This window comes from Apodemus sylvaticus, chromosome 17 (genome assembly GCF_947179515.1).
Source record: "Apodemus sylvaticus chromosome 17, mApoSyl1.1, whole genome shotgun sequence".
NCBI classification, from domain to species: domain Eukaryota; kingdom Metazoa; phylum Chordata; class Mammalia; order Rodentia; family Muridae; genus Apodemus; species Apodemus sylvaticus.
In genome coordinates, this window is record NC_067488.1 from 64,935,965 (window position 1) to 65,224,322 (window position 288,358).

Consider the following 288,358-nt stretch of genomic DNA (forward strand, 5'->3'; position numbering starts at 1 on the left):
GAGCTTTATAACCCGTCTTTGGCCTAGGGGCCACACGCCTCCTCCATCCTGAGACAGTACTTTGTGTTGCCCCCCTCCCAGGACAAAAACCCTTTCTTCTGCTCCTTTTCTCCCTTCTCCTCCCTTTCCTACCTTTGTCTCTTATTCCCTGCCCTTTGACCTTCTGGAACAAATATATGTCCTTTGTGTTGAGAACTTGATCTTGGGGTGTCTTGAGCAGATACTGACCCTTACACATTTAGTCATACACTATACAATTCTGGAGGGTCATAGACGACTTCAAAGTGGCTAGCCTTTCACTGTGCCCTGGCTACGGCCAGGGTCAGTGCCTGCCTGCCTGCCTGCCTGCCCTGAAGACTCTTTCCCTCCACCCTCCATCCTCCATCCTGTCCTAGCCTCAGAACCTCACAAAAACGGGTCCCATGTTGCCAAATGGCCAACAGCCCCCACCTACCATGGACCTCCTCCGGGGTTGGGATACAAACACCACAGTGTCTTCAAGCCTTCTTGAAGGGATTCTCTGAGTCATCTATTTTTAACTACTGCCCAGTTTCCCTGTGGAGTGAAACTGCTTCCCAGCTGCTTAATGGAATAGCTGAGTGGGTACATTCTCCATTGGCTGGAGAGAGAGAGAGAGAGAGAGAGAGAGAGAGAGAGAGAGAGAGAGAGAGAGAGAGAGAGACAGAGAGAGAGAGAGACAGAGGGAGAGGGAGAGGGAGAGGGGAGAGACAGAGGGAGAGGGGAGAGGGAGAGACAGAGGGAGAGGGAGAGGGAGAGGGAGAGACAGAGGGAGAGGGAGAGACAGAGGGAGAGGGAGAGGGAGAGACAGAGGGAGAGGGAGAGGGAGAGACAGAGGGGGAGAGAGGGGGAGAGGGGGGAGAGAGAGAGAGAGAGAGAGAGAGAGAGAGAGAGAGAGAGAGAGAGAGAGAGAGAGAGAATACAAACAAAACGCTCTGATGGTTCATCTTTGACAAGCTGACTGGATTTAGAGTCAACCGAGAAACACACCTGAGTGTGCCTATGAGGGAGGGAGGGAAGAGCAGCGGAAGAGCGGTTCGAAGGAAGAGCAGACCATCCTGGAGAGAGTAGAGGGGAGAAAGTAGCTGAGTACCAGCGTTCAGCACTCTTTTCAGGATACAAAGTGACAAGCTGCCTCGTGCTCCTGCTGCGGGGACTTCCTGACAGGATGTGCTGTCCCGGTTGTCCCATAAGCCAAAACAAACTCTCAAGTTCTTTTGTGAGACATTCCCCACCCCCTCCCCCAGCAGCACAAGGAAAGTGAGGACTGCAGAAGCCCCAGGAAGAAGGAAACCTAAGAGGCGCACCTGCTCTAAGAGTTCTTGGCGTCCAAGTTCTCGAAATCACGTAGAGAAGAGGCAACAAAGCAAGAAAACCGAACGCATTTAAACAGCCCTGCCCCGTCTGAAGATTAGGTGTGCTCAAAGTGTTTCGTTTGTCAGGAGGATGGTGAGTGAGCCCTGCGAGCGGACTGACTTACCCGCGCGGGCCTCTGGGAAACACACAGATGTACGTATTGTACAGTCTCTTGAGGACTTTGATGCTTGAAGTTGACTGTTTTGAAAATGTTATTCTAAACTTGCCAAGTAATAAAAGACCCGCAGCAGATGACTGCAGCTCACCCATAGCCCCGTCAGTTTATTACAGGGCAAGTGCCCCCCTGCCGGCCCCCCAATACATGTGCAATGTAACGCTGGGGGTTGGGATGAACGCACAAAACAATACCGACTATTCTCCGTCTTAAAATCCGTGAGCCCCCGTGTTGCTTAGGGGCAGTATCAGTGAAACCTGCTTTTCAGATCTTTTCAAAACCAGATGAGCATGCTAGATTTTTCTTTTAAATCAACTGCTAATGGACACCTTTGTCCACGTGCGTTTTAATGCCGACATCAAATACTATATTTTTGTGCATTTTTTCAATCTCCAAAAGTGAAAAAAAAAAAAAAGAAAAAAAGCATAAGGCTATTGAGATGGTTCAGCAGCTAAGAGCTGGCCACTCAACCAGAGGACTCAGGTTCGATTCCCAGCACCCACAGAATCATAACAACCATCTCTAACTCCAGGTCCAGGAGTTCTGAAGCCCTTTCAGACCTCCACAGGCACTAGGCTGTGGACATACATGCAAGCAAATCAACCATGCACATACGATTTTTGTAATTAAAAGAAAAAAATGCACTTTCTCTTAAAATCCAACTGTGAGTTACATTTTAATTCCTATTATGTAAGCAGTTTGTGCTTGGCTGCATATTAAATAAGATGTAATCTAACAGTTTCCTTAGCTCCTGCTCAAATCTCAGAGGTCTCACATGTTTTAGACTTGATCCAGTCAGTCCAAGGGACTCTGAGAGGAAAGGGAGTAGATTCAACTGTAGTTTATGAACTTGAGGCACTAATGGGCATTGGCAGTGACCTGTACCCCCCAGCCTTTCCTAGATCTATGAGAAAAGACTAACTCCTCACACTTCAACGGGTTTGCAGCTGTGTAGAGGGTACAAATGGTCTTTGCTAAATCAAGTCATAGTCACTTGAAAGCAAGCTTTCAGGCAGCCACTCAACAGTGAGGAAGAACCAGCTGTACCCAAGAGGACAAGGTAAAGGCAGACAAATTTAGGCTACAGTGCAGGGTGTTTTTGGTTTTGTTTTGTTTTGTTTGTCTTTTGAAAGAACACTTTGAGCCTTCTTTAATAGGCATTTTTATATCTTATTAAGAGCAAAACAACTGAGTGAGTTGTTTTGAACATCTTTGTTTTTCCTTGTGATTTAAACAAAACGCTACCTTAATCCAATCAGGCAGACAGGATGACTAACACAAACTCCTAAGATTACTCCCAAGTAACAGGTGATTCTAACATTAATGTTTTACGGGGCTGAGAGAGGCTCTGGGGTGAAGAAAACTGCTTCTGTTCCAGAAGACTCAAGTTCAGCCCTTACCACATAGGTCACAACTGCCTGTAACTTCAGCTCCATGGGATCCAACCCTCTTCTGGACTCAGGCACCTACACACACACACATACACACACACACACACACACACATTTACAATTATAATTTTAAAATAAATCTTGAAAGCGATAATATTTTGGATGGGCAGTTTAATCCTGGCACTTGAAACGCAGAGGCAGGTGGATCTCAAGTTCAAGGCCAACCTGGTCTACAGAGTGAGTTCCAGAATATCCAGGGCTAAACCCTCTCTCAAAACAACAACAACAAAACACCCAAATCACTACTTTTTAATCAGCATTTACTTACTTTTATATGTAAAACCATACACAGAAAATTATGTTCAAACAAAACGCTATGTTAGGGGGTTAGAATGTATATGTATGTGTGTGCATTGTGTGTGTGTGTGCACGTAATATGTGTGTAAGAGAAATCTGTGCAGTGGTAGTACCGAGAGCTACATCAGTGGTTCTCAACCTTCCTTTAACACAGTTCCTCATGTTGTGGTGACCCCTGACTATGAAATTATCTCTGTTGCTACTTCATAACTTAATAATTTTGCTACTGTTATGAATTGTAACATAAACATCTGACATGCAGCATATCTGATATGCCACACACCCCCAGGGCATTGTGACCCACAGGTTGAGAACCACTGCTCTAGAGAGAAGTAAGTGCACTGATGGGAGACTAGCATCCTCACTTCTGAGGAGTGAGAAACCTTCTCAGGGATGCTGAGTCTAGAAAACTCCAGCCTGCAAGCAGTGCTCCTTGACAGTGACCCTCCAACTGTCACAAGGAGGGCCCATCACAGCAGTAGCACCCACCTTTAATCTCAGTACCGGTGTGTGCTCCACGAGGCAGGGGGATCTCTGTGAGTTTGAGGCCAGCCTGGGCTAAACTGGGAGTTTCAGGCTAGCCAGGGATATATAGTAAGACCTTGTCTCAAAAAACAAAAACAAAAACAAAAAAACCCCACAAAAACAAAACAAAACAAAAAAAGTCACAAAGGATGGTGGCACTAGGGCCTGATGGGAGGGTTGGTGGTTAAGAGCACAGGACAAACCTATTCCTGCACAAACATCATGACCAAGAAGCAAGTTGGGGAGGAAAGGGTTTATTCAGCTTATACTTCCACACTGCTGTTCATCACCAAAGGAAGTCAGGACTGGAACTCAAGCAGGTCAGGAAGCAGGAGTTGATGCAGAGGCCATGGAGGGATGTTTTTTACTGGCTTGCTTCCCCTGGCTTGCTCAGCTTGCTCTCTTATAGAACCCAAGAATACCAGCCCAGGGATGGCACCACCCACAAGGGGCCCTCCCCCCTTGATCACTAATTGAGAAAATGCCTTACAGCTGGATCTCATGGAGGCACTTCCCAACTGAAGCTCCTTTCTCTGTGATAACTCCAGCCTGTGTCAGGTTGACACACAAAACCAGCCTAGTACAGGATCCAATACCCTCTTTTGGCTTCCACAACATTTCACACACATAGGTGGTGAATATATGGTCATGTACACAAAAACACTTACACACATAAAATAAAAAAAATAAATATTTAAATAAAAATTAATAACTTAAAAAAAACAACTGAAAATACTAATAGCGATTCTAAAGTATACTGAAATTTATCCTTTTAAGAGAAAAACAAAAATTAAAGCTGACACTGTGTAGCACTTTTACACAAATACTGGACCACATTTCATTAAGAACTCATACACTGAAATATGAGAACTATACAATACAACTTACATACAAGAATGGAAAAAAAAAATCAGCTGGCCGGGCCGTCGCCCTTACAATAATCCCAGCACTAATTAGGGAGTGGGGCATGGGGGGGGGGGGTGTCAGGGTAAATTCCAGCCAAAGCTGAAGTTGAGAAATAAATAAGAAATAAAAAAGGAAGAACAAGTCGGGCAGCAGCGGCACACGCCTTTAATCAATCCCCGCCCTCGGAAGGCAGAGGCAGGTGGATCTCTGTGAGTTCATAGGCCAAAGGGAAGCTTCAGGAGAGCCAGGGCTACACAGAGAAACCCTGTTACAAAGAAAAAAAAAAAAAAAAAGACATGACTGCATCCTAGGTATGGATGGTGGAGGAGAAGGTTTATACTCAATAATAAGCGAGAGTGTACGCAAAGGCAGCGACGTCTGTCTGGGAGAGTCCGGAGTGAATGCGACCCAGAGCCAGGCCACGTAAGAAGAGGCTAGGAGGGTTAAGGCTAGACAAGGGGAAAGCGCAGGGTTGGATAGGGTAGGGAAGCTGGGGAAGGGCAGCCCAGTCCCTGGACTGGAGAATTTTAGGGTTGGGGGTAGGGTATGCCAGCCACTTCCTGTAACAGGTAGGGACTGAGAGACTCGGGGTGAACCCGGCTACCAGGCTGGCTTTGATATGTTAAACTGTCACCTCAGCCTTTTGTCCTGGGTTTGAGACCTAACCAGAAGCTGCCTGGAAGACACAAAAACAATAGCCACAAAAGACCGGAAATAGTAACAGACAGACAGACAGACGGACACACACACACACACCTGAAGGAAAGCAAATTATAAAACTGCTTGTCCCCTGAAATTTTTTCGAGCCAGTTCAAAATGCTGACGCGGCTGTGGAAAGATCACTCCTGCTTCTGTGGAAAAATCACTCCTTGCTGTCCTGCTTCAACTTTCCAAGAAAGGACCGGACGAGGCCATTGGTGTTGGCTCTGTACCTAGACTGCCAGGATATAATTCCAGTTTCATTACTATTATGGGTAATGACATTCTGTAGAATATTAAACCATATCTAAGTCCTATGCTCCGTGTATAAAGCAGAGAAAATTATAGTATGTCTAGCATAGGGTTATTTTTAGGATTATACTTAACATTAATTCTCTGAGAAATTCTTAGTGTGTTTTGATCATGTTTGCCTTCACCTTCCCCTAACTCCTCCTAGATCCACACATACTTCTCACCCAACTCTACCGTTGTTTGCTTTTTAAAATATTCCCCAAATCAATTCGTTTTGTGTTTTCCAAATACTCTTGCACATGAGACCTGCCCTGCGGTGTGGCCCACCTACAGGTTTCAAACAAGTAGACTCTCCCTCTTGCCGAGCTGACGGCTCCTCAGCTGACAGCTCCTCAGCTAGGGGTGGGACTTCCGAGCTTTCCTTCCCTTACCCCCTCCGTGCTGAGATTCTCACTTGAGCTTGGGCATATCTTGTGCATACTGTCACAATCCCTGACAGTTTGTATATGCACTGCTTTGTGAACAGAAAACATCTACCACCCGACACCTAAAATCTTCTCTCTTCTTCGATGATCCCTGATCTGTGATGCAGATGTTCCATTTAGGGTTCTCTTAAACTCTGCATGTTGCTTGCCATCTGCAGACAGCAAACTTCTCTGAGGAAGGCGGAGGGATTTACTAATCCATGGGTATAGTAATAGGACATTAGGAGATATTTTAATACTATGTCCATTTAGTAGAATAGTAGGCGGTTCTTTCCTAGGCCCCAGGACCTATCTTGTTATAGCTTCTTGGTCCCGGTCACAGTGTCAGGTGTGGGTTTCATCTCATGGAGTGCTTTCTGATTGAATTTGAGGCCCTTTTCCATGAGCGTATCTTGACGGGACAGTTCTGCTCGTCTCAAAGTGTTTGCAGCTGGATGAAGTTGATAGCTGCATAGGACCTTCCAGCACAATGAAAGCTTCCCTGCAGGGATGAAGCTTCCGGACCAGTGCCCACATGCTTTCTCCATGATTTATGACTCATGTATGTGCGGTGTCTTCAACAATAGGATCTTTTATTGTTGTTGTTGTTGGTGGTGGTGGTGGTTTGGTTTGGTTTTTCCAGACAGGGTTTCTCTGTACAGCCCTGGCTATCTTGGAATTTACTCTGTAGACCAGGCTGGCCTCGAACTCAGAAATCCTCCTGCCTCTGCCTCCCAAATGCTGGCATTAAAGGCGTGCGCCACCACTGCCCAGCTTAACAATAGGATCGACTGTCAGGTTCTGAAGCATAAACAGGAACAATGGTGAGGTCCTGTGATGTCTGGGGATCTGTGGGATCCCATTGGCCAACAACTCAAAACAAACAAACAAACAAACAAAAACTGTAACCCATTCCTGGTGCTGGGGTTTTATAGACCAGCATGTAGTATTTAGGTTAGGTATTATCCCCATTGTTATGAGGTAATTCCATTTAAATGCTTCTTATGCATGTATTTTTTAGGAATAGCTACAGTGGTAGATTTCCATATGACTTTTGGACAGTCCTTAATTGTGGTAGGATTTTCCCTGTCCAATTAATTTAAATATTAGTGCAGCAGGAGGACTTTGATTGGACAGGGAAAAGGGAGGCAGAGCTAAGAGTTGCAGAGTCAGGGCGTGACTCAGGAGAAAGGAAGGAAGCAAGATGGAGGGCAATGAACAGGAGGATTCAGATTCTGCATGGCTTTGAATAGCCACAAGTAGCTATGAATATCATAAAAGGATAGAATAATTGGGATAACTTGTCTAATCTAGGTGGGCAGCTTGCATCATTATCAATTGGCTCAGAATTTATTGTGTGTGCATCTTATGAACTGTGAATTTATTGTTGTATAAATCTGACTGATTAATTATAAGCTCCTAGAGTTTTGTTTCTACCGGGTTGCTGGGTGTTGTGGCAGCTGACCAGGGGGTGGGCGGTCATTGCGTGGGGCTGGCATGGCAATGACCCACCAAGAGAACTTAGTGAGCAGGGTACAGACAAGGGAACTTAGTGAGTCAGGTAAAGATGTTTCAGGAGCTCTAAATCAAGAGCGAACACCCTGCTGGAGCCATGTGGCCACTGGTGCCCGGTGTAGCACCGGGACTTGCCATCTTTTTTATTATTTTCCACAACTCTTAGTGATAGCTTTTCCTCCCCTTGTTCTGTCTTCCTCACTGCACATCTGTCCCTCATCCCATTAATGCGTCCTGTTCTTCTTCTTTCCCATTTGTATAACAGTAAGACTCGGGGGAAGCAGCTCACAGATTACTACCTATGGTAAGTATGCAATGAACGCTAACTCTGAGCTGAGCTGAGCTGGTCAGCCTTGGTGGGAAAATGCAAAGTCACTTTGATGTAGAAAAAGGGGTTTGGTTATAGAAATATCAACATCCTTATATTCTTGTTATTTGTGATCTTACTTTATGTCCTGCTACACATATCCTTCATACTGTGAGTGGGAAGAAGGAACGACAAAGGACAGCAAACCCAATGTTATGCCTTCTTCATCCCATCCTTACAATTGTACTGCACAGAAGGACGCAAATAATGCTACATGCTTTAAGCAGCTCTTCTGAAAATTCTGACCGTTACTGTTGTTGCAGGCCCAGCCTCAGAGCATAACAGACATGGCTGTAAAGTAACTGTTTTTCTCCTGATGTAATGTTCTTCTTGGAGGCTTACTGTTCCCATCTTTAAACCTAGGCCCAGTCCTGGAAGTTTCTAACCTCCGTACAATCTAACCTAGGCCTAGCATGGTTTTTGCCTCTGAGACTTACTGCTGGATAAGCTCACTCTTTCTAGTTCTTTTTGAGCTCTGGCCAGCTGGGTCAACTCAGCCAATTCTGGTTCAACTTCTTCTCCAAGCTGACTGATTCAATCTGGCTTCTCTCAATTTCTCACTGATTTGTTCTGCGTGGCCTCAAACTAATTCTGGCAATCTGTTCTAATTTTCTGGCTCCTTCTCATTCTCAGTCTTGTTCTGTCTTCACTTGTGTCTAGCTGTTTTCTCTCAGCAACCTGTCTTATCACTGTCCCAGTAAAACTGCCTCCTTCCTTTTTCTCTCTCTCTGCACTGCTCTCTTAAGTAGCTTCCCTTTCCTCTCTTCGTGTGAGAGTTGGAAATATCCTATTCTGTCAAATCTTTCTCTGATCCATCACCTTGTCTGGCACTCGCTTAGACATCACTTTCAAACAGTTTTTTTTTTTTTTTTCAGTAAATAACACAATCTCAGGGTTGTAACAGTGTGGCCAAACATCCTGCAACTTATTGCTGTCTAGCAGAACACCTGTGGTTGATCTCAAAGGATCACTTGCAAGGTCCGGCCTTCGTAAAAGGAGGTGGTAGGGAGAAGGGCCATTAGTTCCTCATTTAAGATCTCAGGTGCTGGGCAGTGGTGGCACACGCCTTTAATCCTAGCACTTGGGAGGCAGAGGCAGGTGGATTTCTAAGTTTGTGGCCAACCCGGTCTCCAGAGTGAGTTTCAGGACAGCCAGGGCTACACATAGAAACCCTGAAAAAACAAAATAAAACAAAAAACAAAAAACAAACCACCACCAACAACAACAAAAAAGAGCTACTCCTTCTTCCCACCTCCCAGCTGTATGTAATTTTTTTTCTGGGTACAAGGGTTTTAGAAGACGGGACCCAGCTGTACATCCATGCCATGCTGTCCTAAGACTTTTCATGTCCTATGCAGTCACTGTGCTCTTGTACGCAAGCTGGATTTGGGTGGGATTGTTACTTTGATCATTGGTGAATAGACATTTGTCACCGTCAACACCTAGACTGGTTCCAAAACTTACCTGCAGTGAGCAGTGCTGCTGTAAATACTGATTTGAAGCATTTGTGATCTGTTGACTTGGAGTCTTCTGGGTAAATACCCAGTGGTAGAGCTGGGTCATATGGTAAGCTTTTAGTTTTGTGAGGAACCTCCATCCTGATTTCTATGGTGAGTTATGACAAATTATAATTCTACCATTAGCGTTCCCTTTTGTCCAAACCCTCTCCAGCGTTTGTGAGCTCTTTTCCACATGACTGCAGTCCTACCACTCTGACTGGGATGAGGTGGAATTATATCCTAGCTTTAATTTGTATTTCTCTGATGGTTTTGTGATGTTGCTTTTTTTTCCACATGCTTATTGGCCATTCATGTTTCATCTTTTGGAAACTCTTTGTTTCCTGTACTGATGGGGTTGTTTGCTTTCTTGTTATTTTGTCTTCTGGATATGAATCCTCTGTGACATATAGAGGTAGCATACGTAGATCTCTCAATTCTATAAACAGTTGCTCCACTCCATTAACTATTTCTATTAATGTCTGGAAGCTTTGTAATTGGGTGAGCTCCCCTCTGTTGATTGTTGGCGCTGTTTCCTGAGAGCTGGGGCTTCTGCTCAGAAGCTCTGTGCCTATGCCTATATCTTGAAGTGTTTTCCATACTTTTTCTGGTAACAGTTTCAGAGATCAGGTTTTATACTGAACTCTTTGATCCATTGGAATTAATTTATACACAGACTGAGAGGGAAGGATGCTTTTACATATAGATAACAGTTTTCCAGCATCCCTTGATGAAAGGAATATGTTTTTGGCATCTTTTTAGAAAATCAGGTGTAGCTATTTGGCTTCATATCTGAGCCCTCTACTCTATCCTTTGATTTGTGTGTCCATGTTTTCACCAGCGCTGTGTCGGTGCTATGGTTCTGTTGTATAGTTTGAAATCAGGTATGGTGACACCTTCTTCAGGACTATTTTCTTTTCAAGATTTCTTCAGCTATTCATAGTCGCTTGTGCTTCCATGTGATTTTTAAAGATTGTTTCTGCTATGAAAATCAATTTCCCTTATATAACATTTTTTTAAAAAATTCTTTGCTAAGGAAGGCTATAGATATGACTCAACAGCTAACATCCCACACTGATCCCTTGTTTTACTATATTTTTAAGTCCAGGTGTGGTATTGTGTACCTGTGATCCCAGTACTTGGGAGGCAAATGGACCTGTGGGCTGTGCAAGGCAGCCACTCAGTCTACTCTGCTCAGCAAGGTTCAGGCCCATGAGTGACTGTCTCAGGAAACATGGTAGATGTCACCCATGCAATGACACAATTGTCCTCTGGTCTTGAAATGAACTAGTCCACCTATGAGTGTGTATACATTGGAACTCAAATGAACACACACACACACACACACCATCTCTTGACTAAGAGTCTCATCTTTTTAAAACAAAACAAAACAAAATGAGCAACTCCGCTCCCCTCCCCCCCAAAAAAAGTCAAAACAGCTAATTGGATAGAGAAAACAAATGTCTGCCTTTGTTTCTGCTCAAAAGAAAATTTCAACAAGAACCTGACCTTCAGAGGTCGTCTTTGCAAAGGCAACATGCACGTCACCTGTAGCATCTTCAATTAATTTGTGTGTCTCTCTAGCTACAGAGAGACAGACAAAGCTTTATCAAGTCACACTGAGTGGCGGAGCTTTGCAGCACCATTGGGAAGCACACTTCCTCCATCTCAGACAACCTGCTCATTCCTCTCAAATCTCACTTCCTGCAATCTTAAGCACCAAAAATTTACCTCTGTTATTTATCAAAAAAAAAAAAAAAGCCATAAACAGTTTTCTTGTCACAGTGTTCTTAGAAGTGTCTAAAAAATTCTCTTTCGATGAACAGCCACAAAAATACTTTGGCTAAAATTCAGACGAGCTCTTTAAGATGTCCTTTGGGAGAAGTTAGCAATATCTGTCCAGTGAAGCATCTCATCCCTTCGAAACTGTCAGCCAAGACTGTGATGGCAGAGGCCCGAAAACAGGACTCAGGTGTGCGAAGTTTCCCTCTCTGATGAATACCTCAGTTAACCTGAGGAGAATGTGCTAGTTTTTGCAGAGACTAGATGGACACAGGCTCTCCTGTAAGTCCCCCTCTTTTTCCTGCTTTACTACATAAAGATTGTCATGTGGGTTACAGTGGTTGGCTAGAAAATACTGAGAATAACAGATGAAGTTTTGCTTGAAAAAAAGAAAGACTTCAAAGACATGATGACTTGTAAAAATTTCCAAAGGAGGTTGTTAAAATGAGTGTTTTTTATATGCTATGAACATAATAGGTGGGAACCTGGAGACAGCCACACCCAGGCATTCATTCAATGACATGCTGAAAGACATTGTGGTTGCCCAAAATTCCTCTAGGCCAACTCCAACATTGGTTCCAGACTAAGTGTCAGTTAGCACCTCAGTTTTCTTCCTCTTGTCACCAAGTTTTATCATTTCCAGGGCATTTGAGTGTTCTAGCATTACTATAACCTCTTGATCTTTTTTGTTGTTGTTGTTGTTGTTATTTTGTTTCAAAACCTCAGTTGATTCTTGATGAGGTGTGTTCAGGTGCAGTCTAAACTGGATTGGTTCAGGTCTTTTCTCACACAGGTGGTCCTGTTCTGCAGGGGAGGAAGCTCTGGCAGGAGTACTTTCAAATGCTGCCACGGTAACCCGAACTAATTAGCAAACTCTGAAGTTGTCATTTTAAGTGGAGAAAGATGATGTGCAAAGCTAAGGACGGCTGACACAGTTCTTGAGCACCTTGGTGGTGAGCACTGTTTTGGTGCTCTGCTGATGCTCCGTTTCTGCTTAGTCAAAAACTTGATTGGTTGGTTGTTTTTCAGAGAAACATTGTTTCATGAAGCAAGAGATTCTTAAATTCTGTTTAGTAGAGTCTCAACACTCTTCACACGAGAGCACCACAGAACTTTTTTGTTTGTTTGTTTGTTTGTTTTTCGAGACGGGGTTTCTCTGTGTAGCCCTGGCTGTCCTGGAACTCACTCTGTAGACCAGGCTGGCCTCGAACTCAGAAATCCACCTGTCTCTGCCTCCCAAGTGCTGGGATTAAAGGCAGTCACCACCACTGCTTGGCTCAGCCTCACTGAACTTAAAAGGCTTCAGTGGAGGTCCTTTGATGTTGTCCATTTAGGATGCCAGCTGATAGCTGCAGTCAAAGTGAGGATCTGGAATTGGAAAGGCCATTCCGTGTATGTGTGTGTGTGTGTGTTGTTTTTAATTTTGTTAGGGTATGCAATTAATGGCCTGCCTTGAGAGGTCCACTACTAAAACCATCTTCATAAAAACACATGACTGAAATTACTAGATGCAGGGTGAGTGCACATCAGATGCGGGGAGTATATGTTGTCATCATATACACATGGTGACTCATGACTGCTCAGGTTTCCCCTTTTGAGCTGTGGCTGAAAGCTTAGCTCCTAACAGGCCAGCCGCCTTAACACGGGTACGAGCAGCCTAGCATTTAAGTTCTCGTCTCAGCCGGGCGGTGGTCGCACACTCCTGTAATCCCAGTACTCTGGGAGGCAGAGGCAGGCGGCTCTCTGGGTTCGAGGACAGCCTGGTCTACAGAGTGAGTTCCAGGACAGCCAGGGCTACACAGAGAAACCCTGTCTCAAAAAAAAAAAAAAAAACCAAATCTCCACAGCTCGGCTCCACCCCCTGCCTTCTCTCTACCGGCAATCTCCTCATTGTTAATTTCCATACCTTCTTATCCACAATGCAAGGACATTTACCAGCAAAGCATAGTCTTTTTGATATGCAGGGGCACCGTGTGTGCACCTTGTCACCATGTTTATCCATCATGGTCCAATTGGAGAAAGTAGATCCACGTAAATAACACATAAAATCATGCCTGTGTGTTTTCCTGTCCTACTGAGACAGGAGTGAATTTCCATAATGGGAAGTGGGGCCACACCGTGTTTCTATCCCTTTTACCCTTTACAATCATTTGAACAAGGGTAACCAGCAGGATGTTCAAGAGTGCCTAATTTAATTTCTGTGTAGACCACACAGTTTCTGCTACTGCAAAGAATTATTTAGCTATAAAAAGAAGAGATAAATGGCTGAGCATTTTATAAAAAAAAATACTAAAATAATTTATCTCAAATGAAGCATCTGCCACATTTACCACATGAAATGTTGTATGTAACTACTTTATAATTTTATCAGAACAAATTTGGAATAGTCTTCCGAAGATATAGCAATGTGTCGTTCCTGGTTGTCATTATTGAATATGTATTTTTCTTAGTGTGGTGAAAATGTAATTACCTAACACTCATGCAGGGATGTGAATAGAGGGAATTAGAGTTCCCCCAAGGCACATTCTAGAAAAAACTGTGCTAGTGAACACATCCTGAAGAAGGTTGTCTTTACTTTTGAATTTTCTGTGGTTCTATTAAACTTCATTGCTTCTTTAAAAACCACGGTTCTTAGAGCTCCATCTACTCACAAAGGCAAGGTAACTAACTGCTGAGATTTTAATTCTCTGAAAGCTACAGAGGCAGTCATCTAGATACAAGGACAATCATTTTCCCCAGACCGCACAGGGACAGAGACAGGTATGTCTGTTTGCAAATTCTTCCTTATTCTTTTCACGAAGCTCAAGCTCTGAAAAGTGATATTAGCTATATCTGCTTTTTACAGTGTTTAAAGATTATTATCAGTCCTTTGCCTGCACACACACCTGTACACCACATGCCTACACAACTCATGCCTGCACATCACATGCTTGCACACCACATGCATGCCTGGTGCCTAAGGAAGCGGGAAGCTTCCACGTGGGTGCTGGAAATCGAACCTGAGTCCTTCAGAAAAACAGATTCTCTTAGCCACTGATCCAACTCTCTACTCCCTTGATGTTAGCTGTATCTAAAGCTGACTGGTCAGAGCCATGATCACCTTCACCTCCTCAGTAATTTATCTTGTTTGGCTCCCATCTGGTAACTTAACCAAAAGTTACTGTGGATCAAAGAAACAAAGGAAAATAGGAACATGAAACCATCAAGAGGAGCTGAGAAAGAGCTCCTCTTCATTCACCCAGGGTTGTCAGACAGATTCTGGAAGCAGAATGTTATGGGCTCATTCAGTCCTTATTTCTAAGAGAATTTAAGATTCCTGATAAGGATACATAAAAATCAAGAAATCATTAGAAACAGGCATGGAGGAAAGGAACAAGAGGAGACGACGACGAGAGAGTAAGATGAGAACTTTTTTTTTTTTTTTTGTTTTTTGGATTTGGTTTTTTTTTTTTTTTGAGACAGGGTTTCTCTGTATAGCCCTGGCTGTCCTGGAACTCACTCTGTAGACCAGGCTGGCCTCGAACCCAGAGATCCGCCTGCCTTTGCCTCCCAGAGTGCTGGGATTACAGGCATGCACCACCACGCCCGGCTGAGATGAGAACTTAAATGCTAGGCTGCTCGTACCCGTGTTAAGGCGGCTGGCCTGTTAGGAGCTAAGCTTTCTAGCCACAGCTCAAAAGGGGAAACCTGAGCAGTCATGAGTCACCATGTGTATATGATGACAACATATACTCCCCGCATCTGATGTGCACTCACCCTGCATCTAGTAATTTCAGTCATGTGTTTTTATGAAGATGGTTTTAGTAGTGGACCTCTCAAGGCAGGCCATTAATTGCATACCCTAACAAAATTAAAAACAACCACCAACCCATGCCAGCTTTATGAGTGTGGTTGGTTGTCTGTCATTGTGGCTGATCCTGATGAATGCTAGATTTGGCAAAGGACAGCAAAAGGTGACAAATTCAAGTAGCCTCAAGGACTAAGGTGTTAACATTAGCTTCGTCCTGCCCAGAAATTTGGTAATGTGTGTGAGAAAATAATATCAACAGCTTCTCAGAACAAAATCTGCTGCACTGAACTTACTTGGAAAACTTCCTAATGAAATTCTAGCATGTTTTGAATCCTTGACTTTTCCAGTATCTTATTCTTCTGAGCAGTAGCTGTCGCTGACACCAATTTTCCTTCGAGCTTGGCTTCTAGAACAAGTGCCCCCTTTCTTGGTATTTCAATAGAAAGAGCTCATAAAAGAGCCCATTCAAACCAAAGTCTACACTGATAACATATAGAAACTTTCATCGAAGTAGAAATTTCTGGTTTGTTTGGTAACTTAAGTTGTGCCATGTGATGCTTTTCTGAAAGCTGTCTTGAGAGAGGATGTTTTGCTGGAGCAGACACTTGAGAGGGCACATGGCACACGGAAGGAGTGTAAGTGGAGCCCCACGGAGAGGATACTCCTCGCATCACGCAACACACCTTGCAACACCTTTCTGATCTCTCACCATGACTTCTGGGAGTGAAACGTGACAAAGAACTTCTCCTGGAGTTCCGGCTGCTTCCGGCTGCTTCTGCTGACTCACAGATTCGGTGGAGCCTTGTGGTTTCTGCTGGATCAAGCTAGCTGCTACTGATTCATGTTTGGTGTTGGCTGCTGGACTGGAATGCTGGTCTTCTGACAATGAAGCCTGGAATCATTCCAAAAAGCTACTTCTGTTTTTTTGTTTGTTTGTTTGTTTTTAAGATTTATTTATTTTATTTATATAAGTACACTGTAGCTGTCTGATCAGACACACCAGAAGAGGGCATTGGATCCTATTACAGATGGTTGTGAGCCACCATGTGGTTGCTGGGAATTGAACTCAGGACCTCCGGAAGAGCAGCCAGTGCTTTTTTTTTTTTTTTTTTAAACATTTATTTATTATATGTAAGTACACTGTAGCTGTCTTCAGACACCAGAAGAGGGCATCAGATCTCTTTATGGATGGTTGTGAGCCACTATGTGGGTGCTGGGATTTGAACTCTGGACCTTCGGAAGGGCAATCAGTGCTCTTAACCACTGAACCATCTCTCCAGCCCCTGCAGCCAGTGCTCTTAACCCCTAAGCCATCTCTCCAACACCCGTGCCTGCCCCCCCCCCCCCCAGAACTACTTCTAAGTAGTTCTGAGATGCCCTTGTCCTATTAACTATCTTTCTCCCATATCTTTGGTGGGTGGGCCAGAAGGGTGGCTGAAGTATTTAAGAACCCTAAATAAAGTAAGCTTTGAAAAAATTCAGCCTACATTTCAGCAAGAGGATAAACAGTTGAAGGGAGACATCAATCCCATTACCATTCTCCATGTCACTCTCAGAGGCCATCCTACTGAGAAGTGCCCTAAATTACAGCACTGAGGTAGCAAAGTCAGGGGCTGAATGGCAGAAAAGAATTCAGATTCATGTGCATTCAGGTGTCGTGGGAGGAAAGGAAGCATCTCAGATAATTCCTAAGTTATTGCCTTGAGCCAGTGAATCAAAGGGCTGATGCTACTTCCTGGGAAGAGGTGGCCTTTGCAGGTTGAGCATCCTTACACAGGAATCAGGAAACTCGAGATTGGTATAGGGCGTCAGATTTGGGTTTATCAACAGGTGTTGGTTTGAGCCACCATGCAGACTGTGGAGGAAACGTAGCATTATGGGGCAACTGGATAACTCCTAAGGTCTGTTGAAGGAGAATGTGCCATTTTGTTAGCAATCGAGAACAAGGAGGTGTGGGGAGTCGAGCTAGCCACAACATGTTAGAAGAGAAGAAACATGTTCTTTGGATTTAGCTAGTAGGAAATCCCGGAGTAAGAGCTCTTGGGGAAGTAAAAGTACCAGAATCTAGACTGTAAGGGATTGTGGGGTGGCTGGGAAGCTGGGGAGGAAGATGGGCCTTCCCAGAAGCTGTGAAGAATGGGAGATGGCAGAGGTTCAGGGTCAAAGGACAGGTGTCTGGTTTAAGCATACCAGAAGCCTGACACATGAAACAGCAGCAACTTTTGGCTTAGCTTACTCGGAGCCCTCAGAATCTCCCAGTTTCATATGCAAAAGTAACAACTTGTGAATGAAAAAAAAATGCGTCTGTACAGGAATGGTTGTTTTCTATTCTACACCCTTTGCAACATGGGTGTAACTGTTTACATGCATTTGATGCGAGGCGTTCACGTGTGAGAGGATTGCAGTGGTTCTGTGCATGCTCCTTTTGATGTCCATGGGGAGTGAGGGTGCGCTGCATGGCGGTATTCACACAGTTGTGCACTCCCTCCAGTTCCTCACTCACCTTCCAGCCTCAGAATCCGTCCAGGGGGTACAGACCCTCTGCAAGGGTTTGCTCAACTACATCAAATTGAATTTTTAAAACCCACAAACTCAAATCTTGGTTTTTCTTTTTCTTTTCTTAAATTTTATTTTAGTGGTGGTGGCTCAACGCTCTTTGTTCTTTTCTCCCAATTAGTCTGACTTTTCTTTCCACAGAGCTTTGAGAGAACAGGGCAAGGGAGAGTTTAGAGACTTCGTTTGCTACAAGTAAAATTTTACTTGTAAAGCATTTACTTGTAAACAATTTTACTTGTGAAGCAGGAAATGCCCTGTTTAATCACTGGAATCCTTAGCCTCACACATAGTGGCCATTTAGGAAGTAGCTACTAGATAACACACACAGAGGCATATATGCCAGGAGTGTGCTCTCCTCCTACACGAGCCACAGACGTATATCCTAGAGAGAACGATTACATTCAGTAGGAGACTGGACCTGATCTGCATTGTTACACTGAAGAACAAGTGAAATTATATATACTTTGGGTTCCAAAAATAAAAGGAGAGAAAAGCATTAAATCTCAGCTGCCATTCCCAAGGCCAAGTAAGGCTAAAGCAATAAAAACCTTCTCAAAATATGGGTAGGAAAGCAGCAGTGGGTACCATGGTCTCCGAGGCCCTGCCAAACTGATCCCTAAACTCTATACTTCCTGGTTTTGAGATAGTCCAGGCTGGCCTCAAACTCACTATGTAGTCTGCACTAGCCTTAGCCTCTAAGGATTCCTTTATTCTATACTAGTTATAAAAAAGACATACTCCTTTCTTTCCTTTTTTTCTTTCTTCCCTGCCTCCCAACCTATTAATCTCAAGAGGCTTCCATTCCAAAGGGCAGTGGATGAGATACAGGTTACATATTTTAGACAGATGTCCAGACAGTCTGTGGCACAGAGCAAAACTGAAAGGACATTTATAGTGGTCACATTGAGGTGCTGGGCTCTTAGCTATTGGTGCTCCTTGGAGGCCTTGAACAATTGAACTTTTTTCATGTTTTGTGCACGTGTGCATGCCTGTACGAATCCATGATCTTCACATGTATGCCTGGTGCCTGCAGAGGCCAGAAGAGGGTGTCACATCCAGCCCCGTGAGCAATTTTTGATTCTGACTACTTAAGATTTGTTCTGTCCTGGGTGTGTTGGCTCACATTCATCACCCAGCAATTGGGATCTGGGTCAAGAACAGTGTGTCAGGGATCTGAGGTCACTCCAGGCCACACACAGAGCTCTAAGCCACGCTAGATTACCCAGTGACACCCTGCCCTCAAGCAAAAAACAAAAACAAAAACAAAACAAAGACCTGTTCCTCTCTGAACACTCTGTAAACTTAGCTCTCTGTATAAATTGCTTCTTCACTGGCTTTTACTGGAGCAGTAAAAATTAAAAACCAAAACTCCATTAAACCTGTGAAGCAGCATGACAATTTGCTAGGACCCACCTAATTTTCTTTTCTGTCTTGACCTCTCAAGCCACGCACCCGCACCCCGGCAGTGCTGCGGATGGAACTGTGCCTCTCATGTTAGACCAGTTCTCTGACACTGAGCCACAGAATGGCTGGCTGCTTGTGGGCTGGTTTTCTTTCCTTCCCTTTTCTCTTTACCCCCTTTTCTGTTCCAGTGTCTTCAATAATTTATACTAGTCTCCATGTTCACCCATTTTCATTTCATTTAAAACATCCTGACTCTCCTCTTACTCCATGACTTTTTTTTTCCCTCTGAGTAGTGTTTACTACCGCATACTTCATTTCCAGTAAGTGTCTGTGGCACTTGCTTCTTTATTGTGTGATAATGCACATGACTAAGGCAGTCACAGGAGAGGGTTCCAGGGAGTCTGTCACCACCATCAGGGGCAGCAAGCATGTCAGCTGGCAGGCGGCATGGTGGGGAGCATCAGCTGAGAGTTTACATCTTAATCCAAAAATGGGACGAGCGAAGGCTTGAAATCTCAAGCCCTGACCGAGTGACATACCTTCTCCAATGAGGTCACGTACTTACCAGTCCTTCCCAAACAGTCACACGACTATAGGCCAAGTAGTCAACAGATGAGCTTGCAGGGACCACCTCATTCCAACCTCCCTAGGCTGGAGCATGCACATGTGTGGATGCAAAGAATGTATGTATGTATGTATGTATGTATGTATGCATGTATGTATGCATGCATGCGTGCAGACCAGAGATTGATATACAGTGCCCTTCTTGATCACTTTCCTCATTTTCTGGGGCAGGGAAGAGCCTGTCAATGAACCCAGAGCTCACCCATCTGGCTAGTACAGGTACCAGCTTGCTCTCCACCTCTGGAAGCCTGGGATCAGGGACACTGCCACACCCACCTCACATTCCAAGCACTTTGCCCACTGAGAAATCACCTGGCCCTAACATTTACTGTTCTGGTAGGCTCAGATCCAAATAAGGAGGTCATTGTTTGCCACTGTGGACTCAAAATACTGGAATAGCAAATATCTATGTATAGTTTTCTTTTTCTCCAAGAAGCATGAAGACCTATATTTAGTTTTGAAAAGATTGCTCTTACATTCATATCATTTATAGAAAAAAAGATATTTTTAAATTCTAAACTACTTCTTTCAATCAAAACTATTTCATTCTAGGATATACTCTGAATAGTTACCACTTCAAACTATATAGCATGCTATACCTAGGGTTTTCAAACAGCTTAACATCATGTATGAAAAAAATCTTATCCCACTTTTGGAGAAATAAGGCTAGAATATTAAACTGTGCATTCAACATTTCAAAGTAAGGCAGTATTAAGAATTTTATTTTATTTTTAGACAATTCTTGTATATTTAAATATTAATTATTACTAAAATTATAAATTGCAATAATTATTAAAGAAAGCACTTCAGCACCAGGATTTGATCATATTGAAAAAAGTCTAAACCTGCTCATTGTCTGCCGGTGCAAATGAGAAATGTGTGAATGACTAGAATAACTAACATATGTAACCGCCAGGCACGAGGGAGACATTACTCTGTACACTACCATCATAACTGCCTCTCAGGGGTTAGTAGCTATTACTCTGTGCACACGGATAGTCAGAACCTATGTTTCTTTCTTTTTTTTTTTTTAATGAAAAAGTCACATGATCTAAGGCTGAATCTAGAGGTGCTTAGAGTCAACTAATCATAAATACTTGAATTCTTGACATTTCTCATTACTGGTTGTATCCATGCCAACTATAAAAAAAATACATGTTTTTTTCTTACACTTAAAAAAACCATGAGTGACTGAGAGCTGTGGTTACTTCTGCATGCACGAGTCCTTCAGACCTGGCTTTAAATACCCAAGGAGAACAGATAACAGACTGACATCTAAATTTCAAGTGAAGCCTTAACCTTATTTAAGTTTAAAGATACTTGAGATCTTAGTGCCTTACTAGTTCAGTTAGGGTCAACAGGAGTAAAATCACAGCACCTTTAACACAAACAAACATACAAGCTAACAAATGACACTGAAGAGGGTCATAAGGTGTATTTAAAATCCTTTCCCATGCAATCCAGCTCTTTCAGCTAGTGCAGTATGTCACAGAAGACTCCTTCACACGTTTTAAATAAAGAGCTTGATATTATTTTTGTACACTTTTAATTTTGGAATAGAAATGTCTTGAAGGTAGCCTGCAGTGAGAATACATAAATGGAAGAGTATCACATGAAGCCACAAGAGGAGGGTATGTAGCGGCCCTGCCAACTTGCCGAGTGTAAGGTACAGGTCTGTAAAAAGCAATCTACTCATGTTTACACAAACCAGGTATATTGAAAAAAAAATTAGTCAAAAAAATTGCCCACATAAAGTACACATTCATGGACTCACACAATGATGATAGGGGCATGTGTGCACACACTAAAAATTACACAAGCCAAAGAAGTGGCCAAGGGAATTAAACAACCAATTGGTGGATTCTACAACTGATGGGAAGGGCCAGAGGAGACCTTGAAATATTTTATGTTGAATTTTTATTAGAGAAGTGTATCCATGCAATTCATGTGCCATAATTTAGTATGTCTCTGCTGTAACATGAGACAAGAGAACATAAGACCCTGGCACAGAGCCAACTCACTTTCCAGGTCTAACCTGCTGTTGTCAAGACAACCATATTAACCTCTCTTGATCTTAGTTTCAAAGCAACTTAAAGGATTAAAAGTGTGTGTGTGTGTGTGTGTGTGTGGTGTGTGTGTGTGTGTGTGTGTGTGTGTGAGGAGAGAGGAGGCTGAGCACCTGAGCAGTGGACGGCTGTCTGCAAGTGTTATCAGAACGGATCTGTGGTATGAGTCTTGGTGTTCACTCAAGGCTTCAGAACTGCATTTTTCACTATTTTTCCCCTCACCTATCTTTTCTCCTTACTCCAGAAACAGAACCCCATTTCCATGGCCCATTCCGCTGCTGGCTTCTGGACATTCTGTGCAACAAACAAATCACCTCCTACTTTGAACCTATGGCATGACAATTTTCAGCTGTTTTGAATAAGTAATAATTAAAAAAGGCAGGCATATGCTTAAAGAGTCAAAACTGCATCTATTGGAAGTGATTGGTGACAATGCCGTTCTTTTTCACGCACTCTTGTGTGTGAGATGGGCAGAGCAGACTGCAGAGAAGGTCTAGGGGCCACACATGTACACAGCTATCCTTGGACAGCGACAGGAAATGCCGAGACTGTCACACATAGGGAAAGACGGCAAGTCTCAGACCAGGTCTAATAGTTTTCTGGCTTCTCTTCATCCGTATGTGTTCTGAGCACCCTACTACCATGCCAAGCTCTTACATATAGTAAGGAAACATCTGGTTGCTTACAAGGCTGATTCACTTATCTTGTTATCAGTGAATATCTTGTATCTTAAAATGCCTTCAAGCAGGGACATTATAATTTCTATTAGGAAAACTTTAAATCTATCAGACTTTGTTTGAACTTTTCTTTGACATGGAGAAGTCTCATAAAATTTTGGAAAAAGAAAAAAGGGATATCTTGATAACACTTTCATACTTTCCATTAAGGGTCATCCAAAAAGTAGTACAATTCATGTACCTGGAACTGGAGTTAGAGAAGGTTGTGAGCCACCACGTGAGCCCTGGAATTTGAGCCCGAGTCCTAGAGCTGCCAGTGTTCTTAACCACTGGGCTATTTCTCATATACATTAATTAATTTAACCATCTTCTGGCTTCCTTGGGTATCAGGAACAGAAAGGTGCAGACACATGTGTGGGCAAAATACTATACACATATAATTATAAATAAAAACCTTTCCCTATTAAGTATAAAATGCATGGTTTTCCCCAATAGTTAATTTCAGCAAACAGAAGCTTGTGAGATTTGAGAACTGGACATCCAAGGGTTATTAGGTTTGTATTAACCTACTTCAGGTTATGAATATGTATTTAGCATCATATTGGCTATGCAGTCATCATAAGGGATGAGCAGAGGCCATTCCAATTTTTGATGTGTTTAATTTTTACCAATGTCCAGTGGCCAGCTTTCCCCAGGAATGTGTGTCCTACAAGGACAAGCATATTTAAAAGTTAGAGAGAGAATGTTAAATGCCCTGATAAGTTTTGTAGAAAATAAGTGGAGTTTTACTTAGTATTTTTCAAAGTTACGTAACTAATCTTCCTTTAACACGTATAAACAGATGAGAAACACCAACTTGATAATTTAAGAAACACACTCTCACGTATGTCCCAAGGCGCTGAAAACGACTTCTAACTAACACTTTCACATTTTTAGAAAACATATGAAAGACTGAACTTGTAAGTTCTTGAGGAATAATTTGAGGTATGGGGGTTAGGGCTGGGGAGTCAAAGAGAAGAGCTCCAAAGTCACAACAACATGCACCTGTAAATTAGGCCTCTGAAGATCAAAAATAGCCCCCAATCTAAATACAGATGATTCAAAATGTATTTCACTAAAATCTGCCTTCTCTGAGACACTCAGCCTGAGATAAATTTTGCTTACTGAATTCTTACGCAGAGGCAGGCACTGCACGCCCTTCTGCCCTGTCAACCACCCCTCGACCACTCCGACTTCAGACAGCACCTCATCCTTCCTCTTGATGCCAAGATCTCCATGGTTATGCACTCAAACTGATAAAAGAAAAAAAATCAAGATAAAAACAGTAAATATTCCCATCTCCCTATAGCTACAAAAAGAGCTATAGGGAGACAGTCTCATTTTCTTTAAGATCGCCCTTCCTTTAATCTTCCAAACCAAGTCTTGTTAAATACCTGAATTTGATGTTGTTATAACCTATAAAAAATAATGTAATTTAAAGGTCTGTAATTCTGGTTAGTTGCCTTAGCTGTTCTGTGGTCATGTTGATATTTAATATAATCAACTTATTTCTGAAAGTGTCTTTGACAAATTTATTTATTAACAAGGAAGAAAAAAGTCAGCATATATCTTTTCTTAAAAACACATGATCACACATACGTACATTTTTGGTTCTACTTTTCTTATTTAAAGACTTAAGACTAATTCATCTCTCTTTCTCTTTCCTTTATAAATCACTTTATTGTAAAGAACTTGCAAATAAAAGACATCATTTAGCTACAATAACACGGCCATTGAAACAAGCACTTGTTCAGACCCAAAGTTTCTGCATCTCAATGAGTGAACTTTTATACTATTAGAACAGTCATTCCGAAGGTATAGAACTTCACTTTGGATTTTATGCTCTACACTACATTTTTATGTACTTATCCATGACAAAGAAAAAGCAACCACCGCTCCCAATTTATGACAGGGTAAATAAAAACCAGACAAAAGAATCACCTGCGTTCTCTCAAAACCCGTGTGTCGCTCAGTTGCACTGTCCTGTCATCTAACACACCGGCTTCCTTCTCCTCAGTATACACTCCCATCAGTCTCCATGAACACATTATAGGCTCGGATCCATATGAGACAGAACGAGTGTTTTGTCTTTCTGAGAGTGAGTGTTCTTGCATAACATACATTCTAAGTCCATGTATTTCCCAGACAAATTTTGTGATTTAATTTTTCTTTAGAGTTGAGTAATATTCCATTTTATTTATGCACTATACCATCTTCTTATTTAAGATAATAACTGCTATGATTTAAAAAAAGACAAATATGTATGACCCATTGAGCAGTGGTTTTCAACCCATGAGTCATAACCCCTTTTGGGGGTTGAAAGACCCTTTCATGGGGGTTGTATATCAGAGCCTGCATTTCAGATATTTGTATTACAATTCCTAACAGTAGCAACATTACAGTCATGAAGTAGCAGTGAAATAATTTATGGTTGGGGGTCACTACAACCTTAGGAACTGAAAGGGTTGCAGCATTAGAAAGATTGTTCTCTCCAGATTCTTCCTCAGAAGTAGAAATTGCTGTGTTCACTTATGAATATCCTTGTCTCCTACTCAAAATCATGAGAATCTCCTCAGGCTGTTGGTTAGTTCTTGGTCACAAGCAACTGTAATAATGCTCACTGTTGGAGGAGCTCAGATGTCTGACAGCCCTTAACATTTCCTCTGTCATATTACACAGCTGTTAATTCTTACTAAGGCTGCAACAATTTGTTTAACCCGGGGGTTGTCACTCTTATTTCTGTTAACCAACTGGCTTCCTCTAGTAACTCATCCTGATAGTATGTTTCTTCCAAATTAGGCTCTAAGCTAAACACAAGAGCACAGTTGAGTATCTAAAAGTCCCCTTACTTGCCCACCCACGAAGATCCAGCTTAAATATCTAAGTACTGTTAATAAGAAATTTTGGTAGCAGCCGGGCGGTGGTGCGCACCCCTGTAATCCCAGCACTCTGGGAGGCAGAGGCAGGTGGATCTCTGAGTTTGAGGTCAGCGTGGTCTACAGAGTGAGTTCCAGGACAGCCAGGGCTACACAGAAACCCTGTCTCTAAAAAACCAAATCCAAAAAAAGAAAAAAGAAAGAAATTTTGGTAGCGATGTGTACATTCATAGGATGGCAGAAACAAACTTGGATTCTGACCAAGGATATTGGCAAAGTTTTTATTATAGGCTTGGAATAGCATTTTGTTATTGAGAATTAATCAGGAATATAATTTGAAGAGATTATGAAGTCCTACAGATTTATTCAAAGTCTTTTCCATGCCTGTCTAAAAAGGTATAAATTTTAACATCCAGTTGGGATTCTACTGAAGTTGAAATTAATCATAGTTAAGTAACATGTGTTTTCCTGCCATTTGTCTCCATAGTTGGTGGGAGTAGGGTATTTTCAAGTGAAAACCCGTTTACTGCACACAACACATGTGCACATACGCCATACATTCACATCATCAGCAATTAGACTGGACTTTTTAAAAAATTAGACTCATTACTGGACAATATATCTTGCATCCCACATAAGGGAGGCTTTCCAGGACCCCTCCTCAGTATGAAGACCTCTGCCTTGGATGTGTAGTTTAAGATGTTATCTTATCTTTTAAGCAATTTGTGGGTAATCTAAAACACTACCTGACATGCCCCACTAGAGTGCCCAGATGAGAGGTCCAGTCTGATGCAGTTCTGTCAATGCTAAAGACTAACCAGAGGGCTCCTAATCCTGGACAACCTGGTATGGAGAGGCCACCCCATGTTTTATATGTGACCAACTAAGTTTCCAGACTTATTTCAGATGAGTCCATCAAGAATCAACCAATTTTTACTACAGCAGAAAAGTCTTTGCCAGTTATATCTGACAGTTCTTAGTAAGTGCAGCCCAACCTCCACTCACACTCTTTGAGGTTGTCTACTTCTGAATCAAGTACTTTCTGCAAGGAACTTTGGCACTTTCTTCTTGAAAGGTAAATTCTTTCTTGAGCTCTGTCACTGTACAAGAGAAAGCAGGACCATAGCTCTCTCTCACAGGGGGACCCTGGTGGACACTCACCACTAGACGGCCGTGCACGGCAAGTGCAGCCACAGAGGCTACTTCCTTCCACCTGTCTCAGCCTACGGGAGCTGCACTGACAAAACGACCATAGACTTACAACCAACAGAAATCTGTTGGGCTGGGCAGTCCAAGACTAGGACAGTGATCAACTTATAGCAAGGGAGAAACAATTTACCAGGCAGAAGGGGTGGAACTTCACAGGGGCTCTTGTAGAAGGGCACTAGTCACGAGAGCTCTGGTCTTGTAACCAAACTTTTCAAGGACATTTACATGCCTCCTAATAACATCACCTCTAGTTTATCAGCTTATGACCTGGGGAGAGGCAGACACACAAGTGTTCAGACCACAGCATCACCCTCCTTCCTGAGCATTCTGGGCTCGTTCTTAAGAGTCAATAAGTCTAAAACTGACTTTATTAAAAAGTAAACAAATAGAGGACCTATATACCTAAATGTTACTTATACTATTGGCTATAGAATCTCAAGTTAAAACAATAATCCTGGCCGGGCAGTAGTGGCGCATGCCTTTAATCCCAGCACTTGGGAGACAGAGGCAAGTGGATTTGAGTTCACCGACAGCCTGGTCTACAGGACAGTCAGAGCTACACAGAGAAACCTTGTCTCAGAAAACACAAAACAACCCCCCCCCCAAAACCCAAAACAATAATCCTGTAAATGCTGGACCTGCTACCACTTACCACAAAACAATAAACACCAAAAGAGAGAGTCTTATCATACCAGTGCCTTTTCCTGAATAGGTGTCATGCTTGAATCTTTTTATACTCAAGAAAATCTTTTTATACTCAGAACATGGCACTGGCTTCTCAAGATGATGTTATAGGAGCCCATGAAAAGGCCCTGTCTTACACTTGGCCCTTGATGTCTCCGAGTTCTTGCTGGTGCTCATGGGAGCTGAGCTGTTTAAGGTAGACTAGCAGGCTGATCTCCAGTGCCCACCTCAGTTCCAGCTCCTGTCTTCTGAGAAACAGAGCAGGGTAACTTATGAGGTTATCTATCTCACTTGCTAAGCCCGTGCTCCCTGAAGCCACATACAGTTGGTCTTTGTGCCATCCTTGGGAGTGGGGACTGGGAAGCTCAGTGGATCCAGATCACACCTTCATGGTGAGGTTGGAAGAAACATCAGCAAGGCAACAAGGGAGTCATAGGCTGGTTTCCCTAGGTCTGCTGACTCCTAAGAGGATGGCCAATTCACTACCATCCTACAGATGTCAGTGCGGCCATACAGGAGGCACTCACACTGGCGAGGGCTAAGGCCCCTAATGACTACAAGACCAAGACCAGACCAAAGCAAACAAACCACTGAATGGTTTTTTTACACCTTGTACTGGACTACAGCAACAACCTTAGGTCTATGGGCTGCTGTCTTTTGAATAATCAGCAGCTACAAACTATGTGTGGGACTACAGTGAGGCAAACAATGCTAACCTGCACAGACTTGGCAGTCATAGTATGAAAATACAGGCTGTTGCTGGGCAGTCGTGGCGCACCCCTGTAATCCCAGCACTCTGCGAGGCAGAGGCAGGTGGATTTCTGAGTTTGAGGCTAGCCTGGTGAGTTCCTGGACAGCCAGGGCTATACAGAGAAACCCTGTCTCGAAAAAAACCAAAAAAAAGAAAAAAAAAAAGAAAGAAAAAGAAAAGAAAAGAAAAGAAAAAAGAAAAAAGAAAATGTAACCTGTAGTTACAACCTATGGCTTTCCCTGGAACATTGGAAAAGAAAGCCTTAGTAAACAATGTCTACACAGATTATAAGATAAACTGTTAGCTAAGAAGTCCTGCACTGTACAGCTAATAATCTTAAAATTATTCAATAATTCCTTAAAGATCTTTTAGTCTGCTGTTCCATAATTCCATTTTTATTTGGTAATTCTCTGTCACTTCCATGGATCAACGATTCTGCTTAAACATTTATATATTTTTCTTTAAATTATAAATGTGTTAGATAAATATATCACTGACACACATTTACTTATCAGCTAATCTGATTCTAGGAAGCAGATTTTATGGGCTAGACAGAGGAACCTTCAATAGAAAAAGCATTGGTTTGGGAACTATGAAGCATATGGGAAAATGTTTATATTCTATGCACAAGCCCAAAGTCTAAGTTAATGCACAAGCCCAAATGTGTGAGCCTAAGTGTTATTGTTGGAAAAGGACATGTTTACTTCCAAATATGCCTTTTTCTTTCTTCAGCAGGAAGTGCACCAAGGAAGACATCTTTTTTACTTTCTTTCTTTTCCCCCCCTGTTTTTCTAAGATAGTGTTTCTCCATGTAACCCTGGCCATCCTGGAACTTGATCTGCAGAGCAGGCTGGCCTTAAACTCAGAGATCTGCTTGCCTGTGCCTCCAGAGGGCTGGCATCAAAGGAGAAAAGCCTTAATGTTACATATAAGATATGGTAGATGCTAACTACCTCTATCCATAAATGCATGGAATTGTTGGTTTTAAGCATCAAGAATTATTCATGTAAGGATGGATCCCAAAGGGCACATCAAATTTAGACACTTGAACATGTTTTACTGGCATGGTGGTACACACCTGTGAGCCAAGCCCTGTGCGGATGATGATCTCTTGTACACTGTATAAAAGTGTCACCTGTCAATAAAGAGCCGAGTGGCCCGTAGCAAAGGCAGGGACATCCTGTAGGTGGATCATCTGGCAGAATTATAGGAACTCTGAGAAAGACTGAGGTGCAGGAAGATTTCCTACCTGCACTCAGTATGAAGCCGAGGTGAGGTAACCGTATGTGGCAGACAGGGTAGGATAAACGGGTTAACTGAGTTATAGGCGAGTGGGGAGCAAGCCTCGCTTAAGGCCTATGCATTAATTCATAAATAAATTGTCTCAAAAACAAACAAAAACTACTAGGGGTATAGATTAGTGGCAGAGTTCTTAGCTACCAGGCAAGAAGCTCTGAGTTCTAGTCCAAGTGCTACAGAAAACAAAAAATACATCAAAAAACCTTGTGAACACGAATACCACACAGACACACACCCCTAAAAATACCTCAACAAAGTACTATAGCTACATGTAACTTTAATTTTTTCAAAACCTATTTTTAATGATGATTCTGAAATGCTTTAACCTCCTTTTAGCCCACCACCCACCAGAGGTAGTGGGAAAGAAGGGATAGGGGGAAGTGGACCTGTTTAGAAAGGTTGTTTGGAGCAACTCCCGTCTGGGCTGTCTGGAAATCAGCAGTCCAGTTCACAGGTCAGTAGCCGCAGTTCATTCACTCACAAACACTGCACGAATACATCAGTAGTCCAGTCCCTTAAGAGTTGGGAACCAGGAATCAGCAGCAGCCGTGGCATGGCCTAGCAGAGACAGCCAGGCCTCAGCTTGGGCTCCAGTCAGCAGGAGAAACCAGCAGAACCTTCCTTGCAAAGCAAGTTCCTTTCCTTTGCTTGCTTTAGCAGAACATTCTTTCATCCTTGTCTGCTTCAGCCAAACATTCCTTCACGAGTCCACCTTAAGCTTTCACACCTGTGTCCACTTCAACTATACTTTCCTTCACCGGTTTGTCCTGGGAAAACACCACCCAATACTTTCCAAAGAACCCTGAAGTTTCCACTTCAGCTACATTGCCAGTTAAGGCCAGCTGTGCTGACGTGCCCCTGTAATCTAGCAGTTGAGATGAGATTATAGAGTTCAAGGCCAGTCTGAACTACATAGTATGAGACCATGCTAAAAAAAAGGCTTCAACTATACCCTGGCCCACAGAAAAGACACAAAAATTTGATGAAAGCTAAAAATTTTTTGTGAATAAATTCTACAAAAGCAAATCTGGGTTAATGCTCCACTACAATCTTCAGACTCTGCAGCAAACAGCAGCAGCTCTAACAACAGAAGCATTGGAACACTTTACTGACGTCACCTGTACACTGTCCAGGATAAAACAATACTAATGTTATTATATTAGGCATACCCAGTTAGTCAAAGAATGAAATGCGAAATGAACTTTTCATTAATGCAATCCGTTATACATATTTTCCAGAGGGATAACAACCAAAATAATAGCTAGATTCCTTTAAAATGAACTTTCAAGACTATCATACAAATACACATCTGCTAGTTTTAACTATTTCAACTTGGTAAACTAAGTGGTTTTCCTTAGCTAAACCTTCAAACTGCTTTTTTGCAGGTCAACACCATTTGAACAGAAAGAATCTTGAATGATTTCCTAAGCTTCTTATGTCTTTCTCTTTAGCAAATAGCTTGAACTTAATGCATATTATAGTATGACCACGAGGATACCTCCAACTTAGTCACAGTTAGCTCGGAAGATACTGCTCTTTCAAGTCTTTGGAAATGCACACAGAACAGAGCACGGAAGAACAGAGCTGGGCACGGAAGGAGCCGAGGTGCAGTAAATTCAACTTGATGGCTGTAGCCGTGGCACTACTAATTCTGATGGCCTTGGCTCAACAGAGCAGAAAAACAACCAGGACTAGCAACTGGCAGTGTTAAAGGCAGAGGCGCTTCCACAGGAGTAGAGTGAAGTCGACTACTCCAAAGAAAAAGAAGCTTCTTTTTATTTCCAGAGAAAGGGGGTCATCACTCAACTTCTAATTAACCCCAATGACTAAGAAATACCTTTAAATGGGGTTCAAGAGAACAGATGCTAGAGACAGAATCCATCAATAATTACAGATGCTACCTGTTGGCATTTAGTCTAGGCTCCGCCCCACAGTCACCTGGCAACAGCCAGGTGTGCATGACTCACTATAAAAGGGCTGCTTGCCCCCTCCTCACTCTTTTCTTCTCTTGTTCCTGCTCTTACCTTCTTCCCCATCTCTCCCCATTCCCCTCCCCCATCTCCACTCGCTCATGGTGGCCTCTATTCCTCCCGCCCTTCTCTCAACTCCCCTCCTCTGAATAAACTCTATTCTATGTTATACCGTAGCTGGTCTCTCAGGGGGAAGGGATGCCTCAGCATGGGCCCACAGAGGCCCCCCTTCCTCCACACCTTACCACGCCTCCACCAGAAATATCTCTCGATTCTCTTTCTTTTTATAAAACACAACACTACCTGCTATTGTAACCAATACTGATAATAAAAGGGAGTTTGACTTAAGACTATCTTACAATACTATGGAATCTGAATTTCTGATTACAGTAGACTTCACTAAGCTTCCATTTTGATGCTACAGATGAACAGATAATCAAGGTCTCCGGGAAACAGAAGAGTTAAAAAGATCCAATTATAAGTCAATATCACTCATGTAGTCAAAGAAAAACTACAGCGCCTCCTGAATCCTATTACACAGCTCCGCACTTCAGCTAACTCCTGCTTCATTGTCTTGCCAACATGATTGCCAATTCCTTAAGCTTTACAGCTAGTCACGAATTAAGTCTGCATTAAACACAAAATTAATATGTCTTTGCATTTAATTTTTTAAATTAATAGCAAAGTGCAATGTAGAGGGGAGTCAATGTACCAAAAAATTGAAACAGAAGATAAAAACTCATTGAAACAATGCTCAGTAGTGTGTGTGTGTGTGTAAGTAAAACAGTCACTGAACATTCCCCTGCTGCTCCCTTAAATAAAGTTAATTATTAGACTCACGGATGTGTGTTTTCAAAGAATATGACTTAAGTGCTTATTATGAACATTACATTTTGAGTAAACACTAACCCCAACTGTAATCCCTCTGTTGATATGATGCCATGATGCTATTTTATACAGAATTATATCTGATTGTCCCTAAAAATAACTTTGATTACCTCATCTGTGATAGGGTCTCACATCGTAGCTCTGGCTGTCTGTCACGTAACTCATCATCCTGTCTCAGTAACCCAGGCTGAGATTTCAGCGAGAGCTACAACCCTGCCTGAAATTGAATTTCAAATACAACTCTATGTTAAAAGATTCTGGTTAAGTATTGAAAATTAAGAACACTGTTGTGCGAACATTTCATTATAGCCTCCAAAGCTGCCAGTTAGAAAGCACCCAGTGCCAGAGCACTGGTTTCGGGAGGGAGGGTCAGGCTGCCTTTCCCTCTCCACCTCTCGACCAAGTCAGGCATTCCATAGCTATTTACTCAGTGGGGTTGTAATCTACACTGACAATAAATAGCTGGTTGACTTAGTATATATGCCCTCCCAATGTAGATGATATTAAACAGAATAAACAAAGTATTATGCTAAACTGTATAATAAGTAGTTTCAGTGACCCAAAAAGAAATAATTAAGAATGCATAGATGTATCACATTAAACTATTTGAAAAATTTCAGGATTAGAAAAGTGACTTAAACATCCAAAGCCAATGCCCTCTGTCAAAGCCCATGGGAATGCTACCTCCAGGGTGTATTATAATAAATGCATGATTTAATATTTTAATTAAATTATTAATTTTTTCAAATTAAAAATAATCATTTATTTTTTAAAATAAAATCACACTGTTTTTGTATATAGACTAACTTCTAATATATAGCAAAAATGAGCAAAAAATGTCACAAAGCTTACCAGATCCTTTTGTGTCAAATCTCGAAACCTGTCAACTGAAGATTCAAGAGCGTCTATATCTACATTAAAACTGTCCTACTCTGTAAAATAACTTCTTTCCTCACCTTTAAAAAAACTACTATTGATTCTGCCAAGACTTACCACCAGAAGGGAAAGGACACCTCTATTATTTGAAGTTGTATCAAATTTTCAGAGAGACGAGTTGGCACACAGGTACAACTGCAGCAGATTCCAACAAAAGCAGCAAGCCACAGAAGCATTCTCTCAGCTCACTAATGGCTCTTAATGTCATCTTCAAAGAAACACCAATTTAACTGCAAAAGCCTTGTCCAACCAACCAAATCATTTCTTCAGACCTTACAGAAACCAAAAATCTAAAATTGGGTTGACATGCCCAATTCCTCACTTAATTTGCCCTTTGAAATCACAAGCCTGACATGCTTAATTTGAAATTGGGTATGGGTTTATTTGGTTGTTTTTTTTTTTTTTTTTTTTTTTTTTGACATGAGATTGAAAAGGGAACTTTTATAATTCTTGATGAAGCAAACGGATGGTCTGGGACAGAGATCCACATAGCAGGAATCTCTGACTAGGACTTGAAGTCACTATTAAATGCGATGCTTGGCATGCCTCCTAGCATAGAGTCTTCTTCACAGTTCTCACCAGAACAGTAAGCTATACTAAGGTTTGGACAATGCTCACTCTTGCTTTAATGTTTAAGGGAATGCTTTTCATTAACGCTTGAAAGCTCTGAGCTATATTGTATTTTACATCAAATTAGTTAGAGAATAGCTATTGTAAAACTGTCAGCACATCTCTAACATGTCTGGTGCAGGCTCCACCTGCTCTATGGTGCCCACTATTGGAAATGTATTATGCTAATAAGAAATGTGATACTATCCACTGGGGTTACTTCAGTACAAAAGCATAAAAATATTCTCCGGCTGCTTGGGTGAGTCCTAAGATACATACATCCTTGCAAGAGATGAGTACTGATCAGTAGGGACTAAACTTAATATGAAAGACATCAGTAGGAACAGACCGCACCAGGAACTAGGTTGTGTTCCATGGGACAGCAGCAGTAACAGGGCGGGGCAGAAGATGGGGTGTGGAATGTGCACAAGGCTACTGTTCTGTGCACAGATAGAAATACGCAGGTGCCACCATAACACCTCAACCAGCCACAGAACCACCCAAGCACAATGGCTAATGCAACTGGAAGATGACACAGAGACCCAGATAATCCCCCTTTTCCCTTAAGTCTTTTCCTTTTAAAGCAACCAGATGGCTAATTTTTGTCTCATAATTTTCCTCCCTGATCTCAGGAAAATTGAACTGCTCAGTGGTCTTATAACATCAACTTTTAGGTTTGTTTCACTTTAAACAGTATAGTCAACGTAGACTATTTAGATAGAATTTAAGTTCTATCCATCAGTATACTTAGACCTCCATTTTGAGGATTACACCTCTTCTACAGAAAGCAATCCTAACATTCCTGAAAAAGGTTAGATTCCCCTCCAAGCCCTTAGCCTTTGATGCTTGCTCTGAAAACCAAAACTGCTAGTAGGTACGTGTGGATCCGTACACATAGTACTCGCTGCCTTTGAAGTGTCAACCTCCCCCTTGTAAAGTGCCAACATGTCATCCCCTCCATTCTGCTCCTGGACCTGAAAATTAAAGCCAAGCAGGCCTGCCCAGTGCAGGAGTGGGGAAGAAGGACGTTCCGATGTCCACTTAGAGACACTGACGACATACAGTCCCAGGTTCTGCTCCGACGACTTAAATGTCAGGGCTCGTGTCGCCTCCGTCCCCACGGTGCCCGCGGCTGCAGAGCAGGTCTGCCGGCTCGCCTGGGCCGCCGCCGCGGGCATCGCGACTCCGCGTTCCCGGAGCCGAAGCCCCCGCGGTCCCCCGGGCGAGCGCGCACGAGGGCGACAGGGCCGGCTCACGCTGGACGGCAGCGGCCTCCCCGGTCCTCGTCCCTCCGGATCCCGGCCCGCTGTCAGCCCACCGCGAGTCCCCGGAGCGGTCGGGCCGCAGCCCGCCTCTGCCTTCAGCTACCCTTCCCGACGCGCGCGGCCTCGGAGGCTTCGCTCGGAGAAGACGGAAGAGGACGGAGCGCCGGAGGGTGCCGGGCAGTCGGCGACGTCGCGCAACGCGGTCGGTCCCCGCTCCCCAGCGCGGGCTTCCCGGTCAGATGCATCCTCGGCGGAGGTATTCCATGTTGACAGATCTCTCGCCTCGAACAAAATGGGGCCGGGGGAGCGGCCGCCCGCCGGATCCATGGGCGCCGCCATTTTGTGAGGCGCGGCGGAGCTCGGCTGTGTGTAATGGTTGAAGAGAGTGACCCCCCTCTAGGGAATCCCCGGCGCTGACAGTTACGCAAGGGGCCGTGCGCAAGTGCGGCGCGCAGGGAACCCGCACAGCCCGGCCGGTTGGCCGGCCCGCCGCTGCCCTTGCGGCGCCCGGCCCGGCCCGGCCCTCCCCACCCGCGCGCCTCGCCTTGCCTCGCCGCGGGCCCGGCCGGCCGGCTTCTCCTCCTCCTCCTCCCCGGCCAGGGTCTCCGCCCCTCACTGGCTTGCGAGGCACTCACTGGTCCTCGGGTGTCAGGAATTTCCTAGCCACACCTTATCCCGACCCCATTGAAGACATAAACTTTACTTGGGAAATAAATTCCGTTTCCTAGAGTGAGTACCGGAAGCACGCTCCTCAGCTGTATTACATAATTTTATTTTTTCCCCTCCCTCCCCGTCACCCGATAGGTGCTCCCATCGGAAAGACTACCTGAAATAACCCATCCAGACTCTTACTATCCTGTGACCTTGGGCTAGTGACTTTGCCAGTAGTGGCTGTCTCTAAAATGGGAATCCTGATAGACCAAAGGAGAAGCACGATGCTCAACCTTTGCAGACCGGGGAGGGTTCCAACACCCGGGGAAAGGCACATTTAAGTGGTACTTTTTCTTTTAAGATAAAAAATTTTAATTCCCTATTTACACATTAAAAAAAAAAAAGAATCAGCACACAAACTCGAAAGGGGGAAACATTTTGCCCTCTTTTTCAGATACTAGTGCAAAAAAAAAAAAAAAGACATAAGCGATGTTATTCTCAAAGTTGGGAGGTTATTTCCCAACAAGCGTGATTACCGTTCGCACTCCTCCGGTTCGGTGCACCAAACCGACCAAAAAAATAGAAAGGGGAGGGGGAGGACGAGTTAAAAGCCTTACTCTATCTCCATAAAGTAGGGCAGGCAGTTCCCAGCGTATTTGATCGTACAGTTTGTCAAAGTGAGTTGACGGCCCCATCATGGACCATGTGCTCAGCGGGCTTCATTCTAGCATGAAGCCCGGAGGCCGACGCCTCCCGCTAGCAACGTCTCCAGAAGGGGCGAGCGGACTTCTCCCCGGCCGCCGGGGCCGCGCCGTGCGAGCCTCCGTGTGGCGGGAGGCCCGGCGGGCGCCGCCGGGGACGCGAACATCGCCTCCACCCCTAACCCCGGAACAACCGGTAGTGGCCGTTTCCCCGCGCCGCCCCCCTTTCCGCCCGCTTTGTGTGCGTGTGAAATGTGCTGCACATTGCAGATGAACCCTAAGCCGGGCGAGCCGAGTCTATTGTTCCCCGCGAGGAGCCGCCGCGACCGTGTGGAGCCAGGCGCAGTGCCGCGGCCGGCCCTCGGGGGGCGCTGTGCGGCGCTGGCGGCCCGGCCGTGGCGGCGGCGGCAGAGAAGGGAGGCTGGCGGGCAGGCAGGCCGGCGGGCGGGCGGCGCGCAGCGGCTCGGCTGCCGCCGGAGCCTGTGCCCGGGGACGCCCGGGCCGCCGCCGCCGCCGCCGCGCGTGAATGTGTGCGAGGGCCCGCGGAGCCGCGGCCCGGATCCACGCTGTCACCCCGCTCTCCACAAGCCACCACATAGACCTCCCCCTCCCCACGCGGCCCCGCCTGCCCCGGCCCCGCCGCGCCGCGCCGCCGCCGCCGCTGCCGCCGAAACTCCCAGGCCTGCGGCCGCCCGGGCCCCTCGCCTCCGCTCGCCCGGCCCCCGGCCGGCTCGTGCGCCCCCGGCCGCAGCACCATGTTGAATCGCGTCCCCGGGCCGAGCCGCCAGGGCCGGCGGCGCTGAGAGGCGGCCAGAGCCGGGCCGCGGGAGGCGGCGAGGCAGGGTGGGGGCCGCGTTCGCCCCGCGGCTCCGCGCCCGTCCGCCCGTCGCCTGCCCCTCTAGTTTCGCTCCCGTTTCTTTAAACTTTTTTAGAAATTCCCCTCCCTCCGGCCCTGCGCTCCCCCTGGCCTCCCGCTCCCTCCTTCCCCTCCTCCTCGCCTCCTCCCCCTCCCTCCTCCCTCCCTGCGCCGCCGCCGCCGCCGCCGCCGCCGCCGCCACCGCCGGCCCATGACTGAGCCCCGCCACCGCCGGCCGAGGAATGGGCTCCGGGCGCTGGTAGGGAGCGCGGGGAGCGGGGGCCGCGTTTGAACCGCGATCTGGGTTTTCGGGAGACCTCCTTTGGCAAAATAATGGCAAACTCGACGGGGAAGGCGCCTCCGGACGAGCGGAGGAAGGGACTGGCTTTCCTGGACGAGCTGCGGCAGTTCCACCACAGCAGAGGGTGAGAGCAGGACCGGGGGGGGCAGCGCCGGGGCGAGCCGGGGCGAACGGGGCCCGCCGCGGGCGCGGGGTCCCGGTGACAAGTGCGGGGCTTTCTGTCGCCCGCAGGTCGCCGTTTAAGAAGATCCCTGCGGTGGGTGGGAAGGAGCTGGATCTTCACGGGCTCTACACCAGAGTCACTACTTTAGGCGGATTCGCGAAGGTGAGTGGAAGTTTTAATTTGTATTTCCCTCTCGCTGGCCTGCTCGGAAAAGTCTACTCCGGCCCGGGAGCCGGCGCCCGGGGCCGGGGGGGCGGTCGGCGGGGCACACGGCGTTCTCGGCGCTCGCAGCCGGTGGCACGGAGGCGGCCGGCGGCGGGGCTGTTTTCGGCCTGGTGGCTCGCGTGCGCGCGGCGGGCGCGGGGCTGGGCGGGCGGTGCGGCCCGGCGGCGGGGAGCGCCCTGCCCGGTGTCCGGCCGGCCCCGCGGGGTCTGAGCGGCGCGGCGGGGAGCGCGGGCGAGTGGAGTGCTCGCTCGCCCGCCCGCCCGCCGAGCCCCGCGCCCGCCCGCCCCGCGCCGCCCGCCCGCCCGCGAGTCAGCGCCGCCGCCGCTGCCGCTCTAGCACAGGCGGAGACACAGAGACACACAGACTCTGAGCAGTTTTCGTGCAACTCAAAATTAGCGCGGGCAGGTTTAACATCGATAATCGGCTGCGAAATGATCCCGGCGGCCGGGGGCACAGCCTCGGCCCGCTCGCCCTGGCTTTCTACAGCTAACAAAAGAAAGCAGGACCTGTCTGCAAATAGCCATCTTAGGCTTCAAGGCTAGGCAGAAGCTGTAGGCCTCAAAGAAGGGCCTATGGAGATGGATAGATCTGGGAGAGGGATCCGAGTCTGCCCCGGCCCCGGCCCCCCCAGAGCTCGCGGACGTCGCTGTCCGGAGCAGTATTGATCCTTTTGAACTTTCTTTTTTTTTTCTTTAGTGTAAACGGACCGCGTTGAGATTTAAAAGGGGGCGACAGAGGGACTTGCGATTGGTTATTGTCCGGGCTTCAAAAACAAAACAAACCCACCAACCCCCCCAAAACAAAACAAGTGCTGCTAAATACAGGGCTCTCTGGTGAAAACACAGTGATTCAGGCAGCCCTGGCTTAGTAACTCTTGTGGATCGACCCCAGACACCCACTGCTCCTTAGGTATCTACAGATCTCTGCAGAAGGGGCATTTAGCTTCCAAGTTGGGGTAGGTTTTTCTTGAATTGGGCACTTTGAGACGATTGTGCCTGTGTTTTTAACAGGTTTCTGAGAAGAATCAGTGGGGAGAAATTGTTGAAGAGTTCAACTTTCCCAGAAGTTGTTCTAACGCTGCCTTTGCTTTAAAACAGTATTACTTGCGGTGAGTAGTGGTGACTTTTCCACAGTATTTGGAAACGAGGGACTTAGGGGTGATTAAACAACAAAATCTGCGCTCTAAACAGTTTTCCAATCCCTTGTTAATTGTAGTCTGAGAAGCATTTGCTGTCAATAATGTGAGTTAGTTGGAGGCTGAAGTTTTCCTCAGGTTGAAATACAGTCATTTATATTTTTCATACAAAGTCATTACAGGTGGCACCCCATATCCTATCTTGTAAACATTCTTTTGTGACATTGTTATTGACTGCTTGATAGCCACCAAGGGCCAGAAAAGAAGGTGCTTAGTAAAAGACTTGGGATACTTAATGAAACTTTGTAACCTGTGGGAAGATTTTTTCCTCCTTCTTTATTTGGAAACTCCTTAACCGCCCACAACTCTGGCTTTTCTTGGTGTTTGTTTGTTTGTTTGTTTGTTTTTAAAAGAAAACGTATTGCTTGGAACTGTTAGTTCATTTTCAATGGGATATTTTTACATAAATAATATAATGTAGATACCTTGGCTGACCGGAATTAACTTTTTGAACTCTTTTGTTGTTAATTGAATTTTTGAGAAACTTAAAACATCTAGTATCTTTAGGGATATGGGGATGGTTTGAAACCAGGTACTGTGGTTGGAATTTTCTTTCATTTTCTTATACCTTGACTACGTACTCAAGAAAGTACATTTATTTTGTTTATATGATTCAGTCTAGATAGTGTATTTTGTAACTTAGTGGGTTTTTTTCTTAGATTTTCTTTACTTTCATGTTGTGCTTTATTTTGAAGGGAACCTTTATTTTTCTTTGATTAGCCACAGTAACCTTTGTTATTTAAAATGAAAATAATGTTTATATTTCTAATAAATGTTGGTGATGGTGATATTACAAGATAGCCTGTTTTATATTTGTAATGTAGCTTCTGTATAATTTGAGTTTCCTATTGCTTCAAATGCACTAGTCACTCTGTATAGCGCTCAGGATTCTGAAATAGGAAACAGGGTAATTGCACAGGTGTACTTCCTATTGGCTGCCTTAGATTGACTTCAGACTTCTTGCTGAAGAAGACTTGCTCAGAACTTGGCAGTTAGTGAGTTTCATAGGAATTCTAGAATATACCAGGGTGAGTGTTTGTATTCGTGTTCGTGTGTGTGTGTGTGTGTGTGTGTGTGTGTGTGTGTGTGTGAGAGAGAGAGAGAGAGAGAGCATATATGTCAGTAAAAGAATAAAGTAAAAAAGAAGTTCCCAAGCCATTGACTTAGTAATAGAGTTAGAAATAAAAATTTAATACCAAGAGTGATAGTCATTTGATTATTTCTGTTTCTGATACTGAGAGGATTTGAGAGGGTTGTGCTAATACATGTTAGGGCTTTGTGCTAATCAATTAAAAAACATTTGTAGTATTTTGTATGTTTTGTATATTTTAAAGTTATGCTTAATGCTGATTACATGTATAGACTAAAATTCTGTGTTCGGTGCTAAATGGTAGATGTGGCTGATGAGATGCATATTTTTTCTGTAAAATTTATATTCATCTTAATAATCTTCACCTAATTAATGAAATACCTGGACTTGTTCTCTTTTACAAAGTATAATTATACGCATGTTGTTTTCTGTTGTCATCTGTGTCTTGGGATTGTGTCATACATTGATTGTACTTATGGGTACTCTTTTTAACCGGATGCTTTCAAGATTGTTTTAAGTATTTACATTGTTCTTGGGTCAACTTGGACCTTATGTTCCTATTAGAGCTGTTTTGAACTATGTCCTTAGCTAAACTTGTTTTTCCCCCATATGTCACTCTCCTGGTTTGCTTTTGACTACTAGGCCTGTAGCTAGGCTACTGAGAAAGAGTGGAAGCATTTGTTTGAGAAAATAAAACCATGTGAAGATTTGCATGGCTTGCAAAGAAATAGGATGGTCAAATATTGGGTATTACCAATCTTGGTAGAATTTTCTTTGGTGGCATATTGCAGTTAAGGATGCATATTATGTTGGGGTCGTGTGTGTGTGTGTGTGTGTGTGTGTGTGTCTGTTTTCCTCTAAAAAAAATCTAATTGGCAAACCAGATGCCAAACTTTTTAACAATAAATAACTATAATAACTAATAACTTATTCACCATAATAACTAATGCCTTGTCAGTCAAGCATGGGAATGAAGGGCTTGGTGAGTTAACTCTTTGCTATATCAGATTTAATACCATAGTTTCTGAAAAGGCAGTTGATGCATTGTATTTTGGTAGGTATCTTCTGATTGAGTGGGTTTTTGTTTTTTGTTGTTGTTTTTTGTTTCTTCTTTAGATAGCTTCTCTGTCTGTGTGGTTCAAGGGGCAATCCTCCTGCCTCAGCATTTCAGTTCTGAGATTCTAAGCTTTGTGCCACTGTCTTGGCTTTGCAGTATCGTTTCTAAGTCAGATGTTGACCATGCATATACAAACATATTTAATGAGAGCTGTTTTTTCATTGGACATAGTGCAAGACTGTCATGGCTGTTGTTAGCTCTCTGTAAAGTTTCATACTTGCCTACATTCCCCTGTAGTTACAGTTAATTGATGAACAGCTATTAGACTAGCACCATTTGCTGTAGCTGGATACCATTAACATACACACATGAGCAGACGGTTAGCCATGCACATGTTCTAACAGTTCTTCTATGTTCTTATTGGTATAAATATAGTCATTAAGTATAGAGACATTGTAGCTTGCCAAAAGTTAGGTTAAATATATCACATACACATTCATTCAGTTATAGAGTATCTGCAACAAAAATTCTCAGCCCAAAATTGATTATTGATTAGTTGATTATTTAACACTGATATTTCATGTTTTATTTTTAAATGGTTTATTTTTATTTTATGGACGTTGATGTTTTGTCTGCATGTATGTCTGTGGGAGGGTGTCAAATCCCCTGGAGCTGGAGGGACCAGATGGCTTACCGTCTGGGTGCTGGGAATTGAACCTGGGTCCTGGAGGTTCAATTTGGAGAAGTGGCCAGTGCTCTCAACTGCTGAGTGCTGGGAATTGAACCTGGGTCCTTTCTCAACTGCTGAGTGCTGGGAATTGAACCTGGGTCCTTTGGAGAAGTGGCCAGTGCTCTCAACTGCCAAGCTATCTCTGCAGCCCCTGGCTTCTTTAATTTTTAAAAATGTAAGTGCCTGCTGACAGTTTCCAAATAAATCATTATATTTAAAAAAATTATATTTTGAGCTAGGTGGTGAGGGCACCTGCCTTTAATCCCAGTACTTGCAAAGCAGGGGCAGATGAATCTCTTGAGTTGGAGGTCAGTCTGGTCTACAGAGCGATTCCAGGACAACCAGGGCTGTTACACAGAGAAACCCTGTCTCCAATAAATAAGTAAATAAGTAAAATGAAAAGTTACATCTTAATGAACTCATAAATGCTTATCTTTTTTCATTTAGCATTATTCCTGGCATATTCATGTTCCACTGTTGCTGTTGTTAAGACTGCCATCTAAGAAAGGAGACAAGGTGTAACCTCCCACATTTTGTTTATGGGGAAACTCAAGTACCAAAAAGTTGTGTTTGTTGAATGTGCTTGATAAAATTTACTATATTATGGTTTCAGCATGTTATTCACAAGTGACTTTAGTAAAGTATAACTGACATTTACTCATGGATAATTCTATGCCCAAGTATATCTATGACCAATGTGTTAGTTATTTACTTTGTGAATTTTGTTTATTTTTTGCCATATTTTGGTACTAAGAATGAAGACAATTTGTTATTACTTGTGTTCAGAATTTGAAGTTTTAGCTGGACATTGTGATGTGTGCCTTTAATCACAGCAGTTGGGAGGGAGAGGCAGGCAAATCTCTTGAGCACAAGGCCAGCCTGGTTTATAGAGTGAGTTCCAGGACAGCTGGGGCTACACAGGAAAAAAGCCTTTCTCAAATAACAATATCCTAAAAACAAAAATAAATAAAAAAATAATTTTTGATATAAGGTTTAGAGAAGTATTTAATCTGACAATATTTTCAACTACAGACAGCAGGAATGCAGCCGTAGTTAACAGTGTAGCTTGCTGTATTCTTTATAAAACTTGGAAAATTTAGAAAGGAGGTGGCAAGTCTTGGACATTGATTGAAACTGTACTCACAAAAGCTCCCATGCACTGCATTTCTTGTGTCTGAAGCCCCCAGAGCTGCTTGCTCGCTCTTTTCTTTCCTTTTCTTTCCTTTTCTTTTCTCTTCTTTTCTTTTCTCTCCTCTCCCCTCCCCTCCCCTCCCCTCCCCTCTCTTCTCTCTCTCTCTCTCTCTCTCTCTCTCTCTCTCTCTCTCTTCTAATGCATTCACTTTTGGGGTCTTTGGGAACTTGAGTAAAGTTGTATTCACAGTAGTGACTTTGCAGTCACATTGTGAATTGTATTATTTTTTTTTTCTTGTTAGGTAAAGCCCTTTAGTTTGATGAGTGGTTTGTGTTACTAGCAGGTATCTTTTATCAGATGACATGAACACATTTAGGGGTGTGAGTCAGTGGCTGCCTGTAGGTCTGTGAGGAGGCCTTTTATGAGATGCATGAGGTGAGGTGACAGAATTCATCAGTGCTTTTCAGGTTAATAAAGTCACATACTGAGTATGTAAATCACTAAACAGAGCTAAAACAGCAGATTACTCCTAGTCAAGAAAGGAAAATATAATAATAATAGGGACAGGGAAGACAACTGTGTCTTAGTAAGTTATGCATGTGAGGATTTTAACTTTAATTTTGTAAGGTGTAGCCTTTTGTTTTGAACAAACCTGAGTTTGATATGGCAATGTTACATTTCTGAGAAGTTTGTAGGTTTATTGAAAGTAAAGTAGAAAGTAGATAAAGGAGGTTTAAGCCTGATCAAAAGTTACCTTGGGGTTCGATCTTAAAATCCATCTTTGTAAGCAGCATGCATTTGCTCAAACTAGAAATCAATTTACTTTCCTAGACAGCACACCCATGTAGTCCACTAGAGGATTTTAAGATACCATCCCCAACCCCTGCCTCCAGCATCTCAAGGACCCCACCAGTGCACTCTACCACAACCCGCCTAAAACACATCTGTGTCTTTTTCATTTAAATCTTAAGCCTTAGCTGTGAACTAAAAAAAAAATTTTTTTCTGATTGGAAGCAGCATTTATAAGAGCACCTCTGCTCTTGAGGACTAGGCATTTCGTGGTGACCTTTCCGTGAGGTCCACCATGATGCCGTAGGCAAAGCTGTGGCTCCTGTAAGCTCTTCTTTAGGCTCCAACCGAGTGAAATTGGAAGGGGCAAGGAAGGACCCTTCTGCTCGTCCGCACTCAGACACCTAATGTAGATATTTAGCTAAAGTGTTTCAGAAGAGTGTTTTCTTTTGTAAAGGCTATTTATTGTACCTTGCCCAGGCCTACTGGAGGTTACTGATGAAATGGGTTTGTTGGAGTTAAGAGAGGACTTGTGGCCTGATAGGGTGAGGGCTGATGGATTCCATCCTGGTATTCTTTGATATTCATGGTCAAAGCAGACACTTTTATTTGTGCTCTGTAAAACACCAGTTTTCTAAAATGTAGTATGTGCCTTTTAGAAAAGGTTAGGTGATTTCAAGTCATAAATGTAAAGTTGGTTAGTTATCATGGGACTTGGATTGTATTACATGTGTGCAACTCTCCAGCACTTTGGAAACTTACTCTTACCTCTCTCCTTACTCTAAGCCATGCTGTAGCGCTGTATGGTATGAAACATGTTTGAGGAAGACTTACTAAATCCCCTAGAGCACAATTTCGGAAATCTAAACTAAACTAAAAGCAATGAGATTAATAAGAAAAAAAACTGAACGGGTAAAATGTGGACTATTTCTCTATTATATACTCACATAGTTCCTATATATATAAAACTTTAAGAAAATTGGGACAGAGTTTCACTGTGTAGCTCAGACTGGCCCAGAGCTCATGATTCCCCTGCCTCTGCTTCTTGAATGGTAGAACTACATACAGGTGTGTGTCAATGCTCCTGGCTTAGATTTATGCGCGCGCGCGCGCGCGCGCGCACACACACACACACACACAAAAACCCTGGTTTCCCTCCCTGGGGTCCACAAGGTGGAAGGAGAGAACCAACTTGGACAAGTTGTCCTCCAGCCTCCGCATGCACTACAGCATTTGTATCTATACCCACAAACACAAAATAAGTAGGTAATGGGCAAAGATCGAGTCTCAGACACATTTTATTTTTATGATCATTTTTCTAAAAGAATTTATAATAACTTTGATTTTGTTGGGTCTTTATATTTAGGTTCTTATTTATTTATTTGCTTATTTATTTGGTTTTTCGAGACAGGGTTTCTCTATGAAGCCCTGGCTGTTCTGGAACTCACGCTGTAGACCAGGCTGGTCTCAAACTCAGAAATCCGCCTGCCTCTGCCTCCCAAGTGCTAGGATTAAAGGAGTGCGTCACCACCGCCCGGCCCATATTTAGACTCTTATTTGAGCTAGCTGTCCCTACAAATCAAGTCTTATTTATTCTAATTAGAGACTGCCTTTTAAGAAAAGATGTAATATTTGTATTGAATACAAATATGTTGTTTATTTGAATTTTAAAAAATTTGTACAAGGTTTCTTTGGACAATTGTAGTTATTGCTTGTAGACTAGTACTTGTGTTGAATTTGATACTAGCTCTGCTTAAAAAAATATTATGTTTTGTTTAGTTCTGAGACTTTGAAAACTGAGGAAGTCATATCCTGAATTTTGATATTAGGGAAAAAGCTGTTATAAGTAGATATTGGATTAAGGGCCAGCCAGACTTTATTGAACTTAAAAGGACGATGTTTGAATCAAAATTATCTCTAGTTAGTTTATGACTTGAAATTATAAGTGTATTTAAAATTCTATGCATGTGTATGTATGTTTATATATATTAGTTGTGTGTGTCAAAACAAATATATAGAGGTCAGAGGACAACTTTTGAGAGTCCTATCTTCCCTTGGTGTGGGCTTTAGGGATCAAAGGGTCATCTGGCTTTGTTGGCAAATGCTTTTACCTCCTCAGCCATCTCAACAGCAGGCTGTGTGCACATTTGATAAAAATAAAAAGTGCTGGCTTTTGAAATTAGAATAAATATATGTCTTTATTATACAAACAATGTAACATTGTTTCTATTTATCCATAGTTGAGCTAAAAAACAAATATGTATTTATTATATAAACAGTGTAACATTGTATTTATTCATAGCTGAGCTAAAATATTGGCAATTTCATTTGGTCAAAATAAAAAAAAATTGGATAGAGGGTGATGAGTTCTGGGTACCTCTCTAAGAGAGAATGCTTTGTGGTGCCCTGTAATCAAGAGCTGGGAATACGCTTTCACCCTCAGTTTTAAGTAACTGCTAGAACAGCCAATTTAGAAAGAAATTTTATGTTTTTCAAAACACAGCTTAACCCTTTTATGTTTTGCAAATCATTATCATAAATAATTCTCCATTATTCACAGTTATATCCTCACACTAAATATCCTCAGATATATTTCATGTTCCATATGTGTTTGGGTTTATCGGCCTTGGATTATCTGTTAATATGATCATTCTGCTTTTCAAGAAACGAGGTCAACTGTATTTTTTTTCTCTGCTATAAAACAGAGGTACCACTAGGCTATAGTTTTTGCAAAAACATGTAAATTGAGACAATTTGTTTTTACAAAATGCCTGCTCTTTTGACTAAGTGTATTGTGATAAGCTGTTGTTGGACTGAAAACTCTTGATAATGTCTTGGAATAATTGCCTCATTCGGGGGTTTTTGTGCAGTGACAGAACTGAGGTTCTGTGAACACAGGATCAGTGTCTGTGCAGGACTGTACTTACTCCATAGTATGCTGTGATGGGACCTGAAAAGGGTGATGTTTTTGATGTGTTAGCTGCTGGGTCTTACCTCTTAACAGTCAGTTGGTTCCCTTCCTTTTTCCCATATTTAAGTAATGAGTGATGTTAATTTGTCCCTTAGAAAGTCCTAACTTCTGGCTTTGGTCGATTACTTCCAAAGTCAGTTAACTGGTTCTCCCATCCTGTTACCCTGAACAAAAGCTGCATTTAAAGGCTGATACCGTACAACTTTAATGCATAAAAAGTTGTACGGTATCAGCCTTTAAATGCATAGGAGACTTCCTCAGTGGTGCTTCCTCAGTGGTGTTGGAGGTATCATGGTCCTTGGTTGTTCATTTAATGTTAAGAATGACTGCGGATTTAATAGTAGGCTGCAACTAGTTTTAAAAGTATGCCCCATGTGGTTGCTAGTGGGCCACAGTTTGAGAACAGGTGATCTCTAAGTACCAGTGAGACCAATTCAGTTGCTGAGATGACTGGCATCAACATGCTGGCCAGAACAAAGCTCAGCATGACATCTGCTCTGGGGCACCTGCTAACACTGCACCTGTCACCAAGTGGAGCTTGGACACACCCTGCCCTTTGTCTGAGTTTCAGAGAAGGTACCAAGAGCTCCGCTTCACTCAGGGAGAAGGGCCGAGGGATCCCCTGGATCCTAACCCCTTCTTACTGCAGCTACTTAACCTGGGTTTAGTTTAAACAACTCAAAATAAGGTTTCCTTCAACTTTTTTTCTCACTGGAAAATTTTCTTAATAAGTATTTGTCATTGTTTTCCTATATGGGTTTCCTATTATTCTTTCCAAATGAGGAATGAATTTATTCAGTGCTTATTGTCATAGTGAGGAATCTTTTCTGTCCCCGCTCCACTCAGGAGAGTTCCCATGTGAACTACTGAGAGGATAATAGTACTTCCCAGTCAGGGGTGGGGGGTGGGAGGGTGGGTGACTGGGGATAGGGTGGGGGTGGTGGTGGTGGTGGCGCACCAGGAGGACTTCATCCCAACAGGAAACAATAGAACTAAACAAACTATACTGAGGTGATGCTTGGTTTAGTGAGTATTTCCACTTCCAGGCGCGCGCGCGTATGTGTGTGTGTGTGTGCATGCGCTTGTATCCATGCACACATGGACTTGTCTGTGTATGTTAGCGTACATCTGTGGTGACTGACTTTGGAGGCTGTGAGGTGAGTCTGTTGACCTGGGAGCTCATACACTCAGGCTGGCTGACTGGCCAGTGAGCTGTATGGATTCTCCAGTCTCTACCCCTCAGCTGAGCGTTGGGGTTACAGCTGCACACCACATCCTGCTTTCTTTGTTTCATTTTTTGCAATGTATGAGTGATTTTGCCTGCATGTTTGTCTGTGTACCACTTACAAGCACGCCTGGTGCCCATAAAGGCCAGAAGAGGGTGTTGGATCTTCTAGAACTAGAGTTACATATGGTTGTGAGCACTGTGTAGATGCTCAGAAGGGAATCCTGGTCCTCTAGGAAAGCAACCAGTGCTCTTATCCACAGGGCCATCTCTCCATTCCGTGTCCTGATTTTTATAGGGGTTCTAGGGATCTGAATTCATATCCTCATATTTTCACAGCAAGGACCTTACTGACTGAGCTTATCTCCCCAGCCCTGCTATTTTAGTTTTTCAAAGCTTTGCTCACATGCAACATTTATTTTATTTCAAATTTTAGAAACAATTGTTATTTAATCCTAGAAAAACAATCAGAAAATTCTTTATATTCCTGAGACTTTTCTTTTAGAGGCTAATAGGTGACTTCAGTAGCAGGGACATTGTTCTGGGGATTCCCTCCTGCATTCCTACCCGTTTTCCTTTTCTTTATATTGAGGAATTGAATTGAGGATTTAGCACTTGCTAGGCAAGCACTCTACTATAGAGTGATAGTCCCTAGCCTCAGCTCCCAGTATTACATGCTGGCCATAATTGCCAGTTAGGAAATCTGTTTTCCGTGTGTTCTGAGCACACTTTGTCCCATTTGCCCATTGTCCTGTTCCCCTCTTTGATAACGGACCTGCTTTACATTTTATAGAACATTATCCATAGCTCTCTATTCTGTACTGTTGCTAAATACTTCAGGCCCATATTCCAGGTTTGTTTAAATTTTGTTATCAGTAAATTTTATTACCATGTACTTGTGGGGAGGGGTCGGTTACATGGAAAGTTTTCTTATGAAGCAGAATTTGAACAATATTGTGTTATAATCTGTTGTTTGGATGTTTATCTTATTGTTAAGGATGGCAAATGTTCATAATGATGGTCTTTGAGTTCTTACCATTATATGTAATGTTTGCTTAATGTATCTAGTGATCGGTTGCTTTACATTAATTCTGCTTATCATATAATTATAACATATCTTTTGTGAGGAAGTCTTTTTGGGTCAAATTCTATTTTGTCCTTCTTTTATCCCAGTAATTAAATAAGTAAAATGTTAATATAATTATGTATGAGGTCAGAAGGAACATTCTGTTAAAATACATACTTGAGGCCCTGGGTTTTATCTTTAGCACCACATAGCAAATAGATAGACAAATATGTAAATATCAGGGAACATAAACTTGGGGTCCTTATGTAACCATTGCCTGTATTGATACTGCAAAGGAAGGGTTGAACTTAGTTTGTCTCTAGTCATCCTGGAGTTGATAATGTTTCCCATGATTATTTTGGATTAAGTTGATTTCCCACATGCTTAAGGTTACACTTTTTTTTTTCTTTTGGTTTTTCAAGACAGGGGTTCTCTGTGTAGCCCTGGTTGTCCTGGAACTCACTCTGGAGACCTGGCTGGCCTCAAACTCAGAAATCCGCCTGCCTCTGCCACCCAACTACTGGGATTAAAGGCGTGCGCCACCACTGCCCTGCACTTTTTTTTTTAATTATTTAAAAACTTAGAAAAAAAGTTGACCGTTTTTAATTTTGTATATGTTGTGCATGTACATGAGTACAGGTGCCCCAGAGGTCAAAGATGTTGAATCCCCTCAGGCTGAAGTTACAGATAGTTTTGAGCTGCCCAAGATGGGTCCTGGGAGTTCAACTCAGGTCTTCTCAAATAACCACAAGTTTCTTCATCTCTAAGTCATCTCCTTAGCCACTGAGGTTATTTTTAATTGAAGTTAGTACCTGTGCAGCCTGTTTCCCAAGTATGTTCTTTAATAATGGCTGGCTGGTCAAGAGTGTTCTTTTTAGTTTACATCATCAGAGAATCATATTCCTGACTCCCCTCTCCAGATAACCCCGTGTTTTTACACATTAATTAAACCAAAAGGTCTATGATTTTAGAGTAACCTTATTGGAAAATAGTGAATTGATTTTTTTTTCTTGCCATGTTTTCTCTTTTGAAAGTTAAAACGCTCTGCTACTAATATACAAATTCTTATTTATACTTTATCTAGATTGGTTATTAGTTATTTTCTTCATAATTTTCTTTTTTATCTAGTGGTGCATGTATGCATTGTGCATTGTACAGGCTGCTGTCTACCTTGACAGGAATAGTGCCTGCGTTTCTTCTTATGTTACCTAAGAGTGAAAGTCTTCCTGCCCGGGTTGGGAGTTCATGCCTGTGATCTCAGCATGTGTGAGGCTGAGGCCTGAGGCCTGCCAGGAGTCTGAGGCCAGTGTAAACTGCAGGGAGTTCGGAGACAGCGAGCTGCTGAGGCGGAGCCGGTCTCAGAATAGATGGTTCCATGGCAAAGCATTTTCCTTTCAAGCTCAAGAACTTGGGTTTGATTCAGAACCTGTGTAGAAAGACAGGTGTGGTAGGTGCATGCTTGGAATGGCAGTGCTGCAGAGGCCAGGGCGGGAGGGAGGGCCCACGGCTGCCAGCCTTGTTGGTCCACAGCAGGCAGTGTCTCACAGGAGGCGGATGGTTTGAAGATCGCCCCTCAATCTGTTCACTGTGTCACATGGATGCACATGCACACGGATTACAGACAAACCACTTTAATAGAGCTGTAACAGAAAGTTTAACAGTTCAATTGCATGCTGTAACATTAACTCAGATGTTACAGTTGTTCCCTGCTGTTCATGGTCATGTGCTGTATTTACCTCTCCTTTTTATCCTGTTGTAGCCCTTCTGCATTTTTTAGAATATTATCATTTTAAATAGTGCTGTCAAAGCTAGGCATATTGGTGCAGGCTTGTAAGCTTAACACTTGCTGTAAGCCTGGGCAGTGGTGGCACATACCTTTAATCCCAGTACTTGGGAGGCAGAGGCAGGCAGATTTCTGAGTTTGAGGCCAGCCTGGTCTACAGAGTGGGTTCTAGGACAGCCAGGGCTACACAGAGAAACCCTGTCTCAGAAAAAAAAAAAATCTATAAAATACAAACAAAGAAACACTTGCTGTAAGCCAAGACCAGCCTGGGCTACGTAGACATAGCACATTTGAGGAATATTGTGAGGCCCTGCTTCAAATAAATGAATTACCCCAAATAACAACAGCAACCAAAGTGCAGGTCAGATGTGCGCTGAAGTTGGTTTGTGTTAGTTTTTCAGGATCAGATTTAGGTTAGGCAGGAGGCATTAGATGTCACTTTGAGCCTTTATTGCTGAAGTTAATTTTGGTTAAGGTGTCCTGGTTTTTGCACTGTATTTTGTCATTTGTAATGAAGGAACCCATGAGACGTATTTTGAGAGCATGTAAGCATCGTGCACACTGTCTTACTTTGACCTGGTAAGTTTGATGACTATTGGTGGTTCTAGCTTGACTTACTGCCATGGTACTGCATAAGCACAGTTTGTGATCCAGTCATTCCAGCTGAGGTGATAAGCTGGTGGCTGAGAGGTCACTGGGGAAGTTTGTTTGTTTGTTTGTTTTAATTTTTTTTTTTTTTTGAGATTTTTATTTCATACAAGAGGCCAAAATCTGTTCTTGTGCTTTTTGCTGCTTGGATTTAGCCAGTGGGAACCCTTTGAAGCTACTTCCTTGACTTTTTCATTTCTCACATTATTTAATCCTTCCTTTCTTCCAGACAGTCATCAACTAGAGCCAAGTTAGTGTTGTTCCTCGGCTCTAGAATAATGTTTCCCTTTAGAGAGATCCTTGGGACACAGTGGCATGCAGGACACAAGTTCTGTGCGAAGTGTGTGCTCAGTACTGTTAAAGATACTTTTCCCTTCTAGACCCTTTCAGGGGATATATCCATCTGTACACATTTGTACATATTCATACATATACATATATATGTACATACACATGTGTATCTAGAACTACATAAAAACATATGTCTAACTGTATGATTACATATATGTATGTATAAATCATGAGGTTTGAGGTCATCTTGATGCCTTTAGTTATGGTCCACACACATTTCTTCTTGCCTTCTTTCATTCTACATATCTCTTATCTATGGCAGTGGGGACTCTCATTTACTATATTATAATTACCTCCCACTATATCTGCTATGCCACACAAAAAAAAACAAACCCGATCACATGGAAGGAGGGAGTTTGTGTTTTCCAAAATAGAGCTGCATTCATTCTGTTTTCCTGAAGATCTGTTACTGAGTTCTCTGTTGAAGCTCTCACTGTGAGACTGGGGGTGATGCAGTCCCACATGCCCACAGTTCAGCTACTTAGGGGTGAGGCAGTTTGGATCATCTGAGTCTGTTAATGTGGACTATCCTGGGCAATAAAATGAGAACCCTATTTTTTTCCTGGGTGTTTACTACTTACTTGAACTATAACAAAATTCCTGTTTTCTGGGCTGGAGAGATGGCTCAGCGGTTAAGAGCACTGACTGCTCTTCCAGAGGTCCTGAGTTCAAATGCCAGCAACCACACAGTGATTCACAACCATCTGTAATGGGATCTGCTGCCCTCTTCTGTGTGTCTGAGGACAGTTTCAGTATATTCACATACATTAAATAAGTAAATAAATGTTAAAAACAATGAAAGTTCCAGTTTCCCCATCTTACCCACGTCAGTGCTTGTCTGCCATCCTCACCGCTCCGTTTTGGTAGAATTCTGAAATCAAGGTTTAGGAGACATAGATACTTGAGGGTTTTAGTTTTCTTCCAGCTCATTCTCATGCTTTATTTGGAACGTGTTTCCTTATCTCAGGTTATCGTTGATCTTTTTTGTGGAAATAAGGACATATATTTGTGTGTTTTAAATTCTCTTTTAAATGTAGAAAGCACCCCACGTCACATATCTTGAAAATTACTTATAAATGCTTTTTTTTTTCCAACACCAGCATTGTGTCCCATTGTGTGTCACTGTCCTGGCTTATTAAATAAATACCTGACATAATGGTCCTTGCATTATTATCTGTATGTGCAATCTTTTGCCATCCTGTCTGTCCAGGTACTATAGAGCGGTCTTTAGAGCAGGAGTTGGTATATAGTTTTGTTAAATATTGCCAAATTCTCTTTGGAATAGAGGAGAACTTTTAAAAGATGAAAGTGTATTTTTCCCGTATCTCTCCATCTGTTCTTAGACTCTCATCTCACTGTGTTTCACCTGTCAAGAGTCCAAAGTCTGCTAATACTTGGTGCTGCTGCTCTGGCCTGGAACTTTAATCTTTTTCAAGGCCTTTGGGACTGGGGAAATGGCTCAGTGGATAAAGTACTTGCTAGGCAAGCATAAGGACCTGGGTTTGAATCCCCAATATCTGTGTAAAAGCCAGGTATGGTAGTAGTATGGCCTGTAAACCCATCACTGTGGGGGTCAAGAAGCCAAGGAGACAGGCGGGTCTTAGATGTTGCTGACTTGTCTTATCTAGCGAAAAGTGTGAGCTCTAGATGGAGTGAGAGATCTTGTTTCAAAAAATAAAAAGTATCTGAAGTGGATACCTGATACCAACCTCTGACCTACACACAGACACTCTCTCTCTCTCTCTCTCTCTCTCTCTCTCTCTCTCACACACACACACACACACACACACACACACATACACACACTTTTGTGCACATAAACTTTTCTTTTTCTAGACAAGGTTTCTTTGTGTACAGCCCTGGCTGTCCTGGAACTCAACTCTGTAGCCCAGGCTAGCCTCAAACTTGGAGATCCCCCTGCCTTTGCACCCTGAGAGCTGGGATTAAAGGCGTAGACCACCCAGTCATTATTATTTTTAATGTGAGGAGCTGATACATATTACATTTTAAAGTCTCAGTTTATAGCCTGTATTTGAACTGGTCATGTTTTAGAAATTTAACATGTAAATAAAAATCAGCTAGTGTTAAACAGCAACTTTGGAGAACATTTTCTATTGCCAAACTCACTCTCTCCGACCCACCAGCTTCCGACGTAATGACACAGAGAATTTTTATTAACTATGAAAGCTTTAGACCTTTTCTGTCTTGTTTCCAACTAGCTTGTATAATTTATATTAACCTGTTCTATGTTCTGTCACGTGGCTCATTATCTTGACAGTATGGGCACCTGCTTCTAAACACCTGCTTGGGGAATCCTTCTGCCTCTGCCTCTTTCTCAGAGTCGCTATCTCTGCCTGGAAGTTCTGCTTATCATCTGCTGCTTTGCTATAGTCCATTCATCTCTTTGTTACACCAATCAGAAGGTGAGGGAGAGGATGCTTGCACAACAGTGAGACAGGTGAAGCTTCCCAAGAAATAATAATCCCAAAGCCCAGCCTGTACTCAAGTACAAGTCAGCATTTGAATAATACAAAGTCAGTCTTTAAAGATGATCCCAACAATTTTCCTATTCTATATTTACATTTAAAAGTCTTCAGGGAAATGACTCAGTGATTAAGAATATTGACTGCTCTTCCAGAAGCTCTGGGTTCAGTTCTTAGAACCCACACTAGGACTTGGAAACCACCTGTAACTCCAGTTTCAGGCAATCTGATGCCCTCTTCTGGCGAGCAAAAACCCCACACACATAAAATAAAAATAAAAAGTTTAAATAAAATCCTCAGATCTGGAAATGACTGAATTGGCGAACAGTTGCTTGGCATGCACAAGGGCCTTCATTTTTAATCCCCAATGTGGAGAAAAGAAAACTTAACTGCTTTTGCCTTTGTTGTCCATTGCCATACTTGATACATAAAATGAGGCAACTGAACTCATTGCATGACAGTCATGGTCGAAAGGTCAAGGGTAATTTTGATTTTAAAAGTTTCACTGTGGGGTCTACCTCATAGACCAGGGGACAGATTGATCTCACCAGTTCTAGATCAATTATATATTTGAGCGCATCTATTTGACCCTTCATCACTCAGTTAAATGTTGTTTTACTTTGTGTATTTGACCCTCACCATTAGGCCTAATTTGGTAATCCAAAAGTGTTGTCCCGAGAGTTGCTGGGATACTCCTTTAGCCTTCTAAACCCTCTGTGTGTGTGTCTACGTGCGTGTGTGTCTGTGTCTGTGTGTGTGTGTGTGTGTGCGTGTGTGTTCGCGCCTGCGTGCATGTGTGTGTGTCTGTGTGTGTGTGTGTGTGTGTGTCTGTGTATGTGTGTGTGGAAGCACGCGCACGCACGTGCGATTGCATGTTGTTCACTTGGTAATCTTAATCATTTCATTGTAATCAAACTTGTAGGAATTTATCAAGTCTTAAAAAGTTTAAAGGGCTTTGTTGGAATAGATTTTAGATGCTGTGTACACATTTAGTATTTTATAGCAAGCTTACAGAGCCTGAAAGTTCAGTGCCCTAAAGATGTAAACAAGAAGTATTTAGATAGTTGCTATTGAATCTACTAATTCACAGTAACTTCAGTCTCATGCATGGACTTTAAGAAGACCACCTAGTGCAGGCTGTGTGGTAGAAGCGAGCTGTTCCTCCTGGTGTGCCTGCATGAAGTTAACGACTGAATGATGGGGAGGACAGGAGGATGCAGGACGCAGGTCAGAGCCGCCTGCTTCTTAGCAGTCACTCCATTCTTTTTAAAGACATACTGGAAGGAGAGTGGTAGAGATTTCTGTTATTAGAAACATGGGGTTTATGTCAAGGCTAAGATGATCTCTTGAATTTAGGCATAGGCATTGTTTTAGTGGCCATTTAAGTGAGAGGTCACTTTAGTATTGTCCTCTTGCTTTCTTCTTCCTAAAGGATTTCATTTGTAACACAGGCGGGGATAACACAATCACCGAGGGATGTCTTAACCAGTTACTTAAAATGCTTTATTTAGAAAACCTTAAACTTTTTTTTAAAATAAATCTCTCCACCATTTATTTTATAATCTTCCTTATTAATAACAAATTATAGTATAGCAAACAAAGGAATGGTGGGAAGGTTTATTTTAAAAACTCAATGTAAGAAAGTTCTTTTCAAATATGTTTTTATATCCGTAGCCTATTTCTGGCTTAAGACATCATAGTTGGGCTGTGTATTTTCTTCCCTAATTCACTGAGTTTGCATTGTTTAAACCTGTCCTGAGTGGTGTGTGTGAACTCACTCTCCTTCATACACCACTTGACACAAGCCTATTAGAAGGTTGTAAATACAGAAACAGGATGAACCGTTGTTCAAGGTCATGCAGAAGTTGGACACTTATTACTGTGCTGTAGAGTTGGGGAGATGGCTCAGGGTGTAAAAGTACTTGCTGGGCCTGGCGGTGGTGGCGCAGGCCTGTAATCCCAGCACTCTGGGAGGCAGAGGCAGGCGGATTTCTGAGTTCGAGGCCAGCCTGGTCTACAGAGTGAGTTCCAGGACAGCCAGGGCTATACAGAGAAACCCTGTCTCGAAAAAATCAAATCCAAAAAACCAAAAAACAAAACAAAACAAAACAAAACAGAAAAAAAAGTACTTCCTGGGCAAGCGTGCGAGCCCAACACCAACGGGAATGCCAGATGTGGTGCATGACTGTCTGTACTCCGACAGGGAGATGGGAAGCAGAAATTGGGGAATTTTCCTAAGCATGTGGGCTGACCAACCAAGCAAAAACAGTGGAAAACAGCATACCCAGTCTCAAGGTGGAAAGCCCAGCCCTAAGTTGTCTTCTGACTTTTACACATGCTACAGTGTCTGCACACCTGCATTTATACACTCATAATGCACTGTACACATGCCCAGTGTTTGTTACAAATGCATGTGATAATAACTATAACAATTGGTTTGAAGCAGTAAGCAGTGAGAGTGAAGAGGTTGGGGAAGTTGTGGGATTATGAGCTAGTAGTTTTCTAATGTTTGACTGCATCTTTTTTCAGTATAATTGGTGTGCTGCACAACAGTTGACCTTATGTCTATCTTACTGGAGTTCCACAGTTACTCTACAAGATAGGACCTATCCTATTTTCTATATCACTGAAGAAAGCTCTTTAAAAATTGACCAGAACTCCAGGCCCTCCTGTCTCTCAAGCACTGGGGTTACTGATGAGTGCCACAGTGCCTTCAAGTATCGTTGTCAAGGTAGGGTGCTTAGCTTGGTGGGTTACAATATACTAGTCCTGTTTGGTTTTGTCCATAAGTCTTAGGTCAAGGACTTTCACAATCAAAAGTATTTATGTATTTAAAACCCTCCCCCAATTTCCTGATATGCTGTAGCTTAGCTGTTATCTATCCTGTCACTTCCTGGTATACCAGGAAGTGGTATACCAGGAAGTGACAGGACTTAACTCTGTTAGACTGTCCTGTCACTTCCTGGTATACTGTAGCTTAACTGTTAGACTGTCCTTCCTGTCACTGGCCAGTTTGGACTTATACAAGTAATTATGGTGGCTCTTTCAACCAATGGGAAATCCAATTTGGTATAGTTCGAAAGACTTCAAAACTATAATTCAGAATTCGAAGTATAAGGTTTTATTTAGTGATTTGGACCCAAGCTTAAGCCTTTTCATATGGTTTTATGAAGCAGACGTCAAGACAGTTTTAGCAAAGAAAACAAACTAGTATATATGATAAGTGTGACTTTTGCATAATTTTATCGCTCAATTTATTTTCTTTTCTGTCGCTCTGGACAGACATGGTCCTAAAGGTTAAAAGAGGATTTCTGTGTAGCTCAGGATCATCTTAAAGCACAATACTTGTGCTTCTCCTTATGCTTTTATTAAAGGTATAAGCCACTATACACAGCTTTCACATTTAAAAATAACACTTATATTTGAGGGCTTTTATTTATACTATAACACATACTCTTCATGCAGTTATTTTTGATAGTTTCTAAGTTTGTTTATAATGCTATTTATTTTTTGATAAATATTTTCAAAGAAATTTCTCTTTAAGTCTTGTGGTCAGGCTTGGCTTTGAACTCTGTGTAGCCAAGAATGGCCTTGCACTTCTGATGGTCCTGCTGTCCCCAGGAGCACCTCAGAGAGTGCAAGTAGGGCCATGCCAGCCTAGGTGGGAGGGGCTTAAGTGGGTCTGTGGTGCACGCAGGGCAAGTGCTGTACCGACTTAGCTACATTTCTAGCCTGCCTAAAATATTTAAGCAAAACTACAGACATTAATGTTTCCCTGTCTGGTTTATAACTTAACAGTATGAGATACAAGTTTATGTAGATAAGATTTGGCATATACTGATGCTGGCTGTAGTATGCTGGTGTGTGCAGATCCAGGGTTTTTCTGAAAATAGCTACTTTCAGAAGAAATGGATACTAGAAATGATGTGATAACCTGGCGGAGGCAGTTTGTGAGTTAGAGCGCTTCCTGCCATCACTTCATAGCTAAGAGTTGATATTTGCGTAGATGGGGGTAATGTGCTTATCTGCATTATTTTAATTCTTAACACTATTCTACAAGATTGATGCCTATTATATTACAGTAAGAGGAAACTAAGGTTTAAGAAAAGGGTCAGTAGTTGACACAAAGGCACAAAAATACAAAGCAGTGAGCTGGTCTGTTTCCAGTGACCAAACTTTTAAAGGCCATGTAAAATATTGCTCTTTATTTGGTCAGTCATAGAGTAAATGACTAATAGAGACAGAGAAGGCACAGTTGTTGCTGTACAGAAACCAAGGTTTTAGCCAGAGAGACAGGGAGCCAGTCTATGGTTTCTGTTACAGGCTGAGCGCTGTTCTATCCACTGACTATGGATCAATGATGACAGAGAATAATTTTTGGGATTAGTGAAAAAACCAAAAGGAAAAAAAAAAAGGAAAATGGCTATGTGAAGTAATAGGACAAGGAAGAAAGAAAAAACAGAGAAGGGACATAGTCTTTGGATGAGAGAGTTCCATCTTTAAATAGGTAAAGCCTTACTTAACCAAGGAGTATCATTCGAATAAAGACAGAAAAGATAAAGGAGCAGTCCAGGTGGATGCCTGTGTTAGGACTGAATAGACAGCAAGAGGCATGCCTGTTGTGTTTTAGGAATATTAGGGAGGTTGTGTTGGTTCTTGACCCTACATTGACACAAACTATGCTTACCTGGGAAGACTGAACCTTAATAGAAAAATGACCTCCATTAGAGTCGTCTGAGGGTATGTCTGTAGGGCACATTCTTGGTTAATGATTAATGTGACAGGGCTGAGCCCACTGTGTACTGCTATCCCTAGGTCCCCCACTGTGTACTGCTATCCCTAGGTCCCCCACTGGGTACTGCTATCCCTAGGTCCCCCACTGGGTACTGCTATCCCTAGGTCCCCCACTGGACTGCTATCCCTAGGTCCTAGGTTGTATAAGAGAGCAGGCTAAGCCAGTCTTGGGGGAGCAAGCCAGTAAGCCTGTTCCTCTCTGCTTCAGTCCTGCCTCTAGGTTCCTGCTTGAGCTCCTGCCTTGGCTGCTTTTGATGACCCTGATCCTGATAAACTGGTTTTGGTTAATGTTTCCTCACAGCAACAAAAAGCAAATGAAGACTCTGTAGCTGGAGTTGGTTCTTGGATGGTTTATAAACTGTAGCTATTGGGGATTTTTTGTGTTTATTTTCATTAGTTGAATTTTTGGGGTGCTTTATGAAGTATAAATTCAAGTGTAATGTAGGGTCAAGAATAGAAGCAAGGAAACCTGGTGCATGTGAAATCACAAAGGAGAAAAATCGATAGAACTTGTAGTACTTTTTACTGTGTGTGTGTGTGTGTGTGTCTGTCTGTCGTGTGAGTCCCTAGAGGATAGATCGTTGTGTCCGTCTGAAGGCTGGCTGCTCTCTGCTCTAGCTGGGCTGATCTATTCATGGTTCTCTGGATACCAAGTTTGTCTCTTTTTACTACCTTTGCATATGATGTTTTCCCTGCCTGGAGTCCTTTCCATCTTGGGCCTGAGGTGCTCCTGACCCATCTTTAAAGCTTAACGTCCTCTTTGTTATGTATAAAGCCTCATCTTTCCCAGTTGCTCCAGGCGATCTTGTTTCCACCGAGGGCCACTTGGCCCTCTTTATACCTCTACTACCGAGACAGTGCTGTTAATTAGCAACCTTTTTCTTACCTGCTGAGCCCAAAGGTTGGGACCTAAGTGTTAAAGTATGTTTGTAGCACCAGAGTATTCGTGCAGTTCTAATGACTGAATGAGTTGCTTGACATGTATCTAATAGAGACAACATGAATGCTTGGAAAGTCATTTGAACTTTAAAAAAAAATCACTTTAGTGTCAGAGTGAAAGGCAGCAGCATATGGATGAGGCCTTGAGCTCGGCTTGGTGCTGAAAGCACACTTGGATCCAGACAGAAAAAGAAAAAAGTGGATGGGAGACTTCTTCAATACGTGAAAGGAGAAAGTGAGGATGTTTACAGTGCTCTGATGATAGCATGAGCATGGCTATGGGGTTGAGCATGTGTTTTGTGGACTGAAGACCAGGTGTAAAGATTGGGACCAGATGGTGAAAGATTTTCTTTTGAAAAACCAAGTCAAAGTATTTGAGTACACACACATTCACACATGTGTGTAGTCATGTATTGTGGGCGTGAAGCTTGATGTCATGCTGCCTGTATTTGTTCTCTAGCAAAACAACATCTGAAGGAAATTATGTTTTTGAAACATTAATCTTAATAGTCTTTTGTGGGATAGATTTAAGGTAGGAGAAGATAGTTATAGGGTATGAAATCTGCTTGGTTTAGTGAGAAAATACGGTGTAGTTTCACTGACTATTATGATAAATGCAAACTACCATCTACTGACAATTATACTGGGGACTCACATTCAGGAAGTGCTAAAGTAGTGTCCTTACGGTTGTCACAAACAGAGGCACGCGGATTTCTGAGTTTGAGGCCAGCCTGGTCTACAAAGTGAGTTCCAGGACAGCCAGGGCTACACAGAGAAACGCTGTCTCGAAAAAAACTAAAAAAAAAAAAAAAAAAAAAGAAAAGAAAAGAAAGTTGTCTGCCTCCTAGAAAGTTTGATAAAAGCTTCTTTTCTATGCCTTTTATTTATTTGTGTGTAGGCTTACCATGAGTTTACAACCACATAAGATGTGGATTTTAGGTAAACTGTGTTATGTCTTCTACTGGAAAAAGCTTTGTACAGCTTCACCGAGTTCACTTAAAGAGCTCCAGAATTCAGCCTCACTGCAGATGATGTAGCAGTCCTTCCATGTGTATTCTAAAACTACACGAGAGAGTCGGTGTGAATGCTCCTATGTGCTTATTAGAAAATGGGCCAAACTAAAGAGAGATGCTCATATTTAGCTGTAAACTTTTAAAATACATTTTAAAACTTTGGATATTCTTGTATACACCAAAATATAGTGTAAGATCATAATAAAGAGTTTATGTGTTAAACAAGTCTACAGGTGAGTTAGAATGCATGAAAGGGTATGCTGAGATCATATGAAAATAATGTGCGGTTTCATGTCAGGGACTTGAGCATCTGTGGATTTGTCAGTCCGTGGCTGTCATGGAAACAAGTCTGTATGGATACTGGTGGTGTAATTGTATTTTTTGCTGTTCAACAAGCTGCATTCTGAATGAAGAAAAACTCGATCCATTCTTTTTATTGGATCATTACAAGGAAAAGACATTTAAACTTCTCCTGAAATAGCAAATCCTCTTTTGTTGCACCATTTGTGATGGTTGACTGAGTAGGTTGTCTTCACAATGGTCCTCAGGCCAGAATCTTCACATTGTTAAATGGGTGGACTATAGAAAAAAGTGGTTTGGGTTCAGTTGGAATTTAGAAACTTTGTTATATGAGTTAAACATGGTTCTTTTGTGCACCCTCTCTTGAGAATAATATGCTTGCAGTGTCTTGACCATCCACATTTGAGTAGACATTAAGTGATCTCTTCTCTCTCCTGGCCTCACTAGCCCTTAGAATTAATCCACTCACAAGATTTCTGTGGGTAGGAAATACTTTATCAGCAAACTTCGTAGGTAAACATGAATGCAACTAAAATAGTCTTGAAAAATGCTTAGCTTCCTGAGATGCATGGAAGGCCATAGTTTTCCCACTCTGGAGTGCATGGAAAGCATGACTGATCGCAAAGTACTTTTCTGGCAAGAAAAGCAAAATTGTTATTGGCTGATTAATGAAAGTAGGAGAGCAAAGATGGCCGCATACTGTTACTGTACAAGTCAGAGTGGGGCAAGGAGAACTGTCTGGTAAACACATTGGGAACCCTGATCTTCAGTGGCTAGGATTAGGTTTCAACACTTGAGTGTAAATTCATCCTACTTTTGTCCTGTAAATGTAAATTGCAAACATGATTCAATTAGATCTAATTATTTCTAAACCCATGAAATACATCTGTTGTCCATTACTGCTCTAGTGGTCTTGTGCTATGGTGTTGTCCTGCTCTGCTTGCTCTCCAGTGTTTTCCCAATATCCCTGTAAATGACTAAAAGATTACAAAATCCAGGATGACCCTGAGTGACTCCTTATGATGAACTGTCTTTAACAAGATGTTTAAAGTTGTTTCTCAGACTCTAAATAACCAGAAATATACCCTGCCTTGTGGTCTAACACATGCTCCTCCCCCCTCCTCCCCCACCGTTTTTGAGAAAACATAAATAATGGGGTCTATACAGGAGAGACCGTGGAGACTGTCATGGCGTCCTAACTTCTTACCTGTGTGATGTCCTGAACTGGAACTACTATAAACTGAAGGTGAACACTTGCTTCACTGCTGGTAGACACTAAAATACAGTAGCTTAAGGACAGCAGAGTTCTTTATCTTAACATTTTATGTTTTCATAAATTGTCCCAAACCTGCAGTAGTTCTGAGGAGTCCTTGGGCCTTCCTGTACAAGGTGGTCATCTCTTGACTTGATTTACTGCCTGCTGCCTTTTCCTCCTTTTAGCCAACGTGAGAAGCTAAGAGAAGAGGCCCTTTTCTGCGCTAAGGACAGACGTGACAGTTGTACATGCCTTGACCTTTTCCATGCAACCAAATAGAACCTTGCCACCTCACAAACAGGAAGCTGGAAACTGGAGTCTGGGATGTCATGGAACACTCAGAAAAACTGATCATGTAATAAGTCACATATGATATGTCCACTGTTGTGGTAGAGGACATGCACATGTATGCATTGCAGTGATATCTGGGGCATGAGTTTATGAGCAAGTGATTATCAGTTTTTGTCATCCATCATGTTAACCTTGCCAAGTGTTAAATGCATCCTGAGTTACCATGAAGGGATTAATGATGTACGGTAGAAAGTCCGTTAAGTGTGGTATATTCTTTTTTAAAACTTCCTTTTAATAAAAAGTTAATAATATGTACATTATTTACAAAAAGAAAAACAAGTTAAAATTGTGCGCATATATATATGTATATTATTAAATTCTCTGTAAGTAAACAAGAATTTAATGTATGAAATACTCATTTTCTCTGAGATCTATGGATCTTAATTAGTGTGTGTGTGTGTGTGTGTGTGTGTGTGTGTGTATGTGTGTGTGTGTGTGTGTATAATATGATTCCTTATGACCCTCTCGGTCTCCTGTTTTCTTATTCTCCTTCATTCTAGTCCTCTCTGCTTTGTAACTAATGCCATCCCACCCGAGTTTTTCCTGTTGCCGCCTCTGTTGCTTTCTCTTGTCAAGTAAAAAGCTTCACTGTTTTTGGTGTTTATTTGAAGATTTGTAGCTATTAATAGCAAATAATGGAGAACATGCAACGTTTGTCTTTTGGGGACGGGGTTACCTCACGCGGTATGATCTTTTCTAGTTCCACTCCTTACCTGCAGGTATTTGTGTTTTCCTTTCTCTTCACACTAAACATTATTCCATAGTGTATATGCACCACATTTCCATCACCCATTCCTCAGCCGAGTGACACAGCTTCTTAGCCACTGTGACTGGAGTGGAGGTGAGCATGGTGACAAGTGTCTGAGCCCTTTGGACGTGTGCCAAACAGTGGCAGGCATAGCTGGGTCACACGGTAGATTTATTTTTAGCTATTGGAGGGGTTGTCCACATTGATTTCTAATTGGCTGCATGAGTTTGAAGTCCCACCAATAGTGAATGAGGGCTTTCTTTCCCAGCATCCTCTGCAGCATTTGTTGTCTGTTATTTGTTGGTCTTGGCCATGTTAACTGGGGGAAGGTTAAATCTCAAAGATGTTTCCATTTACATTTCATTAATGCTAGGAGAATGAACATTTTTTAAAAAGATATTTCTTAGCCATTTTGTGATTTCTTTAGAGAATTCTGATTGGATCCCAAGCCAATTTTTGAATAAGTTATGATTTTTGTTTACTTTTTCAATTCTTTATATAGACTGGATATTAATCTACACACACGCACACACACACATCCTCGAATTCTGTAGACTTTTCTCTCCCCCTCCTTGCCTGTTTTCCTGCTGTGAAAAAACTTTAGTATTATGAAGTCCTACTTGGCAATTGTCGCTCTGGACAGACATGGTCCTAAAGGTTAAAAGAGGATTTCTGTGTAGCTCAGGGTCATCTTAAAGCACGATACTTGTGCTTCTCCTTATGCTTTTATTAAAGGTATAAGCCACTATACACAGCTTTCACATTTAAAAATAACACTTATATTTGAGGGCTTTTATTTATACTATAACACATACTCTTCATGCAGTTATTTTTTGATAGTTTCTAAGTTTGTTTATAATGCTATTTATTTTTTGATAAATATTTTCAAAGAAATTTCTCTTTAAGTCTTAGCTAGGATTTATATATGTAGAAACTAATTTTCTTTGTCTTTCACCTCTAGGTATTACATTTAAAATTTGCTTTATAATCCACGGGTTAATTTTCAAGTACAAGATTTTTAAACTTTGTATTTATTTCATTATTTTGTAAAATTTTCCTTCAAATTTTATAAATGTTTCCCTGTGGGATCTAAGTGTAGCATGTGTGAATGCCTGGTGCTCACAGATGCAGGAGAGGACTTTAGGTTGCCTAGAACTGGAGATAGAGGTGGTTGTGACCTACAGTGTAATGCTGGAACTGAGCTCAGAGCTGCCTGCAAGAGCAAGTAGTCACAGCTGTGGAGCCGCCCTCCAGTCTTCTTGGGTTTTATTTCTTAAGAGACAGTATATCATAGTAGGTCCAAACTGGCTTTTAAACTGTTGAAGGCATGCTCTCCTCAGCTTCCCAAGTAGCAGAATTGTTATGTGCACACCACTATGTTGGTCACAGATTTTTAAAAATATATATTTGAGCATTTGCCTAGTGCCCATGGCAGCTAGGAGAGAGCATTGGATCCCCTGGAACTGGAGTTCCAGATGGCTGTGAGCTAGCTGCCTTATGGATTCTAGTAACTGAGCCCAGATCCTTTGGTAGAGTAGCAGTAATCTTAACTGCTGATCCATTCTTCTAGCCCTAATTACCAATTTTAAATTTATTTCTGTTTACTTTGTGAACACCATCTATGTTTGGTGATTTTCATGGAGTGCTTATTGATGTCTATTTTTATAAATTCTCATTGGTGGTAGTGCTGTGGTATGAACTCTGAGCCTTTGTGTATATTGGGTTAGTATTGTCTCAGCTGCACCTTTAAGATTCCTGCACTGTCTGTTTTCCCCCGTATTGGTAAGTACTGTCTCAACTGTATCATCTTTAGGATTATTGCACTATCTGCTCCCTGCTCCTTGTTTTCTGTTAGGGGATAGGGTCGAACCTGAGTCAGTCTTCCTGCTTCAGCCTCCCAAATTCTGGGATTACTAGTGTATGGCACCATATCCGACTTGGAGCTTTCTCTGCAGTCTATTATGTGACCAGTTAAACAGAAAGAAAATATATTCTGTATTTTTTTTTCAATATCATATATGTTTTTAAACCTTTGGATCTTTTTGTGGTGAACTTTGAGATACTGTATTCCAATATGAATTAATTCCCATCTAATGTGTTACCTGTGGCATAAGCTATAAGCGTGCTCTGCTCCACACTTTGAGGTAAGCCTGCCCTCTGCTGATCTGGGCTGCTCTTGACATCTGACTGCGGCTTGGCCTCTGATTACGGGGACTCCTTTTCTTGGTTGGAGCTTTTAAATTCTAATCATCAAAAAGCTTAAATTTTACTCTTGTTTAGGTATATACTTTTATTTTCTTGGTACTTTAAGCTATTTCAACCTCTGATTTCATGTATTATGAAATTTTATTATTATGTATATATTTTAATTCTATTCCATGATCTATCCCTTTCTTTGCTTATAGAATTGCTGAGTAGATATTAACATATATAACTTTCTCTATATTACCCCAACCTACTTTCTTTTTCTCTTCCTTCCTCTGTGTCTTTTTGTGTGTTATAATTTATGAGTACACTTGTGTATGCACAAATGCTTTCCTGCCAATGCATTGGCATATGTGGAGGACAGCGATTGATACCAGGATGTCTTCCTCAATTGCTTTTCTACGCCATTCCTTGAGACAGGGCCTCTCAATGAATCTGGAGCTGACAGTTTGGCCAGAGAGCCCTTAGGATTGGACCAAGATCCTCCTATCTCCACCTGTAACATGCTATAGGTGGCTAAAGCCCCTCTAGGCATTTTATGTGGGTTCAGGAGATCTGAACTCAGGTCTTTACAGCAATCACTTTACTCACGGAGCCATCTCCTCAGTCATTCGTTGGGTTGTTATTGCTTTGGAAGAAGGGTCTTTTGCATTCATGGCTGGCCTTGAATTCACTTGGTTTTGTATTTCTAATCCTTCACCAGTGGTCTTTGGAACATGCCTTAGATTCAGTCTTAAATCCTACCAGATTGTTCTTTGTCTCTTTCCATTCTGTGATTCAAAGCTGAGGGTTTTTGTTGTTGTTGTTTTGCTTTGTTTTTGTTGTTGTTGTTATTGTCATTTTGCTTTTTCAAGACAGGATTTCTCTGTATAGCCCTAGCTGTCCTGGAACTCAATCTATAGACCAGACTGGTCTTGAACTCAGAAATCCACCTGCCTCTGCCTCCCAAGTGCTGGGATTAAAGGCATGGGCCACCACTGCCGAGTTATTTTTATGACTATAAATATACACATAGATGTGGCAGATACGCATTTATAGCCACTTCCATTCTTTTTCTTTCTTTTGTTTCTATTTCTGTCAATCTTAACTATTCTAGCTTCATGTTTCTATTTTTCTTGTATTTCTATATAAGGATTTATAAAAATTATTTCCTCTACACTGCTTCTTTATTTGGTTGTCTCTCACACATTTGTGTGTGCTTTTGTTTTAATCCTGGGTGGTGATACATTTTTAGAGTAAAAGACAAGCCAGATATAGAGCGTACTTGTATCTGCGCCCACCTCTAGTGGACAGTTTGCTCCCCTGGAGCTGTTTCGTTTCCCTTGGTAGGTCATCTCCTCGATTCTGTTTCTGATGCTGGTATTAGGCTTGCTGCTCTCTGAGACAGTTACTGAGTATGAGAACCCAGACTACTGAAGTGCTCACTGCCAGAATCCCTGAATCAATTCTCCCTGGAGGTAGATGAGCTATAGCTTTCATCTGCTGTGCGCTTCCTAGTGCACCTACTGCTACCCGTTCTGCAGTGATACTGAGCTGGATTCTGAGCACCAGTAGTGTTGGAAATGACATCTGCGTAACAGATTTTCAGGAACCAGCAGATGGTGCTGCTCTTTTACCTTTTCAAGATCCAGAGTCCTTACTTTTGCAGTTAGTCACTGCAATGATGATTCCATTTCTTGTAAGCCAGGAATGTGGTGTGTGCCTGTATGCCCAGCCCCCGAGTGTGTACCTATATAAAAGCCTAAGGCCAGCTGGGGCTACATTAGCAAGAAAACACCAGTTCATCTTTAACAATTCATTCCCTTTTGTCTTGTGCAGAACCTTACTCTTCAGGTTACAGTGTATTTGAAAACCTTTTATGACAGGAATGTAACTAGCTTTTAAAGTATTGGAATCTGTAAGACTTAACCATTTATTGTCCACAGTGTCCTCAGTACCCTGCTGAGGCAGCCTGATGATTTTTCCTGGGAGATAGGTTCACTTAGTCGGGTTTTAAGTTGTGGGTTACTGTTGGCTCTTTCAGATAAAAATTCTATCTAAAATGCTAAGTCCCTGAAATCACAAAATGTTTGCCTATAGAAAAAAGGAACAACTGAAAGAGGAAACCTGAGTATGCTACATTAGGAGGATTAATACTTAAAAGAATGTGTGCCTTTTATATCATTCATAGTTTTTAAAAGGATGACTGTATAGAATTAGTTCATTTTTAGATCATTTTGCAAGTAGAAATGATCACACAGAAATGATCAAGACCCTGGTTCTGGGAAGACTCAGTGCAACAGTATAGGGGAATACCAGAACAGGGAAGTGGGAAGGGATAGATGGAGGAACAGGGGGAGGGAAAAGGGCTTATGGGACTCGCGGGGAGTGGGGACCCAGAAAGGGGGAAATCATTTGAAATGTAAATAAAAAATATATCAATAAAGAAAAAAATTAAAGAAATGATCAAGAAATCCATCCTAGCTATCTAACGCACTTGTTATTGCCATTTCTCAGTGTTTTATGAGAAACTAATATTAAAGAAATTACTTACATTGTGCGTGTGCGCGCGTGTGCACGCTTGTGCGCGTGTCTACATGTGAGTATGTGTGTGCACACGTGCATGTGTGTGTGCACGCGTGTGAGTATATGTACATATGTGTGCTTGCATGTGGAGGTCAGAGGACAACTTGATAGAATTGTCCTCTTTCCTTTTGCAGTGTGGGTCCTGGGGTTCAAACTGAGGTCATCAGGCTTAGCAGCAAATGCCCTCACATGTTGAGCCATCTCTCCGGCCCTGTAGCTAGGTGGGGTTTGTTTGTTTGTTTGTTTGTTTGCTTGCTTGCTTTATGTCTTCCCCTTTATGTATTTAAGCAATGTAATCTACTTTTACTTCTTATGTGCAATTTAGATACTTTAAACTGTTTCAGCTTTTCTCTGTGAATTTTGACAGACTCAATTATGTAAATACCGTAAAAATGAAGAGATAGAATTCCAAGACTTCAAATTTCCCTACATCCTTTGTAGGTAGCCAGAACTTTTATCGCCTGCCTGCCTCTGGCAATCTTCCTTATATCCCTTCCTGTTTGCTTTCTAGGTGCTATGTCAGTGGAGTCAGCTCCTTTGGCTTCTTTAGCTACTTAGTCAGTTTGAGATTAATACAAAGTTTTCCTGTACTAGTTTTCCCATTTTGTTTTGAGTATGAAACCCCACCAATGGCTTATGTGTTAAATTCTTAGTCCTTGGCTAGGGACACTATTTGGAAAGTAGTAAAAAGTTTAGTTGGTGGGGCCTCTGAACTTAACTAGGTTATCAGAGGTGTGACTTTGAAGGCTATAGCCAGTCCCAAGTCTCTTCCTTGAAATCCACACCAGAATTAGTATAATAAAAAAGAGAAAATGACAGGAGGCTGAGGATAGAGCGCACTCCAGGGTCCTTTCTGTGTTGGGTGTCACTTTATTGACCTGTAGCAGACAAGCTTAACCTTTAAAAGGATGCTGTTAACCAATATTGTTAGACAGTAAATTGGTAAAAAAACAAACAAACATCTATTGCTACTATCTTTCTCATAATTTACTTCCTAGGACTAATGTTTTGGTAGACAAAAAGGGATTTATTTACAGGTATTTGAATATGTAAATATATATTTTATTTCTAACTTGATTTAACATCCCCCTCCCACTAGTATAGCTCCTCTCTGATTCTTGATTCTTTAGCAGCATTTTTTCTAATTGGCATCCTTCTGCCAGTACAATTAGCATTTTAGCGTTTTCTTGAAATTTGTTAGAGATGCAGATTTTTCAGGTATACATATTAGATGTGATTCTCAGGTTAAGGCTGAGCAGACTGTTTAGCAGGGATTCTGGTGCTGACAGCTCTTCTCTATAAAAGGGACCTGACTTGTGGGATTAATAAGGTATTAGTGCAGTGTGCATATGGATACATACACATACATATAAGGAATATGCTAAAACTTGTAATCATAAAAAGTATCAAATGGTACTCTCAAAAGCTCTTGGTGGAGATTGCTAGAAATAACTGATTTAAATAGTGATGAAAAAAAATCCAAAATTTAATGCCTAGAGTAGTGTTACTAGTCTATTTGAAGGGTTGTTTTTTTTTAATTTTATAATGTAATAAGTATTAATACTCTGACTAATGTTATCTATAATGGTTTAATTCCTATCAGAATGTTAATATATATAGCACATAGGAGATACAATAATATTAAATATGCAATGCAATTATATTCCAAACTTGCTTCTTAATACACAAGCAGCATATTATTATTAAAGTATTTCTGTCTGTGGGTTACAGGATTTTGTATCAAGCTATATTCTTCTAAACTCTTCCTTTCAGTACAGGTGCTTATGTATGTTACTCATTTTGGTTGATGAAATCTATACACACATATATGAAACGTGTTTTGATATTTTAGAAGTAAGGTTTGAAATAGTATATTTAGTAGTTTTGTTAGTAGTACTGATTAAAACCTCAGACTTTTTTAAAGCCTGATACCTTTTTTGTTCTGTTAGTTGGTTTGTTTGTGTTTTGTTTCTTGAGACAGGGTTTCTCTGTTTTTTTTTTTTTTAAACATAGAATGAGTTCTCCACTGAGAATTATTGGAGTAAACTGAGAATGGGGAGTAAATAGCGCTGTGATCCTCACCCATGCTCAGTCTCTAAGTCATCCTCTTTAAAAAAACTGTAAAAGTGTAAAACTGCCAGGCGTGGTAGCACACACCTTTAATCCCAGCACTTGGGAGGCAGAAGCAGGGAGATCTCTGTGAATCTGAGGCCAGGCTGGTCTACAGAGTGAGTTCCAGGACAGCCAGGGCTACACAGAGAAAATGATTATTAAATGATTTGGTAAAAGTAAAAGACAAGAGCAAAGCTAAAGAGTTGAACACTGACAACCAGTGTGGTATCAGATACACGACAGTTGAAATGCAAGTGAAAGTCTGTTTCTCAAGTAATGGTCTCCTGTTGTATGGTGTCAGGGCCCAGCTGTGGGTTCCAGATGCCACTGTACACTGGGTGGAGTCCAGAGTGGGCAGGTCCTAGTCACCTGGGAGCCAGTGCTGGTGGGGAGGAAAGAAGAGGGAGACAGACAGACAGACAGACACACACACACACACACACACACTGAGGGAGGAAATGAGCGGGTAGTGAGAGAGAGTGCCTTTTTGGAGGATCTTAGTGTTATATCTCTATTAAGAACTTCTCCAAGGGTCTTTAATGAAACAGTTCCAGCAGACTGCAAGGAAGCAGCTCTTAGATTTAGAAGGTCTTATGTAACTTTTAATTTTTTTAAATCTTATTTTTAATGATGGTTCTTAAGTGCTTTAACCTTTCTTGTAACCCACCACCCACCAGAGGTAGTGGAAAAGAAAGGATACTGAGGAAGTGGATTTGTTTAGAAAGGTTCTTTGGAGCAACTCCTGTCTGTGTTGTCTGGCAGAGACTGCTCGACTTCTCCAGATAGAGGGAGCTGGGGGTCACAATCCCCAGCCAAGGTAGAACAAGGAGAAGCCCTTCTTGTAAAGGGGGCCCTCTATTCTGCACAGAGCTCAAAAGAGCTCTCCAGACAGTAGTAGACTACAATACTTGATTAGCAGGGTTTCCAAAGCGTCCAACCTGTGAGCCCGTGGTGAAGGGGGGCTTAAAAAGGAGAGGATGGGTGCTAGGGGTGTGGCTCGGTGGCATGGGGAAAGGTGTCCAGGCGGGCCCTTGCCTGGGCAACTCTGCCCCTGAGGGACCACACACACAGGCATAGTATAGAATGCTATTCAGAGTAGGGGATGGGAATTAGTGGGAGAGAGAGAGAGAGAGAGAGAGAGAGAGAGAGAGAGAGAGAGTGAGTAGAGAAGTGGAGTGGAGTGGAGGCCGGCCATGACCATGTGGAGGGGGGGAGGAGAGCCCAAGGGGCAGAGAGGTGAGAGTATGTGGGAGAGCGGAGAGCAAAGAGAGAGAGGAGGGGCAAGTAGCCCCTCTTATAGTGGGCCAGATCTCTGGGGCGGGGCATACCTGGCTACTGCCAGGTAGGTGTGGGGTAGAGCTTAGACAGAACCCCAACACGTGGTACTTGGACCCTTTAGAGTTTATGGGTCCCATTCTGCAGTTTAACTGCTGTGAACCATGCTCTCAAAAAGATAAAATGGCAAATTCTATAAAATATGCCATTTATATGTTTTAAGTTGTAGGTCATTCTCAATAGCATAATGAATCTTGTGCTATTCTGCACCTGTCCCACTTGAGACAGTAATTATTTCTTTGTCTAGCTTAATTCATAGTGTTAATCACTAAGGAGTAGCCACCTTAATTATCAGACTAAGTATTGTAATATTGCTTGTACTGTGCAAAGGGGCCCTTGCACAGTAGCCTAATGTAATGCCATGGTGTTGCTTCGAATCGTTCACCTCACTTTCTCTCAGGACCTAGGCATTCGTTTGTATTATCACAAACAGAAGAGTGAATACAGTTTAAGACTTAGAGAATTCTTTCAGAGTCACTGGTTTCCTACTGTTTCTAGGCAGGGAATCAAATTCAGGGTCTTTCACAATGCTTACCCAGTACTCTGCTACTGAGCTGCACCCCCAGTTGTTGTTGGTTTGGTTTTGGTTTGGTTTTTTGAGACAGGGTTTCTCTGTGTACCCCTGGCTGTCCTGGAACTCACTCTATAGACCAGGCTGGCCTCCAACTCAAAGCGATCCTTCTGACCCCCTCCTTGGAGTTTTTGAACAAATCTCCTTATGTAGTTCAGGCTAGATTTGAACTCACTTTGTAATGGTCTAATATTTTTAATAATGGCTGATTTACGTAATGCATACATTTAAAACAATTCCTATCAGAATTTCGTAGAGCACTTTCTGAGCTGCTTCACTGTTTTGTAAATATGGGATGGTTGCTGTCCACATAAAGGTTACTAAATCACATTTTAAATTAAAGAATGGAAATTTATTCCAAAGAAATTGTAGAAAATATCTAAAGATATAGGTACGTAGATATTTATGACAGTTTTGTTTATGTTATTTAAAAAAAAAATCTCAAGAAGTAGCTTAAATGTCTAAAATGACGTAGGATACTATGGTCCAAGTAAAAAGAATAAGGAACTATATCAACATCACGTGTTGTATAGTGTTTGCTAAATTAATGCACATAAAGTGAAGTATACAGCACACACATTATCAACACACTAGATAAATGTACACGTGTGTGAGTGTGGAGGTGAATGACTGATACAGCTGTCAGCACCACGTATCTGTACAGTGTTAACACACTAGATAAATGTACACGTGTGTGAGTGTGGAGGTGAATGACTGAGAAAGGTCGTTGCGGAAATGTGCAGGGGCTTTGGTGTGGACTCAGAGCTGCCACCCAGCAGACAGCAGCCCTTCCTCAGCAGTAGAGCAAGACAGGCCACTCACTCACTGCTTGCTCTTCAGCCCTCAGGAAGGATCCCGAAGTCTGAAGGCACTGAAGTGTGAATGAAAAAGCTAACTGAGAGATGAACCAATAGGAACTTGTATAACCTACTGTGAGATATTAATATGGGTAATTAATACAGGAAAGTTTATTATGAAAGGTTTCCGTTTGGAATAGAGATGATAGAAACTAAGGTGAGGGCAGCCAGCTATAGAGAAATGCAGAATAGCGAGAGCGGGGGAAGTCAACATTTGAACTCTGTTTCTACCGCATCCTTAGCTTTGAACTAAGGAAAATGATTTACGTTCTTTAATCTTTGGTTTTGTGCTTTTTCAAAGGTTTTGGTAACCGGCCTACCAACCTCATAGTGAACTTGAACCCTAGCAGGCCACCACCACTGGAATGTTTTTTAAAGAGGCAACACAATCCTTTTCTCTTTTTATGGTATGAGGGAAAAATTATTTTTATCTGCTAACTTATGAGATTTGAAAGGGTATTGACTGTGATTTACATGGTCTTAATATAAGGTCCTGGGCACAGTAGGTAGGAAGACATAACATAATTTACTAGTACATAGTATTTTATTATCTTTAAATACCCTAATGTAAAGATCCAATAAAATAATACAAGAATGTAAAGAGAAAAATTATTTTTAACCTTTTTAAAATGCCAAATATTGTATAGCTCTGTGGAAGAATATTATAAAATCCTTAAATTTGTAATTTTTTGAAGTATGTATTATCATATCATAATTCATGCTTATAAATGTTCTTGTTTTTTCCATACTAGATACAGCTTTTCTATTCCTAATTCATTACTAGAGAAAGTACATTTGGTGGCTTTAGTAAAGGGACAAATCTTGTCTGTTCTCAAGAGTCCTTGAGAAAGGTGCGTGCATGGAAAGAGGAGCATGAATCCTTGAGCATGGTCTTCAACCAAGTTTTGAAATGTATATTCTGATACATAAAATGACAAGAATGCAAGGGTCTTTTCAAGAAGAGATAACACTTTTCTCTCTGTCTTATTAAAGCAACACTGATGTTTTTATTAATACTATTTGGTCATATTTTGTTTTTTCACCAACAGTGATATGATGTTTAAAAAAATACTCTTTCCAAAAAGGCATTGCCATATGACCTACTAATTCTATTTTTAGATAGTACTCAAAAGAATAGAAAATTGATACTAAGACTGTTCAGCAGTAATCAAAAGGTAGCATTAACTCCTATGCTCATCAGCATAAGAATGAATAAGCAAAATGTGCTATGTGCAATAGGATATCATTCAGTCATAAAATAGAATATACAAACCTCATATGTTAAGTAAAAGAAGCTATGTATCCCCGCCCTCCTCCCCTCCGCCCCACTCACAGAGGACACGGGTTGATATCAACAAAAGGAAAAACTCTTCAGGATATAACAGATCAGGGGTTTGAGTCATTTCTTAATGAAGATAAAGTTTCAGTTTTAGCATGAGGAAATAGTGCAAAGATACAGTGGTGTTTGAAATGCCACTGAGTCGTCATCTTAGGAGGGATACTCTGTTAGCTGGTTTTGTGATGGTCAAAAGGAAGGTGATGTATTGGTTCCTTCCATTTGATCCTGTAGGAGAAGGTTATGAAATTGTGTTTGTAATGTTACCTTCTTGGTGTACTTACACTAATGTTGTGACCAAACTGAGTTAATTCAGTAGCTGGGAGTTACTCTCTCTCATACATAGTTCCAATGTTTGTGGACTGACATGCTTTGTACAGCAGTGTTCTGTTCAGGGCTCGGTGAACTTGGACCTCCAGTTGAGTTGTCACTAACTGATGCTCTGGGGCACTGTATGTCATTTGATAGGTGGGTTGTTACCATTAGCAGCTTCCAACTATTGTATTTGTTGAGAGACTATTAATAGCTCATAAGCATTCTGACAATTAAGTAAACAGAACCTCCTCCTTTGTGATAGGTTTAACTTGAACTCTTATCTTTGTTTTGTCTCAGCTTTTGAGTAAAATGTGCTTATTTCCATATGTAAGGGATCAAGGGGAAGGATGCTGTTAACTCCATAAGACTTTTCAAAGCAGGGTGTCATGTGACTTTTCCAAAGACTACTTTGTGTGAGTGATGGTGCATGCTGTGGTACCACACAGTGGGCACTTAAGACAGTCACACAGTAGTAATAAGGAGGGATTGCAGTTTTGATGACCTACCTCTTATGAAAATAATTACACTTGATTTCTGCTTTGCATTTTCCGTTTTTGATGTATGTGAAATCATCCCACAGAGTGTTTCCTCAGCAGTATTCATGTTCTGTGTTACTGCAGTGACTTTACTTCAGGACTGTCTTAATCTCAGTGGCCAGTTTTGGTCTGTTTTCAGGACTGTTTTCCTACTTCATTGGATAATGTTTTTAGAGAGCAATTTTGTGAATTGGGAATATGATGAAACACAATGAGAATGATGAAAAGATACAAATTTAATTAAGCAGTCATGAATTCTTAAAATCTGAATATGACATAAATGTCTTTGTACTATAACATTTAACTTTTGAATCCATAACATAATAAAATTTCAGTGAAAATACAAATTTTATGTTCCCAAAATTAGAAATCTCATATTCTCTTTTCAAACTGCAGCAACTGTATGGATGGTTTGAGGAACTGCCGGGGGCCCAGCCTTGGAGTGTCATTCATTGTTCCCAGCTCTAGTTATCTACATCCTGGTGGGACTTCTCATGCACACTCCACATGTGAATGCAGACTCTAAGGCCTACTTTACAAGTACAGTGCTCAGGTCCACGCTCTTGTATCTCAGGCCTATGCTATGAATATATTCCCATTGCCAAGGCTGCCACGCACCCTCCATGGCTTTCTCAGTGTGTCGGCCTCACCTAAGGTAGTGTGAGAAAGGTGAGAACATGAAGATGTAAGCCGTAGCTGTCTCAAAGCAGGCTCCTGCCACACCGTTGACTGCTGTGCTCAAAAGTCAGTCATATGGCCACACTTATAACAAGAGAGCGTGTGAGATTTAAATTCAATTTTTCTGGTGGCATGTGTACAGGAAAAAAGTTGAGGGCTTATTACTAGGAAGATTCGGTTGCTTTACAAATCATCTGTATTCTGGCTTTCTTTGTGTTCTCTCTGTTAAAATAAGAGTTGAAAGCAGAGCAGGTTTTACAGTGTGAGTCACTGTTAACTTTCTGCCTTGGCCTTCTCCCACTCCTAAGTGTTACTCCTCCTTCCATTTTGGGAAATGGATATATGTGCAAAGCTTAAGGGCTGTTTTTGTGTCTGACTGAAATCTGCTTGCTCTGTTCTGCTAGAAGTTGCAAATAGATAAGAAACTGCTCTCAGGGTCAGCATTCTGACTTCCGGGTGCCAGGGCTGGGCTTGATAAGCATGGAGGCTCAAGGCTTATCACTCTGAGCTCTAAAACTTCGAGAGATCTAGCTGTGCAGGTCAGAGAAATTTGGCTCTTGGAAGTTCACAGCTCTGCATATGGTAGCTGGGCTTGGTAGCTGTGAGCTTCAGATGCTGTGATCCTTGCTGTGTCTGCTTAGAGGCTGTCTGGGGACTCTTTAGTGGCTGGGCTCCTCATAGCCACTTGTCTTCCTTAGCTTAACTCTGTCATGTCCCACTGTCTAGGTGCTCGCATAGACTCTGATCCTGGAAGCTCTGTGGAACCCTTAATCCTGACTGAGCTGAGGGCACAGGACCCTTAGGAGTCCTGTGGGCATTTAGTCTTGGTAGTTACTTTCCAACAGCCTTCTAGAGGCAGCTTCTGATGGGGCCTGTAAGCCCAGTCTCTTAATATCACCACCTCAACCCACCCTGGGAAAAAGACACATAGGCAGCTAAAGACCAGTCAGGGGCTGTATTGAGCCGAACATTGCAACATGGTGTGCAAAGGAACACCTCAGACAAACCCAGCATGGAGGAGTAAGGAGCTTCTTCCTATCTAGAAAGGGATTGGAAAACAGTGCTGATGTAGTAATTCTGCAGTCAGTCAGTCAGTCAGTCAGCCAGCCAGCCAGCCTTGCATGTGCAGGCTTATGGTTCCTCCAGCTCCCCACTAAAAACCTCTCAGATGCACCACTCACAAGCATCGCTAATAAGCCAGTCGTGAGTCTCACATCATTCATTCCATTCGTGAGCTGTTTGCTGATTCACTGGGAAGATGCACCCCCTCAGACATTTGTCCTAAGAATAGTTTCAAGGGGAACAGGGTCACCCAGAGTTCACTGATGCTGTGTTGCCTGGAGCAAAATCATCCAAAGCTCTTCCAAGTTGCCTGAAGTGATCTTGCAGGGAGCGAAGCCTCCCGAGGCAGCAGCTGTCACACTGCCTTGCACTGCCTTTGCAGCTGGAGTGGAGTTTCCTTGAAGTGATGGTAGCTATAAACTCCCTGCATAGGGCGGCCTGGCATGAGGGGAAGTTTGTCCGCTCTCGTTCATGGGGCACACAAATAGTCCAGGCCTGTCTTAACAGCTTTGATGAGAAGTTTTTCATAGAGAAAATTAAAGGTTGCCTCTAATAAAAGCCTATGAAATTAGCATTCTTAATAATATTGAATGCTTGCTCCCTAACTCTTGACATTCTCTGAGGGAAGACAATGTTCCCCTGCTTGTTCTGACCCCTCATACCTTTCATTCTTTGGCTCTAGGCAGATGGCCCATGTCTATTTTTTTTTTAAAGTGGTATAGGGGATTGAATCCAGGATTTGTGCATGCTAGGCTAGTGCTTGGTCATTAGGCTGAACTATAATCCAAATGTTCAATTTCATTATTTAATAGGAAATTCCTCTTTTGTAAAACAACTAAGTATATTCAAATATTCTATTATTTAATTTGAACTTTGTTGATTTTGAGAGTATAAAGCTATCGATACGTAGACAAATCAAAGCTCAAAATATATTTAAAAATGTAAACATTCATAATTTTTAAAACCACTATTATTACATTTTTATCTAATTATATTTTATCTGTAGGCAAGGGATTTTTCTGACAATATTTTGCCTGTAGAGATATTGGATTTCTATATAATATTAATTTTCAATGAAGAATGAAATACCAAAAGTTAAAGTGAATGTATCCTTTGTTATTTATGAATGAGTTAAACTTAGATCTCCCTACATTGTCTAAGATGAGGCACATTAAAATGTTATAAATTTAAAGTTCACTTCATAGGAGTCAAAACTCAGGTAACATGACTTATTAGGAGAAACTAGACAAATCAAAGATTGTGTCTTAGGCTGGCCTTGAACCTCTGATCTCTCTACCTCCACGTCTCAAGTGCTGGAATTATAGGTATCCACATTACACCTAATACATGTGTGCATTGTGCATGCTCAGCAAGTATTCCATTAGCAAGTAGTCCATTAGAACTACATCTTCAGCAAATGAGAAAGTTTTAAATTCGGAAAATAAATGTCATTCACTCAGTACTTGTTGTCTTCTCAGCAGGTATCTAAGAAGTGCTCAAAATGCTCCATCCTTTCTTTTCTGAAGAGTATCAATAGGCTGCAAACCTTGATGGCAAAAGTATTGACTGGAGAAATTACTGACTGGAACAGACTCACTGGTATAACTGCTGAGCTGACCACCATAATTGCTAGGGAGCAGCATAGCCGGGCATTGCTTAGCGGTGGGGTCAGGTCACTGCCTCTGGATGTCTCCTGCCTTGTGCGTCTGTGGCTCATTGCTGTGTTTGACTATTTTATATGGGATGCGTTCAGCTTCTGTTGTTCTTGCAACGATTTCAAACCTGTTGGACTTTTAAATTTCAGTTAAAATTGAGGAAAACTCAGGTTTACACCTAGACACATAGTTTCATGCTGTTTTAATGTGTGTGTGTGTGTGTGTGTGTGTGTGTGTGTGTGTATGTGTCTTCACATTTTGTCTGTAGCTTATTTACTTTTATGTTACAGATAATTTGGCCTTTTCCCCTCTAAGGTCTTAGTAAGTACAGTTATAGTGAACTCTTACAGTCTCCTTTAGAAAAATATATATCGGTTACATATTAGATAGATTTCCCCTGGCAAATATTTATAACATAAACAATTTTCTTGGTGGGGAGGCTTATAATTACAGATTTTTAAAATAGTTATTCTAGCCAGGTACTGTAGCTACAGGAGCTATGACTAATGTACCCTTTTCAATATAAATATGGATTATTAGTATTATGTTTATCCAGCCATTGGTTTTACCATTAGGTAGTCAGTTTTGTTAAATGTTTACTGAGAAACACTTTGGGCTGTGTTCATCTTCTTTCTATATATAGTTTTGTGTTTCATTTATTTTTGTTTTTATCTTTGTTTTTTCCTTTTAGCATATTAGTTTTTGTGTTGTGTTCATATTTGTATAGTATATGTGAGTATACTTTGTGTGTTTGCGGATGGTTTATGTGGGTGTGCCTGTATGGGCACGTGAAGGCCAGAGGAAGCTAGCTATCAATTTCCTTAGTCACTCTTAATTCATCCAGGCTGCTTCCTAATGAGCTCTGGGGATCTCCTTGTCTCTGCTCACTACCTCCCACCCCCTCGAGCACTGTGGGTCAGATGGCCATGCCCGGATGCCCAGCTTGTACATGGATACTTAGATCTGAGTTCATGTCCTAGTGTTTGTATGCTAACTGTTTTACAAGCTGAGCTGTCTCCTCAGCACATCCTTGATTTTCAGACTATGCATTTGTTAAGTACAGGTTCTAGTTGGTACTTACAAATTTTCAATCTTTTCTCTTATTGAGTTGAGAGCATTTTTTTTTGCATTATATTAGTTGTTTGTTCTTAAGCTAATTTAAAAGTGTATTCCTTATTTTCCAAACATAAAGAGATTTCCTAGTCGTTTAATTACTGTTGTCTAACTAACTTGGATTGTCAGAGACCATAGCACATATAATTTAAGTTTGAAGAAGATAGCCCTTGTCTGGGAAGAATATGTTGTATATATACTTAAATATGTTCTGCATTAAATACTGAGTACACATTTACAGCATGTGCGCAGTCATCTTTGTTGGCAGTATAGACATCAGTCTGATTATTGCAATTCTATCTTACTTAGTTCGTTCAGATTTTGTTTTATGTTTTGAAGCTCTTGTTAGGTGAAAGTTATAGCTGTATCTTCTAAGACACAGCTGTATCTTCTAAGCTGTATCTTCTAAGGCTTTTTTTGGTTGATAAAATGAACAATACTATTATAAAGTTTGTGTTATCTCTAACATTATGCATTTTGCTACTACCTGCTTTGTTTTGCTCTGTTTTCTATTAACATAATTTGCTCAATGTAATCCCCTGGGTAAATAGCATATAACTAAATAGTTAATATGAAGTTGATATGTAATATGTAGTTGGAAAACTTGTGTCTTTTAACTAGAGTTTAGTCTATACTTCATACAACTAGCAATATATTTGGGTTTAAATCTAATATTTTATTTTGAATTTTTATCTCTCTTCTTTTTTCTGTTTGTCTCATTTATATTAAATGCAGATTTATTTCTACCATGCTTGAGTATATGTTTGTAATTTATTATAATAGAATTTATCCTTATTAACTAACATCAAATGCTTGGTGACTCTGTGCCCTTTGTTTAGTCTGGCTAAGGGTTTATCTATCTTATTGATTTTCTCAAAGAACCAGCTCCTGGTTTGGTTGATTCTTTGGATAGTTCTTTTTGTTTCTACTTAGTTGATTTCAGCCCCAAGTTTGATTATTTTCTACTGTCTACTCCTCTTGGGTGTATTTGCTTCTTTTTGTTCTAGAGCTTTCAGGTGTGCTGTTAAGATGCTAGTGTAAGTTCCAGTTTCTTTTTGGAGGCACTCAGCTGATTTTTCCTCTTAGTACTGCTTTCATTGTGTCCCATAAATTTGAGTATGTTGCGCCTTCGTTTTCATTAAATTCTAAAAAGTCTTTAATTTCTTTATTTCTTCCTTGACCAAGTTATCATTGAGTAGGGTGTTGTTCAGCTTCCACGTGTGGGCTTTCTGGCTTTTTGTTGTTGTTGTTGTTGTTGTTGTTGTTGCTGCTGCTATTGAAGACCAGCCTTAGTCCGTGGTGATCTGAGGACACATGGGATTGTGTCAGTCTTCTTGCATCTGTTGAGGCCTGCTTTTTGACCCATTATATAGGCAGTTTTGGAGAAGGTACTATAAGGTGCTGCAAAGAAGGTATATTCTTTTGTTTTGGGATAAAATGTTCTATAGCTATCTGTTAAGTCCATTTGGTCCATAACTTCTGTTAGTTTCAATGTGTCTCTGTTTAGTTTGTGTTTCCATGATCTGTCAATTGATGAGAGTTGGGTGTTTACATCTCCCACTATTATTGTGTGAGGTGCAATGTGTGCTTTGAGCTTTAGTAGAGTTTCTTTTATAAATGTGGGCACCCTTGCATTTGGAGCATAAATGTTCAGAATTGAAAGTTCTTCTTGGTAGATTTTTCCTTTGATAAGTATAAAGTGTCCTTCCTTATCCTTTTTGATAACTTTTGGTTGAAAGCTGATTTTTTTTTTCAATATTAGAATGGCTACTCTAGCTTGTTTCTTTGTAGCCACCAGCAGCCACATTCAAATGAATAACCTGGAAAGGAAGCTGGGAATAGATGGGGAGGCAACGAAAAAGAACGAAGGCCAGGACAACCCAATTGCTGATCAAGGCCCAAAGTTTCATTGGAGTCTGACAATTTAAGGCTTTGGGGTGAGTCCCTCCCAACCCCAAACTCAGTGGTGTGTTCCAGGGAACTGGTCTGGCTGTTCGTTGGGTGTTGGCTCCACCGCCTGGGCAGCTGGGCTGCTCACCTGCTTAATTCAGGAATTCATAGACCTGGAGGAACAATGAACTTCACCTTCACTCTGAGCACTCCACCTTAGGTGGAGCAGGATCCTGGCTAGCACAGGAATTTCCTATCAACTAAGACTGGGGGGAGGAAGTTCACCTTGATAAATGTCGAGTTCCTACCAGGTGGCATGACACCCCAATATGGCTCTCTATATTTCTTGGGACCATTTACTTGGAAAATTGTTTTTCTGTCCTTCACTCTGAAGTACTGTTTGCCTTTGACACTGAGGTGCGTTTCCTGTATGCAGCAAAATATTGGGTCCTGTTTACGTATCCAGTCGTATCCAGTCTGTTAGTCTATGTCTTTTTATTGGGGAGTTGAGTCCATTGATGTTAAGGAGATATTAAGGAATAGTGATTGTTGCTTCCTGTTATTTTTGTTATTAGAGGTGGAATTATGTTTATGTGGCTATCTTCTTTTTGGTTTGTTAAAAGAAGATTATTGCTTTTTCTGGTCCAGTCTATTTGGAGTTCTGTAGACTTCTTGTATGTTTATGGACATCTCTTTCTTTAGGTTAGGGGAGTTTTCTTCTATAATTTTGTTGAAGATTTTTACTGGCAATTTAAGCTGGAAATCTTTGCTTCCTTTTATACCCATTATCCTTAGGTTTGGTCTTCTCATTGTGTCCTGAATTTCCTGGATGTTTTGTGTTAGGAGCATTTTGCATTTTCATTGACTGTTGTGTCAATGTTTTCTTTCTTTCTTTTTTTTTTTAAAGATTTATTTATTTATTATATGTAAGTATAATGTAGCTTTCTTCAGACACTCCAGAAGAGGGCATCAGATCTTGTTACAGATGGTTGTGAGCCACCATGTGGTTGCTGGGATTTGAACTCAGGACCTTCAGAAGAGCAGTCAGTGCTCTTAACCACTGAGCTATCTCTCCAGCCCGTGTCAATGTTTTCTATGGTATCCTCTGCTCCTAAGATTCTGTCATCTATTGTATTCTGTTGGTGATGCTTGCATCTATGACTCCTGATCTCTTTCGTAGGTTTTCTATCGCCAGGGTTGTCTCACTTTGTGATTTCTTTATTGTTTCTATTCCCATTTTTAGATCCTGGTTGGTTTTATTGAATTCCTTCACCTATTTGGTTGTGTTTTCCTGCAATTCTTTAAGGGGTTTTTTGTGTTTACTCTTTAAGGGCTTCTACTTGTTTACCTGTGTTCTCCTGTATTTCTTTAAGGGAGTTATTTATGTCCTTGTTAAAGTCCTCTGTCATCGTCCTGAGATGTGATTTTTAAATTAGCGTCTTGTTTTTCTGGTGTGTTGGGGTATCCAGGGCTCACTATGGTGGGAGAACTGGGTTCTGATGATGCCAAGTAGTAGCCTTGGTTTCTGTTGCTTATATTCTTGCCCTTGCCTCTCACCATCTGGTTATCTCTGTTGTTAGCTGGTCTTGCTGTCTCAGACTGTGGCTTGTCCCTCCTGAAAGACTGTGGGTCAGAACTCCTGGAAGACCAGTTCTCCCCAGGAGGAATTTGGGTATGGAGAGCTGTGGCACAGGGTTAGCTCTGGGGTGGAAACAGAAACTGGAAGGATCCTGTCCCAGGCTGCTCCTCGGTTCCTGTGAGCTGAGAGCTCCAGTTGGGTTCCTCTGAGCAGAAGTAGTGGTACCTGTGCTCACAGGCTTGTCAGCACTCCTGGAAGACCCACTCCCTGGTGATATTTGGGTAAGGAGCGCTGTGGCACAGGATCAACTCCAGGCACAGGCAGAAACCTGAGTTAATATTTTAAAACAGTGAAAGTGTGATTCCCCCCCCCCCCCTCTGGTTTCCAGAGTTTATAGTGCATCCATCTACTGCACCATTTAAAGAGAAGACTGTGTTTTTGTCTCGGATTGCCCTTAGTAGTTGTTTGGGTTGTTGTGGTTCGCTACTCTTATGTGTGATAGGCTGGGCTAGATTTCTTTTCCTTAACATTGCCTGGGGATTAAGTGTGTTTGAACTGAAGCACCTCAGTACATTTTCACAGTTTTTTCCCCCATTATTTCCTGGTTTGTCTTTTCTCTGGTTATTTTTAAAACTCCTTAGGTATTGGACTGAATTGTCTTTTTTTTAATTGTTGTTTTGGATTGCTTGCTTATAAGATTTTAAAGGTATTGGTGATCTAGAATCATGTTGATTAATCTTTAGGATTGAAGTTTTCTTAGCCCCCTAGTAATACAAAATTCATCTGAAGTCTTTGTGTATCCTTCCTCCCTTTTTCCATTACCACTGGGGACTGGACGGTAGGGCCCGCACACTCTTCCACAGAGCTCTGTCCCCAGCCTTGACCACAAAGCTCTGTCCCCAGCCTTGCATAGCTTTTTGTTTACTCTTGGCGCTGGTGAGAAAGAAATTCCTTAGGTCTTGATCAAAGCCATAGCTGCTTTTGTTAGCTTGCTTGTCCTTTAGTTTTCTAGGTGGTTTGTCATACTACATGACTTCAACCACCGTCTCCACAGTCCTTCATGTTAAATAGAGCCCTGAATGCCATGTTGCGTCTTCTCACCAGAAGGTGCAGTTATCGCTCTTCTTCCAAGCCTTTGGTGCTTTTGTTCTGTTTTGGGCTTTTGTTTATTTATTTGGTGTGTGTGTGTGTGTGTGTGTGTGTGTGTGTGTGTGTCTGTGTGTGAGGAGTATGTAAGCAGACATCCACCTCGATGGCCACATCAGAGAACTCCTTGAGGGAGTCAGTACTTTCCATCATGAGGTGTCTAGGCATTGAACTCAGGGTGTTATTTGCTGGCACGTACTATGATCTGCTGAGCCATTTCACTGGCCTGGGAACGTCTTTTTAAATACATAGTTATGGATTTTTAGCTTTGCCCAGTAAGAAGATGGAAGTAAATGACTTATTCTACCATCTCTTAAAATAAAAATATCCGTTCTTAGACCTTATGCTTACTTAAAAAAATCTTCCAAAGCTTTTTCATCCACCCTTCCAGTAAGCACCCCACTACTATTAGAATATGATCTAGACTTTGTATTTGATTTTGTCTTTCATTACCTCTTTTGAGAAACTTAAAATGAAGAACACTAGTGGAAAGGTACACACATATATATGTATGTTTGGTTTGTTTTTATTAGATTTTCTATTCTTAAAGACAATTGTGGAGCTGGAGAGGTGGCTCAGTGGTTAAGAGCACTGACTGTTCTTCCAAAGGTCCTGAGTTCAAATCCCAGCAGCCACATGGTGGCTCACAACCCTCCGTAATGAGATCCAATGCTCTCTTTTGGTGTGTCTGAAGACTGACAATGTACTCATATACATAAAATAAATAATCTTTCAAAAAAAGATAATTTGTGTATTAATTCACCAGTATGTATAGAACTTTATAATTTTCTGGCAAAGTAAAGTCTTTCCTGATTATTTTAAATGTATTAAATAAATGTTGATAGTTCATTCCTTTTTATAAAGAAATTATTTGAATTTAATTTTTAGAAAATTAAAAATTTTAGAAAATGTTTGTTTGTGCGTTTTAATTACATGTATGTAGCAGTACTGCATATATTCTTGGTGCCTGTGGAGGCCAGCAGACAGTGCTGAATCCATCCACTGTAATTGCTGTGCTGTGGGTGCTAACAACTGAACTTTGATCCTCTGTACGAATTGTAAGTGCCCTTAATCACCAAGTCAAGACTCTAAGATTTATTTTAACTATTTGTGCGTGTGTCTGCATGTGTGCGTGTGTGTTTACTACATATGTGTGGGTGCCTGCTGAAGTCCCAGAAGAGGGTATTAGATGCCTTGGAACTGGAGTTATAGGTGATTATCAACTGCTCTCTGTGATGGTTAGGAACATAACCCTGGAAGAGTACAAGAGTTCTGCGTGACTCAGCCCAGTCTCCAGCTGTGCATTTAATTTTTTACTACTTTGTAGCCCCATAATAAATAGTTAATGATATTTTTAATATATTCAAAATGTTTGTTTAAATATTTAAGTACACATTCAATTGAATAAGATAATCTCATTTAGAGTAGCATGTGGTAAATGTTTGTTGTATGTCAAGAATTAGACATAAAGATATAATTATCATTGTAAGTAGAATCAGAGTCATTTCTTCTGGCTGTGGTAGACAGCAGTCAGTTTATAAATCAGCTTTGTTTGGTGACATTACTTACAGCTTGTGTGGGATGAAGATGAAGTTTCTGATAGAAATGCCATTCCAATCCCTAGGTTGAGCTCTGGTGTCTACTTTTATTTACCTTGTAGTAAATTTCAAGATGACACTAACATTCTCTCCAATGCTAAAAGTATTTTAAATTATTCCTAGCTAATATCTCTTTCCTTGTTTTGTTGGTTTGGTTTTTTGTTTGTTAGTTGGTTGGTTGGTTTATTGGTTGTTTTTTGTCTTCTCTTTGATTTTGTTGCTTGTTTGGTAAATGGATTGGGCAAGAAACATCTCCAGGTAACTATATCTTGTTAATCTGCAAAGAAGAATATATAGTTAGTTTCTACATGGAATGATTTGATTTTGCTAGAACATTTATTTCCTTGTTTAAAAGAATATTGAATAAAATACTCATTGGGTATCTCTCAGCTTGCTGGGAATACCTAGTTTACTTTTGCTTCTGACTGTACTGGTCAGTTACTGTTCACACTTGAGATGCTGCACTTGTTTGCCATGCACTGGGGTGTGTTCTGCATCCTTGAGATCTGCCTATGTATGCATCAAGAGTTAGTGTTTCCTTAGCCCCCGTGTCTGGAGTGGCAGCACCCTCAACTGGAAAATCAGTGAATGCTAATAGCTCTTTCCTTACTTCTCCGTGCTTGTCACCATCAGCTCTGATTTGTTCTGTTTGTTATGTACTAAGGTGTTTTGTCAAGAATCAGCTTTAAGTGGCTCATTCTTTATTAAGAATTTAAAGTGTTTGTTTTTTAATGTGTATATGTCTGCATGTGTATATGGGCACATTAGCGCAGGTGTCCTCAGAAGTTTACGAGCCACCTGGCATGGATGTGTGGAACTCAGCTCAGGTCCTCTGCCAGAGCAGTGTGTGCTTTTACTCATTAGCCACCTCTCACACCCTTGTCAGGGTTTTTACTGCTGTGAACAGACACCATGACCAAGGCAACTCTTATAAAGACAGTATTTTATTGGGGCTTATAGGTTCACAAGTTCAGTCCATTATCATCAAGGCAGAAGCATGGCAAGGTCCAGGCATGCGTGGTACAGGAGGAGCTGAGAGTTCTACATCTTCATGTGAAGGCTGCTAGAAGACTGGCTTCCAGGCATCTAGGACTAGGGTATTAAAGCCCACACCCACAGTGACCCACCTACTCTAACAAGGCCACACCCCCTAATAGTGCCACTCCCAGGGCCTAGCATATACAAACCATCACACACCCCAAATGTCTTAAGTCTTTTTCTTTTTTCTTTATTTTCTTTTTCTTTCTTTGTTTTTGTTTGTTTGTGGTTTTTGTTTTATTTTTTTCAAGACAGGGTTTCTCTGTATAGTCCTGGCTTCAAATGTCTGAGTCTTAAGTCATAATGAGTTTAGAGTGCTCTGCACACTATTTTGCAAAGGTACCCTTCTCAGGGGAGATACAGTAGGATGGGAGGATTAGGCAGGGCTCTGTGCAGTTTCCTTTTCCTCTTTATAATCTACACTTTCTAGCAAAGGATTCTGCAGGCAAAAGTATTACTCTACTCTAAGAGGAACAAGTGCTTAATGAAATAAGTGAATTTAGAAACATGACTGAATAATGAACTATTTCTTTGCTTTAAATTTTTCTTATTACTAGGCAATATATAGAGTATTATTGTTAATACCTTTAGATAGAGTTTCCCATGAGAAGAAACTGCTTGTTTTAAAGAGGACCAACAGTTACATCATAAAAATTCAGTTTCTTGACAAGCTGTTGGAGCTAAAACAATAACCTTGAAAAGTATCGTTTGTCCTTGCTCCTAACCCATGAACCAACAGTTGTCTATCAAAGCAGTCTGATCATATTTGTTTCCTCCATGAACTGTCTTTATTAAAACCTGTGTCTGCTGGAATGCTCAAAGTCATGTAGACAGACTCAAATCCCAGTTTCTTGAGGCTTTGTGGCCCAGTCTGTTATGTGCATTCTGAATATTACAACCAAAACTACCATTCTTTTCTTTCCTATATAACTGTCAGTTATTTCCTAAATTAAAGATGGTTAACCTTGGTGATTTTCACATTGTGCTTTTGAAGAAATCTTACTGCTTTTCACTTCATGCTGGGTACATAGATTTTGGAAAGTGCCCTAATATGATGATTTTTTTTTAAAAGAAGTAAGTGTAACAAAATATGAGTAAAACAATGAAATAGTTGTAGCAGTTTACAGATCAGAAGCAGAGAAAAGCAACTGAGAGAAGCTACATGATAGAAAATTCTAACGGTGATTTTTTTTTTTTCTAGGTAGATTTTGCTGACCATGTAGTCTGTGGTTAATCTGTTACATTTTACATGCATGAGAGAATACTGTTTTTGTAGTTAGCACAGTTGTGCTTTTATACTTTGATTTTTATTTGCTAAAAATTATTTTTAAAATATTAAATAAGATATTTCTATTTTATTTGATGACCTGGAGCAGATTTGAAAGAGAATAAATAATTAGAACAGAGTTGCAGAAGCTGGCCTCACCCTTCACGTTCTTGTTGCCCTTGTGTGGTTTGTGGGTGTGCTGTCTTGTGCACTTAGTTGAACAAGCCCAGCACCCCAGTGAGGTTTAGCCGCATTTGATCCCACCCTTCACTCTCCCTAGGTCTGAGAGCAAAGTGTTAAGTCAGGAATTAATTTGCATATGTGATGGGAATGGATTCCTAAATCTCTGCTTCCTTAGCTGCACTGTCTGTGACATGAATAATCCAGCATATTTCCCTCATCTCCTCTTGGTGTTCCAGAACTCTGTTACTACAAGTGCCAGTCTCACCGATCCCCTCAGACATTTGTACTGTCTTATGATTTCTTAGCCTGTCTTCCTTTCCCGTGTGTTTTAAATGTATCACTACATTTTTTTAGGTTCTTGTTTTCTTTTTTAAGAAATGTAAGCAAGCCGGGCGGTGGTGGCTCAGGCCTGTAATCCCAGCACTCTGGGAGGCAGAGGCAGGCGGATTTCTGAGTTCGAGGCCAGCCTGGTCTACAGAGTGAGTTCCAGGACAGCAAGGGCTACACCGAGAAACCCTGTCTCGAAAAAACTAAATCCAAAAAACAAATAAACAAAGAAAAACAGTAAGCAAATTTTATCACTGTAATAAATGATGCATTTGTGCAGGGTACATTTAATATAGAGTTACCTCTCATGCACTTTCCATACCAGTGTTAAAATTGCACATAGGCCCTGGAAAGAGGATACCGCCTTGTTTTGCCTTGTACGGCTGAGTTCCCACTGCAGTTCTGACAAGGCCTCACAGTGTCAGGCTCAGGCCTTTACTACACCTTCCTCTTTTACTCCTTCCTTCCTTCCTTCCTTCCTTCCTTCCTTCCTTCCTTCCTTCCTTCCTTCCTTCCTTCCTTCCTTCCTTCCTTCCTTCTACTTTCTCTTCTACACATCTGCCTTCCTCACTTTTGTCTGTTTTCTTTGCTCCTACTGTTTCTTGTCTTCTTTCCTTCATATTCCTTGCATGGCACCTTCTGATAAAAGCCCCAAGGGAGGAGGCTTCCGTGTTAGTGCCAGCTCAGTTCCACTGAGACCTTTGTCTGAAGTGTGTGGCATTTTTGTGACCTAGAGAGAAATATACCACAAGCCATTGAAAAGCTGTTGGTTCCCTCCAAGATAACACACACCACTATTGCAGTTGGGTGTAGCTGCTGGTTTGCCTGGCGCCTTCTGATACCGTGAAAGTTAGACAACAGAAAGAAGGCTTTTGGGTCAGAGCTAGCTTGGGTTTTCCAGGCACTGTGAGCAAAGTTGGTCTGTCTTCAGCATTAGTGCCTCGCTTACTGTCAGCCTCTGGGACACAGCTAAGGGCAACAGCAGTAGCCTGTCGTGTTTTGGAAGTCAGAAGAACCTGACCAACAACCTTGTACTTTCAGTTTCTGAGCTTATTCCAAGTGGTATGTTCACCTGTGGATCTGAACCAAAAGTGAGAGAGAACATGTGATATTTGTGTTTCTGGGTCTGGAATATCTGACTCAATATGATCCTTTCTAGTTCTATCCATTAGCTGCAGATTTTGTGGCTTTGCTTTTCTGTATAACTGAGTAGTATTCCATAGTGTTGTTGTACCACATTTCATTATCTATGAGTCTGTTGAAGGCATTTTATGTTCTATTTCCTATCTATTGTGAATGAATATGGCTGTGCAAATCTATCTGTGGAGTCCTTTGAGCATATGCCAAGGAATGGTCTAGAAGGGTCATATGGTAGATTAATTTTAGCTTTTTGAGATTTTTCTACACTTGTTGCCTGAGGAGCGGGACCAGTTTGCAATCCCACCAGTGAGTGAGGGCTTCCGTCCCCGTCCTTTCCAGTACTGTCCACTGTTGTAGTGGTGGCTGCCACTCTGACTGAAGTAAGAGCGAACTCAGCATGGTTTGGATTTGTGACTCCCACATTGCTAAGGATGGTGAGCATTTTTTTGTGATATTTCTTAGCTATTTTTTTCTTTTGAGAACTCCGTTTAGATCCCACCCCTCCTTTTAAAATGAGTTATTAAGTTTTTTGTTTTTGCTTTCTTTTTTTTGAGTTCTTACATATTCTAGATATTAATCTTCTGTCAGATATAAGCTAACAGATTCTCTTCCATTCTGTGACCTTCCTCTTTACACAGAAGCTTTAGTTTTTTTAAAGATTTATTTATTCTATGTAAGTACACTGTAGCTGTCTTCAGACACCCCAGAAGAGGGTGTCTGATCTTGTTACGGATGGTTGTGGGCCACCATGTGGTTGCTGGGATTTGAACTTAGGTCCTCTGGAAGAGCAGTCAGTGCTCTTAACCACTGAGCCATCTCTCAGCCCCCGAAGCTTTAGTTTTATAAAGTTCCCCATATCAACTATTGATCATAATTATTGGGCAGACGAGGTCTTATTTGGAAACTCCCTTCTTATACCTATATTTTATAGAATATTGCCTCTGATATTCGTGGGACTGTAAAGGCTCAGGATTACAAAGGGTCAGAGGAGCTTCAGCCTGGGATGATACCTGAGATGAGGGTGGCAGGAGTTGGCTGAGCTTCCCTCCCGACCTGTTGCATAAAACTGGCTCCTCAACCCTCAACCCTAGTAAGAATTTACTACCCTGACACTTACCAGGCTTCACTCCTTGCTTGACCTTAAAAGATCATGCCCCTCCCCACCACCTTACAGCCCCTGAGTATGAATATGAAGCACCTTCCAACACTGCTGCCCTGGCCAGTGGTACAGCCACCCAGACCTTGCTGCAGAGGCCCTTGCCACCTTCCCAGGGGCATAAGTATTCACCGCTCCCTAAAACAAGCCAGCTCTCTGAGGCTGTTCCCTGGTAGCTTTTTTTTCCCTCCTTCCTTCTTTCCCTACCTCCTTTCCTTCCTTCCTTCCTTCCTTCCTTCCTTCCTTCCTTCCTTCCTTCCTTCCTTCCTTCCTTCCTTCCTTCCTTCCCTCCCTCCCTCTTTTTTTCTTTCCTTTTCCTTTCTTTTTCCCACCTGCATATCGCTTACTGCTTAAGATCCTGCACTGCACCCACCTGTGCCCAGTTATGCTTCCCTTCCTCTACGCAGCTTGTGGGCAGTGGATCTTGCTACCCCTGGGAAGTGACATGGGGTAGAGTGGCAGTATTTTTGTAGAACTTTCAGTGTCTTTGGTTCATCTAGAGCTAGTTTTTGTGCAATACATTAGATATAGGTCTAATTTCAGTCTTTTATTTGTGGACATTCAGTTTTCCCAGCATCATTTGCTGACAATGATGTCTTTTCTCCAGTGTATGTTTTTAGCATCTTTGTGAAATACCAGATGGATGTAGTTGCATGTATTCATGTTTGGGTTTTCAATTTTGTCCTGTTAGTCTGTATATCTTGTGTGTGTGTGTGTGTACACTATAATAGTTTTATTATTGTGGCTTTGTAATATATTTTGAAGTGTGTAATGATAGTTCCCTTCAGCATTGGTCCCTTTGCCCAGGTCTGCTTTAACTCTCCAGGATCTTTTGTGGTTCCATATAAATTTTAGAATAGTTTTTTTTCCCTATTTCTGTGAGAATGAGGTGTGGATTTTGATTAGACTGTAATGGATCTATAAGTGGATTTTGATAGAATGGCCCTTGGCAGTCTTCTGCTTTACCTCAGTTCACTTTTGGCTGTGAAGCCACATCAATAGCTAAACCTAGTCAGAAGTGACTACCATTCTCTCCTGCTGTGGCAGCTGGGGCCTGATCGATCGATCGATCGATCGATCGATTGATTGATTGATTTTGCCATACTACTTAGTTTATATCCAAGTTTATGTATATCCTTCCTTCTGTGGAAACTGCACTGAGATCAAGAATAGGCTTGATTTATATGCCTCTTAAATTCTTTGTGGACTTAAACTACAATGGGACTGACAGTTCGTGTCCAGACCTTCCTTCCTTTAGACTATTAACTACTTGCTGAAGACATTCACGGACCAGATTGAAAGGCTCTATTTGTGCATGTCTTAGCTTTGAACCTGCAGCAGTAAGATGTGCTACAAGCTAGAAACTTTCCTGATCCAGTTGAGCTTAAATGAGAACTTGGAAGAAAGGGAAGGCAATTAGTTCAATTCCTTTCAGTCTCTAGGCAGTAAATTATTTTTTTTTATTTATTTCCTTTATTTAGGAATGCTTTTGCAGCCATTTTAAAAATTTTTTCATCCAGATGTAGGAATATCTTCACAAAGAAAAACTTCATTGAAATAAAATGGCAGTTTTATTAAAGTTTCACACTTTATTATGTATGTTTCTACCTTTTGCACAATTTCAGAAGTGTGGCTAGATTACATGGGAAGGAACTTTAAAACCATGAGACTCTTGTGATTTGTAAGTCATTTATTATGTTGGGAATATATCACAGTGGGAGAGCATCTTCCTAACACATAAGTGACCCTATGAGAGCATGACCCCTCACTTTCAGAAAGACCTAGAAGGGCAACGTGAACTAATGATGATGATTTTCCATGTAGTTAATTCTTAAAAGGTTTTTAAATGTATTTATTATATGTTTTGTGTGTGTGTGTTGCCTGCATGCATGTTTACCCACCGCATATGTGCCTACAGATGGTCATAAACCTCTAAATAAAGGAAATAAATAAAATAGATGATAGATAGATACATAGGTAGATACTAGATGGATGGATGGATGGATGGATGGATGGATAGATAGATAGATAGATGCAGTGTGATTTGTGATAGCAACTGTAAAATTAAGTAGCTTTATGTGTCAGTGAAGAGCTGAATTACTATTAATTGAATAAAATAATGCATTGCTATTATATGTTGGTAAATAAAAATAATCACAGAAGTATATTGAAATATGCAGTAAGATATATAGATTTCAAGATCAGAGAATTGTCTTTTCATTTGTGTTTATATAACAGTTCTTTTTGGTTTTATTTTAACAATAATAGAAAGATTTACTTTGAATCAAGGATATAGTCCATATCAAAGTTACATTTCCTTGCTAAAATACCTTTCCAATTACATCATTTTTCTCTTGAAAAGTTGGTAAACTAACAGTAGGATAGTCTGATGATTTAACTCCAGATACAAAAATTAATTTGTAAAATAATCAAGATCAGTCTTCTATAGTTATTAGTGGAACCCATTATATTGTTGCAAAAGATAGAACTCATAGAGTTATCTTCATATGGGACAACAGTGTCCATAATTTTTCATTTGGCCATTGGAACTGTCACAAGCCTTTTTGGTATGAGTATAGCTATTGCTCCTATAACACACACTTCCTTACTACCACATTTACCTTTATCGGTGCTCATGGTGGTGAGTTAGCCTGCTCCAGCACACTCAGCACGGGGTACCATTGAGTTCTCAGCACAGCCTCATCTGTTAAAATTCCAGTGCTGGCTGGGGCTTCAGTCTAGGCACTGGAACTTAGCTGAATTATCTTTTCTTTTGTAAGTGGCCGAGTTTAGGCTTCGCATGTCTGTAACTGTTACGCCTAAATCTTGTCTTTTAACTACTCCGATTTTTTTTTTCTTTTTGTGGGGAGGTGTTGGAACAAGAAAAGGCTTTATTTGGTTTATATTTCTCCATTATTCTCAAGACAGAAACTCAAAACAGGGCAGAAAGCTTGAGGCAGGAACTGATGCAGAGGCTAAGGAGGGGTGCTGCTTACTGGCTTTCTCCTCCTGGTCTGCTCAGTCTGCTTAGCCCAAATATGTCCCCACCCACAATTGGTTGTGTACTCCCCCATCAATCACTAATTAAGAAAATGCCCTATAGGCTTCCTACAACCTGATCCTACAGAGGCATTTTCTTAATTGAGGATACCCCATCTCAGATGACTTTAGCTTGTGACAAAGGGACATAAAATGAGCCAGCGCATTAGTCTTTCAGCCAACCTGTTCACTGTCCTGACTCACAATCACCTTACAATCTGAGAGCAGCTTTTGGAGCAACTATATAATTTGATTAAAAAACAATAACAACAACATAGTATATAAAGTGTAGTGTTATTTACTGACAGGCACTTTTATTTTGCTGTACTATAAATATAGTTTTTTTCTGGAATTGTAAGATCTTTTCTGTAAAGAGAAAAACTATTTTACCTTGCATTGAGTTTACAGCAGTACTCCTAGTGGGCTGACATCACTGTCCTCCTAGCATGAGACTTTGTCTGCTTTGTTACAATTATGGATAGTACTCCGATTCTTAGGTGTTCAGGAAATATGTGGCAGAAGTTTAAAAGTAACATATACACATATTTAAACATTTTTTGCTCTGCTGTTTTTCTCTTTCAGTTATCTAGAAAAGTACGAGAAAGTTCATCATTTTGGGGAAGATGATGATGAGGTACCACCAGGCAATCCAAAGCCACAGCTTCCTATTGGTGCAATTCCATCTTCCTACAATTACCAGCAACACAGTGTGTCAGGTAAATACCACTTGAGATTGGCTGGGCACAGGCCCAGAGGGTTGAAGTGGGAAGCAGTCATCATTCAGTGAGTCAGTCCCTACTGTGGACATGAGCATGCCTAAGACCTTAGGCTGACCTACTGTGGACATGAGCATGCCTAAGGCCTTAGGCTGACCTACTGTGGACATGAGCATGCCTAAGGCCTTAGGCTGACCTACTGTGGCATGAGCATGCCTAAGGCCTTAGGCTGACCTACTGTGGCATGAGCATGCCTAAGGCCTTAGGTTGACCTACTGTGGACATGAGCATGCCTAAGGCCTTAGGCTGACCTTGTGGACATGAGCATGCCTTAGGCCTTAGGCTGACCTACTGTGGCATGAGCATGCCTAAGGCCTTAGGGCTGACCTACTGTGGACATGAGCATGCCTAAGGCCTTAGGTTGACCTACTGTGGACGTGAGCATGCTTCAGGCCTTAGGCTGACCTACTGTGGACATGAGCATGCTTCAGGCCTTAGGCTGACCTACTGTGGACATGAGCATGCTTCAGGCTTCAGGTCTTTCGCAGCTTGGCTTTATTTGCTTTTAGAGCCCTTTGCACCACAAATTATAGAAGAAAGTTTTGGGATTTTTTTTAGAGTAAAATTTCTAACTGACTTTTCTTATTAGCTGATCATTAGTAAGTTTATCCTGAATGACCAATAAATGAGAAGAGGGAAGGTCTATTTAAGATTAGACAAGCTGACTATAAGCCACATTAAGAAAACCTGGGCTCAGAGGGACAGAGTGTTAGGGAAGCCAGGAGCCTTAACATGGAGTCTGCTACATTTCATAACGTCACTGCAGTACATAAAGAATGTCAGAAATGTTCTGAATTCTGTCATTCCTAAATGATATTAAAAGACTTTTTTTATTCAAGTGGCATCATTATAGAAATTTCTGTAGCTGCAAAATAAAATAATAATAGAAAATAATTAACTTGAAACTCTGGTAAAGAGATCCTAACAGAGCTGCTGCAGGTTCTAGTTTTCAAGAGTTGTAGGAAGATGAACTAGGGGTACATGTCTTTAGCACTGGGCCTACTCAGAGCAAGATGGGTTTTTCAGGATTGTAAGCATTTACAAAAACTACAGTTGTGTTATGGATTTTTAGTCGGTCATTTGCCCTAGTGCTGAGTGCTAATGGTAGCTCTTTGATTTCAGCAGTGCAACGTCTTCTATTTTATTCTCATGTCTATTTCCAAAATTTCATTCATATTGGATTTGCCTTTGTTTTTTCCACAATGATTCAATAACTGAAGAAACAGAGGCCCTTTTTAATAGTGAGGGTTGCCATTGCAGAGGCTTCATTAGCTGCCGCTTTAAATGGCTGCAGTGAGGCGGGAATCGTGCCCGCTAGGCAGACCCTGACCTGAGCTGTGAGGACTGCCTTCAGCTTTCTGACGGTGAACTGCGAGCTATAAACTGAAGGAAAGCCTTCCCTTCTCGGCTTGCTTTGCTCATGGTATTTCATCATAGGAATAGGAAGCAAGCTCACTCTCTATGGCTTTGGTTTTGAGACAGGGTTTTGCTCTGTAGCCCTGCTTGACTCAGTTGTTCTCTTTCTACTGTCGTCTCCCAAGTGTGAGGTGACAGCAGTGTGTCACCACACCCTGCTGTTTACTCGTACAAGTTATATTCCCTAGATCTGTCTAGTTTACATGGATTAACTTTGTCTAACTAAAACATTTTGGCTTTGAGTGACATGGTTTTTGGCATTTTTGAAGCCTGTGCTGAAATTCTGGTGGAGCTAGATATACTCAGAAGCCGACAGGTAGCACAGATAGCTGAGGGTGACATGCTGTAGAGGCGGAGGCTCATCCATCAACCTGTTAGAACATCCCACTTTTGATATCATGTATCTGTTGCTTTATGATGGGAATCTAGACAGCTGTCTTAGATGTATCATATTTCACAAAGTCTGCACAAGGGATACATGTAGAAGAAGCAGCTAGGAACTTTCTCCTCAGATTGCAGAATACATGGTTCACACCAAAAAGAGATGGTGTTTCAGAACAATGTTTAGGAATTTTGAGGTGCTTTTTCTTTTTTATAGGAAGAGCTATTGCAACTTGATGACACTGTTACACCAATGATTGTGGTTATCACCAATATGAAAGCTCTTCCCTGGTGACTCTTTTAAGTTGTAAGGAAACCTGAGGAAATTCTGTTGTGTTGTGCTTTGTTTTGGTGTGAGTGTGTGTGTCTGTGAAAACCTATGTCAAAATAAAAATTACCTAATGATAAATTTCAAATATTTTATTTAGGGATGAGATCTAAATTAAGAATTCAAAGTCAGTGTCCTTGCTTGGCACAGGGGAAGGTCTGGGTTCCTTTTTTAAGTATCACCCACATAATCAATCCTAGATGTGGGAACACACACCACAACTCCAGCAGGCTGAGTCAGGGTGACCCTGAGCTGGAAGCCTGTCTGTGCTACAGAACAGTCAGGTTTTAAAAAGAAAAGCGTCAGGGGCCAGGAAGATAGCTCAGTGGTTAAATCACTTGCCATTCAGCCATGAAGGCTCAAGTTTAGGTCCCCAGAAACCCCCATAAACACATGGCAGCCCAGCCGGCTCTCTAGGTGTGTGGATACTCTCTGGCTTACATTGAAAGACTCTTTCTGAAGTGAAAACTTAAGGGTACTTTGGAAAGTCAATTGTGTTGGATGGTGTTTTGTTGGAGCAAACACGTGAAGGAGTGTTTTCCTGAAGTGGACACAGGTGAAAGGCTTGTGAAGAAGGAACCTTTCACTGAAGCAGACACAGGAGAGAGATGTTTATGTGAAAGGATACATGATGAAGGATTCTTTGCTGACGACATGCATGTATTGGTCCGCCTTACACTGTGTAGCTGAGCTCCATTTGTTAGGACTCCATAGAGAGAAACACACCAAGAAACTTCTGGTGGTGTGCCTCGGTTCTTGCTGCTTTTGTGGACTTGGGCTGATGGGCAGAGTGACGTCAGTGGAGACGGACATACCGAGGCAAGACCTGTGGAGGAGAGGTGATGCTCCTGTGGAGGAGAGGCGACGCTTGGAGGGATGTAAGAAGGGGCTCGCCAGACAGTGACGGATGCTGAGCTCGGCTTGCTGGGACAGCTGACTAGACAACGTTGGTCTCGAATCTTCCCTGACCCTTGCTTTGCTGACAGAGACACAGCCTAGAACTCCTGGTGTTCCTGCTGACTCTTGCTGAGGCTGAGGCCTGTCTGCTAGGTCCTGCCCCCACTGCTGACTCATGGATGCTATCCGACTCTACCCAACTAGACTGCTGGTGACCTGTGGTGTGTTTGCAAGTGGATTGAGCTACTATTGCCTTTTAACCTATGAACTGAACTGCTGATTTCCAGACAACACAGATGGAAGTTGCTCCAAAGAACCTTTCAAAACAGGTCCACTCGCCTTGCCCCACCCTACCCTACCCGCTCTTTTCCACTACCTCTGGTGATTGGTGGCCTACAAGGGAGGTTAAAGTAACCGTCATTAAAAGTAGATTTTGAAAAATTAAAGTTACATCTTTAATTAGTGACTAAGTGGCTAAGTGCTGGTGATTTTCACCACCACCCTTGGGCCTCCATGCACCACAAGCACACAAACACATCACTGTCATGCATCAAGAGAACGGGGATCTGAATTTTGCCAAGACTATTGACTCTTTTCCCCAGTGACTTTAAAGAGCAGAAAATGTTGAGAAGTTTCTGTTTTGAGTGTAGATTATTCAACACTGATACTGATATTTTTGTTTGAATTGTGCATAGATTTTAAAGGTTTATCTAAGTGGGTGAGGTTTGCTGATGAGCAAATGCAGACAGGGCCTTGTGCATGCTGGACAAGTTTGAAATGGCTGTACACCTGGCTCCTTCTAACCTGAAATATGTTTGAAAACCTATATAAGACAACTCATTAAAATTACTAGAACTCTGTTTTAGAGCTAGTCACTGTTATACCGATTGTTGACTAAACAGTCCACAATCTGACAGACATTTGGATGGTAATTATAGTCATTGCCAACATTAACAGAAAGACCACCTCATGGAGTCCCTGCAAGAGATGTCAACAGCCCTCTAGGAGGAATCTTCTCTAATTTGAAAATAGAAAGAAATGGTTGCCTCAATTTTTAATTTGTTAACAGTGATATGCTTCAGTAAATTTTAAATGAAGATTCTTAAAAATAAATGACTGATCCTGTCCTGATAATATAGCTCCCTGGGCATGGAGAGGGGAGACTTTAAAAACCTGTGGGTATAGTTTTAGTGAGCTTATAGTTTAGTAGTTGTCCAGCTTGGTTTGAAACATGTGGGATGAAATAGGCTTCCTGTCCAGGCACTCCAAGTCCTCGAGGTGATGGCTGTGTTCCACTCATGTTGTCTGGCTGACTGGCTCTGAACGAGGTCTGCCATGGCAAGTACGGGGCTTAGATTATAAATGGAAACAGTCAGTCCTCTCTACCATGTGCAATCCAGTAATCAAACCTCAAGTCATCAGACTTGGCTGTAAAAACCTTTCCCACCCAGCCACCTTTCTAGTCTAGATCTGGATCTTACTGTCCCGTATTTTCTCATACACTCTCTTTAGGAATCTTTACCAAACCTAATATGATTAAAAATACTTTGTATTTGTTGGTTGTATGGTAGCAAAGTTTATTGTTAATTATATGTGTGTGTGTAGATAGATAGATAGATAGATAGAGATAGAGACATATAGAGAGATTTCTATTCTTCAGTAACAGATTAAGAAATTCCAAGATTATATTAGCTTGAGGAATTTAAATCCAGATCAGTTACTTTTATAATGTAGAAACATCGAAATCTATTCCTGTAACCCTAGATATCTTTCTGCTTTTTAAGATATTTGGGAAATTTCATTCATCAAAATCATAAAAATAATGTATATATTCTGTGTTTGTGTAGTAGAGTTCAGCTCTGGGCATTCGTCTCAGTCACCTTCTGTCTTGCGTTGTGAGGCAGGATTTCTGGTTGAGCCTAAGCTCAAAGTGGGCAAGAGCAGTGGCCAGCAGCATTGACGCTCTTGCCCACGCCTTCCCCATGCTGGGAGCACAGCTCCAGGACAGCATGGATGCATTGCTTTGATGCTGGGGACTTGAAATCAGGCCCGTCGCGTCTGTGCCACAAGCATTTACCAGCTGAGCCTTCCCTGGGCTCTGCCATGCGTTCTTGTTCAGGGTTGAGTTGTGCAGAGAATCGTTCTCAGTCATTTGCAGCTCTCTTCTGTATCCGCCATGATTAGTGGTGTTTCTAGAATATTTCAGAATGGAAGAACTGTCTATTCAGATGCTGGTGTTGAACCACATATGATGTTGAGTTACATATGTTGCTACATATGTAGCAAACCTGTAATTCTATAACTAGGGAGCCTCAGTCAAGAGGAGTGTGAGTAGATCCAATCAAAGCAGCACACTAAGACCACATCTCAAACCCACCCCTCAGAAACTATTCTTTTCCCTGTTATATATGTAAAAAATTTTACTTGTATTTTATAGAAAAGTTTTGTAGGTTGTTGTTGTTTTACATTTTAAAGAATCCAGGTATTTCTGAAGTGTTCAGAAATGTTTAATCTAGACATTTTCTAACTCTTACTTTCTTAAACTAGTGACAGCTTTATTTGAAAATTGTCTTAGGGTGTTTGTCTAGTGCTCTGGTTGCCAAGGCCCAGATGTACTATAACTGTGTACTTTGTTTTTGCCAGTCTGACTTAGAAAGTTTTGTTAAGTAGATGTTTTAAAATCAGTTCTCACATATGAAATCATTTTACTTTTCTTTAGGAAATAATTTCTTAAGATCCAAAAACATAGGTGGGTGTGGTCATGCACACCTTTAATCCCAGCACTTAAGAGGCAAAGCCAAGTAGATCCCTGAGTTCAAGACCAACCAGGTTTACAAAGTTAGTTTCAGGAAATCCAGGGCTACACAGAGAAACACTGTCTCAAAAACAAAACAAACAAAAAATACAAAAACAAAAGTAAAAAATGTACAATTACTTTATATCGGAATTAAAATTTCACTTTGAAACAATAAGAATACTACCTACTGACTGGGAAGTTTTGGGGAAAAAAATATTGAATAAATGATTCTTCTCACAGATGCTAAGGGCTGGCCAGGCTGTGAGCAGGGAGTCATAGTGTACTGCAGTGGTATGATGTGCTGCAGCAATTGAGAAAAGCATCATCACAGTTCCTCAGACAGTTATGCGACCCAGCTCTGTGACTTCTAGATATTTAACCAAGAATAATGGGGTGTCCCCCAAAAGTCCTACACAGGAATGTTTATAGGTACTTATACTTATAGGTAGAACTAGAAATAGTAGAAATCCCTTCATCTGGGACATGATGAACTGTGTCTAGAGAGGAATGGATTACTGATTCATGTGTCAATATGGACCTCAAAAGTATTTTGTTAAATGAAAGATAACAAATACAAAGGCCTATGTATTCTATAATTTTATTTACCTGACATTTGAAAACAAAACAGAACCTAGGAACAGAGCACACTAGGGTGGAATTGCAGCAGAGGAGCAGGATTGCTGTGACTGTTGTTAGAAAGCTGTGTGTATTGTTTAAAACTTTTAGGATTCTAATGCTAAAAATTATGGCTTTTACTGCTATCTCAGTAAATCCAATGAAATAGTGATTTGCTATGGCTTCATCGGCGATATCCAAGAAGGTAATTGCATTTTAATATTTAAAAATATTTTTTAACAACTAGTAAGCCTGAAAAGTTAAAAAAGAAAAATGGACCATTTTAATCAGTTTATAGTTTACTCTGAAGAAAGAGAGGGGAAGGTAAGAAAAGCATGGTCTGCTGGATGCTCAGCAGAGAGCAACCTTAGCCGCCCTCCAGGACTAGCTCACGGTACAGTTGTGGGCTCAGCAGACAGCAGCCATAGCCGCCCTCCAGGACTAGCTCACGGTACAGTTGTGGGCTCAGCAGAGAGCATCCATAGACTCCCTCCAGGACTAGCTCACGATACGGTTGTGGGCTCAGCAGAGAGCAGCCGTAGCCGCCCTCCAGGACTAGCTCACGGTACGGTTGTGGGCTCAGCAGAGAGCAGCCATAGCCGCCCTTCCACGGTTAACTTGCAGCATGCTGCTTTGTGTGTTTTTCCTTTATTAGATTATCTACGTCAAAGTTATGGGTTATCTATGGATTTTAATTCGCCAAATGATTATAATAAACTGGTGCTTTCACTGTTATCTGGACTCCCAAATGAAGTGGACTTCGCTATTAACGTGTGTACTCTGCTGTCAAACGAAAGCAAACACGCCATGCAGCTTGAGAAGGATCCCAAAATCATCACCTTGTTACTCGCCAACGCCGGGGTGTTTGACGACAGTAAGTGTTAGTGGGCTTCAGATGCAAACTTGCCATGGAAAGCCTTAAGAAGGAAAATCTTTATAGCACACATTTTATGAATTTATTGTAGTATTTAGAGATTTGTGGGTTCTTTCCCCCTTTTACCTTTAAAAGCTAGTTATTTGCAAATGAATTCATTTTAGTGTATTTTGATTCATATCAAGTTGTTAACTTTACAAACTATAGCATTTGGGATTATCTAGCAAAGAGTGTTGAGGATTTGCCATAGACTTATTTTATATAAAAAATAAATAAGGATGGTGTAAGAATACATAAAAATCAGCTTTTTCCTCCGCCTGAACTGCTTCAGACTATGTAAAGAAGGAACATCGACAGTTATCTCTAGTTTTGTTGTAACTTTGACTATCGAAGTTTGTTAGATTTCTATCTCAGATTTGTAAAATAAAAAAAAAAATTAAGCTGCCTTCCAGTCCTCCTCCTGGAATCACACCTCCTGAGATTAATTATTGTTTATTAAATGCCCAGGCCATTAGCTTTGGTTCATTCCCTGACTAACTTGTAACTTATTGAACCAGTCACACTATCCTCTCACGTCCACATGCCTAGTTACCTCTCCTTCAGTCCCTTCCTTCACATCTCCCTCAGTACCTCTCCTTACCCTATCCTGAGTTCAGCGACCTACTGGCTTATGTCCATCTTGTCCTGGCTCTCCTGAATCTCTCCCTGCATCTCTTTACTCTCTTACTTTTCCCAGAATCCTCTCTTCCTTCAGTCTCCATCTCTTGCCTCACCTCATTGGCCATTGACTTTTTTGTTGGCAGGTGTGGCTTACAAGAGATTCTCTCTACACATACTCATTGGGTATTTTCGTGTGGCATTTTGATCCTTCAAATATACCTCAGCACTTAATATAGAATGGAATTTGTAAGGAACATTTATTTTCACGTCAAAATAATTGGAGTCTTGCTATCTGGCTATTGGATGGAATTGTGTGTTAACAATGACTTGTAATGCATAACACAGGATAACTTGATTTGTTTTGATGGTGTTCTCATGTCCTGTATATCGTCTCACATTCCTTCGGCGTATTGCACATGCAGTACTGCAATCTAGAATGTTAAGTTTACCAAACCCTGACATCTCAACAGTTTATCTGGGTGTCGTGGCGCTCCTGAGGAGGCAGAGGCAGAGACAGGTGGCTCTCTCATCTATGGCTGTGGCTCATGGCAGGCTAGCTCTGTCTGCATAATGATGAATCTCTGTGTCCAAAAGTTAAGATCAAAAAGATCACCAAGAACCCCAGTGGCTCAGTCCTTGCCAAGCACAGGGCCTGAGCTGGGCTCCTCAGTGCCCATCTAAAGCTGGAGTGTGCCAGGATGCATCTGCCAGCCAGTCTTCCTGTGGAAGAACCTGGAGGTTCTGCTGTACCTGATTGCGAGGCTTTTCAAAATGGAGGTTGTCCTCTGACTGCCACACAGTGTGGAGCATACTCTCACATACAGAGCTCAGTGGTGGTCCAGTCTGCTTGTTTGTTTATTAGTTTAAGTAATTATCCTGTGGAGACTTTCTTATGGGGATTTTATTTACTAGCATTGTTTATAACAAATGTCTTGCTCTATTCTTTAAGTATTAATCATATAGTCATTTCTGAAATCAGGATGGGATTTTGGCAGCCTAGCTCTCTATAGCACCACTATAGCTCTTTACTGTGTATTCCTCCCGACAAAAGGAAGCTTATATAGGAGCATTTTTTTCTTTACTATGTATATAACTTTTTTAAAATTGGGCATGTTTTTAAAGATTTAGTTTTAAACTGTGTTTGTGTATATGTGTGCACATGCGTGTGCATGCCTGTGCACAAGAGCAGTGCCCACAGAGACCACAAGTCAGATCTCCTGGCCTGGAGATCCAAGTGGCTGTGAGCCCTCCTGTAGGGGTGCCCAGAACTGGATCCTCTGGAAGATACTGTACACAGGCTTGACATCTAAGCCTTCTTTTCAGCTACCAAAAAAAAAAAAAAATAAGTTTCAGTTTTGTATTGCTAGGGATCAGACTAGGGCCTCATATGTGCTCTTAGCAGTAAAATATCTCTAGCTAGAGTTGTGTGTTTTTAATGAAGAGACACAATGTTTGAAGCTCAGTTACAAAGATTGCTATTTACTAGTACTGTGATTTACTATGAAACAATTTTATCCAACACAATATATTGAAATGTCGTTTTGTTATTTTTCAAAGGTACATAATATTAAGGATTAAGGATTCATTGATTGCATTTCTGCTATTCTGTTAGCTTTAGGATCATTCTCTACTGTCTTTGGAGAAGAATGGCGAGAGAAGACTGATCGAGACTTTGTTAAGGTAATTCATAAACTGAAATGCTAAGCCGTGGAGTGAGTGCTGCCAGGCCAGCGTGGAGCACCGGCGGCTCTGCTGGAGCACACCGCCGCCTTCTCCTTAACAGAACCGCTCCCTTCAACCTGCTTAGAGGTTGTGACTGGATGAGAGAGTGTTTAAGGTCTCTAACGAGCAGAAATGAAATTCCTGTGTTCTTTAGTTTATTTCTAAGGTAAGGAATATGTAATAATAGCAGAGAATATTTAAAGCTTTAAATTCCTAGGATGAATTTAAGGAAATTTTATTTTTATGAGTATTCTAAAACTGTAGAATTTAAAAAGAAATAATCTTCAATGGGACGTTACTCTGAACAATGAGTAGGTATGACTTATGGAAAAACATCTGTGAACATATTTTTGGAAAGGTGTCTAATTATGAATTACAGGTCAGGAACCACACAAAGATATGGATAAATTATTTTCAAGTTTATATTTATAAGTTAGTTTTATGGATTTCAAATAATATCTGAGAGGCTAGGTATGGCCAGGCATGGTGGCTTACACCTTTAACCCTGGCATTCGTGTAGCTAGGCAGAGGCAGGAGTTCTTTGAGTTGCAGGCCAGGTGGTGTTGGCTGGGGGGCAGCAGCAGCTATTGTTAGCACATACCTGTAACTCAGGTTCTCAGTGGATGAGAAAGAGGTCTTATGTTGTTATGTTGGACATGGTATCTATTAATAACTGATGTTCAGTGAAAAATGAAGTAATGAAATTGCGAACTATGATATAAATGTTTATATTTGTTTTCATTTCTGTCGGTTTTTGCTTCACATATTTGAACTTTTGTTATTATTCACATCCATATTTGGGATCACTATGTTTTCCTTTTCCTGATAGATATTTTGTGTCAGCATGAAATATTTCCTAGCCCTTCTGCTAATGTGTCTCGCTGCAGCCGATATTGTCTGGAGCTAGCTTAGCCATGGCTGTCTGCGCTTGGCGTTGTCTTACTGTGGCTTTGTCTTCCTCGTAATCAGTGTTGCTTTTTGAGATTTTTCCTCTTCACAGAATACAATTTTTGTCCTTAAATCAGCATGGTTCAGCTATACATTTTGTGAAATTAGTGATTAGCATTTGACCTCCCAAGTTGTATTTTATTAAAATTTTGTTTGTGTCTCCATGTTTAAGAGATTTGTGTGTGTGTGTGTGTGTGTGCATGAAAATTGTTGACTTCGGGGTCTTCTCTCAGTACTTGAAGACTTGGTCAGTCTCGTGAGCTGTCTTTCATGTGTAACCGCACTACCTGTCTCTGAGGCACTTTGTTCCTGATCTCTGTAGTCTGGGTGTGGCGTGCGTCGGTCACAGGTCTCAGTGCGTTCCCTGCATTGCTCGCTTAGTTCTGAGTCTATAGTTTGATGGCAAAACATGACATTTGGAAAGTGTTTGACAGTTATTTCATTTATCAAAGTGTTTTCATTTCCTTCCAATTTTATTGGACTACGTTAATACGTATACTAAACAATAACATTTCACACATCACTAATGTTCTGTTTTGGTTTTTAAGTCTTTTTTTCCTTTGTGTACTCTGGTTATTTTTGTCAAATTTTTGTCTTCTCAAGATGAGACAATCTTTGATTTTTTTTCATTTGTAGTTAGATTTTTTAATTTAAAATTTTTAATTGAGATTTATTTTTGTGGATATGCGTATTTGCTGTGAAGGCCAGGAGAGGGCGCAGGCCTGGGACCAGAGTTATGGTTGTGAGCCACCATGTTGGTGCTGGGAATTGAACCTGAATCTTCTAGGAGAGCAGCCATTGTTCTTTACCTGTGAGCTGTCATTTTAGGGTTTAGCTATCCTTTTTTTCTCTCTTGTTTATGCCTTCTCTCTTTGTCTTTCTTCAAGGAATTTTATTTAGTTTCTTGGTTCTTAATTCTGTGGGTTATCACTTCATTTATTTAGAAAGCCCTCTGCCCTGATCAGCCAGTCTGCTCTGCCCTCACGTGCCTCCCATGAAGCGCTGCGGCTTCTTAGGGGCCTGTTTCTGGTCATCTTTTTGTTTCCTTATACTTCAAACTTGCTATTTTTGATTTTGACTATTGTTAGTTGTTAAACACATTCCTTGAATCTTTAAACTCTGGGATTATATTTTAGTTGTAGAATTTCTCTTTGTTTTCCATTTCTTTGCCAAAATGTCCAGTTTTTATCCCTTTGGCCTGCTTTCTATGATCAGTCTGACTTCCACGTCTGGTGTCTTTATTATTGACTGCACTTGTGACCTTTTTCATTGGCTATTGAACATTGTGTTTGTTTAAAAACTTATTTCTTTTCCATTTTTACCAAATACCATAAGACTTTGCATGTGTGCAATGATGCTCAGTGGCCCTGTGCAGCCTGGAAACATTTGTTTATACCAATAGCTCCACAATCAAAAGAATTTTGTCCCCAAAACCCAGTTATCTTGATAACTGTACATCTCCTTCTATTAGTGGAAGCATGGCCCACCTCCACTGTTACTCTTCATTTCCCATCCCAGGCACTAACAGACTGGAGCTTTGTAAGATACAGCAGGTAAAGCCTAGCTCTTAGCCTTAAAGAGACTTTGGCAGATTGTAGGTTTTGACTCCTGTCTTTCTGCTTACAATTCAAAGACAGTTGGGCAATCCTGGAAAGCATGCCCCACCAATATACACTGTGTGAGAAATCCCTGTACACAGAGACACTGATCATATAAAATTCAGAGGTGCAATCAGTGCCTCCCATGGTTTACATGTGTGATCTGCATAAACCAAGCTTCCATACTTGTAAAACAATCTGAAAATATGTGTGATTCCTGTGGGTAACAAATCGCAGGTGCTTCAAATTATACTGTGGTTTGATCTATAATACCTACCTACAGGTGATGAGACTGCTAAGGAAATTCTTGATTCCACTTAAATTAATGAATGTAAAGATGTCATATCTCTCCCCATCCAGATTCCCATAATACCTTACAGAGTTCTTTGGACCCAGATGAAGAACCTTTGGTCTATAAAATGTTATGTTAGGCTATGTGAAACGTGAGTGATTATGTCAAACCCTTAAATCCATAGATTGTAGCAATATTCAGAGGAAATGTGAAAGACAGCATAGAAATATACTTTTATATAATGTATAATTATCAAAGTAATATAATATTTGCTTTAATCCATCAGCATTTAAGTTATTTCTCATTACAGTTTTGGAAAGACATTGTTGATGACAATGAAGTACGAGACCTCATTTCTGACAGAAACAAGGCTCATGGTAAGTCAGTGCAGGTAACTTTAGTGCACACTCTTAAAGTGACAGTAGTAATGCAGTAGCAAGTTAAGGGAAATTTGTATTTTCTGTTGTAGAAGATACATCAGGAGAATGGATTTGGGAATCTTTATTTCATCCACCTCGAAAGCTGGGCATTAATGACATCGAAGGACAGCGGGTTCTTCAGATCGCAGTGATTTTGCGAAACCTTTCCTTTGAGGAGAGTAATGTTAAGCTCTTGGCAGCTAATCGCACCTGTCTTCGTTTCCTGTTACTCTCTGCACATAGTCATTTTATTTCATTGAGGCAGTTAGGCCTCGACACCTTGGGGAACATCGCAGCCGAGGTAAGCGTGCGGCCACGCGGCAGGGCCTTAGCATGGCTTGGCCTTTTATCCACATCTCCTTTAAAATTTGCCACTATGATTTTTAAATGTTGCATTCTATGTCTGCCTGTATTTGCCAGATTTTAAATGGTTATACTTATTTGTAGCTGAAAGGTGGGGCAGAAGCATGTGTTTGTGGAAAAACAATTTGGAATGACACTTGAAGTTTAGTGGTAACTGTTCCTGTAACACAGCAATGTCTTGTTCATTTTCATGACATTTGCAGTGCAGAGCTTGGGCAGAGGCATAGAACAATGACGGTGTTCTTCCTTCCTTCCTTCCTTCCAGCTTTTACTGGACCCTGTCGATTTCAAAACCACTCATCTGATGTTTCATACTGTTACAAAATGCCTGATGTCAAGGGATAGGTTTTTAAAGATGAGGGGTAAGAACTCAAATATTTTGTTATTGCATGTAAACAAACTTATCATTTATTTCAAGCACAATAAATGTATATGTATTTGCAGGCATGGAAATTTTGGGAAATCTTTGCAAAGCAGAGGATAATGGTGTTTTGATTTGTGAATATGTGGATCAAGATTCATATAGAGAGATAATTTGTCACCTCACTTTGCCCGATGTGCTGCTCGTGACCTCAACACTAGAGGTGCTGTATATGCTCACTGAAATGGGGGACGTGGCCTGCACAAAGATTGCAAAAGTAGAAAAGAGCATAGGTAAGCCACTCAGCACTTGGCACACTTGGTTTTTTTCAACTTTAATTTCTTTTATTTTTTGTAATAGGGTCTTATGTAGCCCAACTTGGCCTCACATTCACTATATCCAAAGAGAGTCCCCCTGCTGCCACCATCTCCTGTGGCAGCGATCACAGGTGGGAGGCACCACCTGTTTGGTTCAGTGCTGGGGTCAAGCCCAGGGCTCTGTGCATGCCGTAAACACACCATGCCAGTGAGCTGCAATCTACCCACGCATTTTCTCCATTGAGGAAAACTGATTCTGTACTATGTGAAAACTTGAATTTTCTTGTGTAGTATTAAAGAGTCATTACTCCTTCAGACATACAGCTTTGTCTTATCCTTAAAGAAACATCCGTTCTGTTACACATATGATTTTGTAGCTGTCTGAAATCCATGTTCCTCTTCACATTTCTTGGCAAATTTCAGATCTAAGCTGACAGCACTGTTGTGCCTGACTCTTTCAGAACTTTCCTTCTCAAATGGTCAGTGTCACATTTTAAGTACAGAAGCTGTCTGAGATGCTACCTTCTGGCCCTACACGTTCTTACCAGTCACCCCTATAGTCTTGCTAGTTTAAGGTACACTCACTGAAGCATGCCATGTTAGTGTTTTATTCAGAAGCTAAAGTGATGCCCTTCTTATGTATAAACACTACAATCAAAGGTAATAAAAACAGAATGAAATTTTGTTAATTGGAAATTAAAAGGTCACTTTTCGTATCAATGATCCCCAAAACTGAATACCTGCCAGAATCTCTTTGGAAACATCTAGTCTCTACCTCAGAGAGGGTGCTGATGTGCTGTGATTCACTGCCTGACCTGGCCTGGCCTGGCCTCGCTCTGCTGTACTCTGAATGCTGTCACATTGACCCTCTGACTCCCTTCAGACATGCTGGTGTGCCTGGTATCCATGGACATTCAGATGTTTGGCCCTGACGCACTGGCTGCAGTGAAGCTTGTTGAGCACCCGAGCTCCAGTCACCAAGTCTTATCTGATGTTAGGCCACAGGCTATAGAGCAGGTCCAAGCCCAGACCCACATAGCGCCTGGTCCAGGTCAGTATTTTCACATTTTTTTCCTATATGCTTGTGGGTGTGTGAGACTTAAGATTCAGGGAAAATTCAAATGTGCAGTACAAGAAGTAATGTTTTACGGAAGGGTTACCTAAAGAAGGCTTATATTAGTGGTTTCCTAGCTAGGCTGCATTGTAGATGCAGCAAGATCAAGGTGAGGACAAAGAGAGGATGGGATGGAACAGAGGAATCAAGTTCAGTACAATAAAGAAATCTGAGGGATGTACAAGGAGTCAGTGCTTCTTGTGATAGTGTGAGACCTGTACATACCTGAGCAAGTTAATTGCGCATTCGCTTCTAGTTCTCTTGAGTGATCAGGGTATACATACTTGGTACCCCTAATATTATGGGAAATGGTATTTTATGTGTATGAGTGTTTTGCATGCATATATGTTTGTGTACCATGTGATCGCAGAAGCCATAAGAAGGCCCCTTTTATGGAGTTAGAGATGAGTGTGAGCCACCGTGTAGATTCTGGGACTTGAACCTGAATCCTCTAGAAGAGCAGCTCTTGCTGCCTGTCCTCTACCCTCCTCCCCCATCATTCCTAAAGGCCAGTGCTAAGGCCACGGGCTCAGACAGCTCAGGAACAGACGTGTGTGCAGAACAGGACATGTGGCCATGCACAGAAGCATGTATGCATGTGTGCTCAGACAGCTCAGGAACAGACACATGTGCAGTACAGGACACGCAAACATACACAGAAGCATGTATACATGTATGTGGGTGTTATTCTTGGCATTCTATGTCTCCGTTCTGTTTAATTTGAATATTTTTAATTATAAGGCAGACCTAATAACTAGCCTTCGCTTTTAGACTTTTTTATTCTGGCTTATTTTAGTCATTTTTTATTTTAGCACTCTTAGCTTTTTTGTTTTGTTTTTTGGTCAATTCTCTCTCTTAATTTGTCCCAACAAATCCATCTTCCGCCTTCCCTGCCATCTGTTCATTATCTCCAAGGTAGTTTCTCCTTCCTCCCATTCTTTGACTGGACATAGTCATCTGTACAGTTAGGTAGTGTGGAGGTGTGCAGAGTGGCTCTCCTGTTGTTCTGAGTTCTTTGCTTACAGACTCAGCAGTGTGCCTGCCCTTTGTCCGAGAGCTACTGACTTCTTGATGTGCTCTGGGCAGGAGCCTTTCTCCTTCTTGTCCAGCTCCTTCAGTCTCCTGCTCCTGTCCATATGAAGAACTGCAGGCGTTTCTCACTCTCCCTCGTAACTCCAAACCAAAGAACAAAAACCTCATAGGGCCAGGCATGGTAGTAAGCTCTGAGTTCAAGGACAGTCTCACTAGTTTGAACACCAAGTGAGTTTCAGAACAGACAAAACTACATAGTAAGATTCTGTTTCCAAGTGGGGAAATAAAAGTACCTCATTATTCTTAATGTTATCACCTGTCAATTAAATCATCTTCCCAAATATCATGATGGTCTTAGTGCTGAAGACTTGGTACTCCTCACATTCAGTCATGGTTTCTATGTCTCCAGTTTGAACACAGTATTAAGACTCTATATTCTGTCTGTGTGGAGTATGGAAAACATGTCACGTATTCCATTGTTCGCTGTGTTCTCCGTAAGCGCCTGGCAGTGTCGTAGTGTGTGTGTGCATTGAACCTACATGCCAGAACTGAAGAGATGTTCTATCAAAGGCAGTACTAGAGGGTGGACGGACTCACCTGTCATCCCAGCACTAGGGAGGCAGACGGGGAGCTCTTTAGTGAGACGTAGTCTCTAAATAAACAGGCCCCTTATATGTTTAACTGAGGAAGCTTTAGTCAGTGTATAAGTTTGTCAAAAGAAACAGAAACAGACAATACTGCTACTTACATGGACAAAGAGTGTCTTTTTATCCTCAAGGAAGAGACTTAAGTGAGTGTATGGAGAGGTGCTGTCTAACAGAGTAGCAGAGCTGCTGAATGCATGTGGAGTCACAGAAGATGCAAAAGTCCCTTCACTATGTTTTCCTTATGAATGACCTTTCATCTTAGCGGTTCCTTTCACCTCAGCAGATGAACCTAAGCCCTGATCCTGTCTTCATTTGTATAATGAATACAGTTGAGTATTAATCCCTGGGGTTTTCACTTAGGTCGTGTCTCATTAACAGAGGTAGATGTGGGCCTCTAGACACCCAAAAGACACATTTTGAGCTGGAGAACATTCAAGCAGTTACTCTTCTGTAGATGGGCAATCTGACCCTTTTGTAGTTTAACACTGCTCTCTTATGGAGGGTCATCGCTAAACTTCCTGCCGTTTCCTTTGTCATTGTGAATGCTTTTACCTGTTTGTAGGTCAGCATCGGAATTTCATCCTTATTTAAATGGTTGCAAACTGACTTTTAAAAATAATATATGTTCTTTATAGTTACTAGTTTCTGAGGCACAAAGCATTTCTAAGTGGGTGTGGACTAAGACTGCGGGTCAATGTCAAAGCACATCACAACACACACAGCCCCACATCCAGCCTTAACCCTTCCTGCCAGCATGTCGGACTGGGAAGCCCACCCTGGCTTGGCCTCGCCCCGCAGCCGTACAAAAGCGGAACCAGAGGTGACAGTCATGTTTGACCTAGCACTTGTCAGCCTGGAAGTAAACACTGAGGGTCTGCTTGCTTCCTTAGGGTGCTCTGATTAAAAGTCTGATTTATTTTCACAAGTTTCAGTAATAAATAGTACACCAGACAAGAATAAATATAGGTTCTTCTAAATAATTATTAACTACAAAGCAAAGTGCTTGGATGTATTTTCAATGTCCAGGAGCCATTAATATGGTATACGTGTGAGCACATGCTATTTATTGCTAGAATGGAACCAGCATTAATCCTAGCCTATCTTTGTTTAACTGATGACAATTTTCTCCTTATCTACAGAGTATTGACATTATTTCCTCCTCCCCTTCCTCTCCCTCCCATCTTCAACCCCTCTCCTCACCAGCAGTTTTTCCCATTCCAAAGACTTGGTTTTTCTTGTGATGGAGATCAGCAAAATTGCCTGTGCCGGCTGCAGCTGCTAGGCAGTGAGCTTGCTCTCCCTGCAGCTGCCAATAGGGTGCTCTGCTCTTTCTTTTCTTTCTTTTGGTTAAAATCAAAGAATCCTAAAATACTTGACTTGTCGCTTCCTTTTACGATAGGTTTTATTTCTGAAAAGCTATTTCCAAGGTATTATTATATAAATCATCCATGCTACTTAGCATAGTGCTTCAGAGACTTGGGAAGGAAGCAGAGTTATCTAATGCCATACTTAAGAGCCCAGATCCCTGAGTTCTGTACTCTGACCTGAGAACTTCCATTTATAACAAGCTCCGGTGAGATGCTGATCACACGCACTGGGCCAAGAAACCTGAAGTAGTATTCACTATTGAGCACTATTGTATTCCAGCGCAATGCTTCCGAGACTTCGAAAGTGCTTTGTATCATGTGTGATTTAATTCTTGTGAAAATCTTATCGGTACAGAATTTAATACATGAGATTGTCTGCCTTAAAACCAACCTAATACAGCTGGGATAGAGGGTGTTGCTTTGGTGTTAGGGCTGGAGCAAGGCCTCAAATGTGCAAACCCTGTAAAGCTAACTTTTATTATTTATATAAAGCAAAATTTCTTTGCTTAGTTTTGAGACAGATCCTTGTCATAAAGCCAAGGCTAACCTCGACTTGGTAATCCTCCTGCTTCTTGTTCCATCTTACATAGAAATTCTGTAGAATTACTATTTATCTTTTAAACTGAAAAATGAATTTATTACTTCCAATGCATTGTGTAACTGAGCTGACAGAGGTTTGTGCATTGTTTACTTATTGGTGGCAGTGCTGGGGTTGAATGTGCGGCCTAGCACCTAAGTTAGGCAAGCAGGCGAGCACCTAGGCGCTCTTGGGTCTGCTGCTTGGCTCACTTCAGCTGTTTTGACCACTTTGTGGCTTGTTGTTTGTTTGCTTGTTTAACATGTACTTGCTCACTAAAAAATTGGGGAAAATAATAAATATGTAAAGTATTTGATCAATTTCTAAAGATGGCACAAATAGTTTATATTGTTAGTAGCTTCATTATCCATTTTATTGTTGTTGAATTATTATGAGGCTAAGCAAAATAGGAGGGCTGTAAAACATAGTACCCGGTGTAGGCTTGCTCACCTTGCCTTCTTTCTCATTAGTGTATTCCCACATGCTTTATAAACAAGAAGTGCTTCCCTGCCCATGGGTGTAGCTTGCTGTTTCTGTTACCTCAGTCCTCTGGCTAACCCGCCTTCTTCTTCAGCTTCCAGAGCAGTTGTAGCACAGCATGCTGCCCCCCCTCCAGGAATCGTGGAAATAGACAGTGAGAAGTTCGCGTGTCAGTGGTAAGTGACTTGTTTCTAGTAAGGCTTGAAAGTGACAGAAAAGACCCAGGTTGAGCAGTCACCATGCGGTTTTAGTAAATGTAGATCTGAGTTGTGTCAAATAGTCAGGATTTGAAAGAAAGGAATTCATCAAAGTTTTCTAAATTCAAACAGCCTAACTGTCATTAAATTATGTCATATAATGCCTCTGGAATAACATTTGTGTTAAAAAATTATCTTTTGCTTTATATAAAATAATACTTGTCAGCTTGCAAAGTCTGTTAACTTATTGTGTTGAGACTGAATTGAGCTGGGATTGAGAAAGTAAAACCAGGATTTTTTGTTAAATATTGTCTTTTCTGTTTAAAGCAAAATTTTTTTTTCTTTGTTTGGTTTTTGGCTCTTTGTTTAAGGCAAGCCTTTGCTATGTAGCTCAGGCTGGCCCAGAGCTTAGCCTCTCAAGTACAGATGCTAAAGGCAGGCAGCAGCATCCCTGCCTTACAGCAAAATGCTTTAGTCAGAAGTAGCTCCACTTTCTTCTCATGGTTAGGGGGGAATTTAATCAGGTGACACACTAGCCAGCATGTCTTCCTGAAAATGGACGCCTGGGCAGGTGCTCTGTTTCCTTGAGAAGACTGTGTGGGCACTCCTTTGCCACTCTGGGCAAAGCTTATGCAGCCCGGGAAGTTCTGTGCTGGGCGGATGTGCGGATGTTGTGTGAGGCCACCTGAAAAGCTGTTGGCCTCCCCAGTCTCCAGCGTTGTCCTCGACTTCAGTCCTGTCGCTCTGCTCTTTGGTTTGTTGTCTCCAAGCCTTGTTTTTGTGACAGCATCCAGACTCTTGTGCTTTGCTCTGAGCAAGTTCTGGTTTTAAGTATCTTGATTTTCTTTCCTTCACCTTCTCTGCTTTTCCACGGCAACCCTTTGTCCTCGAGTCTCTTCTTCTAATGCTAATTGGATTTGTTGTGCATTGCAACTTAAATGAGATATTTGTATCTACTCTTGAACTCTGAGACTATGTAGAGAATTGTGAAAGTTGGGAAGAGCACAAACCACCACCACATGCAACACTCCCTTACATTCCAGTATGTTCCAGCCACTTCTGACCAGAAGGAAAGGAAATTATTTCATCAGTTACTGTGAATAAATGTGTGAGGAAATAGCCAAGGTAGCTTATTTTGCATGATGACTTCTGAACAGAGACTTTCCAAGGCTATGTTGCTCTAAGAAGAAGCATGTGTTGGCTTGTTGTGAAGTACAAATGGGGCTGCTGTGTGGAGAGTGGTGTGCGTGGTGGCTTGGTGGCAGAGTGGAAAGATTCAGTGACTCTTGGCTGAGGCAATTTGATCCAGTGGAGTTGAGGTTCCCACAACTTCCTTGACGTTAGTGCCCATTACATTGCCTATGATTAGGAGTTTTTGTAAGACAGGCACACCAGCAGATAACCGCTGGGAACACTGCCTCTCAGAGAGAGAACATTTGTTGCTAACAGAGCACCCTTCCTCTCGCTGAGGCATGACTGTAGCTTTTGTTTGTTTATGCTACTGTAATAAGTCTGGTAAATAATTGTTCTATTTCATTAAATCTATCTAAAACATACTGTGTATTTTTAGTACTGACATGAGGTACTGAATTTTGATTAGTTGAAGTAATTATTAGTATAATAGGTTATCTTTTAATATAGCTAAACAGGGTTTCCTGTGGTGTATAATGTCTTTATTTCTCTCTCTTTTAGGCTAAATGCTCACTTTGAAGTAAATCCAGATTGTTCAGTCTCTCGGGCAGAAATGTATTCAGAATATCTCTCAACTTGTAGTAAATTAGCTCGTGGTGGTATCCTCACATCAACTGGGTTTTACAAGTGTCTTAGGTAACGTGCATAGCTCTTCAAACTCATAACTCATTATGTTGTTTGCTCTTGCATACTAGAGAAAATGCCACAAGGCTGCTGCTATTTGAATCTCTACTACTTGACCATTCCCACGTGTTGGCATTAGTGCAATGGAGGCTCAGGTTAAAGGCAATTTATAAGTCACTGTGTGGATGTATGATGAGGTTTGTCAAAGAAATAAAAGAAATCAAATTCTCCTTTTGCTTCTATCCCCTTTGGCATGTTGAAGATGTTCTTTTTAAGTCTTTTTAAGTCTTGAATACATAATAAGTATCTGGCCAAAGATAAGACTTTTTGAAACTCAGCTAAAATCATAAATGCTTTTAAACGGGCTATATATGCAATTCTTAAAACTTGGTATTAGTAATAAGTAATGTTTTTTTTATTTATAGAATTAGTCTTGAATTTTACAGAAGGTGACACTGTGAAGCATGATGGTCTATGCATAAGCAGCGACAATGATGCTCTAAGCATTACTGGAGGTGATGGTGTTCTTGTATCGGTTTTCATAATTGAGTATGTGTTATTTTACAGAACAGTTTTTCCAAATCACACAGTGAAGAGAGTAGAAGATTCCAGTAGCAGCGGGCAGGCGCATATTCACGTCATAGGAGTGAAGCGGAGGGCTCTGCCGCTCCCCGTTCAGATGTACTATCAGCAGCAGCCCATGTCCACTCCTGTTGTTCGTGTTGATGCCGCTGCTGATGTGTCCTCGACTCCTTCACCTGCAGGTATTCATTTTACATTTTAATAGTTACTTTATTCAGAGGCAAGACTTGGCTGTACCACCCATGTTGGCTTCAAACTTGGGAATCTCCTCAAAGGTAGGATTATAGGCAAATGACCACATACCCTAGTTTTTAAATGTTTTAAATACTGCTAGTATATCACCAGAATTTAAATATGTATTATGTCTGTTAAGTGATAACCTGGCTCTCTACTTTGTACAGTGTTTCTCATGGCTGTCTTTGTACTTGTCTCTTCTTTCTTGGCATTAGTTTCCTTACACTCTCGTTTTCTATTAAATAAGATAAGACATCTGGTGTCTTGCAGTCATTTCACTTGGCGCTGTCCTTTTCCCATATCTACAGGAATCCCTCACGGATCACAGGCTGTAGGAAATCATTTTCAAAGGACTCCTGTCACCAATCAATCTTCAAATTTGACCGCAACACAAATGTCTTTTCCAGTGCAAGGCATTCATACTGTGGCACAGACTGTTTCTAGAATTCCACCAAATCCTTCAGTTCATACCCACCAGCAACAAAACTCTCCAGTGACTGTCATTCAGAATAAAGCTCCAATCCCTTGTGAAGTCGTTAAGGCAACAGTAATGCAGAACTCTGTGCCCCCGACAGCGGTTCCTGTGAGTATCGCTGTTGGAGGAGGGCCTGCACAGAGTTCTGTGGTTCAGAATCACAGTGCAGGGCCACAGCCTGTCGCAGTTGTAAATTCTCAGACATTGCTTCACCATCCTGCTGTGATGCCACAACCATCTCCTCTACACACAGTGGTACCAGGACAGATCCCTTCGGGTACCCCTGTCACGGTAATCCAGCAAACCGTCCCACAGAGTCATGTATTTGGACGAGTACAGACCATCCCAGCATGTACGTCCACAGTGTCACAGGGTCAGCAGTTAATCACCACATCACCACAGCCTCCACACACTCCATCTCAGCAGACAGCAGCTGGTGGCCAGCCACAAGACACTGTGATCATAGCACCCCCACAGTACGTAACAACTTCTGCATCCAATATCGTCTCAGCAACTTCAGTACAGAATTTCCAGGTAGCTACGGGACAGGTAGTTACCATAGCTGGCGTTCCAAGTCCACAACCCTCCAGGGTAGGATTCCAGAACATTGCACCCAAGCCGCTTCCTTCTCAGCAAGTTTCATCCACAGTGGTACAGCAACCTATTCAACAACCACAGCAGCCAACCCAGCAGAGTGTAGTGATCGTGAGCCAGCCAGCGCAACAAGGTCAGACATACGCACCAGCCATTCACCAAATTGTTCTTGCTAACCCGGCAGCTCTCCCAGCTGGTCAAACAGTTCAACTAACTGGACAACCAAACATAACTCCATCTTCTTCACCATCACCTGTCCCAGCTACAAATAACCAAGTCCCTACTGCCATGTCATCTTCTTCTACCCTTCAGTCACAGGGACCACCTCCTACTGTCAGTCAGATGCTATCTGTGAAGAGGCAGCAGCAGCAGCAGCAGCATTCACCAGCACCGCCAGCACAGCAGGTACAGGTACAAGTTCAACAGCCACAGCAGGTACAGGTGCAAGTTCAGCCTCAGCAAACAAGTGCAGGGGTTGGTCAGCCTGCTTCCAACGAATCTAGTCTGATAAAACAGCTGCTGCTTCCAAAGCGGGGTCCTTCAACCCCAGGAGGTAAGCTTATCCTCCCTGCCCCACAGATTCCTCCCCCAAACAATGCAAGAGCTCCTAGCCCTCAGGTGGTCTATCAGGTGGCCAATAACCAAGCAGCTGGTTTTGGAGTGCAGGGGCAAACTCCGACTCAGCAGCTATTGGTTGGGCAGCAAAATGTTCAGTTGGTCCAAAGTGCAATGCCACCCGCAGCGGGAGTGCAAACCGTGCCCATTTCGAACTTGCAAATATTGCCGGGTCCACTAATCTCAAACAGCCCAGCAACCATTTTCCAAGGGACTTCTGGCAACCAGGTAACTATAACAGTTGTGCCAAATACCAGTTTTGCAACTGCGACTGTGAGTCAGGGAAATGCAGCTCAGCTCATTGCTCCAGCCGGTATTAGTGTGAGTGGGGCACAGGCAGGAGCTGGACTTCAGGTGCAGACGCTTCCAGCCGGACAATCAGCGTGTACCACTGCTACCCCCCCATTCAAAGGCGATAAGATAATTTGCCAAAAGGAGGAGGAAGCAAAGGAAGCAACAGGTCTACATGTTCATGAACGAAAAATTGAGGTCATGGAGAATCCTTCTTGCCGGCGAGGAACCATAAACACCAGCAATGGGGATACAAGTGAGAGTGAAATCCAGGTGGGAAGTCTTTTGAACGGGAGAAAGTATAGTGACTCAAGTCTACCTCCTTCAAACTCAGGGAAAATTCAGAGTGAGACTAACCCGTGCTCACTAATCAGCAATGGGCCATCATTGGAATTAGGTGAGAACGGAGCATCTGGAAAACAGAACTCAGAGCCAGTGGACATGCAAGATGTCAAAAGTGATCTGAAAAAAACCCTCGTCAATGGAATCTGTGATTTTGATAAAGGAGATGGTTCTCATTTAAGCAAAAACATTCCAAATCACAAGACTTCTAATCATGTAGGAAATGGTGAGATATCTCCAGTAGAACCGCAAGGGACTTCAGATGCCACTCAGCAAGATACTGCCAAAGGTGACCAACTAGAAAGAGTTTCTAATGGACCCGTGTTAACTCTGGGTGGGTCACCGTCCACAAGCAGTATGCAAGAAGCTTCAAGTGTGGCGACACAGCCGTTCAGTGGTACTGACTTGCCTAACGGACCTCTAGCTTCAAGTTTGAATTCAGATGTGCCTCAGCAACGCCCAAGTGTGGTTGTCTCACCACATTCTACAGCCCCTGTCATACAGGGGCATCAAGTCATAGCAGTTCCCCACTCAGGATCTAGAGTGACCCCTTCTGCTCTGTCATCTGATGTTCGGTCTACAAATGGCACGGCCGAGTGCAAAACTGTAAAGAGGCCAGCAGAGGATAATGATAGGGAAGCCGTCCCGGGAATCCCAAATAAAGTGGGGGTTAGGATTGTTACAATCAGTGACCCCAACAACGCCGGCTGCAGTGCAACCATGGTCGCAGTGCCAGCAGGAGCAGATCCAAGCACTGTGGCTAAAGTAGCAATAGAAAGCGCTGCGCAGCAGAAGCAGCAGCATGCAGCGCCCTACGCACAGACTGTGGTCCCACAGGTAAGTCCCTGGCGTGGATCTGTAAACATGAAGGCTGAGTGCATTGTTTGCTTATGTGTCTGTCACCTTAGGCGCTGTGCTGTCAGGTCGTGGGTGACTGAGACGTGTTTCACTCCAGCATTCAGGTGAGGGCTTTTCAGCTTCCTGTGCAGCCTCGCCTTCCAGAGCAGGGGCTGGGCACCAGGCAGGAGCACCGAGGTGTGGCTCATTGCCACATTTTAACATTTTCAATTCAGTGATAGAATGATGAATACAAAGTAGACATTCATTAAGTTGAATTTTTAAATGTTTACTACATGTGAACTTAGTAATTTATCTTGATTTGTATGTCTGATGGATTTTCCTCTTGGAGTCTGTTAGAAATCTGAATAAAATGATAGTGAACCAAACTACATTTGAGAAGAACTCTAATATTATGGAGTTATTTCATTTCTCATTTTATGTGCTCTGGATCTTGCATTTGGGTGGCATCCACAGGAGAGCCCAGCCGGGAAGAGCGGTGACAGTAGCTGGCATTAGGACGCTACTTCAAAGCCTTCCTCACCGAAGGCTTCCTCCCTGATCCATCTTGTTAGCATAGACTGCTAGTCCTGTGCTGCAGGGGAGGACTCAGATGCTAAATACACACCCAGGATCATAGCCCAGGAGGTGGTGCCCAGACTGGAGCCTACTTCGATCTGAAGCCAGCTTTTAATTTATGAGCTTTGCTCTCCTCTTATAATCAGTTTCTCTGGACAATTCTAGAAATTTGTCTTTCATCTTACATTGTAATTATTTGAACTATTGTGTATAAGATGTTAGTGTGTTACTAAATGATTTTTAGGACACAAATACAAAAACTCTAAATACATTAGTTATATGCAGGTGGCTCGGGCTGTTAAAATCCTACACTTTATTGCTGATCTGAAAAAATATGTACTAACGTGACAGTAATTTTCTTTGAGAACACAGCTCATTTTAAGAAAACAAACAAAAACAAAAAACAAACAAAATCAAAACCTATATTCTGAACTGAGAGTGAGAGTGGTAGTGGCTGGCTTTGCCTGTATAAATCCTTGGCCCAGCTCTCCATGCCCCCCAACCCCAAAGCTGCAGCCCCGATCTCCAGAGTTGATACTTGGTTACAAGGACACAGGTGAAATCTGCAGGAGTCTATGAAAATGGAAAAACCAAAACCAAACTACAACTACAACTGGGTCCCTTTGCACGGTGGTTAGTTGCCGTGGTGCCTGCCACACATGGGCTTCTGTAATGGAGCAGATCCACTGAGCTCCACGGAGAACACAGAGTGTCTGCAGGGCAGACACATGGGACAGACTTTACCAACAAAGTCCAGGGCCGAAGGGAGTGCTCTGTTGTTGGGCCGTCCTAAGAGTCACGGCTTGCTCTAGGGAAGCGTTCCCTCTTGGCAGGTTCTTTACTCTATTCATAATCCTGGTTGTGTTTAGAGGCCTTGGTTTAATGCCACTTGGGTCACTGTTTGAGTGGTAGTCTACAGGGTCCAAGAGAGAGTGATTTTAATAGCATTTTTAAATTTTTCTTTGATTACTTATACATGATATTTAACTGGAAATGTAAAGAGAAATTTTAAACTTGCACCTGCTTTGAGGCAGAGTTCTTTATTTATAGCTGCTCTTTTAAAATCTGTAATATTTGCAAGTTCCAAATGAAGCTTATAGAGTATTAGATGGCCTACCACTGCATTTTCCATGAATTGATGTCTGTTAGAAGCAAAACAAACAAGCCCACATTAACATATTTACAAGTAAAAATTACCTAAAGATTAGAAACTTAAAAATAAATATTGGTTTGTTTTTTTTCAGCATCATGCAAATATCTGTTTATCCCATGATCTGATAGCTTGCATTTTGTTTGCTTGTTTGTTTTGTTTTTATTTTTTTTGAGACAGGGTAGCCTTGACTGGGCCAGAACTCATTAGATCAAGCTGGCTTTGAACTCGTAGGTAATTGCCTTCCTTCTCCTTCCGACTGGGAAGTGTGTGCCACCATGCACAGCTTTCAATAACTTGTTAAATTGTTTTATATAAAAATAGTTTAGTTGTTCTATATCTTTCACATGTTATGTGTGTGGTCCTAGTTTGCTGTTCTCACTGGACACATTTTTAATGTGGCATGGTACAGTGTTTTTTACTTCTTTACCTTTTGGTCTCTTACTGGTTTGGTTTGATTTCTAAGGCAGTATCTTACTATATGACCTCAGCTGGCTTCACACTCAAAACCCTGTTGCCCGAGTCCCTGAGCAATGGACGTATGTGGGGTTTACAAATCTAATCTACCAGACTCAGTCTGTTCCTTCTCAAGAGCTTGAGAAGTTGCTTTAGCCCATTAAAAGGGGAGCTTTAGCCTTTAGGACAGCACATGTAGTCTGACTGTAGAAAACCATTTTAACAAGCCACAAGGATGTCATTTCCATGTTTGTTTGTCTTAATCTGTTCAGATTTGTAGCGTAGTTGCATATTGCTGAAACTAAGAAAGGCTCTGCCAGGAAACCTAAACTTTCTTTTTATCTTATATATACACATGTCATACACACGGTGTGTGCTTGTTTGGGTGTGTGTGTGTGTGTGTGTGTGTGTGTCTGTGTGTGTCTGTGTGTGTGTGTGCGCGCACGCTTTAGCAGTCTCTATAGAGTTTAGTTGTTACAGCATTCGGTTCCTACCCACCCTACTCACCTCCGTTATATCACAGATTAAATGTTTCAGTGTTAGTCTTACTCAAAAGTTTTTAATACGGCGGGTGGTGGTGGCACACACCTGTAATCCCAGCAGATTTCTGAGTTCAAGGCCAGCCTGGTCTACAGAGTGAGTTCCAGGACAGTCAAAGCTACACAGAGATAACCCTGTCTCGAAAAAATCAAAATCCAAAAAAACAAAAAAAAAGTTTTTAATACTAATATTAGGAAGGGATTTAAAAATGTCATATCAAAGTATTATCAACAATATCAATAATTGTTAGCCATAATTTGCTCTTGAGCAGATAATAAAGGAAGCAAAATTATAGGTTAATGAGGTGAAAGGTATAGTTTCTTGGAATAAAACTGCCATATTCATGAACATTTTTTGTTAATTTTATATCAAGAAGCAAATTACAATGTTTTTTTATATTCCCTGTGTTGTATTAATTTTGCTACTTGTTCAAGCTAAGCTTTTCCACATTGATTTTAAAAAGCATAATTTGAAAAAAAAAAAACAAACCCTAGTTTGTCTCCGTAATGAATGATACACGGTATTCCTCCAGAGCTAAGCATGTAAAGTGTTTCCTGGAGCTTCTTGCATCTGTGTCTGAATACTGGCTGTGGCTAGTCTTTCATGTTTACTGGAAATGAGAGGAAACCAGTTCTGTGTTCTTGTACCAAAGCCCTTTTAGTATTAGCATTATCTACTTTATGAGTGTGAGTATTTCGCCTGCATGTGTGTCTATGTACTGTGATCCTGCCAGGTGCCCATGTTCACCACGAGAGGGCATTGGATGGATCTCCTGGAACTGGAGTTGGAATGGTTGTGAGCTTCCTTCCTTGTGGGTGCAAGACCTAATTCTTAAAACATTAATTTACCGTGTGTGTGTGTGTGTGTGTGTGTGTGTGTGTGTGTGTGTGTGTGTGTGTATGTTTCTGCAAAGACAGACCCAGCTACATTCAGACACTAGTCATGTTTTGCTATATTGGATTCCTCTGTTCCTTTCTACCTGTTCCTTCTTTCAAACCAAACATTTCATTTCACTACATTTCAGTTTTATTTCTTTTAAATGGATACATGAAGCTCTAGTACCAGCCGGTGCTTGACAGTGTGCACTGAACTCTGCATGCCCCATCAAGCCGGCTCACGGTCCAGGTCCCTGGTTTCTTTTTAGAGAGAGTGGGGTTTTTTGCTTAAGTTTGTTTGAATTAGGATCCTTAACTATTCACATTGCATTTGATTAATATTTTTTTTATTCATTCTTAATTCACAGCTTAGACTAACTCCAGTCATCCTTTCCATGTCCCTTGTAACATTTGAAATTAAAATGTCACACAATGCACTGTTACTCAGTTCTTGGTGACCCAGTAAGACTTTCAGAATTATCAAAAAGATAAAAGTCTTGGCGTTTGTAAAAGTCAAGCAAGCCTTTATATACACACTGGACAGTCAGTAAAGCTCACAGTTAAAATGGCAGTAGTGTCCAAATCAGGAAAACTTGTCCTCATCAGGTGCTTCCTTTAATTAAAATTTTAGTATATTGTAATTTCTCACTCTTGGGATTTATACTTGGCACGGTTTTCTTCTCAGTTATTGAATTCACAATTTTCTATTCAGAGCTCTTGTTTTAAGGAAGTGATTTGACCATGTGTTATTAACCTGTGAGGAGACATCTGTGCAGGTTCATTTTACCTCTGAACTCAAAACCTATATTTTTCTTGTGGATTTCTCTGTTATAATGACAATAGTAACATTTACAATGGACTGAGAGTCTAGGCATTTGGTGTATGGTTTCATTTCATCGCATTGTATCTCCTATACTTACACAAGGAGAAAGCAAGGATCAAGGAAAGGAATGAGGCTGCCCAGGTCACACATCCTGTTGAAAAGGGGCACATTGGAGGTTAAGGGCTGGCAAGGTGGCTTAGAACAGAAAACCATTTTTGAAACCCATGGTGGTAAGAGAGCTGACTCCCCAAAGTTGTCTGTGTTGAGCTGGAAAGTCCCTTTCTGTGACACCGGTGTCACTATGCTGCCCACTCGCACGGTTCAGAGATGGTAACCCATCACAGAAGCAACTTGAGCTACATTCCAGAGTAGGCTCGCCCTGAGCTTAGAACACAACATGTCTGCTTGTTTCCTTTTTCTTTCTTGTCTTTAAGGGCAAGTTTTCCTGTATTCCCTGCTGGTCTCCAACTTATAGCTGAAGATGACTTTGAGTTTCTGATCAGCTGCCTCTACTCCCAAGTGCTAGGGTTAAAGACATGTAAATCCCAATGGTAGAGTACTCGCTAGCATGGGAAAGACCCTGGGTTAGAGCCCCAGCCTTCCAGGGTAACACACTACCAGCCCTGGCTTCCTGTGTGAAATGAGCTCCAGTGCTGTGTGCCAGGCAGGCCCTCTGCCAACAGCGTCAGCCTCAGCTCCAGGACTCAGCTCTTGACTTTCCATTTCTGTTTTTATTTGTCTGCACCATTATATAGCCTCGTGTGTTTGTGGTTTGACTTAGAAAAAGAATCGTAGTTTTCATCTTAGGAACCCAGTACTTTTAGTACTTGCTGTGTCCTGTGCTGATGTCACCAAAGAGTGAACAAATACATTCTCTGTCTTACCAAACTTTTAAACAGCTTGTTTCTGTATGAAACAACAGCTTGATTTCTGTAAGAATTTTAACTTGTTTTCTTTTCAGGTATTTCAAGAAAATGTCTGACCTAAAAATTTTAAAGATACTCTATTAGTAGTCCTTAAAGTAAAAGGCATGTGGTATAGAACTTAATAGGTTATATTTAAAAGACTGTTACTCTACGCTAGTGTTCCCATCAGAGCTGTAAGAGCCGGCCATGGAGGCCTGAGCGTGTGATGCTGCATCTGAGAGGTGCTGCCTGGAGGGTGGCGCTCTGAGCCATCGGGCCTACCTGACCTTTCAAGGCCAGGCCCTGGAGCAAGACCTTGCCTAGCATGGAGAGAGTTCTTGCTTGGATACCTAGGGCAAACTATAAATTGAATATCCTCAAAGAGTAAGTTGGTAGACACTTTACTCTGAATGGTTTACTGTTTCTGATATTCTCCTTACATGGCTGTGTCATCGTTCCTAACTCTGACCTGAGGTTTGCTGTGATTCATGCTGTGTCACTGATGAAATCTAAGGGGAAAGAGTTATTCAGGTCTTATCTGGTTTTGATGGGGGCCTGTAATCATATGCCTTTGTTTTCATTTCAAACTATAATTGAGTTACTTCTTACTAAAATTCTTAATTTGAATAATATAGTCTGTTGTACATGTCTACCAGTTCCATGTCCATGAATTTATAGCTTGAATCAAACATAGCATAAAAACTTGATCTTTACTGAAAATGAATTGGACAGTGCAGTGCAGCAGCTATTTGTATTTATATGCATTAGCAGTGTTTCAATTATTGTTCATAATCTAGAAATGGCTTAGTACACAAGAAGGCATGCACAGTTATACAAGTGTTTTGCATTTATAGAAATGCACACAGATCTTGATATCCATGGGAAATCTGGAAGCAAGCCCACACAGATGTCAGGAGATAACACAATGAATAATATTGCTTCTCTGGTTATATATATTTTAAAAGCATACTTCTTAATGTTTTTATAAAAATCATCTTGTTAAATGTAATCATTACCTTGAAATTGCAAACTGTAAAAGTTTTATGTTAGACATGTATACCTATCACTAATGACCTTAAAGAGTACAGAGTGCTGTTTCTCCAGTGTCATGTCACAACCTCTGTTTGTGCTTTTCCACAGAACACTCCTATGCCACCTTCACCAGCTGTTCAAGGGCAGGGCCAGCCTAGCAGTTGTCAGCCTTCTCCAGTCAGTGCGTCCAGTCAGCATGCAGATCCAGTGAGGAGGCCTGGGCAGAACTTCATGTGTCTGTGGCAGTCTTGTAAAAAGTAAACGGCTGTTTTATTTGTTATACAAAATTGTACTTTGTTTTAGAGTGCTTTCATATTTAAATTTCTGTCATATATAGTTTATAACACTTCGTTTTCTGAAACCAATAACCTTTAGTGAAAAGTCTTATGTTGAAAGCTATACTTACATGGAACAAGAGGCATGCTTCAGCTAAAAGGTCTGTATCAGAGGTTGGAAGGACTCTATTGCTAAATGCTAGTAAGAAATTTTAATCAATTAAGAATCTGGTTTTAGCCAGGCGGTGGTGGTGCACACCTGTAATCCCAGCACTCTGGGAGGCAGAGGCAGGCAGATTTCTGAGTTCGAGGACAGCCTGGTCTATAGAGTGAGTTCCAGGACAGCCAGGGCTATACAGAGAAATCCTGTCTTCAAAAAACAAACAAACAAACAAAAAAAAAGCCAGGTATACTGGTACAACTTAATCCCAGCATTTAGAAAGCAGAAATGGGCAGATCTCTATATTTGATGCCACCTTGGTCTACATAGCAAGTTCCAGGTCAATGACAGCTTAATAATGAAACCCTGTTTCTTAAAAGGAGAAGGGGGATCATTATAGAGTGAAGTTGTTCCTGCCTGTAATCCCAGCACTCAGTGCTGAGGCAGTAGAATTGCCAAGGATTTGTGGCCAGCCTGTGCTAGAGATCTCAAAGAAAGAAAAACCAAATTTGATTATGTGTTTTTAAGGTTAGTATAGTGACAGCTGTAAAATTTCTGGAAAAGCAATTACTTTTTTAAATTTTTTTTACTAATTTAGTAATTATTAAGTAATGACTAAAATTACTTGGAAGTAATATTTAGGAAGTAAATTTTGTCTTTAATTTTGAAAATTGTTCTTGAAATCATGCCATTTCATAGTTTAGTAAGTAATATAAATAGCAAATAGAACTGAACTTACTGTGTATATGCGCACACCTGTAATCCCAGTGTGCGTGCATGCGTGAGTGGTGTGTGTGTATTCATGATGCACGTGTGTGAACCAGGAAGTTGCTGTATCTGAGCTAGCTGACAGACAACACCCAAAGATCCGCCTCTCTTGTGATGACCCAGGCCTCTACGTCTGCGTTTACTTGGGTCAAGTCCATTTCCTTGTGTTTGTGCAGCAAGCGCTCACTCAGCACATCGAGCCATCCCCTAGCCGCAGGATTGACTCACTCACTCTGTTCCATTGTGATGGGTGTGGAACACCGGGCTTTGCACTCGTTGAGCAAGTGCTGGGACGGCTCCTGTAGGTGCTGGACAGAAGTAAATGTCTCTCTCCATCAGCAGAGCTGACCAGCGCCCTTTGCCTTCGGTCCCTGAGAACGCAAAGCCTCGGGAACTGATCGTAATAGGAAAGTAGTTTTCATTTCTTAGAGAACAGAGATTCTGTTTTCATAGCTTAAAATAATCATATTAGCTCTTTTTATTTTATTAGAGATAATTGTATTTGTTAATTTTCATATACAGGGTTTTGGTATGACCGTGAGCCTCCTTCATAGCCTGGGGATTGTTAATAGCATTTAAAGCCAGTGCTTGTCAAACTTACATCTCAACATAGCAGTGGTACATGTACTTTGACCAGTGGCTCTGTTTTTTTGTTCTTGTTCTTTTGTTTTTGTTCTTTGCAATGAGAAAAATGAATAAAATACAGACTCACCCATGTTAGTGAGGGTAAGTACTGTCTCTGTGTGTGTGTGTGTGTGTGTGTGTGTGTGTGTGTGTGTACTTGATCACAGTGTAAAATCCCAGAGGAACGTTTTAGATCAATTATTACTTTTATTTATTGAAAGTGACCATCTTTCTTTGTTTCTTTGGCTGAGATAGAGATGGGACTTAGGGCCTTGTACATGCTAAAGAAGGGTTCTGCCTCTGGGCTATCCCACCAGACAGACCTTCCCTCCCTCCCTCCCTCCCTCCCTCCCTCCCTCCCTCTCTTTCTTCCTCCCTCCCTCTCTTTCTTCCTTCCTCCTTTCCTTCCTTTTTCTCTTTCTTTCTTTTTCTTTCTTTCTTTCTTTCTTTCTTTCTTTCTTTCTTTCTTTCTTTCTATTGTTATTGATATTATTTTAGTTTACATTGTAAGTTAATTTGATATTTCACTTAGTAGTGTCTATATTGATTATTTGTTTGTTTGTTAATTTGGGGGGGTGGGTGAATAAAAGAAGTTTAAAAGTAACTGCTTTTGATGAAGGTTTTAGAATGTGTCAGCCACAACAGCAAAAGATTCTGGAGGATTTAATGAGCCCATGCACCACTTCCCGTCTAGTTAGCATGACCCATGTTACATCATTTAAATATATGGTGTTTGTTCTGACTAAGACATACTCAAATGCTTCTTAAAGTTTGTCTTTTTTTTCAGGCCACCTTTTTTTTTTCTAACTTCTCATTAATAATAAGTTCAACTTGATTCTACAAATACTTATCAGCTGTTTTCTTAGTGTGGGGTTCATGTGGTAAGGACTACAAGTACAAAGATATTTCCAATCCTGGAGGCGATACAGACCCTAAAACAATAAGTTAATTTAAGTAAGCACTATAAAAGGATCCTTCTAGTACTGTCAGCAGCATGGCGGGCAGTGGCTGTAACCCGAGACTGTTTACGGTAGACTGTATATTTGAGTTGGGTCTTGAAGAATAGACTTTGCCTTTGTCAGAATTAATGACACGTAGACCCAAGAATTACAGGAGCAGACAGTGTCAGGGAACAAGGAGGAAAGGAGAGTTGTCATTTTCAGACTTTTTTACTGTATTTGGAACCAAAATTCTGTAGTTGGCTGACTTATTGTGGTAAATGCCCCGTATGTTCAGTGAATGCCTATGCACTCACACACCTTCATGGGATAAAAGTGATCGAGTGTGCATTTGATCCCTGCGGCAGTGCCTTTCTGTTGTGGTGCCACATATTCTTGGATGTGGCATTCCAGCAGAGTGTGGTCAGCTTATCAGGAACAACATTCTTTTTAACTTTTTTAACATATGAGAGTTTTCCCCACATGTCTGACGTGTCTATCAGATGCATGCCTAGTGCTCAAAGTAGCCAGAAAAGGGCATCAGATGCTCTGGAAATGGAGTTAAAGACAAATACGAGCTGTCATGTGGGTGCTGGGAATCAAAACCAAGTCCTCTGAAACAGCAGGAAATGCTCTTAGCCACTAAGTCATCTCTTTACCCTCTGGGAAGCAACATTGAAAAGTAGCTCTTCATCTCCCTGCAATTATTGATTGCCAGCAGCTGCTCGGCTAGAGGTAGAACTTGATGCTAATCTCCCTTTTCCATGATGAGATTTGGTCTTTCTTAGGACTGCATGGAGCTTCTGTATGCCATCAGTCATTGTGGGTTCCTATGCTCAGCTGACCTGGTGTGTCTGGAGGGCACAGTTTCCCTGCAGTCATCTGTCGCTCTGGCTCTGAGAGTGTTTCTGCCCCTCTTCTGTAATGATCCCTGAGCCATGGGCATAAAAGATGTGATACAGACATCCCATTTAGAATCGATCATCCCAGTCTCTTGTTCTCTGCACTTGGCCAGTTTGTGAGTCTCCTGTGAATCCCCATTTATTGCAAGTACACACTTCAGTGATGAGGGCTTAGAGATGCCCTAGTCTGTGGGTGTAATGAGAAGACCTTGAGAAATTAGTTGACTAATATGTCCAATGGTAATAGTCTCTCCCCTAGAGCCTGTCCAACCAGAGGCTCTTAGCCAGCAATGATCCCAGTGTAGGTTTCATCTTGAGGAACAGGACTTCAATTCAAGCAGGAACTATGGTACCTATGGCTCTATTGCTCATAGAGGCATTTCTTTCTTAAATGTTAGATAGACAGGCAGAATCCCATAGTGAAACTGGTTGTCTTGTCCTGATTGTTTTTGCTTTGCTGGTTATTGACTCGGTAATTTCTTTAGTAATTAGAGTCCCATTCAGGTTAACTGTTTCTCCTGTTAATTGTGGCAGGTTGCCTTTCAATAACTATTTGTCAATTTGTGAACATAGAAATAGAATACTCTCTGTTATACTCCTTATTACATTTATATATGTGTGTGTGTGCACATATACACATATGCCAGGAAGCAAGTATGGAGACGAGAAGGCAGCTAACAAGAGCAGGTCACCTGCATCATGTGGGTTGGGGGTGCCCTCAGGACCTCAGGCGTGGCAGCCTTGTGCTTACCCACTGAGCTGTCTCACTGGCCCTGCTTTATAATATTTCATAGGCTGGGAGTCTAGCCTGTAATTTACTAATATTTATTCCGTGGAAGATTATGCATAGAATACAGACAGTTATCAACCATTACTATGTCTTTGTTTGCTTTGTTTCTCTGTGTGGAGTCCTGGCTATCACTTCCATAGCTGGTTGTGGCTCTGCCTCCCAGCTGCTGGGATTAAAGGATTCACCATGATGCCTGGCTATTACTCACCTCTTAATCATAGTTTGTTTTCAGAACTTTTGCCAACATGACAAAATTTTAGTTTCAGATATACTGAATATAAAAATATGCCTTAGTTTATACCTTGTAATATATTTCTGCATATCAAGGTATGTTGGGGGGGGAATCATCCTTGAGTGTTAGACATGTATACCTAGTTTGAGATCCCAGCTCTTGGTACTTAACTCTACAATTTTTTAAAATGCTGTGTGAAAGCTCCATTTTAGTGGGGCTGGGAATGTGCCGTGTGCCTGTGTGTACTAAGCAGTGTTCAGATAGAACGTGCTCCATCCTGTGAGGGTGTTTCAAAGACTGTGATGTGTACAGTGCCAGATCTTCCTGGGAAGTCAAGTGAGTGTCCATGCTAGGATTTCACTCAGATTCACTTAGATGCCTCATTTTTCCAATTATGCATCTACTCACAGCTCTGGGCACCTCTGGCTCAGAGCACATTGCAGAAGAAAGACCCAGGAGTTTGCTTGAGAGTATGTCTCTTCATAATGTCGAGAGCTACATGTATAAAATCCAAGACTATCTGAACATGAACTGCACTGCTAGGCATGCGGGAGTGGACAGGAGAAAGCCCATTAGGGCTCCACTTACACAGAGAACTACAGGCAACTGAGGATGCTGGGGTTGGGGGAGTCATCTTCCCCACTGCCAAATAGACACCGTGTGTGTGTGTGTGTGTGTGTGTGTGTGTGTGTGTGTGTAACATTAGATTGACTAAACTGGCCATATTTAGGAATGTACGTATGTATACTTGTGTTGGAAGTTTGTTGATCTGACTTCCCTCAGCGATGGACTATCATCTGGAATTGTAAGCTGAAATAAATCCTTTCCTCACCAAATTGCCTTGGTCATGGTCTTTTATCACAGCAATAGAAACCCAAACAAGTTGGTATCAGGATAGTGGGGTATTGCTGTGGCAGACCTGACCGTGTTGTCTTTGGAAGGATTGTGGGGAAACTTTGGAACTTTGGGCTAGAACAGCCATTAAGTGTGGGGAGCTCTGTGAGCTAGCTGTTCTGTGGGAGCTTGGAAGGGCAGACTGCTGAGGCCTGGTTCATGGTGTTTCAGAGGGAAGTAAAGGCTCTGCCAGACCTTTTTATGAAGACTCTGTGGTCTGCTCAGCTAGAGCTGAAGAACCAGCTGTGATTAACCAGAGACCAGAACCACTATAGTAAACCTACAATAAACCTTTATACTATAATAAACAACTACAATAAACCTTTGCTTTATTGGGACAGTAGATGCTGTCAGCTGCAGCTGAGCAGTAAGTTGTGATTAAGAAGAGACCAGCATCATTGAGGTGAAATCTTCTGTACATGATACCTGAGAGCACTCACAAGCTGTGTTCCAGACACAGCCATGGTTTTACCTCACACTGGCAGCTGGACTTGGTACTGTATAAGAATCACCCACTTTGTGCTGGTTTTGAAGGCATGATGGGATCATGGAGAGCAGGAGAGGCTTGACACTGTGAGAGGCCAGGAGAGGCCATTGGTGGTAGTGCAGCCTCGGTGGTGGTTGAAGGCCCAGGGCTGAAGGGGTCATGCAGAGAAGTTGAGCCTTGGCACCATGAAGCGAGCCTATGAGAGACTGTTGGTAAGAATGCAGGCCAGTTACAGCAGAAGACCCAACATTTTGGAGATGCCAGTACTGAGATGATCACCAAGGTCAGCAGCAACACTGAAGTGGAGCCTGCCTGAGCTTAGAAGATGGGCTGTGTGTGCTGCAAAGGGCAGAGCCCTTGGGAAGAGCCCAGAAAATCATGGTGGATTCCACACACTGGACATTGACTTATTTACATTGCTGGGAGTTGGTTTTCCTTTCATCTGATTGTTACTATGCCCTAGTTCTTTTCTCTTCAAATATGGAATTATTTAACTTAATTTTGCTTTTTTTTTTAAACAGGAACCCAGAATTAAGAGAGTTAAAAAAAATTAAAGATTCATTTATTTATTATATATAAGTACACTGTAGTTGTCTTTAGACACACCAGAAGAGGGCATCAGATCTCATTATGGATAGTTGTAAGCCCCCATGTGGTTGCTGGTATTTGAACTCAGGACCTTCAAAAGAGCAGTCAGTGCTCTTAACCACTGAGCCATCTCTCCAGACTTTTTTTAAAAAGAGTTTATATATATGTGTATGTATGTATGTGTATGTGTGTGTGTGTGTGTGTGTGTGTGTGTGTGTGTGTGTGTGTGTGTGTATATATATATATACCAAATATAAATATATACGAAATCCAAAAACCACATAAAAAGAAATAAAGTCATTTTTGTTTTGTTTTTTTGAGACAGGGTTTCTCTGTGTAGCCCTGGAACTCACTCTGTAGACCATGCTGGCCTCGAACTCAGAAATCCGCCTGCCTCTGCCTCCCAAGTGCTAGGATTACAGCTGTGCACCACCAGCGCCCGGCTCTATTTATGTTTATATGTGAGATCTTAGGGATGTGAAAGGAGAGGTAGTTTAACGGTGATCTGTTTATGTGTCACATTAACAAAGGATTAGTTGTATCAACTGGACACAAACTAAGGTCATCAGAGAAGGGGAAACTTCAATTAATAAAATGCCTCCATAAGATCTGGAGGCATTATAGACAAGCCTTCAGAGCATTGTCTTAATTACTGATTGATGGGGAGGACCCAGTCCCCTGGGCTGGTGGTTCTGGAGGTCTATAAGAAAGCAGGGTAAGCAAGGTATGAGGAGAAAGCCAGTAAGCAGCACTCCTCCACGGCCTCTGCAACAGCTCCTGCCTCCCAGATTCCACCTTGTTTAAGTTACAACTTTGATGTGATAGACTCACCTGGAACTGTAAGCCGAAATAAACCCTTTCCTCTGAGTTGCCTTAGTCATGGTATTTTATCGCAGTAACAGAAACCCTAAGACAGCATCCACACACGCCGGCATTTAAAAACTATTAATGAAAAAAAAACATGAATTTGAATTTGAAAGAGAGCATGAGGGAAAGGCAAAATGATATCATTTTATTATAATCTCAAAAAGAATAATGCTTTTTTTTTAAAAAGGGCCAGAGAGATGGCTCAGTGGCTAAGAGCACCAGCGCTCTTCTGAAGGTCCTGAGTTCAAATCCCAGCAACCAAATGGTAGCTCACAACCATCTGTAATAAGATATGACGCCCTCTTCTGATGTGTCTGAAGACAGCTACCATGTACTTACATATAATAATAAATAAATCTTTAAAAAAACTAGCATGCACACAGATTTACCCCTTAAATTCTGTGAACAGTATACAAATAATTTGGCACCTACATTATACACTCTTCCAGTGGTATTTCTCAGATGTGGACTATGATTTCAACCTACTATTAATATTTTGTGGAAAGTATGCGTTTTTTTAAAGCATATCTTAATGTTTCTAAATGTTTGTTTGTTTGTTTGTTTGTTTGTTTGTTTGTTTGAGACAGGGTCTTATTACATACCCATGACTGACCTAGACCTCACTCACTGGACATACATACCACTTGCATGATCTGCTTTGAATTTTGTAATTTCAAAAAAATCAATTACGCACTTCAGTACAAGTGCCTGCCGTCGCCAGAAGCATACTATTCTCCTAAGGCTGAAGGTAGACAATTGTAAGCCTTCTGCCATGGGCTCTGGGAATTGAAACTCTTGTCTGCAGTAGTATGTCCTCTTACCCAGTGGTCCATCTCACCAGCTTCTGAATTAGAAATTTTAATAATGAAATTAGAATTGTTTATCTCTCTAATAATATTAAACTCTTCATCTGGATATAATATAATCTGGCCAATATAATATAAGCTATATAATATAACCTAGTAGCCAGTCAGGCAGTCTCATTTGATTATTTGTGTTTTTTCTTTTGCCATAAAATAATATGTAAAAGAAGTAGATGTCAAGGGTTGAAGTAAAGTTAAATTGTTTTACTGCAATAACTTGGTGTAGGGTATGCTCTTAAATAGTGTTTTTACATTTATGCATATGTGTTTTATAGTGGAATTTTCCTACAGAAGATATCACAGGCATATTTCATACAAATGAAGTGGGAGATTTTATTACTTTGTTTTGCAGCAGGAGGGCTTTTAAGACATGGAATACTTTTAGAACATTAAGAGAAAAGAGACTGCCAAGAATGAAACAATCTGAGTGAAACTGTTGTCTCCGCCTTTAAGATGTGCCTTATAACAGCGGTGTTTTATTTTTAAATTGATCTTTTGAATATGGTGGGTTTGTTAAAACATACTACCACATTATGTATTATTGATGTGTCTGTGTGTGTGTGACCTTTGAATAGACTGCGAGCTTCTAAAGGATGAATGGGAGGAATGGGAAGTGTGCTTGTCCTGTCTCCAGGGCAGCCTGCGGAAGGGGACTGCTGTGGTCTGAGTCACTGCACCGGGATGCCGCTGCTGCCTGGGTTTAAGCCATGTTTAAATGCTTTTTTGTTGTTGTTCTTTCATTTTGTTGTTGAGGGTGTGGTTTTTGTTGGTTTGCTTGTTTTGTTCTTCTAATTTGAGTATTTTGCTCAGCAGCTACTTAGGGCAGCTGGAATTAGGAGGCTTCGTGTTTGTTAATTATATCCACTAGAACCAAAAAGCCTATTCTGGGTAAGAAAAAAGAACTTAAGTAAAGGGAAACTGCTCTGGAGAGGAGTGTGCCCTGAGCTGTTTGTTCTCAGTTGTTTAGATTATGAACAGAGGACCTGGTGTATCCACCTGCCCTGTTGTCCTTAAAAACAGTGTGTACCTTTTGACAGTTGCCAGTGATTGAGAAAAATCTCAAATATGGTTAATACACTAAAAATTATCAAACATTAAATTTTGTATCGCTTTGAGAAATATCGGTAAATTCTAATTGCCGTCCGTCTATTGAGTAGCAGCATGGAGCAGGACCTCACTTGGATTTGTAGCTGCTGGGAGGGGAGCCAGGCCAGCGGAGGATGGCTTGTGGAGGTCTGGTCCTTTCCTTCCACCCTAGGGGTTCCGGCCTGATGACCCAAGGGCTTTCTTTACTCACAGGTCTTCGCATCTGCATTCTTAGACATTGTACTAAGTAGGAAGAGATAGACGTACAAAGAAGGTAATTATTGCCGAAGGAACAGCATAGAACTCAGAGTAGATGAAAAGGACACTGGGAGCACAGCAGCTAAGACCCAAGGGGAAAGCCAGGTGATGACCAGAGTCTGGATAGGAATGCAGGGCCAACGCAGAGGAAGAACTGAGACTGCATATTCACTCTTTCAGTAACTGTCTTATTTAGAGAGAAAGGTGAAACGGAACATTATATCTGTGTTCAGACTCCTACTCCACAGGAGAACACTTGACTTTGGAGCAGTTCTGATGAGTGGTCACTGAGGAGAATCGCTTAGTTATAAAGGGTTTGTCAGCTTGCAAATCTAAAGCTATCTCAGAATTAAGGGTTAGCAAGACAGTCTGGGCATTGACGTGTGTGTTAATCCCAGCAGTTTGAAGACTTCAAGGCTGCCCAGAGCTACACACAAGACCCTGTCTTCAAATAAACAAAATGGGCAGGTGTGCATACAAGAGGCTTCTGTTACTACTAATACCTGCAAATGCAGTGCTTTCAGTGATTACAGCTCACATTTTTTTATCACCACCTGGTAACGTTACAAATAACTTTAAAACTAGAGTTCCAGTATGTGAAAATTTCAGAGAGTGTTTTCTGTCCAGAGCAGTCTCCCTGTAAGCCCATCAGGAGGAGCACATTTACACATGTGCTGACTGTGACAGTTTTCTGCAGAAGGCAGTGAGCTATGCTAAGGAAAACATTTTTAGAATTGTAATCAAGATTACCTGTTGTGAGAGTGACAATATATACTACCTCCATTTGGCAACACTTTGGCTTGTTCCCAAAAGTGCAAAGAAAGAGTGCTGAGAGGAAATAACACCATGGTTTTGGTGCTACTGGGAATCAGATGGCAGGGAAGTGTACACTTCTCTTTGATTGCTCTTTAATCTTCAGGTTTGCTAAATGAGTGTGCTTTTGTGCTATTCTGGAGGGAGCTGGGTGGTGACTGGAAAGGAAGTGTGAGGGGTTCTCCAGTAAGCGATGACAGCAGCAGCCCCCTCCCTGGCTCCCTCATGTGCACCTTGTGTAGAATGCCCATGCATGTCTGTGTTTGCTAGTTCAGCTCTCCATTTGGGAGGGCGGAGGGCATACTGAGGCAACAGCTTGCTAAGTAGCTTGGCTTGGCAACCTTGAACCTCAGCCTTCTAAGTGTTGGGATGCCAAGTTATGTGCCACCCAGCTCCCCATCCAGGATTATATTGTAAAGTTCAGACCCTTTATCATATAGCCTCCACTGGGTTTCACACCCATGTGACCATTGCTACCAGCCGCATCCACAGATACTTTAGAACTGCATCCTGAGCTGCCACAGCCACAGCCACAGCCGAAGAGTGGCTCTTATGGACAGAGTAGAAAAAACGAGATTTGAGAGAAGGTAAAAAGGTCATGGACTGGAGAAAGGAACACAGACTGCTGTGCAGGCAGAGTGACAGACACTGACAGACCCATGACACACAGCTGTATACATTTAAGTAGTCAAGCTGATACAAGGAAACACTGGCTAGATGTGGTGCGTGGCTTCACCCTGGCACTGAAGTCCAGGCATAAGGGTGATCATTTGGACCAGCAGTGCTGGGTGTGATGACAAATGCCTATAATGCCAGAACTTGGGAGGCAGAGGCAGGCTGTGGCTTCAAGGATAGCCACGCCCAGGACAGCCAGGGCTTCTCCACAGAGAAAACCTGGCTTGAAAAAGCAGAAAATGAGCCATCTTTTTTTTCTATCATTAGCAAATTGCCAACTTCACCTACACAAAGTTGACTAATGTTGTGTTCTGCAAAATGTTTGACAATACCAGTCCTTTTGACAAATCACCCATGGTGCATTTGTATTTAAGGTATGTACAAATAACATCCTTTAGCAAAGATGCATGCTGAGACATGGGTACTTAAGCGATTTCTTCATTGTGTAGATATTATGGAGCCTGTATCTACAGAAGCCTATCTAGAGAGCCTGCTACACAAGAAATCTTAATGTAGAAGGGAATAGAGCAGTCACATGTTATCATTGCTAGCATCTTGTTTTCTACATTGGCTACTGTCTTTTGTGTGCTGTATTTGTTTACACTAGTTACCACACCAAGTTGGCTACATAGTCACTTAGGGTGGTAGGAAGCTTTTAGTCACATTATAATTTTACGGGTCATATATGCAGCCATGTATGTCATCCATTGTTGACTAAAACATCATTGTACAACACCTAAATTCTTCTCAATTAGTAACAGAATCTCAGTGAAGTTTCAATTGAATAAGAAATCATCCTCATGATAGTAACAGTGTATATAATAGTATTTCAGTTGTTTTGTTTCATGTGAATGAAATATTGTTTGGAGTACGTAAAATTAAAAATGGTTATCCTGATTTTAGGCTTCATCATAAGTCATTGTTATTTATGTAGACAAATATGAGTAGAAATGAAATTTGTAATGTGTGACTTTCTAGGATTATCTCTTGTAATTCAGTAAGACAAGATTCTTCACTAAATCTTCCTAAATATCTGGCATTTTCTGAGCTGATATTGATTTGAGATACTGGATGTGTGATGTGGATGTGTGGTTGGGGGGCTAGACAGGTGCTCAGCGCTCGAGGGCATTGCTGCCTTGGCTGGGACTTTGCTCTCCCCAGCACCGTACAGTAGCTCACAGTCATGTGTGACTTCATCCCAGGGCATCCGGCAGCCTCTTCTGACCTCTGGGTGTACCAGGCACACAGATGATACAGTGCATGTGTACGTATGATACTCATACACAGAGAAGTAAACCAGCCCTTAAAAATACTTTTTAATTGGTTTAAATAGAACACAATTACATAAAAGCCATAAAAAATAAATCAGTGCCATTTGCTGGATTCTAAAAGTACCTGAATGTACACAGTTGTGTGCCTGTGCAAACACACACACACATTTATACAAATCAGAAATATCTTTTTTCCTAAAAAGCTGTAGCCAAGATTTCTTTTTTTTTTTTTAAATCTGTTATATCAATGTGATTTAAAGAACTTCTCTCAGGTTCACATTATCTGCCTTTTCTTTTTGTAGGTGGTTTCAGACGCCCTCACAAGTGTTCTATCATGCAGCTACTGAACATGGAGGGAAAGATGTGTACCCAGGGCAGTGTCTCTGGGAGGGCTGCGAGCCTTTCCAGAGGCAGAGGTTCTCCTTCATCACCCACCTACAGGTATGCGCTCATGGACTCCCACTAGTGACTTGTCTGCTCACGTTAAAGATTGTGATGTACATCTTGTACTTTTTTCTCTCCTTAAGGACAAGCACTGCTCAAAGGATGCTCTGCTTGCAGGATTAAAACAAGATGAGCCCGGACAAGTGGCAAATCAGAAATCTTCTACCAAGTAAAGAAAATTAATTTACGTCCTAACGTAGAGAGCAGAGAGCCCCTACAATGGTCAGGGCCCGCCTCCCAGTCTTGGCACTAAAAACAAAAGTAGAAAAGTAGGGAGACACGAGACCAACAAGAAGAAACAGCATATGGGAAACCCAGACCTTGTGTTCTAACCCAGCTCACACTACCAAGCTCTGCAATTCTACTTAAGCTACATAAATCCTCTCCATAGATAGCTCTCCATAGGTGTGTGTTTATAGCGGCTGCACTGTATGGTCTATAAGGAAGCCCCAGCTTTGGAGACAAGTCATTAGGCAGACAAATAATATAGGAGAGAAAGCTATGTAAATTAGAAGGTCTTTTTTTAAGAGTGTATTTCATCTACTTGATAATGGCAAAGAGACTTTATATACACATACCTATAAGCATATACATACATCCTGGATTATATATGAACATTATTTCTATATTATATTTATATTATCCAGAATTTATGTCTAAAACATATCCCTAGTTCACAGGTTTCAGAAGAAACCCAATTTGTTATAATGTGCCCAGCAGTGCGGTGCCCACCGCTACCTTCCAGCACCATGTAGCCTGCCCGCTTGGCCAGAGCCTGGCCTTCTGTACTGTAGCATCCATGCAGCTGCCAACCTGGGTCTTCCATCTGATGCAGTGATGGATTGAAGTGAGACTTTAAGAAAGCAGTGTGCTTGCTGTCTAGGTTCTAATATACAGGGCAGCTTTCTTCCTGATCTAAAATTGCAGGCTGTTTGCTTGCTAGGAAGCAGCCAGCTTCTTCACATAACTGTCAAAGATGAGATGCTACATCTTTGGGGCCGTGTTATGGTACAGTTACCTCGCAGAGTAACAGAGATAGGCCATGCAGGGAATCTGTTGTTTGCTCTGAAGCCGACAGACTGAGCAGTGTGCAGCAGTGTGTCCTGTAATGCAGCAGGGGACAGGTCACGGCTGCTTGGACTCTGTAGTTCAGACCCTGTGTGAAAGAACCTGGGCGGGCTGGGAAACGCAGGCCTGGGACAGCTAGCTGCATGTGGGCTGTGGTGGGCACAGTTGTCTGTCTATGCGCCAACACTGTCTGTCTGATAATTTAGGCAGCCCGCTGTGGGGGGCACAGGCGCTGCTCCCAGAGCCCAGAAGGCCATTGCAAGCCATCCCAGTGCTGCACTCATGGCTCTGCGGAGAGGCTCAAGGAACCTTGTCTTCCGGGACTTTACAGTAAGTGCCCCTGCAAACCCTCGTCCATAAAGGTGTGGCCCTGTGTGATTTAGATCTTTATTCTTTTTTTTTTATATTCTCCATTCTTTTTAAGGATGAAAAAGAGGGACCAATAACTAAACACATCCGACTAACAGCTGCCTTAATATTAAAAAATATTGGTAAATACTCAGAGTGTGGGCGCAGGTGAGTAATCTGTTTCCATAATGAAAGCAAACTGACTATTTTCATATGTGAATGAGCAACATTACCTATCTCTTACTTGCTGTTTTTCCTGATTGATTTGTGAATCAAATCAATTGATTTGTGTCCAAAAACTTATGCTAAGGCCAGGCCATCATGATCTCTTCAAAGCCAAAGACAGTTGAAAAAACAGAAAACAAGGCTTTAACTTGTTTTATTGTCAATTTTCTTCCCGGCCTTAGCATTTACAGGGGGAAAAAAGTTCTTCAGAGGATGAAACCTCAGAGGGAATTGGACCTTTTGCACCATGTGGAGACAGTTCAGTTCCCTTTGACATTCGGTGTTCTCTATAAGCCTGTCAGAGCCATGGATATTAGGTGTCACTGTAATACTTTTGATGTTTCATAATTTCCTACTAGTGGACTTGAAAAAGAGTGTAATGTATCAATGTATTGGACAGTAAGGAACGATTCTACCCTCGAGACTCTGCCCTGCTCTGTCCTCACCAGCAGGGCCTCAGCCTCCCTTAACCCTGCAGCCCTTCAGTGCAGCTCCTATGTCGTGGCAACCCACCTTAAAATTATGTTCACTGCTACTACATACCTGGCATTTTCCTATGAATCTGTTATGAATCTTAATGTAAATGTTTTGGAGATAGACAAGTGGGGGTCACAGCTCCCAGGCTGAAAACCAATAATCTCCAGGGTCGCCCCTCAGCCCATCTCCTCTTCCTCTTCTGGCATCCCCAGCTAAGTGGCGTGCAAGCTGTCAGGTGCCTCTTCCTTCTCAGGCCCATTCTGTCCCTGTGCCTTCAGTCTCCACCCAGTCGCATTGTTTTAGGTATTATAGTGCTTAAAGTAGATTTTTCAAAGCATAAAAGCTGGAATTAATTACAAAAGAAGGTAATTGTACTATATCAGCCTTTAGATATTTGCGAGTGATGGTATTTTAAAATTAACATACAGCAGCGTCATTTCTCCCTTCCATTTCCTCCTGCAGCTCCTCCCGTGTCTTCCCCAGCCTTGCTTCCTCACACACTCACGGCCTCATCTTCACACACACACACACATACTATGTTACTTGTATACACATGATTTCAGGGCTATTGACTTGGTATTAGTTATCCAATTAAGAGGCTCATTGTTGTGGCTAGCCCTGGGCTTGTATTTTGATGCTAATTCCACTCCTTGCAGGGGCTGCAGAAGAGGAGTTGCCTTGTGAACCTTCTCCCCACCTTAACCTTTCAAGTAAAGGCTTGAGCCAATGATTGGGCAAGAGGAAAGGGGAGGAGCTGAGAGTTTGTGAGAGTTTGGGGGAGGAGAAATGGATTGCAAGGGAAGGGGAAGGAGCTATGGAGGGTCGATGGAGGCTGCAGAGAGAGAACCTCCTGTCCTGGAGAAAACCCGCAAGTCATATGGATAATATAGATGGGAATAGAGTAGTGTAGGGGAGATCTGCCCAATCTTATAGCTTGTATTGTTACTGATTGAGTTGAGATTTCTTTTACTGAGTAATTGGGTTGGAAAAATATAGCAACAGTTCATCCCCAGGGAAGACTGTTTTCTTCCTCTCTTGGCAAGCAATCTAAAACTGACTCCGGTTCCTTTTCTGTTGCTGGGGCTCCTGCCACATTAGCATCCTATTGGCATCCTGCTTGCTCAGGTCTTATTTTGGCAGCTGTGTTGTTAGGTTTCACGGCTATAGTTTCCCTGTCACTTCTCAATGAACACAATCTCATAGCAAATTCCCTGGCTCCTAAAAGATCTCTGCCATTGTCCATGTTTCTGAGCCTTAGCTCAGACTGTGTTGTATGTGTGTTTGTTGTATTTGTTGGGGCTGAGTAACACACAGTCACTTTTTCTCTACATTTCGTCTAATTGTGGTTTTCTGTGGTGGTTACTATCTGTTGCAAAAGGTAAGTTTCTTGGATGAGGAACTCAAGCTACACTTATCTGTGGGTTAAGCATAAGTATTCAGCATTCTAAATTTACCAGTTATAAATCATGATTTAGGAAAGTTTCAGTAGTAACCTCTCATCTAAGATCTCTGACCTCTCTAGCCCCAGGCAGCTTGTGATGTTTCCAACACCAGGTATGCTTCCCTTCTTGAGTAAGTCATAAGTCTGACTGGAAGCTGTGTTACTGCAGTTAGATGCCTGCGCTGTACCCACAGGGTTATCCTGCATGCTGGTCATTGGTGTGGCTCATAGGTTTTACAGACAGGGAGCACTGGTGACTGCTTCCCTCTCTGTAACCTGACACAGCACCTTCTAGTGCCATAGAAGTTAGTCCCCAGGGGGGAGTCTTTCAGGTCAGATCCAATTCAAATCTTCAAGTCCAATCAAAAATCTTCATGTTATTTTTCACAAAAGTAAAGGAAAAACTATCCTAAAATTTATATAGAATCACAAAACACCCTGAACAACCCAAGAAACCTGAGCCAAAAGAATAGTCCCAGAGGGATTATAATTTGATTTCAGGATATATTGCAGGGCCATGATAATAAAGCCAGAAGCACTGTATAGTAATGGCACCAAATCATACCTGTAGACTAAGGAAACAAAATGGAAGACATGGAGTACATATGACTACCGAGAAGCCAAAAGACACTGGAGAAAAGAAACATGTAACAAATGGTAGAGAAAAGAAACATGTGTAACAAATGGTAGAGGAAAGAAATATGTGTAACAAATGGTAGAGGAAAGAAACATGTGTAACAAATGGTAGAGGAAAGAAACGTGGAACAAATGGTAGAGAAAAGAAACACTTGTAACAAATGGTGATAGGGAAACTGAGTGTCCCAGGCCAAAGAACGAAATTGGACCTGTATCCATGACATTACAGGAAAGCTAACTCCAAGTGGATCAAAGTAATGCTAGAATAAAAACATACATACAAGATACAAGTGTAGAAAAGGACTTTTTAAAATAGGACCCCATATGCTCAGGATTTAAAGCCAACAATTGACAAGTGGGTGGGACTTCCTAAAACTAAGATACTCCTTCACAGCTAAAGAAGCATGCATCCATAAAGACAAAGCCTACAGAACAGGAAAGAAAATTTCCAGTTATATATCCAGAATATATAAAGAACCAAAAAATAAAATTGTAAAGTCACTAAAACAAATTATCCATTCAAAAAGTGAACTGTAGATCTGCATAGATTTCTCAAAAGAATAAAGAAAAATGGCTAAATAATCTAATAAAAATGTAGATTGCCCTTTCAATTAGAGAAAAGCAAATCAAATAATGTTGAGGTTTCATCTCACCCCAATCAGAATAGCAAACATCACACAAAACAACAGACAACAAATGCTAGAGAGGATATGAGGGAGGGAGCCCTTCTCACTGTTGGTGGAATTGCAAACTGCTATGGCCCTCTGGAAAGAAGTGTGGAAAATTCAAAAAGCTAAAAATAAAGAGATCCTATTGTCCGGCTGTACCACCCCTGGCATATGCCCAAAGGACTGCACATTCTATTCGAGATGCCTGCTCTGCCTCGTCACTGCTGCTCTGCTCACAATAGCTAGGAAAAGGAAACAGCCGAATGGCTTCAGTTGGCCAGCGGGAACAAATGTGATCTTCACTATGGAGACTGTTAACTTGTAAAACGAAGTGGAACTAGCAGATCAGTACATGGAACTAGAAAGTATAGTAAATGTCCCAGGAAGACAAATAACACACGAATAATTTTTTGTTAATGTGCAACATTAAAAATACGAAGTTGTTGGGTTTGTGTTTGGGGGGGGTGGTGTTGGTTTTGCTAGCTTTAGGTACTAGAGACTGATCCCACACCCAAACATATTCTAGGCTAGCACAGGCTGCAGCAAGCAAGCTCGTGCAAACTCCTCCTCACGTTACACTCCTTCATTTTCACCTTCAAACTTCTGTTTTAGGGCTCTGCTGTCCTCCCTGTCAGTACATCCTTCTGGGTTTCTTTGTCTCTGGTTCTGCTCAGATGAGCACTGCTTTCTCTAGCCTTTCTTCTTTCTTTTCTCTTTCTTCCCCCCTCCTCCTCTTCCTTTTCCTCCTTACCTTTTCTTTTTTACATGTTTTCTTTGTGTGTGGAGTTTTGCCCCAGGAATGTCGATGCATCCCTGTGTACAGCTCTGCCTACAAAAGCCCTAAAGAGGGTGCTGGGTCTCCTGGACCTGGAGTGAGAATGGTTGTAGCTGTCATGGGAGCGCTGGGAATGAAACACTGCTCCTCGGGAAGAGCAGCCCTTGTCCTTCCCCACCGCGCCTGCGCCCCAGCCACAGCTGTGTCCTTCCACAGGAAGCGCTTTTATTCCTGCTAAGTTTGTTGTTCTGTTTCTCTAGGCTGTCTGTTCTGCAAACAGTTTTAATGTCTTTTTCTCCACTAAGCCATGTTCAGACTGTACTAGTTCCAGCATGAACACTAGAGTATTTTGCAAATGCAGGCTAGGAACTGTACATCAAGGTTACCACGCTCACTTCTGTTGTCTGCCTCATGCCCGAATCTGCTCCAGAGGACACTGCCCACGACTGCATGTAGAACTCCTGGAAGGTAGAGATTGTGTGTTTATTTGTTGCTTTTCAGTACCAGACATACATCTGAGCGTGATATTCACCTAGTGAGAGTGTGACAGACAGAAGGAAAGGAGACTGGCAAATTCCTTTTCTCCTCCATCTCTAATTGGACTTTGTGCAGTGAATTAGAATTCCCAGGTGGCTTTCACTCAGCACTGTTCCTAACATCTGCGTTGCTTGTTTGGGGCTCATGGCGAAGCCTGTTTCCCTGACCGTGAAGCACTGAGCCAGAAGTTGTCTGCTGTGTTTGCGCTCTGCTTAACTTCACATTGTGAGAACTCTTGTCTTCCAGATGTCCTCTGGCATATCAGTGCTTGGGGTACTACAATAGTTGGACCCTAAAAGTGTCAGCCACTGTCAGGCAAGACTGTGGAAGGCACATCACAGGACTGCAAGTTTAAAGTCAGCCTAGGATGCCCTGTGAGACAGGTGTGTCCATCTGTGACCGTTCCTGTGTGTGAGTGCATTGAGCATGTGCAGGAGAGAGCAAGGAATCAACTGTCAGTGGGCGATACTGAGCACCTCTGTGTTTGTGACATGAGGTCACGCGGTAGACATCAGCCTACCTTTCCTCCTACGCATCTCTCCTTACACAATGGAAGACACTAGGGTTTGTGTGCGGGTATTTTGTTTTAATGTCAGGCTCTGTTAGAGTAAGAAATGCATTTTTTCCCTTCTGATTAAGTTTCAGCTCTGGAGAAGTCTCAGGACTTGTTTCCTTTTGCTAACTATATACTTGGATCTTATTTGAAAATCAAATAGTGCTTTAAACATTTTTTTTTAATTTTTTGTGATATTTTATATGTATGGGTGTTTTGCCTTCAGATATGTTCACCATTTATATGCCTGGAGCCTGTGGAAGTCAGAAAAGAACATCAGGTTCCCCCAGCACTTGATGGTTGCAAGCTACATACTTATTCACTGGTCTAAAGTTGAGCTAGTAGCCCAACAGAGCAGAAGAGAGACCCCAGAGTACGCCTCACACAGCTGAGAGATCTTCAGTAAGAGAGCCAGCCTCTCAGTCTCGGGCTGTCTCTCCAGCAATGATGTTGGGAAAGCGAGACTTGTATCTGTGAAGGAAGCTGAACGGCTGCTATTGCCATGTATATCTTAGCTCGAAATAGATCAATGAGTTTGAGCATAAATGAGGTAAACCTACTAGGCACTTAGAAGGCATGAGGCAAAGACCTCCTGTCATTGGACTTACTAGCGATTTCTGGGTCTATACATCAGAAGCAGAACCAACAGAATGCAGACAAACAGCACTGCATCAGAACTAAAACATGCACATTGCCAACAGAAAATGGCAACCCAGAGTAAGAGGAAGTAATTGAAAAAATCACGTACTTGGTAAGGGGTTAATATTGAGACTGCATAAAAGCCCCAACTGCCGAGGAAAGCTGCCTCAGCTAGGAATTTCATATTTCATAAATGTGGGGGGGAGAAAAAAAAGAGCCTGGGGAGAATGGGAAGGGCGGCTGCTGTGCTTGGATTTCTCTTTGGAATGAAGGAAATACTCAAAAGTAACCTTAACCATGCTTGCACAATTACCAGTGAGTTGTTTATAGTGTGTAAAGTCACAGTAAATTTCATTTCAGTAGAAGTGAGGAAACCATCAGGGGGCAGTCGCATGCCCCTTTCCTGCCTCTACCCGGTAGCTTCATAAATTTGAGCAGATTCTTCTGGTATTTTCCTTATGTTTCTTAAGAATATCCCTGTGCTGGGCTCGCAAGATGGCTCAGTGGTAACGATGCTGGCTGCTCTTCCAGAGGACCAGGGTCCACTTCCCAGCACCCACATGGTGATTTACAACCATCTGGGACTCTAGTCCAGGAAGTCTGATGCCTTCTTCTGGTCCCATAGACACCAGGTCACCATGATTCACATGGTGCACAGACAAACATGCAGTCAAAAGGTTCATACACATAAACATGTTTAAAGATATATACGTCTGTGTTCCTATACTCTAATCTCTGTTCTTTTGTCTACATAAAAAAATTTCAATTTGTAAAGTGGTTTGCTGTGGTATCTTGTCTAGCTGTGTGCCTAGGGTCCAGTGGCATTTTGGGTCATGTTTTTTTACATGTAATCTTTTTTTTCCACTCAGAGTTCTAATGTATTTCTGGCTTTCTAACGTTTAGTAACTATGATGCTTTATAGGTTGTTTTAACTGCAACTCCAACATTGTACATATAAATGGGGTATTCTGTGATTTTTGACACTTATTACATAATGGGTAAAGCCTGTCTTCATCCTTTTATTGTTTCTTTATGGTAAAAGAATTCCAGTTCTTCTCTTCTACTTCTTTGAAATGCAGACCTTCCTTTCCTTTCCATGCAGTAGCACAGGAGAACCTATGGTCCCAAACACTGATCAACCTTTCTCCATTTTTCCTCCCCTATGCTCCTTTGATGCCTCTAAGTATTATCTGCTGAGCTTGATCAAGACCAGCCTTGGCTTGTCCATGCGTGAGATCATTTAGTGCTTGTCCTTCTATGCCTGGCTTATTTCATGTAATGAATGGCGGTGAACTCTAGACACACTTGGCAGGTTCTGTTTGTTTTAGTGGCTGATTAGCATTTAGTTTATGTGTGTACCATGTAGTCTTATCCATTCATTAGTTGATGGACACTTAGGATATTTCCATTTATAGCTTTTATGAATGGTACTGTAGTAAATAAACATGGCAGAGTGGTTTTATTTTGTTAGCTTTTCATTAGTGCAGATGTACAGAACAAGTTGCAAGCAGTGCCAGAGACCTTGGAGAAAGGAGAGGAGCAGGAAGAAAAGAAAAAGATTGTCTTTAGAGTGTAGTAAATGGGGATGGAGAGACAGCTCCATCCAAAGGACCTGGAGTTCAATTCCCAGCACCCACATGGTAGCACAACTGTTTCTAACTCTAGTTCCAGGGCACCTATTACCTTCACACAGGCATACATGCTGGCAAAACATTGATGCACATTAAATAAAAATAAATAATTCAAAAAGAAAAAAAGAAAAAGAAAGAAAAGCCATAGTGAGCATCTTCTCGGCAGAGCCTGTGGCAGGGGATGGGCTCATCTCCAGCACCGCCTGCAGCAGGGGACAGCTCATCTCCTGACCTTCTGTCCTCCACCTTAGGGCATACCACCCAGCCCTGAGTCCATTTGCAAGCACACATACACGCCCCAGCAACCAGTCAGATGATTGGTGCATCAATGGATAATCCACTGATGACTTAAACTGCTGTCTCAAAACCTCCCAAAACAGACTTTAAAGACCTCTTGAGATCTAGAGCAGAGTTGCCTTTTCCGTGTACTGAGGAGTATTTAGGGGCTTTACTTTTAATTTTTTGAGGTATCTGTACTGTTTCTCTGACATGTGATGATTTATATTCCCACCATCAGTTTCTATGGTTTTGTGTTTTGATAAGTCATTGTGGTTAGAGTGAAGGGTCTCATGGTTCGTTTCCCTTGTGTTTGTTTCCTGGTGACTGACGATGCTGTGCCATATTCCTTCAGTCATTTGTATGTCTTCAGTGAGGAGATATCTATTTAGGTCAGTCGCCCATTCTTGAATTGGTTATTTGGGTTTTGCTTGTTGAGATTGTGGTGTCCAAGATGCCCTGAATATTAATCCTCTGTCAGCTGTACATTCTACAGCTAGCTTCTCGACCTTGATAGTTGTTTCCACTGCTATTCAGAAACTTGTCAGTTAGTTAGTAGTTTGCTAGCTAGCTAGTTAGCTGTTAGTTTCCTGTGCTTTTTGGAATTTGCCCTAAAAAGCATTACACATTCCCGTGGCCCAGGGTATTGTGCTGTGTTTTCTTGGAACAGTTTCATATCTCACAGCTGAGTTGCATCGTTTTGAATTTGTTTTGATTGTTGAAAGTCTACTTGTAGGACATCACTTGTTTGTTTTTGCATCTTCTTCAGGTGGCTGGAGATGCACTTGTTCCTTCAGCTCTGTGTGTGTGTGTGTGTGTGTGTGTGTGTGTGTGTGTGTGTGTGTGTGTGTGTCTGTGTCTATGTCTGTGCCAGTACTGTGCTATTCTGGATGCCTGAGTTCTGGGTTTTTATTTCAGTGAGCACTTTAATTGAGTCAGTGAATTAAATATGGATTCATATCCTTTGATAATGGCAAGTTTTCCTGTTTCTTCCCTTTGTTTTGGTTTGAATTTTTTTCCGGTCTCCTTAGGGAGTCTTTTTTGTTGTACTCAGACCTGCTGAGCTCCCATCAGCCCTTGAGGATTTTGTCAGGCTGTTTTATGACCTGCTACCAGCTGTTGAGTTGCTGTCTTGTCTCTGGGGGATGTTAATATTTTTGTGTTTTTAGTTTTTCCTACTCTTTTGTGCAGTTGTTACTTTCTCAAATGTTTGGGTATTTTAGGGTTTCCTCTGTATTTTAAGAATAAGATGGGACAGTGGTGTCTCTCACCTTCAATCCCAGCACTAGGGAGGCTGAGAGAGGCAGGCCGATTTCTTAAGTTCCAGGACAGCCAGAGATGCACAGAGAACTAAAAAACTAAAAAAACTTGAAAAACTATCTTGAAAAACTAAAAAAAGATAAAATATGTAAGATAGAATATAATATTCTGTTATAGGTAGCTGACAGCTATAACAGAAAGACAGGTCATGGATTGGAGGTCAGTGTGGGCCTCCTTCAAGGCCCTGTCTCAAAATGCAGTAAAGCTTGTGAAGGTGTCTGGCTTTAGTGATCTCCAGAGAGCTGGCTTGTTTATGAGTAGTCCCCAGTACCCCTTCTGCAGGGAGGCTCTGTCCTGGTTTGTTTTCTCACTTTTTGCAGGCAGGCAGTTTTAAGGACAGTTAGCATGAGAGGCTCGCATTCTGGGAATGAGACGAGAAGGCCCCCGTGGCTCTTACGCCGCTTTCCACTCTCCATCTCCTACACTGCCCAGCTTGTAAACCTGGATGTTTTGTTTCTTAAGAAAATAAATTTCTTTATTGAATTTTGGTCCTTTTTTTGGTAGGATATAAACTTTTCAAATTGTTTGGTTTTCCTAAAAGATAATTTGTTCCTTAAAATGTTTCTATTAATATAACTTAGACCAGCATGTGAAATTGAAAATTCCAGAAAAAAATAACAAAGAAGTTTTGATTATTATAGTAATAATAATCTTTAACTTTAAGATATAAATATAATTTTAAAAAAGAGCAGGAGATGGCTGTGGCTACAGCTGTGTCCAAAGGCGAAGCGTGTACGGGGCCCTGAGGGTAACCTCGAGAGCTCGCAGGGACACCACCTGACTCTGCCCTCCGCCAATGTTTCCATTGTTTTTGAGACAGGTCTCTTTGTAACCTTGGCTAGCCTAGAACTCTACATAGATCAGGCTGTCCTTGAACTCAAAGTTCCATCTGCCTCTACCTCCCAAGTACTGGGATTAAAGGCACATGCTTCTCAGATGAGCTGTGGGTTTTTTTGGGGGGGGTTGGGGGGGTTTATAGAAAAATCATATACTTCTCAATTGATTTTAAAGTTTGTTGAATAACATTTTGAGAAGTCATGTTTAAAGAGTCCACAAAGCAAAATTTTCAGTGAGTTTTTGGAAGCTAGTAACCCCCAGACACAATATAGTCTCACCAGTACCTCAGAATGCTGCCCTGCCCTCTCAGTCAGCCTCTTCCCCTCCCTTCCCCTCCCATCCGCTCTGCTCTCCCCAACCTGCCATTGTCCTAATCAGGGTATTCTAAGTGACTTTACCCTGATAGAAGTCATATCAGACAAGGGGTTTTCACAACAGGGATTATGAGATTGATTTCTGGGGTTGTGTGTTCATATTATTGGAGTACAGAATTATGGTTACTGGTTTGTTCCTTCGGTATCCACATTTTCTTCCTAGTCATGGAAAGTGAGACTAGGGCCTTGTATATTCTGTGCAAGTGCTCCACCCCCAAGCCTCCCAATATTAGGTGTTAAGTCAGAATTTTTTTTTCCCTTTTTCTATGATTGACTCAATCACAATTTTAGTAATGTCTTCACCTCTTCCTTTTTGTAAGGTGTTTTTTTTTTAACATCTTAGTTTCACCTACTTTTATGTATATGTGCCACAGATATGCACTGCCCAGAGAGGTCAGAAGGAATCAGATTCCCTAAACTGTGAGCCAACTGACATGGGTAATCAGAACCAAACACGGGTCCTTGGCAAGATCAGGCTGCTAACCACTGAATGACTCTGCAGCCCCTTCTTCAGTTTTTTCCCCAGGACTTTGATGAAAATAGTGAAGTTGTTGGGTATTCGCATTGCTCTGTGACTTGTCTTCCAGATGTTAAAATTGAAAGTTATCTCACTAAAGCCCAACTTGAAATAATTGTAAAGTGAACATTTTGTATCCTTGCATTGCTTTAGTATTGATAGTTGAGTGTCGTCTCTTCCATCCAGCAGACTCCTCCTCATCTCAGCCCACAGCTCTTCACTAGTGACACTCCCATCGTCTCCTTAGTCACAGCCACACCAAGGCTGAGTGTGACCTTTGTGGTAGAACATTCAAGTTCATAGATGTGATTGTTGCTTGCCGACAATTTTCTGATTTGTGAAATTCATAAAATCCTGAATGAAGATACAGAAATGCACTGTGTAACATTCTGTGGATACAAACCCTGACCAGCTAAGGCGTCAGCGGGGTGTGGGATGCGGTTGGTCTTACTTTACTCATCAGGGAATCATATTAGTTGATGGCTAGCTTGAGCCTCCTTCCTACAAAGCTGTATTAACACTGGCTTAGGTGTGAGACTGGAGTTCTATTTTAGTTGTGTAATTGTGTAAGGAATCTTAACTATGGCCCTGGAGACTGACAATCTGTGTTTCCTTTTGTTTTCTAGATTGTTAAAGAGACATGAAAACAACTTATCAGTGCTAGCCATTAGTAACATGGAAGCTTCCTCTACCCTTGCCAAATGCCTTTATGAACTTAACTTTACAGTTCAGAGTAAAGAACAAGAAAAAGACTCAGAAATGCTGTAGTGAATCCTACCCCACTGACACAGTGGGGGCTCAAAGTCAAATACATTTCACATACTGTTACTGAAGAAAGCACCAAGTCTTAATGGAGCAGAGACCATAGAATGAATTATTTTGTGTCCTCCCATGATGCTGAGAGGAAGCTTCGTATTCTGATCTCTGAACGAATCCCTTTCTTTTCTGTTAAAAAAAAAAAAAAAAAAAAAAAAAAACATCTAAAAAGAAAAAAAAAAAAACCTGCTGTGGGATTGTCGACCAGCTTATCTGCAGGATGTCTCGGATCTGGCCAATCCTGATGGAAACTGGTATGATCAGAATTCTGTACCATCCACATTGGAATATACATGGAATAGTGTAAAACCTACGTGAGCAGATGAAATAGAAGCATTAAATATTTTTATCTATATCCAAAAAGGAGCACATTTTTATATTTACAGAACCATTTAAGCTGGTTTGAATAACGACAAAGTTTGAGCACACCTACCCCCAGCTTCAGAGGGGCCACCAATATCTAGCTGTGGATTGTGTGTTTTGTTTAGAATCAGTAGCTTGGTTTTCTTACTTGAGCCAATATATTTTCACTTATTTATTATCATAAAAATTTACCAGTCTGAATAGATCTTGTAAATATCTGTGAATAGAATGAACAGCGTTCACACCACTGCAGCCACTGGAAGTGCATTCTGTGCTGTCCTGGAAGCATTATTGGTAGGCTCTAAAGTTTTCTAGACTTTCCTGTCAACTGTAAGTAATTGTGATATATTCTGCGCAGTGGATGAATACTTTAAATTTGTGTAAATACTTCTGCAAAGGTACTGATGCTGTAAAGTCAAAACAGTTTTGTGGAACTGTGATTTCCCCCACCCCTTTTTTTGGTTTCCTTGGACCCCCCCTTGGGTTTGGTGGGGGTTTGTTTTTGTTTTGTTTTGTATTATACACCTTGTAGAACTCATTTTGCTGGCTGAAAGAGTATGGAATAATATATCTCATGTCATTTTTGTAGAAGAAAAACTATTTGCTTTTTTTTTTTTTTTGGTTTTCCCTGACATGTATCCACTGTAAGCATTTGTCATGTGCAAGCTCAGAGCTTGTACAGAATTTTTTGTATTTGTAAATTGGTTTAAATACATGGAATTTTATACAGGTTTTCTCCTGTGTTATATATGCATTATGTGCAGGTATGATATTTTCTTCACTACTTTTTCTATCTTAATATAGTGTGGAATTTTATTGTATTATTCTTCCATTCTTAATACTGTACCACATTCCTGCTCAGAAACTGCTCACTTCCTTAAATCGTCTTTTCCCCCAAGCGTGAAATGTATCCACTATAACTGCCTATTGCCTGTTCTATTAGCATCCAAAAATGTGGAAGGCCTCCCAACCACCATTTCTGCTGTGTCCTTAGGATGTGCAGTAAAAATATAGACCTGACAGTTTATGTTATAGAATGGCTTTATTTACTTTGGTGACTGTTTATAGTTTTTAAATAAAAGACTGAACATTTTCTTGAGTCCTTTATTTCTGAGTCTGCTTAAGACATTCTAAAATTTAAAGTCTAGCTGAAGGCAAGGTCAAACGGTCACCTAATTACTTTATACTTTGTGATAATATTGGAGAAGACAGAAAGGTGCATCACGTGGCAGACACCATGGTCACAGTAGGAAGGAGACCAAGTTTTTTGTTTACAATAGTATAAACAGTAATCTTGAAAGTGAGACAGTTTGGCGCTCAGTTGCCTTACTGTGTGCCATCCTCTGGCTGGAAGCTCTTGTTCAACTGTAGGTTTCAGCTTAACTTGAATTCAGGGGCAGATTCTTTGCAATGAGCTTCAGTCTGAGCATCAAGTTTGCTTAAATTCAGAGGCAGATTTTTTTTGTAATGAGATTCAGTCTGGACATACATTTTAAATACCTTGATTCACTAATTAGTACCAAAAATTAATTTCTCCCCAAGGAGCATCTCTGCCTGTGCATTCAACTCTATCTGTTAAAAAAAAAAAATGTGTGACATCCAAACTTGGTATTTTCAGGTTGGTGGTGTTAGACTTCTTTGCCTTAGACTGGGGTTGCCCAGCAGATACCCTGTGTCCAGGTACCTTAGTGTATCCCTCAAATATTGCCAGGCTAAAGGTTCCTAAGGACAGACAATTGTAGAAATTTATATTCACTGTGTTTATCTAAAAATTTGAGGTTTTCTGAAATAATTTTTGTAGAATTGCTGTTTGCTTGTCTTCAAGATACCTTTTTCCTTTCAAAGCAGGAAATTACCACGGTGGTTAGCCTTTAGTAGCAAAAACGGCAGGTTTAAGAAAGTGACTTCCAGTCACCATCCTGTCACCTCACTGAATTGCATCCTGTAGTTGTAGATTTTGTGTTAAATGTATAAATGTGTCTCTAGTGCTTTTGAGCAATGGTCTCAGCAGAATTTTCTAAATGTATTTGACCTGATGAAACCAATTTCTAGCTTCCCCTAGGCTCTCCCTCCGACAGCTTTACCTGACTAATGGATAACAGACTTGGTGGGTAACGCGGTTGAAGTGCTCTTGCAGTCCAGGCCCTGCAGAACCCTCGCAGTCATGAAAAGGTGCTCCTTGCTAGACAGAAACTTGCTGACTTCCAGTATTGTTATTTTTGTCAAAAGTTCTGTAAATACAAGCTTTAATGTTATCTTTGAGAGATCTATGTAAATAATAGTCAACAACATAGAGACTGTACAATTCTGTGTTATATATGTGCCTAGTGCTCTGTTGGCACTTAATAAATTTTAAGTAACAAAACTGGTGATCATATAGTGAAGGCATATTTTTCTTCCGACTTGAGAAAGGATATGACTATATATTAATGAGACTCAATAACCAAGTCACACATGAAAATTTGTCTCATTACTTTATAGCCATGCCATGTATGTTTTTTAAACCATAAAATGACAATAAAACTGATTTTTGAAATGAGTGTTTTGGATAAGTGACTTCTGTCCTGATCTTATACCATAACTAAAGTACTGAAGACAAAATATGAAGCTCTTCTTCAAAAGAGTAGCTGCTCAGAAACAAGAGTGAAGCTTGAGATCAGCCCACAGGACACCTCACACTCTGTTCCTGGTTACCTTTCGATACAGTAAGAAGGCACCATTTATGGTCAGCTGGTGTTAACCACTCTCACACTGCACAACTCTTGACTAAACTGAAGCTTTCAAATACTTGGAATTAGCTTCCTTCCAAGGCCACAGAGCAGAGGGGACCAACTAAATTACCAGCTGGTTCCAGTCTAGCCAGTAAACTTTTATCTAGCAAAGATTTCCATTCCCTGCATTGGTTTGAAAAAAAAAAAAACTAAATACAAAGGAACAGTAACAATGTAAGTGGATTCATTTCCTTTGATAATAGGAGGGCGAGATAGCTTGGTCTGAAGATGCTTCTAACACAGGCATGAAGATCTAAGATAGTGCCCAGAACCCACGCCAACAAGATGAGGATGAGGACTACACCCAAGGTTGTACACAAACAATTGATCATGGGTTTGCAGCTACGATCAACATTTTAGATCAACCAGGACACAGTGAAAGCCATACAACATTACTACTTTACAGCAAACCATAATCCAAGCATTGCTCACATAGAAGGTGACAGTTCCCCAAGGCTTCATATCCCATCAGATATGCCACAGAAACAATTAGTCTGAGACGGTTCCTTGGCAGCTTAGATATTCATCTCTAAATACTGCTTTTTGACAGTAGTATGACTCACTGGCACTGCTGAAGTGGCAAGATTAATGCAGCTGAATAGTACGCACTAGTAGAGTTTAGGTTGGTTTTGTCTATTATAAATGACCCTGCACATGCTGTCTCCGCATGTGCTTGGGTGTGTGTTTCTACCATGTAGTTACTTGTGTTTATTGTCTAGTAAATTATTTTCAATGAAGCAGTTTATGGTGACTTACAAATCAGGGCCAAACTGGAATCTAGGTTATACTTGCTAATGGCAGAACAGTCCTCACCCTCCTGAACAGACCCATTTTGTTTTTGTTTTTTTTTAAAAAAAAAAGAAAAAAAAAGTTCCTTTGGGAAGCTTGTAATGGCACTAAGGTGTGGTATTCCATCTGTAGTCAGGCCTTTCGTCCCAGCACCCAGGAGGCAGAGGCAAGCAGATCTCTCAGTCTGAGGTCAACCTAGACTACACAGTAAGTTCCAAGACTACATACATCCTATCTCACAAGAGGAATGGAAGAGCAGATGAATGTTACCGTCCCAGGATTCAACAGTAACAGAACTGAACTTTGACTAGTAGGGCAGCAGCCTGAGTACTCAGACTAATGAGTGATAGGCATTTCATTTCGCTAGGGAGAGGAAAACCAAGAGGGCCATTCAAGCATGCTCCAAGGTTACTGGAGTGTCCTTCAGTAGCCTGCCTCACAAGCTAAGGGAAATGTCACAGGGTAAACCTAGTACCAGCTGTGTTTTGAGATGGCTCGTGAGGATGACCCTGGCCTCACAGGCAAGAAGGACAGGCTGAGCTGTCAAAGGATCTGAGTGCACTGGTGTGGTGGGGCAAAGGCCTGAGTCCAGCTAATGAGAGTGCAGGGCAGTGGTTAATGCAAGGTCATTCTCAGCTACACAGGACGCTCCAGGTCCATATGTCTATGTCTATACTACGCCTATGCCTAAGGAGACATTTAATTTCGCAATAAATATAAAAAGCAATGTCACAATGATTATGGAACGTAAAACTCTTAGACAACATTTTCAATTAGTATACACACCCTACTAACTGGTCGGTTTCTACAGTTCAGTTGTACCAATTGTTCAAATATCGTGGGGAAAGTTTGCCATCTTTTTTTTTTTTTTTTTTTTTTTACCATTCTTTTAACGTGGTTAGTGGGGCCTTAACCCAGATAGTTAGCAAGATTAGAATTAGAAGGTTAGAAGCCTGTGTTCCCGCACTCTCAGGCTGTTGCTGCTTTGGAGTCTTTCAGACAGGCTGCTGTCTAGTGCATCTGCAGAGGACAGTCAAGCTCCACATGGTTTTGTTTCTTGGATGCACCCTGGGCTTGATCTGCCTTAACACAGATCAAGCTTAAGAACTGCATTCTTTAAAAAAAAAAAAAAAGGTCTAAATAAGTATGTACCTAGACTACAAAGTTACATTTCCATGTTTGTACAAGAGATGAGAAAGCCTGAGGTGACTGCACAAGCTGGAATTGTCTAAGGAAATGTTAAGGCATGCCATTCGATGCTCACAGCAACTGCAGAACAGCTAGGCAGCTTAGAGAACGCAGGTTGTAAGGATGGTTACACACTGCACTGGACCTTAGTTTTAAGGCCACGATTTCCCACTTGCCTTCAATTAAGATGATTCTAATTCACACAGGACTAAGAATGAACTCCAACTGCTTAGGATTTGGGAACCACTACTTGACCATTAACTGGACTTTCGGCCATAAACCTATAGAATCCCAACCATCAGCTCCCTGGTCCTCCACCACGTCATAGACCCTGGAGGGAGGAGGTGAAGGCCGACTCCAGTGTAGGAGCGCTTGGCTCTGCAGTGCCTCCAACCCTTGTCCCTTGACTCTCCAAGTAATAAATAAAGTTTTGGAAGGTGGGGAATTATATCTTGATCATATTTTTCCCACTGTGTAGACACTAAGGAAAAATACAGAGGAATAATCTGATACTGCCCCAGAAGCAGCTTCTATTTATGGTTGGAAGTGAGTATTCATGTAGTTTAACCTAAGAATGTGAGAATAAGGCAGGAAGATTGTTCATCTGAGGCTAGCCTGGGAGACTACAAAGTCCTGTCTCAAACTAGAGTATTATTATACATTGTTTGTGAAAGTATAACACCTGTAAGACTTAGGGTTTTGTTGTTGTTTTGTTTTTGTTGTTGTTGGGTTTTTTTGTTTTTGTTTTTTATTTTTTTGGTTTTCGAGACAGGGTTTCTCTGTGTAGCCCTGGCTGTCCTGGAACTCACTGTGTAGACCAGGCTGGTCTCAAACTCAGAAATCCGCCTGCCTCTGCCTCCCAAGTGCTGTGATTACAGGCGTGCGCCACCGCCGCCCGGCAAGGCTTCGATTTTCAAACTGCCTTTCAGGACACTGTACGGGCTTTTAACAAAGCTGGATGAGATTGTATTGGCTTGTAAGATTGAAGTTTGACTTAATCACTTGAATTGAGCTACTGAGAAATGGTTATTTGTGGTGGTTTCAACCCCCAACCTCAGTGCTGGGAATCAAACTCAGGACGACTCCACAAACGCTGGGCAAGCCTACCTCCAGCCTGCTTTGTTTGCTATCCTCAAGGGAAAAGCCCAATTTAAAGCTACCTCCGCCAATCTCAATCTGTTAAAGGCACCTTAGGCTTGGGATTGTCCCGGTATTTTTGGCCAGAAACTGCATCAGATACTCCAACTCATTTGTTCTCACTCCCTCCTGGCCAACGAAAGTGTCGGCACTGCTCTTGCCCTGCCTTGCTGACTCCTGGTCTATTAACCCACCAGATGGGGTGGAGGGCACTACACAGCCGACCTCACCTTACACCCCAGCTCTACACACACTCATGTATTTCCCTTCTACCAACACACCATCTAGCGTCTTGCTAGTATCTCCCTTGTTTAATAAACAGAGTAACTACACTACGACTACTCCAGTACCTAGGATGAACTACACCATGAAAAGGCGGTGCATGGAAACAGCATGTGTATGATTCTGTTGTAGCTGACCTGGTACAGAGGAAAAAGACAGCCACTCTGAGGGGATTGAAACCGGTTTCAATCACCTAAACCAAGAGGTCTACACACAAACTGTCAAGGCCTGTACTGTCCTTAATGTCGAAGGTTTTCCACAGCCATGATGCAAACAAAGCCTGGATGAAAACAAAATTATCTTGTGTTGGGCCAAACATGAGAGGGAAGTGGCTTTTTAGAATCTGGAGAAAGAAGCACAAAGGAAACTGTAGTCACAAAGATGTATGTTTGAGAAGTTCTATCCATCTTCCTCTTTTCCTTTCTTAAAATGCAGATCTGCTACCTAGTCAGTGAGAGACGTAAGAGTCCTCCTACAAGACTGCCCATATAGCAGAGCACACTGGGAATCCATGCAGATGCTGTTGGTTTCAGGAGGCAGCTGGTTAATTTTGAGTCAATATTCATAGAAGCTTGAAAAAAATTCTCATTCTTAATTATGCATGTTTCTGAGGGTGGGTATGTGCACGGCAGTTACAGGCAGGTGTGTGCTTCATGATGTGAGTTCTGGGACCTGAACCCAGGTCCTGTGTTCGAGGAGGGTACAGAACGTGTCTTAAGTGCTGAGCCATTTCTCCAGTGCCCCATACACATTTTTAAAGAAAATGGTACAGCTTTTTAAAAAGCAACAAACAAATGGATTCAAAATTGAAAGTTTCATACTCCAAGAGTATTATTAAAAAGGAAAAAAAAATAATCCAGGCTGTGGCTTGTCGGTAAAGAACTTGCCTAGCACTTATGTTCAAAGCTCTGAATTAAATGTCCAACATTAACAAAGGGAAAAAGTGCAGGGGCACAATCAGACACATGCTTGCCTCCCTCACTCACGTGCCAAACGAGCTGCATCCTCCTCCACCTCAGTCACTCGTTTCGGCTGCTCTTCTTGAGAGTTATATACCAGTCAAGCACAGTCTTAAGTGTCTAAACTGAATCTGGCGCCATCACCAAGTAACCATGAACTTAGAGAGTGGTTCATCTTTATACATTTCAATTTTCATAAAAATAACAGAATTGGCTTTATATATTAAACAAGGAGCACAAAGGACATAGTAAAAGTCAGTAAATATGTGGTTGCTGTACTAAGGCAATATCAAGTTTAACAACATGTGAAGAATCAAATCCTGACACATAAGAGGTGTGTGAAGATGAAAAATTAAATATTCATAAAGACCCTATGAAGAGGTCTTAATCATGTTAAATACCAACATCAAAAGCAGAAATAGGAGCTGGAGAGATGCCTCAGCAATTGCTGCTTTCAGGACTGGGGCTGGGATCATAGCACCCACAGGCAGCTCAAAACCCTGACACTCCAGTTCTGGGGAATCTGAGATCAGGCATGCACGTGGTGCACAGAAAGAAAGGCCAGAAACACAGACACAGGGTAGATCCAAATAAATTAAACTCCTCTAAGTATAAATTATCTAGACTTAAAATATGAATATTCCAAAATTCAGTGCACCAGAGTACACAGAAATAGAAGGTATAATGGTCAATCACAAAGGGAGTTCACGAGCACAGTTAAAAACCAACCACACGTGGCCTGACACTGCTTACAGGGAACATAGTGTCTACCCATACTGAGTACAGGACGCATCTTTGTCCTATGAGGCAGGCACAGAGCAACCCAGAGCAGTGTTCACAGCAAGGAAAGGGACATGAATGCACTTTGCCACAGCCTCATAAAACTAGTTTGACAGGAACTGGAGAGATGGCTCAGTGGTTAAGAGCACTGACTGTTCTTCTGAAGGTCCTAAGTTCAAATCCCACCAACCACATGGTAGCTCACAACCATCTGTAATGAGATCTGACACCCTCTTCTGGTGTGTCTGAAGACAATGACAGTATACTTATATATATATATATATATATATATATATCTTAAAAAACAAAAAAAAATTTTTTAAAAACTAGTTTGACAATGGAAAGAAACACTTTTTTTTCTGGTGTCTCTCTATAGACAAAAAAATAAAAAAAAATAAAAAAATCACCTTAAGTAAACCACACTAGTAATAATTGCAAATATAGTACTTTATAATTTGTGAATCTTTAGCAAAAATTAATGAATAGCCAATTCTTAAAGAAATTATTCATAAATAACAATAGAAAGTAAGTATAAAAATTTGTCTACAAAAATGCTCTCCTATAAACAGCTTTGGGTTGTTTTTGGAGAGTATCTTGTAACCCAGGCTAACATCAAACTCAGCTGATGATCTTGAATTCCTAGCCATCCTGCCTCTGCCTCCAAAATCCTGAGATCAAAGATACATGCCCTATACCTGGACAAAAACATTTTTAAGTAAAATGTTGTACTCCACTAATTTACATAATATTTGTAAAACTAATGTTAAGTATGGTGGTATATACCTTTAACACCAGAACTCTGAAGGCAAGGCAGGATCTCTGTGAGTTTGAGGCCAGCCTGACCTACATGAGTTCAAAGCTAGTCAGGGCTACATGGTGAGACCCTGTCTCCAAAACAAACAAACCAACAAAGCAAAACATCAAACAAATATGCAATATTAGGGACTGTTTTCAAAGTACAGAATACTATACAGTCACCAGTAGTCGAGCTGTCAAATTAATTTTTATTAAAACTGAATATTCTCAATACATTAATTGGAAAGAATAGGTCATAACATATAATGTGTATTGAAGCCAGGCTTGGAAGTTAACTTTGGTAGAGTTACAGATAATCTTTCTCATTTGTTTCCCAGTCTCTTCCATCTTTAGAAATTACTCAATGTTTTAAATTTCCTACAGTGATTATATAATTAGGAAAACTACTCTTGAAACATGTTTATAGCTAACTCTGTTTTTATTGCCTCGATAGTAATCATGATGCTCGTTACTTTGGTAAAAATCCAAGAAATAATTCAACACATTGGAAATGGTTTAAATTGATATAAAAGTCACCATTTCCCAGAAAACGTAATAAAATTTTAAAGACACTACTTTGTTTAGCAAAAAAATTTATTAGGATATATTACAGACCACAATCTGGTTTTAGATGTTTCAGCAGACAGCACTGCAACTCATGCTGCCATGTCTCAAACTCAGGACAGCCTCTGCGTGAGGCCACGTGCCTCTATGCGTGAGGCCAGCACAACACACCACGGCCATCTGAAGGCAGAGAATGGAGAAGATGTAGTGGTCATGACCAAAACAGCGACAACCACAAACCCTTTGGAATGTTAATAACGAGTAAGTACTACTGGGCACCTCCACAACCTCAAACAAGGCCAATGTGACTAGCAAGTTGAAGGGCCCACGGCTCCACAGGCCAAGTCAATACTGAGTCACGATCAAGAGGAACCTGCAACCCCCAAACTGTATTAAGTTCAAATGTGCAAAACTAATGTGGATTTCTAAGAAAAAAAGAAAAACCAAGAATGTAAAAGTAATGCTATTTTTTAACACAAAGCATGCGTTTTTTAACTCAGAATATATATCCAATATATTTCTAATCCAGTCAGAATATATTGTAATGTCAGAATATATTAGAAATACTGAGCTATTCTGAAGAGTTAACTATTCTGAAGCACTCTACCCAATGCCCTACCAGACACAGAGCACGTCCCTGTGTAACTTCAACAATAGTGGAGCTCCACCAAAGCATGACCTGAACACCTAACACGTAACCCACTTTTCTTCTCAATGTTAAAAGTCGTTTTGCAAGAGCTAAATGGTAAGTTAACTGCCCAGGTGTGGGTGGAAGGATGCGGGGACAACACACGCTGCAGCATTAATGAGGACAAACAGTGTCTGACACACAATTGTCAGCACAGGACCACAAGTTCGCACCACTGTCCAAGGGGTCCTGATCTGGAAGGAACAAGGCATGCCACGGTGTTGGGAACTGCCTTCCAAACTTCTTCTGCCCATAATCTAAACACAATCTTTAATTAAAAATGTAAAATGTTGCATCATTAAGTGTCAGAAATGTAGAAATGAAGACCAAAACAGTTTGGAAATGTTTTAGGATTATAACCATAACCTAATAAACCTTATCATTTACCTAGTGCAATCACTATGGGTTGAAATCACAAAATTAGCCTTCCCTTCAAAGCTTGCTGGAAAACATTATGCAGAACTGAGAGCCAGGTTGCCTGTACTCTAGGAAAGTACAGTCTCACAGAGACTGTCCCTGTGAGGGAATGGGTAGGCCTCACTGAGTTTGTTTATCCTGATCCATCACCATATTACTGGAAATTGTAACTGCAATTACAGTTTATCATAGAAAGATTTCCCTTTCTAGATGTCAGTGAAAGTAACAGTGCCATAAACTGTGAACTTACTTTCCATAAACATCAACATATTAACGTCTTGATGCTTTAAAAAAACAAAAAGCAATAAAAAAAAACTCTAGACCCTGATACCTATGCAAAAATAGCATTATTTAATTTTCCTTTCTTCTGTCAGACACAGTTATAATATCTAGAATTATGCAGCAGGGCAACCCATCAACAAATTAACACTTCATTCACTGGAAACCATTAGGGGACTTCTGAAATGTGAGAAGAATTTGACTCTGAGACAGATGAACAGCAGCCTCAAACCAGGGAAGTGGGCCTTGTATTCTATGCTAGTCTCCCGAAAGAATCATCACCACCTAGTAGCATTTCTCTAGTTGGCACAAATATTTTAATATCACTAATAAATAGAAGATATAATGAAAGAACATAGTTTTTTGTGGTTTTTTGTTTGTTTGTTTCCCAAATTAGTCTTCTAAATTCACCAAAGCTTTGAACTGGCAAAGTTGTAAAGTAGCGAATTAACCACTAATTTTTTTTTCTAGATTGGGAGAAGAGCACAAAAGCAACACACAGTGTGACCTTTATCTGGTGACAAAAGGGCGAGGAGCACCACAAGTTTGAGGCCAATTCTTACTCATGATGATTTGCTTTCTATCTAAGCCATTTACTCAGATACGTGCTTCACAAACACACATTTGGGACCTGCACTCGGCATGTTCTATTAATATCAGATATATTTAATAGCAATACACTGTTTAAATTTCTATAGTTAAAGGGGGCAAGGTCCTACAGATCATACTTTTTCAGCCTGACAGAATAAATGTATTATACATAGATAGAGACATCTCTCCGAAGAGGCACACACCCTTCAGTACCCACCCTAGAGCACATTCCTGATAAAATGCACATTACATTACACCCTTGGATTTCCCTTGAATTTGTTTTATTGGGGTTTAGGGTTAGATATAGAAGTTGCAGTGCACAGCATTATTTTTGACAAAACATCCTACAATAAAAAAAATAATTTTATCAAAACCAGATTTCCATCACAGTTGCGTATGATTTCAGTGAGGGTACAAGCTGAATTGCACTTTACAGACATCTCCACAGTGTCCTCGGCAGGGCTTCTCCTGTCAGCCTATGTTTTTTTCGGTAGACACAGGTTCTTCCAGAGTTTTCTTCTGACTTCCCTTCCGTGAGTATTTGTACTTGTCTACATAAGCTTTGACGAGATTTGCCACCTTAGTAGAATTTACTTCTCCACTCTTACTATGACAAACCTAAAAAACAAGGGGGAAGGGGTGTTTTTCACGCTCAGTGGCAAAAGGATGGCACTATGAACACCCGGCAGACAGCAGCTGGTTTTCATGTGCGCCCTCCTATCAATCATCAAAGGTAAAGGAACAGACAAAAGCAGGCTCTGCATCACAGCAGAGGGTTACAATGCTCCAGGCTGTGGCTACACTTACTTTGTCCACTGCCTTCCGCACGATCTCTTTGTACTCTTCCTTAGTGATGTCTTTATTCTGATAAAATGGCTTAATAGCCAGTTTCACCTCCTGTGCTGCTTTCTCTTGAATTTGTAATTTCTGATGAGAAAAAAATGTCATCATTATTATCTGCCAGACTTATGCTCTTCATATGCTTTCTAGAAATTTATGAAATTGAAAACAATACACTTTGGTATTTCAAATGACATAAACAAGACACATACACATATCAAACATTTCTAGAAATGATTAAGCAGTATTAGCAGTAACTCACCAAGCATCAATACCATCTAGACAAACTCCACCGTTTGAATTTCCAATCCCCAGTAAAACCCCCCTCCACCTCTCATGACCCAGCTTTCCCTTGTCTCTTTACTACATACAGAATTGGGCGGTGGCGCTCAACCTTGGACTTGCCTTGTCTGTCCGCGAGCTATCTGCGCTGGCTTCCACTGTAACACTTACTTTGCTTTCTGCCAATTTTACAGCAGCGTTAGAGGCTTGGACGTGACTTGATGACGAAGTATTACCAGAACTTGGTCCCTGAACTGATCCCGTGTTTGCTGGAGCTGCTGATGGAGCAGGCAACACTTGTGTATTCATGTTATTACTTACATGAGAAGCACACGGAAGGCCCTGTTTTAAAGAGTTAAGTATCTGTCAATAGAGTACTATACTCAAAAGACATACTTATGTATCAGAAATGATAGAAAAAAAGTGATTCAACCTTATTCTTAAAAAAAAGTTATTTTAGGAAACATATATAAAGGGTCAGTTGAAGAAAATTGAATGTATCCTTAAATACAGACTTTATTTCAATGTCAAATGTCTTTTAAACTATGTAGATGGAGACAGCAAAATGGCCCGAAGTGCTTGCCACCCAGGCCTGAGGACCTGGTTCAGTCCCCAGGACCCACATGACAGGGAGAACATCAGCTCCTAAGTTATCCTCTGACATCACAGACCCTCATGGTGTCTACACCACATCTACACTCACACACAGTAATACAAAACAAAATCAGTACAAAAATATAATCAGTATCAATAAATTATAAGCACCAAAATGTTTGCCAAGTATCTGCACTGCTGTCTCCCACAGTGATTCATCTCTTAGTGCAGGAAACTCAAAATGAAAATACAGCAGATGGTAATGAATAATGTCTATTCGAAGTTTGCCCACACAAGACTCCCACGAGTATTCACTAGTTCCCAACTACCTTGCTCCCAAAAGCCTCTAAAATTGTAAGAAAATTTTAAAGTGAGCTCAACCTTGATAATGAGAACTCACTAATTTCATCAGGGCAAACAACAGCAGAGATGTGCTGGACACAAGCACACAGCTTTATGGCTCTGGCCAATTTTCTGGAGATGGAAATGGGGATTAGCAGAGGATAATGAAAAAGGATTATGACGATTAATTTACCAAACATACTACTGTTTCTACGTCAAGGAAGCCCTGTCTTAAAACGTCTGTCCCTAGTCGCTGTTTATAAGGATTGTTGGTTTGACTCAAGCTAAGAACATACCTGCACTTGTCTCCCGTCTGCTTGGGAGGCGATGTAGCTGACGTGCTGGGATGGCGGGGGAGGGGGTGGTGGTGGCGGTCCCTGAGGTACGCTTGCAGGGGCAGCAACCTGCATAAGAGGTACTCCTGTGTGGAGATGCAGGGGCAGTGGAGGGGGCATGGCAAATGGGCTCCGCTGCATGTTCATCACAGGGGCGTGAACACCCACTGGGTATGGGAAGATGCCCATAGGCTGGTGCTGGGCACTCACTGGAGGCTGCATTACGCTCATGTGTGGCTGCATCATATTTACAGGTAGCTGAGAACCATCAACTTGGTTTGTTTGGTCTTTTAAGTTAGAATCTGTCAAAAGACAAAAAGGCTTTTATGACAACAAAAAACTGATATAATAAACACAGAATCAGATGGCAATAGGCTCAGGACAACAAGTCAAAAGCTACTTATTTAATCTTGTCATTTTAAATATGCAATCAACTTTTAACGACAACTAAAATGCTCACAATTACTAATGTCAGAGAACATAGCACACATCAACAGTAGCAAAGAAAGCTAAGAGGTGGCTCATACTTTTTTTTTTTTTTTGGTTTTTGGATTTTCAAGACAGGGTTTCTCTGTGTATCCCTGGCTGTCCTGAACTCACTCTATAGACCAGGCTGGCCTCCAACTCAGAAATCCGCCTGCCACCACCGCCTGTGCGCCACCACCGCCTGTGCGCCACCACCGCCTGGCTAGGCTCATACTTTTTAATCCCAGAACTCAGGTAGACCTTTTTGAGGCCACCCTGTTCTACTTAGAAAATTATAGCAAGGGCTACATTAGGAGATACTGTCTTTAAAAGGAGAAAAGAAAAAATTAAAATTACTAATTCAAAAGACTAGTTTAAAAAACAATCACATAAATAAATTACAGAATTTGAACCAACTGAGTACTTAACAGCTTTTTCTTTTTAGAAACAAATGAAATACAGGTTAAATTATGTATAATAACATTCCAAACTCCTCTAATGTACAAAACACCACATAAAATATTTAAGCCTTTGGTGAAATTTGGTGCTAAAGAAACAAACAAAAACAAACAAACAAACAAAACCAACCTCATTTATCCAGGTGGTAGTGCACTCAGGAAGCAGAGGTTTGTGAATTTGTGAATTTAAAACTGCCTGGTCTCTTCAGCCAGTTCCAGAGTAGCTAAGTCTACACCATGAAACCCTGTTTGTCTGTCTGTCTCTCTCTCTCTATATATATATATATATATACAAACACACATATATAAGTGTTGATTTACTATGCATTTGTGTAACTAAAAGTGACTTATGAACACTAGAATTTGGTTTAATGGTATAATTTTAGTAACTAGTGAGTTAAAGATCATTTCAATGCAAGTTGTTATAGTCACAGCATCTTTTTCCCCAAGTTAAACATTAAGAACAAGCAAAGAATGTTACCCTGCTCAGGTGTTTCCTCTTCCTGTCTCATCCACCCAGACTGTGGACCTGAAGAATTCCTGCCGCGCCGAGAGTAATAGTTCTGCACATCTGCTGGCAGAGTCTTTCTCACTGCCCAGCTGGATGCAGATGTCCACCCTGACCTGTCTGCTGGTGTGCCAAAGGACAGTTCCTGCTCACTTTTCCGCTTAGAGGGCTGCTGCTCCACAGACTTGAAAGAGTCGCTCCCTGAGAGGGGTGTACGGTTTTGCCACCTGTTCTCACTCTGGTCACTACAGGCAAAATGACCTCTGAAAGCACCTTTCCCACGGCTACCTCGACCACGGTTGGACATCCAGCCTGGGCCAAAGTTTTTAGTCCAAGAATTCCCTGAATTTTCATTTCTAGTTTCTTCCCAGTGGGAATCTTTTAACTTTTCTGGATTTCTGGTCCTTGGATCTGGCCCAGAGTTTATTTTTTCTGTTACCCAACTGGGACAGTCATTTCTATGCTTATCTGTGGAACTTGGATCATTAGTATCTGCAGTGATGTCATTTTTTTCATTTCTTGTATTTTCATTCTGTTTCTCTGAATCGTTCCTCCGGTACCGGTCATTTCCTCTGGGACACCTCCAACCATCGTTTGTCCGTCTTTCCTTCCACCGAGGAGAGTAATTATCTCTTTCATTTCTCCCGAATGATGAACTCTTACTTTTCGTTCTTAATCTTGATGGCGATCGAGAGCGAGATCTGGACCGGGACCATCTTCTAGCTCTCCTCTCTCTCTCCCGGTCTCTCCTCTGAGCATCTCTATCACTTTCTCTTTCTCTGCTCCGGGACCTAGACTTTTCTCTTGAGGAAGAATCTTTGACTCTGGACTGAGACCTCTGGTTCTCCCTAGAAGTATCTCTTCTTGGGGAATCTGACTCCGATCTTTTAGCTTCCCTAGCACTTTCTCTCTTTGGAGACCGAGACTGCCTCCTTTCTCTTGCTACATCTTTTTTCGGTGAGAGAGAACGAGATTTTCTCCGTCCTCTGGCAGACTCTCTCTTGGGTGATGGTGACTGAGAAGACTTCCTTTCTATTGCAGTCTCTCTTTTTGGAGATGGCGACTGAGCACGCCTCTTTTCTTGTGCAGCGTCTTTATTAGGAGACCAAGTTGTAGATGGAGAATGGAATCTAGACCTTCGAGTGCGAGGCTTTGGGGCTTTGTCCACTAGGCTTTCAGCTGGCAGAGCCACAGTTTCAACCTTCTCAACTGCAGGATCAGAAGAGAGCTTGTCAGAACTATGTGGCACAGAGTTTTCATTCAATTGTTTAGAGTCAGTATGTGCCGATGACTCTACTTCAGACTCATTCTGATCACTACAGAAGGAATCACACTCCATAGGCACTGTTTCATTATTATCTTCACTGAAATGTTTCTCACTCTGTTCCACCTCTTTATGAGGTAACTCTGCATGGATGGGATGTTCAACCAGAGAGTCTGTCTTTTCTTCTAAGGATTTATCCAACTGGGAGTTGTCAAGATTATGTTTTAATAAGTTATCTTCACAATCCTGACCAGCACCAGAACTTTCATTTTCTGAAGTGCCACAGGTTGGAATTATTTCTATATTTTCAGTTTCAATATGCTCAGGCAACTCAGTGTCTGAGCTGGGAACACAATGTCTGTCCAGTTTGTGTGTAATTTCACCCTCAGAAGATTCCATTTTGGGGCTCTCTACAGATTCTTCTGTGTTTACTGCAGAATCATTCAAATCAGTACTTTCTACTATGAGACTCTTCTCTGTTCTTTCAACACTAAGCACTGGGGTGGTGTTATCAGATACTTCACCCTGGGGACTGGACACTGGTTGGTGTTCTTCAGTGTCAGAAGATGGACATGTAAGAAAATCTTCAGGAGGACTCTCTGTACACACAAGTGCCTGTACCTCTGACTCTGAAACTCCAGACACCTGCTCTTTATTTTCTAACGGATCACTTGCTCTTAGAGAAGTATCTGTAGAGATATCATGGTCTACACATAACTCCTTAGTCTCCATCACTGTATCTTCTCCAACAAGCACAGGAGGATATAGAGTGCAAGATTCAGAATTTAAACTTTCTGTTTGTTCCTCAATCTCATGATTCTTGGTTTGTTCATTTTCTTCTGTTTGTTCACTGCAACTTTTCAAGCACTTAGCTAAATGATTCTCTTCATCTGTTTGAAGAGAGCAAATGCTACTACTTTCTATACATGACTGCTGCTCTATCTCCAACACGGGTGGAGTGTCAGAGTCCACAGTTTCTTCCTCTACTGAATCGCTAGATGTTTTTTCAGCAGGCAGTACAGATTTCCGAAGTTTCTTTTTCAATAAAGGTGGTTTTCTTCCTCTCCTTACAGACTTCCGTTTTGGAGCCTGTCTCGTTTGCTTTTCTGATTCAGATGTAGGAGAAATACTTATAGAGGAATTACTATTCCCTGGGGCATCACACTCAGAGTAGTTTGACACTGGAGACTTCTGGGGCTGACTGACTGTCTCAGCTCGTGTGTTTCTTGTGGACCTCCTTGTAGGAGCAGTTGCTGCAGGTTTTCGTCTTGATCCTCTGGCGTTTGATGTGCCTGAAGTTTGCTTTTTTTCTCCTCCTCCTTGGGTATGTGCTAATGCATATCCCTTATGAGAAGTACCTGACAATGTAGAAAAATAAAAGGGCTTTCGAAATGTGTTAACATAATTTGACTATAGTTAGTTTCAGAATAAGGAACTAAAACAACATACTTGTGAATCAAACACTTGTACCTCTAACAAATGAGTAATAGCAGATTTCATCAATGTCTAGGGGACAAGAGATTGGGATTCTCTCTTGTATGCCAGGTTAGCCTTATATTGATTATGTAGTCAAGGATGACCTTGCGCTCCTGGATCCTCTTACCTCCAACCTCCCAAGGATGGGATCACAGGCATGAGCCACACATCTCATCCAGCTGGGAGTCAGTATCTTTCTAATGTTACTGACATAAGGGTACAGACAGATGTATTTCCTTAGGTACAAATTGTTTATGAACTCTCATTTTCAAGGCAAAGGAAACAGGAAATGCTCCCCATGCATTGAGTATAAAGACTACTTGTCTATACTGAACTCACAGATGTGATTTGTAAAGAGCTACAGTTTAGACAATAGAACTCTAAACAAAAGACTTCTAGTCAGTTTTTCTAAGTCTTAAAAATGTAAAACAGATTTTCTAGTTAGAAAATTAAAGTAATTCATGAAGTATTTGCCATGTACAACATGCTTTAAAGAACATGCTGTGAAATGATAAAATCTAATTAACACACACACCATTCCAGGTCTCTTTTCTGTATAGTGTGGACATTTCACACTCACTCACCATTTCCCAGGATGGTAACTACAGACTCTAACCACCACTTGTAACACTAGACCCCTTACCCTAATCCTTAGCCAACCACAGCCCACTGCACTTCACGGTAACCACCATGGTAATCTCAAGTTCATATGAGTGTGATTAGGTTTATTGTCATGTCATGCCACAACTCTATTGCACAGCATAACTCTGCCCAGGTCCACACATTTCAATGGATGAGATTCCTTCTTCTTAAATGGCTGGCTATACAATAAACCCCTGTGCACGTGCACTGTAGTTGTCATGATTTTAAAGTTGCACACTGCCCAAATAGTCCAGAAATATGCAAAAATCACTCTGTCATTTATTCTGAATCATCAACACTCACATATTTATGAAAGCAAATGGAGCTAGTAATTATTATAAAAAAAAGTAAATACACAAACTTTTACCAAAATTTTCTAGTGATATGGTACTTGCTGGAAAAATCGTCCTTGGCAACACTGAGGAAACTAGAGAAAGAACTGCTGTCTCCACACTCCAGGATACAGAGTCAACTCTGAAAATTTAAGCAAAGATTTCTTTAGTTATGTGGTCTAAAAACCTGAACTAGGAATTAAAAACTACTACATTCTACAAGTGAGATTAACAACATTAAAATACAGTTCTTAAACTTTTTTGGCCCATTAACTAAACATGTAAGCTCAAAGTTATTCATTACCCAAACATGGCTACAAAATGTTTGCAAAGAAAACAAAAACAAAAATAAACCTTAAAAGCTTGTGTTAAAATGAAAACAAACGATTCTCTTTTAAAAAATGGAGTATTTTATACAGATTTTCCCCCAGGGCCTGGGGCGGGAGGAGCTGGGGTGGGGATGAAATGATGGCCTGTTTCAAGTACTCGCTGTTCTTTCAGTTTCCAGCATCCAAGCTGTATGGCTCACAACCAACTGTAACTCCAGACCCAGGAGACTGATGACGTCCCCAGGCCTCTAAAATGCACTCACACAAATGTGCATAAACTCTCTCTCTCTCTCTCTCTCTCTCTCTCTCTCTCTCTCACACACACACACACACACACACACACACACTAATAAATCTTCAAAAAAAACCAAAATAATTTAGTCTTTAAAAGAAGACTTTATCTTTTATCCTTTTCTGCTACTATAAAAAACACCAACTTTCAGGTACAGTTGATGTAAAGTATAAGTTCATTTAAGTATACAATTTGATGACTTTTAAATACACACACACACACACACACCATTTTCATTTCTCAGTAAGCTTCCTCTCACTCTTTTGAACCCTTCTCCTCCATCAGGTCAACTACTAAAGGAATCTTTATTATATGATTATACTTTAAAAGTCCTTAAACTGAGAGAGATGTCTTTTTCAGTTCTGAGGAATGGTGTGGAGCAGGTAAAGTCCCCAGACTGTCTGCATTCAAGTCCAACCACTTCTGAAGCATTTTCTAAATAAATTTAAGTCTCCTAACAAAAGACCACTTCAGTCAGTATCAGATGAGATTCTAGAAGAAATAACACTTGAAAACGAATGTTTAACTTGTGTAAGTACAAAATCAGGCAACTGTAAAAAATGGTTCGAAGTATAATATCTGTAAATCAGAACTCATTTATATTTATATCCACCATTTCTAAAGCATGAGAGCATTACATACAGAGCTCCATGACAATGACAGGCAAAGCTTGTAATGTAAAGAACAAATACAAAGCTCAGGAAATCCAGCATGCAGGCAGGAGCATACTCAGTAGCACGCATTTGGCACTGTACCAGCTTTGGGACTATTAAAAGGAAAGACAGAATTATAGAAAGTCCTGAAGGCAAGGGCAAAGCAAGCACATGAACAAATCATTATTTAGAATATGTTTGAAAACAGAAATATAGAAACAATGTTTCAGCAGATAGGTAGTACATAGGTAATCTTTATTAGGATTTATAACACCAAGCTTAACTTGTACAGAATTTCCTTAAGAATTTTGTGAGACTTTTGTATTTGTATTAGATATAAATTTCAGTCAATAATTTTTACCTTCCATTTCCAGGTAATGTATTAGGAAACCATGACAATTCCAGTTCTTGTCGTTTTTGTCTAATCAATGCACTGATTTCATTGACTTCTATAGATTCTGTACTAAAAAAAAAAAAAAAAAAAAAGCTTCATTAAAATTCTCAAAAATCTCTGGGCGGTGGTGGTGCATGCCTATAATCCCAGCACTCTGGGAGGCAGAGGCAGGCGGATTTCTGAGTTCGAGACCAGCTTGGTCTACAGAATGAGTTCCAGGACAGCCACGGCTACACAGAGAAACCCTGTCTCAAAAAAAAAAAAAAATTCTCAGAATTAAAAACTGAGTTATGACATGAATAGTCATAGTTTCCACAACCAGCCTCATAAACACTTTGAAAACAAGCCTATCTCTACCATAAGTAGACTTTTACAACATAAAACTGTATTTAAATGCATACTATAAAGAATCGCTTAGAATTCTATATTAAATGGCAGGATACTGTTTGCCTTTGAGTGTGCCTAAGTTGGTCTCAAACTTCCATCCTGTTCCAATTCTGACAAGGGCTGACAGAAAACATGAACACTGGGCAGAGCAGGAACTTGATCAAAGAGGTTTTTTTTTTTTTTTTTTTTTTTTTTTTGGTTTTTTAGATTTGTTTTTTTCAAGACAGGGTTTCTCTGTGTAGTCCTGGCTGTCCTGGAACTCAGAAATCCGCCTGCCTCTGCCTCCCAGAGTGCTGTGATTGCAGGCGTGCGCCACCACCGCCCGGCTTAAAGAGTTATTAAGACAGCCTTCAATTCAGAAACTAACTCCAACTTGTGAGAGAAATGCTTGCTTTTTTTTTTTTTTTAAGGTTTTTCAAGAGCCGGGAGGTGGTGGCACATGCCTGTAATCCCAGCACTCTGGGAGGCAGAGGCAGGCGGATTTCTGAGTTCGAGGCCAGCCTGGTCTACAGAGTGAAGTCCAGGACAGCCAGGGCTATACTGAGAAACCCTGTCTCGAAAAAATCAAAAAAAAAAAAAAAAAAAAAAAAAGGTTTTCAAGACAGGGTTTCTCTGTATTGCCCTGTGCCCTGGCTGTCCTAGAACTCAGAAATCTGCCTGCCTCTGCTCCCAAGTGCTGGGATTAAAGGCGTGCACCACCACTACATGGCTGAAAAGTTCTTACTTAGGACAATCATGTTCTACTTTAGTCCAAAAGAAAAAAATAAAAATGGGTGTGGTTATCTTGACAAAAAAAAAAAAAATAGATTTACCTCAGCTTTCCATAAAGGGAATAAGATGTTACTGCTTCTTGAGTACTCAGCCAAACCCTAAAAATATCACAATCCTGTTCTATTTTGTTGGCTCAATTAAGTGTGTGTGATCTTAAAACTTCAGTCACACAGACTTATACCCAACATTTACCTGTCACTCACATAGCCAAAGATTACAAAATCAGCTCTAACGCAGTTGTTTTAATAAATGCTACACAAATGCCTTGTTGCCCCAGCATATATCAAAATTATACTCAACAATCTACTTAGGCAAATGTTGTAGAACACCAAATAACTCACAAAAGTAACAAGTTCTCATGTTGCTAGTACTAGTTTGTTTTCTCAAAGCAAAGTGAGTTCTATCAACTTTATTGAATACAGTTTAAATTCCTACCAAAAGTCAATTATAACTAAAACACAATGTGCAACACCTACAAACCAAGGACAGCAAGGACTAACCAGGAAGCTCTATGGGTGTGAGGTCCCCAACTGTGGCTGCCACACCAAAACATACTGGACATGTCATTTCTGATACAAGAATCTGTACACTGATTTGATCTTTGAACCTGAAAATATAAAAAGTTGTTAATGAAACCAGAAAACAAAATTCTTAAAAGCAATAGTATGCACCTTATGCACTAAATCACCAAATAACTATTATGAAGAAAAAAGTTTTCCTTTATTTCAACAAACCTTATTTGTCTTTACTGTAGCATTTTTCTTCTCACCCATTTTGTTTGAAAAGTTTCCTATAAAACAAGCAAACAAAGAAAGCAAAACCTGGTTACTTGCCTCAAACTTTATTTCAGAAGCCTGTACACCTTTAACTTTGATAGAGAATGTCAGTGTCTAGAAGTGTTGCATCTCTAATAATATTTGCATTAAAAACTGTAGTTGTTAGCTGCACCTTATTAGACCACAGACAAAAGGAAAATACACAGCTACAATAAATAGAAGCAGTACACTCACAGCATCTGGGTAGGTTCTAATCAACACTTTCTATCACCTTAAGCAAAAAATGTGACATATAAGTCTTTAAGCTTTAAAGTGCAATTATATTTAGGGTTTCTTGCCTATCTATTACTTAAGATACTTACAAGCTCATTTCAAGTACGAGCTTCCTAAGGGAAAGTGAGGCTTTGGGCCTGGTTAGTCAGGTCACCTTCAACCACTAAGTCTTCAGGAGCAAGCACCTCATCTTGAACCCACAATGAACACCAGTGCTGGAGCAATGACGCTGCTATCCTGTTGCTTACTGCCTTTCTTTTTCTTTTTGATTAGTCTCATCAGGAAATTATTTCTGTGTAATTTCAAATTTGGTAATATAAAGCATATATTCTTTTTGGTTAAAGACTTGCTTTATTATTTTTAAATACATATGGGTGGGTTGTCTGTGAATGGGTGTATGTATGTGAGTGCTGGTACCCAGACTGCAGAGGCATGAGATTTCCCATGGCTGGAATTGCACAGGCAGTGAGCTGAATGCAGGGGAACTATACCTGGGTTCTCTGCAAGAACAGTACATGATCTGAACTGCTGAGCCATCTCTTCAAGCCTTTATAAAATAAATTCCCTGAGAAAGATAAATTCTTTTAACATCTTTACAGCTTACTACGTTTTTGTTTACTACTAAGCCTCCTGTATGTGTGCTGATAAAAATTACTGGTATTTCCTAAAAGTTCTAAGAAACTTCTACATTGCAAATAGCAATTGCAGTCTCAGGTTTACTTGCTTCATGAAAGGTATATTGATCATCCCATCACTAAAAAACAAAAACAGACAAACAAAAGCAACACGGACAAAGTAGGAGACCTCTTTCCTGCTACTCAAGGCCATATGTCCTCAGTTTTCTTAATGTTAACACTGCTGGTTAAGACATATTTTCTATTTAACAGCACAATGATCTCCTTTTTGATTAACATCAACATGCCAAAGCACTAATAGTATAACAAATATAATATGGACACAGGGTCATGGGAGCTAAGATTTGGCAACTTACTGTTATGCACTGAAATGCATAACTAAAAGAGGAAATAATGATTTTTTTTTTTTTTTATTTCAAGTCAGGATTTTGCTGTGTAGCTGTGGCCGTCCTTTCCTAGAACTTGCTCTATACAACAGGCTAGCCTCCAACTCAGAGATCCACTTGCCTCTGCCTCCAGTGCTAGGATTAAAGGAATAGACCACCACTATCCAGCTGAAACAATGATTTTTAAGTTCCTTAAAAAGACAACAGTAAAAATTCTAATTGAGCATCCAGCTGCAACTTACAGATAACTACTTTTTGTCCAACCACATACAGAATTGCTGTACTGTTGTTACACTGTATCTTTTATGTCCCAAGGGCATTAAATTGCTTAGATTCATTCACTACTTAATTAATATATAGAGTTTACATAATGCTGTTTGTTGTTTTGGAAACCTCCTTGAGAATCCGTTATCAGACAAATAGCTTGGTGGAAAGAACTGTTCATTTTCTACCAATGTTAAGTACTAGGAGTTCCAATGACACGCTCATTAAAGGAGTAAACGCTGGCTGATTTCTCTACACTGGAGCTGGAGAAACAGCTCAGTGGTTCGGGCACTAGTTGCTCGTGTACAAACAGCTAGTTTGAAAAGGCTTGAGGCTTGGTTCTCACCATTCATATAGCAGCTCACAGTCATCCAAACCTCAAGGTCCGGGAAACCAAAGCCTGACTGAACTTCAAGGGCACCAGACAAAACATTAAAAGCATTCATCAAATTCTATGGTTCCTGCAATGCTTATTTTATTGTTTTGAGAAAAGATCTCACACTGTATCCCAGGCTGACCCTGAACATAAAATATAACTTCATAGCTTAGTAATACTCCTGCTTTGGTGTCCCACGTTCCAGGATTATAAATATGAACCACCTCAGCTTTACCTTTCTGTTTCTAAATAATATATCTCTTTGTTTTGTTTATTTTTTTAATCACATAAGACACATATGTTTATTCTTCATGACCCTGGTCACCCATCTCCTTTGCTACCTTCGCTTTCTTCTACTTTATATAGCAACATTTGGCGTGGCAGGACAAATGTAAAACTTACAGCCACAGCAGGAGCTAACTCTGGATTCATTACACAAGTCCTTTGCAATTCCTAAGGACAATACTTTGCTTTCTCCTAGTTAAGTACACATATCCTCTAACACACTGAGAAAGTGTCTGTGGAAATTACTATTTAATATCCTAACATATTTGCCATGTCTTTATTTTGATTCCTGCCCTTGGCAAATTATAATAAAACTTCCTAGATGACTAATTATTCTCAGAGAATTTTCCAGGCATACCTCCATCACTCTAATCATTACTGATAGTCTTACACTAACCTTTTATGTGTGACCTGCTGTCTTTTTCTCCTCACTTAAGACAGGTAATATTTTTAAAAACACTTGGTATACACAGTTCAAAACTTATTCTATGGTGTGTGTTATGTATATGTATGCGTGTATATTATGCTTGTGAATGTTTATGTGTATGTACACATGTGTGTCCATGTGTATAGAAAATTTCCTTTTGAATTACTTTAAAAAGTTACTTAACATTTTACTTTTCTAGAGTCCTTCTCTGGAGCTTTATTATCTAGTATTTAATCTCCATAAATACCATCTCTGAGGCTGGAGAGATGGCTCAGCTGTTAAGAGCACTGACTGCTCTCCCGAAGGTCCTGAGCTCAAATCCCAGCAACTACATGGTGGCTCACAACCATCTGTAATGAGATCTGACACCCTCTTCTGGTGTGTCTAAAGACAGCTACAGCATACTTACATATAATAAATAAACCTTAAAAAAAAAAAAAAAAAAAACCAAAACTCTATTGATTCTACTTTCTGAGCTTTTTAATAAATCTCCTAAATCGCTAAACATTTTTAATTTCTAAAATATAAAAGATTTTTAAAGAACATTTTTCTTTGAGTTGAGACTTAAGTCAGTGGTAGTTTACATACCTAGCAGGTATAAGACCCTGGCTTTAGACCCTTCTTTCTTCTTATGAGATTGGTGGCTTCATCTCTCAGAATATTAATTTCTAAAGTTGTTCAACTCCCAACATTGAGTCTCTCTGATCATGTTTATTCTCATTTGTGTACTGTTATTTCTCTCAAAAACTGTAGAAATACTCAACTGTTTCTCGGACACTAAAATATGGATAGAAAATAGTGATTAGGGCTCAGGAGAGTGGGGCCTAGTGTGTTCACTGGGAGACTCCTAAAAGCCACAACTCTAAACACATGTCTGTGGATGCTTCCTATCTCCTATTTTGAGTAAGATTTTAAAAGTTATCAATACTTTTTAAAAAAAGTTATCAATACTTTTTAAAAAAAAGTTATCAATACTTTTTTTTAAAAAAAGTTATCAATACTTAAAAAAAAAAGACCATAGATAAAAGACCAGTCACTTCAACATTTGATTTAATTTCCCTCTTTACCACTGTTTCCTCCGTTTCCTTTTGTCTAGAATTTCACCTAATTTAGTCTCCACTCCAAAGAAATGCTGCAGTCTAGATGGATAATCCCTTTCCTTTACTCTGTTGGGATAAGAATCTACTGGAGGAACTGTACTGCTAAAAACTGTTAAGCAAGGCATAATGGCACTCACCTGACACCAACACTTGGGAAGCAGTGACAACTAGGTCTCTCTGAGTTCTAGACCAGACAGTTCTACAAAGTGAGCTCAGGACTACCAAGTGATATGGTTTTTTATTTAAAAAAAAAAAAAAAGTAATGTAAAAACCTGTTTCTTGGGCCAGGCAGTGGTAACACAGGCCTTTAATCGCAGCTCTCAGGAGGCAGAAAGAGGTGCATCTCTGAGTTTGAGGCAAGCCTGGTCTATAGAAGGAGTTCCAAGACAGCCATAGCTACAAGAGAAGCCTTATCACAAACAAACAAACAAACAAACAAACAAAAAAAGCAAAACAAGTGTTTATTACTACACCTCTTATCTGTCATTAGATATAACAGAAGCCTCTAAATCTGTGAACTGACTCTCAATTGTTAACTCTACTCTCCCTATGAAAGGTTAAAGTTTCTGCTAAGGCAATTTTCCATCCCACTTAGAAAATCACGTTCAAGCTTCTATTTTAATGTCATCTCTTCTGTGCTTTTCCTTTCCTAGTTTTCTGTGCGGCTTAAGCAAATGTTCAATCCGCTATGCTAAGCTGGAAGCATGGCTTGTCTTTAATTCAGTATTTCCCTGTTAGGGTACACAGTGTGAAGATGTGTCTCTGCATATTAATATCCAACTATTAATATTCAACTATTAATAATGACCCACCCCTGGTCTCATAGACCATTCTTCCTTTTCTACCTAAAGCAATCTAGAGTCATATCCAATTGGCTTTAATAAAGAGCTGATGGCCAATAGCTGGGCAGGATGTGAAAGGCAGATGTTCAGGGTAGAGAGAGGGACTATGGGAGAAGAAATCTGACGGCCTATGGCTTAGGAAATAGGATATGGGACATCTGGGAAGAGAAAGAATTCTGGAATACAGCTAGGTGTGGGAAGATCAGCCCAGGAAATGTAAGGAGATGGATATAATGATACCTGAACACAAGCAACCAGTCAAGTGGTAGAATATAGGTTAAAATACTTAGGTCATCTAAGCTATGGTCTAGTCAGAGAAGGGCCTAGCAACATGGCCATGGTATTTATAATTATAGAGTACTGAGTACTTTGAGACCATGCAGCTGGGAGGAGGGGCTATACCCAACTTCCACAAAAAAAAAAAGACTAGGGAGCCAGTGAACATAGGAGTGAATGTACAGACAAGACCAAAGGAGAGAGGTAGACGTGACTACATGGCGGGATGTAGTACTGCAGATTAGTCAGGTTAAGAGTAGCCAGGAGACTACCCAATGAAAGGTCTAAGCTTTAAAATATTAATAAGCCTCAGTGTCATTATTTATATCACGGGCAGGTAGAGATAGTCCCATTATATCTCCCAAACATATTTCAGTAAACACTAATCCCAAAGACTATTTATGAAAACATCTTTCTATGGACTATGGGTAGAGCTCAGTGGTAAAGTTCTCTTCCAGACTATAAGATTCCTGGGGTTCAATGCCAAGCACTTCCGGGCAAGCGTAGAAAAGAATCCTGTGTACAATATAAACTAAGATAATAAATACTCTGAGCTTAATGCTAAGCAGACATTCAAAGTCTGACTAACATCAAACAACAAATCTATAATTAAATAGAGATAGCATATCCTTAAGAAATGCCTGAAAGGAGTTAGAAAGACGGCTCAGGGAGTAAAGTGTTTGCTGGGCAAGCGCAGAAATGTGCCTTTGGATTCCTAGAATACCCATAAAAAGTGAGTATGGAATTAGATGCTGCAATTCCAAAGCTGAGGAGGGAAAAACAGAGGAGCCCAAGGGATCAGCAGCTGGCCAGGGTCGCTGACCTGATCGTCAAAGCTGCAGGTTTGCTGAGAAACCCTGTCTCAAAAGCTAAAGTTGGTGTGATTAAAGAAGATACCCAACATCAACTTCTAGCCTCCAAATGCAATGACAAATATTTTGAACCAATTAGTACAAACCTTAATGTATATCAACATGATCCTCTCAGTAACAGAAACAGAAATAATCAAGTGACAAACACTCTTGGTATTAAATTCTTATTTCTCATTCTATTATTAAGTCAATACCTTGGGAAGTTTTCATTTGTTTGATTGATTGATTGATTTATCCTTTTATTTTAAAGGTACTCTGACAATATGCTATCTCTTCCCTTTCCTCTCCCACGTTATGCATGGACCATACACAAATAACCCCCCAAAAAAGGGAGGTGCCTAAGAGCCTTTTTTTTGAAGACTGAATTTACTATAAATGAACACAAATCAAAGTTCACCTTAAAACCCTGAGATGATGCTCAGCCAATCCATGCAAACATTCCAAACCCCAACTCTCTGAGACCCACAGGCATTTCACCATCTCTCCAAGGTGCATGGAACAAGGCTACAATATAGACTACTTAACACCAAGGAATCAGGAAATGTTCTTTCTCTCCTTTCCTTCCTTCTCCCTTCAAGCTAAAAAAGAACAGGGAACAGTAGAAATGATCTCCATGAAAGCAAAACAACATAGCACACATGGTAGATGGTGAAGAGATCTAAGAAGTTCCAATATCAACTATTTTCAAAATCAAAGTATTACTAAGAAATATGGCATTAACACTGAGTTACAACACAAACAAAAAGGACACACAAGCAGAGTTACTTACTAGACAACACCTTCAAGTCATTAGATCGTTCACATAATAGATCTTCTCTTATGGTGTTTCTTTTTCTGTAGATATGAATAAGAATTTAAAAAGATTAAAAAACTAAAATTTTGTTATCCACTGCCCATGACAATGAAATATTCTCACATACTTAGATCAAATAATAATAGGCTAAACTAGGTTTTAATACACAATGAATTCTATTATGTTAATTTTTAAACAATAATCTTACTGATTTTCATGACTGGCTACTGAGACTCGTAGAACAGAGGTTATTACTTGTTTAAAGGAGCAAATAGAAATGTCTAGCAATAAGGTATGCATGAGTGCCACTTTCCACTCATCTAACCGTCTCCCCTCTAATGACTTCAACAAGAGCTTTATATAGGCAAAAACATAGCTGCAATCCTTTGCTTAAAGGCGTGAGTAGAGATAATCTCATCCCAATATCCTACCCATCCACAGGAAGCCCCCCACATTACTTTTCACACTTATATATAGTCACACTGATCCCACTGTAAATTTAATCACTAACCTTTTGTCGCTTCTGGAACTCTCATGATAAAAGAATTGTTTCTTAAAAGACCTTTTATTTTCCTTGTCATCTATTTCTCTCAACCATCTTTTTGCTTGAATCTATAAGAAAAGCAAAACTACCTATTAAATAAGTACACCAACATTGCAAATAGCTTTTCAATCCTCCCTTGTAATTACAAAATTAAAGAAACAAAACTGCCACACTGAAAAGTGCAGTCACAGCCTGACACTATCACAGTCTGACACTATCATCACAGCACTCGGAGACACACAAAAAAAAACAAATTAAGAAATCAAGACAAGCCTAGGGAGAAGACCATTATCTTTAACAATATAAAGATGGTTATAAAATAGTTTGTCTTCCAGAGAATCTACTTTGACTTTTATTATATTAACACCTAAGTATGTTTTGTCCAGTATATGATAATTTGCACAGGTGAAGACATAAGCACTCACAACAGGCAGATCCTTTGGTTTTGTGCATATATGTCCATGTCCAAGTATGAGCATGCTTGTCTGGGCCAGAGGAAGACTTCCAGTGTTTTTCCTCAGTCACCATCCACATTTCTGTTTACCCTGGAAGTAGTACTAAGTAAGCTATGCTGCTGGCCAGTGAGACCTTTTATTACAGCTATTCTTTAAATACAGGGATGGAACTCAAGGACTGTGGTGCTGGCCCTTCTCATATAGTTTGTATGTGAATTACAATTCTGTTTGTACATTATATCAGGACTCACAGGAAAAAAAAAAAAAGAAAAAAAAATCAAAACAAGTTAGAAATGCCTAAACTGAAAACTAATGCTAAAATAGTTTTCTGTATGCAAGCTGTCATAGACGATAGTCAGTTCCTCCCTTAGAGGTCTCACATGCATGCACACACATGTATTGTCTGTCATTTTTAAGCTATTTATCATTTAGTTTCATATATTTGTTGTTTGTCATAAATCTCACTCACTCACCACTGTCCTATCTTCCTCTCTTCCTCATGAACTCAGGAATGTATTTATTTTCTTCTTTATAACAAGAAAAAAAAATCAACAATAAAATATTAATCATTAACCGGGTGTGGTGGCGCACGCCTGTAATCCCAGCACTTGGGAGGCAGAGAGGCAGGTGGATTTCTGAGTTTGAGGCCAGCCTGGTCTACAGAGTGAGTTCCAGGACAGCCAGGGCCACACAGAGAAACCCTGTCTTGAAAAAACAAAAAACAACAACAACAACAACAACAACAACAAAAAATCAATCATGTATAAAGGCAAGAGAACAGGATGTGTGTGCTATGAGACCAAATCTCCTAGAAATGTCAGAAGCTCACCCATTAGCACAGCTTCTTTAACAAGACCTGAGCAACAACGGATAACACCATCAAACACTCTAACATGGAAATGGGTAATCTCATGGGCCTTCAACCCTAGATGAAGAACTACAGATATCTAAGAGATGGTGCTCCCTAGACAACAGTCCCCCAGTTGGTTATCCAATACCGCCCTGAAATATACATACAAGTAACAATGTATAGACTGAGCAGACTCTATACATTTAGGAACCAAGAAAAACACACACACACACACACACACAATGTAACAACAATTAAAGAAAAAGAGGCCAGAGACCATAAATTTGAGAGCTAAGAAGGCAGGAAAAATACCTGGGAGTAGTTGGAAGGAGGAAAGGGTAAAATGATCTAATTATATTTTAATCTGAAAACTAAAAATTTTTTAATCATAATCATGATTCATACTAAATAACATCAATGCCATATAAGGATAAAAATGTAAATTTATGTTTAGTTTTATTCATCTAATCTCCAAATTCTGTTTTTTATAAGTCTTTTTAAAGATTTAGTTATTTATTATACATATATAATACTACTGCCTGCATGTACTCCTGCATGCCAGAAGAGGGCACCAGATCTCATTACAGATGGTTATGAGCCACCATGTGGTTGCTGGGAATTGAACACAGAACTTCTGGAAGAGCAGCGCCTGCTCTTAAACTAAGCCACCTCTCCAACACCCATAAAAACAATTTTTAGATATTTGGAGCTTAAGTTTTATAAAAGTTTATCTTTGAATACAATAACTTCAATTAAAACATTTTTGATGAAAAATGTATTCAAAATGTTGTCCAACTAAGATATTTTGATACAAACATGTGGATGATATTTTGGAAATGAAAGCATTTCCATATATATAAGACTTTTTTTTTAAAGCCATTAATCTATTATATCTGTACAATATTCGGTGACCACTGTAGTACGCCCGCTTTAGAAGGCAAAGGAGAAGTAGTCCAGCATCAGTTCCTGGCACTAAAAGATGTGATCTTGACATATTCAAGAGAAAGGATGACACACATTGAACTTAAAGAGGAACAACTTTAGCTAAAAATCTATCAGAGCAAGCAGCTGCAGGTAATACCGTGAGTCATAAACTCAAAACAGAATCAAAGGCTTACCTTAGCACGACCTTCAAATGCACTGAGTTCAAACACTGCCTGAAAAGGTTTCCGATCGATTGGACAAGAAGCCAGTATCTGAGAAATGATTACAAATGTGTCTTAAGAAGAGATCACAATTAAACTATACTAAAGGCAGTCATCATTTCCCACTATCATAGAAATATAGTTTTCTAATTTCAAAATGAAGGAGAGGAAATACTCTCAGACTATGCCACACCACAAAGCAAAAGATACCTTAAGTTTGCTTCATTCTTTCAAATGTTTACTAACTGATACTAACTGGAGTACAGTGAACATGAGAAGTGAAATATCCACTCCAATACCCTGTGAAGACATGCTGCTCCAGTGAGAACTCCTGGTCAAATCAAGGCTGAGCATCACACCTACTGCTGTCATGTACAGCTGGCTGTAATGCTATAAAAGAATGCTTTGTGCAAGCTATCTACATATTCTAATTCTCTATGATTTAACATTATTGGCAAATTAATTATCTTGACTAAACAGCCGTGTTAGTGATGAAAATATAGCTAAAATATGAAGCATTCTCCCAGTCTCCAACTGTTAGGTAACACTCTTAGAGCTAAGTACTTATGTACTTCTGTAGCTACCTAATATACCCTTAACATTACAATTCATATGCTGAGTTCCATTTTATTTTTTCTCATAAATTAATGATCATACATTGGTTCACAGTAACGTTTCTTAACAGGAGGGGATATCACAATAGCTTTAGTTTTCATTTTCTTTAAAAGACACATAAGGTTGAACATTTTATTTTTAGGAACATACTCAAAAGTTTCTTTTTATCCATCCATACTCTTTAACTTTTATGAGGTTTCTATGTTTTTCAAATTGAATTATGTGGTATTTGGCTTTTTTGGTTTTGTTTGGTTGGTTTTTTTCAAGACAGGGTTCTCTGTGTAGCCCTGGCTGTCCTGGAACTCACTCTGTAGACCGCTGGCTTCCAACTCAGAAATCCGCCTGCCTCTGCCTCCCAAGTGCTGGGATTATAGGCGTGCGCCACCACCGCCCGGCTATAAAATTTCTTAAGAGGTTACATTCTTACAGTTATATTGAAAATATCTAAAGTACACTCCATTTTCCCAAAGCTTTTTAATATATTTATTTACATTTTAAAGGTAATTTTTTAAAGATTAAACAGTTAATCAATGAAAATTAGGTTTTCAAGATATGTTGAAAACTAAAATGCACAGCTCTGTATTTACTGTCTTTCACATTTTCTCTTTTGTCCAAACTCTGGCCCTGTTACATAAACTCTTTGGGCTTCATGTACTTAACTTGTGAAAACAGGAATAAGAACGTTAAGGTTAGTTTATGGTAACTGACAGTTAGCAATTCTTAGAGGAACATGCGGTATATACTAGTTCCTACATAAGATCCAGTTTAACGACACTGACAAAAGCCTATGTCAACAAAAGGACAATCTACAATGTGATATAAAACATGACTCCTTAAGTGATTTACTTTGTTGGCCTACCTATAATAAATTTATGAGCCAAAGAAGTAGATGTATCAAATCGGCAGGTACCTGAGATTATCCAGCCTCCCTGTGTTACTAAATTTCCTCTTGACATCACCTAGCCACCATTCCTTTCTTGGTAATTTTTAAAGTACCCAGATTTCAGCCTGATCCATTTGTGCTGTGACACAATCCAAACAAGTGGGCTCTTTTCTCCCACTATGACTACAGGTTTGTATCTGACTAGACTCATTGAATAAGGACCTCCACTGCTAAACAAAACCATACACACAAAGTAAAATGGGGGAACATTGCCAATAATGAGAGACCCTACTAAGTATTATAATATAGACACACCTAACAACCCTCATACCGATGACTGAATTAACATTAGAAAATAATCTAAGTCACTCTGACCCAATCTTACCAAATAGGAAAAGAGAAATACCCTGAAATTACATTATCTTCTCTAGGTATGAAAAGTTTAAATAAACAATCCCAGAAAAATAGATAAAATGCCTCTGCTGGGGCTAAGAAACAATACCCATATGTAATCTTTTTTTTGTTTGTTTGTTTGTTTTTTGTTTTTTGGGTTTGGTTTTTTCGAGACAGGGTTTCTCTGTATAGCCCCGGCTGTCCTGGAACTCACTCTGTAGACCAGGCTGGCCTCGAACTCAGAAATCCGCTTGCCTCTGCCTCCCAGAGTGCTGGGATTACAGGCGTGTGCCACCACCGCCCGGCTTATATGTAATCTTAAAAGCATATATTGTAGAAGAGTATTTTAGAGACAAAACAGAAATCTACTATTTATTCTTTATTTTTATAGTATACATAAAGTAATAATAGAATTCAATGGAAAAGCAAAATGTTTTAAAAATTAGGAAACATAAATTTCCTTAATGTACCCTTTAGGCATCAAAATTCATTAATATATACAAATATCAATCCACACATGGTGTAATAATTGCATTAACAGAAAAATTTTACAAATGGGATTTTTTTTTGCTTTGTTTTTGTTTTGAAATGGCTTAGATTGGCTATTTTTAAGATTTACAGGGGATTGTCATTCGTACATTTAGCAGATAGTGAGACAATCCCAAGATGGTCTTCAAAATAGCGTTTTCAAAGTAAAGTTTGTTTGGCTAGAAATACTGCCTGAATTTTTAAGCTGCAAAGTTTTAAGAGCATTTAAAGCTAATGTAGAGAAAATATATTTTAAATGAGTTTAACTTTAAAGACTAACAAACTTTTTTATATATAAAAATTTTAATTTTCATTTTGATTACTTATACAACAAAAATCTCATTATTAGCCTGTTTAATGTGGCTTTAAGTAATTTTAAAAATATCTAATTAGTTCTATAATCAAAGTATCTAAGAACACCATTCAACTTTATGATACAACTACAAAGTTAATAAAACTTGCTCACTGTTTAACATATAATATATAAACAACAGAGCACATATCTTACAGCAAATGCTCTGTACTACTGTTATATAAGGAGGAAAATTTGATAGAAAAAGAACTTTCCTAATGATTTCAGTAAAACATACCCTAGTATTCTGAAGCGTTGTAAATTCCCAGTTCAGACAAACTCATATTTAAATGTAAGAACAGGAAACCTTCCTTATTTGAGAATTCAGGATTCTTGGTTTCTAACATTTCTTGCTTCCTGATGCTGCTCTATCCTCAATCAAAGGCTGCCTACAGATAGCCCCTCCTAGAGAGAGAGAAGCAAGGGTTAAAGGATGTGTTCTCAACACCTATGCTTACAGTAAGTCTTCCTAGTCACGGGAATCTACACCACCTTTCTCTGCCACTAAGAAATAAAGCATATTTCTACACCACCTTTCTCTGCCACTAAGAAATAAAGCATATTACGTACAAAATTACAGTTCAAAATCAAAGGTGATTTAAGGATGCAAACCACTAGGGGTCAGTGCTTATTTTAAAACTGTTGACAGAACCCTTCCTCAGTGACAGTTCCAACATTGCTAGCCATGGATCTCCAAGGGGTTCACCTGGAGCCAAGCTACAAGTTGTGTCACATGTAAACATTCCTTCCAAATAGTGCACAGATGGTTCTCTACGGTAGCTTTCAAAACCATGTGCATAGAATTAACAGCTGTCAGTGATAGAATTAACACTAAGAATACACTCAGTATACCCACCCAAAGGGAATGATTTCCCAAGATATACTGTAACACTAGGGTAGACTTAACACTTTCTCTTAATGTCATCTGACATGATTAAGGCTTTTTTCCTAGTATACAAACAGAAAATTCAGGAAATTGCCTGCATAAATCATTTTAAATATTCACAACTGGAATTCCATAGGTATAGAGGAATTTCAATCACTTCTTTATGTAGGGAAACTAATTACATTTTTTAAATGCTTAAAATACTTAAGAAGAACTGGGGCTAGAGAGATGGCTCAGAGGTTGAGCACACTGACTGCTCTTCCAGAGATCCAGCAACCACATGGTGGCTCACAAACATCTCTAATGAGATCTGGAGCCTCTTCTGGCATGAAGGTACATATATATATGCATATATATATATATATATATGCAGGCAGAATACTATACATAATAAATAAACCTTTAAAAAATAAAGGGAAGAACCACAGTAGTTATCAAAACTATACTAGTTATATACACCATAAATCCTGCATGTTCTTGTAATGCAGCACATCTTAGAGCATGTGCTTAGCATATTCAACACTGGAGGTCTTAGTTTAATCCTCAGCACCAAAAATATGATATATAAATATAATAAATATAAATATAATAAGAACTATTAAATCCTTTAATCATGGAATGCTTCTAAGTTCTCAAACCATAACTCTCTAAACACCAAACTTTATCTTCTGGAGACTGTGCCAAGGTAAAAAAACTATTCTCATATTCAGTACATATAGGTGGAATATTTTGTCTGTAGAAGATCATAAATATGACCAATTGTCACTATTCCTACCGATACATCAGACTTTGCTAGCCTTCACATACATGGACATGAGAGTATGTCTGTGCACCATGTCAGTGTAGGAGCCCCAGATATTTATGTTAGATCCCATGGAACTAGAATCACAGACTATTGTGAACCGCGGTGTGGATGCTAGAAATTGAACCAGGTCCTCTGCAACAATGGCCGATATTCATAATTGCTGAGCCCTATTTCCAGCTCAGAAATGCAGTGTGGGAGATAAAGAAATCCCCTATGTAGCATTGGTAAACATTAGCACACTGCCTCCGGTATATTTAGAAGTACAAAGGCCTTCTCTCAATTTCAAGATTCTTAGCTCCAATAGTAATGGTTTAATAAAAGTGTCAACAGAGCATTCCTGCCTATTACATTTTTGTTAAATATCCATTTCTCTTTCTTCCATTCCCTATTTCTCTTACTTCAGACAGAATCATAGTATACAGACCTAGCTAGCCTGGTACTTGCTATATGGCCCAAGCGGCCTACCCTCTAAAATCCTCCTGTTTCAGCTTCACAAATACTGAGATTGCAGGTGTACAGCACCATACTGCCTTTTCAGAACTCTACATTCTGGCTATACTTTAAACTAAGAGGCTTGCCACCTATGAACCTTGGAACTGGCCACCATTAAGAAACCCAGGTGTTCTAGTGCCCCTATGGTGGCCATCAGATTCTGGAGCCATCAACATCAGCACAGGAAATATTTAGCTGAAATCTTTTTCCTAAGTAAAGTGGATTCTATGACATAGCTAGAGACCAAATGGTCATTTACTTTAACACTTCAATTTTGCTTATTTGTTTAAATAACCACAAAAACAAGACCTTAGAGCATGGAGAAATTCAAACTAATTTTTAGTTGAGGAATATGTACTTTGGAGGCATGAACATTTTCAGGAGTGTGTGTAATATAAAATCACCAGACTAAAATGCATTCAAACCTTCGAAATACCAGTTTCTTGTGATAAAATTTCTTCAATGACTAAAATAGGGTGGAAAGGGGAGGGTGCGCTTGGCATCCTTTCTTAATCACACCTTAGTGAACCTCAAATACAAATTGCAGCAGAACTAAATCTCTGAAAGACAAAAAAAAAAAAAAATGCTTTTTCTTATCATACAGGTTTCCAAGCACAGCTTCACTTTGACCCCTACACTTCTCCTAGAAACTTATATTAATTTAAATTATAGTCTTAAAATTTATTTTAACTTTAGGCTACTCTTGAGATATCTGAAAACAAATTACTACTAGAGTCCAGAGCCCTTACTTTGTACATCAAATAAACATTAAAATAGTAGATTAAGTGAAAAAGTGTTGACTATAACTTGCAAAGAGTTTCTACATAAACACATTATTTCTAGTACTGACTCTGAAACAAACTGCATACCTCTTTAAACAGGAGGCTGAAAAGAATAGGAACAAAGCCCTTTAATGATGACAATAAAAAAAAAAAAGACATTGAAATCTGATTCTCTTTTCCAAAGCATTTATATACTTTAAACCCATCTAATTGTTATCACAATAAGACTGAATGAAATTGAGAGACCTAAGTAAGTCTGCAAGCATGCATATATTCATGATTTATAATGAACAATCTGAGTGTCCCGTTGTTAATGATCAACTTAATGCAAAGGTTGTCGATCTTTCTAATATTGCAACCCTTTAATATGGTTCATTTCTCATCTTGTGGTGGCATGAGAATTATTTTCATTGCTACTCTATAACTCAAAATTTGCTCCTCTTACAAATCATAATGTAAATATGTTTTCAGATGGTCTTTGATAACCCCTGTGTACTGGCTGGTTTTGTGTGTCAACTTGACACAGGCTGGAGTTATCACAGAGAAAGGAGCTTCAGTTGGGGAAGTGCCTCCATGAGATCCAGCTATGGGGCATTTTCTCAATTAGTGATCAAGAGGGGAGGGCCCCTTGTGGGTAGTGCCATCTCTGGGCTGGTATTTTAGGGTTCTATAAGAGCCTGTGCAACCCAGGGGAAGCAAGCCAGTAAGAAACATCCCTCCATGGCCTCTGCATCAGCTCCTGCTTCCTGACCTGCTTGAGTTCCAGTCCTGACTTCCTTTAGTGATAAACTGCAACGTGGAAGTGTAAGCTCAATAAACCCTTTCCTCCCCAACTTGCTTCTTGGTCATGATGTTTTGTGCAGAAATAGAAACCCTGACTAAGACACCCTAAACCCTGTCATTCATAATCCATAGGTTGAGAACTGATGACTTAATGGCTTACTGGTGGCTGCTATCTCCACTAAGGACAATGAAATAGTTCAGAATGTTCTCTCTTTTCCCCTTTCCAGGTTAATTACTTCGTTAAGCAATTACACAACTCCACACTACCCTGTAATCACAACTTAAGACAGCAGTGCAACAGTACACAGAATTTGCTTTTGAAAACCAAAACAATTTTCCTTCAATAATTTATTTATTTTCAACAGAACATCAGGGGCTGGCTGGAGAGATGGCTGAGAGATTAGACATGTACTGCTTGCTCTCTTGGAGAGAATTCAAGTTTGGTTCCCAGCACCCATGTTGACAGCTCATAAACTACCTGTAATTCCAACTCTAAGGGCTCAGACATCCTCTACTGGTCTTTGTAAACACATAGTCCCATACACACACACACATACACACACACACTCTCACACACACACACACACAAAAAACCCCAAGTATTTCCTATAAAGTAACAAAAAAAAATACATATATATCACAGATGCACTACATCTACAGTTGGATGATAGCAAAAAGGCATTAATTATTACTACAGTAACATTTGGATATTTACCAATAGTATTCTGCCCAAACTAATAGAATTTTTCTCAAAAATACATTTTCACCTATCCTTAAGTCTCTTTTTGTTATAGACTAGTTAGGTTTTGAATCTAAATCAAGTTTCTTCTTATACTCTTATTAATTCAACTAGTGTAACAAATCTCTTAAAAAAGTTAACCAGAAAGCAGCATTCACTATATACAAAGTCAGTTCCTTCAACAATATTAAGAAACATAATATAAGTAAAAAAAAAAATAATAATAACTTTGAAATCCGCCCGCCTCTGCCTCCCAGAGTGCTGGGATCACAGGCGTGCGCCACCACCGCCCGGACTTTTACTAATTTTTATACACTGGCAAAATACTAAATCAGAAAACATAATATAAAAAACAGTACATGTTTGATTTTATAATTTATAATAACAGGGCTTAAGATTAATATATATTTCAATTTATTTGGCCCAAATTGATTCTCTATAATACAGTCAAAGCCCAAAATATCTTAATTATTTTTATGAAGAATCTTAAGTAAAATCTCTAACTCAGACTCTGAAATTAGTTTACTAAATATCCCTAAACTTTAAAGTGAAAAAACACTGTGACATCTATTCTGATTATTCCAGAGGCTGACAGAAAGAAATCAAATAACCTATGTGAAAATTCTCTAAAAAACATTGATATAAAAGCGGACAGGATGTTATTAGTAGCAAGCAGGTAATATCCTGTAAGGATAGAAAGCTGTTTGGCCTGCTCTTCTTCTAAGGTTTTCTTCAAAGTATAAATTAAAATTATAAAAGAATGAAAAGACTGAGTAAAAAAAAAAATTGGAAGAAAATATGCAGACAGAATTTAAACAAAGGGAAATTTGACTAAAGCAAAAAGGAAAGAACTTAGTATGAAATAATGTATAAAAGGTAGTGGCAATAAGTGAAATAAAATCATGATAGGAAATTACATGCAGTAATTTACTACCTATGGTTAATGCTCATCCTCAGACTTACCTCTGCCCATTTAAGAATACAGGCCATACAGAAGACATGATTACAACTTTCTGGAAAACCAACTTCCTTTCCTAATAGGCAACTAAGACATATTGGACATCTGTCCGATTCACTGTACAGTAAGCCGAAGGTATCAGCATTATTTCTGTTTTCTTCACCTGCAAAAAAAAAAGACAGTGGTGTTTTCAAAGGCCATAAAACAAATGATTTATGCTTAAGCAATAGGCTACCTACATCCTCAAAGGGCCAGTCCTGCTTCTTTGCAACTAGATCTTGGATGTCAAATGACAAACACACTCTTTAAATTCAACAGCACCAGCATTTGTGTGTGTGTGTACTCTGTGTCTCTGTGCTGTATGTGTGTGTGTCTATGTATGCCATGTGTGTGTGGATGGTATTGTGTGTCTGTGTGTGCTGTGTGTGTCAGTGTGTGCTGTGTCTGTGTTGTGTGTGTGTGCTGTATGTGTGTCTGTGTGTGCTGTATGTATGCGCGCTATATGTGTGTCTGTGCGTGCTGTGTGTGTCTGTGTGTGCTGTATGTGTCTGTGTTGTGTGTGTCTGTGCGTGCTGTATGTGTGTGCTGTATGTGTCTGTGTATGCTGTGTGTGTGTGCTGTATGTGTGTGTGTATGCTGTGTGGGTGATTTATGTGTCTATTTCCATTTAAACTCTTTTTTTTCCCCCGAGACAGGGTTTCTCTGTGTAGTCCTGGCTGTCCCGGAACTCACTTTGTAGACCAGGCTGGCCTCGAACTCAGAAATCCGCCTACCTCTGCCTCCCAAGTGCTGGGATCAAAGGCGTGCGCCACCATTGCCCAGCTCCATTTAAACTCTTAACAGTAATCAACTTACATAAAAGTGCATAAGCACGCAATAAAAACTGTGTAATGCAATAAAACCTGGAGCCTTCCCAGCTAGGGGGATACATTAATCTAAGAGATCAGTATTAAGCCAAAACACTCAAACAGAGCTCACATGGTTCCAGTATGAGTTTAGCATGAAGAAAATACAAATTCTATAAAGAATACCTGAATTGGACATTTAGGATTTCAGATTAAACTTAACAAATACAAACTAATATTAGATACACACAAGGTACACAGACATACAATGCAGGTAAAATACCCATAAACATAAAATAAGCAAATTTTAAAAGCGAAGATGCTCAGTCAATAATGTGCTTGTCAATTCCCAGAAAACACATTTTAAAAGCTGGCCGAGTAACTCATGCACTGTGGTTCCAGTGCTGAGCAGACAGACAGGCCAACTTCTGAGGCTTGCTGGCTAGCCGACTTAGAAATTCCCAGGCCAGTAAGAAACCTTGTGTCAAAAAAAAAAAAAAAGGCGAATGGTGAAGCCGGATGGTGGTGGTGCACACCTGTAATCCCAGCACTCTGGGAGGCAGAGGCAGAGGCAGGCGGATTTCTGAGTAGAAGGCCAGCCTGATCTACAGAGTGAGTTCTAGGACAGCCAGGGCTATACAGAGAAATCCTGTCTCAAAAAAACCTAAATCCAAAATCCAAAAAAAAGAAAAAAGGTGAACTGAATGGCGCCTGAGGAACAACACTCCAAACACCCAAGCTTGTCCTCTGGCCTCCACATACACATATGCACATATACACGTGACTACACACACACACACACACACACACACACACACACACCAGAAATTCTAATTACAAAAAAAACAAAAAACAAAAAAATCAGCAATTCAAGTAAAAATGTTCAATGAAAACATGAGAAGGAAAAGTGTATAATTCTTATGTCATTTATTTCAGAATATAAAAAAATGACAGAAACATTTAGAAACCTTAATTTTTAAAGTCTGGTGGCACTATTTGACTTTCAATATAGGCTTTATAAGCAATTACCTTCCATATCTTCACACTCCTGATCACCCACATTCTGATTATATACAGATTTCTTCTTCATCTCTCCTTGCGAAGGAGTTTCCTATAGGATAAATCATAAGAGAATGTTTGTTTGCCATCTCCCAATCATATGAATTTTAAAAGTTTTGAACCATAAGAAGCTACTTTACACATAAAGAATGAGCCAAACCAATCAGTTTGTGGACAACTCAGTACTCTTACTAAAATTATTTATTTACCTATTATTACCATGCTGTGGAGGGCTGCACGACAGAGTTCACGTGCGGCTGGCAGAGGACAATTGTGTAGGGTATTGGTTCCCCTTCTACCTTTTAGATGGGTTCTGGACATTGAATTCAGGTTGCTAGGTATGCTGCAAATGCCTTTATTTGATTAAGCCATCTCACCTACTCAATAATCCCTTTCATAGCACTTACACATCAAAAAACAGAAGAGTTGCCTAATTGACAAGACCCAGAATCACCTTGGAAACAAATCTCTCTATATATGTCTGACAAGGATTATCTAGATTAGCTTAAAGTGGGAAGATCACCCTAGATAAATGTGGGCAGCAGCATGGTCTAAAGAGAGAGGATGCACTGACCCTGCCTCCTGACTGTGGAATCAATGTGAGCAGCTGGCCTCCTGCTCCTGCCACTCAACCTTCCACCACCACGGCCACACTTATCCCCTTGAATTCTAAGACAAAATAAACCCTTCCTTCAATTGCTTCTTCTCAGGTAATTTTTTAACAAAAACAAGCTATATAACTAATGTAATAAGTTTTATATAACTATTAATTAGCAAGTTAAATGATAAATTCCACAACACAGACCTAAGACTATGGAAAAGATAACAATTTAAAATGGAATTATCTAGTAAACTGAGGTTATATGTAGAACTTACAATATTCAAGAAACAACAAAATATGGAGAGATATAACATAGTTTCACAGAAAATCCCCACGTGGCATCTCTAACCACATGCAGCCTCCCCTGTTATTAACATGCCACACCAGACAGTGTATTTGTTCCAATCAATGAACATAGAGTATTATCACTCAAAGTCCATAGTTCCTATAGAGTACTCTCTGGGTGCTGTACACTCTAAGTACTTTGACAAACTAAGACTTCTAGTAACCACTTACAGCTGCTGTGTCTAAAGAGCTTCAGGGCCCTACAACTCATCTGTGTTCTGTCTATTCCTGCCTTCCTACTCCAAATCCCTGACAACTATTCATCGTTTTAGCTGTCTCCATAGTTCTGCCTTTGCTAGAACATTATCTGGTTAGAATCATAGCTTATATCCTTTTTTTTTCCCAACTGTTTCTCTTAGTACAAATGCACTGAGGTTCTCTTTTTCTTAGCATATATTATACTGAGTTTTGATGTGGTATTTTCCTATATGCCTATTTTACACCATGATTATGATCATATTCATCCTCCTCCTTTCTGCCCTGGATCTTCCCACTAATCCCTATTATCTCCCTAACAGTCTCCTTCTGGTTTCATATCTTCGCCAGATGAGTGAGAACATGTGACACTTGCCTGAACCTGGATTTTCCCAGTTAACATGATTTCCAGCTCCATCCATTTTTCTTGAAAATACCATAATTTCATTTTTCTGTTACCATCACCTAAATTTCAAAGTCAAATCTAAAGACCTTAAGTTATATTTTTTAAATCAGTAATTCCATAATGCTTATGATGTTACCTGAAGAGAAATATTATATGTATAGAAAAGAATTTACATTTAGCAGATTAAGCATTATGTCTATTAGAAACAAACAAAAAAGAACACTGAGATGTTATAAACTTATTTCCTAACCAACCAACACACACACACAAAATCTGTAGGCCCACAAATCAGAAATCAAGAGCAGTATACCCTCACATCTGGCAAGCAAAAGACCTAAGAGAAAAAGGAATTTTGGACAGCAGTATATGAAGTGGAAACTTTAAGGGTTCTTTGGAAAGTTAGTTGTGTTGGATGGTGTTTTGCTGGGGCAAACACATGAAGGAGTGTTTTCCTGAAGCAGACACAGGTAAAAGGCTAAGGCAGGCTCATGAAGGAACATTTCACTGAAGCAGACACAGGAGAGGATATTCTGCTAAAGCAAGCACATGAAAGGACACGTGAAAGGGCACGTCCTTTGCCAAGGACATGCATGTATTAGTCCACCTTCCTTTATGTAGTTGAGCTCCATTTGTCAGGACTCCATAGAGAGAAATGCACCAAAAAACTTCTGTTGATAGACTTGAACCAGTTGGCAGAGTGCTATCAGCTGAGACAAACTCAGTGGAGTTTTGCTAAGTCTCTCACATGGAGGACATGTGATGTTTGTAGAGTATAAATAGGACTCCACAGAGTGATGTAGAGAGTGCTTGGCTTCAGGGTACAACTTCGCTGCGCAACTCTCATTGGTCTCACATCTTTGCTGAGAGAGGCACAGCTTCTCCTGGCCTTCCTCCAGGTCCCTCCTGCTGACTCTGCAGGCTGAGGCCTGGTTGTCTCTGCTAGGTTGCATCACTGCTGTTGAGTCATGCTTGCTCTCCCGACTCTACCACACTGGACTGACAGTGTATCCATGAAGTGTTGGAGAGTGGGCTGAGCTGCCACTGCTAACGTGTGAACTGAACTGCTGATTTCCAGACAACACAGATGGGAGTTGCCCTAAAGAACATTTCTAAACATTTCTAAACACTTCCCATCCATCCTTTCTTTTCTACTACCTCTAGTGGGTGATAGGCTATAAGGGAGGCTAAAGCATTTAAAAACCATCATTAAAATAAGTTTTGAAAAAAATTAAAGTTACAACTATAGGAGTAGATTTGGTGATTTTTGTTGTTGCTGCTGTCATTAAATCCTTCTCTCCTAACCAAAACAGGACAATGAACAACTAAATGGTAATTCTTCCCACTCCACCAATCTTAAAAAGAATGGGAAAAGGGCACAGAAAATAAACAAATCTGTCTTATTCCATTTGTGCTGCAAAATACCTGACAGTGTGTTCTCCATAAATAACTGAAACCTATTCCTCACAATACTGTACTGGCAAGTTTGTATTTAGTAAAGGACTAGTTTCTGCTTTCTAAGACAGTGCTTTATCATAGTGGTCTCACAAGCCTAATGGACAGATGGGTAAAAGTGGCCCAGCTAGTCAGGCCCCTACTGCCCTTTAAAAGTAAGTGACTAATCCCATCCAAGGGGGCAGAGAACACACGGCCTAATCACCCCAAGTGTCCACCCCACTACACTAGGAACCAAAAGAGTCAACATAAGCCTGAAGGGGACACACAAGCTTAAACTATAACTAAATCCAAGAGTTCAAGATTAGAACTAGTAAAACCAAATAAAATTAATTTTATTAACTAGTTAAAACAAATTAGTTTTATTAGTAATAAAAACAAATAAAACAATTACAAAGAATCAGAATCTACAATAAGGGGGAAAAAGGAAATGTTCAACATGTTGTTTCTGAATTGCACTTTATTCTTTTTAAACAAAATTTTTAAATCTTTGAATTTTAAATCCAGAACTAGTCTCTCTCTGTAATGACCATAATAAAAATATCTTTTAGAAATGTAAAAAGCATCTTAGTCAGGATGCCCACTACACCCAAGGCTGCACCTGATAATCAGAACTCAGTGACATCACTCACTCAAAATAACCAGACACATCCTAGACCTCCGTGATGCCCACTGCACAGTATATAAGCACAGAACAAGAGCACTGCCCTGCTCTGCACATCTGGAGAGATTCCACCTAGATCTTGAGAGACTGTAGCTGGACAGTCTGACCCAGGATCCTGACCCGCAAATAAGAAACTTCTGTTAGAGACTGGACCTGAACCCAATCTTCAATTAAGATACACAGCACAGGTGAGCAGCCTTGGGGAGATAGACTTTGGATTTATTTAGGCATTTAGAGTGTGAGCCTTGTGTGATTACCCTAAGCATGATAAAATATAACTTTTGTTATACTGTTATAATATCTTTTTGCTTGCAACTCTTTTTAAATAAAGTTTTTTTTTAAAAGTTCTCTTGATACATGATCACCTTTGCAACAATCCCGTACATATTAATACACACTGCTAGAATGAATAAACTTTAGAAATACTCATCTTATTGTACACTGTAAATAAGACTTCTTTGTAGGCTATGGTGAATTCCTTAAACTCTTACTAGTTATCTCGAAATAAATGTATTTTATTGCTGATTAAATAAATGTGTCCTTAAATCAGTATTTCACAATCCTTAAATAAGCATTTGACAATTTTACTCCTAGGAAATATAATTATTCTAACCCAGATACAATTATATTTCACACTACATAAACAAAAAGCCCACTTAATACATTAGTACTAGTCATGCATGTACAGATACTAAATTTTCCTATTCAGCATACTCTTGTTTAAAATGTACATATAATAAGTTCCTATGATCTGAATTTCTGGATAAGATTTTCCTATTACTTTTAGCTACTACTTTTTAACAAGTCATAAATTACCTCACTGATCTTATTAGAGTCCAGTCAAGAAGCCATCTCCATTTTACATGAAATTAAGTAACTAACAAGGCAAATCGGTTGTTAGTACCATGTCTTTGAACAGCCTCTCCGAACTGGGATATTATTGATATATTCCACCAAACTTGGCTTTTTTTTACTATTAAAAAATGTCTATGTCAAAGGTACTGCAAACTAGCTGTGAACTTAATAAATTTCTTTGTTAATTAAGTACCTAGCTCAGGTATTTTATTATAGTAACAGAAAATGGACTAATAATCATCCAACAACCCAGAATAATAACTCCTTACACATTAAGGTACCTTAATGTATTAAACCATCATTTTACATAAGTACATTAAATTAATACAGTGATGATGATGATAATAGCTAATTCTGTCTCTTGTCCCAGTCCCTTAGTTTTGTTTTGTTGACTTTCAAACCCTTTTAGGACAAAGATATTCTCAAAATACAGTAACTGAATCAAAAGCTCTTTTCCACCAAATTCCAGCATACCACAAGTATGTTCATTCCCTCAAAATACAACAGAATGCTGGGCGGTGATGGCGCACGCCTGTAATCCCAGCACTCTGGGAGGCAGAGGCAGGCAGATTTCTGAGTTCAAGGCCAGCCTGGTCTACAGAGTGAGTTCCAGGACAGCCAGGGCTACATAGAGAAATCCTGTCTCTTAAAAAAAAAAAAAAAAAAAAAAAAAAAACCAAATTCAAAAAAAAAAAAAAAAAATACAACAGAACAAACTGAACCAATATCGGTAAGATCCCAGTTACTGACTGGGCTAGGATGAAATTATGCGGTCTACTCTAGTACTTGCCTAGTATGTGGAGAGAATGAAGAGGCAGTAAAGTAGAGAAGAAAAGTTTAGTTTGCAATATCTTTAACATAGAAAAAAATTTTAATTAAAAAATAAAGTACCAAGTTGGGTGGAATATGTCTAAATTATCCCAGCACTGCCAGGCTGAAATGAGAGAGCCACCAATCCAAGGCCAACAAAAGCTATGGGGGAAGGATAGTAATGGGAGGTTGTCTTCTGTTCTGATTTGGAAGGTGTGTTGCAAGTCTAATAAGGTCTTAGCATCCATTAATCCTCTCCACTCCTCTAGCCCTGGCTGTCATTTATAAATTAACACAATGAATGACTTATATACTCAACTAGGGACACAGCTTTGTTAGTAGAATGCTGCCTCGCGTGCATGTAGCCCTGGGTTCTCCTCCCAGAACTACATACTGTACACAGTGCTGCATGCCTCATATCTTAGCACCTGTGAGGAGAAGGCAGAGAGATCTAAGCTCCAGGTTGCCCTCAGTTACATAGCAACTTCAAGACCAACTTGGGTAATCTTGTATTGGAAAAAAAAAATACACCAATAGTTTATTTTTTGAAAAGTCCAACACAGATCATAAAGTTTTTAGACATCACAAGATATTGAGATTGTCTACTAAATGTAATCTCACATCAATATTACAGATTACAGGGCTGGAGATATGGTTCAGCGGTTAAGAGCACTGACTACTCTTCCAAAGGTCCTGAGTTCAAATCCCACCAACCACATGGTAGCTCACAACCATCCGTAATGGGATCTGACATCCTCTTCTGAAGTGTCTGAAGACAGCTACAGTGTACTCACATATAAATAAGTCTTTAAAAAAATATATTACAGATTACAAACAGGCCCTCAAATAATATCTCTAACTAGTCAGACACTACCATATTCATTATGACTCCAACAGCCTTCAGTAAAAAGTGATGAAATATTTGACATTATAAGATAATGTCAATAAAATATATTACTAGCAAAAGGAACAGGAGAGAAAAGTAAAAGCTGAATGAATTCACTCCTAGAACAAAATATTCTAAATAATAGGATTATTCAGACAACATTCTACAAATCTATGCTAAAATAACAGCCCATATACTAATTCAAGTTCCTTAAAGTTGTATCAAAGCAAGCCCTAAACAAATAGTCCCTTAAAGTTCTGAAATTCACATCCCACAAATCAGAAGTTCCTTTCCTTTTTTATTTTTTAAGATAGGGCTTTGCTATGTTAAACTTTCAACCAATGAAACAAAAAACTAGACCTCCACATGTAAAAGAAACTAGATCTATCTTTTACTCTATAAAAAAAAATCATCTCAAAATAGATCAAAGAATCAAAATGGACCTTAATACAAGTGGGTCTCAACCTTCCTAATGCTACAACCCTTTAATATAGTTTCCTTATCTTGCAGTGACACCCACCAATAAAATTATTTTTGATGCTACTTTGTATCTAATATGCAAAAGATCTGATATTCAACCCCTGTGAAAGGGCCATCTGACTCCCAACCAACAGGTTGAGAACTGCTAGGCTACAGGAAAACCTAAGCAAATGGGCAAGGACTGCTCTGAAAATGCCTCCAACAGCACTAGAAACAAATGTGGTAAACAGGATCACATGAAAGAAGTGTCTGCACAGCAAAGGAGACAATCACTGAAATAAAAAGAAAGCCTCCAGAACAGAGGGGGAAAAAAATCTTTGCCAACTACATAGAAGATTATATCCAGGATATATAAAGTACTGCAAACTTTAAACACCAAAACATCCAAATCACCCATTATTTTTTTTTTCTTTGAAACAGGGTTTCTCTGTGTAGCCTGGCTGTCCTGGAACTCACTCTGTAGACCAGGCTAGCCTCGAACTCAGAAATCTGCCTGCCTCTGCCTCTGCCTCTGCCTCCCAAGTGCTGGGATTAAAGGAGTGTGCCACCACCGCCCAGCTAAAATCTTTTTCTTTTTCTTTTTTAATTTATTTATTATATGAATACACCGTTGTCTTCACACACACCGGAAGAGAGCATCAGATCCCATTACAGATGGTTGTGAGCCACCATGTGAGTCCTGGGAATTGAACTCAGGACCTCTGGAAGAGCAACAGGTGCTCTTAACCACTGAGCCATCTCTCCAGCCAAATTACCCATTACTTAATGGGACAATGAAATAATAAATAAGACAGTTCTCAAAAAACCCCAACAGACCAACAGATGCTTGAGAAAGTGTCTGCTATCCTTGGCAATTAAAAAAAACGTCATTTAGGAAATAAATAACAACACTGTCCAGGTTTCAGAAAAAGCAGTTCCCTTATTGATTGTTAGGAATATAAACATGTGCAGCTATTATGAAACACTGTATGGAGGGTCATCAAAAATAGAACCTCCAGGGCCGGAGAGATAGATGCTTAGCCAGTAAGAGTATCAACTGATCTTCTAATGATCATGAGTTCAAATCCCAGCACCCACATGGTGGCTCACAACCATCCATAAACATATCTGACGCCCTCTTCTGGTGTCTGAAGACAGCTACAGTGTACTTACATATAATAAATACATCTTTAAACAAAAATTAGAACCTCCTACACACACAGGAGACAGACACACAGACAGACACTCACACACTCACACACACACACACACACACACTCTCAAGTACATTCCGAAGACTCCTTAGTCAGTATATCAGAGTTCCATGTGCAGAGAGAGCTACACTGCTCACATTAGTGAAGAAAAGAACAGCAACAGAAGCCCATCAACAAGAGAACTGGAAAAGTACAGTACAGATACACAGTGGGGTTTTATGTAGCCAGTCACTAATAAAATAAAATGACATCTGAAGAAAAATATATACAACTGAAAATTATGATGTTAAATGGTACAAATTAGTCTTAAGACAAATAGCATGTTTTCTCCCACACATGGAATATAAATTTAAGTGTGCATGTATCTACATAGATGTATTCACAAGTAATCAGACTAGAAAAGGAATCAAGAAAAAGGAGATCTCAAGGAAGCAGGAAAACAGAAGGACACCTAACTAGAAGAAAAGGCGCCAGATAAAGGGAAGAGAAATGCAGAGTGGTTAGGAAGAGGAATCGTTGAGAACAAAGTACAAGACAGACACACACACCACACATGCCATGATAAAATGTAATATTTTGTGTGCAACCTTAAAAAATAAAAGATTATTTTGGAGGCCAACAATAAATATATAAAATAAAAAGGAACATTACAGTTACTCTATTACAAGTAACTTTAACTTTTTCAAACATATTTTAATGATGATTCTTAAATGCTTTACCCTCCCTTGTAGCCCACCACCTACCAGAGGGAGTGGAAAAGATAGGATACAGAGGAAGTGGACTTGTTTAGAAAGGGTTCTTTGGAGCAATTTCCATCTGTGTTGTCTGGAAATCAACAGGTCAGCAGCAGCAGCTCAATCCATTTGCAAACACTTCACAGATACACCAGCAGTCCAGTTCTATAAGTGTCAGGATAGCAAATACGAATCAGAAGCCATGGCACTACCTAGCAGAGACAGCCAGGCCTTGGCCTTGGCACGATTCAGCAGGAGGGACCTGGAGGAATGCCAGGAAAAGTTCTGGGCTGTGCCTCTCTCAGCAAAGATTAGCAAAGATGCGAGCCCCATACTATAAGTCAAGCTCAGCCTCTGCTACTGTCCGTCCATCGAGTCCTATTTACACCCTCCAAACATGTGTCCTCCATGGGTCTTGCTTCAGCACGTGTGAGTCTGTCTCAGCTGACATCACACTGCCAATCAGCATGAGTCCACAGAAACTGCAAGAAGCCCCAGCACACCACCAGAAGCTTTTCACTGAGTTCCTCTCTATGAAGTCCTGACAAACAGAGCTCAACTATGCAATATAAGGTGGACCAATACATGTGTGTCATTAGCATCATGTGTCCTTTTGGTGCTTTAGAAGAGCATTCTTCCTCCTGTGTTCGTTTCAGAAAAACACTTCACTTGTCTACCCCAGCAAAACACCATCCAATACTTTCCAAAGAACCCTTAAGTTCCCACTTCAAGTTTAAAATTTTATCACCCTAAAAGAGAAACTATTCCCTCTCAAAATGTACATTAGCTGATCAGTTTCCCTGGTGTTCTTTCCTACTGACATCTCCAGAAGATGTCATCACTGTGTTCCTTCTCCTTCTACTCTCATATCCCCAATCCCCTATCTGTCTCAAACACAGGAAAAGGTGCAGACTAAATCTGAGATTGTCCTCTGATCTCTATTATATGCTATGGCATATATATGCAAATTACACACTCATATACTCTCTCTCTCTCTCTCTCTCTCACTCTCACACACTCTCTCTCTCTCTCTCTCTCTCACACACACACACACACACACACACACACACACACACACACACACACGGAGGTGGGGGACAGAGGCAGAGAAAAAGCTGACTTGTATTCCTAACTCCCTAAGAAGCCATTTTATGTACCAACATAAAAGTATAGGTAGGGCTGGAGAGACAGCTCAGCAGTTAAGAACAACGATTGCTCTTCCAGAGGTCCTGAGTTCAATTCCCAGCAACCACATGATGGCTCACAACCATCTGTGATGGGATCTGATGCCCTCTTTTGGTGTGTCTGAAGAGAGCAATGGTGTAGTCATATACATACATACATACATACATACATACATACATACATACATCTTTAAGAAAAATGTATAGGTCTCAGTCATGGCAATGCATGCATGTAGGCACGGGCACTGGGAGGGCCACGCAGGGCAGCTTCTTGGTTGGTGTGACCCAACCATTGGTCTAGGAAGGAGAGGGTCAACATTGTGAGGTTTTGCCTTCAGGATGACTGGCAAAGCTGAGAAGAAGTGAAAAGTGGGTGGCTGGGGAGGCGCTAAGGCAAGCCGAGCTCCTCAGTCCCCTGTGGCCCCAGGAGCTGCAGAGACTTCCCGGCTCTCTGCTGTTTAGGGGCCAGAGCCTGAGTCCATCAAGGAGGAGTGAAAACAAGAACTGGAGAAACCTGAAGTATCTAAAGACGTAAATGGACGTGAAGCCCCTCTTCCTCTCACAAGCAATGCTGGCAGGCTGGCAGCTGCTGCGTGCAGGGGGAGTGTGACATGGTTCTGGACACTTTGTCCAGGATCCCAGTGCACCTTCACTTCAACATCTTTGGGTTGAAGCTGGAGCTGGGCATGCTCGTACAGGTGGGTGCCCTGCTTTCCAGGCAGTCTTCCGAGGATCTCAATGAGTCATGTTTCCTTCTGTGCCTGAGGCTCATGGAACCCCACTGTGCAAGGGACACTCTACTGGGAAGCAGATGTACAGAAAAAGATGGTGAAATGAGGCAGAGACAGTGTAGGAAACAGTCAGCAGTGGAGTGCGGGTGATAAGTACCACCTCTGTACAGTCCTCTTACTTAAAAACTTCCCTTAATTACCTATCATGTATGAGCACAAACACACATGCATGTCTTGGCATATGTGTGGAGAGCAAAGAACAACATGTAGAAGTCTCTGGTCCTCAGGTGTGGTGGCCATCGCCTCTGCCTACTGAGCCATCTCACTGGCTCTGATTCTTCTATTCCCTTCTACATATCTGAGACATTTAAAAATAAAATGTTGGGAAAAGTAAAAAAAAAAAAAAAGTATAGGTCTCTTTTTATAAAATATGGTAAACATGCCACACAAATAGTCAAGAAATGTATTTTAAACTTACTTCAAAGCTTATTTATATTGGCTTCCCCAGTAATTTCAACCTTACTACTTCTGCGGCAGTTTTAAGACTTTTTAAATATGTATGACTGTTTTGCTTTGTGTAAGTCTGAGCACATGTGGGTGCTGGGAATTAAACCCAGGTCCTCTGAAAAAAAGTAGCCAGTGCTCTTAAGAGCTCAGTCATTTCTCCTAGCAGTTTTGAAGCAATAAAGACAATTACTGTTTCATATGTCTCATTCATATTATGTTATTGTCTAATTAACTGATCCTACAGAAATATAGCACTGCACTGAAGTCATCCTACCTAAAAAGTTCTTTCACAATAAGGCTTTCAAGTGAATGATAGCTTACAATTTTTCTTGAAATTAGTAACATTATTATTAATAATTCTCCATTAGAACAGTAGAGTTATGAAATGTTTTCTTACAGGTTATCAGGCATACAATAGTGCTGCAACTATATTTACAATAGAATATCATATACAATTTGAAAGATTCATTGCTCTGGGAATTTTCAAAAAAACATGTTGTCTTAATATTTTCATTTATTTTATACTGTTGAACAACTACTGTGTTAGAGTGTGGAGCCTAACATAAGAATATAAGAACAATGTAAATTAAGATCCTGTACCCTTCCCTATACATAGAGAAATACAATACATAAAATGGACAAAAATGCACATACAAAGTGCCACATGTTTGATAAGGAAAGGAGTATCTAAGAAACTGAGAATACTAATCACAGTAAAGAAAAGAACTGTTTAAAAACATTTTCAGGGCTAATTCGGTCAAATTTGCTTAAGAAAGCAGTAGGTCTAGGCCAGAAAAGAGAGAGAGAGAGAGAGAGAGAGAGAGAGAGAGAGAGAGAGAAAGAGAGAGAGAATAACGAGTACTAGTTTCTGAATGACAGTAAGAGCCTGATTAATACTAAGCTTGACTTAATAATGTAAGAATCATGCTTTGATATATACCTGTTATACCTATATATAATCTGTTATATACCTAACAGTCAATAAAAGTAGTACCAACATGAACTAGTCTTTAAAAGTCTGCATTAATGAATGTAGTGGTTCTCAACCACTGCTAGGCCCTTTGATACAGTTCATGTTGTAGTGACTCCCAACCATAAAATTACTTCATTGCTGCGTCATAACTATTATTTTGCTACTGTTATAAATCATAATGTAAATATGTGATGTGCAGGATACTCGATATGTGACACCCTGCTCTCAAAGAAGTCATGATCCACAGGTTGAAAACAGTTGCAATGAACGCTAAGATGTCTTAACATCAAAGTACTTGCCTTACAAGCAACCTGAGTTTGACTCTTAGATGTGTGTACTGAGTCAGAGAATTGCATTAATCAAGAACTGTTTGGAAGGTTTCTGAGGATTCTTTCCCCTGGTATTAAACACAAACACAACACCCTTTCCATATGGTTAAGTCCTTGGGTTTTGTTTGCTCACAGTTGAAAGTTCAGAACATATACAACAAAGAACTTTTTAAATAAAAGACAATAAAAGTCTAACCTCACTGTTGGGAGAAAAAAAAGACTTGTGGAACTAGTTCCTAGTATGCAAGATCCCCAACTATTCTATCTCACATTCAACACCCACACATCCCAACCCACCCCCAAAAAGTAAGTTCTCAACATACTCAAAGCAACTGAAAAGAAAGGCTAACAGAACTGCACTAAAGGACTCTTTCACTGACCAAATTTGAACAAGTAAAGATAAACAAGCATCAACCTCATTAACAAATGGGCCTTTAATCTCAGAATACTTTACTACAAAATATCTATTAGCTACTAAGACTTTAAAATTTTTCTAGGTTAACAGTCTAAAGAGACATTAATTAGAATGAAATGTAAACCAGAATGCTTGTTACAAAATTACTAAGGAAATGGGCAAAACAATGAGGTCCGAGCTTAGTGTTAATATGTCAAGATTAATTATTTGACCTTGATACTTACATTATAATTATATAACAGAACTGGGTGCCATTAATCCCAGCACTTGGAAGACAGAGGCAGATGGATTTTCTATGAGTTTGAGCTTGGTCTAGTGAGTTCCAGGATAGCCAGAGCTACACAGTGAGACCTTGTGTTGAAAGAATAACAACAAAACAGAAATGTGTTCATTTAAGATGATTAATACTGCATCTGCAATTTAATCAACTAGCTCAGGGTTTTAATAAAAATGCTTAGACTTACAACTCTTCTAAAGTTTGCCATTAAGTATCCTACAAAAAACAGAACACCTAAACGTCCTGTGTAATCAAAGTGGTATGTTTAAAACAGCAGTGATTCCCAACCTGTAGGTCATGACCTTACAACAAACTTCGATCTCCAAAAAATATTTATATTACGATTTATAACAGTAGCAACAAAAACAATTTTATGGTTTGGGGTCACCACAACATGAGAAACTATATTAAAGGGTAGCAGCATTAGGAAGCCAAAAGCAAAAAACAATACAAAACAAAAAACCAAGTTTTAGAGTAAATATTTTCCCTCTTGGAGGTGGGGGTTGGAGGATTAAAGATAGAATCCTTGTACCTGTTAAACAATTTTCCACTACTGAACTAAATCACTGACCCCTTATTTGTTATAAGACTTTTCTACTACCACCTAGGTTCAGTCAGGTAACCAACACTCTCCAATTTCCCAATTACACCAGCCAGATTTCTTCTTGTTATCAACAATGGAAATAGATATCAGTATTTACAGCCACAGAAATGTCTACTGGACAGCAATGATCTAAAGATTGGAAGGACAACTGATATAATGCCTATCTATAAGCCAACATAAGATGACCCTACATATAGATATAAAGCAGAAACTCTAACCCTTAAATTATTTAATCGCTCTAGAGGCTCAAGTCATTTCTGTAAAATAGATTAATACATCTAATATTACAAAGCTGCTGCAGGTAAAAGGTAAAGTGTCTACAGCAGATTGGCTAGCAGTAATTATTAAGTAACATTAGGTGTCTTCTATACTCTGGGTTAATCATTTTTTAAACTGTGAAATTTCAGGACTTTTAGAACTAGTCAAGCAATTACACAAACACCAATTTGAAAAGAAAATTAAGGTCCTACTTGGTCAATAAGCCAATGTGTTTCATACTGTTATACATCTCTAACAAAAGCATAATTCTTACTCAATGTTCATCACATTCGACCTTACTAAACTCCCCGTGAGACACTGTGGCTTCTGTAACAACACATTCAACTCCAGCTCCTCTGACCTTCACAGTATTCTCTGGGAGTTCATTCTTCCAGTAAACTTTTTAAGGCCACTGTGTTTCCAATCTAGGGCATCTCTATTTTTCTTCTTAGTTATATTCCCTCCCAGAGTAATTTCACCCATATCTATTGTTTCAATATTTTGCATCTCCCCTGACTACTGCTAAAAGCCTCCACGTAGATCTTCCCAAATACACTAGCATTGCCTCTCCTTCAAGACTTAGCACCATAATACCAGTTCTGTCTATCCTATCAAAGTACCAAAACTATATCCAACACAGCTTCTAAAGGAACTTAAAAAAAAAAAAAAAAGACTTTGCTTTTAATTAAATACCCTAAGATTTCTATATTTCCACAAATGATAGATTTAAGGCCATAAACTGTCACTCTTCTTTTTAAAAGAACTACTGGTCTAGATGGGTAGCTCAGCAGTTAAAAAAAAATAAAAAAAATAAAATAAAAAAACTTGCTGTTCAATGAGGACCAGAGTTTGGACCCCTGCCGTTCATCAAGTGGCTCACAAACACCTGTAACTGAAGTTTTGGCCTCCACAGGCACCCAAGCACACATGTGAACAGACACTCAAGAGACAGATACATGTGTACGCACATGAAAAAAAATGTGGACTCTATGTGAACATGGGCTATATGCATGAATGGAAATAATTTGGCAACTTTAAGATATGATGCTTAATAAACTTTAAAATCTATAATAAACTTTAAAAATACCAGCTTTAGTAGTTACAACAGAAAGCATATGAATCCATGAAATAGTTATCATTTACTACTACAATGCTATGCATTGTTCAAATTTTTAGGAGTAAAACATTGACAAAATGGCAAACCCTGAGCCAGTGAGATGACTCAGCAGGTAGTGGCACTTGATACAAAGTCTGGTGATTTAATCTGATCCCTAAGGTCCACAAGAGAACATACCTTCCCAAGTTGTCCTCTGAACTCCATTCATGGGCTTTATGTGCACATGCACTTGCAATATAAAGAAATATAAAGAAAGAAAAACTAAGACAAAATCTGTTCTCATGGAAGTTGCATTAGACTGAAGAAACATAATAAACTTGTTAGATTAACAACAGTATGTCAGAAAGGGATAAAATGCTGTGGGGGAAACTGACATAAAATGAACTGGGAAGCATGGGAGACGGGGATGCTGCTTCAGATGGACAGTCAGAGAACACTTCAGCAGCACTGGAGAAAGGCGGTTGAAGAAAAGGTAAGAAGATGGAGTCAGAGAAGAAACCTAAGTAACTTCAGAGTTATGTAAAGGCCACAGTGAGAACTATGGATTTACTGGGACTGTGAAAGAAAGCCGTTTGAGAAGGTAAGTAACATAATCTAATACAAAAGGCTCATTCTGGCTGGAGAGTGTTAAAGACTGTGAGTTAACAAAGATAAATGGTGTTGTCTTCTTTGTCTTTTTAGGAAGTTATTTTCCAAGCAAGAGAGGATGGTGTTTTAAAATTCTCACATTGAAATTTTATTGTGTCATAACTTTAATTTTTAAAAAAGGACAAAATTCAAAGGTAATTCTTAGGAACAAAATTTAAAATATATCTTTCAATTAATTTATTACTAATGTGCTAGGTAGGAGTGTACAACATGGCACACACACTAAGGCCAGAGAACAACTTTCATCTTTGTATGACTTCCAAGGATTGGACACTCAGGAGGCCTTTACCTGATGAACCGTCTCAGGCCCACAGAAGCCCCCAACTACCAGCAGTGATACTGGCTCTTTTAACTCTAGGCTCCTCAACTTACCACAGTCACCATTGCCCAGATGCAAACAAAGTGCAAGGTAAGGAAGAGAATTTTAAGAATTTGGGTTTGGATACTAGAAAGATGGCTTAGCGGTTAAGAACGCTTGCTGATCTTCAAGAGAATCAGAATTCAGTTCCTAATACCCATATCTAGTGGTTCACAACTGTCTGTAACTCTAGCTCCAGGAGATCACACACCTTTTTCTGGCCTCCATAGACAAATAAGTAAACAACAAAGTAAAAGTTTTAAAAAAACAAAAGACCTGGGTTTTAAAGCTAATATAACTGTAATCCCCAGCACTTGAAACAAAGGCAGGAGTATCAGAAGTTCAAGGCCACCGTGAGCTATGTGATATATAAAACTCACCTGATTTTCAGTAGGCAAGGTAAGGCAAAACACCATTTACATCACTAACAGACAAGAGCAGATGCTTTGATACACCATGCACATTATTTTATAACTATATTTATAATACAAGTGTGTGCTTGTATTACTTCAAAGCACATCGCCCTCTTAGAATGGTGGTTTACAAACTATCTTGCATTGAAGTACCTAAAATGTACAGTTGTTAGGCTGTTAGGCTGATGGGTAGTTACCACTTATACTTCATTACTAAAGGTTATCTGTCAGAGATGACAGCATATTAGGTAGGTTTTCATGAAAAACGGCTCATAAACTGATGGGTGCTCTAGGAAGATGGAAAAATTGAGAATACCTAATAGAAGGCCCATAACTACATGAAGGAATTCCAGGAAGAAAATTCTTAAAATGCTCCCTGTATCATGCTTAAGTTACCTAATTCACACTGTCTTTTGTATTTTTCTCCTTTGTCATACAGAAGGCTGCCTTTTCAGTACATTTACAGGAGGGCAACAGCATTCAAGTTTAACCCAACTAAAACCTTAAAATGTACTTCAATTTGAAAGATAAATTCCACTATAATAAAACTGAATGTTCTTTTAGTTATTTACAAGCAATCTTTGAAAAACTGACAGTGGGTCAATGGTGGTGCACACCTTTACTCCCAACATTCTAGAGGCAGAGGCAGGCAGATCTCTGAGTTTGAGACCAGCCTGATCTACAGAGAGGTTCCAGGATGGATAGGGCTACACAGAGAAACCCTGTCTTGAAAAATGACAAAGGAAAAAAATGACTGCATAAACAAAACACAAATTAATTTATATCTAAAGATATTTTAAACTTTTCTTTTTTGTCTACTTGGGTAAAAAAAAACAATAACAACAACAACAACAACAACAACAAAAACTACCAGCCTTTTCCTTCTGGTTTTAAATACTGGTAGAATGGTTAAGCCGGTGTGCCCAAGCAGAGGGGAAAAGGGGGGTGAGGGTGGGAAAGCACGGTGTGGAGAAACAGAATTACACAATAAAATTTGATTAAAAATACCGGCTGAATACAAGGGCTAAGAATCTATTGCCTTCACTGTTTTGGGGCTGCGGCTAATAAATCATACATGAGTTCTCTTTTCCTTAAAAAACGAGAAAACGCATTTATTGATATACTTTTCCCAAAATTCAGAGAAAACTGCCCAAACTGGGGGAAAAATTAACACTACCATCTACTAGTCAAGGCAAACTAAAAACTTTCTCGTCAGTTTTGCCTAAACATGTTAGTTTGCTGCTAGTATAAGAATGGTAGCCAAAATGTATCCCAAAATGAATAAAAAGAAGCCGTGGCCAACGCTGTGAGACGGTAGTTTTACGTAGTACAATCAGCACGGAAAACTTCCATTATGCATTGTTTACTACATCACACATGAAGACGATTAACCGCACTACTGTAATACGATACTGTACATATTAACGCATGGGGAGTGTAGTTCACCATTTCAATCTGGGAATGTTTCCCTCAATTGCAACCAGGTGTCTTTTAAAATAATTCTTCGACATCGGTGCAAAGACGAGCATGTTGTATTCGTAAATCTTCTAAATGGTACAAAATCCCCGGGTCTAAGGCGGGGCGAGTGGTCAGCCCGAGTTTAGGTCTCCTGGCCGGTCAGACCATGGTCAGCCCAGGCAAGGGGTTTAAAAAAAAAAAAAAATGAGGCGGGGGTAGGGAGGCGGCCGCCGAGGGAAAGGCCGAGGCCAGGCGCCCGCCCGCTCTTCCTCATTCAGGCGCTGGAGAGGTCACAGCCTAGGGAAGTTTGGTTTCACCAGCGGGGCCGGGAGGCTCGGAGCTGAACGCGAACTCCAGCGTACAGCAGCCTGGCTGGGAGCGCCCGGAAGCCCGGCCGACACGTTTCCACTGCGGGTGGGGGAGCTGCGGGCCGGGCCTGGAGCCCCTTCCTGCCTCGGCCGAGGCCCCGCAGCCCGCGCCGCCCCGCTCCTAGGCCCCGCGCGCGCCGGAACCGGACCTCCGCCCCGCGCCGCGGCTCCAACTTTGCTCGCAGCGAAAGGCGCCACCCGAGCCGCGCGCGAGCCCCAAACTTTGCCCGCTCTCCCGACGCCCGGCCCGCGCTCCCCGCCGCGCCGCTCCGCTCCCCGGACGGCCCGTCCGCTCTCCCTGGCCGGCCGTGTTTACCTCAGGCCGAGGTCCAGGCGTCGCTCCGGCGGCCGCGCCAGCGCAGGAGACCCGGTCTCCGTCAGTCCGCCGCTAAGTTCTGCACCATGGACTCCTCCGGCCGCTCGGAAGCGCGCGCGGCCCGCGGGCTCAGACGGCCGGGTCGGGAGCACGCAGCCACGCAGCAGGAGACCCGGGCAGCGCTGCTCCGCGCGGCTTGCGCCACCGCCGCTCCCCTCCCCCGCCGTGTCTGGCGGCTCCCTCCCTTTCTCCCTCCCTCCCTCCCTCCGCGGGGCTCAGCCGCGCCGCCACAGGTCGGCGCACTGTGGTGACGACGCGGGCGGGCGGGCGAGCGGCTGGACCCGCCGCACGCTGCCTGCTCGCGGGCGCCGCATTACTCCACCGGACCTCCAGGGGGCGCCCGCAAGCTGCGACGGGCAGAGGGACGTGGTGGGCGGGGCGCGCCGCCTGACCGGAGAGCGGGAGCTCCGGCGGCTGCGAGTGGCCGGGGCTTCTGGGAAACAGTCTTCTTGCCCCTCCCTCCTGCCACTCGGAGCGCTACGCGCATGCGCCGTGCTCATGCCTTTCTTCCCCACCCACCCCCACCACCACCACACTCCCACCGCGTACCCGCCGCTCTCCCTGGTGGCCTTTCCAGGCAAGGTCCGTGGGGACAATAAAGATGTTTTGGAGAGACTGCAGTCCCGAGGAGGAGAACTCGTGCGTGGTTGGCACGGATGAAGGACTCAGCCTGCTGCCTAGGCGCACGTGCTTGGCGGCCTGCCAGCCCGGGACACCCTCCCTCGCCCTAAGCCTGCGTCACCGAGGCTAACCGAGCCTGGCTGACTTTAAGTGCTTCCACTTTCACTCACTCGTGATGTCCTGCCCTGCAGCGCCCTTGGATCTTTAGTTTCACCTCGGAGATGTCTTTACAGGCTTTTCGTCTGGCGCTGGCTTTTTGACCCCCCTGCCCCACGCTCTAGCCTTTTCTAGTTGTCCTCATGCTGTCCACGCTGTGTCCGCTGGCCACCCCCAGCCCGGGCTGTTCCCTCCCCACTTCGAGCCCAGCCGATCACTCCGCGTTTTCCCAGACTGCTGGCTGGAACGTCTCCTGTCCTCCTCTCTGATCTTGTCGCTTCCCTGGCACCTTCATCCTGTGCTGCTTGGCTGTTCAGTGCCTGTCACGACACACCGAAGATTGGGATGGTGTCTCACCAAGCTCTTGACAGTGCTGAGCACCAGCAAGGGTCTGGGTAAATAACCGCTTAGGAATGCATGAATGGCAGCCTCGTCTTTCCCAAAGTCGGCTGCTTTGCAATGCGCTCTCTTCATAGCTTTGGAAACGGGATGGTGTTGTTATATGCAGGTATTTTGCAGTGATTTAGAGGTGTTAAAATACATTGTTCTGGTTAAACAAGACATTCTGAGGGAATTTTCTCTTGTTAATGATGACGATTGAAGCTGGTGATTAGGAAAACCTAAAAACCTGTTGAAACTGTTGTGCGACAGAATCAAGTCAAAAGCACTGTTAAACCATTCTGCAGAGATGAAGTTTAGCTTTCCTGTGTACATTCAGGCTCCAGAATTCACCCTAGATAATTTTATCAGTAAGAGCAGTTCCCGGTGAAGATGTACAGTGCAATATTCTTTTGTATGTATTTTATTTTGTTTTTATTGCAGAATCTCACTGTACGGACCAATCCTCAAACTCCAGATCTCCTACTTCAAATTTATTGCTCTACCTTATGTGTTCATAACATTTAAAAAAACAGTATGTAACCATTGTGCTGGGTAAAAGAGACCCAGAAACTATTCCTCCTGCCTAACTAAAGCCGTGTGCCCTTGACCCCCACCCCCCCACACAATACTTCTAATAGAAACGAAGGTGCATTGTAATAAGCTGTATCTTGTTCCCCAGGAGAGAGAGACCCTGCCTATGTCTATGTATGGGATTCTCTTTACTGTGTTTGCATGATAAAAATGTGTTTTGTTTACTTTTTTTTTTAATTTATAAAAGAGGGTAACTATAAAACGGATGGATAAAGTGGAAATAGTGGGCACACTTGTTAATATTTTAGACTCACTTATAATCATAAACAAATGAGGGCTGGGGAGATGACCACACAAACATGAGGGCCTGCGGTTGACTCCCCAGAGCCCATATAAAGCTGGGCACCATAGCAGGCATCTGCAATTTCTGTGCTCTCACCGAGAGATGAGAGGCGCCCACAGGACAGACCTCAGAGAGCCTGCTCTCAGAGACAACAGACCCTACCTGCAGAGCGCAGAAGGCAAGAATCAATACCCAAGGTTGTCCTCTGACTCCACACGTACACGTTCACTCATACCACCACAGAGAAGTGCCCCATGCACAAACGTACATACAAACAACTTTTTAGTTTATTTTTTATGTATGTAGGTATTTCGCTTACGTGTATGTCTGCACCACGTTTCTTGCAATGCCCATGGAGGCCAGAAGAGAGAGACAGAGCTCCTGGGGCTGGACTTGCAGGTGGTTATGAGCCAGCATGTTGCTGGTACTCCAACCCAGCTCATCTGGAAGAGAAATCATTGACCTGAACTATCTATCCAGTCCCCCCCCCCAAAAAGAGATTTGCTGAGATCTACAAATGGTACACATAAAAATATCGTCATCAAAATGCACAATCGTGTTGCAGTTCCTGAAACCCCCCTTTCGCAGTGTAACAGAAACTCACAGTGGCAGCTTTGGAAATGAAAGGTGATCAATATATAGATCTTTATGGGCTCACAAGAAATAATTGCTATAATCTTTCTTTTACAAATTGAACACAAAACAAGATTCGCATTAAGAGAAGAAGAAATCATGGTATAAAGACCTTGGGTTACTTAACCCTTTGGCAGTTTTAAACAAATAACCCCGTGTTTTTATCTTCCGTCTTTATCTAACAGAGGAGGTTTTTAATATGTATAGTGTGTTTATGTCAGTAAAAAATGTAAAAATTCAAAAGGTATGCAGTTAAGACTCATGGGCAAAATGTGGTCAGATTTGCAATGTCCATATAAAGAATGGGAAATCAATGCTAAGAGGAAACATTAAAGGAATTTTCTCAAAGCAATATAGCTTCATTAAAACCAATATTCCACTCAAGAAAGATGAACCTCCAACAGTCTCTTTAACACTGATCAGCATAACCAAATACAGATAGAGTCAGTGGTGTGCCCCATTAACACTCTGCGTTGAAGTCAATAACGCAAGCCCTCCTAGCTCCAGCCCCAGCCACTGGTAAATACACATAAACGATTGTACACTGTGCAATACCCTAGCTGTTAACTTTGAATCACTCGGTAAATTGCCATAGATGTGGATGGCACCAGAACCCCAAAATAAGTGCTGGTCAATCCTGGCATCAGCCATTTTTCACACCACCAAATACCGTGGCCAGCCATTGCTGACATCATCAAGCCGGTGTCATTTTACCCGGGTTACCACTTATTGAAGATGCATCACCTCCCAGAAAGCTGTACTCTCTTTGTTGTCATACCCTGGCAGAGGCTAGCAATAACTGGGTTTCCGGGTAACAGTTGTCAAACACTAGGGCAAAGACATTTTCAGAGGTGAGCAAGGCCAGATGGCTATGTCGAATGCCTTGATTACCCTGAGAATGTAACAACCAACGCTCCACTGTTAGTGACGTACTACTGAACTACAGACAGCGTGTTTGACGTCGGAACAAAATCTTGGCTGCAGGCAGAAACTTCGGTCCTAAGAGGCAAAATCTTTCAGCATTGGTCGTTGATTTCTTTCTCAACCAGACAAATTTTAATCCTATTTTTCACACTCGACGAGATCTATATGCTCTAGATAATGCAAGAGAGACCTGACTACACCTCCACAAAACTAGAGCGCAGAAGGCAAGAATCAATACCCAAGGTTTTCCTCTGACTCCACACGTACACGTTCACTCACACCACCATAGAGAAGTGCCCCATGCACAAACGTACATACGAACAACTTTTTAGTTTATTTTTTATGTATGTGGGTATTTCGCTTATATGTATGTCTGCATCACGTTCTTGCAATGCCCGTGGGGGCCAGAAGAGGGAGACCCCGTCCAGGTGCCAAGTTTGCATTGTCACTCACCGAGATAGCCAGTTCGCCATTGCAGTCCATGTTAAAAACACTGTCCCCCATCCCCATGTGTCCCTGGAAGCGCTGGGTCCCTCCCAGAATTCCATCTCAGCAGGCCAGTGTTGTCCAAGGCTGCCCGACACAAGCGTCTGCCCATCAGACTTCACTGGTATCTGGTTGCCGTAATTAAGCTCTCTGCGCTTCCACCTTGGGGCGTAGCAGAAAGGTCACGTGACCCTGTAGGGAGCAGTCCACTTTTATATCAAAGAGGCTACTCTAGTACTGTGTCCAGTTAATGATAAGATTTCCAAAGCTTCGTGTTCTCCAGCTGCTTCATTCTCAAAATAGCCTTCAGATAAACCTCTTCCAGTACAAAACGTCCTGAATGAAATCCCCTTCCACGAAGATGTCTACATGCAATCTGCCGCGCCTCCAGTGCAGACACACACCGCCGGCCTCCCCTGTTTAGAGACAAGTCAGCATGTGAGCGCGATCTGAGGATCGAGACATTTTAACACATAGAAACAACTATGTGCTATAGGAAAGGAGTTTGAGGAGAGCTTAGTGTGACGGCAGAAGATGCCTGGCCTGGTTGGCCCCACTCGGACAAGTCCGGTGAGTCAGAGTTTCATTTTTCCGCAAATCTGGGAAAGGAAGGTATCGGAAATAACATCAAGTCATGTCTCGAAGTCCTTTCTTTCCATAAGTTTGTGGAAATACTTACCTAAGGGAGCCTGACAGTGGCTTAAGTCACTCCTAGTCACGGTATCTGGGACTGCAGACACCACTCCAGGTCCCCAGTCTCACAAGAGCAAGAGAGTTTGCCTGTTTATATTCTATATTTTTAAATTTATTAAACATTTTGACGCATGTGTGTAACACACTCATTTATCACTCCTGCTGGACTCCCATCCTCCCTCACCTGTTTCCAAGCCCCTGCCCCACTTCAGGGCTTTTTGTTTTGTTTTTATGTTTTCTTTGTGACCCACTGGGTTTAAACAGGGCCATTCACAAGGACTGAGGTTTAATGCTCTCCACAGAGCCAATCATCTCACCAGTGATTACATCACAGAAGATATGACTTCCTCTTCTCCAGTAGCCACCCGCGGCCATCGGCTTCCCAAGGCTCAGTCTTGTGGGATCTAGGCAAACAACCATAGCTGTTGGGAATTCATGCACATCGTAGCCATACGTGCACATACATGAGCGTTTCGCACCTGGCACTTAGATTCTTTCTGCCCCTGCATCTGCAATGTTCGCTAAACCTTGGAGGGGGTGATATGGGTATCCTGCTTAAGGCTGAGCACTGGACAGCCAGCCACTAAGTCTTAGCACCGTGACCTGCCATGTGTCACTCTATCAATGGTGGGATCCAGGGAAATGGAGCCTGAAAATGAGGTGGACTAAAGTCCGATACAATAGCCAACTTTAGAGCATCAGACAATGCATACATACCCTGAGGGTTAAGCAAGGTCATGAGCGAGGAGTTGGGATTGCAAACACAAGTCGGCAGCGGTGGCACTACCTGGCAGAGACAGCCAGGCCTCGGCCTTGGCTCTTTCGGTGAAGCAAAGGGCAGAAAAGACTGGAGACCAACAAGTGATGCACAGCCAATTGTCCCAGCAAGCCAAGCTCAGCTTCTGTCACTGTCCGTCCAGTCCTTTTTATACTCCTTCCAAACATCATGTGTCCTCCATGGGTCTTGTGTCAGCAGGTGTCTTCCTCAGCATGTGAATCTGACTGAGCAGAACTCCAGGGGAGTCTATCTCAACTGACATCACAGTACCAATCAGCCCCAGTCTGAGGAAGCGGCAAAAAAGCCGTAGCGTGCCACAGCACACCACCAGAAGTTTTGTTTGTTTGTTTGTTTGTTTATTGGCCCATTTCTCTCTATGGAGTTCTAAAAAAATGGAGCTCAACTATGCAAGGCAAACCAATCCATGTGTGTCATTAGCAAAGAATCCTTCATCACGTGTCCTTTCAAGCACTTACTTTAGCAGAACATCCTTTCACTTGTGTCTACTTCAACCAAACATTCCCTCACAAGTCCGCCTTAGCCTTCCACCCGTGTCCACTTCAGGAAAACACTCCTTCTTCATGTGTTTGCCCCAGCAAAAAGCCATCCAACACAATCGGCTTTCCAAAGAACCCTTAAGTTTCCACTTCAGGAAATAAAGAGGCAACGATGGCGTCTGTAGATGAAAGACAAACAGAAACCAGATAGAATCAGAGTTTGCTGGAACTCTCAGTGTAATCCCAGAAAGGGACTAGCACTACTCATGGGTCACAGGCAACAGGATCAGTGTGGTTCTCCCTCAAGGGAGAGCTTCTAGTTAGCACTAAGTCAAAGAGCTTAGTGAACAGACTAGCTTTTCTGTCCTTGAGACGAGGTGAGACCGAGACAGCAATAACAAGAACTGATACTCTCCTGCCAGAATCTGCCCAGGGCACATTCATCACTCACACAACTGGCCATGCAGCCATCCAAACCCTGGTCTCCCTACAGTCTTGGGAGGCACAGACCTCTGGGCCCTCTGCTGTTAGCATCTCAATGTAGAATGAGAAGGCTCCTTGTCAGGCATTTCCTTTCCAAATCTTAAGGGCTTCTCAAGGGCTGGAGAGATGACTCTAGGTGTTAAGGGCCCTGATTGCTCTTCCAGAGGTCTTTTGTTCAATTCCCAGCAACCACATAGTGGCTCATAACCATCTGTAATGGGATCTGATGCCCTCTTTTGGTGTGTCTGTGGAGAGCAACAGTGTACTCACATACATAAAAATAAAATAAATAAATAAGTCTAAAAGATATTTTTTTTAAAAAAAAAAAAGACATTTTTTTTTTTTTAAAAAAGAGGGCTTCTCATGAGACCTATCTTCCTTAAAAAAGTTCTTCCTCACCGGGTAAGCCTTTAATCCCAGCACTTGGGAGGGAGAGGCAGGCGGATTTCTGAGTTTGAGGCCAGCCTGGTCTACAGAGTGAGTTCCAGGACAGCCAAGGCTACACAGAGAAACCCTGTCTCGACAAACCCCCCCCAAAAAAAATTCTTCCTCAAGAAGCCAATATTTATTTATTTATTTATTTACATCCCAAATGTTACCTTCTTCCTCGCCCCCTCTTGAGAATTCCTCCCCCATTCCCCTCCCCTTTGCCTCTGAAAGAACACTCCCACCCCTACCCCCCCTTCCCCGGGGCATCAAGTCTCTGCAGGATTAGGCACATCCCGTACCACTGAGGCCAGACATGGCAGCCCTCTGCTACATATGTGCTGGGGACGTTCATCTCTTTTAACAAGAACTGACTTCAGTATACAGACTTAGCTCCTAGGAATGTCCGTTAGAAGGATTTGATCCACTTTGGTGTTCAGGCTATGACAGTCATCATTCCAGACCTCTCTGGGCTCAGTGGTAGGCATGGGGCCCTGGAATGTTTTCAGGGGGCATCTCCAACTCAGAAAAACCCTTGGCATGGAAGTTCATGGTTACAATGTTTATAAAGGCAAGAACCACAAAACCACAATGCCAGGTGTAAGTGAGGAGAAACTGGTAATTTATTTGCTTAGACTGTACAGTCAGCAGATTGTTTTGGCCGTGCACCTGGTCAGGGTCACCAAAAGTCTGGAGAGTATTGCCCAGGTGGCTATGACCGTTCAGGGGGTGAGGGCTGAAAAGCACCAAGCAGGCACAGACGGAGTCTGGGTGGCATCAGGACAAAGTAACAGTCCTTTGGACACATCAGCGCCCATTCAGAAACACAGACATTTTAAAATGCATTCACTCTCCAGATCAATCCCTTTTTCTGAAAACTGTATGATTTCGTTTTTCTCTACAACTAAGTAAAATATCTCTGCGCATTACTGCGGTGAAACTACTGGGGAACATGGTAGACTGTTGTGTGGTGATTCTTGTCACAGACATTATTGCTAAGTTGACATCCTGTATCTTGTTATTCTATGTGTAAAGAATGTGCTCATTTGGAAGTGTTTTGCATTAATTTTAGGGAAGTTAGAACTCTGTCGTGAGAGATTGTAAGAGGCTAACAGTCTTACAAATCAGCATGTAGCTGGCTCAGTTTTTGGAACGGCGATTATGCGTAGGCATAGGCCCGTGGTCCTCAGGGGTAGTATCATTTCCCACACTGCTGAGAGCAGAAAGCCTCTTCAGGTTTCTGTCCTTTCTCCTGTCCTTAACAAAGCTTTCTGTTGCTTTTCATGTTTCATCAGCCATTGTGGTCTTCAGTCTTCTTTCTGGAACACACCTAATTAATTTTTCATAGTTTAGAGTCTTCCATGCTAGACAGTTGCTCTATTCTGGTCTGTCTGAACAAGACAATGTTCAAGATGGGACCAAGTCATCAGATGACCTGCACAAAACTGAAAGAGGAAACACAACGGGAGGATGTTCTCCGTGAGACTAATCCTGAAGTTACAGGGCAGGACTCAGCCAGTGAGCGACTGCTAAAAGAATAGATTCACTGATAAATGGGAACAGGAGGGGAGTGGGGAGAAAGAAAACATGAATGTAGCAAATTGAGCTTTGACAAAGTCAATTCAATGGCAAAAGAATAGAGTTTCAAATACCAGTTTAATTATTCTTATCTTATCAACTAGTAACAAATGTAATAGGATTGTCTAGAGGAACAAAACTTATAGAATGAATCAATTTGTGTGTGTGTGTGTGTGTGTGTGTGTGTCCCTCTCTCTCTGTGACTGTCTCTTTCTGTCTCTGTCTGTCTGTCTGTCTGTCTCTCTCTCTCTCTCCAGTCCACAAAGCTGGATGCCTCAGTATGTACCACAATGCCACGATCTCTCAGAAGCAGGCTCTAATACCCATGATGAATGTTCTTACTAGTGAAAGCCAGAGCAAGCAGGCAAAGTGAACAAGAAAGCTTCTTTCTTCCATGTCCTTTACATAGGCTGCCACCGGAAGGTGTGGCTCAGATCAAAGATGGATCCTCCCACCTTAAAGGTCCAGATTACAAGTGGGTCTTCCTACTTAAAATGATTTAATGAAGAAAAACTGACCATAGTGGTGCCCAGCCATTTGGGTTTTAGTTAATTCCAGACATAGTTAAGGTGACAGCCAAGAGCAGCCATCCCAGTGGACAGGACAGGCACACTGTGACATGTCCAGATGCGGCGGAAGCTCTCAGCAGTAAGAAGGAACAGTATGGCATGGGCAAACCTTGAAACTGCTGTGCTAAGTGACATGGCGCAGTTATGGAGGCTCCCAGGGTATTGATTTCTGTCTTCTGTGGAAGATACAGATCACGTCCATCCTTCTAAGCCTGGGAATCCAGTTTCCCCACCACCATTGTGCTGAAGAGGTGGCTTTTCACCAATAAAGGTTTCTGAGACCTTTGTCAAAAAGGGGTGGCTGTAAGGCCAGTTTGGTGGCACACACCTTTAATATCAACACTCAAGGTAGAAGCAGGAGGATCTCTAGGTGTTCCAGCCTGGACCTTAGTTTGGATCCCAACACTCACATAAAAGTCCAGCCCTGAAGAAACAGAGAAAGTTTTTATGTCAAAAACTATCAACACCGAGTGCACACACACACACACACACACACACACACACACGAGTATTGGGGCGGTAGCTGTGTGGGCTGTTTCTTAGTCTCATGACCCTTCCACCGCTACTGATTCTTGGGGAATCTTTTTGTGCTTCCGTATACATTTTAGAATTTTCTTCTAACTCCAGTTCTCTACCTCAGTGAAAACATGTCGTTGGGATTTTGGTGGAGATGGTGTTGAATCTGTAGATTGCTTTCAGGACTGCAGCTGTCCCCACAACATGAACACCACCAAACCAGGAGCATGGGAAGTCTTTCCATCTCTAACGCTCTCTCTGATTCCTTTGGTACCTTGAAGATTCCGCTATTGAGTTCTTTCATCTCCTTGGTGACAGTGAGTACTAGGCATTTTAATTAGCTAATTAATATATTAATGTTATTATGAATATTATTCCCACTCCTGATTTTTGACAGAAATGATACCACATATTTATGAATTTTGATGTATATCCTACTGTAATGCTGAGAATGTTTGCCAGGTCCAATATTATTCCAGTTTAGTCTTTAGTCTGTCAAGCAAAGGATCATGTAGCCGGTAAATAGGGATAGCGTGAATTCTTCTCTTCCTGTTTCCGCCCCCTTTTCTTTCTTTCTTTCATTTCATTTCTCTAGCTGCAACATTGAGTATAATATTGAATAAAGAGTAGAGAGACTGGGCACCCTTGCCTTGTTCTAGATTTTGGAAACAATTCTCTCAGGATTTCACCATTTAGAATACCATCGGCTATAGATAATTCATGCATGGCCTTTATTTTTTTTAATTTGTATTTAGTCATATGAATGCTCTGTCTGCATTTGCACCAGAATGCTAGTAGAGGGCACCAGATGGTTGTGAACCGCCACATAGTTGCTGGGAATTGAACTCAGAACCTCTGGAAGAGCAGCCAGTGCTCTTAACCTCTGAGTCATCTCTCCAGCTCACATACATGGCCTTTATTGTGATGAGGTATGTCTTTCTCTTCCAAGTTTTCTTAGGGATTTTATCATAAAGGGATGGTGGACCCGTACCTCCACTGCTAGAGCTTAAAAGTCCTTAGGCTCTGTCAGTGACCAACACTGAGGTTGACTTATCCGGTGGCCTTAGTTTCACTGTGGTCAGCCTCCACAGTAATTATCAGTTAGCCAGGTATGTTCCAGCCACCAGAGAGCCATATCTCCCCATGTTCTGCTGTTCATACCTGTACTGGCTGGTTTTGTATGTCAACTTGACACAAGCTGGAGTTATCACAGAGAAAGGAACTTCAGTTGGGGAAGTGCCTCCATGAGATCCAGCTGTGGGGCATTTTCTCAATTAGTGATCAATGGGGGAGGGCCCATTGTGGGTGGTGCCATCCCTGGGCTGGTAGTCTTGGGTTCTATAAGAGAGCAGGCTGAGCAAGCCAAGGGAAGCAAGGCAGTAAGTAACATCCCTCCATGGCCTCTGCATCAGCTCCTGCTTCCTGACCTGCTTGAGTTCCAGTCCTGACTTCCTTTGGTGATGAACAGCAATGTGGCAGTGTAAGCTCAATAAACCTTTTCCTCCTCAACTTGCTTCTTGGTCCTGATGTTTGTGCAGGAATAGAAACCCGAAGACAATATCTTTGGCCTGTCAGTGCTTGGCTCTCTGTGGTGCCCTCCCCGCTGGCCTTCTGTCTCACTAGAGCTGTGGCAAGCTAAACTGAGACTTGATCTGTGGCTGTTCCATGATTTCAGGCCCCCAAGATAGCTAAGACTGCAACACTAGCTTCTCTCTCAGGATGAAACCTGGCCCTCAAGTCCTATGGATTTATCTCCATCGCTGACCTGTCTGGGAGGAGAGTCACTGGCTCACCAAAACCTCAAGGCCTCTAGGCTTGAACCTCGGGCTTACATTTGAAAGAAGCTGCTGTCTCTTCCCTGCGGCTGGTGCCTGTGGCCTTTCCTCCGCTCTTCTCCGGTGACCTTCCGTTTCCCCTGTCGGTCTCTAAGCTCTTCCTCTGTGACTCTCTCCCCTCTCCCTGACATTCATGGCGGCACCCTCGAGGAGTCCACATCACCTGTCAGTCCTAAGGTTAACACCTTCTTCTTTTTAAAAAGTCATGAGATTCTTTCCGCTCGGCCATTCTCCTGTATAGGAGGCAGCCACGGCGCCCAGCCGGAATGGCATGGTCCTGAAGCCCCACTTCCACAAGGACCCATCCGGCCCATCGCGCGGTGTCCTACAGTCAGATACAACAGCAAGGTCCGCGCTTGCACCATCGGCATCTCTGTGGACCCAAAGAGGCGAAACAAATCCACTGAGTCACTGTAGGCCAACATGCAGCGCCTGAAGGAGTACCAAGCTCATACTGTTCCCCAGGAAGTCTTCCGCGCCAAAGAAGGGAGACAGTTCTGCTGAAGAACTTAAATTGGCCACGCAGCTAACAGGACCTATGATGTTTACAAAAAGGAAAAGGCCAGAGTCATCCCAGAAGAGAAGAACGTCAAGGCTTTTGCCAGTCTCCGCATGGCCCGTGCCAATGCCCGGCTCTTTGGCATCCGAGCTAAAAAGGGTGAAGGACTCTGCAGAGGAAGACGTTGAAAAGAAAAAGTAACGCGGGACTGGAGAGTTGCAATAAATTTTCCATAAAGCAAAAAAAAAAAAAAAAAAAAAAAAAAAAAAAAAGTCGTGAGAAAGAAAGGTGAGGGCGATCTTGCCACGTGGCCCAGCAACTGTGCTAAGTGCGTGTCATCCAGAACCTAAAAATAAACTCATAGCAGTTTTTTTCATAACTTTCAAGCAGAGTAATCAATAAGTGTCCTTCAATAGATGGACGCATAGACAAACTTACAGTATATCGATGTGTTGGGATGCTCTTTAGCCATCAGAATGAATGTGCTATCAGTTAATCAAACCTGGCAAATTTTAAATGTATGTTACCAAGAACCATCACCATTACAACTTTGGAAACTACTACACTATGTGTGACTTGTCTGTCTGGCATCCTGAAAAGGCGGATCTGGACGATGGGATCGGGACCGCGGACCGCGGCTGCCACAGGATTCGGAGTAGTTAGTGTGGAATAAGTAAAACATAATGGATTTTTTTTTTAATGGTGCTGATTATATGTGTAACAATGACCAAATATGTGATTTTATATCCTTTAAAATGAGCAGACCTTGGGGCCTGGGGGTGTAGCTGAGAGGCTGAGAGTGCTTGCTGCTTTTCAGAGGACCAAAGGTTCTCAACACTCATGCCATACACACCACGGCAGCCCGGAGTCCCATCTCCAGGAGGTTCAAAGCCTTCCTCTGGCCTCTCTGGGTGCCCATACTGACCATTACCACCACCACGTTCACAAACATAAATCAACTCCTAAAATAAAAGTTAGAACAAAGAGTGAATGTTATTGTAGCAATTTTTAAAACCATATACTCTTCCTCAGGTAGATTAGTTAGGGTTTTACTGCTGTGAACAGATACCATAATCAAGGTAACTCTTATAAAGGACTTTTTTTTTTTTTTTTTTTTTTTTTTTTTTTTTTTTTTTGGATTTGGTTTTTTCGAGACAGGGTTTCTCTGTGTAGCCCTGGCTGTCCTGGAACTCACTCTGTAGACCAGGCTGGCCTCGAACTCAGAAATCCGCCTGCCTCTGCCTCCCAGAGTGCTGGGATTACAGGCGTGCGCCACCACTGCCCGGTTTAATTGGGACTGGTTTACAGATTCAGAGGTTCAGTCCATCACCATCAAGTTGGGAACATGGTAACATCCAGGCAGGCATGATGCAGGAGGAGCTGAGAGTTCTACATCTTCATCTGAAGGCTGCTAGGAGAAGACTGGCTTCCAGGTAGCTAGGATGAGGGTCTTATAGCCCATAGCTACAGTGACACACCTACTCCAACAAGGCCACACCTACTCTAACAGGGCCACACCTTCTAATAGTGCCACTCCCTGGGCCAATCATATACACACCATCCCCACCACGGAAGAGCAAGCCAATTGGTGATCCAAAATCAAGTGATCACCCTTGAAAACACACACACAAGTACCGTTATACAGATTAGTCAGGTTATTTTTAGGAACATACAAATAGGCATGTAAGCATACATAGATGTATGTAACAGCAATGCATGGGGGGAAGGCCATGAATTTAAAAGAAAGCAAGGAGGGGTATGTTGGAATTTGGAGAGAGAGGAGGGAAATGATTATAATCTCAAAATGTAAACGACGTAATTTTAAAACTCGTTTAAGGTGGTTTGGAGAGAAGAAAAGTCTATGATGGGAAAAAAATGTAGTACATCTGGGGAGTGGGGAGCAAGGGGGTGTTGACCTGAGGTAGCCTCCTCTCGCTGGGATGTAAAAGCCCCTGTATTGGTTCAGCTTTATCCTGGAATAAAGTAAATGAATGCCAGGCCCTGGGAATCAGGTCTCTTGCTGTTGAAAAGGGACATAGAAGCTGCAAGCAGGCAGGACTAGTGGTCCACAGAGATCAAGAGGCAGAGCTAGGAGCGCCTGTATGGGCTCATATTTCAACTAATGCACACACGAGTGGATGCCTGTGGAAATATTCATAAGTATGTGTATGCACATGGTGGGAACACACCCAGATATTTCCTCACCTACTCAATAGAAAAGACGGAGAGGTGAAGAAAACCTAGTAGCTTAGCACACCCGACAGCAGACCTCAATTCCTAAGGGCACTCTCTGATAGAAGGAACTAGGGTGCCGGGCGGTGGTGGCGCACGCCTGTAATCCCAGCACTCTGGGAGGCAGAGGCAGGCGGATTTCTGAGTTCGAGGCCAGCGTGGTCTGCAGAGTGAGTTCCAGGACAGCCAGGGCTACACAGAGAAACCCTGTCTCAAAAACAAAACAAAAGAAAACAAAACAAAACCAAAAAAACAAAAAAAACAAAAAAACAACAACAAAAAAAAAAACAAAAAGGAACTAGGGTGCCTTGTTGAAATGGCTGGTTCTGAAGCTGAGACCGGGGACACATGCAGTGGTCAGGCAGCACCTTGGTTACAGAAGGTAAGGGAGCCCTTCAGTAAAGACTACAACGGAATGTGTCAAGGAATACCAGGTCTACCAGATGGTGGGGGCGCACGCCTTTAATCCCAACACTTGGGAGGCAGAGGTAGGTGAATTTCTGCGTTCGAGGCCAGCCTGGTCTACAGAGTGAGTTCCAGGACAGCCAGAGCTACACAGAGAAACCCTGTCTCGAAAAACCAAAATGGAATAGCGGGTCCAAGAGAAAGGATTTCCAGCAGTCCTAACTGGAACAGTGGAGCAAAATAGATACCATTGTACTGATACTATAGGATAACCCAACGTGTAAAACAAATGCCCATGAGTTCGCGCCAGAATAAGGTAAATAACTAGGTAAAATCGGGGAGAATATACACATTCCTTGTGCAAAGGGGTTGCCCACAATTTATACAGATGTCCTACTGTCGCAGAGGTCTCCTAGCTGCAGTGAACAATGAGTGACACCTCCTAAGAAACCAGCATGGAATACAGCATGAGAACATACGGGAAGTCCCAGAAATCCTTGGTACAATCCATGTCCACAGCACGGCGAGATTCTCACACACCAGTGTCGACACAGCACTGCTCAGCCTAGCTCGAAACATAGTACAATCGACACATCTGCCAGCCGATGAATGGATAAAGAGAGCGGGCTGTGTGCAACGCAATGGAGTTTTGGTTGGCCACAAAGAAGAATGAAATTATGTCATTTACAGGAAGCAGACAGAATTTTGGATGTGACCATGTTAAGAGAAGTAAGTTACACAGAGAAAGGCAAGTATCAAAGGTTTCCTCTCATGCAGACTCTGTTATATGCGTATGCTTTAAACTATTATATAGCACACATATCATTTATACACTGGTGTTATATAGATATTCTGTTACACAATCTATTATAGGTTGTTTTTAAAAATTTATTTATTTTATGTATTTGTTTTATGTGTACGAGTACACTGTAGACACACCAGAAGAGGGCGCCAGATCCCACTTACAGATGGTTGTGAGCCACCATGTGGTCGCTGGGAATTGAACTCAGGACCCTTGGAAGAGCAGTCAGTGCTCTTAACCGCTGAGCCATCTCTCCAGCCCTATTATAGGTTTTATATATTACAATGTAAACTCTCATGTACACTAACTATAAAGTCGAATGAGTACCTGTTCACCAGTTATAACCAGGTGTGCTATGCAAATATGTAATATTAGTGAAAGGGAGGCTGACGACAAACGTGTGTGGGACAGAACTGATTTGCAAATGTTCTAAAAATCCAGAAGCGTGCCAAACAAAGCTATTTCTAAAGAGGAACTTCCTTCTCACTCAGGCGGATCCACGAGGATGTGGGTGAAGGAGCTAGACCCTTGGGCGGCCCCTGTGGACCTGGGCTCTGGTGGCTCCGCAGAGCTGCTGGCCGCTGGGTGGGAGGAGCCAGCACAGGGCTCAAGGTTTAGAGATTTCGCTATTAATAACAAACCGGACACAAACAGGAAACAGCTGCGACCATCGACGCCCGAAGGCATTTGCATGGCTTGCTAACAAGCCATTCAGTGCTCCTGGTTGCCCTTCTTCCCCCTCCACGCCCTTCTCCACACCCTTCTTTTTCTCTCTTCCACCTCACCCTTCTGGATCTTTCTGCGTACTCGCTCAGATAGCCAGTGCGTGCAAGAGGCTCAGACACTGCGAGTCAGAAACCACAGACTCTCCCGCCTTACACCTCTGCTGTAGAATACAGTGCCCTCAGGGTAGCCCAAAATATTACATACTTTTCACTTTCTGATCTACGGCGACCTTTCACTAGAACCTTTCCTATTGTGGTTCCTCAAACAGAGACGCCTTGGCTCTGCTATGCAGCTCAAGAGGATGATACACAGTGGTTAAGACATCCCAGCTCTCTTGTCTGGATTTCTGCTGCCCAACAGCCCATCGTGGCCACCTCTTAATCCTACAATATAGGTCCGAGGAGGAAACCGTGGCGAGAATGCACTCTTAGCAAGATACATGAGGGGAAGAGGCAAGAGCTTGTCCTGAAGGATGGCTGGTGTGGCGGTTTGGAAAAAAAAAAAAAAAAAAAAAAAAAAGGCCCACACAGGCCCATAGGGAACAGCAACCTGAGGAGGTGTGGCCTTGTTGGAGTGGGTGTGGCCTCGTTGGAGTAGGTGTGGTCTTTATGGAAGAAGTGAGCCACTAGAGGCAGGCTTTGAGGTATCAGATGCTCAAGCCATGCCTTGTGTGGAAGTCACGTACTGCCTCTGCTGAACAAGATGTGGAACTCTCAGCGACCTCTCCAGCACCACGTCTACCTGCACTCTGCCATGTGTCCCGCCATGATGATAATGTCTGAACTGTAAGCCAGCCTCAATGAAATGGTTTCCTTAATAAGAGTTGCCGCGGTCATGATGTCTCTTCACAGCGATAGAAACCCAGACTAAGACAGCTAGTCTAGGGGAAGGGTATTTCAGAGTCTCAAATTCCTGCTGGTTGGTCTCAGGTGATGATGACATTGGGAGAATTTTCTCTCAGGTTTCAGGGTACTAGACGATAGGCTACTGCCTTCTTTTAAGGTTATAATGGGAACAAAAGTTCGATTCCAACAAAGCTCCCCCTAGAGAACCGATGAATTTATTGGGGCGACTTAGAGTGCAGATGAGGGGTACACCCACATGTAGATGAACCCCAGAACAGCCTCCCTGGAACCTGGAGGATGGCTTCCCTCAGAACTGCTGAGTACCCCAGACTTCTTCAGCCTTTGTATTCTTTTTCAAGGTGACCGGCTTCCTTCCCGGGTTAGGGTGAAGAACTCAATGCTGACAGTGCACGCCTGACAATGACCACTAGAGGGTGCCAGAGCACGAGGTTGGCAACCTCCCCCCCAGCCCCCAAAAGAGCATCTTCAGCAACCTGGAGAATCCTTAGCCTTCCAAGAAATAGACCATAGATGGGTAACAGGCTACATGGGACCTTGTCCTGCCCGTGGCGTGGGACAAGCAGCCTTGGAGTATAAAGGGCAGAGTAACTCCCTACCTCCCTCGGGGAAAATGACTGAGGCTTGGGGCTCAGGACTGTGAGTTCAGAGAGGAAACTGCTTAATGGATAACGTGAAACAAACAGAGTTTCTGCTTCCAGGAATCCGCGTTGACTCTATTAGATAAGAAGCACTGAGCAGTAAAGTAGTAAGCTTTAGGGGAGAGGTGTAGCGGTCAGGAGCGTGCTCAGATGAGAGCAGGTCTAGAAACAAGGCAGGGGCGGAGGGAGCGGTGAAAAATTGTCCTTCCAAACATAGCATGGAGAGAATAAGCAAGGCTTAGCCGCGGGGCACGCAAAGAGGACGCACGCGGAGTCCAAAAGAAGATGCTGGGATACTCAGAATCGCAGTGTGAAAACAGTGTTATAAAACTGACCCGATAGCCTGGGGAACAGACGTTGGGTTATTTTTTTTTTTAAAGATGTATTTATTTTAGTACACTGTAGCTGTCTTCAGACACCCCAGAAGAGGGCATCAGATCTCATTACAGGTAGTTGTGAGCCACCATGTAGTTGCTGGGAATTGAACTCAGGACCTCGGGAAGAGCAGTCAGTACTCTTACCTGCTGAGCCATCTCTCCAGCCCCACAGACGTTGGGTTATTAAACAATCCAAGAAACTGTATGCCAGGAGCCATCCTCACTTAGAACTCAATGCCAAGAACTCTCCATACCAGGAGCCATCCCCACCTGGCTCTCAATGCCAGGAGACCTCGATACCAGGAGTCATTCTCACTTAGATCTCCATGCCAGGAACTATTCCTACGTAAATCTCAAAACCCCCTCCTTTTGAAGTTCATCTGTAGATAGGTTACAATAGCAACCCCTTTCCACTTCACCGCCTCATGACCCCCCTTTTTATCATGCCAACATTCCAACAGCAATAACTAGCTTTACCAGAAATTATGAGAAACTGTTTCTTAGAAATGATGCCAACCCCTGAGATTGTTCCCCCCTTTACCCCTTCCAAACCTTGTATGCTTCCCTTTATATTGACTTGTCTGAAAATTAAAGTTTGACAGCTTGATCGGAACTAGACAGGCTGTCCAGCCTCTCTCTCTTGTCTTGTCGCCCCATTGCCTTTCCTCTAGGTGGCTTAAAGGAACCCTGTTGACTGTCCTGCGGGTCAGGACACTGTAGATGCACGTGTGTGATGGGAGAATTTATGAGTACAGAAAAGAGTAAAATCTTGTTGCGGTTCTTAAATTATTTAGGGCACATAGATGATGCTTTTAGACTTGAATTAAAACAAAATAAAAACAAACGAATGAACAACAACAACAAAAAACCCATGACTGAGCTGGTATGTGGTAGTGTGTGCATTTAATCTCAGCACTCAGGAGACAGAGACAGGCATTTCTCTGCAATTCCAAGGCCAGCTTGGTGTACTTAGTTCCAGAGCAGCTGGAGCTACATAATGAGATCATTTACACACACACACACACACACACACACACACACACAGAAATAAATAAGGTGCACAGTTTTCAGACTGTGTTAAGGAAAAAAAAAAGATTTGAAAAACCCACTTCAGGGGCTGGAGAGATGGCTCAGTGGTTAAGACCAATGGTTGCTCTTCCAGAGGGCCTGAGTTCAATTTCCCCCAACCACATGGTGGCCCACAATCATCTATAATGAGATCTGGTGCCCTCTTCTGGCACGCAGGTAGAACACTGTAAACATAATTAATACATTTTTTAAAAAATTGTGATTCAGAGGAATATCTTTTTACAAAATAGAAAATATCAAAAGAAAATAAATATTTAAAAATAAAAAAGAAACACATTTTATATAATTCATCAAAGGCAAGAGGAAAGATAGGATGAGGAGAGAGAGAGAGATTGGGAGGGAGATAGAAGGGGAGATGGGAGGGAGGAGGAATAGTGAGAAAGCAAGGGGAACAGAAAACACGGTGTCAAGAGAAAGCCTCTGCAGCGAGAAGTGAGTCAAAGTTCAAGTTCACCCTATTAAAATCCAGATGCCGAGGGTTAGCTTATGGTGGTGTACATTTTTTTTTTTTTTTTTTTTTTTTTTGGATTTGGTTTTTTCGAGACAGGGTTTCTCTGTGTAGCCCTGACTGACCTGGAGCTCACTCTGTAGACCAGGCTGGCCTCGAACTCAGAAATCTGCCTGCCTCTGCCTCCCAGAGTGCTGGGATTACAGGCGTGCGCCATCACCGCCCAACTGGTGGTGTACATTTTTAATCCCAGCACTCGAGAGGCAGAGGTAGATGGATCTCTGTGAGTTTGAGACCAGCCTGATCTACCAAACGACTTCCAGGACAGCCAGGGCTACACAGAGAAACCCTGTCACAAAAACCAAAGCAGCAACGGGTCAAACAACAAAAAAGTCAACTGTCCTGTAAGAGGGACATCACAGAGCAAACAACATGGAGGTGAGGAAAGCCATGCCAGCGTGTACTGAGGGCGTGAAGCAAGAGTGCGAGTGCAGATGCCACAGGATGCCACAGGCATTTCTCAGCTCCACTGAGGCCTAAATGCTGAAATCTATGCAGTGTGTGCTCGATGCCCAACTGCTGTGGCCTCATCTTTTCAACTCTCTTTTACTTAGAGTTTTGGATCTTTATTGTTACCCAGGACCAAAAAAAAAAAAAAAAAAAAAAGACAATGTAGACACCCTGTCATACTTGCAAAGACAGAACAGAAGAGCAACCTCGGCAGCAACTCTAAGGACAGGAGGCACCCACGGTTACAGCGGCGAGGTCAGGTGACAGGAGGTACCGACACTGGAGACCACATGACCCAGCAGGCAGCAAGGCCTGGTGGGTGATTACTAGGAACCAAAGCAACAGATCGCAAGTTTCTACAGGTGGAGATTAGACTCAAGGTCGGTCAGTGTCAACTCCGGGCAGCATCCAAAGAAAACCATACTCCCAGATGCTAGTGGCTGTGGAGGCATTTTAATTCAGGGGGACAGTGATGGTACCGTTAGTACTCTGGCTGTTCTCACACACGGAAGAGGGTGCCATACTGGACCTTTGTTAGTGGCTTTGATGGACAGCCACAGTCAGTCATCTAAGTTCTGTGTTACAACAGTGCCAGAGACATGGGGAACACAAATATTGGAGGGCTAAGGGAATTGTAATCTGAAACAGGCAGTGTGTCTATTAAAAAAAATCTTTTCTGACAAAACCAATTGTGAGTTTTTTTTTTTTTTTTTTTTTTTTTTACAGAATTATGAAATCACTGCCTTGTGGGATAGCAGTTAGATTTAAACATAATCGAATCATTTGCCAATCTCTCAGGCGACTTTAAATAATTCAGATTGGACTTAAGCACCGGCAGCCACAAAACAGTTCAGTGAAAACGGGTGGAGGGTCTGCAATGAGGAGGGCCTGCTGGGAACATGTTAAACTCTGAGTGGAACTTGACCAGGCTGCTCTCGGCACTCAAAATCCTCACTAATGCAGCACAGTGGACTAGGGAGTCAACTATAAAAGTGGCAACAGCCTGTAATTTGGGGGCCTACAGTACCTCTCTGATCAAAACCTCAAAAAGAGGCATCCCTGTGGGGAACCGTCCCGAGCTATTCGGACTTATGCTTACTCATGGCCCTAATAAGAACAATTAACTAGAGCCTTCTTGAGCTATTGGTGTGAGAAGATTCCGAGAATACCACAAGATGTTCCTGCCCTAACCACGGAATGTACCTGCCAGAGTTAACTCCGGGTGTCCTCTCCAGATGACCAGATGACGTCCTCGCTTGCTTCCTGCTTGGACCCCTAGGGGTGTCTCTGCCCTTCCCTCCTTTGTCTGGTGTGAAGGTTATTTCCTTCTCTGTAAGCCTTAAAACCCACTTACCTCCCCTACATTAAACGAAGCCATGACACAACCCAGACTGACTTGTCTTTATTAGCGTGCTTGGCTTCCCTTTTCTCTCCCCCCCATATTTGACCCTCAGGTAGTACCTCTTCCGGACCCGGGAATAACTGGACCTGCTGGACAGGTCACATCCCATACCTGGCCTTGGGGTTTTTCATTTGATAAAAATATAGTGTCTAGGAGAGGCACTGTCTCCTCATTATAGGGAAAGTCCATTTTAAAACTCTCTCTCTCTCTCTCTCTCTCTCTCTCTCTCTCTCTCTCTGTGTGTGTGTGTGTGTGTGTGTGTTTAAGCTTCTATAGTAGAAGCTTTTCATTAAGTTCCTTCTCCCCTCTCCCTCTCCCTCTCCTCCTCCGTCCTCCTCTTCTTCCTCCTCCTCCTCTCTTTTCTGAGTCAGCGCCTCACTGTGCAGCTTTGGCTGTCCTGGTGCTCACTGCCTAGACAAGGATAGTCTCAAGCTTACAGAGGTCCATCTGTCTCCACTTCCCAAGTGCGTGAATTAAATGCCTGCACCACCACGTTTGGCTCCATTCAGCTTTTCGAATGTCTCTTTTTTTTATTTTTTATTTTTAAAGATTTATGTATTTATTACGGATACAGTGTTCTGCAGGCATGCATGCCTGTAGCCCAGAAGGGAGCACCAGATCTCATTATAGATGGCTGTGAGCCACCATGTGGTTGCTGGAAATTGAACTCAGAACATCTGGACCTCTGAGTCATCTCTCTAGCCCCATTCAAATGTCTTAAACATTGTCTCTCTCCATACTCACTCTTCTGTCCTGCTTTCCCATCCCCTGCCCTATTTAACCCTTTCTGTTTCATTATTTTCTTCTCCTCCTCCTCCCTTGTGTTCTATGCCCCAATCTACCGTGCTCTTCCCTCAGGCCTTCCCTGCAGAGCCTTACTATTTCCCTTGGTTGCCTTAGTTTAGTTTACCATTACTGTGATGAAACACCAAAGAAACTTGGGGATGAAAGGGCTTATCACACACACACACACACACACACACACACACACTGCTTACACTTCTGCATCACAGCTTATCATCAAAGGAGGTCAGGATAGGAACTCAAGCAGGGCAGGACCCTGCAGGCAGGAGCTGATGCAGAGGCCATGGAGGGGTGCTGCTTACTGCCTTGCTCAGTCTGTTTTCTTCTAGAACCCTGGAGCAGTCACCATGGACTTTGCTCTCCCCCATCAACTACTAATTAAGGAAATGCCTTACTTGCTTGACTACAGTCTGATCGTCTAGAGATACTTTCTAATTGAGGAATTTCTAATTGAGGAGTCATCCTCTCTGATGACTTCAATTTGTGTCAAGTTGACATACATCTAGCCAGTACACTATGAGAACTCCAATTTAAACACGCACACTTAATGATTCAAAGCTAACATCTGTATTTGAGAGAGAATATTTCACGTTTGTCTTCTGGGTCTGGTTTACCTCACTCAGAATGATTATTTTTCTGCCCTGTAATTTACCTATAAATTTCATAGTTTTGGTTTTCAAAGCAGAGTAATATTCCATTGTGCAAGTGAACCACGTTTTTATCATTATCCATCTATGCTCAAGAGTGGTCGATATTTTTCTTGTTTATCATCCAGAAATTAATGGATGGTAAGTGTCACAGACCACCCTAGGCGGGTATGGGGGTCCATGGGATGTGGGTTCTCGAGGCCAGGTGGGATCTGTGTGACAGGTAAGACCCTATTTGCTGAAGACCACACATACTTGAGTGGACTTGGAGAAATCAAGCTAATTTGGACCTAGAAGTTTCATCCTTTGTAGTGGCTTGAACATGCTTGGCCCAGGGAATGGCACTATTTGGTGATGTGGCCCTGTTGGAGGAAGTGTGTCACTGTGGCTATTGGCTTTAAGACTCTTGTCCTAGCTCCTGGAAGCCAGTCTTAATCCTGTCTGCCTTTGGATGAAGATATAGAACTCTCAGCTCCCCCAGCCCTACGTGTGCCTGGACTCTTCCATGCTCCTGCCCTGATGATAATGAACTGAACCTCTGAACCTGTAAGCCAGTCCCAGTCAAACATTGTCCTTTATAAGAGTTGCTTTGATCATGGTGTCTGATCACAGCAGTAAACCCTAACCAAGACAACCCTACTGGCTAACATTCATAGGAGTTTCTACACATTCTACCAGGAAATAAAAGTAATCAATAGACTTACCCAGCTACCAACCTTGACAACCATGAATCACCAGAAGAGAAAGGACTGTCCTGGCAAGATATCCCCGCTGGCACAATAGTGGCAGGGGTGTTATGGAACTAACCAACCACTTTCCAATAGAATTTACAAATAGAAGTCATGCCTGGTCAACTAGACCAAAAATCCATGTCTGGCTATATCATATGCCCTAGTGAAGAATACTGTTACTATTCAGCCAAATGTACGTCGTATTAAACCGACTCCTATAGGCTGCTCACTGTGCCCGTAGATTAGTGCTTGGCTGCTCACTGTGCCCGTAGACTAGTGCTTATCTCAGCGCTTACCATGGAAGCTTCTTGCATAGTTGTAGTGATTTTTTTTCTTCTCGATCCAGCCCTGCTCTCTCCAGCCCCACTCACTCTGGTCCAAAGATTTATTTATTTATTATATGTAAGTACACTGTAGCTGTCTTCAGAAACACCAGAAGAGGGTGTCAGATCTCATTACGGATGGTTGTGAGGCTGGGTTGCTGGGATTTGAACTCAGAACCTCCGGAAGAGCAGTCAGTGCTCTTAACCGCTGAGCCATCTCTCCAGCCCTAGATGGTGATTTTTAAGACATGCTGTCTCCAGGGTGGCTGGGACTTGAGCTGACTGGAGGTGTCAAGGAACAAAGAAAAATGAAGAAAAAACCTGATACTTATAAGTGGGTTGTACACAACCTGATGGCGCCACACCAACTGTGAGCTGACCCAGAAGTCAGTGAGTGTATTATGTACAACACAGAGGGATGGAGTTAGCTGGTCCTGACAGGAGATAGACCTGTAGGCGAGCAGCAATCTCAAGCTGAAAACATCCTGAGCTGTGATTGGTTGCATATGCTATTAACATTCACACTTGGACCAGAGGAAGGCCTTGCCATTCCAGGCCTGGCCCATATGCCTGCAGTTTTGCAAGGTCCCGCGGGTCTGAGGCATTAGGTCCTTGACACAGTCATGCTCATGTCAACACTGCCCTTCCTGAAGAGGTTCGTGGATTGTCCGGGAAGAAGGAGCAGGAAGATTGTAAGAGCCAGAGAGGAGCTGGAGAGATGGCTCAATGGGTAAGAGCACTGACTGTTCTTCCAAAGGTTATGAGTTCAAGTCCCAGCATCCACATGGTGGCTCACAACCATCCATAAAGAGATCTGATGCCCTCTTCTGGTGTCTGAAGACAGCTACAGTGTACTTACCTATAATAAATAAAAAATCTTAAAAAAAAAAAAAAAAAGAAGAAGAAGTAAGAGCCAGAGATACTGGTTGACTGCAGAGAAATAGTGTTTTCTAGCAGCACGGGGCCATTGAGCCCATGAGCTCACAGCAGCTGTGTCTGCATGCATGAAACCGGTACAAAATCCAAGCCAGATAAAATCCCAGCTTAGGCGGGGGAGGGCTTTGTGAAGATCCAGCCCACCTGAGGAGCGATTGGCAATTGGTTGCTGCTGGAGGAGGCAGTTCCTCTCAGTCATGTGGCCCCTGAGAGTGTGCCTGTGCTCCAGTAGACTGTCTCACTCTGTCCCTCTCAACTCTAGTTCCTTAGGCAGTCCCTGAACCTGGAGCTAGGCTGGCAGTGAGCCAGCCCCAACAATCCTCCTCTCTCTGCTCCTGCAGGGCTGGTTACAAGCGTGCAGGAGGCCATACCCCACGTTTTATGTAGGTGATGGGGATTCCAACTCGGGTCCTCATGCTTGCAGAAAGTGCTCTTCCTCAAAATAAAGTGTGAATGCAGGGTGCAGGTGGCTTCTGAGTCATCTGGTTCTGTAAACATTAGACAAAGTTGACAAATCCATTGGTAGCCTGGAAACAGAATAAAGTTGTGAACCAGATCATCATCTATGGTGGTTTGAATAGGTATGATCCCCATAGATTCTTGTGTTTGAATGTTTGGCCATAGGGAGTAGCCTTGTCGGAGGAGGTGTGGCCTTGTTGGAAGAGATGTGGCCTTGTTGGAGGTGTAGCCTTTTGAGGGGGTGTGGCCTTGTTGGGGGTGTGGCCTTGTCGGGGAGGTGTGGCCTTGGAGGAGGAGATGTGGCTTTGTTGGAGGCCTCGTCCCTCTGTGAGCTTTGGGGTCTCCTATGCTCAGGCTTTGCCAGTGCAGCTGATAATCTCCTCCTGGCTGCCCGAGGGTGACAGTCCCCTTCTGCTGCCTGTAGGTAGAACTCTCCTGATTCCTACAGCACCAATGCTGCCTTGCTTTCTACCATGATGATAATGCACTAAAACTTCTGAAACTGAAAACCAGCCTGAAGTGAAATCTTAAGGATTTTATTTTGGAGAGTCAGTTGTGTTGGATGGTGTTTTGCTGGGGCAAACACGTGAAGGAGTGTTTTCCTGAAGTGGACACGGGTGAAAGGCTAAGGTAGACTCCTGAAGGAGTGTTTACCTGAAGCAGACACAGGAGAAAGGATGTTCTGCTAAAGCAAGCATGTGAAACGAACACGTGGTGAAGGATTCTTTACACGCATGTATTAGTCGGCCTTACAAGGCGTAGTTGAGCTCCATTTGTCAGAACTCCATAGAGAGAAACATGCACTGAAAAACTGGTGGTGTGCCGTGGTTTCTTGCTGCTCCCGAGAACTCCGGGCTGATGGGCAGCGTGAGGTCGGCTGAGACAGACGCATGTGCTGAGGCGAGACATGTGGAGGACTCATTGATGTTTGGAGGGTACAAATAGGACTCAGCAGACGAGATGGGGGCTGCGGGGGCGGGGCGAGCTGTGCTCAGTTCGTTTATAGAATTAGCTGTGCAGCACTTGTGGGTCTTGCAGCTTGGCTGATCTTCACTTCCCTGGGCATTCCTGCCGGTCCCTGCCGCTGACTCATGCCGAGGCTAAGGCTTGGCTGTCTCTGCTAGGTAGTGCCACCACTGCTGCTGACTGGAGGTTGCTACCTGACTCTACTGAACTGGATGCTGGTGTATCCGTGAAGTGTTGTGAGTGGATCAAGCTGCTGCTGCTAATCTATGAACTGAACTGCTGACTTCCAGACAACACAGGAGGGAGTTGCTCCAAAGAACCTTTCTAAACAGGTCCACTTCCCTGTATCCTTTCTTTCCCACTACTTCTGGTGGGTGGTAGGTTACAAGGGAGGTTAAGGCCTTTAAGAACCATCATTAAAAATAAGGTTTGAAAAAATTAAAGTTACACCAGCCCAATTAAAAGAGTTGCCCTGGTCATGATGTCTCTTCATAGTAATAAAACCCTAACAAAGACATCACCCCTCCCCAACGTCATTATTAGTCAGGTTAGACATTCAAAGTGGAAAATTTAAGAGGCCTACATCGTATAGACATCAACCTGAGACTGGAGATTTGGTGAGCAGCTAGAATGGCACAGGTATTTGGAAGGAGGACCACCTTCTCCTTCTGTCACAGCGGCCACGGTGACACCTGCTAGCCTCTGTCCTCACTCAGAAATCCGCAGCCAACTGCAAAGGTTCAGTTCCCACCTGTGCTGTTTCGGATAAACCTGTGTTGCTTACTTGTCCTGTTTCCTAATCTGTAAAATGAGGATAAAAACAGATTCTTCCTCAGTGCTGTCGAAAAGTGCCGGCTAATACGTACAAAATCCCGTTCTCTCCTTCCACAGTGCAGGGCACAGGAATTGAACTCAGGTCGCCAGGCTTGGTGGCAAGCCCCTTTTCCTGCTGAGTCATCTTGCTTGCCCTCAGCTGCCATTAATATAAAACAAAATAGTTGTTTTGGTTTTGTTTCAGATGCTTTCCTGGAAATAGGATTTAGGGAATACAATCCCGTTGGCCTTTCTCAGAGACAGAGTTAAGAAATGTTTTATCTTATGCTGTTCTTTTAAAAGATACAGTAATCTTGGTACACACCAATAACCCCAGCACTTGGAAGGTAGAGGCAGGGGGATCAGAAATGCAAGGCCGTACTTGGCTATCTAGCAAGTTTGAGGCCAGCCTGGGCTACGGGAGATCATTTTCTGAAACAAAGTGAGAAAGGCAAAATACGTGATGATTCATCTTAATACTTGAAACTCGAGGTTACAGTGTTTGTGCATAAACTTTTCATTTTATTTTTATTCCCTCTTTTCCCCCGTGCCAAGGGTCTGACTTGCCAACGACTGTGAAAACGCTGACGTGAAGATCGTTGCCATTGTTCCGTAGTTCTGCGCTTGGTTCATCTCTCACGGCAGAATCACAGCCGCTCCAGGGTGATTGGCTTTTACTCCGCACCCTCCGCACCCTCCCTACCCTCCGGGTTTTTGTGAGCTCTTTCCTGCTGGGACTTCACAGCCAAATGTGTCTGGAGATCATCCACAGCCCTGGGCTCCGTGTGGCTCTGCCGCTCTAGTTTATTTGCTTTGTGCCATTTTTACAATTTTGTTTTCTTCACAGCTAAGAAAGATGTTTGCGTTCTTCTAAATTAAACCTCTGAAGTAAGGTGTAAGCTGGGAGCGGCCCTGCCAGCCCTGTTCGGGAGACTGAGGCAGGCAGGAGCCCATCTTGGGCTGCACTGGGACCCGGGCACCGCCTGTGTTAACAAGGTTTCGGGGAATGGGGATGCACTGAACGTTTGAGAGTCACCGGCTGTGGCTTATTCCAAACCTCACTGATGAACGCCAGGTGGGTTCAGCCCTTTTCTACCTCAAACAGCCATATAAAATTTTTGGTGTGTGTGGGTTCCTATTTTTCCATCGTTTGAAGTCTCAGGGGTTCCTCTCCGGTGTCACAGAATAGAGGAAAAAACTCATCTATACTTTTACTAAAATCCACCATTTCTTCCCATTTTCTTTGCCAGATGTTTGCACGGTTACCTTTCTAAGGGTGGGGTGTGTACAGAGATAACATTTTCATTTACAATCCCTTACACTTCTCACCCATTTTTTTCTTCCAGGTCGCGAACAAAACGTTTACTTCCTGTGGTGAGAAGCTCGTCTGTATCAAAGCCCTTGATGCATCAACTCTTTCATTGTGACAAATGATGCAAATATTTTCCTCACAACTTATTCTATTTTCACTGTGCTTAATATGTCTCTTTCCAAGCAAAAGATTTTTATTACAGTTATTAACTGGGGGTGGGTTGGGCATGTGTGTATCTGTGGAGTATGACTGTGGAGGTCAGAGGACAACCTGTGAACATTGACGCTCTCCTTCCCCTCTGTAGGTCTTGGGGATTGAACTCAGGTTCTTGGACTTGGCCTCAAGCACCTTCATCTGCTAAGCCATCTTGTCAGCCCACAAAATATTCTTTTTATTCCTACCTGACCAATTATTTTTCCTCTCTACATCTTATTTATTGAACCTAGTTCCTTTCAAATTTTGGAGCACGCTGAATGTCTTTGTGGGTTCTGTGGGGGAAGGTCTGCCTTTCGTAGGCTAACTCGTGAAGAATGTGCAGCCATAGGGGGCTAAGCAGAAAGTGAATCATGGCCCTGGGATTCAGTGCGATGCATTCCAGTGCCTCTAACTTCTTTACAATCACTAACAGGTGTTCAATGGCGTTGGCTAGAAAAAGTTCAAGTTGGGCCCATTACACACTTTCTGGGCTGGATCTGCTTCCTCTTATTGGCTTCTGAATACATTGTTGCATTAAACGCAGGGTTACAAAGCGCGAGGCTTCACACTGTGACCACTGGTGAAGTAATTCGTGTAATAAAAATCCGTAGGCTTCTGACGTATTGGGAGGCTCTGGGGAGCGCAGATTACATCCGCCTCCCTGGAGTGAGTTAATTAAGAGAATGCAATAAGAGTTCTGTTACCAGTTCAGCTCTTCTGCCCTCCGTTCCTTACAGCTGCATGGCAACCGCGTGGTGTGTACACTGCGCTTGTTTTTTTGATGCAAATCCCCAACTCAAACTCAATGAAGAGGTTTATGACCTAGGCATGGCAACCTCCTTCTCTGGAGATTATGTGCACGACTCCATCTAATTTCCTATATTTCTGGCTGTTTCAGAAATATGAGCCCTTGGCTGAAATGTTAATTTCATATTATGCCATATATACATGAATATATACATGTATATGTAATTTTCATATAAATTATTTTCTTTAGCTTCACAATAACAGTGAGGCAGATGGAGACTTGCTTCCTTGTTTCATGAATAGCTCAAGATTTTAAAACCATTTTTGCACGACGCCAGATATCAGAGATGTTCCGAGGCTATCTCCCAGAGTCTCCCAGCCACTGGTGAGAGGTTCTCTGCAGTTGGTCAGAATCGAACACACCGGCTTACTCTTCTAAATTTGATGAATTCAGGCGTCTCGTTAAGAAAAATGTAGGCAGGCAGATTATATTGGTAGGAAAAGCTACTAGAGACAACTGGAGAGAGCAGATTCTGGTAGAGAATAAATATGAATAACTACCCAGTGCTAGAGAACTACACTGTGACTACTCACTGCTACAGAACCACACTGTGACTACTCACTGCTACAGAACTACACTGTGACTACTCACTGCTACAGAACCACACTGTGACTACTCACTACTACAGAGCCACACTGTGACTACTCACTGCTACAGAGCCACACTGTGACTACTCACTGCTACAGAACCACACTGTGACTACTCACTGCTACAGAACCACACTGTGACTACTCACTGCTACAGAACCACACTGTGACTACTCGCTGCTACAGAACCACACTGTGACTACTCGCTGCTACAGAACCACACTGTGACTACTCGCTGCTACAGAACCACACTGTGACTACTCACTGCTACAGAACCACACTGTGACTACTCGCTGCTACAGAGCCACACTGTGACTACTCGCTGCTACAGAACCACACTGTGACTACTCGCTGCTACAGAGCCACACTGTGACTACTCACTGCTACAGAACCACACTGTGACTACTCGCTGCTACAGAACCACACTGTGACTACTCGCTGCTACAGAACCACACTGTGACTACTCGCTGCTACAGAACCACACTGTGACTACTCACTGCTACAGAACCACACTGTGACTACCCACTGCTACAGAACCACACTGTGACTACTCACTGCTACAGAACCACACTGTGACTACCCACTGCTACAGAACCACACTGTGACTACCCACTGCTACAGAACCACACTGTGACTACCCACTGCTACAGAACCACACTGTAACTACTCACTGCTACAGAACCACACTGTGACTACCCACTGCTACAGAACCACACTGTGACTAGTTACTGCTACAGAACCACACTGTGACTAGTCACTGCTACAGAGCCACACTGTGACTACTCACTGCTACAGAACCACATTGGGACTAGTCAGTGGTAGGGAACCACTCTGTGACTAGTCAGTGCTACAGAACCAGGCTGTGACTGGTGAAGCCCTTTGGCTCAGGGGCTGAGGTCTCACGGGTACTCCTAGCTGCTCTGAGGTCTGACTCTCCAGGATCATCGTAGTCCAACATTTTGAGGTCAGCCTGGGCTACATAGACTGTCTCATCTCAGAGACAAAGTGGTTTTAGTGCACATTTGTGGAGCACTTACTGTATGCTGTAGGGGTCAGAGTTTTCCTGGGGTCCATGGAAAGGACGCAGACAGAGCATGGAGACTTGCATCTGAGTATTCCCCAGGCAGTCGGTCAAAGATCAGGGTAATACATCAACAGAAGTGTGACATCAGAGTGTACACACAGCACAGGCCCGACCTGTGAACTCGGGCCCTTTGAGGCAGGGAAGATTTTAATGGGGTCATCTTGGAAATTCAGTGGTTGTCACAGAGACCTTGAATCCCGGGAGACAACAGGCAACAAGGGAGACCTCCATGACCAGAAATGTGGGCATGGCAGCCCAAGTTCCAGCTGCCTTCTCTCCCCTTGCTCTCCTGGCCCCTCTGCCCATCCTGGGCAGCTCTGGGACATAGCTAGGGGATGCTCAGATTTGCCTGGCTGCTCTTTTTTTTTTTTTTTTTTGGTGTTTTTTGTTTTGTTTTGTTTTGTTTGTTTTGTTTGTTTTTGTTTTTTTTTGATGCAACACACAGCAGGGTCTTTATTCTATTCGAGCTAGCTCCGGCCCCTCCAACACACCGCCATCACCCAGGACAGTTTTGGTAGTGGGGGAGCCCGAATGTCTATAAGGCAAGGAGCAGCAAGCAGAGAATGCGTGTGCAAGCATCCAATTGGAAAGCTCCCATGGCCTTCATCATAGACTGGTGCTGGGAGTCATCTCATAAACTTAATTTCTGCTCCCTTCTGCACTGGTGGTCACTAGGTGGGCTTGTAACCCGAGTGCAGGTTTGCTGGGGGAATAACCTGGAGACACTGGTCTTGTTGAGGGCTTAACCTGGAGACTCTGGTCTTGGTGGGGATTAGCATAGAGACTGGAGCTAGGCTTGGGTTTTGTTTGGGGGGGGGGGCAACTTACGTTCAGAATCTCCAGCTTTTTGGAGAGAAAGCACTACAGTCATTTCCAGAATAATAACTGAAACTTTTAGTTTGGACTAAAGTAGAGGGAAGTTGGAAAGCAATATCCAACTTACTGTTGCTAAAAATTATTACTACACTGATTTTTTTTTTAAGCAATACAAACTAGGAGCTAGGGAGATGGCCCAGTGGTTAGGGGCCCTGGCTGTCCTAGAACAGGGCTACGGTTCAGTTCCCAGTACCATATAGCTCACAGCCATCCACATAGAACATGGTCCAGGGGATCCAATACCTTCTCTGGCCTCCCCAGGCACTGTAAACACGTCCCACACAGACACACATGTGGACGAAACACATACACACATTAATTAGGACTAAATACATCTTTTAAAATGCAAACTCACGAAAATATAAGATGCATATCAAACCTCAGGCCCTACATCTGACTCTCAAAGCAGGAGTTCACCGGAGGAGGATCTCTCTAATCAAGGAGATCTATCTAGATTCAGAACCCGTGGTTGGATAAGCAGCCTGTTTAAACGAAGTCTAAAGGATCCAGGGTGTGCAAGGCTTGCTTCCGCCACAAGGACCTCCTTTCTGTCTTTATCTGCTACGCTTTAAATGTCGTTCTGTAATCGTCCGAAAGGCGCCAAATACCAATAGCCTCTGGCTGCTCATAAAATATTTATTTAGAAAATATTCCATAAAATATCCAAACAGCAGCTGAGCTCATACATAATTGAGCAACTGGAAAACTGACTTTTATTCAGGGGGTAGCAGGGGTGAGTCTTCCAGAGCCCTGCGGGGAAACAGTGGGGATGAGAGCATAGGAGTGGGGTGGGGAGTGGGGGAGACACAAATAGCCCTGCCTCCTTCTCCATGGAATTTGTATTTGGGGCCAGAACTGTTTCCTAGCTCATCATTTCTGCAAAATGGCACTTGACTCCCTGGGTCTCCTCCTTTTTTCTCTCCTCAATAAGCATCAGCTTGGGGTGTTGGGAAGGGTGTGGAACTTCCCTTGCTTTGGCCAAGCAATTGTCTTCAGGTAGAATTGTTAGGCAGATTTTTTTTTTCTTTTGAGCACCTGGTTTTGAATTTTTCTAAATACTGGCCCCGACACTCAGTTTCAGTGCTCTAATATGAAAAGCACAATTTCTAGAAGTGCAGAATGGCTCAGCAGGTAAAGGCCCTTGTAGCCGAGCCAGACGGGCAGGGAGTCGAAATCTCCAGAACCCATAACAGTAGGAGAAAGCATCTCCAGAACTCATAACAGTAGGAGAGAGCTCACTCCTGTAAATTGTCTTCTGACTTCCAAACGTGTGCCACAGCATGCGTTCCACACACGGGCAAGCAAATACACATTAAAAAGGGAAGGGGGCAGAAAGGAGAAGAAGAAAAGTGCAGTTTTGCACAGCCGTAATCCTACGTATGTTTAAGTGCTATTCCATGCACACACGCAGAATTGTGGGTTGGGTTTGGTTTTGGTTTGGTTTTGTTTGAGACAGGGTTTCTCTGTGTAGCTCCAGCTGTTCTGAAACCCACCAGGCTGCCATGAATGATCTGTTATTCTTGCCTGGTGTGCTGGCTAGAAGCAGCGATTGAAACAGGCAAGGTCCCTCTGGCTTTTCCCATCTCTTATGTGCCACAGGTAACGGCCTTGAGGGATATGCTGTTATCAGATAAAGGTGCTGGGGGTAGAAAGTCTCTGTCTGTTACCAAGAACTGGGTCAGAGGCACTGGTTGTATGACACAGCTGTTCCATGGCTCAACAAAGCTTTTTCTTTTCTGCTTTATTTTTTGCTGATATGGTCTCATTGAGTGACCCACACCAATCTTGAATTTGAGGTCTTCTGCCTCCAACACACTTTCCTGACTTTTGGTTCTCTCCCACAGCATAAAGATCTTGAATTTATTGGCAATGTAATCCGGCTCATTGCTGCCAAATTCACCCAGACATAGGTTGCACAGATTACACACAGTTTTGCATGTTTTAAATCCACACATATGACGATTTGTGGCTCACACTGAATATAACTTGCCTGCACATATGACCACGGTTCTTTCATTTTGATGTTTGGATAGTATTATTCTGCACAAAAAAATCTTTTGTTTGTTTTTCTGTTCCCTTTAACATCACACATTTTCTATTTATTAGAAAAATAGCCAGAGGGTGGAGGTGCATGCCTTTAATTCCAGCAGTAGGAGGCAGAGGCAGATGGGTCTCTGTGAGTTCAAGGTCAGCCTGATCTACAAAGGGAATTCCAGGACAGCTAGGGCTATCCAGAGAAACCCTGCCAGCAAACCTCTTATACATGATACAGGTATCAGATTTTCCCTAAGACCCCTCTTCATGATCTGGAGACATCAGTTACATGTGACTACTGAGTCACTGAAATGTGTCTGGCTGATCACTGAGTGCTCCCACTATAAGATACACCCAAAACATTGTAAACCAGGCATCCAAAGTACATAAAATACCTCATTCCTTTTAACTAGTGGCTAATGGTATTTAATTACACTTATAACAGTGTGGAGGCATATGCACATAAATGCAGTCACCTGAGGAGGCCAGAGGAATCGGATCCTTTGTAGATGGAGGTACAGGCGGTTGTGAGCCGCCAGGTGGGTACTGAGACTTGAACTCAGGTCCTCTGCAAGAACAGTATGTGCCCTTACCAACTGAGGCCCCCCAAAGCAAGTTCAAATAAATGAAAGAAGAGAGAAAACGAGGAGTCAGAGGACAATTTGCAGGAGTTGGATTTCTTCTTCTAATGTGCTGATCCCAGATACTGAGCATAGGGGTCAGGATCCTCAGACTTCTAGATATTAACCCCTGAAGTCCAGACGGCAAGGATTTTCTCTCCCTCTGTAGGTCGCCTGTCCATTCATCATCCCCTTCTGTGCTTCTTAATCTCATGCAATCTGATTGTTATTTTATGGGCGTTCCCCAGGCTGCTAGAGTCCTGTTGAGAAAGTTTTGCTTGTGTCTATGTCTTAAGGGGCTTTTCCCATACTTCCCTTAGTAGCTTCAGAACTTCACATTTTAAATAGTTCTGCAATCCAGTTTAATTGGTTTTTGTATTGTTCTCTTTTCCAAATGCATGTGTATGTGTGTGTGCCTGTGTGTGTATGTTCGTATGCATGTGTGAGTGAGTGCTTGTGCATGCATGTATTTAGGCCTGACATTGATGTTAGGTGTCTATAGGCTTAAAATTTTCAAAGCCTACTTTTAATACAGGCTCTTAAATTTTTGCTTTTAATACAGGTTCTTAAATTTGCTTTGGAGCAAATCCAATCTTCGTTGTCAGGATATCAGCAGTTCAGTTCACAGGAGTCAGCAGCAGCAGCTCTATCCAGAAGAAGCTGAGAGGCTCTGCTGAATGCATTTAGAAATAGTAGTTCCTTTGGGCAGCTTCCAGGAGTCAGGATACCAGCAGTCCAGTTCAGTAGTATCAGGATATCAAACATCAGCAGCAGTGGTACAGCCTAGTAGAAATAGCCAGTCCTCCATCAAATCTGCATGAGTCAGCAGGAGCGACCAGGACCAGCAGGGACACCAGGAGAAGTTCTCTGCCGTGCGTGCGTGTGTGCCTCTCTCGACACGACAAAGTAAAGATCAGCAAAGACAAGACACAACCAAACAAAGCATCACAAAGCTAGCTATGGAAGCACACCATCACTGTCTGTTAAGTCCTATCTGTACCCCCTCCAACCATCACGTGTCCTCTACGGGTCTTGCCTCAGCAAAGCACCACGTCCATCTGTCTTAGCAAAACTCCACTCGAGTCTGTATCCACTTCACTCTGCCAATTGGCCCAAGTTCGCCCGCAAAAGTGGCAAGAAGCCACCAGCACACCGCCAGAAGTGTTTGCATGCATTCCTCTCCATGGAGTCATGACAAACGATGACCAATAAACCATGGTAAGGCGCATCAATATCATCCAGCGTAATCGGCCACTGTCTGTTGGGCTATGTTTATATTCCTTCTAAACATCATGCGTCCTTTCATGTATCTGGGTTAGCAGAGCATCATTTCACCTGTGTTTGCTTCAACAAGTCATCCTTCCACCCCTGAGTCCCAGAAAAACATCATTTGACATGACAGATTTTCCGAAAAACCCAGAACTCTGACTTCAGATGTCTTTCGAGATTTCCCTCTTCCTCACATACTGAGGGAGGACATCTCCCTGAATCCACAGTTCCCCTATCAGCTCATCTTGCAGGCCAGCCTGCTCTGACATTCCTTGTCTTAACCTCCATGCCCAGCCAGCAAGTACACGAGTGCTGGGGACCTGAACTCTGTCTTTACACTTGCAGGGCAATTGCTTTACCTGTTGAGCCATCTTCTCAGCTCTGTTTGGTTTGTTTCAGATTCTTCTCTTTAACTGGGTCACATACTAGAAGCCACTTCTAAATTACCCTCCCCTCTTGCCCCTCAATAGCTATATACTTTTGTACTCAAGTGTTACAATCTACATTTTAATTGAAAGTATAGTCTATTTGTGTTTATTTTGACTATGGGAAAGATGAATTTAATTTCTTCTACCTTAATTTCACCTCCTACATGTGATTTTTTTTCGTGCTTTTCTCTATTATTTCATCATTCTATTGAAATGAGTTCTGGTATTTGCCCTGACTCCACGCCCACATCCTTGGCTCCACCCCCACATCCATGACTCCATCCCCACATCCCTAGCTTCACCCTGACATCACTGACTCCACCCCCACATCCCTGACTCCACCCCCACCCACATCTTTGGCTCCACCCCCATATCCCTAGCTTTACCCTGACATCACTGACTCCACTCCCACATCACTGACTCCTCCCCCACATCCTTAGCTTCATCCCCACATCCCTGGCTTCACCCTTACATCACTGACTCCACCTCCACTCTCCCCATACCCCATTCCCCTAGACCCCTATTCTCCTCCCCCCCCACTCATAAGGAAGTTTTACATTCTGTATCTAGTGTTTTGTTTATCACTTCTAAACTTTTATCATGCTGTCGTATATATTGGTGTTTATTCAGCTCCCGGAGAGACAAAAAGGTTCTCATTACTCCCCTCTGGTTTTTAATGTATTCTCATCATTTTATATCTCTCATATTAGTATTGTACGTGGCCGGTGACTGTTGTGGTTAGCTAGATGTTTAACGGTTTGTTTATAATCTTACTCCGATTTCCACTTCACCCTTTTGGATTGAATGCTCAGATTTCTACACTATATCCTTCACTAGCTCTTTAGCAAATATCTCCCTTACTTAGAGAGCAGCTATCTGTAGTAGTTTAGCTTTCCAGTGGAGAAGGGACCGTAATTACACATACTGTTCCTCTCCATTGACACGCAGCTTAGCTTCCCAGTGAAAGGATGATAATTACACATAACTATTCGTCTCCATGGACACTTCTAAGTCTCTTTCCTTGTCTTCTGGCTTTGGCTCAGAGCAACTGACCTATCCTAACTAGTGAAGGTTTTCCTCACCGAAGCAATGAGCAATGCCCCAGCAAACAGGAATGACTTTGTCTTACTGTGAATATCACTGTCGATCAATCTAACGTGTGATTATTCTTTTTTCTCATAAGTGTAGACATATGAAGGAAATTAAGATGAAAGCCACAGTGAAAGGGTTTTTCAAAATGGCGTCTGGAAGCCACCCCAGGGGCAGAGCTGCTTATTACAATTCCAGCTGCTGTCTGGGAATGTGGATTCTGGCCATCTCTGGAACTGCTCAAGCAACAGGATGATTACTTTAGGTCTAGAGGCTCTCTAGATGCTAATCAGGAGGCCACCAGACTCTTGTTTCAAGGGTGTTTTTAAGTCTGTGTGCACATTCTTTATCTTGGGTGGTCTCTGCTGCTTTTTTTTTTTTAAAAAAAAAGATTTATTTATCATTATATGTAAGTACACTGTAGCTGTCTTCAGACACTCCAGAAGAGGGTGTCAATCTCATTAGGGATGGTTGTGAGCCACCATGTGGGTGTGGGTATTTGAACTCAGGACCTTTGGAAGAACAGTCAGTGCTCTTAACCACTGAGCCATCTCTTCAGCCCGCCCCCCAAATATTTTTTAAGATTTATTTATTTTATATATATAAGGGCATCAGATCCCATTACAGATGGCTGTGAGCCACCATGTGGTTGCTGGGAATTGAACTCAGGACCCCTGGAAGAGCAGTCAGTGCTCTTAACTGCTGAGCCATCTCTCCAGAAACCATCTCCCCCCCTTGCACCCCTCACCTCCCCAACCTCTCTACTACCCTCATAACTCCCCTCCCCATGCCCTAAATAAACTCTATACTGTTTCGGCATGGCTGGTCCCTCAGGGGGAAGGGATGCCTCAGCATGGGCCCGCAGAGGGGCCCCCTTCCCCCACATCTCCACCAAACATTCTCTCCTTATATCTTTTTATAAAACACAACAGAACAGAAACAGAGAAACGCCACTGTAGTGCATGTGGAACCGGCCGGTTGGGGAATTTAGTCGAAGGAGCTGAGTTCAAACACAATGGCGCCCATCGATTCAACAGGGCTTGGTCCTTTTCTATCTGAGTTCAGTAGGGATGTGGCTCATTTTCGCTGTTGCTGTGTGTGATGTTTGCATATGACGTGTATGGGCATGGGAAGACAATTTTGTTCTCCCCCTTCTTCATTTATAAGGCGTCAGAGAATCAAACTCAGGCTCACACAGTGGGCACCTTTATCTACTGAGCCAGATGGGGTCCCCCCATGTGTGTTTAGTTTCGACTGGACTTTGGACTTTTCTTATTAATCACATGCGGCTTGGGCCGTGAGAGTGTCTGTCTAAAGTGCTTTTTTGTGGACTAAGTAAACAGGGAAGCACGTGCTGTGGACCCACTTCACACACAGGAATTCTTAGGCTATGAGAGTCACCTTGAGCCTGCCTAGGCATGGGACCAGGGGCTTGATCTCAGTGACACATTCTGTTACCAGGCAAAAGCCTTCCTTACCTGCTTCCTGTCTTTCTAAAGTGCATTTCCACTTAGAGGTAACTCTGAGATTCCTATTTTTTACACAGAGATCTCCAGCTCACATAGGTGCATAGAATCATTGTCTACTCTTCCTTGGGGAGTTAGGATGGAGAGAGTCATGGACCGTCTCAGAAAGGCTCCTATAATTACTGACTTACTGTTTAGTTCCTGCTTCATTTCTGTACCTGGAACTTACACTCTGACCCTTTCTCTCACCCCTTGGATGTTGACTTGTTTGTTAAATATCTAGAGAAGGCAGTGTCCTTGTTTCTTAGCTTGCTATTTTTATTTGCCTCCAAAATACTGGTAAATCACAGTTTGAAATGCAAAGACAGATGAGGAAAATGAGTAGTTTCTATTATAACAAGGAAGATGTCTTTTATGCAACAAAACATAAACTACCTTAAGAAAGAGGGTTTAAAAAAAGTGTGCGTAAATATTGGGATGGGTCTGGGGAGGAGGCTCATCAGTAAGAGAGCTTGCCACCAAGCCTAGTGACCTGAGTTCGATCCCTGGAACCCACATCGGGGAAAGATCTGAATCTTGCAAATTGTTCTATAACCTATGACCTCCATGCTTGTGTCATGGTATACTCTCTCTCTCTCTCTCTCTCTCTCTCTCTCTCTCTCTCTCTCTCTCTCTCTTTCACACACACACACACACACACACACACACACACACACAAGCCAGAAGTGAGGTATTTCAGACAACCATCTATTTAGGGAGCGTCTTACTAAATAGTTCATTTTCACGCACTTCAAAACACCAAGATAAACAAAACGTTCTTAAATCCACCAGCAATGCTGCTATTCTAGCTACTGCTCTTTTTTTTTTAGATTTATTTACTTTATTTTTATGAGTACACTGTGGCTGTCTTCAGACACATCAGAAGAGAGCACCAGACACCATTACAAGTGGTTGTGGGTGGCCATGTGATTGTTGGGATTGAACCCAGGACCTCTGGGAGAGCAGTGGGTGCTCCTAATCACTGAGCCATCTCTCCAACCCTCTTTACTGTTCTTACTTAAGTAAAAGCAGAGTAGGTCACTGATGGTGGCATTCCCTTGTAGTTCTAGCACTCACACTGTGGAGTCAGGAGGACCCAGTGTCACAATTATCCTCAACCAAAACAAGTTCAAGGTCAGACTGGGCTATGTAAGACTGTCCAAAATATAAATGCTATTATAAGACACACAGGTAATTTTATAGAAAAGGGAAACACACAAAATGTGGCTGTGATTGCACTGAGGAATACTGCCAGGTTTCTTAATCTTTTTTTGTTTGTTTTTCATTTCCTTATGACCAGCTCCACCGTCATAAATGCTGGCAGCATAGGTACATGCCACCTGCCTGGATTTCTCTCCTTGAATTTAAAGATGACATCTTCAACATTATCCTTTGGCATTTGATAATATAAAAATATTATCTTTCTGCTTCCTGTTCAGCTGCCGCCAGCGGCCACGAGTCCGTGCCTTGTTGGTGGCGGACTCTTCCTCTGAAGTGCTAGGCTCACAGCAGCCCTTTCTTCTTTAAGCTGCCTTGGTTATGGTGTTTTAGCTCAGCAATAGAAACGTGCCTACGCGCACTCACATGTGGATACACAGTTTTATTAGATATCTGACACAGGACATGCTCGGTCAGACTCGAGGTCCCCACAGGATCGCATTCATTTGCTGGAAGCTCTAAGAGCGATCCAGTTCCTTGACTTTTCTACTCTTAGGAGGACTCCTACCTTCCTCGCTGCTTGTCTGTCTCCCCCCTTCAAAGCCAGTGACGTTGTGTTTCCATTACCAAGGCAACGGGACCATTCATTCTCTTCAATCCTCTTTCCCACTTACAAGGACATAGACGAAAAAGTCCTTGGGGAGATTGTGAGATTTGATTTCTGTCTCCAGTAGCTGACACAGTACTCTTAACCACCTTGAAATGACCCCAAATGATGAGCATGGTGACTGCGACGGTGACGTTTTCTGATAGTCACTAAAGGCTCTTCTCAAACTCTCTAGGGTTTATGTAACACGGCGGGCGACTCTTGGGAAGCCCTTGGCAGTGATGGCCCTGGAAAGTTCAGGAACCTCTCACTTCCCCACCTCTCCGGCACCCCATGTGAGACCCCCAGGGGAGCAGGAGACTGAGCTGAGCCACCGACTCCTATGCGGCAGTCATTAAGCATTAAGCATGCCCACATCATGGGATGCATAGAAACTCCAACGGAAAAGGTTTGCTGGAGCTTCTGGGTTCCTGTATCGGGCCAGCTTCCCACCACCAGGGCTGAGTCCTAAGAACAACAGCAGAGACAGAGCACTTACCTATCTTAACTTTCAGAGGTTTCAGGACCTGGCTGGGTGATTCCATTGCTGCCTGCCTGCGAGATGCGAGGTCCACAGGAGGGCGCATGCGCAAGACGCTAGCCTGAAAACCAAACCGGGGTGGCTGTGGTCCCACTTTTCAATGCCATGTTGAGAATCCATCAGAGAGTGAATCCAGTGATCCAGTCACTTTCACAACTCCGTGAAGGCAGCCACGTATCCATCACGTGAGCTTGAGGAAGACATTTCACACTTAGACCGTAAAAGTTCACCACAATTCAAGAGCCTGTGGGGCAGTGTGTCCACAGATGGAGTGCCACACCTCCCTCTGGGAACTGAACTTTATCTATTCTTCTATTTGGCTGTTCCTAGATTGTGCTCTTTATAATAAACAATACAACTCTCCACTCGGGGAAGTGTTAAATAAAAATTACCGAAGACTGATGTTCTATACTAAAGTATATATACACTATACTTAGCATCTATACTCAGTGAGGCCCTGATTGACAGGGCTGAACATCAAAGCGGGTCCCCACAGGACCCGTTAAAACTCTGCACCATCAAAATGGAGACAGTGATAATTGTAGGTTACAGCCAAATTCCCCAAACAGCCATTCGGACCAGCGTTCAGACGACGTCATCTAAAGTAGCCCTTGCTGTCTGGTAAGGATTTTCCCACTGTTCTCTGTCATCACTTTCCAAGGAAGCAGTTTTGACGTCATCGATATGATGTCACCGATCACCAATCCACTAAGTCCTTCTACTTTTTTCAACCCTGTTTCTTGTTTATAAAGAAAAAAAAAAGCTTTATTGGCTCAGTTCAAGTTATACTCACAGTAAAAAATATATATATACGCTGAGTTCCGGGAGCAATTCTACTTTGTTATCAGATGTAAGGAGGGCGTCATGAGGACTGGGTTTGGGACTGCTGAGAAGCAAAGACAGGGTAAGTGTGCATTTGTCTTCTGGAGGAGAAACGGTTGTGTGATGCTCAGTTGGTCACTTGTGGGCTCTGATGCTAGCTCTAGGTAAACCATGCCCGAATTTAATTTCAGAGAACTGGGGCATTTCTTGTTGTGAGAAGATCCACATTGGTTGATGAAGTAGAAACTTCTAGTTCTTTGGAAAGTTAGTTATGCCAAATGGCGTTTTGCTGAGACACACAGGTGAAAGGATGTCTTACTAAAGCAAATGCCTGAAAGACTGTTTTCCTGAGGCAGACACAGGGAAAGGACTCTTGATGAAGGAGTATAAATGTGATTCCAGACAGTGGGAGACGAGCAGTGAGCGTTGGTTTGGTTTGCTCTGCCCCGCTACTCTTCACTAATGACACACATGCATTGGTTCACCTAATGTAGCATTGTTGACCCCATCTTGTGGTAACATCATCGAGAGAAATTCGCCCAAGAACTGCTCATGAGGTTCCTGTGGCAGCTTGCTGCTCTGAGGCCTCTCCTTAGGCTGGTCGGTGCGTCTGGTGGTTTCTTCAGGATTGAACTACAATGGCCTGAGGTTTGCTTGCTGAAAGGACTGGACTGTAGCTGTCAATTCATTTCATGCCTGGTGTCTGCCTGCCTAGAGGAATGGTTTGCTACGAGACTGAACTGCTTTAAAGAAGATCAAGCTCGCCCCCAAAGAAATATTGCTGAACAGGTCCACTTCCCCCATATCCTAAAACTTTTCCCTTTCCCTCCCTCTGCTGGGTGGTGGGCTTGAGGAGAGGTTGAACCCTTATAAAAAGTAGGTTGCAAAGATTTTATGCCTACATCTTGGCAGAAATATGAATATCAAATAAAGTTTCTTTGACTGCATATATATATATATACATATGTATATATGTGTGTGTGTGTGTGTGTGTGCACGCACACACACACACACACACACACACACACATACACACTCTTGCTTCCACTAAGCTAGAGGCTAAGAATGTCACTGGACAGCATCTGAGGCTGATAGCAGAAACATCCATGCTTTGCTGCAACCAATGTTTGAAAAAGGTCTCGATTTATAATTTTTGCTTTGTTATTTCATCAAATGTCATTAAACTTTAACTGTGGTTAAAAGTCATTAAACTTTAAATGTGGTATTTGGAACAACATGAATATCTATCTGTTCCTGGTCTGTGGTCACTCTTACTTGGCTCCAATATAAGTCACCTCTTGTTCCCTTGGAGGAGAGGGTTTGCTGCTATATTTTTCCAACCCAATTACCCGGTAAAAGAATCTCAACTCAATCAGTAACAATACAAGCTATAAGCCTAGACTGGGCTGACCTCCCACTACACTACTTTAGTCCCATCTATATTATCCCATAGAACTTGCAGTTTCTCCAGGCCACAAACTTCTCTCCAGACTCTCCTAAGATTCCCCTGTAGCTCCTCCCTCTTCCCCTCCCCACGATCCTTTTCTCCTCCCCCAAACTTTCAGCTCCTCCCCCTTCCTCCTGCCCAATCAAGCCTTTATTTGAAAAGTTAGGGTGGGAGAAGGTTCACTTGGCAAGCCCTCATATGCAGCGCCTTCTAGGAATGGAATTAGCATCAAAATACAAGCCCAGGACTAGCCACAACAAGGGTTGAATTCTTTTGAATTTTCACTAAATGCTGCTTTATGCGTTGCTGGGTTGCGTGTGGGACTCACATGAATTGACTAACATTCTTCTGCGAGGTTGGTAGAAACCAAAACTCTCCGAGAAGGAAAGACATGCTAAATAGTCACACAACGATAGACATGCATACAGTACTCTCACGAAGAGATTAAAAAATACATATACATTATATGTATGAAGGCTGCTCAGTAATTGGATCATAATTTGTACACTTGTTTCATATAACGAAAGCTACTCTGAACTTTTTAAGTGTTTGCGTGATGCCGAGAGTCAAACCCAGGACTTTGTGAGATTGGCGGAGAGCCCTGTAGTTAATTAACTGCGCTGCACTTCTGTATGCACCATTCTGCATTCTCAACAACTAACCGAGAACCAAACGTTGGCAATAACTCAAGGACAATCATCTGTGCTTTTAATATGTTTTATTATCTATCTGGCCTCATTTATCCAACCTCAGTTTTTACTCTGCAAAGATTTCTGTTTCTTATTAACTTTCTTCAAGGCCTGCCTTTCTGTCTTCACATTTATTCTTCTGCCCCCCCCCCCCCAGAAGGCTTTGCCCCACTGGCTTTTCTAGAAGCTTACTCTCAGAAAGGAGATATGCGTACTTCATCCGTAACCCTTTCTTTTTTTCTTTTCTTTCTCCCCCACTGTATTTGAGGAAGGTCCTTGCTATGCAGCCATCACAATCCTGGTGCTTGAGCATTCTGGATTCTGGGGTTACACTTGAATAGAAAATGTCCCCCATAGTCTTAGGCATTTGAACGTTTGGTCAGGGGAGATTTAGGTAGGGTTGCCTTGCTGGAGGAGGTATGTCACTCAGGGCGGACGCTAAGAGTGAAAAGCGTCACCTATTTCTACTTTGCTCGCTCTGTTTCTTGCTTGACACTGAAGACATGAGCTCCCAGCTTTCCTCTCTGGCCAGCGTGCCAGCCATTTGCTGCCCTGCTTCTCTGGGCTCCTATCCCTCCTGAACCACGAGCCCAGATCCTCTGTTCTCCGGTTCATCCGTGGTCATCTCACCCTGGGCACCTGTTGCTATCTCGCTACTTAGGCTAATTAGAAGCTAATTAACATTAATGTGTCAGCCTGCAGAACCTGACCAAGGTTTGGAAGGTCTGAGAGAGGGAAGAGTAGCGAGTGGTTCCAAAGCTTTGATCTGGAATCTGTTTGCGGGCTCCCGAAGGTTCTTGCCCCCAATTGGTTTTTGATCTATCAATAAAGATTCCAGTGGCCAATGGGTGGGCGGAAAGAGGCGGGACTTCCAGGTTCCTGCTGGCCAGGAGAGAGGAAGATAATTGAGAGATTGGAGGGAAGGGGGTGGGATGGGGTGGGTAGTAGGGGAGAGAGATGGAACAGACTCGGAGCTGCAGGGGAGATCTTCCAAAAATGTAGGCGGAAAGGGAAAGCAGCCCCTGGGCTGCACAGAAGGTAATTAGGCAACTAAACTGAGGTCAGATTTAGAGGTGTTGAGCTAGGAGAGAAGGTTAGGGCACATTAGCCTCGGAAGACTTAAAAGGGCCCAGCCACAGAGCCAATAAGCCAGTTTAAGAATGAACTATTGTGTATGTGTCTTTTATCCACGGATCCGAAATAGCTACTAGGCGGGAACCTAAAGAGATGTAAACAAAACTACTCGCAACAGGCAAATTCAGACGGTCAGGGCTGAGAAGTGGAGAGATGTGTGGCCAGGCAGGTGCAGAAACAGGACCAGAGCCACCTTGGATGGCGCCACCAATAAGGATGCCCTTAACCATAAAAGCAGTTGAGTGGATCACCGTAACTTCTCCTGTTTGCTTTCTCGGAGTTCTGCTCCCTTAGTCCACAGTCTCCATCAGTTTTCATGTTTCCTTATGAGCCAGATCACAGACTTAGGTGCTGCATATAGTAATACTCAAGCCAGACGGCCCCTAGCAGCAGTGGACCATGCCTTTAACCTCAGCACTTAGGAGCTCACTGCTGCTGTTGAATCTACAGTGAGAACCTGGGACCTCTGCACTGGATATTTTCTAGCGCTGTTTTTCTAGAAAAATCCATTAGGAGGACCCAGGGGGAGTTCCAGAGGGCAGAAAGATGCTCGGTGAAAACTGAGGGTAAGCCTGGAATGTAAATACTTCGGGTGATAACAAGCATTTGTCAGGCTAATGAAAGGGCAGGAAAACCAAAATATAGGCTGCAAACAATCCTCAAATTATAGATCACGCAGGAAGAGTACAGAAGGAGCATTCTGGCTTTCCTGGAAACCGACAGTCACCCCAAGTGCAGAGCAATTCACAGTAGGCATGGAGGCACCTATTGAGCTGTCTCGCAAGTATAAATCATATGGTTTATGGGGGCTTGGGGTCAATCACATGAAATTAGGCAGACTGAAAACCCAAACCTGCTTGCTTACAGCATGTTGTAGGCTAGCGGGGAGGGAGTGGCCCAGCAACCCAGCTGACTCATGCATAGTCACTGGAGGCTTTCTTCCAGGGGGGAGGTCAATAGCTTTTGTTCTGAAAAGGCAAAAAGTGTGTGTGTGTGTGTGTGTGTGTGCATGTGAGTTCATGTGTGTTTGTGTGGTTGTATGTGTGTCTGTGTGTGTGCATTGTATTTGTGTGTATGTAAGTGTGTTTGTGTGTATATGTGTGTCTGTGCATGTGTGTTTGTAAGTATGTGAGAGTATGTATTGTGTGAGTATATGTGTATATTAGTATGGTTCTGAAAATGTGTTGTATGTGTGTCTGTGTATGCATTGTATTTGTGTGTATGTGAAAATATGTTTGTGTGTATATGTGTCTGTGCATGTGTGTTTGTGAGTATGTGAGAGTATGTTTCTGTGAGTGTGTCTGTGAATGTGAGTGTGTGTGCACTCATGTGTGTGTGTCTGTGCGTGAGTATGTGTGTCTGTGCATGTATTTATGTGTATGTGAGTGTGTGTATGTGTCTGTGCATGTGTGTTTGTGAGTATATGAGTATGTTTCTGTGAATGTGTGTGTAAGTGTGTGAGTGTGTGTGAGTGTGGCTGTGTATGAGTGTGTGTGAGTGTATCTGTGCATGAGTGTGTGAATGTGTCTGTGCATGGGTTTATGTGTATGTGAGTGTGTTTCTGTGCATGTGCATTTGTCTGTATGTGAGTGTGTGAATAAATTGTGAGTGTGTGAGTGTGTAAGAGGGTGTGTGAGAGTGTGTGTGCTGAGATATAAGGAATGCTAACTGTATTTGGGGGAGTGGCTTAACTGATAGCCATTATGTGGCTGGGGCTAATACACTTAGTGATTAGAGTCACTTAGGGATGAGAATTTTTATGAAAGACGAAATGTAAAATGAGAGAATTCATGAGGGAGTTTAAAGAGTAATGTTTAGCTGGGTGTGACAGCGCACACCTACAGCCCCTGGTGTGGAAGAAGGAAGGAGGTACTCCAGGTGGGGCTAGCGCGAGCTGTGTAGGCTCTTTCCTCAGGCACTCTGTTCCCTTAGTGTGTGATCTGTGCCAGCCGTGCTAAGCGCACCCCGCCCACGAGCATGCAGTATCGTCCAGTCCCACATACAGACTTACACAGCTTGAGTAGGAAACGCCCCTCCCCATCCCCAATTCCCGTGTTTAAAGCTCAGTCCCTACATGGTTGTCACTACTTTGGGAGGTGCCCAAGGTCAGAGGTTGGCCTATCTAGAAAAAAAACAACTAGGGGGCAAAAGAATGTGTATTTTATCTTGGTCTAGATTTTCTCCCCTTAGACAATTTTTTTCTTCTCCTAAGCTTCTTTGTCAGATATTTTGTTACAACAGAATTCCTGACTAGGGAACAGACGGTGTGAATCACCTCAATGTATAACCTTATATATTTTTTGTTTATTTTTATAGGAGTACACTTTAGCTGTCTTCAGCCACACCAGAAGAGGGCATCAGACCCCATTACAGATGGTTGGGAGCCACCATGCGGTTGCTGGGAATTGAACTCAGGAGCTCTGGAAGAGCAGTCGGTGCTCTTAACTGCTGAGCCATCTCTCCAGCCCCTATATTTTTTAATGCTCATTTCTCCTCCTCCTCTTCCTCCTCCTTCTTTTTCTCCTCCTCCTCATTGTTGTAATTTAAAACTATTGTTTATTCTTCTATAATCTCATATACAAATATAGGTATTTTGATCTTATTCATCTATTACCCACTCTTACTCCTACTTCCTCTCAAATCCTTCTTTCCCACACTTGCCCCTGTATTTTCGTGTCTTTTCCCCTACAGCCCCCCAAGTTGATTAAAGGTTGCTTGTATGAGCACAGTCATGGGGCATTTACTGAACCGTGTAACTCACCAATACTTTATGTCAGTGAAGAAGAATGAGGGGAGGAATTCTGGTAAAGAGTCAGGTGCCAGAGATTTGCCTTGAACTCTGGAGAAGACTATCATCAAATAAACCTGAGGAGATGTCACTAGCCATGTGGAAGACATAGGATAGTTTAAATACATAGACATAACAAGCTAGTCAGGGGCTAAGCCAACGCTTATGGCCTAAACATTTTTTAAAAAATCATTAGACTCGGAGTCATTATTCTGGGAACAAAGTAGGAGGGGTGGGAAGCCCTTGGATACATCATGCAGGTTACCTCTGATCAAACTTAAGAAAATATATGCATTTTATTATTCACGTATGTGGGTGTGTGTACACATGTGTGCCAGAGTCATCGGAGGCCAAAGGCGCCGGATTTTCTGGAGCTGGAGTGGTGCTGGTTGTCAGCCAATCCACGGTTGCTAGGAACTCTGGTCCTCTGTAAGAGCCACAACTGCTGCTTCTAACCATTGAACCACCTGGCCAGCCTGGGTCTGCATAGGCTTTTCCATATATCTTTAGTTTTGGTTAAGTCCATGGCCCTCACCCCCAACTCCTATTCCTGCGTCGACCCTTCCACTTTCAGTATAAAACGACTTATCTCTGTACACCATTTCAAGTTATCTCACTCAAATAGACTCGGCTGTGATCTTTCCAACCTGGTCCCTTCCATCTCAGGAATCTCTGGGTCCAGTATTATTAGCCAGTACAGCACTGCATGCATCCCCCAGTGCTCGCTGAGGCAGGGGTCTTCTGGCATGCACATAGTAGTAATGAAGTCCATTAAATTGGGTGGTTGGGTACAAAGTCACCAAAGAACCTGCTGTGGCAGTAGCTATCTGTCTCCAGGTCCCCTTTCTGGACACAGCCCCTTAATCACCACGACCTTGATCTGAAGACTCTGAGTAGACACAGCATAGACCGTTCAGGCCGTAATTTCTTTGGACCTCTGACAATGTAAATAGGTGATTACTGGAGATGAATGACCTATAAAAATTGCATGGCCGCTCCTATGCCTAGGCTATGTGAATACCATTTTTATAATTGAAAAAAAGGGGTGGTGGTGAAATGTGTCTCTCCAAACAAAATAATTTTCATTGAAAGGAAATCCAAGCCAATTGCTTTCAAAGCCCTTCATAATCCTAACTAGTTTTTGGTTTTTTTCCAACCTTCCCCTCAATGCTAAAGCTAACCCTCAGAGCTGAGCCAAGTTACTCTTTAAGTTACAACCCAGTAAAACTTTGACACATAATGCCAACCGAGCTGGAGCACGGAGGTGCTATCCTACCGAGTCAGGGATAAGCTAGCCCATCATTTCAATAGTTCAAACAAACTAGTAAAACATGAACCAGACTCTTGAGCTGCTAAGCAGTTCCATATACTACGTGGTGCTCAAGCAAAGAAAATAGAGAGGGCAGAGACGGGAAACTGCTATGTCTTCATTCAGGTGACTGCCGTGTGTAAGGGGTGGGGGTAGGTAGACAGACAGAGACAGAGACAGAGACACAGACACAGACACAGACAGAGAGAAACAGACAAACAGAGAGAGAAAGACAGAGACAGAGCCGGAGGGAAGGAGGGAGGGAGGCTGGAGCACCACACATGTCGAGTTCCTGCTCACTCTCCTCAGCTTTCTGGCATCCCTGAGTGGCGGGCGATGGACTGAGCTCTCCACAAAGGCTCGAATCCTTCAGCAGCCGTGTGAAGAAGGCCGAGGGAGACAGAGCTTGAGAACAGGTCTCTATTCCCAGGAGCAGCAGCATGCAAACCACATCCCTCATCCACAGACAGCAGTATTTTTTTTAAAATATATATATTAAATTCCAGGTTTTCCTTTCCCAGCCCTGGCTCCGGGAGTGACGACTCTGAGATCGTTTATTATTAAATATCTTGGCCATAAGCTTTGATTCATCCCCTAACTAGCTTGTAACTTATTTAACCCATTCAAACTAGTCTGTCTTCCAATTGGTTAGTTACCTCTCCTTCAGTCCCACCTCTGTGTCTTCTCTGCGTCTCCCTCGGTATCTTCCTGAGTTCATAGTCTCCCTTTAGACGTTCACCATTTCCCAGAATCCTCTCTCTTCCCGCCAGTCTCCCAGCTTCTATGTCCTGCCCTAGCTCATTGGCCATTGGCTTTTTATAGACAGGAGACGCTTGCGAGAGCTCCTCTTTACAGTAGAGCTGGCTAGAGCGCTGGCTTCCTCAGCTTGGTACTGCTCACGCCTTCTGGTCGCTGGTTCTTAATGCTGGTTCTGGTCGCTGGATCAGAACTTACTTCAGTCCTCAGATGAAGACTGCAGTTAAACTTCCTGAGAGTTCACAAGTTGAGATCACAAATGTAGGTTCACTATGGCTGGCGGATTCTTTTTCAACTACGCCAACTTGTTTGATGATGTGACTCCAGAGGAAAAATTAGCTCAGGTGCAAAATGTCTACGTATCAAATAAGATAATCTAAGTGCCTAAGGCTCCGTAGGTTTTCAGTAATGAAAGGTCCTGAGCTGTCTTTTCTCTCAGTTGCCAGTAGGTGGCAGCATATTACTCCCCGCTCACTCGGGACGTGATGGCACAATACAACCTTAATTAAGCAAGGGCAAAACTTTCCTTTCCATATGGAATCCACGTTGACTCACAGGAACATCCTTTTAATTCTATGCGTTATTTTATATTTTCTATGCTCTTAATTTACATCCCACTAGCAATATCTCTGTGTGTCCTTTATGTGTGCTAAAATAGCTTTTTGTTTGTTTGTTTGTTTGTTTTAGGTTTTGAGCAATACAGTTTACCAGCTGGGAACCCCAGAGTGTGAGAAATTTTGGAAAGCCTCCTTTGAAGTCTGTCATACACCTGGTTGAAAAACTAAGGAGACTCTCTTTTGTGTGTTATTTTTCAAGACAGTGCCTTCTCAGCCCAGAACAGAAAGGAAAATCACTTTACTTAGCCAACTAGACCTTATGCCATTCATAAGGAACTTAATCTGTGCCTTTGTCTTTAAAGAGAGAGAAAGAGAGAGAGAGAGAGAGCCTATTTAGTCTTCATGGTAACTAATTTGTCTTTTGTTTTAAGATTTAATTTATTTATTTATTTTATGTATATGAGTGCACTGTAACTGCACAGATGGTTGTGAGACATCATGTGGTTGCTGGGAATTGAATTCAGGACCTCTGCTCACTCCAGCCCAAAGATTTATTTATTATTATATCTGTCTTCAGACACACGAGAAGAGGGCATTAAATCCCATTACAGATGGTTGTGAGCCACCATGTGGTTGCTGGGATTTGAACTCAGGACTTTGGAAGAGCAGTCAGTGTTCTTAACTGCTAAACCATCTCTCCAGCCCCTCATTTGTCTTATAAAACTAAAAATTTACAAGCTTCCAAGTGTGTGTGTGTGTGTGTGTGTGTGTGTGAGATGTGGAGTATGTGTGTGTGTGTGTGTGTGATGTGGAGTATGTGTATGTGTGTGTGTGAGATGTGGAGTGTGTGTGTGTGTGTGGTGTGGAGTTTAAAGCACAGCTTTCAGGAGTCAGACCTCTTCTTCCACCATTTGGGTCTCAGGAACTGAACTCAGGCTTTTAAGTGTCAGGTGCATACCCTCACGGCTCCATCTCTCTGGCCCTCCACCTTGTTTGTTGAGATTGGGACTCACCGGACCCAGGGCTTACTGGTCAGGCTAGACCTGATGCTATCTAGCACTGTGGTTACAGCAGTTTCTTTTCATGGGTCCTGGAGATAAAACTCAGGTCTTCAGGCTTGTGAGGCAAGCATTTTATGACTGAATTATTTCCCCAGCCTCAAGCTTCCAAAATAAAGACAAAGCCAATAAGATCAATTCACCAAGTGGCTACTGGTGTTCAATCATTGAACTACCCAATGAGCCTTTTGGGGTCCTTTTCTTTAAATATTTTTCTGCTAGACACTGTAGACCCTCCAAATGAATGTAGCATACATCCTGACAATGGACCCCATAGATTCGTAGGGAGCAGCATTCTTGGAGGTGTGGCCTTGCTGGAGGAAGTGTGTCACAGGAGGCGGGCTTTGAGGTCTCGGATGCTCAAGCCAGGCTCAGTGCCTCACTCTCTTCAGCCGCTTGCTGATCCGGAGGAGGACTCTCAGCTCCTCTCCAGCATCAGGTTTGCCTGGGTGCCACCATGCTTCCCACCACGACAATACTGGACTAAGCCTCTGAACTGTAAGCCAGCCCTAATTAGATGTTTCCTTATAAGAGTTACCTGGGTCATGATATCTCTTTATAACAATGGAGACCCTGAGACACCTCCTGTCCCTAGGAATTGGTCTAAGAGAGAATGAGAAATGCTTCTTGGCATAAAGTATAACATATGCTTGTAACAAAGTATATAGTTAGCCGAGCATGGTGGCACACCCCTGTAATCCCAGTGCTTGGGAGGCAGAGACAGGCGGATTTCTGAGTTTGAAGCCAGCATGGTCTACAGAGTGAGCTCCAGGACAGCCAGGGCTACACAGAGAAACCCTGTCTCAAAAAACAAAACAAAACAAAACAAAAAACACCCAAAAAAGTATATAGTTCATGTGCTGCATGCATGAAAGATTGTTTACACAGTGCTGTGGTACTTCAGAAAATGAAATCAGCCAGCTGGGTTGACAAGCAGGGCACAAAAGACATAGTCTCTTAGAAGAAACACACAATCTAGCCCTCAGGGAGGAGGAAGGTATTCTAGGAGATTGAGTAGCAAGAACCAAAACTTCTCAGGAAGTGACAGCCAATTTGACAGGAGGGTTGCTCAGATCTGCAGTTAAGGGCACTGACTGCTCTTCCAGAGGTCAGCGAAGTTCAATTCCCAGCAACCACATGGTGGCTCACAACCATCTGTAATGGGATCTGATGCCCTCTTCTGGTGTGTCTGAAGACAGTGACAGTGTACTCACATACATAAAATCAATCAATAAATTTTTAAAAGAATATGGGGGAAGGGGACCTGTTTAGAAATTGTTCTGCAGCAACTCCAATCCGTGTTGTCAGGAAGTCAGCAGTTCAGGTTACAGGTCAGCAGCGGCAGCTTGATCCACTCACAAGCACTTCGTGGGTAAACCAGCAGTCCGGTTCAGCACTGTCGGGGTAGCAGCAGCAGTGGTATGACCTAGCAGGAACAGCCAGGCCTCAACCTAATCGGCACGAGTCAGGGGGAGGGACCAGGACCACCAGGAACACCCGCAGACGTTCTCAGTTGTGCCTCCCTCAATGAAGCCAAGATCAGAGAAGACTCATCAGAGAAGACTCGAGACCAAGAAGTGTCACAAAGCTAGCTCTGCAAGCAAGTCAAGCCCAGCCCCTGTCACTGGCCATTGATCCTATTTATGCCCCCTCCGGACATCACGTGTCCTCCAAGCGGTTAGCCTCCCCGTGTGAGTCTGTCTTAGCAAAACTCCACATGAGTCTGAATCAGCTGACACCACTCTATCAATCAACCTAAGTCCACAGAAGCAGCAAGGAGCCACCAGCACTCCACCAGAAGTTTTTGGGTGTGATTTTTTTCTATGGAGTCACAACAGCCGGAGTTCAATAACACATATAAGGCAAGCCAATACATGTGTGTTGTTGGCAAAGAACCCTTCATCATGTGTCCTTTCACGTGCTTGCTCTAGCAAGACATCCTTTCATCTGTGTCTGCTTCAGGAAAACACTCATTCGCGTGTTTGCCCTAGCCAAACACCGTCCGACCCAACTGACTTCCCAAAGAACCCTTAAGTTAGTTCCCACTTCAAATTGGTTCCCTTGTTTGAGAATAAAGGTGATAAGCACATTCTTAAATATGAATGGCCTTAGTGAATGTGGTCCTTCCAGGGAAGCCACGAAAGACGAGGCAGAGCTACACGGCGTGCTAACAGAAGAGTACAGTACAGGCATTGCGTTCTCGGTTAAGACAGCAGCGCGCAGCGGGCACCAAGGAGTTAGACCCACTGAATGGCATCTGGGTTCTGCGCATGCTCCCTTTGGGTCTCTGATCACTTAGCCCGCTTTGGAATCTCACCGATACCATGAATATGGATAATTTGTATAGAAATCAAATGAAACAGTGCGTGTACAGTTCTTAGCACCACGGTGGTACCAGTTGCCACCGGTCATAATGACACGGAGCTGTAGAGAAGGCTCGATCACTCTCTTCATTGCCCTCCTACGCACAACTCCTCCTCTACCCTGACCTTTCTAACCCTTCTGTTTCAGTCCCAAAGTCACCTATGTGATCGGGCCACGTTTGTTTCAATTATTTTGTATCAGTTCTCTTCTGGGACTCAAATAGTCTTTTATATATAAAATTAGTTCTTCGGTTTCTACAGAAAACGTTTTGAGGCAGTTTTCAGTTTAGTATTTGTAATCTGTACTTAGGAGACACCTGCTGCCCGCGCACAGGACCGTGCCTGTCTTACCAGCCCGTGTCCTGTTAATCCTTCCTCCCCGTTTCTGAGTGTGTGATGCTGGTCTCAGGGAGTCCCTCTCTGTCACCTCCACATCTGCCTACCTTGCTCTTTCCAGTGTGTTATCTCTTTTGTACTCTGTGGTCTTAGTTCATCTTGTTTTATTTCTTTGCCCTTGCGATCTCGGTAAGTTTTTCTGTATTTTGTAACATACGCAGTTTTCTTAGTCTGAATTATAGTTCCTTCCATCCTGGGTTCTCCACTTCTCCTGGTGTTTTAAATGCTTGTTTTAATTTGCTTATGTATACATACACATTCGTGAGCATATATATATGTATGTGTGTGTGTGTGGTTATTTGCATAATCATTGCATTATTTATTTTCTTTTTCCTTCTGCTTAAATAGGGGAAGGCGTTTGCGGAGACAGTCTACTTAGTGTGATGAATTGTGGGTAATTTTTCCTTGCTTCCTTACCCATACTATTTATACACTGCTATCATCCTCAGGTGACAGGTTAGGCCTGTGTCGAATGCATCAGCGGGAGCTACTCATAACTTTGGAGGGAAGATCATTGCGTACCTGGTGGATCTCTCTCTATTCTCTTGATTTCTCAGTATTCCTCTCTCTTATACACACAAGTGCACATACACACATTGCCAAACTATCCCCTAATTCCCAGACATAATAAAAGCCAATATTGACATTAGAAAAGAGACATAACCGGCCCAGCAGCCCATGCAGTGGCCTTCACAGTGCAGAAACATTTCTCTCATTTGTTTACTTTTTTTGTTATCACACAGGAGACAGCTGGGGTCATAGCAGCCCTAGACTGAAGTCCCAGCTCTGTCACCTACTAGCCATAATGATGAGCAGGCACTACTCTTTTTCAAACCTCAGGCATCTGACTTATATACTCCTGAATGTGGTGATAGGGCCTACCTTAGGGCTGGTGTAAGTAGCCTTGCAAATGACAAACACACAGTCAATGCTCACTGTTACCCGGACAGTACCAGTTTCCTTTTGCTCAGTTCTCATAGTCTCTGAACAGGAGTCTGTTGGGCGTTGATCTGGTGCTGCTATGTATTCAAATGCTAAATTGTGTACCCTGAGCTCTGGTTACCCCGAGATGAGCGCATTCCCACGTACACCAGACTTTGCTGTATAAACCTTGCTCCCCAATTTACAATGATAGGTGAAATAAAAATGGGTACAACCAATTACTGGGGAGAATAGAGAGAGAAGGAGTTACTGGGCAGGAGGAGGAGAAAGGAGAGACAGAGACAGAGAGAGACAGAGACAGAGACAGAGAGAGACAGAGAGACAGAGACAGAGAGAGATAGAGAGACACAGAGACACAGAGAGAGACAGACAGAGACACAGAGAGAGACAGAGACACACAGAGAGAGACAGAGACACAGAGAGAGACAGACAGAGACACAGAGAGAGACAGAGACACACAGAGAGAGACAGAGACACAGAGAGAGACAGACAGAGACACAGAGAGAGACAGAGACAGACAGAGAGAGAGAGAGAGAGAGAGAGAGAGAAAGAGAGAGAGATGGGAGGACGGAAGGTCTCCATTTGCTCATTTCATGTGAGGGACCACATGCCCAAGTGAAATGTGCCCCCCCCAGGACACCAGACTGCTGGAGCAGAAATAACTCAGGAAGATTCAAAGAACACATATTTGGGGTCCATAGCTGGGGAAGCAGCCAGTCCAGCTGTTAGAAAAGTTGACTTGGGTTACCCTTCCCCGACGCCAGTTATTGACAAAGCCAAATAAGTACACCACAGTCTCTGTCTCACTCGTTTCTAAAAGCTAGATGGGGGTGAGCATAATCCAATTAATTTGCAGGAGTCCCTGTGAGCGACAGACACTGAGGGCCAGCCACCTGCTGACAGTCTCTATAGAGTGAGCAAGAAATTGAAGGGGATTGAAAACTAAGCGTGGGAGCCCTTCATGCATGGCTGGTGGGGTGGGTATCAGTGGGTTCAGTCTGGGAAACAGATTGGCACTTTCTTTAACACCTAACCCTGCGGTTGCCACTTGACCCAGCAATTGCACCCTTGTAGAGTTTCTCTAGAGAGCTGAAAAGGAAAAAAAGCCAATCTGTACACAAATATCTGTAATACCTTTGTTTGTTCTAGCGGAGGATAAAGGAGTCAACTTGTTGCCAGAGAAAATGCAAATAAACCCTCTAACGTTGCTCTCTAGGCTACAGGCTAGGCAGTAATTATGTTTCCTTTTGGCTTTTCTGTAGGGTTGGGTGATATTATGGGCTGCAGTGTCTGTTGCCTAGTGTTACGTGTCAGGCTCGGAGGCTGCTTTTGTTTTTTCCCAGTTCTTGAGGTGACTGCAGCTTCAGAAGAGTCTACCCAACTTTGCTACTCAGCACCTGCTGTCCTCCAGACAAGATGATTCCTGCCAACCATTCCAGAAAATGAGGGACGCCTTCCCCCTGTTGTGGAAGCGACTAGGCAGTGGAGACTGACCTGTGGCTGAGATCCCGACCAGCCTGAGGTGTATTTCCCACACTTGGCTCATTCATATTTCCACCTCTTTCATGCTCAACCACTCAGAAATGTCTGGCAGTGACTCAGTTGTCCTTAAGCAAACAACAGATTCAACAAAGTTTTAAAAGATCTGCCTGTTCATAGAGTCAACAATTCAGGTGATGAATCTCAAGGGAATTAGACACAGGAAGCTGAGAGTGGGAGAGCCCATCCAAAAGATCTCATGCTTGTGATCCATTTACACAGCATTCGGACAAGGCCGGTTTTCACAAGTGAAGATGCCCAGTTAGTGACTGCCCGGTCTTGGGGATGCGGAAGTGGATGCAGTTGTAACAAGATATGAAAACTTCTCTCACTTGACTGGTGATACACTGTCAGATCCAAAAGAAGTTTGGGACAAAGAGCTAACTGTGGTGCCTATTGCATGCAAAAGTATTCAGGCTCCCAGTGCCAGTGACTCCTCTCAGCTGTCTCTCCACACCTCACTCACACCCCACCAAACTTCTCTAGCCCATGGGCTGCCCTTCCCCCAGCTTCTCATTCCTAGATAACTCTGCCATTTTAGCAGGGTTACAGAGCAACCCTCTTGGTCCTCCCTCTCCTGTCCTCCGTCTTGGTCTCCCTTTTTTCTCTCCCTCTCTTACTCTCCCCCCAACGCCTCCCATGGCTCCCTTCAGTCTACTGGCCATGTTCATTCTACTGCTTCCTCCCCCTTCTCTGGGCTCTCCCAGGTGCCCCTCCCATCTGTACTTTCCTTCATATCTAGAATAAAAACCTCCCCCTTGGGCTGGAGCGATGGTTCAGAGGTTAAGAGCACTGGCTGCTCTTCCAAAGGCTCAATTCCCAGCACCCACGTGGCAGCTCACACCTGTCTGTGACACCAGTTCTGACGCCCTCCTAAAGACATATGTGCAGGCAAAACACCGATGAATGTAAAATAAAAATCAGTCAGTCAGTCAAGCCTTCCCCTCAACCATATCTTGGACTGGTCTTATCTTCACTTTCTACATTCACAAACCTACAGAAGTGATTAAGTTATATATAACAGAACACATGAGCATATGCAAATACAAACACACAACAGTACAACTTAAAAAGTGAAATTGGAAAGTCTTGATAAAGTGGGTAAGTTATATTGTAAGCATCAATACGCTCTGACATTATACTCTAATTTTTATAAACTATCAGCACTGCTGGGATCTGGCAGGATGTATGAGGGATATGTTCCTATTATTTCTCACAAATTCATGATAAAGTACAGTGATCTCATAAACATTTTCAACTAAGTAGTAAGAAGGAAGCAGATCCAAGGCACAGGTCTACAATCTTAACTTCTTGGGAGGCAGGGTTGGGAGGATCGCAGGGCTTTGGGGTGAGCTGAAAACCAGCCTAGGCCACAGCACAAGTCACAAAGAATCAATTAATAAAATTGCATCAAAATAAAGGGAAAAGATGGTATCAAGTCTCTTCCTGCCCCCTTAGTTTCCAAATACACCTTTCTCTCATCTTCAGGGCTCCATATTTTTGACAGAAGAATGTCCTCTGTCTCAGAGAAGTGTGAGGATGTAGTGTTTCCTTGGCAACCTGAGGAATGGCCCAAAGACCACTTGCAGATATCGAAATTCCTTGGATAATCATGTCCCTGCTGTAAAATAGCAAAAGGTTGACATACAACCAATGCAATCTCCTTATTATATTTTGAATAATTTATAGGCCGTTTGTAATATCTAATACAGCACAATACAAATATGGAAGGATGACTACATATCATCTTCAAATCATTCCTACCCAGACATTGGTTGGAGCCATCAGCCCCTGAGGGAGATTAGGGTGAGGAACAGAAAGGAGCCTCTAGAGTTCTTTTGCAACAGGGCGAGATGATGTGCTTGCCACCGTGTCACAGAGAGAGTGGTGTCAAGCCAAGCACAGGAGACTGGGTCTCGGAAATGAAGGCAGGGTTTCCGTGTAAGGAATTAAACTGAACTGGCCGCCTGAGTCATCTCTTATGGGCAGTCTAAAACTCTCCACTAGCCAAGCCCTTCTATTACCTAGGATTCTGATGTGACTTGAGTTTGGGATTTTGTTTGTTTCTTTGTAACAAGGTCTTCCTATGTGGTCCACGGTGGGTTCAAGGTCAAGAGGAGTCCCCTGACTCAGCCGCCTGAGGGCTACAGACACAGGCTTGCACCATCTTGTCTAACTATGCCTTGTCTCTGATCATCTAGCTTAAGTCCATCAGTTAGATTAAGACTGGAGAATGAAGGGATGAGCTAGAGACCAAATTTCAGTGCGAGAGTCGCGGCTCTAGAAATGACAAAATCGGGCTGCAGAAGAGAGTAGGGGCTAGGATCCCTGGCAGCCACATGAGGGCGATAGAGGACCAGGGGAGAAACCAAAGAGCACAATTGTCTTACTCATTCTTTCCTGCTTGTTATTTCATCAAATCTGTGAACTAAGAGCTTCCAGTTATCCATCCGCGTCCTTCCCATAGCACCACTCCTCCTACTGAGGGACCAACTGGCTTCCCACAGTCTTAGACTTCACCAGAAGTAGGTCAGTGGACAGATGGCGTAAATCCTATTCAGTGTATTAGTAGCCAAAAACCAAACCCATCTCTCTGTGACTGACAGCTAGGGTTTGAGATTAATCATCTCCATATCTGGCTGCTTCTTCTTCAATGTCTCATTAGCTCTTCAACCACCTTCACCAGAGCAAAGTAAAACCTTTCAGCTCTCGGCTGCATTGACAACAGTGACCTACCTGGAGAGCAGCATATGACTTTAATCCTAGCATTTGAGAGGCAAAGACAGACAAATCTCTATGTTCAAGCCCAGTCTGGCCTACAGAGTGAGTTCCAGGCTGGCCAGGACCTTTATTCAACACACACACACACACACACACACACACACACACACACCACTACCAACAATGACACCAACACCAACAAAGCAATATTGAATTTTTTGGAAATCCTGTGGAACATGGTTGAATAGTTCTGGTGTAGAAATTCAAAAGCGCAGTGGGCGTGACCCTGGATTTTATAGGGTGGTAATATAATTCAGTAAGTGATTGACTTTAGGAGGGGAAATGGAAAGATGGCACAGTATTGAAGAGTGCACAGTGCTCTTGCAGAGGTCCCAAGCTCTACGTCAGGGGGCTCACGACTGCCTGTAACCCCAACTCCAGGGGATCCAAGCCTCGGAGGGCACCTATGTTCATGGTCACATAACTTGTGCAGAGACACACACAGACACGATGTGTTTTTTTTGGTCTTAAACTAGGATGGTAGCATTCGAGATGGAGAGACAGAAAGGTATTTATAAAAGATGAACAGATTCCAGAGGGGGAGGTATGAGGCGGGGCACAATGCATTCACACGTCTCTAGCGTGGGAAACCGGTGATGGCTGACCATTCCCTGAGACGAAGGAGCCTGGCAGGGGGAGCCAATTGGAGGATGAGACAGACGAAGACAGAGAGTCCCACATTGCGCTGATATCTGTCATGTTTGTGTCTGTACGGAAGTAGAAGCTGACAAACTGGGGGATATTTCACTCTGCAGCTTGTGAGGTGGCAAGAGTGTCCACATACAGCTGGGACATTAGGTGGGGACAGGTTAGGCTGGGGACAGATTAGGTGGGGACGGGTTAGGTAGGTGGGAACGGGTTAGGCTGGGGACAGGTTAGGCTGGGGACAAGTTAGGCTAGGGACAGGCTAGGCTGGGGACGGGTTAGGCTGGGGACAGGCTAAGCTGGGGACAGGTTAGGTGGGGACAGTTTAGGCTGGGGCCAGGTTAGGCTGGGGACAGGCTAGGCTGGGGACAGGTTAGGTGGGGACAGTTTAGGCTGGGGACAGGTTAGGCTGGGGACAGGCTAGGCTGGGGACAGGCTAGGCTGGGGACAGGCTAGGCTGGGGACAGGTTAGGCTGGGGACAGGTTAGGCTGTCCACAGAAGGAACAGAGAGGAGGCGAATGGAAAGAGTATTCAAAGAAACCCTGAGAAAGGTGTGTGAAAGACAGGATGAAAACACATTGCAAAGGAGCGAAAGAGGCAACCTCTTGGGCAACATCCCCAGACCGAATCCCATGGGTGACGCCCCCTACCCTGCAGACCCCCTGTCAGGGTTAATCGGGGAGCCTTAAAAGATCACTACCATCCTGTCTCTCTAAAAGCTCCTCCTCTGCCCATCCCTGCCACACCACCTACCCCGAGTGTCCCAGAGCCAGGGACGTTCTCTCTCAGATAGCAGATGCTAGCTGCTTCCTGACATTCTGGCTTCTCACTTCAGCTTGACATGGACGTCACATTAGCATGCTTGTTTGGACGATACTTGTCTAAAGGCTGTTTCTCCGCCAGCCTGTAAGCCCCGAGGGAAAGGCAGAAGCTATGCTATTTATTTCACGTGTGTATGCTCATGGCCTTGCACGTGGTACACAATCAACGCCTGTTAAACGAATGCTTAGGGGAAAAAAGTTTGTTCTTCTTGAGGTAGGGTCTCTTTGTATAGGCCAGAATGGTCTGGAACTCACGATCTTCCTGTTATAGACTCCCAAGTGCTGGAAATACGGGTTCTGGCCACATCTTGTGGAAAAGTAGGGTTCATTTAAGTTTGGACTATGAAAACTGTAGTTATTCTAAAAGGAATTTTAAATTTGGTATATTTTAGGATTCTTTTCTTTTTTTGGTTTTTGTTTGTTTGTTTGTTTGTTTTGTTTTGTTTTGTTTTTTGAGACAGGGTTTCTCTGTGTAGCCCTGGCTGTCCTGGAACTCACTCTGTAGACCAGGCTGGCCTCAAACTCAGAAATCCACCTGCCTCTGCCTCCCAAGTGCTGGGATTACAGATGTGCGCCACCAACGCCCGGCTTCTTTTCTTTAAGGAAGGAAAAAATACCTATAATTGGCACTCTGCTGAGTATATTTATAACTTTGGGAGAGCGGGTATGGCAAAAGGGTTGACATATACCACTTACACGGAGTGTGGTAAAATATGCCAGAGGCAGAGACAGGCAAGCTCTGTGAGTTCAAGGCCTGCTGGGGGCTATAAAGTGATACTTTGTCTCAAAGCATGACATACAAAAGAGAAAACCAAGGCAGCACCTGTGTCACTGTTCTCTCCAGAGGTAAATGATGTCATCCCTGGAGGCTCTACACATCGGACCATGGGCTCAGCAGTGACGTCAGAAGTAGATGCCACATTTAGCATTTCCTATACTGCTAGATGTTGGGAGATTCTCCTGCCTTGTCTGCTTGTTCTTCTGTTTATAAAGGTAGATTTATTATTATTGCCATTTATAGATGAGGGAACTTTTATGATGAAGCGTCTACCCTTCTGAGAGCACAAGACAACACAAAGAACCTGGCTATTGAATCAGACTCACTCACTTGTTGTGGTGGCCTCAGACGGTAGCAAGCTCTGCCGATGATTCAAGATAAAATCTGACAGCTGGGCTTGGCAGTCTGTGGCTACAGCCTCAGCGTTAGGAAGGCCAAGAGAGTGGGGCTTCAAGTCTGAGGCCAGCCTGAACTTCATAGCAAGATCCTGTATGGAAGAGGAGGAAGAGGAGGAGAAGGGGAGGAGGAAAAGGGGAGGAGGAGAAGGGAGGAGGAGAAGGGGAGGAGGAGGGGGAAAGAGAGGAGGGGGAAGAGAGAGAAGAAGAGGGGGAAGAAGAGGGAGAGGAGGGTAGAGTAGGAGAGAGAGGAGGGGGAGGAGGAAGGGGAGAGGGAGGAGGAGGAAGAGGAGAAGAAGGGAGGAGGAGGGGAGAGGGAGGAGGAAGAGGAGGAGGGGGAGGAGGAGGAAGAAGTGAAGAAGGGGAGGAGGAGGGAGAAGGAGGAGGAGGGGGAGGAGGAAGAGGAAAGGGAGGAGGCGGGAGGAGGAGGATGCCATTGTCATCACCTCAACCTGACTGGCACAGAGGTACCAGTATAGATCCCCAGCCTATTCCTTGCCCTGTTCTGATTAGTTCTGGCCCTAAAGGAGACTGCTTTTTTCTTCCAGGACACATCCCACGGTTGCTTTCATAGTCACATGGATACAAGACATTGTTTAGGGAAACATTCCAACACACAGCCCAACTTTCAATAGCATATCAATTAAGTTGCCCTTGCTGGAAGCATTCCTTAGATAAGGGCCTCTCTCTGCCTTTGTTGGTGTGTTCGCCTGGAGATCTGCCACCCACGACTTTCAAGGAGAGTTGAGCAGGCTATTTTCCTTTCTTTCTTCCCAGGATTTCCTCAACAAGAAGTATGGGCTGGACAACAGGCCTGCTGCAGCCTCCTCGTCTGCAGGGCAGCACAGCTGGCGAACATCAGGGCCAGGACTCGTGTCCAGCTCTGCCCGACTCGCAAGGCCGCTCTTCCCACCATGCTGCCCTCCACATCTCCGCTTTGTTGTTGTTCGTTTGGTTGGTTTGGTTTTTCAAGACATGTTTTCTCTGTGTAGCCCAGGCTGTCCTGGAACTCACTCTGTAGACCAGGCTGGCCTCAAACTCAAGAGATCCACCTGCCTCTGCATCCTGAGTGCTGGAATTAATGGTACACCCCACCACTGCCCTGCTGCATCTCTGATTTTAATCAGTATTGTTAGCAATATTTCTCTGGCTGCTGGGAACAGTCCTTGGAAGGTATTCCTGCATTCTTGGGAAAGAGAGATTGTGGGAAGAAAGTTTATAGGAAAGGAAGGCAAGAAACTTCCAACCAGTAGCATGGTTTGAAGTGGACGATGATATGGGTCCATCTTCAGCAGATGGCTGAGTTGGTGCTAAACACACTTGATAATTTCAATAGAGATAACATGGTAGCTTCCTTACATGTGTTGCAGAACTGGGATGTATTAACAAAAATTCAAAACTTTCCCAGTGCAGCAGAGGTGAGAACCGATCCAAACAGGAAGTGTTTGGAAGTGTTTGCTTCACTGGGTGCTGTAGAGAGGATCTCTTATAAACATTGCCTGTCAATAAAAAAGCTGATGACCAATGAGCTAAGGCAGGAAATAGAAGGCAGGACACTGGCAGGAAGAAAGAGGATTCTGGGAAATAGTGAGTGTATAAAAAAGAGATTCAAGCCAGGCAGTGGTGGCGCACGCCTTTAATCCCCGTACTTGGCAGGCAGAGACAGGTGGATTTCTGAGTTCAACGTCAGCCTGGTCTACAGAGTGAGTTTCAGGACAGCCAGGGCTATACAGAGAAACCCTGTCTTAAAGAAACTGAGTAGGAGAGAGAGAGAGAGAGAGAGAGAGAGAGAGAGAGAGAGAGAGAGAGAGAGAGAGAGAGAGGAGACCAGCAGAGACAGGACACAGAGACAGGTGTAAACCATCAGACTAAATGAATTCAGGGAGACACGTGAAGAAAGAAGTGGGCTGGGACTGAGGGATAGGTAACTAACCAACTGGCAGACATAGACTATTTTAAATGGTTAAATAAGTCACAAGCTAGCCAGAGAATGAGCCAAAGTGTATGGCCTAGGCATTTAATAATAACCAATTAGTCTTGGAGGGTTCTTTCCAGGAGCTGGGAAAGGAAAAATAGATTTTATTAATTTTTTACATAGTGTCCCTTAATTAATAGTAAAAAGTCTTGGATTTTATTAACTTTTTACAGGGTGTCCCCCTATTAATACTAAAAGGCTTTTTGTTATTTGTTTATAGTACTAGGGATCAAACCCTGGGGACACTGAGCTATGACCCAGGCCCCTTTACCCAAATAAAGGACAATTGTCACTATAAAAGGGTGAGCAGTATGTTTTCTTGTTTGTGGTTTTATCTTCTCTTGCCCCGGCTGCCTTCACCATGGGGAGAGGCCACAAGGATGTTCTTACCTGACACCTGCTGTCTCAGTCCTGGTCTCCCTGTCTTCAGAATGAAGAAAAAATAAATTTATAGTTTTGTTTTTTTTATGAATTCCCAGCCTCTGTTAACTCTTTGCAACAGAACAAAACAGACAAAACACACGTCGATCTTTAGAATCAGCTTCCGGGAATGTACAGAATTGCAGTATTCTTCGCAGACAGCAGCGAGCTATACCTTGTGACAAATAACTATGTGCTCCCTGCTCTCCCTGAATCGGAGTCTTCCCCAAGGATGCTGGCAACCAGCCAAGCAAGACATATTCCCAGGGCAGAAGTAAGCAAATGCTTACTTCTCTTCTCAGATGAGAGCCTTCTCTTCTCAGAAAGCTGGGTGCAGTGTTTGCAAATATGCAAATAATCATAGGGAAATCTATGACACTTTCCTCTTCCTGTATGCATCGATCACATGCCCCAATGAGAGAATGCATTAAAGAATCAGCATATCAACCAGAACAGACTGCGAACATTAAAATGGACTGGATTCCTGTAAGGAACAATAAATGATGTTCCTTTCTCCCCTCCCTGAACTGGAAGATAGAAAATCAATATCTCAACTTAATTACTAATAAACTCAATTAGAAGTTGCAATCTGGAACCAGGCTAAGTGGGTTTCCTCATTCCTTGCTATGGAGCAGAATAAGCCCATGTGATCACTGGTTGCACTGGACCATGACAAGCTCTGGTCTCTTTCACACATGTCTCTTCTTGCATGTTGGAGTAGAGAATGTGTTTGTCCTGCACACACACAGTCAAGCTATTCTGAGTTCAGGGGTTCTGAAACCGACTGGGAAGCAGAGGCTATTTCCTGCACATTTCCTTCTTACTTTGGGGTCCCAACTGAGCAGCAGTCTCCTGACAGATGAGGAGGAGGAGGAGGGAGAGAAGGCGGGAGAGGAGGAGCAGGAGGAGGAGAAAAGGCTCATGCCCTTTCTTCCTGAAAAGATGCCAGAAGAGGTTGCTGGCATCTGTAATAGGCAAAGCTGCTATTTTATGGACCAGGGTGGGAGTCTGAGTTGCATTAGGGGATGAATTACCCACAATGCTCTATTCTAATCTCTTTCCACTGGATGATCTTTGATCTCATCAGCTTTTTAGTTTTGTGCTACTGCTGGGGGCAAGGGGAAGCAGCAATGGGTGCTAGACACTACAGTATCTAAGGTACGCTACACAATTTGGGGTTTTTTTTCCTATTAAAAGAAAAAAATCTATCTATGAATGTTAGACCGTCAGGATCCTTCTGAGAATTTTCACGAGGCCATTAGTTAATCTGTCGAAAAATAGATGGGCCTTTTGATTTAAATGACTTACTGTCCAACTGAGTTGGCTAGTACTTATAAGCACTGACATGAGCGTGGCAGAGCTGTGAGCCTGCAGAGGTGGACAGTCTCTCTTTCTTCCTCAGGCTGTAGCATAAGGAATTTTCATCTGCATCTCCAATTTCATATGCAATGTTTAGAAGAATGCACAATGCATTCTGTAATTATCGAAGTATGATATATTATCCCTCTGCTGGGCATTAGGTGGGGGCTGAGACGACCCAGCCTTCTTTGAAGCGCCTGGTTTTCTGCCACATCTATTCAGGTCAAGCTTTCAGTGAAAGATCTCTGTATTTGACTTTCCTCAAAAGTATGTCCTTTGATGAGTAGCTGTTGTCTGAGCAATAGAATTGTTTCAAAGGCCGCCTTACGGGGTCTCCAGATTACGCCTAACTCTAATCTAGGTTGTTAAAGACTTAAGGGATCTCTAGATTTTACCTAACTCTAATCTAGGTTGTTAATGACTTAAGGGGTCTCCAGATTTCACCTAACTCTAATCTAGGTTGTTAATGCTTGGCATCTGCAAACCGTTTTCTCTCTGTAGGAAATGAGGTGTCCCTTCTCAGCCCTGCAGGGCCCCGCAGCTGGTACAAAGTGACACCATTGTTAGCAGGAGGCTGGGGCAGAGTCGTCAGCACTGGGCTTCCTGCTCTGCGTAGGGGCTGGGAACACTGGCACACTATTGTGAGAAGGCTTGTTGTCCCACATATGCAGCCTTTAGAGGGACAGTACCAGGGCACTTCAGCTCTGCTCTGAACTCTCTGTCCTGTTACAGACTCCAGGCCATGTATCGCTTAGGAAATTCAATACATATGCATTATTTATTTGATGGATTTCATTTCAGAGAATGTCTCATTCCCCGAGTCCCATTGAAAAAGTATCATGTTGGTTGTAATTTTGGCAGAGACTGTGGCTCATATTATTTTGCTATAATAGTCATAATATAGAAAGCATTAGGTGTTTGTTCCCGGGAATAATAGACTCTGGTCTCTGAAACTTGTGTGATGTTTTCCCACCATTCTCTTCTAAACATTCAGCAGATGCCTCTTCCAATCTGTCTTAGTCAGGATTTCTATTCTGGCACAAACATCATGACCAAGAAGCAAGTTGGGGAGGAAAGGGTTTATTCAGCTTACAGTTCCAAACTGCTATTTATCACCAAAGGAAGTCAGGACTGGAACTCAAGCAGGTCAGGAAGCAGGAGCTGATACAGAGGCCATGGAGGAATGTTTCTTACTGGCTTGCTTCCCCTGACTTGCTCAGCTTGCTTTCTTATAGAATCCAGGATTACCAGCCCAGGGATGGCACCACCCACAATGGGCCCTTCCCTATTGATCACTAATTGAGAAAATGCCTTACAGCTGGATCTCATGGAGGCATTTCCTCAACTGAAGCTCCTTTCTCAATGAAAACTCCAACCTGTGTCAAGTTGTCACACAAAACCAGCCAGTACACCATCATTAAGACCCTTCTCACTCGAGCCTCTGAAAACCTTTTCTGCTAGCCTTTCTCTTCCCTTGGCTATCTGTCCTCTGCCCTTAAAAAATCATATGTAGGAAAGGCTTGGGTTATATGTGTGAAACGTTGCCGCCTTACAGATAATGCAACCTCACTAGACCAGAGTCTCAGTCTGTTTTGTTGCTGATCAACAATGTTACAAAGTGGAGACCTTATAAAGAAAAAAGTTTATTTTGGTCCTGCTTCTGGCCCAAGGCTGAAGGGCCATATCTGCTGAGGTGGCTGACAGAATCCTTCAGCAATCATAGCCCTACGTGGTGTTAGTCAGACTTTTCCATTGCTGTCACAACACGTAACACAAACAACTCAAAGGTGGAGGGGTTTGTTTTGCTGTGGGCTCAGAGTCTTCCTCTACCATAGTTGGGGCCATGGGTTCAAAGGTTTCATTCCATCACCATGGGGGTCATGGGTTCAAAGGTCTTACTCCATCGTTGTGCAGGGTCACAGACTCAGGCTTCACTCCATGGGGGCGGGGGAGGTCATGCAGAGCACAGTAGCTCATATCATGGTGACCAAGACGAAGAGAACGCCATGCACCTGGCCTCTCCTTAGCTTAACTTTATCCCATGTACTCTACCAGCCAATGGAACAGTGCAAACCACAGTCAAGGAAGATCCTTCCCTTAGTTCTCTCTGGAAAAGCTCCCAAGGCACAGCAGAGGTGAGATTCACTAATGAGGTTAGTACTCCTCAATCTAGTCAAAGTTGACAGTCAAGATCAAACATCAAGCAGGGGCACAGTGGTGCACACCTTTAATCTCAGCACTTGGGAGGCAGAGGCAGGTGGCTCTCCATGAGTTCTGTACTGGCTGGTTTTGAGTGTCAACTTGACACAAGCTGGAGCTATCACAGTGAAAGGAGTTTCAGTTGGGGAAGTGCCTCCATGAGATCCAACTGTGAGGCATTTTCTCAATTAGTGATCAGGGGGAGGGCCCCCTTGTGGGTGGTGCCATCTCTGGGCTGGTATTCTTGGGTTCTATAAGAGAGCAGGCTGAGCAAGCTAGGGGAAGCAAGCCAGTAAGTAACATCCCTCCATGGCCTCTACATCAGCCCCTGCTTCCTGACCTGCTTGAGTTCCAGTCTTGACTTCCTTTAGTGATGAACTGCAGCGTGGAAGTGTAAGCTCAATAAACCCTTTCCTCCCCAACTTGCTTCTTGGTCATGATGTTTGTGCAGGAATAGAAACCCTGACTAAGACAAATTGGTACCAGAAGTGGGGTATTCCTGTGACAACCTGACCATGTTTTGGGGAGGACTGTGGAAGGACTTTGGAACTTTGAGCTAGAAAAGCTGTGGAAAGTTCTGTAGGAGCTTAGAAGACAATGTTACAAACAGAGCAGAAGATGGAGGCCTGGCTTGTGAAATTTCAGAGGGAAGATTAAAGACTCTTAAAGTGGCCATGTTTTGATTGTGAAGACTCTGTGGTTTTGGTTAGCTGGGGCTGAAGAATCAGCTGTGAGTAACAAGATACCAGAACCACTAAAGCAAACCTTTGTGTTACTGGGACTATTGATGCTGGTTAGCTGGAGCTAAGAAATTAGCGGTGATTAAGAAGAGACCAGCATCACTGAGATGAAATCTTCTTGGAAGTGTTTTCTGAGAGCACAGAGAGTATGTTCCAGAGATAGCCACGGTTGTATTTTGTGCTATGGCTGGACTTGGTACTGTGTAAGAGTCACCCAGATGGTACTGGTTTTGAAGGCATGAAGGCATCATGAAGAGCAGCTGAGACTCTTGGCCCAGTGAGAGGCCACGGAAGGCCACCCACAAGGGGGCCCTCCCCCCTGATCACGGAAGGTGCAGCCTCAGTTGCAATTGATGGCCCAGGACTTGAAGGGGTCATGCATAGGAGCAGAGGCTTGTCACCATAAAGAGAGCCTATGCGAGGCTATTGGTGAAGCCTAATTACAGTGGAAAATAGCAGTGTTTTGGAGATGCCAGTACCATGTGATGACCACCAAGAACAGCAGCAACAGTGGAGTACGGGCAGCTGGAGCCTAGAAGACAAGCTGTGTGCTACAAAGGGCAGAGCTGGAGAAGTGACACAAGCCCTTGGAGGAGCCCAGAAGACCATGAGTTGGATCCCAGACATTGAACCATTGGAATTTTGAGTTTTGCTTTTGGTTGTGACTGTGCCCTGATATGCTTCCCTCTTGAAGGAAGAAGTATTTTAGTGGAGCCCACAGTTAGAGACTTTGAATTTTTAAAAGACTTTGAATTTTAAAGATATTGGACATTTTAAAGTGATTGAACTTTTAATATGCAAAGACTGTGGGGCTTTTAAAGTAATTTAGATCTTGGGGATGAATAAGAAAGTAAGGGTTGAGGCTTAATAGTGATGTGTTTGTGTGTCAAGTTGACAAGGGGTCAATTGACTGGCTGGTTTTGAGTGTCAACTTGACACAGGCTGGAGCTATCACAGAGAAAGGAGTTTCAGTTGGGGAAGTGCCTCCATGAGATCCAACTGTGAGGCATTTTCTCAGTTAGTGATGGGGGGAGGGCCCCTTGTGGGTGGTACCATCTCTGGGCTGTATTCTTGGGTTCTGTAAGAGAGCAGGCTGAGCAAGCCAGGGGAAGCAAGCCAGTAAGAAACATCCCTCCATGGCCTCTGCATCAGCTCCTGCTTCCTGGCCTGCTTGAGTTCCAGTCCTGACTTCCTTTAGTGATGAACTGCAACGTGGAAGTGTAAGCTCAATAAACCCTTTCCTCCCCAACTTGCTTCTTGGTCATGATGTTTGTGCAGGAATAGAAACCCTGATTAAGACAAGTTCAAAGCCAGTTTGGTCTACATAGCAAGTTCCAGGTCCTCTAAGTTTACACAGTGAGACCCTGTCTCCAAACAAAGCAAGATTGACCACCTCATAGGGAGAGACAAGAGAGTGAGACCTAGCCAAGCTGGCTCTTACAGCCAATGTTTCAGTAGCCTGTTGGTCCCTTCTGTTTGTCATATGAGTGGATTGTCTCACTCCCCAGGACGACTCCAAAGCTCTTAAAGGTTCTACTTGGCTCCAGACCTTAGTGGGAATTAAATTTCAGCATGGGTTTAAGTGCAGGCAAACTTCATTCAAACCCCCTGAAAAGTCATGTTTTGAGGAGATTGCACTGGTAGTTGTAACTAATACTGTGGTTTCTAAGTACTTGTTAAACAAGACACCCTGATGTTTTATGAAGAACTCCAAGGGTTGCTATTATTGAAAACAAAATCTTGGCAGTTTTCCGAGCACTTGAGACTTCATTTTATGGACTTGCAACGTCATTTTGAATTCTCCTTTGTCATTTATCCAATCAATATAAGTACCAGCATGTTCCTGGGGCTCTGTCGAACCTTGAGAATATAACATGCCTTCTTCGTGGTGATGGAGAGACTTGGCTTACACTTCTCCCCTAGATCAGCTCACAGTTTAAATAAGAGATAGAAACTCTCACACTGAACAGTAAGTGTCATCAAGGGGCAGGGGAACTGTTGTAGATGGCCTGCAGTTGAGGCTTGGCTACACCTCTCTCCTCAAAAATCTCCTCTATCCATAAAGAAGAACAGCAGGGAATGCATAAGTGTGTTTAAAACAGGATATATCACCGGGCAGTGGTGGTACAAGCCTTTAATCCCAGCACTTGGGAGGCAGAGGCTGGCAGATTTCTGAGTTCAAGGCCAGCCTGGTCTACAGAGTGAGTTCCAGAAAACAGAGAAACCCTGTCTCAAAATAACAAAAATAAAAAATAAATGGATATATCTATATGGTGCACTGTAAATATATCTGGTGTGATTGTGCTACATTTGAAGTATGGTGGGGACACCAGTGAGATGGCCCAGCAGGTGAGTGAGCTTGTGACCAAGCCTGTGACAACCTTGTGCTCAATCCCTGAGACCCACAGAGAGAAAAAGAGAACAGACGCCTGCACATTGTCTTCTGACGCCCACGAGTGCTACAGCACGCATGTGCGCCCCATCATGTGTGATACCCACGAGTGCTATAGCATGCATGTACACCCCATCGTGTGTGATACCCACGAGTGCTACAGCACGCATGTGCGCCCCATCGTGTGTGATACCCACGAGTGCTACAGCACGCATGTACGCCCCATCATGTATGATACCCACGAGTGCTACAGCACGCATGTGTGCCCCATCATGTGTGATACCCACGAGTGCTACAGCACACATGTACACCCCATCATGTGTGATACCCACGAGTGCTACAGCACGCATGTGCACCCCATCATGTGTGATACCCACGAGTGCTACAGCACGCATGTATGCCCCATCATGTGTGATACCCACGAGTACTACAGCACGCATGTGCACCCCATCATGTGTGATACCCACGAGTGCTACAGCACGCATGTGTGCCCCATCATGTGTGATACCCACGAGTGCTACAGCACGCATGTACACCCCATCATGTGTGATACCCACGAGTGCTATAGCACGCATGTACGCCCCATCATGTATGATACTCACGAGTGTTACAGCACGCATTTACGCCCCATCATGTGTGATACCCACGAGTGCTACAGCACGCATGTGCGCCCCATTGTGTGGGATACCCACGAGTGCTAGAGCACGCATGTACGCCCAATCATGTGTGAAGCCATATTACAGGAAGGAAGAATTCGGCATGATAAGCCAGGTTTTTTATTAATTATTTATTTACTTCACACCTGGATCAGAGTTTCCCCCCCCCCAGTCCCTCCCTCTCATATCAACCCCAACCCAACCCCCTCCCCTTCTCCTCAGGAAAGGTGAGGCCTCCTATGACTACTTACCAGCCTTGGCATGTCAAGGCCCATCATCTTCTACTGGTGCCAGACAAGGCACCCAGTTAGGGCAAAGGGATCCGAAGGCAGGCAATGTAGTCAGAGGAAGCCCCTGTCCCCACATTAGGAGCCCCACAGGAAGGCTCAGCTGCACAACTGTTCCATCTGTGCAGCCGGCTGGGTCCTTCCTGTGCGTGCTCTCTGGTTGGCGGTTCAGACTCAGTGGGCCCAGGTCAGTTGGCTCTGTAGGCTTTCTTGTTGTGGTCTTGACTTTTCTGGCCATTTTAATCCTTCCTCCCTTCTTCCACAGGACTCCCCAAGCTCTGCCTAATGTTTGGCTGTGGGCCTCTGCATCTGATTCCATCAGTTGCTGCGTGAAGCCTCTCTGATGACTCCTATATGATAAACCAAATTTAGGAGAAGTATTTTTTAAAAGATGGAGAAAAGTTGTTTTGTGGAGTATGGCAATTTTTCTGTGTTAATGAAGATTTCTCTTGTTTTGAAGTCAGAGCTGTTTTCTGCAGTGGAGCTCCCTAAACATTCCTCTTGGAATAGAGTGTCTTCAGAGGCTGTAGAGACGTCAGGATGCAGTGAAGATGTCTAGCACTGACTGGCCAGAAGGCAGAGCTCGAGTGACAGGTGCCAGGGGTGTGCGTAACTTCAGTTACTAGAAACCTACGGCAATAGTATGTCCCCTTCTTTCCTTGTTAGCCCTAGATAGCCTGAACCTCCCTACGTAGACCAGGCTGGCCCAGAATTCACAGAGATACACCGCCTGCCTCTGCCTCCCAAGCCCAGAGTTGAAGGTGTGCACAGCAGTGCCAGCCACATGACCTGCTTTGTGGTATCTAGTCTTGGACATTGTCTAGGGCCCCCACAGAAAAACAACTGGTTTCACAGAGACCCATGGGATAGTGGCGAAACTGATACCACAGTAGATGCAGAAAGATGCCTAGGAACTCAAACGTCTCTTTGTTGTGGGCTGGTGGACTGCTAGGGTCGAACCCTCACAAATACCAAGCACTTTGCCCTACCAGCGAACCATCTCCTTGAGTCCCCCCCACCCTTTTTTTCAAGACAGGCTTTCTCTGTGTAGCCCTGGCTGTCCTGGAACTCACTCTGTAGACCAGGCTGGCCTCGAATTCAGAAATCTGCCTGTCTCTGCCTCCCAAGTTCTGGGATTAAAGGTGTGCGCCACCATAGCCCGGCTTCTTTGAGTTCCCTTTTAAGCTTGTGGGGCACAGCACAGACATAAGGAGATGAGCAATTTCAGTCTAGAATTCCTGCCTTGGTCCTAATTCTCGCAGACTTTGCTTCTCAGGCCCAGTCCAGATGTACATGGTGTCTGCATTATTCAGACCCTTCATCACTGTGACCAAAAGTCTGACAGAAACTACTCAAGGAGGGATTACTTACTTGGGATCGTGGTTTTAGTGGTTTCATGTAGCTGCCCGTGGCCACATGTGAACTGGAGACCTGGAAGAGAATTCTGGGGATAAACGGGAAGGCGACGAAAGAGAATTGAGTCAGGACGACATTTTGCCGATCAAGACTGACTTTACTATTATTTAGCCAATATATATAGTCTTTAGAAAACAACCCTGCCCCCCGAATGGCGGCGAATTCCTTGGTTCTTCTTCTCAGCGGGTTGCCTGCTTCCAGTCATGCAGGTCTCTGCTGGTCTCCAGGTGAGACTGCTCTGAGGCAGTCTTGGTTGTCAAGGTGAAAGCGGCTGTATTGTTCTCAACGGAACAAGGGGGAAGGGACAGTTTCAGTCCTTAGTCCTTGCCTCCTGCTGACTCTGACGAGGTGGGACACCATAACAGCAGAAGTGTGTAGCAGAAGCTACTCAAAAAGTAGTGGCTGGGAGGCAGATGGAGCCTGAACCATGAGCCAAAGTGGACATTTCTGGTTTCTTTGGAGACTCGGGTGATAATGATGTTTTGCTGAAGCAGACATAGGTGAGAGAATGTTTTGCTATAGCAGACATGTGA

General features: G+C 42.2%; 2 protein-coding genes and 2 pseudogenes across 5 annotated transcripts; 2 read left to right on the top strand and 2 right to left on the bottom strand.

Moving 5' to 3' along the window:
- Positions 1–37,330: 37,330 nt before the first annotated feature.
- On the top strand, positions 37,331–154,318 carry Arid2 (AT-rich interaction domain 2). The gene is made up of 21 exons (XM_052160851.1): positions 37,331–37,579; positions 37,687–37,780; positions 38,854–38,951; positions 95,049–95,182; positions 102,332–102,550; positions 104,823–104,890; positions 108,081–108,147; positions 108,240–108,490; positions 108,818–108,914; positions 108,997–109,206; positions 110,114–110,281; positions 114,542–114,623; positions 116,337–116,471; positions 117,027–117,223; positions 117,584–120,429; positions 126,898–127,046; positions 139,583–139,721; positions 139,808–139,893; positions 140,999–141,122; positions 141,217–141,308; positions 152,673–154,318. The coding sequence occupies exons 1-21, from the start codon at positions 37,488–37,490 to the stop codon at positions 152,812–152,814; spliced, it is 5,490 nt and encodes a 1,829-aa protein (XP_052016811.1). The 5' UTR covers positions 37,331–37,487; the 3' UTR covers positions 152,815–154,318.
- A 7,797-nt stretch (positions 154,319–162,115) lies between these two features.
- Scaf11 (SR-related CTD associated factor 11) lies at positions 162,116–213,924 on the bottom strand. 4 transcript variants are annotated; one of them, XM_052161757.1, is made up of 16 exons: positions 213,826–213,909; positions 203,879–204,034; positions 195,219–195,300; positions 193,350–193,507; positions 185,102–185,179; positions 182,646–182,746; positions 182,111–182,175; positions 175,564–175,619; positions 175,330–175,436; positions 173,639–173,740; positions 172,039–172,145; positions 168,263–170,911; positions 166,820–167,160; positions 165,711–165,929; positions 165,273–165,392; positions 162,116–165,083 (listed from the first exon to the last, which is right to left on the bottom strand). In XM_052161757.1, the coding sequence occupies exons 3-16, from the start codon at positions 195,277–195,279 to the stop codon at positions 164,937–164,939; spliced, it is 4,311 nt and encodes a 1,436-aa protein (XP_052017717.1). In that variant the 5' UTR covers positions 195,280–195,300; positions 203,879–204,034; positions 213,826–213,909; the 3' UTR covers positions 162,116–164,936. The 4 variants fall into 4 exon arrangements, with proteins under 4 accessions (XP_052017717.1, XP_052017718.1, XP_052017716.1 ...); XM_052161758.1 differs by lacking the exon at positions 203,879–204,034 and having other exon boundaries at positions 165,759–165,929; positions 213,826–213,924; XM_052161756.1 differs by lacking the exon at positions 203,879–204,034 and having other exon boundaries at positions 213,826–213,924.
- A 3,906-nt stretch (positions 213,925–217,830) lies between these two features.
- LOC127667969 (F-box/WD repeat-containing protein 2-like) lies at positions 217,831–218,634 on the bottom strand (annotated as a pseudogene).
- A 2,794-nt stretch (positions 218,635–221,428) lies between these two features.
- Positions 221,429–226,035, top strand: LOC127667380 (60S ribosomal protein L13-like; annotated as a pseudogene).
- The last annotated feature ends 62,323 nt before the right edge of the window (positions 226,036–288,358 follow it).

Bases quoted from the DNA above. Each gene is read 5' to 3' on its own strand.
- Arid2 (XM_052160851.1), top strand. From the start codon at position 37,488: ATGGCAAACTCGACGGGGAAGGCGCCTCCGGACGAGCGGAGGAAGGGA. The intron at 95,183-102,331 runs GTAAATACCACT...TTCCTTTATTAG, and splicing joins CCAGCAACACAGTGTGTCAG to ATTATCTACGTCAAAGTTAT. The intron at 116,472-117,026 runs GTAACGTGCATA...GTTATTTTACAG, and splicing joins GGGTTTTACAAGTGTCTTAG to AACAGTTTTTCCAAATCACA.
- Scaf11 (XM_052161756.1), bottom strand. From the start codon at position 195,279: ATGAAGAAGAAATCTGTATATAATCAGAATGTGGGTGATCAGGAGTGT. The intron at 193,508-195,218 runs GTAATTGCTTAT...TTTTTTTTGCAG, and splicing joins GGAGTGTGAAGATATGGAAG to GTGAAGAAAACAGAAATAAT. The intron at 175,620-182,110 runs GTAAGTAACTCT...CTTGTTTTATAG, and splicing joins TGACTTGAAGGTGTTGTCTA to GAAACTTTTCAAACAAAATG.